Below are 288358 nucleotides of genomic sequence, written 5' to 3'. Positions count from 1 at the left end.
AATGCCTGTTCTGCTAGTGTAGCCTTATCCTGTAGGCATAGTATGACCACACCTAAGATCTGTCAGTCCCTGCAGAAGGGTTAGATGCAGGCCATAGATTTGGTGGAAGGGACATGGCACCTGCATAAAGAGAGCCTGGGGCGCACAGGGAAATGGGGCAAGCTTTTATCTAGCATGAGCAGGAGAGAGAGATTGTTTTGGCTATTAGGCCTGGTCTACACTAAGGGGGGGGTGTCGAACTAAGGTACGCGACTTCAGCTACGTGAATAGCGTAGCTGAAGTCGAACGACCTTAGTTCGACTGACTTACCCGTCCTGACGCCGCGGGATCGAAGTCCGCGGCTCCCCCGTTGACTCCGCCACCGCCGTTTGCGGTGGTGGAGTTCCGGAGTCGACGGGAGACTAGACGCGATAGTTCGAACTCCGAGAAGTCGAACTCTCCGCGTCGACCCGGCGGGTAAGTATGGACCTACCCTTAGTGTAATAGCTGCCTAACTGGCTGACGACTCTTCGGTGTCTAACTGCAGGAGACGGCTTGTGGCTGAGGATCCCAAGCACAGAGAGCTGCCTGTCTCTGGCCCATAAGCCAAGTACATCAAGTCAGCCATTCAGATGCCTGCACTCCTCCCCCTAGCATTTCACTCCTGGCTCTGCACTCGACTTTCTGTCTTCCAAGGATCTCTTTTCTAGGTTGTGAACTCTCCCCATTGTGTGGGGAGCCTAGGTGCATAGCTCAGAGCTGAGGATTCCACTAGACAGCAAGCCAGACAGGGCATAGGCATTGCAACACTGAGCAGAGCAATGCCTCAGTACCTTTGAGGCCTGGATTACACTACAGAGTTAGGTTGATGTAAGGCAGCTTACAGTGCCCTAACTCTGTAAGTGTCTACCCTACAACGTATCTGCCACCAATGTGTCTCCCATTACACCCACCTAATAACTCCACCTCCACAAGAGGCGTAGGGCTTAGGTGGAGGTCATTAGGGCAATGCAGTGGACCTGTAGACACTGCATTACTTACCTTGCTTGTTGGCTATCAGCCCCCCCGCTCACAGGTGGAGCCCCTGCTGCCCCAGGGCTGACAGCCTGAGCTGTGAGCCCAGTGCCGTGGTTGCATCTGGAAGTGACTTAGGGGCACAAGTCCCAATGAAACTCAATCATTTAGGAGCTTTTGAAAATCCCACTCTTAGTGTAGTTGATTTTCTTCTTAGGTGAATATTTTGAGCCACTGCAGCCTAGGGTAGGAGGCATTCCTGGAAGCCATGGTTATGCCAAGTCTTAATTAAAAAAAAAATTGAAAGCAGCATAGCCACAGGCAGATCTCTTGAAGCATAAAAGAGGGGAAGGCGCTGACTGTGGAGACCACAGCTGGAATACTGTGTTCCCTTCTGAGCACCTCATCAGTTGGATATAAATTGGAGAGTTCAGAGAAAAATCATACAAAGTGATCTAAGGGGCTAGCAGGATGAAATACGCATATTTAGTTATCCCAATAACTTGCTTGACTGTAGTTTACTTTTGTAATGTCTAATAAGAGTTTTAGAAATGTCTCTTCACTCTGAAAAAAAAACACCCATGATTTATTCCTAAACAATTTTCTGTTTAGCTTTCTAGAAACATATTGCTTAATTGTTCCCTTAGTTTGTCCAAGGGAAATTCCAAGCAAAAACATGTGGGACCACGTTTTCACAGAAGCATTTAATACATGGAAGGGAAATGCATGCACAGTTCTTATTTACTCCAACAAGGAATCACAGAGGATGGACTTGAACTCTATGCTATGCAGCAATAACTCACCACTGAGAAATAAGTTACTATAAACTCAATGCCTTTGTTCTTTACAGAAGGTATTCCTTTACAGATAGATACTGTGCTTATAAAATAGTTTGCTACAGTGTTCTATGAAATATTTCATGTGATCTTAGAGTATTTGCAAGAAGTGACTATTACTCTCACTTTACAGCTGGGAAAACTGAACGAGAGAGAAGGTAAAGTGACTTGCCAAACGTCAGAGTACATCAATGTCAGAGACAATGACAGAAGCCATTTATGCGCCTGAGGACAGAATCTGGCCCATATAGCCTCAACATTTTTTTTTTAAATTATGACTATTTCCTGTATTGATTTACTTTAGCTTTCAGTGAATAAATTCTTACCCTTCTCTGAGCAGGTAAAACAAACTGTATTAAGAAGCTTGCTCTTCTAGTCACCATACCCATGACTGAAAGATTCCAGTAGTTTTTAATCTTTCTTCGGTAAGATATACAGCTGTAAAAATAGAGGTGCCACTGGATCCAACATGTTACTGCTAAGCATGAAGTTAGTATTGAAGAGGGAAAGTGACACCTAGTGACCAACTGAGATATCACTCAATATTTTGTGAGAGAGCTCTGCCTAAAAGATAAAGGCCAACAAATGGATACCTAAAATGAGGCACCTAAATAAAAGTGCCTGAAATTTCAGGGGTACTGAGGAGCTGTGGTACTGAAGTATGCCATAGAAACTGGCACTTACAGTACCTTACGGTTTTGAATCCTTGTTTGTTCCAATGAGAGTTGGTGTCTTAGTTCTACACTGGAAGGGCAGTATCTGCTGTGTGGGACCTGCCACAGTCACAGAAAGCTTTATTCCATGTTGGCCAAAAGTGACTAACGGTATTATCCTTAATATGACTGCCACTCAGCTTTACTGTAGAGATTCTGCCTTGACCCTTTCCCAGCATTCCCTTCTACCTTGTTTCCTGCTTAAGTTTTAAGAAAACCATATACCTAGCCTCAATGTTTGGCAGGTGTTGAATGTCAAGTGCCAGGGAACAAAGCTGGGGGCCATGAAGGGCGTTAGGATGCTGAGCAGCATGGCTCCTGGAAAATCACAGGCACGACACTGGGATCCACACAGCCTGTGTTAGGTGCCTAGGGTCCCTGTACAATGAAGGAGGAGAAGAGCAAGGTGCCTGAGAATGTGACCCACAAAGCCAGCATGAGAGGTGGCACCTTGCCTAAGTGAACCAATGGGAAATGCTGGTGATAGGGTTGTATCCTGTGCCCTGGCTCTCTTGCAGACCTAGGTGACTAGGGCTACATCTACACTGCAAAAGGAAAAAAAAATACTGGGTCAACTGACTTGGGATTGTGGGCTCAGACTACGAGGCTAACATATAGCAGCCCCCCTGGGTTTCAGAGCCCAGGCTCCAGCCTGAGCAGGAACCACTACCCTACCAGTTTTAGTCCCCACAGCATGCGCCTCGCAAGCCCAAGTCACTTGACCCAGGTTCTGAAACTTGCTTCTGTGGGCTTTTGTTTTTTTGCATTGTAGAGGTCCCCTTAGTCTGGGCTGCTGTGAGGCACTTAGTGCTGCTAGCAAGCCCTGATCTGGGAGACATTAGGTGCTCCTCCACCTAAGTCATGTGCAGGGCCTAAAATAAAACAGTTGCGGGGAGCGGGACCACTTATAACCTTACCCGAGTAGTGGATTGGGTACGTACCCAAGATGCGGGTGACCCTGTCCCAGCTCAAACTGCTCCCCCTTCCTCCTGAGCATGCCCAGACGATCAGCTTCCCCCCACCCCCCACCTTAGGTGGAAGAACTATCTTCCCCAGTCGGAGAAGTGCTCTGGGGCGCTAGGTGTCTAGATGCCTAGTGTGAGGCAACAGCATGCACACCCAGCAACAGAAACATTGGTGCTCAAGCAATTTAACTGCAAAAACTTAGGCACAGGGTGAGTTTAGGCACCTATGGGGTACGGTGACAGCCAAGCAGTAGTTTTATAGCTTGCAGTGGCACCTAAAAAATGGGACTTAGCACCAAAGGACTTTAGTGGGTGGCACCCTAACTATATAATTAGCTCTTAATTTACCACTTATACAAAAATATTTTTAGAAATTACAGTTTTCTGTTACTGCATGTTTCCTTTAACGGGGGGTGGGGGAGAGGGGCTGTATTTGCAGCTAATGTTGTAGGATTGAGCCTGGGAATAGTTAGCCCAAAAAGCTATATTCAGGCTAAATTGAAGAAATTTAATTCCAGATTCCTTGACCTATGCCATATGCTTGTTCTACAGCCCAGCCTCTGAAAGCAAGCCAGTTAGCCTGAGAACCAATCCTGCTGTGTTTCATAGCGTGCCATTAGCCAAATTGAATTACTGAGATGTAATGACCCCTTTTCTTTCTTATTTCATGTTCTGGCTTAGCTACTGTCACTCATTTTGGAAGCAAAAGTCTGAGTAGTAGCCCGAACAAACATCTGCTTGGTTTTATGTTGCCTGCAGAAGCAATTCTGGGGTTTCTCCTTGTGCCTAATGCATGCTAGGTGGCAGTATAATTCCATAGTAGGGGAATTCTGTTCACTACTCTTCTTTGCCAGTGGCTGAAGTGCTGTGAGAACATCCCCAAGACTCCAGCTGACGGATGTTATCCCCATTTAAGCTGATGTCACAATCAGCAGCTATTGAGTTCTGTGGCTAGATAAACCCTACAAGAATTTGTCCTTGTCAGCCTTCCCACTTGCTATTTATTACAGACTTTCAAGGGGGAATGGGATAGCGTGCGCCTATGTTACTCATGGTATTCCTTTCTTGTAAAGAAGCCCACCTACCTTAGCCTTTTGGGAGGTCACGCTTTTCTTCCTAATTCTTTGTAATACCAAGGCCTCTTGCAGCAAGATACTGGTTGATGTGTTCAGGTTATCCAGAGGCACCAGGTTGATGTGACTTCTTCCTTCTTCCTCACATCAGTTGCCTGTGGAGGATTTTTTGTTTTTAATTCCCCATGATGATTTCTCTAGATTTTGAAATCCCCTGCAGATCTATAGTCAATACTATGTGAACTTAGTAGCAGAAAGCACCCAAAATATGTGGCAAACTTCTCCTTAAATTATGCATAAATGTTAATTTATTCTTGGATGCCTGCTTTTTTTATCCCCCCAGCATCCTAGTTGGCCTTTGTTTACAGTCTTAACCTGATTCCAGCCCACAGCCAAGCCCATATGAATAGAATTTTATTTGAATTGCTAAGGGAGCCGGGGAAGAGAGAGGAAGACCTTACTTGACTCTTAGCCTAGCTAGTGGTTAGAATACTCCCTGGGAGGTGGACGAGCCCTGGCTCAATTCCCCCACCACACCCACCCATTTCTTCCCAAGGGGGAGAAAGGCTTTGAAGAGGGGTCTCAGGCGAGTGGCCTAGCTGCTGCGCTATAGCATATTTCTGATGTGACATTCCCTAAATCTCTCTTGTTGAAGTTGTTCCACTGTGGCTAAATAATTAAGTCACTGAAGTAGGGACCCTGGTTCTCCTACCTCCCAAGTAATTGCGCTAACCCCCAGGCTACCGTCTCATTCTCATGTGTGCTGTCTTTCTCTCTCCCTGGCCCAATGATTCTTTCATCATTTAGCCACAGTGGAATAGCTGCAACAAGAGAGAATGAAGGGGGATCTCTCCCCTCCCCCCAGCAGAATATCCCATTGTTCATTGGTTAGAACGCTCCCTTGGGGGGTCAGAGATCCCTATTCAAATCCCTTCTCCCCCTCAGGTGAGACTTGAACAGGAGGTCTCCTGCAATCTGGGTGAGTCTCTGCCCAGTGGTTAGAGAAGTTATGGTCTCCGCCTCCCCTCGCCCCCCAACCCTGATTTCTTGCTAAAACAGAATAGGGGCCTAACACCAAAAAGGGATTCTCAGCTACAAATCCTAAGCAGAGGGAGGCAGCTCCCTCCAGCTCAGACAGAGGTCTAGTCTACACTACAGACCTGTATCAGTAGAACTACATCACCACCCGCCCCATGTAGACAGCACTATGACAGCAGAAGAGCTTCTCCCACTGACACGGCTACCACCTCTCAGGTAGGTGGATTAACTATGCTGATGGGAGAGCTTCCTCCCATCGGTTTACAACAGGGGTGGGCAAACTACGGCCCACGGGACAGTCCTGCCTGGCCCCTGAGCGCCCGGCCGGGGAAGCTCATCGCCGGCACCTCCCCTGCTGTTCCCCCTCTTCCCAGCTCGCTTGCTCCACCGCCAGTGCAATGGTCTGGGCAGTGGGGCAGTGAACCCCTGGGGCAGCATAGCTGTAGAGCCCGGCTCTGTGCTGCGTGGTGGCGGCAGCGGCGTGGTCTGTCTGTAGCGCCGCCAGCCACCGGTGCTCCAGGCAGCGCAGTAAGGGAGCGGGGGGTTGGATAGAGGGCAGGAATTCAGGGTGGTGGTCAGGGGCGGGGGTGTGGAGGTCGGTGGGGAATAGGGGTTGAATGGGGCAGGGGTCCCGGGGGGCAGTCAGGAAGGAGGGGGGTTGGATGGGGCAGCGGGGGGCAGGGGTTCCAGGGACAGTTAGGGAACAGGGAGAATTGGATGGGGCAGGGGTCCCGGGGGAGCCATTAGTAATGAGGGGTTGCATGGGGTGGGGTTGGGGTCCAGGGGCAGTCAGGGGACAGGGAGCAGGGGTGTGTGGATGGGGCAGGGGTCCCGGGGCTGTCAGGGAATGGGGGTTAGATGGTGCAGGAGTCCTGGAGAGGGGGACAGATAGGAGGTGGGGACCAGGCCACGACCCCCTCCCCTAACTGGCCCACCATACAATTTCTGAAACCCGATGCGGCCCTCAGGCCAAGTTTGCCCATCTCTGGTTTACAGCATCTTCATTGAAGTGCTACAGTGATGCAGCTGTGCCAATACAATGCAATGCTGGCCTGCCCTTCGGCACCAAACTCGGGCGGGGGGGGGGGGGGGGGCTTAGAACAAATCCATCACCTTGGCATCTCCCACTAGGTAACTTAGGCAAGGGACTGCCTAGTGTGCTAGCTTTTGTGAATCTGATTCTGAGGCACCTGTCTCCCACCAAACTCAGGCTTTGTGAATCCCAGTGATTTTTCAAGATGCCTTAAAGTGAGGCACAGTGACACTCAGCATCACCACACCTAAGTTCCTTTGTGAATCCAGCCCTTATGCACCTAAAACTCATTGACAGTCAATGAGACTTAGGTGCCTAAATCAAATCACTTAGGCACTTCTGCATCTTACAAAATGCATCTAGACTGCACTGTATTGATGACAATAAAAATCAGCATTGTAGCTTGCCGTAGGGGTGTGTGTAAAATCTATAGCAAGGGTTACTGATTGACCAGCCCTTGCCAGAACATTTTCCCCCTTCTGAACAGTGGTACTACACTTGCTTCCTCTCAATCTTTTGCTTCTCCTATGACTGTCTAAAGTAATTGCTCATAGAAGATAGTGTCTCCAATGCCACATAATTAAACATAAAAGATATCTGACAATCATAATTCAATATTCAATTTATTAAAAGACATTTTGTGATTGCAAAGCTCAGTTACACACAACTTCACAAACTGTTCTGTTTGATGCAGGCCTTCATACTCAGCTGTGTATGTAGAATTATCTGAGGTCTCACTACAGTTGCCCAGGTCAAATCAAAGTCCAGAAACACAAAAGTAAAAAGCCTGGAATAGCAGTATTAACTGGCTATATTGCCCAATCGGTTTGATTATGGCATAAGCTTACATTAGAACATATTACATTACACATTTAACAAAAGACAAATAGAAATATACACTATGTGAAATGTGGCAGAGTTAACATTTCTTTTGGAACTTTAAAGATGAGCAACACAGGAGAAAATGTAAATTTGTCTGTCCCCACCCCACCTTCCTTATGTGTAAAGGGGGCCTGAAAGGCATGTCAAATGTTTCTCCAGCTTTGTTTTTTGCATTATAAATGAAGGTCTTATGTACCATGGCTGACTCTGTGGCAACTAAAGGTCTAGTGACATTAATTAATTACTAGAGACAAAAGCTGAGTAATAGAACTGATTTTTATACTCTATCAAATAGGTGTCTACAAATACTAAACTCCAAAGCCTAGTGAACATTTGGGAGAAATTAGGTTTTCAGAATCAACCTCCACCTCTTCACCCTTCAGCTGAGGTGTCAAAGCACTCAATACACATCTTGGAATGTCTCCAACAAGTCCACCACCACTATGGATAACTGGATTCTGTATTTCTGATTTTTTTTTTTTTAAAAGTTGGAAACATTCTTTGATTGTATAAAGGCTTGAGACATTTACTGCATTTTCATTTCCTAGTCTTCCACCCTTCTTCCTCAGTGGGAGCTTGTCAATTCTGAGCAGCTCACGTGAGCATCTCCAGCCTGCAGTTTGTCTAACTCCCATGCCCAGGATGTGGTTACAACTTGGCTAAATTCAAAACCAGTTTTTCCCCCCACAAGCCTAGCAAAATGCAATAATCTTCAAACATGCCACATTATAAACTTCAGTAGTTCTTGCTGTAGCAGTTTTCCCCTCCCACCAGCCAAGGGAGTTTGCTCACTCTTGCCAAAATGATTCACCTTTGAACAGAGGCATTTCAGCCCAAAAGGTGAGCTCTTAGAAAGTTACTAGGGGATGATGGAAATGTGATCTTCATTATCAAAAAAACCCTTGAATGAGAGCTCAACAGACTGAAGATCTGTTATTAAAACATGCTTGGTCACTATTAGGAAAGTTACCCATTGCTGACATGGGGTAATGCTAAACATGGTTTATATGAAAATGTAGACCAGAACAATCTGGTAAGACCCGAACCACTAAAGAAACAATAGTTAAAACACTGTTATGGCTATGATTGGCTCATCATTGTCAGCAGTGAGTAATTTCCCTAGCATAGAACTGGCCATAGAAAATGAAGATTACATAGTTAACGAGGAACTAACTAGTTCTTGTCAAGTGAGCACGTTCTACTGCACCAGAGTGATGAAGAACATCTTTAAAGACGTTCACTCTACACAAGTCATGTGTTGTCCCTGGCACAACGAAAATTACTGTCCATCCTGCATGACAGAAAAACATCAAAGAACCCCAAGACATTACTTCTGTCCTACAGCATTTGCTGGACAACTATCCACATGTGGAAATCGTAATACACTAAAGGCAAGGTTTTCAAGTGAATCTCAGCCAAGCCTTTAAATTTATGCATGTAATCATTAGCAACTGAAACAACAAATTCTGGGACATGCCTTTTCCCAGACGGTCAATTGTTATGGTCTACCTCCAGCTTTCCTACCTACAGATCCAAGTTGCACAGCAAATCTGCTATAGAGTTGGAAACAGAACCATGGCTGACAGTATTCTGCTCTAACCACTAGGTTGACATTGCTTGTGCAGCAGGAGGAACTCTTCCTTTTGAGACCTTATTCATTACAGCAATTTAAAAGAAGACTTTTTATTTGTCTAGTTACTGATTTTAATCTAAAATATTGACATCGACATACAGTACTCCAAGAACACCACCCTATCAAATCCACAGTGAACTAATTCACAGGTCCCTTGGAAATGATAGGGTATGCAAGGGAAAGAGCCACCTCAGTAAAGGCATCAGAGTTGAATGACTCATCATTCGGAGCACTACAAAAGCTAAAAGCCGTAAGCATACAATCAAGTTGTCAACTATATTAAACTAGAGTTGACAATTTTTCTCTCAGTTGAACGTATTTCTCAAGAGAAATCTTTTCTAGTTAGTATTTCCAAAGTTTATTGTTGCTGCACAAAGAAGAATCATAAAATTCCACTCCCACATCCCCAATTCTGACCCCACTTGTGTGGGGCTACCCTAAGGTTTACATATTATGAACAAGTGAAAGTCAACAGTTTGATGAAAAAGAGTAATCGCCTAGTGTGCAGGACGTTCCCTTTGCCAACCTCCTTCGAGGAGCAAATTCTTTGTATGTAGCAGTTGGAAAGGTGCTCTATTAAAAATGAGAGATGAGTATTAGACAATCTAATCCAGGATAAGAAACCCTTAAAAACATGTAAAAATCTGAATGCTGCAGTGAGAGATACAAACTGCTCTCTCCCTTATTTAAGATACAAAACATTTTTTTTCCTCTTCACTATACTCTATTATATACTCTGGGTAAATCTGATGCTTCTCGAAGATGACAAAAATGGAGGGAACCAGCACATTGTCCACACAGCTGTCGTAAAAGGTGAGCATATCAGTAGCTCTTTGTGGGGGACGAACGTAGGTTGGGTTTCCTCTAACGAAGTCTCCAACTAGAACTCGAGCCACAAACATGGTGTTCCTTTTTGCAGCAGATTGACTATAAAGGTGGGCATACTTAGCATCTCTGGCAAAGTAACTTCCTAGGAAAGACAAAAAAAGGGCACAGTAAGGATACTGGATGTGTATGCTGTACTTTATATGTCAGGCACAAAAGAGTTAGCACAGCACAATTATTAGGATGTATTTGACTCAAATTTCAATAAGCGAACTTTATGCGTATTGGCACCCCAATATGTTTAGTGGAGATTTCACACCAGACAGCTAAAGGATTTTGCTGTACAACTCCCATTACTTTCAAGAGGAAGGAAAGAGCAGGTTGGGTTATGAAGGAGTGAGATAGAAAGGGAGAGTAAAGAAAAACAGCATAGGAAGAGTAAGACATTAGATCAACAGGTATAGCACAAGGGGAAAAAATTAATGTTAAGAGCTGAAGGAAAAAAGCCATCATGGGTGGATAAGAGGGAAGAGACCTCTTGTCTCCATCTGACAGAAAATTACCATCGTCTTCAACTCCCCTCCTGCTGAGGTGAAGGAGGTAATGGACTGGCAAGTTTCCCTCCACTTCCTAGGAATCAAAACACGCCCCTCTCCTCTTCCTCCCCCAATATAACAAGTCTTTTTCAGCCCCAAAATTAATTCTCTCAACCCCACATCAAATTCTCCACCCACGCAAACCAATTCCTTTCCAACCTGAAAGAACACTGGAGCTTCCCTCCCATTGCTTCCCCCACGTACGAAAAAATCACTGCAGCTTATAAAGACCAATTATCACTGTAACATCATCACTGGGTACTTTAAAGAAAGTCTGTGATCTCATATAGGTAGTCATGTCCTCCTCACCTTTTCCATAGTTTGTTCCATGGACCCCACAGATTCTCCAGTCAAAATTTTGATTGCAGATGGCTTCCAAATGGGAACTGTTGGTTCCATGGAACAGGAGCCTCTCATCTACATCTTTCCCTCCATTTTTCTTCTTCATCTGCTCTTTTTGCCTGATGTAAAAAATATATTTAAAAGACACACACACTATAATATGGATGACATTTCCAGCCACCTTCTGTATTCCACTGGCAGTCAAATTACAGCTGATAGTCTGGGAATGTCAGTAAAAATTACTTGTTTATGGAAATATGCTTATGAGTGTGAATATAATGTAATTGAAATATGCTTCCTGAAAAAGGTCTCTGGTAAGGTATCATTACAAAGTTTATAATCTACTGAGTGTGTTCATCCTATTTGTATGTATGTATCATTCTTGTATCTAAAGCTAGAAATATGAAGTATTACTCTGAGGTCCTATTGTAACTATGCAAAGTGTGGGCCATTAATGGTGGCTTGGAATCTTGAGGGCTCCCATTAACTAGGACAATTGGTTCTAAATGGCTCTGTTTACTTGCAGCCTTCCTGTGAGTCAGCCCAAGAAGAATGGAGGCTTGGGGTCTCACAGAACATGTCACAGGATACTGGAATCCATCTTAAACCTGGTGCTTTTCCATTTAGAAGGAGGGGTTGGAACCCAAAGAGAGACAAAGGATTCCCACCTTGTGCCAAAGATATAAAAGGGAGTGGCACAGAACAAAGGGGGCTGCCAGTCATGAGAAATTCCCTAGTTACCACCTGAGCTGGAGCTAACAAGGACTGCATCGGGGAAAGGATTGGGCCCAGACTAAGGAGGAGTCTAGTCTGTGAAAAAAGCTTATTGGAATATCTGAGGGTGAGATTTACCTTTATTCAGTTTCTTAAATGTATTAGGCCTAGCCTTGCATGTTTTGTTTTATTTTGCTTACTTTGTTCTGCCTGTTATTACTTGAAACCACTTAAATCCTACTTTTTATACTTAATCACTTACTCTGGGTTAATTAATAAACAGAAGTGATTTTATTAAGACCTCGGGGAGCAAACAACTGTGCATCTCTCTCTATCCGTGTTATAGAGGGCAGACAATTTATGAGTTTACCCTCTATAAGCTTTATGCAGAGTAAAATGGATTTATCTGTGGTTTGGACTTGCTGAGCAGTTTTTGGTTAAAGTCTGCAGCTTTGGGGGCGTGGACCAGACCTGGGTCTGTGTTGCAGCAAGCTAGCGTGTTTGGCTCAACAAGGCAGGGTTCTGGAGTCCCAAGCTGGCAGTGGAAAAATGGGCTCAGAGGTAATTCCAGCATGTCAGGTGACAGTATAACCAAAACAGTATGATCAAACCCATCACACTTGCCTCCCTACATTTGATAAAAGTCTGAAAGGGAATGTGGAAAAAGCTACAAGACACATGGATTAAAATTCGTTTTTTAAATGCTGTCAGTTATTTTCAAGGTCTGTTCTGTTAAAACAAACCATTTCTAGCAAACTCTTTTTTGCTGCTTAGCAATTGTTGTTATTGCTTGGTTAGACTATTAGCTCAATCATTGCCAAACCCAAACTGTTTTTGAGGGGAAAATGTTATCTGTCTATCTAGGTAGGATCTTATATGCTCTCCTGAACCCTAATTGCCATGGCATCAAAGCACTCTTATTAAATGTTTCTGCTGCTGTTCTTAATTGGCCAACTATGCTGTAGATATTTAAAACCCAAAAGGAACTAGAGCACATCAGTAACCAATAACCCAAGCCTTGGGGATTGTAGTTCAATGTAGTTTGGCTGTTCTACACCAGAAGCCCCTAATATGCCTTCAGGAACCTCGCCCCAAGAGGAGTGTGACACCTTTGTAAAATACCCATTAAAAGAGACATTCTAGATCCACTGCAGCAGACTTATTAATGGATACAGTCTCCTTTTGAACCTGTGCAAACAGTGAAGACTCTGCTATCAGGGCAATTCAATATTCAGTAAACACAGATGTACTTGCATACCAATTCTGTGTGCCAGTCCTATCTGTTAATTTTCATGGAGTAGCTACTCCATGAAGAGAGAGTCAGCAGCTTTGCTGTAGAGGGAATGTTACCTTTTCCAGAAGGGGGCGCTAAAGGTCAGCATCAATAGCACATCAACAATGAATAGCTAATTAGCCTCAGAAAGGACTGAGCGGTATTTCTAAGAGTTCCTTTAAGTAACAGAGCTAAAGTAAGCTTCAGCACCACACTGGGTAACCTCCAGAGTTAATGTCAGTCACCAGCATGTATGCCCAGGAGAGACAGTCTTGGAAGTTATGAGACTCACTCCCCTTGTTATTGCCACAACTAGTGTAATGTAATAAAATAGATACAAACCACTGAAAGACTTGCCAAAGGGATGGGTTCTGAATCCTCCTCATTCTCTGGATAGCATAATTGTTCATTGTCTTTTTAAATAAGGTCTCGATTTCAGTGTATTCAGAGGATGGATTAGTGATCTCCACTGCCTACAAAATACCAAACCACAGCCAAAGGTTACAGAAAGCTTCAACTGGGTGTAAGGGCTGACCAGGCTTTCATAGGCAGAACCAGTGAGACCAAAGGTGGATCTTTTGAGTGTATGTAGTACTTGAAATCCTATTCACTCACGGAACAGGAACAGCCCAGATAGTTCCAACGTGAGCTCCCCCATTCTGTTCTGTGCAGTGCACCTCTCTCTGTGGGAATGATCTCTCAGACGGAGGAGAGATGAATTCAAGTGTCTGTATACGTTCCATACTTCATCTGCTGAGCTGGTGACCTGTCAACTATAAACTAGGCTGAGACTACTAACTCCTGTAACACAGGGATACCAGACAGACATGAGTTGGTAACAGTTTTTCAGTCACTGCTGCCTAGGGCAAATATGAAATCAAAACTTGAGGTGAAAGGCCCCAGTTCCAATGTGTCAACGGTGCATCTTAAAACGGAGCACTGGCTGCTCTGGGAGGCATGGTGAAAGCAGCTCAATCCGCCTCTGGTTCAGCTTGCTCATTCTCTAACACAAATATTATAGTCATACATTTTAAGACAATTCATTTTTGCCATTTATCTCTCTTCAGCTACCAATTCCATTTTGCCACCATTACACAAAGTAAAAAAAAGATGGAGGTGGATTCACAGAACCTGATTTACTAATCCTAACAAGCTATCAATATCTAACAACATAGATCAGAGGTGGGCAAAGTATGGCCCGCAGGCTGGATCTGGCCTGTGGGATTGCCACCCCATGGCGCCGCAGGCCCCATGCCACTCCTGGAAGTGGCCGGCTCCACGTCCCTGCAGCGTGGGGGCAGAGGGCTCCGTGCACTGCCCTCGCCTGCAGGCACCGCCCCTTGCAGCTCCCATTGGCTGGGAATGGAGAACTTCAATGGGAGATTCAGGGAGGTACCCGCAGGCAAGGGCAGCACACAGAGGCTGCAGGGACATGGTGCTGCCCGCTTCCAGGAGCGGGGCGGGGCCAGGGCAGGCTGAGAGCACTGTGCACTGCTGCCACCCTGGAGCCGCACCAGGTAAGCAGCGACCAGGCCGGAGCCCGCAACCCAACCCCTGCCCTGAGCCCCCTGCCGCAGCCCGCATCCCAACCCCCTGCCCTAATCCCCCTCCCGCACTCCACACCCCCTCCTTCCCCGAGACCCCTTGTACACTCTGCACCCCTCCTGCACCCCAAGCCCTTGCCCTGCCATTTCCCCACCCAGATGTGGCCCTCCAGCCAAAAAGTTTGCCCCCCCAGATATAGATTATAGACATATAAACTTTTACTTTGCATAGGATTTTTCATGTCTCAAAATGCTTTACAGAATAAATACTGCAACCTCCAATATTATGTGTAGGGAAGGAGGAAGAAAATAGAAGACTTTATACTAAACAGAGAAGACTAATAAAAAAAAAAAAAAAAAAAAAGCAAAGCCTCTCATAAGTGATCCTTTCCGGTGTAGCAAGATTTTCCAGAACAGTTTGCAAGGCCAGTGTCTGAAGTGTAGGAAATTCATCAAGGCTGAGGTGTCAGATGTCTTGAAGGCCACCACAGAGGCATGCAGAATCCCAGCCAGTCATGAAACAGTGAAAGAGGAGGATTACTACTGTGAAAGAAAAGCTTTATGGTCAGAGAGGTAATGATCAATCTCAGATCAATTATGCTTCTACCTGGCCTACACTTTAAGAATTGATAATACTTTGCAGTTATTTAACATCTTCCATCTTAAAGTGTCAACTGAGATGAGGTACTTGACTGAAACGCAAGCTGGATTCTTTTAATCTCTCACATCACTAACCAGCAGTAATAACATGTTTCTGCCAGTCAAATTCTTTGTGCCTGTGCAACCCCATTGTCTCCAGTGAGTTTAGCACAGGTGTACCTGATTGGAATTTAGGCTGGGATTTGAAAGGGAAAAGGAATTAGGCTCCCAAATCCCACTGGAGTTTAAAGGGAATTTGGCACCTAACTACCTTAGGCTGCTTTGAAAATCCCAGCCTTTGTTAACAATTCCTTTGATAACACACACGGAGGAATTTCCTAATTCCCCCTCAGCTGCAGCAGCAGGGATAACAGGAGCAAAGACTTATTTTTTGTCACTGGTGTCAGCGTTACCGCAGGTCCAGATTCTGATTCCCTTACTTGTGTTGAGTAGCACCTTACTCCACAAGTTATTCATGGTATACAAAACCACCCAACATGAATAAGAGGATCTGAATCTGGTCCATACAGCCTAAGGGACAGCTGGCATAGAACTGGCATGGTCTGCTCCTAAGTCACTCCTCACTACAGCCTGGGAATATGGGGTGAAGAACTGCAAAGTGTGTCAACATCTGCAAAGTTCTGCTCTCTGGCTATCACCAGCTGGCAAAGTGCCCCAAAACTGCTCTTAGCACCATGGAGCTCGGGCTACAATAAAAACAGTCTGAGAATCAGGAATCCATAACCAGCTCCTTGATGCCTCCCACTTATTCTGTGCCCAAGTGACTTGGCCAATTTCACATAGGACATATGTAGCAGATCTGGTAACGGAGCCTGCACTTAAACCTCCTCTAAAGGAGGAGCTACAAAACCATGGTGTATCCAAGTGCTTGACTCTTGGTCTGTTCCTTAGCCACAGAACTATTAACTAGATGATTCCAGTATTTCTTTTGATCCGTCTGTTGAAGCAACATGCAAATACCATCAAAACTGCTAGTAAAAACTCCTAGATGTCCAACAGCTCTGCTCTTATTTGTTAGCTTAATTTCTTTAAATAAATAAAGATATACCTATCTCCTAGAATGGACCCTGGGGTCATTGAGTCCAGCCCCCTGCCTTCACTAGCAGGACCAAGTACTGATTTTGACCTAGACCCCTAAGTGGCCCCCCCTCAAGGATTGAACTCACAACCCTGGGTTTAGCAAGCTAATGCGCAAACCACTGAGCTATCCCTCCCTACTCCCCCTGGATGTATATATTATATGTTTAATACTGTATTTGTTTGATTAGATATGAAAAGAGAGGCAACTTGACCTAGTAATGACCATATCGTCATATGACAGTTCTTTGGTGGCCTATGTGGCAAGAGTTGGTAATCTCAGTCCAGTTCCTATTGAATAGATGTGAACTTCAGAGTACATCTACACTACAATTAAAAATCTACATTTAACTGCAGTGAAGATGTTCAGGCTCTGGGACCCTCCCACCTCACAGGGTCCTAGAGCCCAAACCCAAACCCAGCCCAAGCCCAAACATCTACACTGCAATTAAACAGTCCCTTAGCCTGAGCCCCATGAGCCTAAGTCAGATGACACAGGCCAGCCGTAGGGGTCTAATTGCCATGTAAAAATATTGTTTGAAAATCCACCAACTCAACTAGCACCCCTATTGGCAGTCTCAGGACACTTTAATACCTTTTTAAAAATCTGGCCCAGTCACCTAGAGATGCAGATGAAATCAATGAGCGTACAGTGCCTAGTGGGGTTTTCAGAGGTGCCTAGACACCAACCTGCAACCTAAATATCTTTTAAAATCTGGCCCTTTGTAACTATATTCCCAAATGGCAAATGTTTCAGTATACATGGACATTTTATCATGTTCCTTTGGGCTCCATGCCTTTCCATCAAAAGAACCTGTATAGGAACAACCCAATCTCACTGGAGCAAAAAGGAGAAAACACAAGTACCTTGTACCCCATGTCAGGCAGTGCTGATTTGTCCCAGTTTCTAGGATAGTTTTGATCTGGAGTATCAGTCACTCTTTGGCTGTTTGCAAACAAAAAGAAAATCAGGAATGAGTCTACGGTACTTCCACTCCTGTCATGAACCTTCTCCCAAACTGACAGGGTCCCCTTGGAATAAGTCTATTTTGGTCACTTCCCCTGTAAGAATTTGACAACACAGATTTAATCTTGCTACTTACTGCAGATTGCTAATTAAATATCGTCATGTAACTCGGTTCCCAATAGGAATTAGTCCCCTGTTTCTAGTGGGCAGCATTTCTTAGGCCTGATCTATACTAGTGATGAAAGTCGATCTAAGTTACGCTACTTAAGCTACGTAAGTAATATAACTTAAGTCAACGTAGTTTACATCAACTTAAAGCAGTGTCTACACCATGCTATGTAGACGGGAGCTTCCGCCTCTCACTGAGGTGGATTAATTAAGTCGATAGGAGAGCGCTCTCCTGTTGACATGTCGTGTCTTCACCAGACCTGCTAAATTGATGTCGACACCGACTTAGTGTTTAGTGTAGACAAGGCCTTGGTCTCTTACTATGCTTTTGTAAAAGACAAGTTCTGCCCCATCAATACCCCCATCTCCTCTTACACCATATACCACAGGAACAGGCAGATTCCTGCTCATGCAGCAGAGAACTGCAGTCTTGCACACTGACTGTGGCACTGCTGCAACTATCTGCAAACCAGCACTGTGTTATATGATTCCACTAAAGCATGCAGTATATTGAGGCGAACAAGAACAGTTGAATTGCAATACAACCAACCGCTATGGCAATCAGCGAACCAGAATTATCTATGAGAATCAAGAAACTTCCCCATATGCAGCCACCATTCCATACAGGGCATTTCGTTTTACAGTGAAAAACAAAAATGAACGCATCATTGAGTACCCTTTTTTCATCTTTTTCACATCTTCTGAGGACACGAACTTTGGTCGCCTGCGGACTTCTCTTTGAGTTTGATAGCGGACATTTTTCTGGACCATTTCTTGAAAGAGAAAATTTATTTCATGTATTTTTCACACACACAGACACACACCCACCCACACGCACACACACAGCAAGAGGAAATAAACATTCATTTGTTGATGGAATGTGGCAGTTGAACTTTTTGTCTGTTTAGCAACCACTATCTTTGCAGCCCTACTAATTTGTTTCAATCTTCTCTGTCCCTTCCCTATGACTCTCTTACTTGAGCTTACCTATCCTTCCAGAAATCACTTGCTCCCTCCATCTCACTTACACTCTTTCTTCATAGCATGGAAAACGTTCAAATCTACCAGACAATTCATGGCTTTACTATGTAGTTAAACAAGGGCTCAGTCCCTCATCTCCTGTCTTCTGCTCCCATTTAAGGCTGCAGTGAAGTCAACAACTCTGCAGTGGAGCGCTGAAAGAGCTTGACAGACTTTCTATGCACCCTCTGTGAGCCTCTGTAACCCTTCTGCAAAATGGATATTATAATAATAGGCCACAGGAATGTTGTGAGAATTCATAAATAACTTTGTAAACCATGGAGATCCCCAGACAGAACTACAGATGTGTGATGGGTTACAGTTGTGACATTACAAGTATTCCCATCGTAGACTTGTCAGAAGCTCAGACTTAAGGCTGCAGAATCTGGCAGAAGAAAAAGCTGCATGTGATGCTCTCAGGCAAACAGAGCCATCTTAAACAAAATCATAAGTAATAATCATAGCCAAAAAATCAACCACTGGCTGGTCAAGTACCATTTCTTTTTTGGTTAGATGAGGCCTTCCACATGTTTACTCTAAAGGGAAAAGCTCTCTTTAAAACCTCTTCCCTCCCCCACCCCCCACTTACCTCATGCACCTTACCCTGCCCAATTTGTACCTTGTTCTGTTCTGTCATTAATTTGCCCACATACTTATTTATACCTTCTCCACTTTACAGATTTCTCTCCCCTTACAATATTCCACCCTGCATATGCGGACTATTTCCCCTTCTCCGTAAAACTATCCAGCTAGCCCTGTTTGCAGCAGTCTCCCTCTGTACACGTCTCCCAGAAAAGTACTGCAACGTAGCATATCAAAGCTACCAAATTATAAATGATAATGCATTGTGTTCAACTGGAATTAAAGGGGGACAGTACCTTTAAAATTGATCTCGTATTGTTGGGAACCAGCCTGAAATTGTAGGATGTCATTTGGATTCGCCAGAAATAAATTCTCCAAATCATCAGAAGCTAGCGCAGAAGCTCCCTGCAATCCGTCCTATAGAATGGAAATGTGGGGAAAAAGTAATGGTTAAACCAGGAGTCGGCAACCTTTCAGAAGTGGTGTGCCGAGTCTTCATTTATTCACTCTAATTTAAGGTTTCGTGTGCCAGTCATACATTTTAATGTTTTTAGAAGGTCTCTTTCTATAAGTCTATAATATATAACTAAACTGTTGTTGTATATAAAATAAATAAGGTTTTTAAAATGTTTAAGAAGATTCATTTAAAATTAAATTAAAATGCAGAGCTCCTCAGACCGATGGCCAGGACCCAGGCAGTGTGAGTGCCACAGAAAATCAGCTCGCGCGCCGCCTTCGGCACATGTGCCATAGGTTGCCTACCTCTGGGTTAAACCTATCTGGAAGGACAAAAGATTGCACAACTGCCTTTTTCATTCATTGATAGACATGAGCCATGAATTCTGACCTCTGCCAGGGAGGTCAGAATTCATATGAGCCATGAATTCTGATCTCTGCCAGGGAGGTCATATATTGACATATATGCAATACTGTATTGCATATATGTCATTAGTAGGCCTGGGCCTACACAGGTAAATAAAGTGACAGCTCCCTGGCCACCTCTATATCAGGTATAACACAGGACTGAGAGTGGGAAAATATAGTGGGAGGAGTGGAGGTCAACTTTGGAAGACTAACTGAGGAAGCAACTTTGAAGGAGGCACACAGGGTCAAGAAGTTTGCTCCAGGCATAGAGGAAATTACAGAGTTGATTGTGGGAGAATGAGACTGAGGAGAAATAAATAACTGATAGTAATACTTAGCACTGACAGTGCTTACCGTTCATAGATGTCAAAAGTGCTGCATAAGGAAAGGATGTCATCACCCTTCTGCACCCCTCCAAAAATCAATACAATGAAGAACCCCTCCCGGAATAGTTTTGGACATGAGAAATGCCACAAACTGAACCATTTCACCACTGATCACTAGCGTTCTATAGACCCAAATTGCTTTCCATCCCATCCGAGGTTCCAAAAGCCCCACTCTAACCTGCAGCTCCCATTGACTTCAATTGGAAATGCACTCTGGAAATGATACTGGGCCCCTACAAGCTACCTGGTGGAGTTCAAGCTGCTACTCATTGGGAACAAGCTATGAGAATATTTCTATTCCTGTGCCAGGCTACAGCCGCTTGTGCAGAGATCTCTTTATGATAGATGGAGCTGGCTGGGACACCATAGTTTAGGTTGCTTGAACACTCCATTATAGACCCTTTTTTTTCCAGTTGCTTATAACTTTGCTAAACTTTAACTGTTCGGGCTGAACTTTCCCATACTAGGAGTCTAACGGAGGCTGAACTATTCAAGTTTTAGCAAAAACAGCTCAGCCATTCTGGAAAATTAGATTAGGACAGGGGGAAAAAACATTTTGTCATTAAAAAATACTTAAAATCATTTTGTTGAGAAGCTCTACAGCCCTCATTCTTTGGAAGCAGACTTCAAATTTGGCAGGGTGGGGGACTACCCTGGATCAGAGAGGTGCCTTTTGCGGTCCTTGTGACAATCCACCTGAATTTGGCCAAGTTTATAAGCTTCCGAATACTGCCATTTTTACAAGCTCACATGCACCGTAGAAGTTTGTAATGAGTTTGGCATCTAATTTCTTCAAACATTCTGTCTGAACAGACCATGCTCCAACTGAGGACTACAGGGGCTCAAAGGGCTTGTCCTGCAAACCTTCCTCCCAGATGTCAGGGTCAACTTTGGTGCCAGGCATTTGAACAAGAGCGACTTTCTCCTGCACTCTCAATGCTCCATTGCTGGTGCCCAGGTAGCATGGAGGAGGAGGAAGCAGCCTGAATCACATGCAAAAGGGAAGCAGGGACAGGCTATGATGGAGAAGAGCAGAGGGGTGGGGACAGGTGTGGGAAATATACTAGGGGACAGGCTGAGGGTGACAAGGCAAGAGTGTCTAAAACCACTAGGATACACTCCTTTCCACAAACTGGAACAGAACTTAGGACTCCCAAATCCCAATGTCCCTCTGCTGTCTAGAAAATGCATGTGTAATCTGTTGGCAAAGTAGATCTTTCATCACCTTCTATAGGGTGATCCATTTATAAGGATAACAGCCTACTGCTGCTGCCAACTGCTCCATTAGCTCAAGTGGTAGATGTCTGTTCTGTTCCAACCCTGTTGATGACCCACAGGGTAGTCTGTAATATGGGGGTGTGTCGGCATCCCCTTGTGGCAGGACTGGGAACTACACCCACTTGGCTCCCTGCCCTTTATGCTGCCAAACCCAACTCTGCATTTGTCAAGTCCTTATTAAGACCCAATCCCTCCTGGACAAGCCCTCAATAGTCTTTTCCTCCATTAGGATAATGGGACAGCAGAAGTTACCTGGCTCCAGTAGGGGCTAATCAGCCCTAGGTCTCCTGGGTTTAGGAACTTCTTCTCTAAAAATCCCTGACCAAGGTAGGTAGCGGAACCTACACCCGCTTACTCCACTGGGTTCCAGCTCAGGGCCCTTGTTTCGAACAGCGAGAACCAATCCTTCTCAGTCCCATACTGTTCTCTCAGCCACTTCCTACCTTTGTAATCTTGCCAGCCTCCTGCCCTGTTTATCGCTCTTTGGAGCATTGGTTTGTCTGGCAGCTTCTCACTAGTCTGCTGGAGGGATCATCTCTCTTGCAGCTGCCCCACCCACTTACCTTGGAGCCCTTTTATCCAGCTGCTTTGGGGTTGCCAATCAGCTCTGGCTAAGCAGGTCGGCAGTTGCTTTGTTAATCCTTTGGCTGATGAACCAGCATAAGGTGTATAGACCCTATGACAGGCTCAATATGGTTTCATATGGTGAAATTTTTCTTTTGTCAATTTACCCTTTTTCTTTTTTTAAATAGGAACTTACATACAGAAAATTACATAAAGAGAATGTTAAGGTTACAAAGTCATATATTAAAATAAATTAGGAAATACCAGTATAAAGATCAGTGGACACTTGACAATTTTAGTTTTAAGCTCTCTGTCCCTCAGCTCCCCATCTGTAAAATGAGGATAATATCCCTTCATCTCACAGGGGTCTTGTGAAGATTAATTCATTAATGTTGTGAAGCATTCACATACTATAGTCATGAGAGCCACAGAAAATCCACGGAGAAAATTTAGAATTCTTTATTAAGTGCCAGGTTTGGACGGTGTACAGTAAATAAAGCCTCATCCCACAGATTGAATAAAGAGAATATAAATAAATATTGAATAACTACCCCTTCATTGACCACCATCCATCCTGAGAGCTCTCTGAGGCTGAAGTCCTATGGGAAAAAATAGTATGTGGTCACGTTGTTAAAAACTGTATCAGTTCATATGTACAGGAGGGCCAAATTACCATTGTACAGGCAACTTTCACTCTGGCCTTTCTTAATTTTGCAGTGCTTGACTTTGCAACCTTAATAATGTTCTCTTTAGATAATTTTCTTCTGTATAATACATAAAAAAAGGGAAAAAGCATGATATTGGAAGGGCATTTTTCATGAATGCCGCATAAATCTTGTACATGATTCCCCACCACTAAGCCTGATAATGCTTAGATCTCTTAGCCTCTTGGATATGATGCAAGCCTCAGCTTTTCTCATGTTATTTTGGGAAAGGGTAGAGAAATTGGTACAAGATTTTATCAGATGACTTTTTGAGGGGGCATCTATAAAAGCTTATAGTGCTTGCTTTGCCAGACATAAGTACCCATCCACAGTCAATCATCTGGCTTTATTAACGGCTAACTAAGCCCTGGGAAGGGGCCCATTGTTTTATAAATCAAAAGCAAATAAACAATATCTACAGGTTACTATATAGCAGAGACTGTATTTGTGACATCTCTCCAGAAGTGGCTAAGAGGGGATGGACGTTACAAGGTGCTCACCTGTTGCCCATATTCAATCCACTGGCCTAGATCATTTTTCCAATACCAAATCCATTTTGTTGTCATTATGAATTTGGGGGGTTTTGTAACCGATGATGGTGTGGAGAGGCGTCGAAGTAAAGCAGAAGAAGAGGTAATTGACCGGAAACTGATGTTCTGATCTGCTAAGCTAGAGAAAGAAATTCAGAGAAGTTACACCAGTGATAACTGTGCATACTTATCCTCTCTGATTACCAGCTGAAACAGCTTCCAAATTTCTACATTATAGGTGGAATTGGTAGCACTACCTCTAGTTAAGGTTGCTTAAGAAAGGCAGGCAGAAAATAGCCCCATGCAGGCATGCTCTGATTCAGGAGCTTCAGATCCTTGTGACTAGACTCCCCACTGCAAAAAGAGCTAACACTGTCTATATCTCTAACACAGCATGCAAACTACGTGATGCTAGGGGCATCATTGCTGACTTTCTAGAAAGACTGGGGCTACACCTAATTTATTGATACAAGTTTTTTGTAATGAACCACAAATGCACATGATGCTAGTATTTGCTTGTGTTTGTATCCTCCTTGCCAGAAGAGTATAAATTGTGTAGTGTTGGAGTTCACCAGCCTTGCATGACAAAGATGGATAAAAGCCTCCTGTTCCGGGCTGCCTGAGAACAGGCGTTACTAAAACAGAACAGAAATCCTTTGTTCCTGGATAGCCATTGGCCAGAACTCTCAAGCAATCACATCTGGCCACCCCTGAGCTTCAGAGAGCACCAGTGCTCCATGATCAGAGTGACGTGTCAGTTGAAAGTGGAGCTTTCAGAGAAGGAATGAATAGGATAGTGGGTGAATCTAGAGAACACTCCTATTGCATTCTATATCTATGAATAAGATCTGTCATCCTTCACAATGGAGAACTTCATAAGATACTCCTCCTGGCGAGTTCCAAATAATGGCTGTATAGAGGACTGGCAGCCATAAAAACAGTCTAGGACAGGGGTTCCCAAACTTGGTTCGCAGCTTGTTCAGGGTAAGCCCCTGGTGGGCCGTGAGACACTTTGTTTACCTGAGCGGGCCACCACTTCCTGCAGCTCCCATTGGCCGGGAACGGAGAACTACAGACATTGCGAGCTGCAAGCGGCCATACCTGCGGACACTCTCAGGTAAACAAAGCGTCTTGCGGCCCGCCAGGGGCTTACCCTGAACAAGCTGCAAACCAAGTTTGGGATCCCCTGGTCCAGGAGAAGCTTTCACTGAGTTATTGGTAATAACTTCAATATGAACTCTACATTTTTAGACACCCAGTCTGTGCACCAAATGCTACATGTTTCATTAGCCTATATAATCTCAATAGCAGGGCAGAACTCCTCTACGGGTTATTCCACTTACCACAAGAACAGGTAAACATTTTCATTAAGCTACTGTCTAACTTCTCTCTCTTTTCCTGTGCATTCTCAGACTGTCTCTCTGTATATTCTTAGAGATCCTGTTCAGCAACCGTTTATGTTACTGAGAAGTCTCTAGCAGAAGCTTACGAGGTCAACACACAGCTTTCAGGAGAAGTCTTATCTAAGGGCATCAAGCAGTCATGCCCTACATTCTCTTGAGGATAGGAGTCAACCAGAAACAGAGGGATGGACTATCCTTGTGCTACCCCAAAGCTATGTAGCTCCTTTACAGAGCTTAGCAAAGAGGTTTTAAGCATTATTATACCTGTCGTTTTTGGGGTCACAATAGGCCTTTTCGACTACCTCCATTCTGGGAAGATCAAGCCAATTGACTCCATCAAACTTCTGCCATCGATACGGCAGATGATAATGAATCATCCTGCAGTCATCTGCAAAGAGAACAAACATGCTAAGGAACTCACATAACCTTAGAGAAGGCTGAGAGCAGGACACTGAAATGAACCAAGAGAGGAGCAGGAATAAGCAGCAAACCCTGCAATGCATTTTTATCATGATCTCTTTGGCCTTCTCCCCTTCCATTTGATTCTGCTTTCATGTACACTGGGGTAAATCAAAAGTTAGTCCACCGAAGTCAGAGCTAGACTGGAGTAAAACTGAAGGAAGAGTTGAAACATGCCCTTTCTAACTAGCGAAGCAGCGTAAGCTCTTTACATCAGGGGTTGACAACCTTTCAGAAGTGGTGCGCCGAGTCTTCATTTATTCACTCTAATTTAAGGTTTTGTGTACCAGTAATACATTTTAACATTTTTAGCAGGTCTCTTTCATTAAGTCTATAATATACAACTGAACTATTGTTGCATGTAAAGTAAGTAAGGTTTTTAAAATGTTTAAGAAGCTTCATTTAAAATTAAATTAAAACGCAGAGCCCCCTGGACCAATGGCCAGGACCCGGGCAGTGTGAGTACCACTGAAAATCAGCTCGTGTGCCACCTTCGGCACGCATGCCATAGGTTGCCTACCCCTGCTTTATATTATTGATTTTAAGTCTGAGTCCACACACCTTTCTTTGCTTAGCTTTTGCCCTGACAACTGACACTGGCATGTGTGAGATCAGTGTTGTTTATCACTGTGACACGTAAGTATGACTCAGCATTTATCAGCTCAGCCCCAAACACGCAAGGGGAGTAAGCGCAGTTTCTCTCACAAGATTAAGCAAGCAGGTTACAGCAGGGAAACCCCGGTACTATTTTTGGTGTTGTTTCTCCCTCAGTTTCTTCAAAAGAGTTTCAGGACCAGAAAGGTGAACACACTGAAGGCTTGACTGTGCCTTTTAGGCACGGCCCAAAGCACAGGGCAGTATGAACTGCAACACCCAAGGGATGGCACCAGCAAGAGCACAGAGTCCTCCTTCATAGGCAGCCAGCTTGCTCGGCAGGCAAAAGTGTTGGGGCTGGATGGAGCCATAGCCCTTGCCTCTTCCCTGCTCTCTTTGGGCCACCATGTGCCCTCAGTGGAGTAAGGAAAGAGAAGTTCATATGCGTCCCAGAGTGCAGGACGGGCAATACTGCCATTATGCAGCCAGAGCAGGGGTGGGGAAAGTTTATTATTATTTGTGTCACTGTAGCACCTAGGAGTCCCAGACATGGACTAGGCCCTTCTGTGGTAGGCACTGTGCAAACACAGAAGAAAAAGATGTTCCCTGCCCCCAGGAGCCATTGTGCCCATCTCTTTATGCCCAGAATCGGAGCCTGAGCAAGGAGAAACTCCCCATTCAGCTCTGTCTCCTCTGCATTTACATCAAACCACTAAATTTATCTCATTCCTCAGTCTCAGAGTCAAGTTCCTTCCTTTAGCCAGCACTTGCATTGGCCTTAAGACACTCCAGAGGGAGTCATGGCTAGTCACTCTTGGCCAGAGCTAATTTCTAGGACATGATGCTGTAAGTCGGAAAGCTTAGAAGGGGTCAATTCTTTAAAGGCACAATATTTTAAAAGACAAATGCTGGAATCCTATTACCAAGACATGGAGAGGGCTGTCTGACTCTTATTCTGCATACTAGACAAAGAGCAATAGTAGAACAATCTTTCAGATCTTTCCTGGAGTATGAGTCTGGCACAAACAAACAAACAAAAACATAATTCCCAGGCAACTTACTTCAGTATTATACAACTTTAATCAGCAACATCAGTAATAGAAGCAGCTTGACATAACTCAGCTGGTTCATATAAAAGGAACTAGATGTTGTGCTACTTCAGGCCATATGGTAAAGGGCTTAATGGGAAATGAACGTGGCAATAATCAGACCCAGGTACTGGTCTGCAAGGACTTATGCTTCAAGTCTGACAACAGCATCTTCCTCCGATTTTTATCTTTAAAAAAATTAACTCACCAAAAGTATTAGGTTTAACAGCCCTGGAAACTGACTTACTCTAGCCACAGAAACATGCAAGCAATGACAATGCAAACTTCCCGCACCTAGCCCCACCAGCATGACTCACCCCTGATTGGGAGGGCCCACCTCTAAGAGAGAGGGCGCATCTGTGTTTGTCTATTCAGCCTTTGGCTTCTCCTCTGAATCTCTTCACAATTGCGACAGCTTTTAGTCCGTGTTTTAGACCAACTCACCTTGAAGGCATTAGATATGGGATGGAGAATCATTATTACCAACATTAAGCCAGTGATCCAGATATGAAAGTTTCCATATCTCATTACTAGTAGAGATATGGAGTCTGCACAGGGCAGTTCCTGTTGACATTCAATGGATAGCACCATTAGTCAGACTTACCCTTATGTTTGCAGTACCTCCAAATATAGTACAGGCATATCTCATCACATTTTTTAATTTCTTTGGTCCCAGAAGCACCGATAGAAGGAACAGCTTTGACACCTGTGGGAAAGAACAGTCTAGATCACATCAAACGTATCTCCTCATGCCAAACAACAAAACACCCTGCAACAGAAAAAAATAGATGGTCTTGATTCTCGGTTCTGTCTGAGAGGCAGCAAGGAGCTGGTTGCAGCTTCCTGATTCAGAGCCTGGGCCTGGTGCAAGTGAGCGCTGCCTCACACAGCACTAACTGACACCACTGGCATTAACATCAGGAACCTGAAAGGGAGGTTTAGTAGTAGTTACTATTTGTAGGAAAGAGAGAGAGAGAGTGCACGCACGCACCTGGAGCACGGGGCCTGGCCTAAGACCTGAGGCCTGAACCATAGTCAGCAAAGTCAGGCCATGCTGTGAACCAAAGTCAGGCCACATATCAAAGCAAATGCTTACGAGTTCACTGTCCGTTACATGAACTTCACAATAGTATGGCTAGTATTGCTAAACCACAGGCACTCCTAAGTAGTACTAGACACTGGGTATTCATGCAAACACATTCCAGAAGCTTAGCACAGGCCTACCTCAACATAGAGTTACGGCATAAACACACTCCTTGAAGATGGTACAGGGACACATCAAACCCTCCTCAAATAAGGATGATGGGATAATGGATGGAGATGTTTTGTTCGAACCAACAGGCACAAGGTGCAGGCTGGTAACTAGCCATGTCAGAAGTTTAATATATAACTTGTTTGTATTGTTGTCAGTTGGTGTGTGTGTGTGTTCTTTCCTTATTCTGTCCCAGCCCTGAGCATAGTTGGTTTAGCAGACCTCAGCAGTACTACCCAGATAGACTACAGGCTTGGTTCAGTGGCGAAGGCACTCGGCCATGTTTATTGTTGATGAAGGACAGTCCTAGCCCCCTATAGGAGTTACAGGTACACTAACACATGTATGCCCACGATAATGGTACCAGGTCAGTCAGCTGCTAGAGTCTCTGCTGTCCCCTAGGTTGGACAAAGGTACCCCTCCGATGATTTCTCTTTTATACAGTGACACAAACAAGTTACGTATGAATACCCAATGTGTAGTACTTCTTAGGCGTGCCTGTGTTTTAGCCACACTAGCCATACCATTGCCAAGTACTGGACAGTGAACTTGTAAGCATCTGCTCTGATCCATGGCCTGACCTTGCTGCCTGTTCAGGCCGCAGGTCTTGCACCAGGTCCAGTGCTCCAGGCTCTCTCTCTACTACATTATTCATATCCCAGAGTGGGCTTCAACACAACCCCTCAGCTAATAAAGATGTATAACTATATTTCATATTCTACTTGTTGGGGACAAGAGATGGGGAGAACAGAGATCAACAACAGTAAACCACAATGCGGGATGATTTACCTGGCATACTAACAAGCTGCCAAACCACCAGCAGATGGGCTATAATGAAAATTAAATACGAAGAAGTCTTCAGCCTCAAGGGTGAGGAAAAAAGGTGGAAAGGGAGAGCAGGGCTCTGCAATAGCCTCTACTAGCTCCTACCAGTTAACAAACCAAAAAGGTCTGTGCCTTTATCTTCGCTCCAATCACTTCTCAGCTCCAGGTATCACTCTAGCACTCCACCACCCCAATGAAAAGCAGCCACTAGACTGGATCCTCGTTGGTTGACTTCAATGGAATCATACTGGTATACACGAGCTCATGACCTGGCCTTAATGTTCAATGCAAATAAACTGTATTTTTCCCCACCACCATCCTACTAGTTGTATACTCTATTATTAGTAATGGTTACAAATGAACATGCTCATTCCAGCTAGTGAAATGGAAATTCTGTTACTTGCCCTTAGTAGCAGATTCCTATACAACAATCACTGGCCAGGGATCTATTATGTGTATAAAAAGATACTGATGCATATTGCCTAGACATGCTCTCCAATGCATGGTCTGTGATAGGGTCTAGCCACTGTTTGATCCATTCTTATGAGTAGAACAACTATTGAAGGCAGAGGAGGAGTGAATGTCAATACCCAGCCTAGACTCAAGAACTAAGGAAATGGGAATTCAGAAAAGATGGTTCAACATACAAGCTAACTGGCACATGTATAGTTTTACCTTGTGAGGGAGACTCATGTGGTGTAAAGGCTGGTGAGATGGAAGTGGGCTTAGGTCCAATTTCTTCTGGATTCCCAGCATTTGCTTTCTTTTTATCTCCAACTGGTGTAGCTCTGTCATGTGGGGGAAGCACTGAAAACAGAAAAGGATGGTGGAATCCCACAAAGATGTAAGTAAATCATAGCCTTCAACACATCCAAGGGAGAGGAGGAAGCATCATTCATGCTACAATTTACACCTGTTTGTTAACACTTACTTCTTCTCTGGCCCATCTCCTTGATGAACTCGGTATGCTTGTGATCACAGATGACCTGGATGTTCTTGGCGACGCAAATATTTAATCCTTCTGCTAGCAGCAACTTCAGCACATTGTTGTCCAGAATCCTGTGGGATCTGTTGCACTTGGAAAACCTACACTCTCCTCGGAGGAAATGTCGGCAAACATGAAGTTTGTTGCAATTGTCTTGCTGGCTGCAAGTCCCATGTGGTCCTTTGTTATAGAATTTGCATACCTGGGGAGGGAGGGAGGAAAAATTACTAAAAGAGAGAGACTTTTTTCCCCTCCCAGTCAATAGGCTTTTCTTAACCCAACCTGCATACGGATTCTGTAATGGAAAAGTTGGGAACAAAACCAAACCCATCATCAATTCGATTTTGTAACCTAGGCATATTTCTGGAGTGGAAGGTCACCGAGAACAGACATTTTAAAGCATTTTCATGGATTTCAAAGTCGTGTGAGGTTTCCAGAGGGCATGTCGACCGTTCTAACAATGGCACTTTTGGCCACATCAAATTGTTTTTTATATGTTGTTTATTATTTGTGTTGCAGTAGGGCCTAGAAGCACCAGTCATGGACCAGGCCCCCATTGTGTTAGCCGTTGTGCAAACACAGAACAGAAGATGGCCTCTGCCTCACTCAGTTTCAGGGCTGCCCAGAGGATTCAGGGGGCCTGGGGTCTACGGCGGCAGGTCCTGGGGCAGAAGGACCCCCCGCCGCCGAAGACCCGGAGCGGAAGAAGCTCCGGGGGCCCGCAAGAGTTTTCTGGGGCCCCCGGAGCAAGTGAAGGACCCCGCTCCAGGGACTCCAACAAACTCTCGTGGGAGCCCCCGCGGGGCCTGGGGCAAATTGCCCCACTTGCCCCCCCCTCTGGGCGGCTCTGCTCAGCTTCCAATATGTTGCATAAGAGTAGAATTTCCTGAGGCAGGGCCTGTCTTTTTTCCTGTTTGTGCAGCGCCTAGCAGAAGGGGGTCCTGTGATCCATGACTAAGGCTCCTAGATGTTACACTAATTAAAAATATGAAATTCTAATCTGCAAAAGCTAAGCTTCCTTCTTGCTCAGAGGACTTCATTTTTAACAGGCTTGTTCTGTGCTTTTTCTAGGCCTTTCTTACGTTGGACTGAGAAGTAAAGGAGCCACACCTTACAATGCATACACAAATGATGATGTCTCCCTACTTAACACAGAACGCTATTCTGTCTCTTCCAGGGCTTTGGAGCTGTGCTCTGGCTCAGCTGCAGCTCCAGGCAAAAACCTGCACCTCTACTGCTCCACGCTCCAGGCTCTACTCCAAAGCCCTGCTCTTACCAACATCTAGTATCAAGATCGCTGGATAGGAGAAGTGCTAGAAAATTCCAAGTATGACTAGAGTATGTTACTGTAAAGAGTTAAATAGTACATCAAATAATTAGAGAGAAAACAAATATTGCCAAAATAAACCAAGAGTACATTTTGAGATGCATTATCCTTGTTTTCTGTCTGCTCAATGAACAGAGGGGGTACTCAATGACTTGGGCCCAGGATACCCATGACCACGGCTGGAAGCTCTGCTCCCCTGGTAGCCTGGAACTTTCCACTCTAAAGGTGAAGCTAGCAGTGGGATCACTTGATGATTACCTGTTCTGTTCATTCCCTCTGAAGCACCTGGCATTGGCCACTATCAGAAGACAGGATTCTGGGCTAGATGGACCATTGGTTTGACCCACTATGACTGTCCTTATGTTCTAGCCTGTGCAGGAGACAAAGTTTTCTTGGAGACCACTCCAAGACTGAACAAAATCCCACAGGATCTTGGAACCATCTTCTGCTCCAAGGGCAAGACATTTCTACAACACTGCCTTTGTGTACAGAGATTGCATAAAAAAAATCCCCACACAATTTATCCTGAAAGAGGAAGCGGGGGAAAAAAAAACAGAAAATATGTGACAGATGCCACTCTTCTCGCTTAATGGCAGAGTGGCCTAATGCAGTGGTGCACACACTTTTCCAGTCACACCCTCCCTTACCATTCATGGAATTTGTCCTGTCCCCGCCTCCATTTCTTGTAATCTGATGTAATCCCTTATTTCTGCACTGCTGCTAGCAGCGGAGCTGTCTTCAGAGCTGGCAGGATGGAGAGCAGCAGCTGCTGGTCAGGGCATACGTGCTGTTTGCAGCACAGGAGGACTATTTTTTTAAATCCTGCTCCCATCCCACCCCGCAATACCCACTCTATTTGTATCCCGCTCCTGCTATTACAGCAGCGAGTCCTGCGGGATCCCAGTTTCTTCACGCTCCCCAGAGAACCTCTTGTGGTCCCCCCAAGAGGGGTCATGCCCTCCAATTTGCACAACACTGGCCTAATGGATAGAGCACTGGACTGGGACTCAGGAGACATTCCAGCACTGCCACTGGCCTGCTGGGTGACACTGGGCAAGTCACTTCCCCTCTCAGTGCCCCAGTTTCTCCATCTGTAAAGTGCGGGTAATGATACTCGTACTGCTTTGTAAGGCACTCTGAGATCTACAGATGAAGAACACTATAATAAATTATCTAACTCTTATAATTATTAATACACTTTCAGAAGATGCTCAGTGATGTGGGCTATATACAATCCAGAAAAGCTGGAATGATTCACGTATTAGTTTTAGAAGCCTGACCCAGACCTGCTCGGTATAGAAAAAGCTGTTCGGCTTGGAGTGGTGCATGTCTGATCTGACTGCCTCAGTACAGAGCTAGAAGACGCTCAGTATTTTCTGTGAAGAATGATCATTGCTACTTGTTTTTCCTCTCCAGATAGGAGGATCTCTGTTTCCCACCTTCCCTTGCTAGGGGCAACATATTTTTGTGTTTCTGTCACTTTCCCATCTCAGACTCACTTTTGCCCTCTTTAGCAGTTCCACCATCTCACTCCATCACCTTAATTACTCACAAAACTGCCTCTCTTACATGTCAACCAACCTTTCACAGTGCTTTACAATGACTCCAGCACCAGGCTGACAGACACGTATTGAAGCCTCCCATTTTGAAAGAAGTATCCTTAGGATTTTTCCCCTGAAACTTCTGCTAACTGGTTTCAACTGACAACTAGATTTTAGAATGGATCAACCAGTCTATCACAGCATAGGGATTCTGGGGGCTAGTGTCCTCCAGCAGAAACTGACAGACCAGCAGGAAGAATCTAATGAACTCCAATGCCAACTAGGGATGTCCTTACACAATGTTGGATTAGATTTTTGCTTTGGCAGATGTGTGTATGCCTCTATAGAGCAGGACTGTCATGACTATATACTGGAGAAGCTGTGGCTGTATGCAGAGGGGAAACCAGACATCATGCTGGCCTACAGTCTATCCGTCACATGTTGCGATTACACAAAATTTGTACAGAATAAATTCATGGCACCAGTTACCACACAGGAGGAAACTGCAGGCAAATCATCTGACTTAGTCTCCACACAAATGCAAACACAGCATCAAGGAGATAAAGTAACCAGGAAATACAATGGCACATCTCTCACAGAGATGACAAATAAAGCACACATAAGTCTCTGGGGACAAATTAAAGTCGAAAAGGATAAAGAGCGTTAAATCCATGAGACTCACAATCATTCTAGGATTTCAAGCTCATTAATAGTAAATAGACCAGGTGCTGGTATCTTAACTCATTCATAAACGTGTTTGTTGAAAGGGGGAGTGTGGTTTCTCTTCATGTTTCTGTCCTGGTCTTGGTTGCTGCTTGTTTAATAGATTCCAAGGCCAGAAGGGACCATTAGATCATCTAGTCTGACCTGCTGCATAGAACAACATATACATTTTGGCTCAGAAACCCCAATGACTTTAATTAGACCAAAGCATTTCAGTCCTCAGGAAACTGAACTCCTGTGGGCCCTATGCCCCAAGGCCTTTACAACGGCAGGGAATTGATTGAAGACTTTGTTTCTATGGTCACAGTAAGAATTAAAATGTGGCGGGGAGGACATGTAAAAGCAGATATTACTCCTGGGGGCATTACGTGACAAAACATTAACAATTCTTCACAAAATACTTTAAAATTCTGCAAATTTTATTTGTGAAAATAACACTATATAATCATGTCAGTTTCAATTATTTTGGTAATTTATTTCAAACTACCTGTCGGCAAGTATGTCTGTCACAATACAGACACACACACAAAATTCCCCCAGAAGTAGAGAATTAAAGGAACTACTATAACAACCCAGTTCCTGTTTCTCTGTCTCCTCCCCCCTGCCCAGAGCCAGCCAGGGGGCCAGATACCCACAACCTCTCATCCCCAGAGCCCAACCAGGCCCTCCCCCCAGAGTCTAGTCATGGCTCCCCTAGCCCAGACACCCACCCCCTCCTCTGAATCCCTGGGCTCTCGGGGAGGGAGAAACAGCCTGATGCTCGGTTCCAGGCTTGCACAGAGTTTCCTGCATGACACCTTCTGCTTCCCTCAGGGCTTGCTGGGAACCCTCTACCTGCCTTTCCCTCCCCCTGGCAGCGTCTTCTACATGCAAGCTGGGCTCTGCCAAGTCCAGTGGTCCCTCGTGGTGACTAGCAGCACCACAGCCCATTTCTGTGGCACAGAATTCCCCCAAGAGTAAGATATTTGTATGCAAATATTGATATTCTTTCCAAGGAGCTAAAAATATTCAAATATATTTCTAACTCAAGTGAGTGCATATTCATTGTTCACTGCATCTTCAGCACAACCCCTTTTTGTTTTGCAAGATGGCTATACAGAAAAAGTGTTCATGATCTGGTTTGTACGGGTTGAATGCTAACTGTAAAATTTGGACTAAAGAGGTGGAAGTGTTTGGGCTTTTTTTTGTTGTTGTTAGGGTGTTGGACAGCCCTAAAACAGACCCTTTCTATTCTAGGAGGGGCATAATAATTTTTTAAATGGACACTTTTCTGTCATCACTTCCTTACGTAACTTCAATACTGAATAAGATGTAAGCAAACCCCCCCTGCCACCACCTTTCCCCTCTAATCTAAACCTACTGTAAGCTTTCAGAAAGCAATAATACTTAGTATTTGTACAGAACCATCTTTGGATTTCAAAGTACTTTTGGCCTTTTTGGCCTCAACCAGTTTAATTGCTTCTTCTATTTATCTTGAATGAAGGGTAGCTAAGGTGCCCATCAGCCTCAGTGCTCACCTATAGTTCAAAGACATGCCTGCTTGTAGCCACCAAGCATCCTCCAGCAAAACTGTATTTTACAAAACATCACTAAGCCTGGGTCTACACTATGAAGTTTCGTTGGCACAGCTGTGTCAGTCAGGGGTGTGAAAAAACACCCCCCTCCAGCTAATGTAACTATGCTGCCAAACCCCCACCACAGACACAGCTATGTCGACAGAGGAGGGCTTCTATCAGCATAATTAAGGTCATTCAGAGAAGATGTGTTACTGTGCTGACAAACAAAAACAAACTGCTGTTGGCATACGGCCTGTCTACACTAGAGGGCTCTGCTGGTACAGTATACTGGCGATGCACTAGTAATGTAGACAAGGCCTCCCCAATAGCCCTTCATGGTAGGTATTATCATCTCCAATTTACATAGGCATGGAAACTAAATCAGAGAGTAGATGATTTAGCCAAGGTCATACAGTGAATCAGTTGTAAAGAAAAAAAATCTAGGTTCCCTGACATCCAATTCCATGCTTTAGTTTCAACATCATCTCTCACCTCTTCCATCCCTATTTAGCAAACAGCCTTTCCTTAAGAAATCAGTATGACTCACATCAGGCAGGAGGAAAGGGTCATTCTGGAGGAGCAGGACCCGCAGCTCATTCTCGTTGAGGCCACTGACTTCATGGGTCTTCAGCACTTTTCGGTTCCCATCCGTGAAAATGTCATGGGAGTATTTACATGCCCTGGAATGGAACAAAATTCAGATCAAATACACTGATCTTCAACCAGGGTGGCTTACGAGAGCAACCACACCTAAGGGACAGCAAGGAAGGTGAGAGTAGGAGAAGGAAACAGAGATGAGACTAAAAAGGAAGCTTGGCAAAAGCATAGAGAACAAGGGAAGCCTAGCAAGAAATCTCTCTTGGTTAAATATAATGGCCTCCATTACCATAGACTGTGAAGTGCTCAGCTTCTTTAATAGATTTATCCTCACAACACCCCTGCGTACTAGGGAAGTGCTATTATCCCTGTTTTGTTTTTAAAACAGATGGGGAATTGAGGCACAGACACACTAAGTGACTTGCCAGAGGTCACACAGGAAGTATGTGGCAGAATCAGGTTCCCCAAGTTCTAGACTAATGCCCTAAGCAGGGTGGATAAAAAACAAACAATTTTTAAATTTGATTTTTTATTTAAATCTGATTTAAATTAAATATTAGTTTATTTTTAAAAATAAAACTATTTAAAATTTAATTTTAAATTATGACAGTCTATGTTAAGGCCTAAATTTACTATAATCTATTAAAATCATTTACATTAAATTAAAAAATAAAGTAGTAAGTTTCTTATCAAATCACTGAGCTGATTAAAGTCACTGGTTAAGCACCTGCAACCAGCATTTGTTGAAGTGCTAAACCAGCTTTTGACACCAGTAGCCTCTTGTAGATGCAGCGAGAATTCTTTCTTTCAGTTTATTCAACTAGTTCAGTTCAATAACTAGTTCATTCAAAGTTAAGAAACCAATCTGGAGTTGAAAATGCAGGGATGCTTGTTTTCTTCTTACAATCTATGCATAAAAACGAGGTGTGAGAGGATAAAATCTACTAAAAGCTTGAAGGGTGTGAGGACCACAGAAACAATTAGTTCAATTCACTAACAGCAGATACTACTGCTTTTCTTTAAGAAACCAGTTTTAAAAGCAAAACTTGTTTTGAAATTTTTTTTCTTATGTACCCAGCCCACTGAAAGTAGTTTGTTGGGTGCCTCCATCTGGCTGTGTCACATGTGCCATATGGGCACATCTTGGGGGAAAACACTGCCCCTCCAGTCTTTTAATCTATTCTTATTTTTCCACCTTGCACCCATAGGGTTACCATATAGAGATTCCCAAATAAAGGACACTCCCGGGGGAGGGGAGAGGAGGGAACTGGGGAGGTACAGTTGGGGGTCACTAGATGGGTGTGTTGTAGTGGGAGGGGGTAGTTGAGGTGTTAGGGTTAGGCGGCTCCAGCTCCAGCCCTGGTGGCTGACCCAGCCCCCACAGGTGCTGAAACTGGGGGGGGGGGGTGCTGCATCCCCTGGCTTGAAGTGGCTTCCATCATACACAGAGTTTACAGTTTGGTTCTACGGCTCTCAGCACCATTATAAACATTGTTCCAGCACCCCTGCCAGCTCCTGCTTCAGCACCAGCCCTGGCCACTGCTTCTGCCCCAGTCCAGCCCCAGCCATTGCTCCAGCCCTAGGGGCTGACTGCTGGCCACTGACCCAACCCCGGTTGCTGCTCCTGCGGTGGGGGCAGACAGCTGCTCCAGCCCTGCCACTGCAGCAGGGCTGAAGCTAAAGAAGTCACAGAGTCCATTAAAGACACGGAATCCCATGACCTCTGTGAATAAATTGTATCCTTACTAAATGAACTTGTGCAGAGCTTAGTCAAGGACAAGGAGCTTGAAAATGATATGGACGGTGAGAGGAAGCTTGTGAAGCAAGTCAGAGGGACATGGTCAGAACAGCAGATGGGCAAGATTATTTTAGAAAAAACAATGTGGATAGAGAAGGTGATGGTTGCAGAGTACAGAGAAGGACATGGCAAAAGCAAGGTTGCAGAGGTATGGAATGATTGCACAGAAAGAAGCAACAGTTTGTCAAGAGCTCAAATGTGCATTCGGAATAGAGAAAGGAGTTGAATAGGACAAGGACGTGGTGTACCTCGCTGACAAGGAAGGTAGAGGAAAGATTGAGAAAATGTTTAAAGAAATATGGAAACCAATCTTATGGGCTGTGTACAAAGAAAGGAGGGGAGAAATGGGGGAAGATATCAGGACAATAAAGTATTAAAAGGGATCTGTTTATCTCAGAGCAACAATAGGCCATTTGCAGTGAGAATGAATGACAACAAAAGATAATCAGGAAGGCTGAGGGAACTAGGATAGATCCAGAAACAATGCTGTTAGTCTGGCTACTCTGAAATGTGACTCAGTAAAGCCCTGTAACTATGTGTACTACAGTAATAAAATATATAAAATAAAACTTCTCCTGTCAATTTAACTACTCTTCAGTGCTTACTCTCTGAAGGTCTCATTGACTTTTGAACCATCTGTTCACATGCTGCTATTAATCTGCCCCTTCTCCTGTACAAGACTTGATTCCTGCAGTTTTTTCCCCTCCAAATATCAACATTATATAATGCTACAGGTTTGCCTGGTGTTTTATTAACAGATTGACTTTATTTTCTGTCTTAAGAGTTTATGATCTAAGACCCTAATTCCGCATTAGGGCCTGTAAGTATGGGCTCCTGGGCATGCATGGAATCCTACCTGCACTGAATAAACTGAAAACAGTAAAGTCAACAGAGCTCCAGGACTGTGTGTAATCAAGAGCAAGATAGGTTCAAAGGGTGATACTCATGCACATTTAAGTGTAGATTTTACTACACTTAAATGTGGGTGCATGGAAGGGAGGGATAGCTCAGTGGTTTGAGCATTGGCCTGCTAAACCCAGGGTTGTGAGTTCAATCCTTGAGGAGGCCGCTTAGGGATCTGGGGCAAAAATTGGTCCTGCTAGTGAAGGCAGGGGCTGGACTAGATGACCTTTCAAGGTCCCTTCCAGCTCTAAGAGAGTGGTATATCTCCAATCATTACCATTACCTTACCCTACAGTCAAATTCTCTTCTGGGTTATTCCAGCACAAACCCAAAGTAACCTATCTTTCCAACAGAATTTTGATAACTTATTGTAGAATAAATCCCTGTTAAAAATTCCTATGTTAAGAAAAAGTTTGCATTGCCTAAGAAAAGAGGAACTATTTACCCAGGAACAGTTTTTATCCACCTTTTATTAAAATGTTGTCTACTTGTTTGTGAACCTAAAGGAAATGAATAGATTTGACTATCACCCTATATAAGTAAAACAACAATAATGTTATAAGATGCAGATTGTAGGGCTGATGAGTGAAAAGCCTCATTAAAAATAATGCAAAGCACAGCACATTCTCTTTGGAAGGAATCATCAGAACAATTGTTCTTCCAATTCTGTTAGTGTCTCTTCTTAACTAACTTATTTTAACAGGTTATATAAGCAAGATATGTTGGATTTTCCTAACGTGGAATGTGCAGAGGGGTCAGCCTAGGGTGAGTTAGGACAAATTACACCACCACCATAATCTTCGGATATAATATCAGTCATTAGTAAGGACACACTGACCATATCCAGAGCTAAATCCCACCTAGGCCACTTTCAACTGAGCAAGCTTCCTATAGGGCCTTTTATCTGCAAGTGGGAGCGAGGAGTACCACTTCCCAGTCATAAAATCCTTCCCAGAGGACAGGAATATTTTTCATCACTCCCCATCCAGCAATTCCAGGCATTAGATCAGCATTTCTCAAATGTGGTCATATGCGGCCACCTTGGAATTTCTCTGTGGCCACAACAGCCTCCTGGGTGGAGAATGAGGGGAAGGCAAAGCAGCAGCCCCTCCCTGCAGTGCCCAGCTGTTGCCCGGGAAGCGCTGCCTTGGTGTTTGTTGGCGTCGCCAGCTGGGGATTGGTGCCCTGCACCGTGCAGCCTCCTCGGGGGCGCAGGCAGTGCTTCTGCAGATGTGTGGAGCTGGTGTGCAGGATGCGGGAGGAACCTTGGATTCCACAGTTGGCTGGTGAGACCCCTGACCCACCTTCCCGAGAGTGGTGGGGGCTCAGGCTTCAGCCGCCGCGCTCCAGTGGTGGGATTCACCCCCGAGCTCCCACTCCCAGGCTCCGGCTCCAGGCTCCTGGTGTTCCTGCTTCCAGGGCTCTGGGCTCTCACCAGGGCTTGAGCTGCAGGGCTTTGGGTTTCAAGCTCTGGGCCCCAGTGCTCAGTGCTCCCAAGCTTCTGGGGCTGGGGGGGCGGGCTCAGCCTCAGGGGGCTCAGGGCTGATAGCACAGCATGCCATGGTCAAAACGCAAGGACCGGGATGGGCCTAAAGGTGAGACCTGGGGAGATTTGGGGGCAATGGGGGAAGAAGCAAGATCCCCTGGGGGATGGGGGGGGGGGGGGGGCACAGTAAAGAATGTCACTCTATACGTGTAAAACATATGTATGTTATTTTTGTCATGGAGTCTGCAAAAACAAAACTAAAACAAAGAAAACACTCTACATAAATAAATTACAATGATTTGGACACTTATATTTGTGTTTCCTAAAGTTAAGTATCTTAGCACAATTTGTCAAAGTGGCCAGCAGCAAGAGTTGGTGGCTGAACAATTTCAATGTTTAAGGGTATGGCTACACTTGCAGGTGTGCAGCGCTGGGAGTTACAGCTGTCTTCGTACAGCTGTGTAGGGAAAGCGCTGGTGTGTGGCCACACTCACAGCTACCAGCGCTGCAGTGTGGCCACATTTGCAGCATTTGCAGTGCTGCTGGGAGTGATGCATTATGGGCAGCTATCCCAGCGTTCAAGTGGCAGCAACGTGCTTTTCAAAAGTGGGGTGGGGTGGAGTGTGACAGGGAGCGGGGGAGAGAGAGAGAGTGGATTTTTGGAGCCGACACTGTGTATCAGCTCCCTGCCTTGCAAAATCTGAAAATTTCCCCGACCCCTCATTTACTCTTAACTGCAAACAGCCAGCAGACCAGATAAGCAGCTGCTCCAACGGACTCCCTTTCTCTCCCCTGTGCCCCCGCCCCGCTGCTTCTCTCCTGAAGCAAACACTCATCCCTCTGCCTGCCTCATTCACAGCAAGGTAGTGGGTTATCTCAATTGATTGTTCACAGTCAGTTACAGATTGATCACAGCAAACAGGAGCTGTGTTTGTTTTTTAGATAAGCAGCTCCTGGAGCCCCGAGTTCACAACAAAACAAAGAGAGTAATTTAGTTAAAAGCATTCTGGGATATCTCCTAATACCCTGGAGGCCAATAACAGCGCTGGTGTGTGGCCACACTTTACGAGCAGCGCTGCAGCACCAGCACTGCAATCGTTATACCCCAAGCAGACCCAGGTGTACAGCCAGTGCTGCAGCCAGGAGTTGCAGCACTGGATGTGCCCTGCAGGGTGTGGACAGTTACTAAGCAGCACACTGGAGCTCCACCAGCAGCGCTCTCAAGTGTAGCCATACCCTAACATACTCAACTTGTGAACACTGGTCCCAGCCATTTTAAAAGGCATGCTAATCTGTCTTCCCCACCTCCTCCACACACTACTACGATCTAGAATGAAAGAGTTTGTGCCAGCACAATCAGAAAGATTGATCTGAGACTGTCTCCTTTTACAACTCCCAAACTGCCGGCTGTCAATCCCCTTTATCTCTTTTAGTTTCTCTTTGCCCTTTGGTACCAGTCCCCTTCCTGCATTGCTTTACAATTCCTACCACTGGTCTGTCTACAACAGTGCACTTGCCCATGAAGCTTGCACAAGCGCGCACACTACTTGTGAACGCAGAGTAGGGTGACCAGGTGTCCGGTTTCCGATCAGAACACCCAGTCGAAAAGGGACCCTGGTGGCTCTGGTCAGCACTGCTGACTGGGCCGGTAGAAGTCTAGTCAGTGGTGCTGCAGTGCTAAGGCAGGCAAGTCCCTACCTGTCCTGGCTCTGCGCTGCGCCCCGGAAGCAGCCAGCAGATCCAGCTCCTAGGTGAGGGGGGGCTCCATAGAGCTCCGCATGTTGCCCCCACCCCAGACACCAGCTCTGCAGGGAGGGAGGGGGGCACAGAGTATGCGGGCGAGAGTGGCGGATGGAGCCTCTGGGCCCCCCCACCTAGGACCCAGATCTGCTGGTTGCTTCCTGGGAGTGTGCAGTGCCACTGCCAGGACAGGCAGCCAGCCTGCTTTAGCCCCACTGCGCCACAGACCGGGAGCCGTCTAAGGTAAGCCCATGCACCAACCACGAGCCCCAATCCCCTACCCCAGCCCTGACTCCTCCGCCAAACCCAGAGCATCCTCCTGCACCCCAAACCTCTCATCCCCAGCCCCTGCCCAGAGCCTGCACCCCCAGCCCGGAACCCTCCCGCACCTGCACTCCAACCCCCTACCTCAACCCAGAGCCCCCTCCCACACTCTGAACCTCTCATCCCTGACCCCAGCCCAGAGCCAGCACCCCCAGCCCAGAACCCTCACCCCCTCCCACATCCCAACCCCCTGCCTCAACCCGCAGCCCCCTCCTGCACTCTGAACCCCTGGGCCCCACCCCGCAGCCCTAAGCCCCCCCTGCACCCTGCACCCCTCATTTCTGGCCTCACGCCAGAGCCCCACCCCCAGCCAGAGCTCTCACCCCCTCCTGCACCCCAACCCCCTGCCCCAGCCCAGTGAAAGTGAGTGAGGGTGGGGGAGAGAGAGCCACTGAGGGAGTGGGAATGTAGTGAGGTGGGGGCGAGGCCTCAGGGAAAGGGTGGGGCTAGGGGTTTAGTTTTGTGTGACTAGAAAGTTGGCAACCCTAAAGCAGAGTCATATCAGGGACACAGCAGGCACACAGCAGGAGGCCCGTTCCTTATGCACCTGTGCCTGGGGCAGGAAAACCACAGCAGAGTGGAGCTCTGGTGGGCCCCCTGGAGCAAGGAGGCTGCCCTAAGGCGGCTGCTGTCCCACAGAGTGGTCAGAAGAGGGAACCTGCCTGAGCAGGATGAAACTTGAAAGTGAGGACTGAGTTGAAAGATTGTTTATCTGTTTGTTTACTTGTTTTTATTAAGAAAATAAACCTCCTTGAAAGACACTGCCTGAGGCAGTCTGTATTTTGGAACTGGGGAGAAGCTGTGCCGGTGACATACACCCTCATCTAGAGTGATGTGGGCAGCAGAGGTCACCACATAGGGAGGGTTCAGAGAAGGCCAGTGAGAATAACTAGGGAGCACAGAAAAACTCTCATGAGGAAGGACTGAAAGGAATATGTTTATTTACATTAGGAGACATGATAAAATTATATCACATAATGAATGATCTGAATACATGGGTCAGGAAAGTCTGTTAGCCCTGTCTCACGACACCAGCACAAGGGACATTCAATTAAATTGAAAGGTGGTGCTTAGCTAGCCTTATGGCCTACAGTGGCAAATTCAACACTAATAAAACAAAAACTTTTTCACACAATGTGTGATTCATGCCCACAGGATGTGATTTAGGCTAAGAAGGTGGGATTGGATATTTATATGAACAACAAGAATATCCAGAGTTGTTATATCTAATGCTAAAAACAGTATGGGAAGAGAGAGAGGTTCATGCAGCAAGGATGCAACCAAATTTAACTATGAGAGATTAGAATGAGACCTAATGTGGGGCAGATTGTTCCATCTCTGCCTACTGCAGGCTTCTAACTCTTCTCAAACATCTGGTTCTGGCCACTGTCAGAGGCAGGATACTGGACTAGATGGGTCTGCTCTAGTATGGCAATTCCTGACTCAATGTAAAGCAACCATTCCATCCTCTAAATTTTGGGCCCTCCATGTCTTATTTTACAACAGGGTGGATTGATTTAAATGATCCATTTTTAATCCTGTTTTGCATTTTTTTAAAGTCCCCCCTCCCCTTTAGATAAAGTTGATTCTCATTAGTTGGTGTAATCTGGTATTTCTTTTTGCTAAAAAGGAGGGTACACTACATCTATACACAAATTTAAGACATTATATAGCTTAACATACATTTTTTCAAAGACATAAAATACATTTTATTGCTATAAAACAGTAAATAGTTCATATTTACTAGACTATAATTGTTACTTATGATTTCTATCAAGTTGCAGTTGGATGAAAATTGGAATTCAATACATCTACGTTAAATATGCTGGATTCATAAGAAAAATAAGTTTATCAAAACAGGTTTTGTGTTTAAGACTGACTGATTTATTAAACAAAGGAAGTTAGTGATTCCTCAGTCAGTTAAATGAATTGTTTCTGCTCATGGTGACCTTAAAGGTTTTAGAACTGGTAGATCTCATTCTCTTACAACCTGGATTTTATTCACAGATTGAAAGAGAACAAGCTTTCCTGCTTTTTCAACTCTCAATATGTTTCTCAACTTTGAATTAACTAGCTGGATAAACTGAAATGAAGAAAATACTCTCTCTGCACCTGCAGATGAGGCTATCAGCAGGTCATCAACAAACACTGGCTCCAGTTTAGCTAGTGACTCCCACTCCTTCAATGGCAAGGGCGCCAAGTAGGGAGTTTCGGACAGGACAGGAGGTGGGCTCCCAAGCAGAATGCTTAACTGTACAGCATTAGTGTGGAATGTGAGTTCTGCAGAGAGGTGTTTCTCCCAGCTTGTGCCCCTGGGGCAGGGAGTCAGTTTTTTGTTTACAAACAGAGGCAGAGTGATTAAGATAATTTAATTACCAGCCCTTTCTTAAGGGTCTTTTTTAAGGGTCTGGAAATCCTTAGATGAACCTGTAAAACAGGAATCCCTGGGGGAGGAGGGAGGTGTTGAAGAGAAGGCAGGGGACTCAGAAGAAATACAGCTAGACCAGGCCTGCACAACTCATAAAGCAGGAGGGCCATATTACTCCAAAGAAAACAGCTGACGACCGACCCCCCCCCCAGCGCTGCCAAGCCCCCCACCCCCAAACACAACACACACTCCCAGCGCTGCCCAGCCCCCCAAAATACTCCCCCCCAAGCACCGCCCACCCTGCGAAAACAAACCCTCCTTCCCCAGCGCTGCCCCACCGAAACAGCGGTATTGAACTTTGGTAATATATTATAGTGGGCCTCTAAGGTAATATAATTAAGGTAAAAGAAAAATGTCTTTTTGCTAGAAGTTGAATAAGATCTTCCCCCAACTTTGTAATCAATTGCCCTCTTGAATGAATGAAGTGTGACTGAGGAAGGCGTGGAAGACAGCACCTCCAGAGAGCTGCAACCCTTGGAGAGGGGATGGGAGCCAGACCAGATCAGTAGAACAGGTCAGCCACTGACTCCTCACTCGCCTCCTCAGCCCCTCATCCGCCCCCCCCCCCCGGCTCGCCTCCTCGGCCCCTGCCACTGCCCACCCACTCGTCTCCTCAGCCCCCCACCCCTCCCGGCTCACCTCCTCACCCCCCACCACTGTCCGCCTCTTCAGCCCCCCTCCCTCACCCGCCGCCTGCCTACTCACCCCCCATGGGCCGCACAGTGAGCCCATGTGGGCCGCATGTTGTGCAGGCCTGAGCTAAACCTTCTGAGCCAAGTTTACATTCAGATAAGAGGGAGATGGGGGAGGAGGGGAATGAAAAGAAGGGGCCAAAACCCAGGGGAGGGATAGCAGTAGTATAGAGAAGTTCCCACTCTACCTGTGGTACCCCATCACCGTAGTATCTGAGTGCCTCACATCATAGCCCCACGGTGAGGCAGAGCAGTGCTGGTATCCCCATTGTATAGAGGGGGCACTGAGGGGGACACAGACTAAAGGACAGATTTTCAACAGTTTTTAGGCACCTAGTGGGATTTTCAAAAGTGCCTAGAAGGTTAGGGTGGTTTGTAAACCCCACTAGATGCCTAACTGCATCTTTGGGTGCCTAAAAACCTTTGAAACTCTGTCCCTAAGGCCATACAGGCAGTCTAGGGGGACAGGAGTAGAACCCAGGTCTCTCAGGGATAGCTCCCTATCTACTGGATCACTCTTTCTCTCTGCTGCATGTTGCAAAAAAGAGGACTGAGATGGGAGCAAAACCAAGGAGGCCAGTTATCTGAGATTCCAGCAATTGGTCCCAGGTGATTGGGAAGGATGGCATGGCTGAAGCAGCACAGAGACAGACAGACAGAAAGAATAGTACTTAAACGCCAATGGATGGCAGGTTCTGCCCCAGGCTGGGTTGTACAGCAATGCCTGCTGTGCAATTTTAGATTTCAACTGAAAATCATTTTGTTTTGTCATTTTTTGTTCTGAGTTTGAGAAAAAGAAGGAATGAGAAAGTGTCGTATGAGCATCAGATGTGATTATACCTCAACTTCTGAGGGTTTCGGCTGTATTCAGGCCAATTTCAGAACAAAGAACGGAAATTGCATACACAGAGTCCATAAAGTCAACAATTATTGTCATGATTTGTATTATTCACTGGGCACTATCTGTGTGCTCAGCACTGTTCAGGATATGCCACAAAATGTAGTCCCTGAGACAATGCATACAAGATGTGTAACTCTGGATAAGATGGCTCAGATATACAATATTAAGTGTATATTACTGACCACATACACCTCTACCTTGATATAACGCTGAGCCAAAAAATTTTACTGCGTTATAGGTGAAACCTGTTGTATCGAACTTGGTTATATCCAAATTTGTGTTATATTGGATCGCGGTGTATTAACATCACAGTGAACATGTGCTAACATATCTATAAGTGGAGGTGCTGATGGTGATAGAAGTTTTACTTGATTAAGAACTAGAAGATTTGACCATCCAACTCTCTTTCAAGAGGAAGAGCTGCCCAGAGCTCCTGTGCCTGTTTATTTCCCTTTCCTGCCTTCAGTGGCCCTGATATACCTCAGAACTCTCAATTTTTTCCCTCAACTTTAAAACATGAAATTTTGTTGGTGTTTGGTTTAAAATATTCTCCTGTGAAAACTGCAACTCAATTACTGTACTGTTGTGTTTAAGACCCTTCTGGAAAGTAACTAGCCTTTAAACAGAAGTGAAAACAGTGTTACCAACTCTCGTGATTTTGTCATGAGTCTCATGATTATTATTTTCCTTAAAGCCTCAACTCCTGGAGTCAAGTGGCTGTGTGATGATTTCAGCCTTCATTCTTAAAGAAAAATGAAGTTTCTGGCCCTTGTGGCTGTGGAGAAAGCTTCAAAATGTGACCCCAGCATACCCTAAAGGCTCAAAAAGCAGAATGCAAATAAAAAGATCAACTCTATTATTTTTACATAATCTCATTATTTTAAAACCAATCTCATGATTTTTGGTGAGCCTGATTCAAGATTTTTGAATATTTGGGGTTTGCAATACTATGAAAGAGACTATGAGTCAGTTTCACGCCTATTTAAAGACAGTTTCTAGTCTATTTGTAGTGAGGTAACAGCCTACAGTCCCAGGCAGGTGCAGTATAAACTCATGGGGACATGCCCTAGTAGGATGTTTCCAAAAGTTAAATGAGCTACTGCAAGCTTGATGAACTTCAAAAAAGTGATAGAAATATCTAGGTTACTATCCACAGCTGTTTCAATCGTTGTGATGTATAGTCTTACTTTGTTACTAACTCTTGGATACATTTTTAAACCTAGCCAGTGTCCCTTAAGTGAATTGACACAAGATATCAGAACATTCAGTATTAGAACTGGGTGGCTCTAATATTTATTTAATTTTCTTTCTTTATATAGGAAAAAGAAATTACCTGACAGGAGCACCCTATCTAAATTATCTGCCAAAAAAACCAAAAAAACAAGAGTTTTCAGGTGCCCAAGTAGCCTTTGGAATCACAGTTAAAGTTGCACCCCTTCCCCCACCCAAATCTGAAATGGCGTCCCTGTTCAATGATTTCACCAACTCCCAGAAATGTAGGGCTGCAAGGGACCTCGTGAGGGCATCAGTCCAGTGTTTCTCAGCCAGGGTCTCGGGCCCCATGGGGAGCAGGTTTCAGGGGTACCAAGCAGGGCCAGTGTTAGACTCCCTGGGGTCCAGGGCAGAAAGCCTAAGCCCTGCCATGCAGGACTGAAGTCCGGGCCCAGAAGCCTGAGCAACTTAGCTTTGTGGGGCCCCCCTGTGGGTTGGGGCCCCAAGCAACTGCCCTGCTGGATACCCCTTAACACTGGCCCTGGCTTTTATATGCAGAAAACCCTTGTTGTGGCACAGAGGGCCCTGGAGTTTTTGTAGCATTGGGGGGTAGGGGGGGACTGGGAAAGAAAAAGGCTGAGAACCCCTGGTCTCGTCCATCTGACTTTCTTTAAAACTTCAGCTGCAAACATGCACTGCTTAATATTGCCACTTTAAATTAACAGATTATACTTGGGCCTTAATATAGGTCATCGTAAGTTCAAATATTTCAATTTTTAAAAAGAAAACTATATTTAAACTAAAAAGCTGGATTTTTATGTATATAAATAATTGAGTTTTCGCCACCCTTGTTCAGCACAACCACAGGGGTTCCCTTAGTTACGTGCACTACCAGCCTAGAGTACAGTATCAGGAGTGCAAGGCACAACAACCGGGCCCTCTGCCTCTGTTGCCAGAGATCCCCTGCCCTCTCCCTCATTTTGCACCTTTGTGCCTAGCCGCCCCTGTCCGCTATTGCTCCTGGTACCAACCCCCTGCTCCCTTCCCCTCCCCCTCTTTGCACCCTAGTGCCTGTCCCCCTACTCCCTCCCCCGCTGCTGCCCCCGGTGCCAGCCTCCTCCCCTCCCCGCTTTTCCTCCTCGTAGCGCCCGTCCCGTCCCCTTCGTTACACTCACCGGACTCCAAAGTTGCATTTGCCCATGAGGTTGAGCTTGCAGAAGTGGAGGCGCTCGCAGCCCGCACACTCCTTGCGGACGCAGAGCCGCAGCGGGGACACAGCGAGCACCCAGCGGGCGCCCCCCTCCTGGTTCACCAGAAACCTCTCGTGCCCCACATCCTGCAGGATCTGCTCCAGCTGCTGCTCAGAGAGCCCCACGTACTGGGGGACCTTGCTGTACTCCAGCCGCCCCCCGTTAGAGCACAAGACCTTGGTGATGAAGCTGCAGACCGCAGGGTCCGACATGCTCGCTCTCGAGTCGAGGAGGTTACTGACTGGGCAGATCTCCACCCCTGCTCGCTCGGCTTCGTGGGCGGATCAGGTTCTTCCTCCCCTCCCTCTGGAAAGAAGAATCGAAACTGAAGGCAGAAAAGTATGCCTTTGGGGGATGGGCGGAAGGGCCGTGGTTTGAGGCAGCAAATTAAAAAGTGATGGCATGCAAAATATGTAGGAAGAGTGAAGGGCATTTTATACCCAGTATTTCATTTTTTTTAATATGGAGATCGATCTAGCTTGTAGAACTGAAAGGGACCTTAAAAGGTCATTGTGTCCAGTCCCCTGCCTTCACAGCAGGACCAAGTACTGTCCCTAACAGATTTTTTGTCCCATCTCCCTAAATAGCCCCCTCAAGGATTAATCTCACAATGCTGGGAGTAGCAGGCCAATGCTCAAAGCACTGAGCTATCCCTCCCACCTTATGAAATGCAGTTGCCTTTGCCCTTTTCTGAGACATGCATTTATTCATTCCCATTTGTAGACCTAAGGGTGGGGAGACATTCTCCTCTTATTTACAGAATAAAGTTATCCTGGATCTAAAGCTAAGGGATACAAGTTGCAAACCAGAAAGGTGTTGGTATCAGCTTGAACATACAGTGTAGGAGGCACAGCAGAAGGCCATTTAAACTGGGGGGGAGGGGGGAGCTGTCAGAGTTTTGCCCCTTCTGCCTGACCCTCCTCTTCCCCTCTCTGGCACTGACCACCCCCAGCAGCAGCCTGACTCTCCTGGCCCATGCACCCTTACACCAAATATTAATGAGTGGCATTGCAACCTGGGGGCATGGCCAAAAAGTAGTCAGCTCCACACCCTGAGTGGACCCTGGCCTCACGGCCTCTGCAGTGAAGATTAGGATAAACGTGTTTATATGCAGGTAATGGGTGTGGTAAGATGAGGCCCTGAAACATAAGCCCGTGTATCAGAGGCCCGGTATGGGACCTAAGGCCTGAACTAAAGTAATGGTCAAGACTTTGCTCTCATAAAGCAAAGTTAAGCTGTGAGCCAGAGGCTGGTCCTGCTCACAGAAGCTGGCAAGAAGAAGGCTGATGTTGCAATTATTCACGTACTTAAAAGGTACTAAGCACTAGCAATATAAACATGTGCCAGGATGGTACCAGAACATTCCAGTACAAGCACATTCCACAGAGATAACAAGGAACAGCCTGACCCATCCTAAAGATAGGGGCAGGAGCGTAATAGGACAGAGTTTTGTTCGAACCAACATGTACAAAGTGAGAGGCAGCACCCTAACACGTAGAGGGGTTGCACCTCTATACGTCAGGAGTGATGTGTAACTTGTTTGTACCTGTGTATAAAAGTGTACCCCTGAAGAGTTGTCGTTGTGTGGCCTAGGGGACAGTGGTAAGTCCCGCCACTGACTGAGCCAGTCCATTGTCAGGGAGCACATATGTACTAGCAGAACTGTAGACTTCTGATCCGGGGAGCTAGAGACTGTGTTTCATTTGACAATAAACCTGGCTGGGTGCCTTCGTACCTTATCAGAGTCTGTGGTCATTGAGGGTTCTCTCAGGGTCTGCTGTGTCAGCGATCTGCGCAGAGCCAGGGTAGCACACAGAGGGAACACATGCAGGCAGCTGATTGTTATCCACACTGAACAGAGCAGAGCACCACACCGGTGATGTCTGATGACAATGAGTGAAAGCCCAGAATAAATGTAAAAATCCCATTCGTCCCGAGATGGTTCTTTTGAGCCAGTATAATATAACCAACAAAAGCTATGGCACACATGGCTTGTGGGTCGCATGTATAAGAGAGAAACAAAAAAAAACCCAAAAAACCAAACCACACACTCTGGCTTCAAATGCACCACTGAAGTCAATGGTGTTATATTCATCTAATGTATCTCTTTCCATATCCACAATCCCCAACTAGACAAATTATTGTGATGGACTCCTTCAATGGACACTAATATAGTCAGAAATTTCCCACGGGTCTTGTGTGTGCACATGCATGTGTGTGTGTGTTTCAAAGCTATAACTTAAATAAGAAGGAAGAAAAGAGTGCTACCATTCTGAAATAATATAATTGTTTATGTAGGACCTACACAACACAGTGTTCTTGCAATTCCTTCTGCTGGCCATGAAAGCAGCAGTTAATTAATATAAACTATGTGCAGAGCGGAGCTGATATAATAAATGATGGTGCAGAACCAAGCAAGTAAATAAGTTTTGTTAATTTCCAATGGGGTTTGTTTGGGGGGGAAAGAGAGAGTAGTGGGAAGGTAAACACGCATTGAGGAGAAAAGTCATTTGTGGTTAAACTGAGAATTTAGAGTAAATCCATAAAGGAAGAAATTTAAATGTTAAACATTTAAACAATATAGAGTTATAAGATTAAACTAATGAAGTTAACCAGTCATTTAGTATCAAGAAGTTATACACACACACACACTAATACTGAGGGCATGTCTTCACTGCGGCAGTGCTTTAACATGGCTGTGTAGTTGCGGCATGAGCTCTCTCCCAGCCAGGGCTGGCTCCAGGCACCAGCCGAGCAAGCTTGTGCCTGGGACTAAGGGGAGGCATTCCGGCCAATCCTAGGGCGGCATGGCTGCCCAATTTTTTTGTTTTTGTTTTTTTTTTGCTTGCCTCCGGGTCCAGGTCTGGACGCCCTGCACCCAGGGGTTTGTTGTTGTTTTTTTTGCTTTGCCTCTGGGTCCAGCCGCCCTGCACCCTGTGGTGTTTGTTTGTTTTGTTTTTTTTTTGGCTTTGCCTCTGGGTCCAGCCTCCCTGTGCCCAGGGTTTTTTTGTTTTGTTTTTTTTTGCTTGGGGCAGCAAAAAAGTCAGAGCTGGCCCTGCTCCCAGCGCTATAAAAAACCCACCTCCATGAGGGAAGTAGCTCATAGTGCTGATGCACTGTCTACACTGCCATTTTATAGCGCTGAAACTTGCAATGCTGAGTGAGAAAGTTGCAGCGCTGTAAAGTGGCAGTGTAGACAAGACCTAAGTCACTTACACTATTTGATGCAAACCAATTAACCTGTTTGGCATGTGAAACTGCTCTAATCTCTTTTTCTTTGAAAACCATTACAATGCAAATCACAGTAACTAAACAGGAGTTTGTTTTTTGTTTGTTCATGTTACAGCTGAAAGTTAAACAGGGACTTCAGCATGAGACTACATTGTTCAGGGCTGGGTTACATACCAGAAATACATACATCTTCAGGGTGTCTATGCTGAGAAAATTCAGACCAGTAATTCACCACTGTTGCAGTTTCAACAGACTCAATAGTCCAGTGATAATGCTAGTATTTTGCTATGTCTTCACACTACTCCTCCTTTTACAGGCTTTTCACCATCATGTCTGTGGCTACTTGAGCAGCAAGTGCCTGGAGCTCTGCCCATCACCATGCCACACAAAATTGAAGAAATTAAAGACTTCCTGATCACAGCCAGGAGGAAGGATGCAAAATCTGTTAATATAAATGTAACCCTTCTGCCCCTCTGAGTTGGCAGCAACAAGGGCCGGGTTCAGTATCCAGGGGTTCCGTTTCAATAACACAATGCAAAACCGTCTCGAGCCCCCACCCAGTGACCTGGGACAATTACCTACCACCCCCCCGGGCGCCTCTAGGAGGCAATACTTCCCCACTCGCAAGCACGAAGTCTGAGTGTAGCAAAATCCTTTTAATAAAGGAGGGAAACAATGCAGCATCACGTTGGAGAGACACCACAAACAGGACTATACACAAACCATAAGCAAAACCCACCTCCAAGTACATTTGGCACTGTCCTTTCCCCCTTAGGGTCTTAAGTCCAATCACCCCAAAGTCCAACAACCCAAGAGTCTCTGTCTCTGGTCAGTGCCACCCCAGAGTTCAAAAGTTTATCTGCAGAGTTTTACCCCCCCAGCCTGGGTGGAAATGGGGGGAGGCACACGCAGGGTGTTAAGGGACACCTTACGTGGGCCAGGGCCGACTGCCCCGCTTCTCCGTGGAGTTCTGCTGCAGCCTTCACCACGACTGGCTCCACTCCATCAGCTGTGCCGCTCCTCCAGCCAACCCGTGAACCGCATCAGCCGTCCACGCGAACCGCTCCACACTGCTCACTGTTCCACGGGCTGCGCCAACGTGCTGCAGACTGCTCCACTCTGCCAGCTGCTTAGCGATCGATCTTCAGGCTCCCCCACTCAGTGATCTCAGCTCAGTAAGCTTAGCTCTTTTAGTGATTTCAGCTCTTAGTGGTTTCAACTCGTAGTAGAGGAGCCCCAGTGCCACCTTGGCCCAACGTGAATTCAGGTCAGCAGCCTCCAGATGGACTCCTAAAGGATTCAAAATTAGCTCTGCTCTTTAACAGTGGAGAGAGGAGGATGTGCAATTGGTGTTCCAGGCCCTCCAAAGGGGCCCATACCATCAGGTACACACACCAGTCCCCAGCCTCTCTCCCTTCACTGGGTTTTGGAACCCATGTCCCTTGTCTAGCAAGTACTATTTAATGCAGGTTGAGTCATTTCTGTCATAAAGCAGTCTCATAGTTCCTCATTCACATAATTAAGGTAACAGCACTTTTTTTTCCTTCCTGCCCCAATAACAAAGAAATTGGGGATTCCACAGTGTGAAAATAACCATCCCACACTGCTGTGTGTTATGCTAAGTGGAGTGGGTTTACCAATGCAAATGCACATTCCTAAAATTCCTTTGCCCACTCCTCATAATGTACCACCAGATGTCAGGGTAGATCTCATCCTGACTCTGCTTACATCCTCCCCCGAGCCGAGAATTTGTCGTCCCGACAAATCACATTCCCTATTATACCAACTTACTGGTCCCCTCCAAAGGGCCTCAGATAGCCCACTTTAGCTTTCACAAACCTGTGTGCTAAATGTATTGGCTCCTCACTAATCACCCCAGGTGCATCGTAAATTAGCCGTTTCACTGGTCTTATTACCCTGTCTCGCCTATGGATAATCTTTGTTGCTGTGGTAGGGGGGACATCCTCTTGAGTGACGGATGGGGAGGTTTCCTGTGAGTTCTCCTCGGATACTGGCATAGGCCCCTGCATTTCTAGTTCTAACAGTGGAGGATCGAAGGTGCTTGGGACATCTTCCATCTGTATGTCGCCACTGTCCAATAATCTGTGTAAGTCATTACACGGGGGTTCCACCAGTGGCTCAGGAGTGTCAGGAATGGGCCTAAATACTTCTGCCATAGGGTTTAGAGCGGGAGAGGAGGTGCTCTCTTTTGATTCAGCTGACCGAGACTGCAATCTTGTCTTCATCCTAGGATACACCATGGTTGTGTCTTCCTCCTCAGACTCACTCTCAGATGTGCTGAGTAGGAGTAGGTTAGCTGCAGGAGGCCGGCTGTCCACGTTGGAAGATGGCTTTGGTACAGCACCTTCGTTCTGCCCAATTGCCCTGTTGTGGCCCATCTCATAAGGGCTGCCTACCAATTCCCCCACCGGGAGCAAAAGGTTTCTATGCACGGTCTTTGTCTGCCCTGGACCCTCTTCAGGTTTGATCTTGTAGACTGGCAGGTCTCCTAACTTTTCCATCACCAAGTAAGGTATTGCCTTCCATCTGTCAGCTATCTTGTGTTTGCCAGCAATACCCAAATTTCGCAGCAGGACTCTGTCCCCTGGCTGGAGCTCTTGCAGACGTACTCTAGCATCATATCGATGTTTGTTACGATCTGCATTCTTCTGAGCTGCAGATGTAGCTAAGTGGTAAGCATCCCGCAGCTTTTCTCGTAGTCGGGATACATATTGCTGATGGGTTTCATAGCTATCGCCATCCTCTGATACACCAAAGCACAGGTCTATGGGTAATCTTGGTTCTCGCCCAAACATCAAGAGATATGGGGTGACTCCCATAGCATCGTTCTTGGTGGCGTTGTAGGCGTGCACCAGAAATGCAACATGTTGGCTCCAGGTTGCCTTCTGCTCTGGCCGCAAAGTCCCTAACATATCTAACACGGTTCGGTTGAACCTCTCTGGCTGAGGGTCACCCTGCGGGTGATAAGGCGTTGTCCTTGACTTTTTAATTCCTGCTATCCTCAGCACCTCCTTCAGAAGGTGACTCTCAAAGTCTCGTCCCTGATCCGAGTGTATCCGGGCTGGGAATCCATAAACTGAGAAATATTTTTCCCAAAGTACCCGAGCAACAGTGGTGGCCCTCTGATCACGTGTGGGATATGCCTGCGCATATCGCGTATAATGGTCGGTCACAACCAGAATGTTCCCAATATTCCTCTTGTCCACTTCTAAAGACAAGAAATCAATGCAAACCAGCTCCAGAGGTTTGTTGCTGGTAATGTTCTTCAGATATGCAGCCCTCGTGGGCAGAGTTTTCCTTTGAACACATCGAGCGCAGGTCTCACATTTCCTGCGAACATCTTCAGCCATCCGGGGCCAATAGAACCTACTTCGGATAAGTTCCAGGGTCCTCTCCATCCCTAAATGTCCAAAGTCATCATGCAGGGCCCTCATGGCCAGGGCTCTGTACTCTTTTGGCAGCACTAGTTGGTTCCGTTGCTTTTGTAGAGGGTCTGTGGTCACGCAGTGTAGCACTCCCTGAATCAGTTTTAGCTTGGTCCATTCTCTCAATAGTAGTTTGCCCTCTGGGGTAGGTGGGACAACCGCAGCTGGGCCTCGCCCCTCCCTTTTGGCAAGTAGCGTATCACGAATGTCAATATCTTGCAGCTGGGCTTCCTGCCAGTCAGCCGCATTGAGCACGGGCAAGGGAGATTGGTCCAAAGCAATATAGTTTACTGAAGCAGAAGGCACGCATTCAGGGGGCAGGCCCAAAGCTTCAGCAACGCATCCATGAAGGCTCTCATGGGCCTCCGGCTCTCGGCGACTCACACTGCAAATAGCTCTCACTCCATCCGTGGGTATCACAGCAACTCCTGGTGCTTGTGGATGCCTGGACAATGCATCTGCATCTACATTGCTTCTCCCTGATCGGTATTGAATGCTGAAGTCATAGCTAGCCAAAGCGGCCACCCATCTTTGCCCTGTAGCATCCAGTTTAGCACTTGTTAACACATAAGTCAGTGGGTTGTTGTCTGTCCACACCTGGAACTGAGCACCATACAAGTAGTCTCGAAATTTCTCAGTGATGGCCCATTTCAAGGCCAAGAACTCCAGCTTGTGGGTGGGATAGCGTGTTTCACTATCAGACAGTTCTCGGCTGGCAAAGGCTACAGGTTTACGCGTGCCTTCCACCTCCTGGTACAGTACTGCTCCCAGACCCTCCAAACTGGCATCTGTATGCAGGATAAATGGCTTGCTTGGGTCAGCAAAGACTAGGACAGGGGCATGAGTTAGGCAAGTAATGATTTCTCGAAAAGCCTTTTCACATCTCTCATTCCACCGTGGCCCAAAGGGTTCGAAGGGGCCATAGTGTCTCTGCACGGAAGGCCTTTTATTCCTGGTCTTAGATTTGTTCTTGCTGGACTGATATCCCCTGGTAAGATCATTGAGGGGTTTTACAACTGTAGCATAGTTTTTTACAAATCTGCGGTAGTAGCCACTAAACCCAAGGAAAGTCTTGAGTTCTCTGTAGTTGCTTGGACGTGGCCATGTAGTGAGTGCTTCTATTTTATCAGGATCAGTACTCACACCCTCTTGGGACACGATGTGGCCCACATACTTCACCGAGGTCCTGCAGAACTGGCATTTGTCAATTGAAAGCTTCAAACCATAATCCTCCAACCTATCAAGCACTTTAAGAAGTCTTTCTTCATGCTCTTCCAAAGTTCTTCCAAACACAATCAGGTCATCCAAATAAACTAACACTTGCAGTAAATTCATGTCTCCCACAACTTTCTCCATAAGACGTTGAAATGTGGCAGGTGCTCCAGAAATCCCTTGGGGCATGCGTTCGAACTGATAAAACCCTAATGGGCAGATGAAGGCTGTCTTCTCCTTATCTTCTTCACCCAGAGGGATCTGGTAGTATCCACTCCGAAGATCCAACACAGAGAACCACTGGCTTCCCAGCAAACAGTCTAAAGCATCTTGGACTCGAGGCATTGTGTACTGATCAACCACAGTACGGCGGTTCAGGGTGCGGTAGTCAATACACATCCGGATTTTCCCATTCTTTTTACGGACCACCACAATGGGTGAGGCGTATGAGCTGTGGGACTCTGTAATGATGCCATTTGCAGCCAGCTCTTGAAGATGTTGTCGCACATCTTCCATCTCGGAGAGAGCAAGCCTCCTAGATCTCTCTCTGAAAGGTCGGGAGTCATGTAGTCTGATGTTGTGCTCTACTCCTTTTGCACATCCCACATCCCACTCATGCAGTGAGAACACCTTGGGTCTTTCACAAAGTTTCCTCCTCAGGCAATCTTTCCACTCCTCCGACAATGGTGAATCTCCAAAGTCAAACTTTGCTGGGTCTATTGTTGGAACCTGAGTCTCGCACTGGGGTTTCACAATTGATTCAGGCTCGAAGAGGTCTGCTATCTTTTGTCCTTGCTTCACAACAACATCTCGACTTGTTTCATTAGCAATCAGTATAGTCACCTTTTCCTGGGCTTCAGCAGGTAGGGTTATGACTCCACTGGGGACCAGCACTCCTTCTGGGAGCTCTCCTTCAACTGGCTGCTCTATCATTGCTAATGCCCCTTTACTGCCTTTCAGCCTGGTACTCATGACAAGCATCTCTTGCTCTGTCCTTGCGGGCACTACTAAGGGGGTTGTGCCCATGTACTTCAGTGCCCCAATCGGTAGCTCAGATGTCTCCTTTTTAGCACTCTCAATCTTCCTATAGGCTTCAGCACAAAGCGTATGGATCATCAGGGTACTCAGGTACTGGTTCCCAGCCCGTCGTCTGCAGTAATCCGCGAGCACCTTGAAGAGACTGGAGTTGGTCCCTATCAGCACAGACACATCAGAGGTCCCTTTAGGGTCAGGGCATATTAATGCAGCTGTGTCTACCTCTTCCGTTACCCCAGCAACCTCCTCTGGGAATTCCAGGTGCACTATGACATACCCTTGGTAGGGGTATTCATCCATGCTGAGGCCACACAGACCAATGCCAGTCAGTGGCTGTATAGGCAGGTGCCTAAGTATCTGTTGGTAGAATGACTGAAATATAATAGTCACTTGAGATCCAGTGTCAAGCACGGCTTAACACTCCACCCCTTCAATCCTCACCATGACCTCTGCTCGCGGCCCTATCAGTCCTGCAGGGATCCCAGCTGGACGGTCTCTTCTGGGGGAATCTTCAAATCCTGTAGGCCTAGGTGGTCTCCGTCCCCAGACCTTCTGGCAGCTACTGGGTCTCTCCCAACTGCTCCTCAGCTTTTCATACACTAAGGAGGGGTTCTCTTCCTTATGGCAGTTAGCAGCACTGGCCCATCCTGACCACACTGATAGCAAAAGAATTGTCCTTTCTCCCTTCGCTGGGATGGGACAGTGGCTCTAGATACTGACTTCTCCATTGTCACAGTCTGAGGCGCCTTATTCCTGGAAATCTTAGCTCAGTCAACGGTGCTTTGCAGCTCAGCTATCCGTTCTGTCAGGACCTGCATTTGTTGGGCAAGTTCCTCTGTAGTGCTCACCATCAGTACACTGGCCATTTGCAGTGGTGTTGTGCTGGCTGGTTCCAATGTTTGGGCTTCCCAACACTCGCTGGCAGCCTGCCTTTCTTCCTCTTCCCTGACCTCCTTTATCAGCTGGGAGTAACTTGGGGGATGATCCTGTCGTTCTCTTAGTCGGAGATGAAGTAGGATCGGGTTCTGATACCGAGTCCCTCTTACAACTTGAGCCAGTCTGGTCTGATCCATCTGCTCAGCAGTCACTGCTCCCCTCATAACAGCTCTCTGAAGCAGTCTCTCCAGCCTCTGTATATAGGCTGAAATTTTCTCACCCCTTTCCTGTCGAGAATCAAGGAATTTACAGTAACTGTCTTCAGGGCTCTCTACGCACCCAAAGGTATTATCAAGGGCCTCTAGGCAGTCCTTCACACTGACCTTAGGGTCAATGAGCTTCAGGGTGCGAAGTACATCTAATGCTGGGCCACTAAGGCTCTCTATTAGACATCTTCGCTTTTCTACGTCAGGTACGGCCCACTCCCGCAGCATTTCAGTGGTATGCTCCAACCAGGGTTCAAACTCCTCTTCCCCAGCAAATAACCTTAACTTATGACAAGAGTTTGACGTAGCATAGGCCAACACAATCTTTTCCAATATATGCCCCAGTGCTTGTGCCCAATCATTGGCTGAGGCTGCCGCCCCTGAGCTAGGGGCTGCAGGACTGGGGCCCAACAAATCCGACATATTAGCCATTATACAAACAGTAATTCCCTCAAAATATAAAGACAATTGTTTCCCAATACAGTGGAACACTCAACAGGTGCTTGTGAGGGGTACTGGCCCAGGGATCCTGGACGAGCCCCCAAAAATGTAACCCTTCTGCCCCTCTGAGTTGGCAGCAACAAGGGCCGGGTTCAGTATCCAGGGGTTCCGTTTCAATAACACAATGCAAAACCGGCTTGAGCCCCCACCCAGTGACCTGGGACAATTACCTACCACCCCCCCGGGCGCCTCTAGGAGGCAATACTTCCCCACTCGCAAGCACAGAGTCCGAGTGTAGCAAAATCCTTTTAATAAAGGAGGGAAACAATGCAGCATCACGTTGGAGAGACACCACAAACAGGACTATACACAAACCATAAGCAAAAAACCCACCTCCAAGTACATTTGGCACTGTCCTTTCCCCCTTAGGGTCTTAAGTCCAATCACCCCAAAGTCCAACAACCCAAGAGTCTCTGTCTCTGGTCAGTGCCACCCCAGAGTTCAAAAGTTTATCTGCAGAGTTTTACCCCCCCAGCCTGGGTGGAAATGGGGGGGGCACACGGAGGGTGTTAAGGGACACCTTACGTGGGCCAGGGCCGACTGCCCCGCTTCTCCGTGGAGTTCTGCTGTAGCCTTCACCACGACTGGCTCCACTCCATCAGCTGTGCCGCTCCTCCAGCCAACCCGTGAACCGCATCAGCCGTCCACGCGAACCGCTCCACACTGCTCACTGTTCCACGGGCTGCGCCAACGTGCTACAGACTGCTCCACTCTGCCAGCTGCTTAGCGATCGATCTTCAGGCTCCCCCACTCAGTGATCTCAGCTCAGTAAGCTTAGCTCTTTTAGTGATTTCAGCTCTTAGTGGTTTCAACTCGTAGTAGAGGAGCCCCAGTGCCACCTTGGCCCAACGTGAATTCAGGTCAGCAGCCTCCAGATGGACTCCTAAAGGATTCAAAATTAGCTCTGCTCTTTAACAGTGGAGAGAGGAGGATGTGCAATTGGTGTTCCAGGCCCTCCAAAGGGGCCCATACCATCAGGTACACACACCAGTCCCCAGCCTCTCTCCCTTCACTGGGTTTTGGAACCCATGTCCCTTGTCTAGCAAGTACTATTTAATGCAGGTTGAGTCATTTCTGTCATAAAGCAGTCTCATAGTTCCTCATTCACATAATTAAGGTAACAGCACTTTTTTTTCCTTCCTGCCCCAACAACAAAGAAATTGGGGATTCCACAGTGTGAAAATAACCATCCCATGCTGCTGTGTGTTATGCTAAGTGGAGTGGGTTTACCAATGCAAATGCACATTCCTAAAATTCCTTTGCCCACTCCTCATAATGTACCACCAGATGTCAGGGTAGATCTCATCCTGACTCTGCTTACATCAAAAAGAACACAAATATGAAATTCAAGATCTGCTGAAGCCAGAACCTATACACTGTGCTCATCACAGACAAGGGACTTGGCTACACTGGCAAGTTAGAGTGCATTAAAGCAGCCCCGGGCACCCTAACTCATGATGCATCCACACTGGCAAGGCACGTAGAGCACCCGGACTCTACAGCTGGAGCACTCCTGGTAATTCACCTCAATGAGAAGCAAAATGCTTGATGCACCCCGGCTGTAGCGCTGCAGCGCCAGTGTGGACACCCTGGTTTATTAATGCGCTCTGATCAGCCTCCAGAAGTGTCCCACAATGCCTGTTCTAGACACTCTGGTCATCACTTTAAACTCTACTGCCCTGCCTTCAGGTGACCAACCATCAGATCCACCCTTTAAATTCTCTGGGAATTTTGAAAATCCCCTTCCTGTTTTGTCAGCCAGGTGTGGAGTGCTCTCGGCGACTCTTTCTAGGTGACCACGCCTCCACGCGCCATGCGATCCCCAGTATGGAGCAATGGCAAGGTGCTGGACCTCATCAGTGTTTGGGGGAGGAAGCTGTCCAGTCCCAGCTGCGCTCCAGCCACAGGAATTATGATACCTTTGGGCAGACAAAGGAGGTGCCCAGTAAGCAGCTTTTATTTTGGGAAGGAAGTTGTTCAGTGCAGGCTCTTGGGGCAAGGAGGGTTAGGGCTGCATGCATGCCTAGATGTGGAATAGGGCATTGATGTGCTCTCTCACATCGCGGTAATCGGCCTCAGTGATCTCTTCAAAGGTCTCATGCAGAAGCTGGGCAATCCGCTTGCGCAGGTTTCTTAACAGAGCTACTGTGCTCCTTGTCCCAGTCAGGCTAACATGTCTGCGCCACTGTGCCATGAGGGGCGGGGGGACCATTGCTGCACACAGGCAAGCTGCATATGGGCCAGGGCAGAAGCCGCATTGTAGTAGAAGACTCTCCCTTGCTTCCCAGGTCACCCTCAGCAACGAGATATCTTCCAGGATGAACTCCTGTGGAAAATGTGGGGACAGTGTTCAGTATAGGGGCCCCCTGCAGCTGTTGGCTCTCTCCAAGACACAGAACCCCAGAGGACAGTAAGGCCATGAAACTTGCCCCTGTGCTTACTCACCTTTTTGGGGGCTCATGTGAGTTATGTGCACTCGCTTTGGGATGGGCAATTTCTGCTATTGTGTAGACTGTGCTTGCCCTTAAGTATGGGGGAATCATTGCTCTGTCTGGTATGAACAATGCTGCCTCTGTTAAGTGTTGCATTTTCGCTTTACAGATGCAACCTTGAGATCTCAGCTGTCCTTGTTATCAACAGCCGAAAGATTCCAAAGAATCAGGAAGTGGCCAGATAGAAGCAAAGAAGACATGCTGCAAGAAGTAATGCAGCAGTCCCTTAATGAAAATCAAAAACCGCAGGAGTGGCGGGAGAGTGAAAGGAGGGTCTGCCAGCAGAATGCGGATGGCCGGCACGAAAGCACGGAGCGGCTGCTAAGCATTATGGAGCGCCAAGTGGACTCAATGCAGGCGCTCGTAGCAATGCAGGTGGAGCACTTCCACACCTGCGCCCCCCTCCCCTGCAGCCCTTATCCCCAAACTCTTTCCTTTGTGCCCCCATGTCACCTCCAACCCACTTTCCTTAACATCCGGGTTCTTATCACCACTAGCTGCCTCCAACACCTGTAGCGTCACCACCCAGTCCTGCAAACTATGACCCCTACCCACTGCACTCAACCCCCATCACCATGCATTTTAGCCAGCCAGAAATGCAGCACTCATTGCACAGCACTCCAGACAGGAAGACTGAGTATGATAACAGGGACATACGCAAATCTGTGATTGTACTGTTCCCCACCCCACCCCCTTTCCCTTTCTGTTTCCCAAGCGGTTGTGTTTCTTTTCAATAAATGAATTTTCTTTTCAATAAATGGATTTTTTGGCTTTGAAAACATTCTTTATTATTGCATTAAGTAAAAGATACCTTAGCCCAGAAAAACAACAGGCACTGCAAGTCAGTGTAGCAAAAACAGATTCCTACTAACATTGGAACCACTGTACTTCACTCCCGTGCAGGGCACCAAACATTACTGGTGGCTTTTAGCCTCAAATTGCTCCCTCAAGGCATCCCTAATTCTTGCAGCCCCGCGCTGGGCCCCTCTAATAGCCCTGCTCTCTGGCTGTTCAAATTCAGCCTCCAGGTGTTGAACCTCCAAGGTCCACGCCTGAGTCAATATTTCACCCTTCCCTTCACAAATGTTATGGAGGGTACAGCACTCGGATATAACCGTAGGGGTGTTGTCATCAGCCAGGTCCAGCTTCCCATACAGACAGCTCCAGTGACCCTTTAAATGGCCAAAAGCACACACCACAGTCATTCTGCACCAACTCAGCCTGTTGTTGAACCACTCCTTGCTGCTGTCAAGGCTCTCTGTGTAGGGTTTCATGAGCCACGGCATTAACGGGTAAGCGGGGTCTCCAAGGATCACAATGGGCATTTTGACTTCCCCTACGGTGATCTTCTGGTCTGGGAAAAAAGTCCCAGCTTGCAGTTTCCTGAACAGGCCTCTATTCCGAAAGATGCGTGCGTCATGCACCTTTCTGGACCAGCCTGCGTCAATGTCAGTGAAATGCCCACGGTGATCCACAAGCGCCTGGAGAACCATAGAGAAATACCCCTTCCAATTAACATACTCGGAGGCTAGGTGGGCCAGAATTGGAATATGCTTCCCATCTATCGCCCCTCCGCAGTTAGGGAAACCCATTTGTGCAAAGCCAGCCACAATGTCAAGCATGGATGCGATTAATGGCCCTGCAAACTTGCATCAACATGATTCCAACGGTCGACTTTCCCACTCCAAACTGGTTAGTGACCGATCGGTAGCTGTCTCAAGTTGCCAGCTTCCAGATAGCAATAGCCACCTGCTTCTCCACCATCAGGGCAGCTCTCAATCTCATGTCCTTGCGCTGCAGGGTGAGGGCGAGCTCATCACACAGTCCCATGAAAGTGGCTTTTCTCATCCGAAAGTTCTGCAGCCACTGCTAGTCATCCCAGACTTGCATGACGATGTGATCCCACCACTCAGTGCTTGTTTCTCAAACCCAAAAGCGGCGTTCCACTGCGGTGAGCATGTCCGTGAATGCCACAAGCAATCTCATGTCACATGCATTATGCGAGTTGACATCATCATCGGACTCCTCACTGTCAGTTTGTAGCTTAAGGAGTAACTCAACTGCCATTCGTGACGTGCTGGTGAGACCCATCAGCATATTCCTCAGCACTTCGAGGTCCATTCCCGCACACCGAAAGGGAAGACAGAGCACACAGTACAAAAAACATTAAAAGATGGCACCAAATGTGGATGGAAGCACAGGGATTGCTGGGATGTGAAGCGATTCATCACGCGGCATTGGGACAAGACCCAGAATGTCCCGCACCTGCCCCCCACCCCCTTCCCACGAGCTGCAGCACCAGAATGGGAAGAGGTGCTCTGTGGGATAGCTGCCCATAATGCACCGCTCCCAATGCCATTGCAAATGCCGTAAATGTGGCCACACCAGTGCATTTGCAGCGGAGAGTGTGGACACACTGCAGCGCTTTCCATACTGCGCTTTCCGAAGGTGGGTTTAACTCACAATGCTCTACATCTGCAAGTGTAGCCATGCAAGGAGAAGGCTGAGAAACTGAAGGAGTCCCAGCCACCTGGTTTGGCTGTGAAAGAACTTAAATGAACCAGTCATACACAGAGCTTTTTTCATGTATTATAACAAAAGAGGGAACTGTTGAAAAAAAAGCAGAAGCTTCAATATAGAGAGAGCACTGGAGATTGTACCACAGCAATATTGCCAAGCCCAGAGATGACCTGTACCTGCCAATAGTGGGGGGGGGGGGAGGGGAAGGATACAGAGTGAAGACAGCCAGTTTCAGGGGTGTTACTGAGCATACCCCTCCATGCGACACCTCTGGCCAAGCCGAAATGTTAAAAAAAATCATGAAAGAGACAAGGTGAATGAGGTAATATCTGTTATGCCACAATGGCTAAAGAACAGAGTAAAAGAAGCAGATAGAGGCAAAAATACATTTTTTAAAAATTGGAAGTCAAATCCTACTGAGGAAATAGAAAAGAGCATAAACTCTGGCAAGTGAAGTGTAAAGGTATAATCAGGCAGGCCAAAAAAAGAATTTGGAGAGCAACTAGCAAAAGACTCTCAAATTAACAGCAGGAAAAAAAATTAAGTAGATCAGAAGGAAATCTGCTAAACAATCAGTGGAGTCACTGAATGATCGAGGTGCAAAAGGAGTGCTCAAGGAAGACAAGGCCATAGCAGAGAAGCTAAATGAATTCTTTGTAGTAGTCTTCACTGCAGAGGATATGAGGGAAGATTCCAACACCTGAATCATTCTTTTTAGGTGACAAATCTGAGGAACTGTGCCAGATTGAGGTCTCAATAGAGGAATTTTTGGAACAATCAATAAATTAAACAGTAATAACTCACCAGGACTAGACTGTGTTCACCCAAGAGTTCTGTCAGAACTTAAATATGAAATTGCAGAACTATTAATTGTGGTATGTAACATATCACTTAAATAAGCTTCTGTACCAGATGACTGGAGGATAGCTACCATAATTTAAAAAAAAAAGGCTACAAAGATGATCCTGGCAATTACAGGCCAGTAAACCTAACTTCAGTACCAGGCAAATTGTAAAGAACAGACTTATCAGACACACAGATTAACATGATTTACTAAGGAAGAATCAACATGGCTGTGACATATCAGGTTACAATCCAGATTTATGAGCAGCTGTGTCACACTTGCCCTGCAACACTGGGTGCCTTGCATTGCCTTGCTGAAGGAGTTCCCACCTAGGCTCCTCACAAACAGCCTTCCAGCCACACATGAGTGTTTGTGTGTAACTGCAGCCTGCCAGCCCAAACTTGGGTTACACTCAGGCTCTTACCAGCACTGGTTATACTCCAGGGTGACCCCAACACCCCTCAGTCATAGATTTTCCCCCAGAAATGTATGTCCTGTACTGCCCAGCTTCTTTCTTGACAATACAAATTATATAAAGTCCATTATTTCTTATAATAGAAATAATATGCATACAATTGCTACCCTAAATAGTGTTTCCCAGATACTTCAATTCAAACACAATGGATTAGATAAAACAATAAAGCAAGGTTATTAACTACAAAGAGATAGATTTTAAGTGAGTACAAGTAATGAGGCATAAAAGTTAGAAATGGTTATATGAAACACAACTAGTGCCTAACTCAAATTGTGTTAAATTCAAAGTAAAGTTTTCTCACCACATGCTTTCAGTGGTCTTACTGACCAAGCTCCTTAGTTCAGGACCCTCTTTCTCCCCATACCCATCACATGGACGGCACCTAAAGCAACAAAGGAAGTACTTGTTGGATACTGGGAGAAAGGGTCCTGAGCTAAGAAGCTTGGTTATAATTTTATCAAGACTACCCCTAACTGGAGCTGAATTATCTGTACTCTCCAAGGGACTGGTCTTCTGTACCACAACAGAACCTTATACCATAATAACACGTGGAGAACTGGAAGAATACTTCCACGACTCTGCCAAGAATTTTTTCACAACAAATGACAACGTCACCCACAATTACCATGTTCCCACTGACAGTCATAAGAAAAAAGAATCATCTGACTGGACATCCCACTGTGGACAAAGCCACACTCTTGATCATAACACTGATTGCTTCAGAAAAAAAATTGACTGAAATCCTTAACAAACATCCCATCTACCACAGTCTCCACACTGCTGAGAGGACAGCTATACAGAAATTCAACCACGGGATGGTGATCAAACCAGCAGACAAAGTGGTGGGGCCATCATAGTCCCCAACTGTGATGACTACATTAGCTAGGCCAACCAACAACTCTCCAACGCCATCAACTATAAAGAAGTCAAAGAAGATCCCATACCACAATTTATCCAGGAGTTTAAGGATATCATCAAATCCTTCCCCAAACAACTCCAAGAGAAACTCTACAACCTCATCCCCCATGAACCTACCCTACATGCTTCCCAAAATACACCATCAAGGGAAACCCAGGCAGAGTCCTTTTTATCTGACCACAGCACTCTTATTGGAGGAATATTGGGACTCATAGAAACCATGCATAAGAGGTTGGGAAACCAGAACTGTCTGGGCCAGAAGGTGGAGATCAAGATGACCCTTACTCTGTCCTGGCAGATTCTATGTAGAACTCATGGTAGTAGCAGTAGTGAAGGGATGGCATAGTTGAATTGGTCTGACCAAGTAAGAAGCAACACCTCATCCTGGGAGTGGTGAGCTAGGGCTTTTCTGGAGCAATACATAATGCATTTCCTGTTTGCTTGAGAAGCAAAGAAGATCACTGGGTGGGGTTCCCCATAGAGTACACAGTACAGAGTCATGGAGCTCCCACTTGTGGTTGACTGAGAAATATCTTTGGAGAGAATCTGTGAGCACTTTTTGCTTCCTCAGGAGATAGGCTGTGGATAGGGTGATTTGATTGCTGATACACCAGTTCCAGAGGCTGGCTGCTTCTGCACACACAGAGGCGGATTGCGCTCCCACTTGCTTGTTGGTGTCCAAGACAGATGTAACATTGTCTGACATTATAACGACATAGTGAGTGTAGAAGAATGGAAGAAAGGACTTGCATGGTTTCTGTACTTCTTGCAACTCCAGGATATTGATGTGCATTCTGGCCTCTCGAGATGTCCATGCATCTTGTGCCATGTGGCTGTTCATGTGGGCTCCACAGCCTAATAGGGATGTGTCCATAATGATGGTCCTGTCAGGAGAGGAAGGGAGAAAGGGGATGCAAATGCATGCCTGACACAGATTTGTCCAGCACAGTAGGGAAGACAGTGCCTTAGCCAGAACTGTCACCATGAGGTTCATGGAATGACGGCTTGGGGAGTATACCCACTGCAGCCAAGCTTGAAAGCAATGAAGGTGGAGTCTTGCGAATGGAGTGACATAGTGCATGAGGCCATATGATCTCAGAGAGACAGACATGTTTTGACCGGTACTCGACGGTTGCTTGTGACATGAGCTATGGTATTGTTCATTGTCTGAAACCTGGCCATAGGCAGGTACGCTTTTGGGGTGATAGAATTTAAGGTTGCCCTGATGAAATCCAGAGATTGTATGGGGGTAAGAACAGATTTTCCAATGTTTACACTGACTCCCAGTGAAGAGAGGAGATGTAGCATCATGGAAGTTGATGCATAGGCTTCCTGGCAGGACGTGGCAACAAGGAGCCAGTCATTGAGACAGGAGAAGACAATGAAACCACGATGTCTGACGTGGGCCACTGCAACTGAGAATATCTCGCTAAAGACTCTGGGGGTGATTTCTATTCCAAAGGGGAGAACTCTATACTGAAAATAGTCAGAGCCCACCGTGAATCTGAGAAAGTGTCTGTGAGAGGGATGAACGTCTACATGACAGTAGGCGTCCATCACATTAAGAACTGTGAACCACATGCCCTTTGCTAAAAGATCGCTGCCAATGTGATGCTGTGAAATCTGAGTTTGCGAATGAAGCAGTTAAGATGGTGGAGGTCGAGGATTGGTCTCCAATCATTCTTCTTTTTGGGGATCAGGAAGTAGGTTGAGTAAAATCCTCTCCACCCTTGGTATTGCAGAGGGATGTATCTATTGCTCCTCCCTGCAGTAAGGAATTTACCTCTTGTTTGAGAAGTGTGGTCTCCATAGAGAGGTGGGGAGTAGGAGGTTGGTAGAGGTAGAGATGCAAACTATTGTATAGCTAGAGTGGCTGAGGTTCAGCTCCCACTTGTCCATTGTTATTGCACTCCAGTTGTTGAAAGAGTGTGCTAGACGGTCCTCAAATGGTGTGGTGGGGGGAGAGTCGGGAGGGTTTAGTGTTCTGTGGCTGAGATTGAGATACTGAGCCTTGTTGCAGAGGGTGTAGGGAAACTCTCCCACTGACATAGTGCTGTCCACACCAGTGCTTAGGGCTGGGTAACGTACATGGCTCAGGGGGGTGACTTTTTCACACCCCTGAGTGACGGGGGGAGGGATAGCTCAGTGGTTTGAGCATTGGCCTGCTAAATCCAGGGTTGTGAGTTCAATCCTTGAGGAGGCTGCTTAGGGATCTGGGGCAAAAATTGGTCCTGCTAGTGAAGGCAGGGGGCTGGACTCAATGATCTTTCAAGGTCCCTTCCAGTTCTAGAAGATTAGTATATCTCCTATTATTATTAATTACATACATTATACTGCAATAAGTACTAGTGTAGACATAGCCTTAGTAAAACCACCACCTTTTTCTTTTCAGTTATATTCTGTTCCAGTCTCTTGATCGAGGTGGACCAGTCCTCTGAGCTATCAAGCCAGTCCATTTTCCCCAAGGAGCTTTCTTTTCCCCACAAATGGTTAGTTCACTCAGTCCCAGAGGCTGAAGGCTCAATGTCCTTTTAGCATCTTCTTCACTAGGCCTATGCAGTCACTGCATTTCATTGTATTGCTGGATTAGGACCCAGGTTCATCACTAGTTGATGTCTTTTGCTCTGTAAACAAAATTTGTAGAAACCTCACAAATAGCATTCTGACTAATAATTTTTACTAACCATTGTGACAAAGTTCCTCTTCTACCTTGGTGGGTCCTGTGCTTATTGGTAGATTTTGCTAGCCTCAGAGATCTTCCTGTGTTGGATCAGGAGTTGGGAGGTTTTGGGGGAACCCGGGCCCACCCTCTACTCCGGGTTCCAGCCCAGGGCCCTGTGGATTGCAGCTGTCTATGGTGCCTCCTGTAACAGCTGCGCGACAGCTACAACTCCCTGGGCTACTTGCCCATGGCCTCCTCCAAACACCTTCTTTATCCTCACCACAGGATCTTCCTCCTGGTGTCTGATAATGCTTGTACTCCTTAGTCCTCCAGCAGCTCACCCTCTCACTCTCAGCTCCTTGCACCTCTTGCTCCCAACTCCTCAAACTGAAGTGAGCTCCCTTTTAAACCCAGGTGCCCTGATTAGCCTGCCTGAATTGATTCTAGCAGTTTCTTGATTCGCTGCAGGACCCTATCCAATTCATATACGTTACCAGGGCAAAGGGAGAAGCAGGGAAGAAGGACTACAACTTTCTCTTTCCCTGGAAAGTTCCAGCCTGGGAGCCCCAAGTGTTTTATTATTACTTATATTACAACTAAAATTAGGACCCCTTTGTGCTAGGCACTGTACAAACACAGATGGCGAAACAGTCTCTGGCCCAAAGAGCTTACACCAGGGGTCAGCAACCTTTCAGAAGTGGTGGGCCGAGTCTTCATTTATTCACTCTAATTTAAGGTTTCGCATGCCAGTAATACATTTTAACGTTTTTAGAAGGTCTCTTTCTATGTCTATAACATATAACTAAACTATTGATGTAAAGTAAATAAGGTTTTTAAAATGTTTAAGAAGCTTCATTTAAAATTAAATTAAAATGCAAAGCCTCCCGGACTGGTGGCCAGGAGCCGGGCAATGTGAGTGCCACTGAAAATCAGCTTGCGTGCCGCCTTCGGCACGTGTTTCATAGGTTGCCTACCTCTGGCTTACACTTTAAATAGACAAGACAGTCAAACAGTGACGTGGAAAATGACTTACTGAAGGTACACATAGAAAGTCAGTGGCAGAACACGGAGGAGAATCTAGGTATCCTGCTGTGACGTTGCACTCCATATGCTTATGAGTGTGAATATGATGTAACTGGAATATGCATTATGCAAAAGATCTCTTGTAAAGTTTAATTGCAAAGCTTATAATCTGTTGAGTATGTTCATCCTATTTGCACGCATGTATCATTCTTGTATCTGAAATATGAAATATATCTCTGAGGTCCTATTGTAATTATGCAAAGTGTGGGCCATTAATGGTGGGTTAGAATCTTGATGGCTCCCATTGACTAGGACAATTGGTTGTAAAAGGCTCTGTTTACTTACAAACCTTTCTGTGTACGTGTGGGACGGCCCAGGAAGAATGGAGGCTGGGGTCTCACAGGACATGTGATCATGTCACCTGATACTGGAATCCATCTTAAATCTGGTACTTTTCCATTTAGAAAGAGGGGTGGGGACCCAAAAAGACAAAAGATTCCCGCCTTGTGCCAAAGCTATAAAAGGGGGTGGAACAGAACAAAGGAGGCGGCCAGTCATGAGAACACCCCTGCTTTCCATCTAAGATGTCTGCTGGAACTAGCCAGGACTGTACCAGGGGAAAGGATTGGGCCCAGACTAGGAAGGAGACTAGTCTGTGAAAGAAGCTTATTGGAACATCTCTGGGGGTTAGATTTTACCTGTAAATGGTTTCTTAATGTATTAGGCTTAGACTTGTGTGTTTTTGCTTTATTTTGCTTTGTGACTTACTTTGTTCTGTCTGTTATTTCTTGAAACCACTTAAATCCTACTTTTGTTTATTAATGAACCAGAGTAAGTGATTAATACCTAGGGGAGCAAACAGCTGTGCATATCTCTGTCAGTGTTACAGAAGGTGGACAATTTATGAGTTTACCCTCTATAAGCTTTATACAGACAATAAGAGATTTATTTGGGGTTTGGATCCCATTGGGAACTAGGTGTCTGGGTGTTGGAGATAGGTGACCTGCTGAGCAGTTTATGGTTAAAGTCTGCAACTGCGGGGGCGTGGACCAGACCTGGGTCTGTGTTGCAGCAAGCTAGCATGTCTGGCTCAAGAAAGTAGGGTTCTGGAGTCCCAAGCTGGCAGGGAAAACAGGCTCAGAGGAATTCCAGCACATCAGGTGACAGTCCCAAGGGGGGTTTCTGTGACCAAACCCGTCACACCTACCTCTTAGTCTAGTACCCAAACCATTGGGCCACACTGCCTCTCCAGCTTACGAGAGTGACAATCCCCAAGTTCTGATCATCCTAGCATATGACAGTTATGCGAACAAGACCAAAACCAAATGGAGTGGCTGATTTTCAATACATTGCAAGGGGAAAATAAGAGAGAAGAGCTCAAAGCCTAGTAGTAAGCTAAAATATGAATAAACATTTTGGTGGTGGGTGGGTGGCCTTTTGGTACATCTGCACTGAACACTCCTTATGGTGGAGTGTGGAGTACATACACTGCACACACTCCTAGCAAGGGTACATATAGCAGTGTAGATGGTGAGGCACTGCTTTGGTGAGTAAACAACATGCCAGAACCTTAGGGTGTGTACCTTACACTGCTTTCCATGTGCCCAAGTCTCTGTCTATACAGCTATTTTTAGCAGTGTAGTGCGCCACTACTGGAGTCTTTCCCCCTGCAGGGAAAGGCCCCAGCAGGGGGAAAGTCTCTGGCAGGGGGAGGCAAAAAGGAAAGGCTATAGCAGCTCCCCCTGCTGGAGTCTTTCCCCACTGCCTTGTCCATGTCAGAGCCTGTCACTGCTTCATGTAGCTACACACAAAAGCAGGCTGTGCCTCTGCTGCAAACTGCAGCCTGTACTTATATATACCCTACATGCTGCTGCCATGTGCGTGCACTGTAGACATATCCTTAAAGTATCTTAGGTGCTTCACTTCTCCTGGCTTTGTTGAAAGAAGAGTATAGAAATGTCTGCTTGTTTAGTTTGCAGCCACTAGATGGAACCAACACACCTTTCATTAAAACAACAAGGAGTCTAGTGGCACCTTAAAGACTAACAGATTTATTTGGGCACAAGCTTTCTGTAAAAAACCCACTTCTTCAGATGCATGGAGTGAAAATTACAGATGCAGGCATTGTTATACTGACACATGAAGAGAAGGAAGTTACCTCACAAGTGGAGAACCAATGTTCACAGTAATTTTCACTCCATGCATCTGAAGAAGCGAGGGTTTTTACCCACAAAAGCTTATGCCCAAATAAATCTGTAAGTCTTTAAGGGGTCACTGGACTTCTTGCTGTTTTTGTGGATACAGACTAATATGGCTACCCCCTGATACTTGACACCTTTCATTGCCTCTGTTAAAATTCAGTTTGAAGAAAATACTGATGCCTGATAATACTTTGCCTGTGACAACATTGTATCAATTTCTGATGAGTTCACAGTAACTATACGGAACACAGAGAGAGCTCCAAAATGTGCATGAGACAGACAGTCTTTTATTTGTTATAATCTGAAAGAATATAGCTATTTGGGGGGCTTCTGAAGGATTACAGGCCAAAGAAGACTGTAACAGCCTGTAGTCCACTACATTGGACCTCGATGATCAGACCTTGGGTATTGTACTTTAAAGCATGGTTGCCTTTAAGAAGGTAGTTTGTCTAGAAAAAAGAACCAATAATTTGTCAGGAATGCATGGAGTGAAATGCTGGGATATATTCCTGATTCTGCCTTTGAGTCATCCTGTGATATTGGACAAATCACATAACCCATCTGTGCCTCTGTTTCCCCAACAATAAAATTAGTTTAAATAAAGCCTACTTGAAGGGGGTGCTGTGTGTCTTAATATATTAAATGTTCATGAAGCAATTTCAATATCCTGGGATAAAATATATGATAAGTACATAAAAGTGTTAAAAAAATGCACTTACCTCAAAGCTTTGACTGTCTCTCTGCTGCACGTTAGCACCATTCAGAACTCCATGGCAGCAGGAGGGACAGAATCCAGCTCCTTCTTTCCCAAAATTTCAGTTACAAGTGGAGCTAAAGGAGAATTTCCACAAATGGTTTTAAGACCTATGACATACATTTGAATACATTAATAATAGTTTGTATAACAATGGAACATACAGGCCCCAATCAAAAACAAGGCTCCATTGTGATAGACACTGTACATACACACAGTAAAAACCAGTTCCTCCCCGGAAGAGCTTATACTCATAAATAGATACTAGATAGTGGCCTGGGGAGAGATGGAGAACAGACAACAAAGGAAGCATTGAGTCCTATCTAAAGCTTTACATGCCCCAATATCATTAATAATAACACAATAACACGCCATATATGGGGAATTGGGAATGAGAGGCACAGCTTCAGCTGGTGTAAACCATTATCACTCTGTTGAAGTAAACAGAAGTTTATAACAGTTGAAAACCTGCCCAAGCTAGATTGCTCATCTGACCTTGAGTGAGTCACTCCATCTGCCGCAGAGCAAGGAATTGAATACAGAGCTCTAGAGTGCCAACCCAGTGCTATAACTGCAAGACTTTACACTTTAACAGGCCTACTTCCATTTGGTAGAGGATACCAACCAGCTCATTACAGAATTGTTATTACTTTGTATATCCTCTGAGAAGACCCCCTGGAACTCTGCCTGCTTTCCGCCAGACATAATTTTATACTGTTGACTACTATAGGCACCTTCAGGGGGGCTAGTATTTGAAAGGTCCTACGATAAGCAGGTAAAAGACCTGCTCAGATCAAGGGAAGAAGAGGAGGACACAAAGAGGAATCAGGATTTGAAAATGATACTAAATGGATAAAAAGTAGAACTATTGATATCACAAAATAGATTTTGAAAATAATTGAGTCTATGTAACAATTAATGACCAACTGCTGTTTGTCTTGGCTTACTGAATACGGTATATTCTGTACATTATAAGTGTTTGACTTTATCAGATAATTGAGTTAGTTATTAATTGAGGAAATTGCTCATGAGGAATTAGTAGTTTGCAAAAGTCATTAAAGATTAATTTCCCCCAACTTGCATGGGGTGATATTGTGACTGTATTAATAGCAACCACATGGCACAGAGGGATATGAAAATATTTGATTGCTTAAGCCCCGTGGGATGCAGATACTGCCAAATATTGATTGATAGTCACTTTTCCTTCCAAATAAAAATTACTTATGGAAGTGGTAACTATATATGAATAGCTTTTTTGAGGTATGGGATTTATTTTCTGTTTTTATGGATATTCAGCAAATTTATATTTGAATTATTACAAAGGACATGTTTAGAACCAATAAGGGTAATCAGGATATAGAAAATAGAATAGGAATTACACAACAATTATCCTTCTAGTATATGGTCCTTTCCCGCTGAAGTGGCTAGTGTCTAATACTTCAGCAGAAGGAATGCCAACCCCCCGTACTCCCATACTACATCTAGCCAGTTATACAGTACTCTGAAATTGGCAGAGGAATTGCTTCCAGATCTCAATTGGCAATTAGCTTATATTGTGAAGCATATAGATTAATAGTGGAACTGGGCAAAGCTATGACTTAAAAGTGAGTATTACTTAAAAAGTTTTTCCCCCCTCCCAAGTTAAGCATGTGTTTTCATAAGACGAATATGGCTATTCTAATAATAAGAATCTCCTATAGAACCTGATCTAAAGCCCACTGAAGTCAATAGGAAACTTTCAATTTATTTCCATGGGTTCCAGATTAGGACAATCTAGCATTTTTCAGATGTAGATAATGCTCTAGTTTAAAAATGGAGGGAAAAGCACTTTTGAAAACTGCACCATTATATTAAAAAACAAAAGTGTTTCAAACCAAAACCAATACAGTAGTGTTATCTAAGAGTTAGAGAATTACAGGGAAACAAAATATTACAGAGAAGAATAATATTTAATTTGAGATAATGAAGGATTAGTTAAAGTGTTTACAGGTGATTCATATTTTAAGGAGTTTATGAGAGGCAAGGAAAGGTACATAAGAAGAGCCACAGCCAAAAAACCCCACCCCTGAATGTCTGAAAAACATTTAGCTCTGTTATTGGACACCCCAAAGAATTGAGGTGTTAATGAAATTAAAATGAAAAATTAAAGCTAAATCAATCAAATTTTAGAAAAAAGCTGTTTCATGTTCAAATGAAAGGCACATAATTATGATTCAGATAACAGGGGAGGGAAATTATTTACAAAGCAATTATTAATTCAGGAAACCTCCAGGGTGATCTGAGCTATGGAAACTGAATCTGAGAAAGATCCAATGAAAATCTACATCTTTGTAAAATCTTACCAAAATTCTGCACTTATCAGATTCAAATGGTGGCGGATACAGGCTTGGGGTTTTTTTAAAAAATGTGCAAAATAAAATGATCACAGTTAGAATAGATATAGAACATAGTTAGAGAGGAGGAAAGCTTATTGGGAGCTGAAAGTGTTCACTGCTTGGCAAAAGGCACTCATACCTTCCAGAATCAAGCCTCAAGAAAGGAAAGTCAACCAGGGCACGTGGTGCTGGCTGGATGGTGGGGTGTCTTGTGGCTAAAGCACTGCATTGGCATAAGGAAATTTAATTCCCAGCTGACTTCCTGTGTGATCTTTTGCTAGTCACTGAAGGCCTGATTTTTAAAGGTGCCTAAAAATGAAGAGACGCACCTAGTAGGATTTTCAAAAGGCCTAGGCACATAACTCTTGCTTTTCAAAAATGTCTTTTCTCTAGGCACCTTTCTGCATCTGTAGACTCCTAAATAGCATCAGAAATCTGTCCTTTAGTAGTTACTGTTTATTAGTTGTATTCTGATAGCGCTTAGAGGGCCCATTGTGGTAGACACTATACAAACACAGGAAAAAGACAGTCCATGAAAGAATTGGCAATTTAATTAAACAAGACAGACAAGCAAGAAAACAACATTCAGGCATGATGTGAAAGGTACACGGGTTTTTTAGTTACATTACAGGAGTTATAGGAGGCCATAGATCAAGTGTTGCTAACTCTCATGCTTGCAATATTTCCTGTTTTTCTTAAATCCAGCTCCTAGTGCTATGTGATTACATGAGAATCTCAGTTTTCCTTAATTAAAAAGTCCTCCTCATTGTAGAGAAAAGTTTGAAAATGTGAATCCTAAAGGCTCAAACTCCAGAAGGTAAAAGTAAAACCACAAATTTATTATTTTTCCAATCCCATAATTCTTGGAGGCCTACCTCATGCCTCTTAATGGTTGGAGTTGGCTATGCTGTGAATCCAAAAACTCTATTGTCCTTGCCTATAAATACATAAATAAAAATATGAAGAGTGATAGAAATACTTAGCAGCAGTATTTATAGTGATTTAGGTTTACTAAGAAATTTATGAAATCCTATAAATACACTGTGCCACTTTCTTCTCTCATTTACACTGGCATTAATCTAGAGTTCAAACTGGAAAACAGATACACATTTTTTTTTAACACAGAGGGTAATTAGCCATTGGAACAGTTTGGCAAGTGATGTGGAAAATCCACCTTCACTTGGAGTCTAAAATCAAGACTGGCTGCCCTTCTAAAGAACATGGTTTTGTTCAGCCACAAGTTGTTTAGCTAGATGCAAGGTGAAATCTATGGCCTGTGTCATGCGGGTCAGACTAGATGATCATAATGATCCCTTCTGGTCTCAAAAATCCATGAATTAATTAAGTCAGTGGCATTACTCCAGGTTCATGATCACGTAACTGAGTGCATAATTTGGCCCTTATCTGCTGGCCCTTATAGACTGACCCACCAGCTTCAGTACAAATGAATGAAAATTTTCCCTTTAGGTGCCTAACCAGGCTACTCTGAACAGTATCTCCATTTTGTATTTTTTTAGCCTTGGAACTACTAGCAAGAGTAATAAGAAGTAACAAAAATTATATTAAGAGCATAAACTCCGGAGAGGGGGAACATAAACTCATATGACATCTAGTTAGTAATGCAAGATCCTACCCTCTCAATAGGAGAAACACAGGAAGTGATGGTGGAAGGTCTGTTTCTGATCTCTCAAATCCACTGATGTAAATCAGGAATAACTCCATTGAAATCAGTGTGAGAGCATAAACCGACCCAAATTTGGTAAAATATCAGCGTATAAAGGGCAAATAGTTGGAGAAGTCTTACCATTCTGAATTGAGCCTGACTACATTATTTAAAAGTGACAGTTTTACATGGATCAGTAAAATTATGAAAGATCTAGGAATTCGAATAAACAAATGGTTAGAAAATGCAACTGGGGATTAGCCATCCAAACTTTTCTTTTGCAGAATTATAGGAATTAAGACTCATTAACACTAAATGAATGGGGTGAGATTAGTATTATAAAGAGGATAGAGCATCACAACTGAATAACTGTCCCCCAACTATTGTCAGTTGGCTTTCCATATAACTACTTTATAAATGTCAAAATAAATGCGTTGGCCTTTTTGTGGTAAGTGGAAAACAAATACCCAACAGATTGAAATCAACCAAATTATATGATGGTAGAAACAAAGAGTTGAAACTGCCCAATTTAAAAATTCAGTGAAATGCCTGGTAATATGACACGGATAAATTCTTTACAATTACTGGATGCAACATCAGTGCCCCCAGGGAAATGCAGAAGAATATATTTGTAATGCCAGACACTCAGGAGACTCTTTATTTAAATGGCATAAAGAATTTTCACTCCACTAATCTCATTATAAACCATGCATAGCAAACATGGAGTGAAGTACACTGTACAACAAAACTGGACCCAGGGAAAAAATCAGGGATGTTTTTTGGGGAGCTTTTCCTAAAAAAACCATAAATGGGCTTCTAATATTTTGCAACAGCTGGATCCAGAAAGGAATTATAACTATGTTAGAATTATTTCACAAGGAACATTCAGCCCACGTCTGGACAGGATGTATTTTTCAACTAAGTTAGGTTAACCTCATTGAAAAGCCCATGCATAGTTTAAGACCTTTTTTAATTATTTGAGCTGGTCCTATTTTAGGCTAGAGGGAACCTATCTTAAAAAGTGCTAAACTGTGTCTACAACCTGAGTGTTAAGGTGAGTTAAGTTAATTGAAAAACACACCTCTCTGCCTATGTAGTAATAATACCTACCTCTTAATTAGCACTTTTCTTCAGCAGAACTCAAAGCACTTTACAAAGGAGGTCAATATCGTTACTCTCATTTTACAGATGGGGAAACTGAGGCACAGAACAGGGAACGTGACTTGCCCAAGGTCACAAAGCAGGTCAGGAAGAGAATCCAGGTCTCCCGAGTCCCAGCTCAGTGCTTTGGCCTTCGGGGTTTTTATTTCCTTCTTCCTTTTTACAACTACAAGCACAAACAGAAGCAAGAACTGACTTTTCACATGTATATAGAATATGTAGAAGTGTAGAACTGGAGGGGACCTCGAGAGGTCATCAAGTTTAGCCCACGAAAGCTTATGCCCAAATACATTTGTTAGTCTCTAAGGTGCCACAAGTACTCCTGTTCTTTTTATCAAGTCCAGGGCCTCTCAGCCAGGGGCCCATGGCCCCCTGGGGGGCTGTGAGCCAGTTTCAGGGAGCCATGGGACTACACAGCTGAAGCCTGACACCCCAAGTCCCAGCAAACCCACCAGGCTGAATCTGGGAGTGGAGCCGTGAGGCTGAAGTCCTGAGCCCCGGCACTCCCTGTGGGGCTAACGCTCCAAGCCTCAGTGCCCCTGAGTGGCTGAAACCAGAAGCGGAGCTGCAGGCCTGAAGCCCCAAGCCCTGGCGCCTCTCCATAGGGTTGAAGCCCTGAGCCCTGGCACTCTCCATGGGGCTGAAGCCCAGAGCCCTGGTGCCCTATGCAGGGCTAAAGCTTGGCACAGTGGGGCTGAAGCCCAGCACCCCGAGCTTCTGTGCCCCTATGAGGCTGAAACTGAGAGCGGAGTCATGGGGCTGAAACCCAGAGCTCTGAGCCCTGGTATTCCCTGTGAGGCTAAAGCCCTGAGCCCTGGCACTCACCACGGGGCTGCAGCGCCAAGCCCTGGTGCCCCTGCAGGGCTGAAACTGGAGCCATGGGGCTGAGGCCCAGAGCTGCGAGCCCTGGCACTCCCTGGGGAGCTAAAGACCTGAGTCCCGGCACCCTGCCCAGGGCTGAAGATGAAGACATGGTGCTGAAGCCTGGAACCCCCGTAGTGCTAAAGCCCTGAGCCCTGATGCCCCTGCAGAGCTAAAGCCTGGAATATTTTTTAGAAAGAACATCCAATCTTGATTTAAAAATTGTGGATGGAGACTCCACCATGACCTTGAGTAAATTGTTCCAACAGTTAATTACTCTCGCCATTACAAATTCATGCCTTATTTCAAATCTCAATTTGTCTAGCTTCAATTTCCAGCCTTTGGCTCATATACCTGCCTCTGTTAGATTAAGAGCCCATTATTACATATCTGTTCCTCATGTAGATACTTACAGATTGTAACCAAGTTACCCCTTAACCTTCTCTTTGTTATGCCAAATAGATCAAGTTCCTTGATTCTATAAGGCAGGTTTTCTAATCCTTTAATCATTCTTGTGCCTCTTCCCTAAACCCTCTCCAATTTATCAACATCTTTCTTGAATTGTGGGCACCAGAACTGGACACTGTATTGCAGCAATGGTCATACCAGTGCCAAACACATAGGTAAAATAACCTCTGTACTCCTTCTTGAGCTTCCCCTCTTTTATGAATCCCAGGATCACATTAGCTCTTTTGTCCATAGCAACACACTGGGTTCTTCAGCTGATTATCCATCAAGATCCCAAAATCTTTTTCAGAGTCACTGCTTCCCAGGTTAGAGCCCCCGTCCTGTAAGTATAATCTACATTCTTCACATTTAGCCACATTAAAATTCATATTGTTTGCTTGCGCCCAGTTTACCTAGAGATCCCAATCACTCTGAATCAGTAACCTCTCCTCTTCATTTTTTTTTTTGTCATCTGCAAATTTCATCAGTGATTATTTTATGTTTTCTTCCAGGTCGTTAATAAAAAATGTTAAATAGTGTATGGTCAAGTACCGATACACTGGCGACTACCCACTTGATGACGATTTCCCATTTACAATTAAATCTTAAGACTATCAGCCAGTTTTTAATTCATTTAGCGTGTGCCATATTAATTTTGTATCGTTCTAGTTTTTTCATCAAAATGTCATGTTGTACCAAATTACTTTTCAGAAGTCTGAGTATATTACGTCAACATTATGACTCTTATCAACCAATCTTGTAATTTCATCCAAAAACAATATGAAGTTAGTCTGACAGTCAGTCCACTTGTGGCGCTAGACAGAGTCAGGGAGTAGTATTGGTTCATATTTGGAAGATGTTCTTCACAACTAGAAAATCTTCTCAATTTAAAAAAAAAGTTTAAATTCTGCCAAAACTGAAATTCTACTGAAATTCAGTGGTTCCTACCTCACCTCTTCTAGATCTACCAATCTACTACAGAAACACCTAATTAGTAATGTGGTTCTCCGGTCTTTAGACCAGTTCATAAGGGAGAGAGCCTCTCATGGACCTGGCATCAAATGAACACCTCAAACCCTTAGTTTTTCAAATGTTTGCTTCTGTGGATTATCAAGGAGAACTTCATTGACCATTTGTGGTGCATGGATTACAGTTTGAGAACCACAGAATCAGAATATGATCCAGTTGATCAAAACGCTTAATATCCCACTGTTGGCTTATGAAGGAAGATACACCCTACTCTATGAAAACTACCACATTGGAGAACCATTTACAACATCAAATCTCCTGATACAGCAGCAGGAATGTGCTGGTCTGCCCAAGGAACTGGAGTGCTATAAACTGGAAGGATGGTCAGCAAATGAGATTTCTTCTTCCAGATTACACCAATTCAAACTGTCCTCTACATTGATACATACTACAATAATGCTACAATTTTTACCAGGTGAAGAGGAAAGGACCAATATTAAGATGTTTGAATATTAAAATTAATTTTATAAAGGGTGGTATGGCATGGTAGACTCACTCACATGTAAAATAGATTTAAAATGTCCTGACCGAGGCCTATTACAATTTTACTGCAGTAGACACTTACATGAGTTTCTATATTATTATAACATTTCTCCTATAAATTGCTCTTAGTTCACAGTGAATTTTCTCACAGCCTCCCTTAAGAGTCTTCATAAATTCATATAAATCATTCTTATAAAAAATCCTGAGGGAACTTCCCTTCCTTTTGCTGTTCAATGAATCAGTTATAAGCAGAGATGGGGCCCAAACCAAAACCCTGGATCCAAGACACCGAACTATGGAGAAAAGCTGGGTTTGGAATCTGAACTCCCATCTAGATCCATATTTATAATGGCCTCATATATAATTAATATATATTTCTCATAGGGAGTACATTACATCATTACTTCATAGTTTACATTGTCCATCATTTGGCTTCTGGGAACAGTTTAAAGTGTTGGTTTTTACTAGAGCAGGTCAAGATTATTTTGCTATATGTATTTTTTACAAAATGGCTTTTCAAAACATATAAAAATGTTTGCAGCATATTTTCATATCATTTGAAAATTTTCATTAAAATGAAAACTTGTTTCAATTTTAATCAAACAGAAAAGGATTTTGTTGTTTGGTTTTTTCTTTCCCCATTTCTTAGGGGGGGAGGAAAGGGGTAACCCCATAAAACTGATCCTCCCCAATTTTTTTCATTTCAATGTGAATTAAAGACAAAGCTTTTCATTTGTTAAAACAAAAATAAATACATAAAAAATATTTCCACAAATGTAAGTACACCATTTATATTCCAGTTGATTTACTTTATAATTATATGGTAAAAATGAGAAAGTAAGCAATTGTGCTGTGACAGTTTTTTATTTTTATGTCTGATTTTATAAGTTTTTAAGTGAGGTGAAACTTGGGGGCACACAAGACAAATCAGATTCTTGAAAGGAGTACTGTAGTCTGGAAAGGTTGAGAGCCACTGCAATACTGGATACACCCCAGATCTGCAATAATCGAGTCCCTCGCATTCAGTCCGTATGCATAAATTCCTTCAGTGGAAACTAGGGAGAGCTGTTACAGTATTAAGAGCTGCAGAATCTGCTCTGGTATCTGTTTTACAAGTGGAGCATTATAGTTTCCATTAATTGTTCATTCTAATGTATTTTTAAAAGAGAACAAACTCACAGCAGTAAGGACAATCAGAGCACAGCCCATTTACTTCTGATTCTGTCAGAAGTGTTAATAATGAATTATCTTGATCTCTCTTGGTAGTAGGTTAGGTTGTGGTGTATGTGTTTAACTGAGTCAGGCTTTAGTTAAAACAACAAGGAGTCCTTGTGGCACCTTAGAGACTAACAAATGTATTTGGGCATAAGCTTTCGTGGGCTATAACCCACTTCATCAGATGCATGGAGTGAAAAATACAGTAAGCAGTATATATATATATACACAACACATGAAAAGATGGGAGTTGCCTTACCAAGTGGGAGGTCAGTGCTAACAAGGCCAATTCAATTAAGGTGGACTATTCTCAACAGTTGACAAGAAGGCGTGACTATCAAGAGAGGGAAAATTACTTTTGTAGTGCTAACAAGGCCAATGCAATCAAGGTGGACGTGGACCATTTCCAACAGTTGATAAGAAGGTGTGAGTATCAGCAGAGGGAAAATTACTTTTTGTAGTGACCCATCCACTCCCAGTCTTTATTCAGGCCTAATTCGATGGTGTCCAGTTTGTAAATTAATTCCAGTTCTGCAGTTTTTCACTGAAGTCTGTTTTTGAAGTTTTTTTGTTGAAGAATGGCCACTTTAAAGTCTGTTATTGAGTGTTCAGGGAGACTGAAGTGCTCTCCTACTGGTTTTTGAATATTACAATTCTTGATATCTAATTTGTGTCCATTTATTCTTTTGTGTTTGGCCAATGTACATGGCAGAGGGGCATTGCTGGCACATGATGGCATATATCACATTGGTAGATGTGCAGGTGAACAAGCCCCTGATGGTGTGGCTGATGTGATTAGGTCCTATGATGGTGTCCCTTGAATAGATATGCGGACAGAGTTGGCAACGGGGTTTGTTGCAGGGATTGGTTCCTGGGCTAGTGTTTTTGTTGTGTGATGTTTAGTTGCTGGTGAGTATTTGCTTCAGGTTAGGGAGCTGTCAGCGAGGACTGGCCTGTCTCACAAGGTCTGTGAGAGTGAGGGATCATCCTTCAGGATAGGTTGTAGATCCTTGATGATGCACTGGAGAGGTTTTAGTTGGGGGCTGTAGGTAACAGCTAGTGGCATTCTGTTACTTTCTTTGTTGGGTCTGTCCTGTACTAGATGACTTCTGGGTACCCTTCTGGCTGTCAGTCTGTTTCTTCACTTCACCAGGTGGGTATTGTAGTTTTAAGAATGCTTGATAGAGATCCTGTAGGTGTTTGTCTCTGTCTGAGAGATTGGAGCAAATACGGCTGTATCTTAGAGCTTGGCTGTAGACAATGGATTGTGTGATGTGGTTTGGATGAAAGCTGGAGGCATGCAGGTAAGTATAGCAGTCAGTAGGTTTCTGGTATAGGGTGGTGTTTATGTGATCATCACTTATTTGCACTATACTATTTAGGAAGTGGATCTCTTGTGTGGACTGGTCCAGGCTGAGGTTGATGGTGGGGTGTAAATTGTTGAAATCCTGGTGGAATTCCTCAAAGGCCTCCTTCCCATGGGTCCAGATGATGAAGATGTCATCAATTTAGCACAAATAGAGTAGGGGCACTAGGGGACGAGAGCTGAGGAAGCGTTGTTCTAAGTCAGCCATAAAAATGTTGGCATACTGTGGGGCCATGCAGGTACCCACAGCAGTCGCACTGACTTGAAGGTATAACCTTAGTTAGGTGCCCAGAGAGCTGTCTCAGAGATTGTCTCTTCCCCTATCATGGTCATTGTGTCCCGATCGAATTTGCTTGTTGCCTGTCCTCAGCATGGGACTTCATGGCAGATGAGGCTTAGTGAAAGGCCCTCAGCTCTATCATTCACTCCCTCTTGCAGTCTGTGCAAACCCAGATTTGACCATTTGAGGATGTGATGCTAGATGCCTTAGTTTACTCTGGCTTTCTCTTAATTTGGGCAGGTAGCCAGGATCGCAGTGGGAGGAGGTGGGACAGGAGGAATGAGTTCTAATGTGTCAGGAGTTGTGGGCTTGAGTGCTGGCAACAGTTGTTTGTTTTTAATTTTGTAACATGCAGCCATCCAACAAAATGAGGGGCACAAGGCGCGTTTTTAAAAGAAATGAAAATACTTATCTGTGTGTGAGGGGGTAGATTGTGGCATTGGGAAGGGTGGCTGGAGAGTTTATTTTTGGTGAGTGAGGACACACTGCTAGGCTTGTCTGTTTCGTTGAGGGATATTGGGCAGTCAGGTGTGGAGGGGCCTAATTTATATCTTGTGAGTTTATATTCAGACAAAGAAGTCATTTTTTGTATTCTATGCCCAGTTAGGCAGATTTTAAACATCTGTATGAGAGTAGCTCCTGTGAGGAGGGATTTGTAAAGAAACAAACAAATAAGTGATGCCTGTGTAAGGCATAATGGGCCTGATTCCCCACTGCCTTGCACCTTGTGTAGTAATTTACACTAGTACGAAGTGGGCCAGTTTTTGATCTCCATTACACCAGCATCAATCCAAAGTCATTGCACTGATGTCAGTGGAGTTATTCTGGATTAACTTTGGTGTAATGGAGATGAGAGCCTGGCCCAATGGATAGAAACACCATCATTCTGATTGGATAGCATTTCACATCCACTTGTCACAGGTACAGATGGGTCCACAAGGTGGAAGTGTTGGCCTGCAGCATGGGAGCATGTCTCTAACTCAGCAGGTTCCAGCAACTACACTGTTAACTCTCACTGTGCTCTTGTCCCTGCTGATAAACACAGCATCAATTGTAGACAGCATGCAAGTGAGATCTGACCTCTTGTGGACCTTAGCTGCTTGGAACAAACTTTTCTAGTGGGGCAAATACTTCCTACACTGACCTAGTACATATAAAGGTGTCCCCCTCTCGTGGCTGGCCCCTGCGACTAAGCTAAAGGCATTCTCAAGCAATAGGCGCTTACACTTATGGTGCTGAATGTCCCACATTTTGTCCCCACTGGCAATCATGGTCATGTATGAAGCTACAGTTCATTATAAAAAGCACTGGAGAATCAAGCCCAGTGTCTCCATAGACATTTGTCTGAGGGCTGTGAGCAGTGGCCTTTGCTCTACTAGTAGAAAGGGTGTAGCAAACTTTTCTACCATTGGAGTCTCCCTGTCCGCGAACTTTGGGCTGAATTATGGAGTGCACTAGAGGTGGGGAAGGATGTATTCAGCCTTTCATTCTCTCTTCCCTCAAAACTCTCACACGGAAGCAATTCATATTTTATCTGTCTGAGTTCTACAATAATGGGGATGGGTCCCTGTAAAACAGGGGGTGAACTGGAGAAAAAAGAGAGTGGTACTCTTGACATCTCTATCTACGTGACTCACCAAAATGAGGCACTGTTCACAGTATTGCTTACCCCGAGCATTCAAAAATCATGAGTCGAACCCTGAAAAGTCATGATTAGCTTAAAAAAAATCAGACTTTTAAACTAAGAAACTTTTTGAATTATTTTTATTTCCCTTCTGGTTTGTAACTTTTATGGGTCACATTTTCTAGTTTCTCTGCAGTCAGGAGCAATAGATACTCTCTTTAAAAATGAAAACTGAGATTCTCACATAACCACATGATGCCAAGAGCTGATAAAAAATCAGGAGAGTTGGCTGTCCTGTGCTCCCAGGAAATTGTGCAGGTGTTGGGCATGCTTTAAGCTCAGCTGAGTTCCTTGAGCTCAGCTCCCCTTGGTAGGGCTTGGATGTGCCAATGGGCTGTAATAGGCTCTTTGGGCTGACCCCTTCTTGCCTGGGGCCGGGGGAAATGATGTCATCTCCCAAATGCCACCCTCCTGTGGCACCAATTGAGACATCATTCACAAATTGTGCAGATCTGTGATCCTCCCTCTCTCTTCTCACATGAGAATGTTGACACGGGCTTTGTTGCTACATAAAACCTGTAATGCTTTAACTATGCCAGTATAGTAAGGGGGAACAAGCTATTCCTGTATAAAACACTTCATACTAGAGTATAACTCCATCCACACTTGTACTGATTTAACTATCTAGAATCATACCTCTAACCAGAATAGTTCTACCAGTACAAAACCTGTGTGTAGATCAGGCTTTAAATGGTCATCCCTGAGCATCTGAGTTAATCCCTCACTGACACCTGGGCTACACTTAATTAGATCAACCTTCTTATTTTGCCCAAGGCTGTGAAAAATTTCATGCTCTGTGCAATATAGGTTGATCTAACACCCAGTGTAGACATGGCTACGTTAAGGGAAGAATTCTCCCTTGGACCAACTTACCACTTCTCAAGAGGTAGTTTAACTGATCTCCGGAAAACACCTTCCATCAGTGTAGGAAGCGTCCACACTACAGCGGCACAGCTGCAGTGCTTTATCTATGCCACTGTAGTGGCTGTAGTATAGATATACCCTAAAAGGCCTTGGTCAGTTCACCACTTTCAGAGGCCTCTCTTCAGGCTGACATAGACATCAGTGCATCAGTTACATTCAGCTCACATTTTCAAGGTTTTCTTCACAATCATAACAGATAAAGATTTACTTTAAGGAATAGATTCTGAAGAACAAGACAGCAGCTTGGGAGAAGTTCCCATAAGCCATACTACTATGTACTGGTCCAATCCAATCCCTGTTTCCAGGGCTGTTTGTGCTACTCACAGCCCCTGCAGAGGTGTGCTTGGACACAGCAAGGTGTAGTACAAGGGTCAATTAAAAGTGGAAAGTCAGAAGCAGCACTTGCCTACTTCAATATACAGTATTATATTTGTGCATCTGTTGTGATGAAGAAGGAATTTCTTAATATTTTTTCTCTACTGTGTGTGGTGGGTGCCCTTCTGCAAGATGCCAAACCAAGGTGTTGGTGGGGGAGACAAGAGATCAGGTGGCCTCCCCAAGAAGAGAAGAGACACAGGAGGAGGAGGGTCAGTTGGAGCTGGGCCCAGACAGAGGGGTTCTGTTTTCTGTACCAAAAAGCTCTGTTTAAACTGTGTTCCCATCATCTAAAAACCTTCTGTTTTTTACTCTCTGGCTGAGAGTCACTGGACTGCAGAGTGGGGGTGCAGCGACCTCTGGTTGCCCCAGGACCAGCCTGGACAGACTCCTTTGGAAAGTGCATGACGTGGAAGGGCATGCTGGGAATGCTCCGAGGCTCGACCCAGGAAGGTGTGTTCTTGCCCTGAGACAGTATGCAGAGGAGAGGAGGCTCCCCAGAGTCCTGACTGGCTTTGTATGGAGATGTTCCAAAGCATCACAGCATCCACCCACACCGCACTTCCCAGAAGTCGCACAGGCACTACTTCTCCTCCTCCTCCCTTTGTCTTCTTTCCAGGCATTGGGGCCACACCTGGCACATTCGAATTTGCATAAACGGTTTTTTAAAAACAGATTTATAAAAAAATCGAAAGCCCACACACTAAACAACAAATGGGACACTGTGTTTGACCCTAGAAGCATTTGGAGCTCAGCCATGAATGCAATAATTTTCGGAGGCTGCAGGAACTGGGATACTTCAGTCCAGTCAGTCCATGCGCATCCATTTGATTCTTTGGCTTTTCTTTCCGTTATGCTTGCAGTGCGTGAGTGCTGCGCCTGCTATGGTCTCTGTCTGGAAAAAATTAAAATTTTCTGAATTTCATCTTCTGTAACAGGCGCTGATAGAGCAGTTTTGCCTGAGCTTTGATCATCCGCATGGTCATGGTGCGGCGCTCTTTTGGCTCCACGCTGGGCAAACAGGAAATATTCAAAAAAGTTAGGGGGCTTTCCTGTTTACCTGACCACCATCAAGTTTCAGATTGCGGTCCCAGAGCGGTCACGCACTGTCCCTGCCTGCCTCCTGCACCAGGAAGGACTGGATATCTCCAGGAACTGGTAATGAACAATGGAGCTTTTCACTGCTCATTCAGTGGTGTGACTCCAGCCTGAGTCCCCTCTCCCGTCGCATCCCCAGTCCCTCTGTGCAGAGCAGGCCTGAGCCCCCTCTCCCTTCACCCCCCAGTCCCTCTGCAGAGCAGGCCGAGCCACCTCTTCCACCCCCTACACAGAGCCAGCCCAAGCCACTTACTCAAGCCCCCTCCTCCCCTGCACAGGGCTGACCTGAGCCCTGCTGCTCACCCCCACCCCCTCAAGTCCCCTTTTGCCAACTGGGGTGCAGCCAGGAGCAAAGCCATGGCTAGGGCTGAGGCAGGGCTGGGGTGGGGCCGGAGCAGAGCTGCGGGCAGAGCAGGGATGGGTGGTGCTCCCTACCCATCCCCTGTAGGGGCTGACCCAGGCCCCACTGCACCCCCTGAATGTTCCTCTGTGCCCACCGAGGGGTGGGGTGCCCCACAGTTTGGGGACTACTGTCCTAGGTTGTGGTAAAAGCCACCCAGGGAGCTTGGGCAGCTGTGGGGAGCCCATGGCCCTCCACCTGCCCTGGGTGGGGGACTGCAGTGTTCGAGAGCAGCCCTGACCCAGTCCCTGCCACTCAGGGTGCACCACCCAAGGCAGATTGAGGGTCCAGGGCTCCCTACAGTGGCCCGGGCTCCCTGGGCAGCTCTTACCGGGCCCTGGCTTCCAGCCAAGCCAGGGGGCAGAGTCTTGAGGGAAGGGGAGGAGCAGGGGGCAAGGCCCCATGGTGGGGGAGGATGTGAGGGGCCCCAATAAATCTTAATCTGCCTCTGACTGAAAGGAAGCATTTATCTTATATTCTGGAGATACCAGGAAGATGTTTGAGTTCAAGATACTCCCACCAAATGAGCTCTGAATTGGTACTGAATTTAGCCAGGTGGTGGCAGCACTGTACAACTAGAGAAAAATGGTCCCAAAAGAAGAGGAATGAGAAGGGTATAGTGAGAATGTATTCCCCAGAGTTTTTCATGAAAGTCTTTCCTGCAAGTGGTCAATGAAGAGTAACTTTGGAAGACATGGCTAATGTCCAAAGTCTTTGCTTTCCTGAAACTGGAGAAAGGAGACATATTTAGTCAATAGCTGGCAACATTATATATCAGTTGTCTGTGCGATTCAAGATGCTAGAGTGTCTTATTTTTCAGCGCATCTCCCCAGAAGTGGAGTGAATACTCAGCATGAAGCAAGCAGACTTTCAGAAAGGTTGGAGCAGATTCAGTCCTGGCTTTGACAACATTCATCAAAAAATATTTTTTTTAGGAAAATCTGAAGATGGGAGCTCTATTTCTGGACCTGACAGCATAATACGACATGGTCTGGCACATGGGGTGCTTAGTCAAATTGTCAAAACCACTCCCAGCATAGGTAGTCAAAGTTGTTGACCTTCTCCTCCACAACAGACATTTCGGAATGCACATGGGCGACAGAGTTAGCGCATGGAAAAGGCAAACCAGCAGTCTACCTCAAGACTCTGTGCTGGCTCAGATGCTTTTCAACTTGCATGTAAATGACCGTACGCTCATCCAATGCTGCTAGTTCACATACGCAAATGACATTTGCTTAAGCATCTAAGCACGGCCATTCCCAGAACTTGAAGACATCCTAAATGCTGACTTGATTAAGATGGCTGAATACTGTAGTCAGTGGCATTTACAACCAAGTGTGACCAAGACAGTTTTGAGTGTGTTCTATCTTTACAATGCCAGAGAAGACGAAGAACAGAAATTCTTTCTCAATGGACATCTCTTGAAACATGACTCCCGCCCAGTCTACCTTGGAGTAACCCTAGATAGATCTCTCACACATTTTAAACACCTGAAGAAAACTGTGGCTAAGGTGAGGATGTGTAATAACTTTCTAAGCAAATTGGCTGGCACTTCCTGGGGAGCAAAAGTTCAAAGTCTCCAGTCATCTGGTTTAGCCCTCTGTTACTCTGCAGCAGAATACTGTGCTGTGGTCTGGCTCCATTCGTCTCACGTCAAATTGATTGACAAACAACTAAACTCAACGATGCGCACCATAAATGGTATAATCCAACTCACACCAGTACCATGGGTCTCCGTGTTATGCAATGTCACTCCTCCACACTTCTGCCTTAAGGTTGCTACAGCCAGAATGGTTGAGCAGAGCAGGGAAAACCTGAGCCTACCACTATACACAGACCTTTTCCACCACCCAAGAGCCCGCTTTCCGTTGAGGCACATCATGTGAGCCTGCTTGCCCTGCCCACATTTCTCTGCAACATCCATGTGGCATGACGAATGGTCTGCAGCTGACATCCGAAACCAGTCTCATATAACTGACCCAGCTATGCGTGTACCCGGCTTTGATTTGCCATGCCGCTCATGGGCCCTAAATTGATTTTGAATGGGCCAAGGTCAATGTGTAGTAGTAAGATTTTATGTTTGTATTAATATAATTTAGAATGAAGGATAAAGAATAATAATGTAGCATGTATTAAATGTATTGGTGTATGATTTGATCATATCCTGCCAGCCACCCTTTTCAAATAACAGAAAGGAATGGCCTAATGGGCCATTGGTAAAGATACATCAGCCAGAAGCTGTGTCTGGACTGATTTCAAGGCAGTGACAGACCTTTAAGGGTCACCAATTTGTTGTAGGTTTAGCATTTTAGAATAAGTAAAAGAATGCAATGATTATCTTTCTTTTGCATTGCAATGTAATGTTCCTGTTCAAAATGTTCTGTGTAAATTAATTCTGTTTTGTGTGTAAATAAGAAGTGTATGTGTTAAAAAAATAAGTGTAGAGGCCATCGCTAAACCAAATGTACAAAAAAAAAAAACCCACCAAAAACAAACGCAAGGGTGCCAGAAAGCTGCAACACGCTCCTTATAAAATGTCAACAAAAAGGGCAAATTAACAACTCTAAAAATAAAATAGGCACCTATCAATGGGGACAAGATAGCTGTAATAAAAAATAATTTTTTTTAAAAAAACAAGCACTCAAACAACAATTACAGCACAATGGAGCAAAACTCATTGGCCCAATGAAAAAAAAATCACTATATAAACAGGGTGCCTTGCCATTAAACTTCGGGTTCATCCTGCCAAGACTTCCCCAGAGCATTGTGTCATGACCAACAGAACCTGGCTCCTCCCTACCAGTGATCAACCTAGCTGGCCACTAGGTTGATCTGGACTGGTAACTATAACATCAACTGGCAAAACAGTATGCATGGTGTGTGTATGTGTAACTAAAAAGCATATGCTAACTGCTGTATTCTTAATAAATGCAGCATGTTGCCTTCTCCCCTATAAAAAAATCTCATGTGCTCTGTATAAGCATAACAAATGTGCAGCCAGTCTTCACAACTGGGGCCAATGAGAGGACCCCCCACCCCCATGCAGCTGTGGCCAAAGACAGACCATGTCACGCATCATTGACAACTGCCCTCTGACCAGATGTGATAGTAGTCTGAGGACCCTGTATATCTCTGATGAGGCTACCGCAAATTGGCTTGGCAAGCTCCGGATCTGATAAGAAGATTGGTAACTAGAGAAAAAGAGGGAGGGTGATAAAGTTCAAATAATAGAGATTTTTAACTGATTCCAAACTAAGGCCTGGTCTACACTAAGGGGGGGGGGGGAGTTGAACTAAGGTACGCAAGTTCAGCTACGCGAATAGCGTAGCTGAACTCGAACTACCTTAGTTCGAAGTACTCACCTGTCCAGACGCCGCGGGATCGAAGTCCGCGGCTCCCCCATCAACTCCGCCACCGCCGTTCGCGGTGGTGGAGTTCCGTACTCGACGGGAGCGCGTTCGGAGTTCGATATATCGCGTCTAGATTAGACGCGATATATCGAACTCCGAGAAGTCGAACGCTAGCCGCCGACCCGGACGGTAAGTATAGACGTACCCTAAGATTACTAAAATATGCTTCATTATGGTCCTATTCTTTTGTAATAATTCTATATCTCTCTCTGATTTGTTAATATTCCCCCCCCCCAATCATCTTCCTTCTCTTATTCTACATTAATGCTTCTCTGACAAGGCAACAAAAAGTGAAAATAACAAAAAAAAATAATTACAGTGGGATTACAAATTAATGGGGTTACAAATCAATGGGATTTAGGCACATAAATCACTTAGGCCCAGATTGTTAATGGCATTTAGGTGCCTAAATCCCACTGAAATCAATGGGTGTTAGGCACCTAATTAAATGCCTTTGAGGATCTGAGCTTTAGGCACTTTTGAAAATTGGAAAATTTTATCCTAAATCCTTAGTACCTAAGTAATTGAAGTGCCTAAATCCCATTTCAGGTCAATGGATTTAGGCTCAGATCCACTTTAGGTGCTTAACTCCAATTTATTTATGGGAGTTTGGTGTGTAAATACCTTTGAGGAACTGGGCCTTAGCCACTTTTGAAAATGTTACCCATAGTGCTAAGCAGCCCATTTTCTGGGTTTCTCCTCTTTCACTTTCTATTGATTCTGGTACGAGTGCTGTGGCTATGAGCCCCGCAGTGGTCTCTGATATGAAATGACCTAGCGGTGTCTTGAGGCTGGCAGTGGGGAGCATAGAGGCCATCAGATGCATGAATGATTTTTTTTTTCATTTGAGATGGAGGCTGGTAATAATACTTTGCCCCTTCCAGCCAAGGATCTCAATGTGCTTTTGAAATACTATTGAATTTAATTTTGTGAAGCCACTGTGAAGTAGAATCCCAATTTTATAGCTGGGGAAATGGGATGAGAGGACTTGCTCAAGGTCACATAGCAAATCAGTGGCAGAGCTAGTGTGTGCGCATGCATATGGGTATTCTTTAGCCTGTAGCTTAAAGCACAGAGGAGCCAACCCTCAAACTTTCGTCAGTCATTTTAGTTGGCATTATACATCCTATAACAGTTTTTTTCTTTTCTGTCCCATACCACTCAGAATTGCATAGAATCATAGGACTGGAAGGGACATCAAGAGGTCATCTTCTCCGGTCCCCTGAATGACTCCGTCCTACTCATCTTTCAGGTAGCATTTATAGTAATAATTTGTGCTGGAATAATTTGCTGTCCTGCTATGTGACCTTGGACAAGTCATTTCACTTTTCTGTGTCTCAGTTCCCCCACCTGTAAAATGGAGGTAATGATACTTTCCTTCTTTTGTAAAGCACTTTGAAATCTACACATGACCAGCACTTTACAAGAGCCAAGTACATTTCTATCTGTAACAGATGACACCTTTTGAACACCTCCTCTCCCCTTATTCTTTCCCATTGTTATTTTCTGCTTCCTCTCTTCCCATTCCACTTTTCTCCTCTCCCTTTCTCCTCCTCTTCTTCTTCCCCCAACTTCAGGCCATTCAGATGCCATACAGCCATTTAAGAAATCTATCTGATCTTTTGGCCTCTTTTCCTTCCCTATCATTTGATTCTGTTTCCTCAACCCTGCTTCCTCCATAACCTCAAATACCAATAATTACTTCATCTCCTGTGAGGGGCGGCTCTAGCTTTTTTGCCACCTGTAACGGGTTGACTCACCCCTGCGGCGCCTCCTACTGGTCGTCCTTGGGACTTAGCTCAGTCCAGTGTCCGGAGCGCCCTCTGCAGGCCGGTGATCCACTTGTCTGCTACTGGCCCCCCCATGTCCCTCCCAGGACCCCAGTGCCCCTTTAACTGGGTCTCCCCCTCCCAGGGGAACCCCCACCCCACTATACCCACTTTGCCTCAGTATTGGCTACTGCCCAGTCTCTGTCTCACCCCTGTTCACTGGGGCAGACTGCAGTATCAGCCACTCATCATAGGCAAAGGGGTTTGGACCTGCTGCCTTTGCCTACCCCTGGGCTGCCCCCTGCAACCCCCAGTACCTCTTGGCCTAATGCTAGGCTGCAGCCTGGGGCTTTCCAGGCTGGAGCTCCTCTGCCTTTCCCCAGCCCTGCTCCCCTCTAGGTACCGTGTCTAGCTCCCTGGAGCCAGGCCCTTCTCCCTCTACAGGGAGAGGAAGAGTGTTTAGGCTCCTGGCTCACAGCCTTTTATAGGGGCCAGCTGTGGCCTGATTGGGGTGGCCCAGCTGCAGCCACTTCCCCAATCAGCCCAGCTTGGGAGCAGCAGCTCTCAAGCCCTGCCAGGCCGCTTTTAAACCCCTCAGGGCAGGAGCGGGTACTCAACCCAATAGATACACCGCCCCAAGCACGGCAGTCAGGCCGCCTTTGGCGGTGCACCTGCAGGAGGTCCACCGGTCCTGCGGCTTTGTCGTACCCGCTGCCAAATTGCCGCCAAATCTGCGGGACCGGCGGACCTCCTGCAGGCAGGGATGGCTCCAGGCCCCAGCATGCCAAGCACGTGCTTGGGGTGGCAAGCCATGGGGGGCACTCTGCTGGCGCCACGAGGGCGGCAGGCAGGCTGCCTCTGGCGGTTTGCCTGCGGAGGGTCTGCTGGTCCCGCGGCTTCGGCGGACCTCCATGCCTGCGGATCCGCTGGCGGGACCAGCGGATCCTCCGCAGGCAAACCACCGGAGGCAGCCTGCCTGCCGTGCTTGGGGTGGCAAAATCCCTAGAGCCGCCCCTGCCTGCAGGCAGGCTGCTGAAGATCAGCCTGACTGCCGCCCTCACGGTGACCGGCAGGGCACCCCCTGCGGCTTGCCACCCCAGTCACGCTCTTGGAGCACTGATGCCTGGAGCCGCCGCTGTCTCCAGTCTTTTCTGAATTTGCCTTTCCACTCCCCTTCTTAGAAATTCACCCTCAGCACTGATACTTTCTAGAAACAGCCCTAGGCTATTTCTAACCATTCCACTCTCAAAGTGCTTGGGAAATTAGCCTTCTTTCCTCACCCAGCAGGGAGGCTGCAATGTGTAGTGGTTTGAGGAGCTGACTGGGAGCCAGGAGCTCCTGAATTCTAATGTAAGCTCTGCCATTGGCTCACAGCATGGTCTCTGTTTTCCCAGCTTTAAAATGGGAGTAGTTATTCACCTACCTCACAGAGGTGTTGTAAACATTTAATTACCGCTTGTAAAGGCGCCATCTCAGAGTAAAATATTATTTCTTCATTTCTCACATGGCATTTTTGACCATTTTAAAAAAATCTAGGTCTAGCTTTGGCAACAGCCTAGACAAATCTGTCCTCCATATTGCTGATGCCTTCCCTCTTTCTGCTCATGAAGGTTCCTTCTCCCTCTCTTTTATCACAGTGCAGCCTTCCATGCTGTGGGCCACTCTAGCACACAATTTTATCCAGGAATCTCTGGTTCCCTCCTATCACAGATATGCTTCTGTCAGACTGTTCCTGTCCCCTTCCAACTATCTGTTGATGGTGCTTCCTCTGAACCAAGACTCCTCCTCTTTGCAGTCCTAGAAAGGGCATCCCTTGATTTACCACTCTTATCTATTTCTTCCCGCTCCATTGTTTTAGTTCTACCTTTAACTTCTGTTACCATCACTCTGCCAGGGCCGGCTTTAAGCCAGTTCACCCGATTCCCTGGAATCGGGCCCTGCATCGAAGAGGGCCCCATGCCTTCACCTAAGGGGGCCCTGCTCTGGGGGTCTTCGGTGGCATTTTGGCAGTGGGGGGTCCTTCGGTGCCGCAGAAAACCCAGAGAGGACCCCCCGCTGCCGAGTATTCCAATTCAGCTCCGCGGGTCATAAAGCCGGCTCTGCACTCAGCTGTGTGTTTGTTTCATTTGTTTGCTTAATAACTCTTTTCTGTTCACCCTTGTGGCCTGTCTCGTCTAGCCCAGCTTAAGCCTTAAACAACTTCCTTTAGGTAATTGCCACAAAAATCTGTCTAAGTCTGAAGTTCTCAACCTGGAAGTTGCAAACAGGTGCCTGGTGGTCATGCTACATTGTCCTTCCTATAGTGCTAAATGGAAGCAGGGGATCTCAGCTAGATGGGTTGGGTCTCCCAATAAGGAAAAGGTTGAGAACTACTGATCCTACCCCATCTCAACTAAGGGTATGTCTACACTATGAAATGAGGTCAAATTTATAGAAGTTGATTTTTAGGAAGCGATTTTATTCAGTTGATTGTGTGTGTACCCACTAAGTGGATTAAGTCAGCGGAGTGTGTCCACAGTACCATGGCTAGTATCGACTTTCGGAGCATTGCACTGTGGGTAGCTATCCCACAGTTCCTGCAGTCTCTTCTGCTCATTGGAATTCTGGGTTGATCCCTAATGCCTGATAGGGCAAAAACATAGTCGCCGGTGGTTTTGGGTACATGTCATCAGTCGCCCCTCCCTCCGTGAAAGCAATGGCAGACAATCATTTCACGCCTTTTTTCCGTGCAGACGCCATACCACGGCAAGCATGCAACCCGCTCAGTTCAGCTCACTGACACCGCTGCTGTTGTGTCCTGGGGGACTGCTAACCATCATCATACATCACTTCCACTGCAACTCTGCTCCGCTGCTCTTGTCTCAATAGTGAATTTCTCCATGTTGTCTGTCATGTGCTCCCGAGTATGTGTGTTCTTCCTCGGGAAATGTGCGCAGTGCTAACCGCTGTCCTCCACTGCATCCACTGCAACTCTGCTCTCCTGGTGCCATGAATCCACCTCGCAGGTCCTCTCGTCGTTCTGTATGAATATCTATTCTAGTGGCATCCGTCATCATCCACCACTTCCGCTGCAACTCTGCTCTCCTGCTTTCCCGCAGATGCCTTACCACAGCAAGCATAGAGCCCACTCAGCTCACCGCTGCGTTCGTGAGCATTGTAAACACCTCGTGCATTATCCTACAGTATGTGCGGGACTTGCAAAAGCAGGTGAGGAGACGACAACAGCGCAATCACGATAGCGATGAGGACATGGACACAGACTTCTCTCAAAGCCTGGGCCCTGGCAATTTAGACATCATGGTGGTAATGGGGCAGGTTCCTGCCGTGGAACGCCAATTCTGGGCCCGGGAAACAAGCACAGACTGGTGGGACCACATAGTGTTGCAGATCTGGGATGATTCCCAGTGGCTGCAAAACTTTCACATGCGTAAGGGCACGTTCATGGAACTTTGTGACTTGCTTTCCCCTGCCCGGAAGTGCCAGAATACTAAGATGAGAGCAGCCCTCACAGTTGAGAAGTGAGTGGCTATAGCCCTCTGGAAGCTTGCAATGCCAGACAGCTACCGGTCAGTCGGGAATCAATTTGGAGTGGGTAAATCTACTGTGGGGGCTGCTGTGATCCAAGTAGCCAACGCAATCACTGAACTGCTGCTATCAAGGGTAGTGACTCTGGGAAATGTGCAGGTCATAGTGGATGGCTTTGCTGCAATGGGGTTCCCTAACTGTGGTGGGGCAATAGAAAGAACACATATCCCTATCTTGGGACCAGACCACCTTGGCAGCCAGTACGTAAACCACAAGGGGTACTTTTCAATGGTGCTGCAAGCTCTGGTGGATCACAAGGGACGCTTCACCAACATCAACGTGGGATGGCCGGGAAAGGTGCATGACGCTCGCATCTTCAGGAACTCTGGTCTGTTTGAATAGCTGCAGGAAGGAACTTACTTCCCAGACCAGAAAGTTACCGTTAAGGATGTTGAAATGCCTATAGTTATCCTTGGGGACCCAGCCTACCACTTAATGCCATGGCTCATGAAGCCATACACAGGCACCTTGGACAGTAGTAAGGAGCTGTTCAACTATAGGCTGAGCAAGTGCAGAGTGGTGGTAGAATGTGCATTTGGATGTTTAAAAGCTCGCTGGCGCACATTACTGACTCAGTTAGACCTCAGCAAAACCAATATCCCCATTGTTATTGCTGCTTGCTGTGTGCTCCACAATATCTGTGAGAGTAAGGGGGAGACGTTTATGGCGGGGTGGGAGGTTGAGGCAAATCGTCTGGCGGCCGATTACGCGCAGCCAGACACCTGGGCGATTAGAAGAGCACAGCAGGGTGCACTGTGCATCAGAGAAACTTTGAAAACCAGTTTCATGACAGGCCAAGCTATGGTGTGACAGTTCTCTTTGTTTCTCCTTGATGAAAACCCGCCCCCTTGGTTGACTCTACTTCCCTGTAAGCCAACTGACCTCCCCGCTTCAATCACCACTTGCAGAGGCAATAAAGTTATTATTGTTTCAGAATCATGCGTTCTTTATTAATTCATCACACAAATAGGGGGAAAACTCGCAAGGAAGCCCAGAAGGGGTGGGTGAGGAGGGAAGCACTGGTGGGGTGGTGGATGAAGGGAGGAGGGAAGGACAAGGCCACACTACAGTTCAAAACTTATTGAATGCTTAGCCTTCTGTTGCTTGGGCAATCCTCTGGGGTGGAGTGGCTGGGTGCCCGGAGCCTCCCTGCTCTGCATTCTTGGGCGTCTGGGTGAGGAGGATATGGAACTTGAGGAGGAGAGCGGGCGGTTACACAGGGGCTGCAGCGGCAGTCTGTGCTCCTGCTGCCTTTCCTGCAGCTCCATCAGATGCCTGAGCATGTCAGTTTGCTCCCCCATTAGCCTCAGCATTGCATCCTGCCTCCTCTCAGCATGCTCCTCCCTCCTCTCATTGCGTTCATTTAACGCTTTCCTGGACTCTGCCATTGTTTGCCTCCATGCATTCTGCTGAGCTCTTTCAGTGCTGGAGGACTGAATGAGCTCTGAGAACATTTCATCGTGAGTGTGGTTTTTTCACCTTCTAATCTGCGCTAGCGTCTGGGACGGAGATGATAGAGGGAGTGTAGAAACATTTGCAGCTGCGGGAGGGAAAAAAGGGAAAGTAGTATTTAAAAATATCATTTTAGAGAACAAAGGAAAGACTATTTCACACTGAATAGCACATGTGCTTTTCGTACAAGGTCGCATTTTGCCTCTTATATTGAGTGCCTGCCGGTTTGGTGTGAGACATCGCATACGCTTGGCTGGGCAACAAAATTTGGCTTGCAGGCAGCCATGGTAAGGCAAAGGGTTTCAGCTTCTTCAACCTTCATAACATGTGGGAATGGTTTCAGACAGCAGCGCCCTCCTTTCCCATACCAAGCAAAGCCTGTTGGGTTGGCCATTTAAAAGGAGGGGCCGCGGTTTTAGGGTGAATGTGCAGCACAATCCAACCCCCTCCGCCCACCCAATTCTTGGGGATGATCCTTCCCCCCACCCCCCGCACCACATGGCTAGTATCAGGGAAGATCCCAGTCGGCCAAACGCGAACAGCTCAGCATGAATGGGCCTCCCCCCATCGTGTGGCTAACAGTGGGGATTATTTCTTTTCAGCCAAAGGCAAACAGCCCAGCAGGAACAGGCACCTCTGAATGTCCCCTTAAACAAATTTCCTGTATTTCAGACAGGTGACCATGAATGATATCACTCTCCTGAGGCTAACACAGAGAAAGAAAGAACGGATGTTGCTTGAATGCCACCAAAGCCTGGGCCCATTCACTGCAATGTTTTGTTCTGCAATGATTCCAGACTACTTGCTACTGGCTTGGTGTGGTAAAGTGCCCTACCATGCAGGACAGAATAAGGCTGCCCTCCCCAGAAGCATTCTTCAAAGGCTTTTAGAGTACCTCCAGGAGAGCTTCATGGAGATGTCCCTGGAGGATTTCTGCTCCATCCCCAGACACATTAATAGACTTTTCTAGTAGCTATTCTGACCGCGAATGCATCCCAAGTCTTCAGGGCAAATTAATCATTAAACACACTTGTTTTTAAACCCTGTATTATATTTACAAAGGTACACTCACCAGAGGTGCCTTCTCTGGCTTCATGGTCCAGGAGCCCACCTTGGGAGGGTTGGGAGGGTATTGGCTCCTGGGTGATGAACAGTTCCTGGTTGCTGGGGAGAAGGGATTCTCCGCTTGCCTGCTGTGCGCTATCCTCAAGCTCCTCCTCCTCCTCATCTTCCTCCTCCATAAAATCCTCATCCCTGTTGTGTGAGACTCACCCCTTGCAGGTGTCCACGGACAGTGGTGGGGTAGTGGTAGGGGCCCCTCCTAGAATTGCTTGCAGCTCATCACAGAAGTGGCATGTCTGGGGCTCTGACCTGGAGTGACTGTTTGCATCCTTTGTTTTTTGGTAGGCTTGCCTCAGCTCCTTAATTTTCATGTGGCACTGCTGTGTGTCCCTGTTGTAGCCTCTGTCCTTCATGCCCTTGGAGATTTGGCAAATATATTGGCATTTCGCCTTTTGGAACAGAGTTCTGCCTGCACGGATTCACCACCCCATACAGTGATTAGATCCAGTACCTCCCATTCAGTCCATGCTGGAGCTCTTTTGCAATTCTGGGACGCCATGGTCACCTGTGCTGATGAGCTCTGCATGGTCACCTGTGCTGATCAGCTCGCCACGCTGGCCAAACAGGAAATGAAATTCAAAAGTTCCTGGGGCTTTTCCTGTCTATCTGGCCAGTGCATCTGAGTTGAGAGTGCTGTCCAGAGTGGTCACAATGGAGCACTCTGGGATAGCTCCCGGAGGCCAATACCGTCAAATTGTGTCCACACTACCCCAAATTCGACCTGGTGAAGTCGATTTTAGTGCTAACCCCCTCACAGGGGAGGAGTACAGAAATCGATTTTAAGAGCCCTTTAAGTCGACAAAACAGGCTTGGTCATGTGGACGGGTGCAGGGTTAAATTGACCTAACGCTGCTAAATTCGACCTAAACTTGTAGTGTAGACCAGGGCTTAGACCACTCATTTGCCTCCATTGGCCATAACCTTAGCATCATTCTTGGCTATATTAACCGTCTCCCTTGGAAATATCCTTGTTTTTCTAAGATGCAGCCAGAAGAGAACAACACACATTCACATATAATGCCTGATCTTGCTCCCACTGAAGTCAATGGCAAAGCTCTCAGGGCAGTAACTAATCATTATTGACCTAGAAAGGTTAACAAGAAATGTTAGACAAAAGTCCATGTCAAATCAGGGTATTTGTAATGATCAAATAGCTCAAAAACGCAAAAAGCAGTTGACAGATTCCCTGCCCTCCCATACTTTGCAGAAACCTTTGTCTTCTAACAAGGTTCAGAATAAATCAATTTTTCCAAGCAAAAGATATAGAGTGTGGGTATGCAGAATATGACTTTAAAATAGGAACCAGTTGCTACCTTAGCTGGTTGCCTCCAGACTGTGGAGAGACTACTGCCTATCCTTAATGCATGCACACTAAACTAGATCCATAAATGCCAGGTATGATTTAATAGGCTATAAAATCCTACATCATGACACCACTGGAACGATTGAAAAGCAAAGCAGATAAATCAGTTGTGCCCTAGGTGCTGTGCTCACACTGGTATTGTCATTCACCTGGGGCTTTATCTGGCAAGATGCGGAGTCAGGGCCGGTGCAAGGATGTTTTGCACCCTAGGCGAAACTTCCACCTTGCGCCCTCCCCCGTCCCTGAGCCCGTGCCCTGAGGTGCCACCCTGCGGCAGCTCCCCCCCTCCTCCCTGAGGTGCCCCCTCTGCGGCAGCGACGGCGTGCTCGTGGTGGAGGCAGAGCAGGGGTGAGCTGGGGCAGGGAGTTCCCCTGCGTGCAGCCCCCCCCACTTGCTGCAGGTGGCCCTCCCCGCGCTCCCCTGCCCCTGCTCCTTCCGCCTAAATGCCGGCGGTGACCGGGGCGGCCAAAGATCCAGCCGCCGTGGTCGCTACCAAAGAAAATGCCGTCCCCCAAATCCTAGCGCCCTAGGCGACAGCCTAGTTCGCCTAAATGGTTGCACCGGCCCTGTGCGGAGTGCCCTCTATTCCCATTGAAGCCGTTGGGCTGGAGTCTCCTCCTTTCCACCATTGTGATTCCACTGAAGTTAGTGGGGATACGCCACCGTAAAATCTATCAAACAGAGTGGAGAAGCAGGCTCAATGGGATTTGCGGGTGTTCAGCACTCACAGGGTTGGACCCCTGGCATGGGATTTTTCACAGAGGGATATCGGCAGGGGCGGCTCCAGGTCCCAGCATGCCAAGCATGTGCCGGTCGTGCTTGGGGCGGCATGCCTGCAGAGGGTTCACTGGTCCCGTGGCTCCGGTGGACCTCCCGCAGGCATGCGGGATATGCCTGCGGGACAAGGATATGCCTGCGGGAGGTCCACCGGAGCCACGGGACCGGTGACTATCAGAGCGCCCCCCGCGGCGTGCCGCCGTGCGTGGGGCGCCGAAATGTCTAGAGCCGCCCCTGGATATCGGGCACACACGGCAGGTGTGTGGTCAGATACTATGGGTACAAAGTTGTTGCTCAGATTGGACTGTGTGTATTAAATCTACTAGATAATGTTAATCTGGCTGCAAAACAATTTATGTCACCAGTTTACAGCCAGCAAGACAGAGGGTTACAATGACATGCATGAGAGCATGTACATTACAGTTTATAACTTGCATGATGATTGTAATCCTGTCACCAATCCTGGAGCGATACAACACAATAAAGCACCAGCAGGTGAGAACATTACAGAATATCTACAGGCTGATAACTTGGCATCAACTCTATAAAGTTCTTTTGGAAGATATTAAGTATGTCAGAGAAACATGCACCCGCCAAAATAATTTAAGACACTTGATCATGCTGTTTTTTATTGACAAGGAGCTTTTAATTTTGGTTTTAATTTTTTTGTTTAGAATGTGACATGTTAATGGAATGTAGTATTGCTGCCTATCACAGCTTTACTGCAAGTCTCATCATATCTGGTGTTTTCCTTAAAGGTCCAGGTCCTGGAGTCATGTGATTATGTATGACTGAGCTTTCCTTTTTTTTAAGTAGTAATATTCTAGCCCTCATAGCTATGGAGAAGAGCTTGCAAATGTAATCCCACCCTATGTATCCTGAAGACTGTTGGCTCATTTCTTGTACAATTTTGTGCACCCTAGCTGGGCTTTGCCTCATTCAGGGACTGAGCTATCATCTGTAGCACAGCTTTATTCCACTCATACCATCAGACTTTGACTGTGTATCTGAAAAGACACAAAGAATTCCACTCCAACTACTTACACCTGCAAGCAAACCATGGTTAAAGTAGGTCAAATGAGGAGATTTTACCCTGATTGGTTCACCTACTTTTCCAAATCCTTCGCCACCTCTCCACTGCTGCCCCTTTGAGGGACGTTTCCATCAGCTCCTCTCTGCAGTTCTCCTGCTCCCCACTTCCTGTGGCTACTGCCCCTACTACTAGGGCCAGAGTCAGGATTCAGCCTGTACCCGACCTCTCCTCTTCCAGCTGCTCCTTCCACAGCTGCTGCCCCTTCTTGGTAGAGCATCCATTCCCGGTGTCTTCTGCTCCTTCTGATGCAGCTGGGACTTGAAAAGGTTCTGTGGACTGGAAATGCTTCAGTGACCTGAACTCTTGGTGCTACTTCGGGCTTCAACTCTAGCAAAAACAAATCCAACTCAGACACTTTGAAATACGGTCCATATCCCAGCCACGCTTGTTCTTATTTACTCATGAGTGCATCTTGCTGAGTCCTATTTCATTTCCCTCTTCTGTTTAAATTGCACCCAGAGCTATTTAAGTCTTTTGGTTTGTTTCTTTTTAAAAAAAATTGTCATTGGGGCATCAGTTAACATCTGCTTGACTTTATCCAGAGCAAGTCATGACAGGGCTCCCTGCTCTTTAGCCACCAGCTCTTGTATATTTACACCCACTATAAATATAATGCAGTGTGCTCAGAGGTCTCATGTGAGGTGGCAACAGCATGAGAAAAAAAACCCAGAGTCCCAGTGAAGAATGATTGTATCTGAGTGGGAGGTGGTGCTCATGATGGCTGAACAGAGGTGAGTGACTGAGGCCCCGATCCTCAGAGATATTCAGGCACCTAAATCCCATAGATCTCAGTGGGAGTTAGCCACCTAAATACCTTTTACGATTTGATCCATAGAAGCCTACGACCCACTGACTTTCAATGAGACTTAGACTCTTATGAGAGGAAGAATGAAAAGCTTCAAGTCTGAGAGTTCCAAGCTCCAGGATACCGCATACCTATCTATCTACTCAGATATCTTGTGGAAGACCAACAGCTGATCTTCAAAGAAATTCTTAGGGTTCATAGAGAACAACATCATGATCCAGGCACCAGAGACTCCTACCACAAGAGTAGATGAACTCTTTACCAATAGGGAGAAATTGACTGAGGATATGAAGGCAACTTTAGCACTTATGACTATGAGCAACTTGACTACAGCATGCTGGGCTCCTAGAATACTGACTTACAGGTAAGTAGGTTTCAAGAAAGCAAGTTGAGGGAGAATGAAGGCTCTAAATGCTAATTCTGCTGTTGGATCTGCCCAGGAAGAGTCTTGCACCAATGCAAAGCCTTATTGACTTACCTGACTTTTCCTGGGGAGACGTTGTCTGTTATGCCTTAATTGCAGGTATGCTTCAATTTTTTCCACATTCAATTATTGTAATACTTTCCTATTGCATGTTGTTCATTAAGACCCTGATCCTGTCATTGAATCTCTGTGAGTGGACCCTTGCAGACCCCCACGGACTTCAGTGCACTCAGTTGCAGGACTGAGGATCCTTTTGAGTAAAGTGCAATAGAAGAAAGTATTAAAATCTATGAGTGTGGAAGCAGACTGAAGTTTCCAAACAGAATGAATAACTAAGGCACAACAAAGTACAGTTTCCCAGAAAAACGTAACGGAGCAAGAAACAGCAAGTGCGCGCAACGTTTTGAAGGCAAAAAATAACCACTAATGGAGATAGGAAAAGCTAACAAAATAAGTGAGTTGGTTAAGTCCTGCAGGGTAAAGATAAAGGCAGGGAAAAGATAAGGCCAGCAAAAGAGTAGAACAAGTTAATGATAACAATGGGGTGTTGGGGAACACAAGAGCTTTTTCTAAATAGACAAGAGGGAAAAAAGAAATACTAGCGAGAATTTGGGCTCGTTAATAAAAGATGTGAAATCAATTATTCAGAAATGGCTGAGTGACTGTGCTACTTTGCTGTAACAAGAACAAACTCAGAAAAGAGGTGGGGACAGCTTAAATGGCAATGAAGGTCTTGAATAAAGTTTTCAACAGCACTTAAGGAGTTGACTTTTCAAAAGTGACTTAGGCACTTTGGTGCATAAGGCACTTGCGAACTTTTGACCATGGTACCCCTACTTACACAGCTGTTGAAAAGAAGCAGGAAAATAGACATTTGGAGAACTGTCTTTATACAGAGGGGCTGTGGATGACAGCCAATCTAAGCTGGTGTGCAGAATCACTAGCTGTGGACCCCCAACTAAAAACGCTCTTAAAAACGTTTTTCTGCACTTCTCTTCTGCACACCTTCTGGGCCCTGTTCCCAGTCCTTTCCTGGGAGTCGTTCTGGCTCTAGTATAGAGCACTGGGCCCTTAGACTAACTGCCCTGGATGGAGTACCATCCTCCGCTCCTGCTGGGCTCTTGTTCCTTGTGTCCTTCACTGTTTCAGCATATTTTTTTGTTTTTCAGTTTCCAATTTAACAATATGGTCAATGGTGCATCTTCCTCTCCTAAAACCACTCTGCACCTTAAATATAATGCCACTGGTTTCCAAATAGACAACCAATCTGTCATTCACCATTCTCTCTATAATTTTACCCAGACAGGACGTAAGGGCAATTGGTCTATAGGCATCCTCTTTTGTGGATATTTTGCCTGGTTTTCTTATTGGAATTATTACTGCATCTTTCCACCCTACAAATATCACTCATTGTTCCCATATAATATTATAGAATTCCAAAAGTATCCTCAATCTGCTTTCAGAAAGATATCTGAACACTATATTGCAGACATTATCTTTGCCTGGGGACATATTTTTGTTTATATCAATAGCTTTCTCAAGTTCCTGCATACAAAACTTTTCATTCAGTGTAGTATCTTCATGCTTTCCCCACTGCATATAGGTTTATACCTCTCTTCAATTAATTGTCTTTTAATGTGGCACAAAACTACACTTTGATTTTCATCATTACTCATCCCTCAGAAAATTTCTTCTAAAAACATCTGTTCCCTCATTCTCATTATCAGAACTTCTAACTATTTTTTTGTCAGTTCCAATAGGAGCTGGGATGTGATTACTCTCAGTCTGAATTCCACTCATTCTTCTAATTTGCCTGTATATTTTGGTATCTTTATTTGACCTCCCACAATACTTTCTCCAACTCTTTTTTTTTTAATTCTTAGTGCCATGGCCTTAGTTCTTTTATATTTCATTAGATCTTCACTATTAATGTATTTTTCATATTGTTAGTTAGTTTTCTTAAGATTTAAGGTAGGTCATTTTCTACTACTTTCAACCTTACCTTGTCCTTGAAAAGTAATAAGTATAGGGAAATGATCACTCCCCATTCCTCCTGCCTTATATATTTCCCAGTTGCATTTGCTTGCAATATCAGGTCTAAGCAAGAAAACCGACCATCTGCTGCATTCAGTCTAGTGGGGGTGCCATCATTTTAAACCACTAGATTGTTTTCATCAATGAGTCTTTCTAGATATGCGCCATTACTACCAGTTGTCCTACTTCCCCATAGTTTATTTATGACGGTTTAGGTCACATATATAATATATATGGTCTTTTAGCATTCTTCATTATTTCTTGTAATTCTGAGCTTTCTAATGTCCCATATGGATTATAGATATTATAAATCTCTAAAGAAATATTTCTCCTCTCCACTGGGAACTCAACAGATCTCAAATATTTGAGACTTATTTCTTCATTCTCTACTTCTGTGTAATTTAATCGTTCCCTTATGAAAGTACAAACACTTCCATCTCTGCTTAGTTTTTGGTCTTGTCTAAAAGCCTGGAATTTTCAAAGCAAACTTTTCAACCAACCATGTTTTCTGGATACATATGAGATCTGGTTTAGTATATTTTCTTTTTGTTCTTGACCATGTGCTATCAAACTGTGCACATTCCAGCAAAAGATTGTGATCCCCACACTAGTCATATTTCACTATTGCCCTCATTCAAGATTGCATGAAAATGATCCATTGACAGATTACCAACACACAAGTATTTTCCATGACCCTGGCTATAATTTTAATTTTTTCTGATTTTTCCCCCTATATGTGATGTGCAATTTATCACTTCTATCATACATGCAATAAACCTTTCTTTTTTCTCTATTAATATTTTAGCACCAGTTCCTTCTGCAGGGTTTATAATATTTTTTTATAGAATGAGGCTGCATCGGCAGTTCCCCTTTTCCTGTGCTGATTTTCTATTCTTTTTCCTAGTTACAGCTTCCTCACAAGATTTTGATAACAATTTTTGTATTTTGTATCTCTTTAGCGTGTCTCTTTTGTCACAATACAGTCTGTGTGCTAGACAGATTCCCACCACAGTTACTACACTTGACCTCCACCCCTTTTACACAACTTTCATAGGAATACTCACCCCACATTTACTGCATCTCATTTTCCCTTTCCAAACATTTGCCTATATCATTGGCACTTATAGCACCTTAGGGGAGGGGGATATATGGCTTGGTTCTAAATATCTGATGATACCCTAGTATTAGTTTCTCAGGGAAGTCCTGCCCTTAAATGTAACCATCACTGCTGCTGATGGCAAGTTTTCTCCTCCTTACTTACTAATTAACTGCTTGCTTACTACCACTTTTTTCCTGTGTTTTTTTTAAATCTCCAAAGGTACCCTATATATTACCCCCTTTGCTTCAGTCAAATACTTTTGATAGCTGGCAACTTATTTTAACTTTCCCTAAAGTTTTAGCTTTTAGCAGTTTACTACCCTGCGGGAAAGAATGAAAGAGGAAAAGAACTAAAATCCAGTGACTATGGCCTGGTCTCCACTAGGAAATTAGGTCAATATAACTACGTCACTCAGGATTGTGAAAAATCCACACCCCTGAGCAACGCAGTTAAACCGACCTAACCTCTGGTAGAGACAGTGCTAGGTCAATGGGGGAATTCTCTCATCAGCATAGCTACCGCCTCGTGGGGTGGAGGATTACCTACACTGATGGGAGGACCCCAGCAGTCAGCATAGGCAGTGTCTTCATAGAATCATAGAATATTAGGGTTGGAAGGGACCTCAGGAGATCATCTAGTCCAACCCCCTGCTCAAAGCAGGACCAATCCCCAAATCCCTAAATGGCCCCCTCAAGGATTCACTGAAGCGCTCCAACAGCATGTAGAATTTTAAGCATAGACAAGCCCTAAGAAAGGTTGTGATATTTGGGCACAAGTACTTGAAAGGTGCCAATATCCAGGAGGGAGAGAAATGGTTTGGTACAATCAATATAATACATCGGTAGAACTAGGAGTAATTGGGTGAAACTAGACAAATGAAAAGGTAGCCCAAATATCTTCCTCGCCGTGTGACCTGTTAGACCATGAAATAGTCTCCAAAGGGACATGGTGGAAGCCCCATGTCCAACACCGAACATTAAAAAATAAGGAATCAGGAACCCCAAATTTTGGCATTCGCTTAAAAATTATGTGATTAAAAATGTTGGGGTCTCTTTACTTGCCTTATATGTTTTGTGAGCCTTTAAGGGTCAGTCTTTTCTTGAAAAGCATGAGGGCTAGAAACTTAAAGATGAAAGCTGAGATTCTTATGCGATTACATGACTCCAGGATCTGGGGCTTTAAGAAAACCACTGCAATATCAGGAGTTGGCAATACTGCACTAGATAAATAGCTAGACAGACAGACAGTATGTACATAGAACATGATATAGATAGAGTTATAGCTCAATAAGTCAGATACAATACTATATAACTTACTTTTATAGATATATGAACAGTTAACATATAGGATGGAAGAGACCCAGTCACTAATCTAATACATTTTCCTGCCAATGCAGATTAAAAAACAATAAAAAGTAAAGGACAACTTCCCTCTCCCTTCTAGGGGAAAAAAAAAATCTGCCTGAGATACCAGACCCCATTTTTCAATGGGCTGGGAATAGGGCTTTGAATATCAGACTAGCCTGGTGAGTTGAGGACATAACTAAACTCTTTCCCGCCTCTCTCTTCTCTTAGTCTCTTTGATTTTGCAATCAAATGGAAAACATTTATTTTAACATCTTGTATTGCCATTATGCTTCATTTAAAGACTCACTTGTAAGCCAGCAGCTGATTCTTTAAAATGAACAGCCCTGAAACCTAACCCATGCCAAAGGCAGTTTAGTTCTCTCCTTTGGGAAGGGGAAGTGTTACTATCCATTCTTTTTTTATGCTAAATACATATTTTCTGGTAAGGAACTTTTCTACCTCTGATTTACTGCATAATTTCCCCTCTTCTTTCCCCCTCTGTCTCTTTGGCTAAAGGATTCTTTTCTTGTCTTATCCCCTCTGTCTCTTCACTGCCCCTTCATGCTTTTGTCTCCTGTGTGTACCTCTCTGCCCAGATTTCCCTGTGTGCAGTTTGTAACCCGAGCTCCCATTTCCTGGTAGATTTTCTTAAAGAGGCAACGTTCGGCAAGCAGAACAAAGCCTATTGTTTTATTTCCTCAAATCTTTTTGATCCTCACGTTGTGATCCATTTTCTTCTTTAGCCCCCGCTCCCCCTACACACACTTTACCGTTGTTAACGGTGTGTAATTTTTGAGGGGGTTGGGGAGGACTAGTCACAATTCTGCAGTTTTTGGAGCAAAGATCGATGTAACATTTCCAAGCCTGACTCTCCCCTCCACGCAGATGTTTCTGCGTTTAAATTTTAACAGATCTTCGGGCAATGAACTATCAATAAAAACAATCTGTTTATTTCCTTCTTCTATTATCCCATTTTCTTGTTTCCTGGTCTGTTTGTTCTGTCTGCACCAGGTTAGAGAACATAACTATTAAACTCCCCCTCCCTTCTCTAGTTTCACCATCAATTTGGACACCCTTTTGTGTCAGCAGATTCCCCCCTTTCTTTCTCCCCCTACCATGCCCTGCATTTATTTCCCTGTTGCCTGACGGTAACATGAGCTTTTATTTCCTGGTGGCAGGGCTCCTTTAAGAGGCAGAGCTCAGTGCTGGGAATTCACGTCAGTTTCAGCCCTGAAACTCTCAAGATCAATGAGCGAAGAGCTTTCTCTCAGTTCTGTCTTTCAGTTTCTCTCTTCCAGGAAGGAAAACATTCACGGAGAGGGGGAGAGAGCGAGAAAACCAGCCTCACCCTTCAGATCTCAAAACATAACACCGGCAAATTAAATCAAACATATTCACCCCTTCCTTCAAAGGGGAAAAAAAAGCCAGCAACCAAACATCACAACAAAACTATGCGGGCTGCCTCTCCCAGGGGCAGATCTGCAGGATCTTTGGGGTTATTTGGAAAGATGGTTGGAGTAACTTCTCCTTAAATGATTACGTCTGTCTGTGAAGGATTTCTGGGTTGGGGAGAGGAAAGGAAAGTGGAAAAAAACTGAGAACTTCCTGATCTCTCTCTCCTTTCCCCCCCTTTCTGTGAGACATGTCTGAGGCTCCTGCTCAGTGTTGCATCAAGGTAAAAACCCATTTTCCCATTTTGAAACCTGCCTAGATCCAGACAATGTTTGCAGCGTGGAAGATTGCAGTGATTATATTTCTAACTGATCTCTCTTTGGGGAGGGGCGTGTGAACCGGGTTTGGGGGGAAAGATGCAGCCTATTTTTGCTGTTGTGCGGTACCTTTTAGTTTAACCTTGCTATCTATTTCCTTTGCTTCTTCTTTAAATAGACAATTCAGTCCTTGGCATAAGCGAGCCGGGAAGCCAAGCTTGTCTTGTTTGTTTGCTGGTTGAGTTTTGGCAGTAAATACTCAGTGATTACTGGTTAAACCTGGTGTCTGTCTGCCCGTGAACACGAAGAGTGAATGTGAACTTTTTGTGCTTTTAGAAGGGAGGGAGAGAGGGGAAAAAGAAAGGTCTCTTGCAGAAATGTAAATAGAAACATTTGCTTTATGAAAATGATAGTTTAGCATGATCAGGAAAGACCTGTTTTCTTAGACTATAGTAACTTACCGCAAATTTGAACACGTTGCGCTTGTATTAGTGTTTGATATGCAAACGCCCTACATATGGTATCTTCACAGTGTGCAAAATGTATCTGCCGTTGTTTTTTTTTTTTTTAGTTTTTCAAAGCTGATCGGTGAGGGTTTATTTATTTCGCCAGGCGTGCACGGCATCTTGACAACTATAAACCAGTCAAACTATCTTTATTCCCACTGCACAAAGGGGGTAACTAGCACTGCAGTTTGGCAGTCGGGAATGCCTTTCTGTATTTGTGGATACCGGGGGGGGGAGGACACCCAGTGTAGAAGCAGTTCAGAGTTGGAGGCGTGATTTTCGTTGCTGGTGGATGGTTTAAATTAATACCTGGTACCTGGCCCCTTACAGTTTGGAGATCCTGGGTTTTGCTGTTGATGCTGCTGCTGCTCTAAAGTTTGTAGGAAGTTTGCTGTGGTGGAAGGGATGCAGTATTTGTATTTCCACAAGCAGTGGGTTGGTGCTGGTCTTTAATCAACTGATTTGTGGCTCTCATCTATGAACATGTAAGGGCAGTGTTGTGAGCGCAGAGTGCAGCACACTTTGCCTTGGGGAGGTGGGGGGGCTGAGCAGTGGGTTTCTTTGTGACTTGGCCTATTGAACCTGCTACATGGTGAAGTTTCCTATATTAAGTTGGAGGCGGTATAAAGCTGACAGTGGAAAAAATAAAGTTTCCTCTCTTGTCCAGAACTTTCCTAGCCAGCAGATCCATATAGATAACGATTTCTGTTTAATTACCTCTCCTCCAATTTATGTTTTAATACGTTTTTTTCTTCTTAAGGAGTCATTTTGTTTCACTCACAAGCCAGATAGGAATGTGTTAAAAAACATTTTATGATAGTCTATGGGTAGAAAGAAATGGTGATTGCCAAAGCATTTGAAAGGTGAACAGCCAGCAATAAAAAGTTATTTATCCCACTGAAAACAATGGAACCCTTTTTGTCCTGTATGTTTGCACATTTATGATGATAGTCCTGGATTCTGTGCAATACAACTAGAATTTGAAAACTTCTGGGCTAAGTTCTCTTTCTGGGTGAACTAATTTCATCGCAGTGTCCTGTGAAGTCCTGTGGCATAAAGAATGTAGTTTATTTGACTTTTCATAACATGGATAGGTAAACTAGATAATAGGGTTTTGTGTGTTTTAATAGTATGGCAAAACATTTTGATGCAGGGAAAATTTGTACTACGAACTAAACCTACCAAGTACTACTAACATTGATTTTTCTAACAAATCCCATACAAACATTATATATGCTTACTGGAGATGAGATCACAAACTACTATACCAAAAACAATAGTGCTGCAAAGTAGCTCATTACTTTGTGTTAGAAATGGGGCATCTTCCAAATAAAGGAGGCTTGCTCATGCTTCCACATAAGTCAGTGACAAAAGTCTAATTGATTTACGATGCAGCGTGCTTGGTCCCCCACATATTACTTGTGTATTTCTTACTCCATCATGCTAATAGTGAAAATATGGAAGTGTTTCATTATCTTAAAGGGATGTCATCAAATTGATTTTTTTTTAAACTGACTCATTTTAAAAAGCCCTCTTTAAATACCATGGCCTGAATTTTTAAAAAGACCCTTAACATTTTTATGAGTGTTTTTCTGCTCTCACATTGACACTGACAAGGATCTCATTAGCAAGAGAGAAACTGGTTACTATACAGGGGAAGCCTTAAGTCCAGCTATACACAGAGTGCTGTCACATGCACACAATAAACAACATGAAAAAAAAGAGAGTTTTTTTGGCTGACTTCTCTGTTTATAATCATTTTTAGTTATTCCTCTTAAGTACTGAAGAGGAACCTTTCAGACAGAAATGTGAATTTCAAATAGATGATATTCCTTTAAAAGTCAAACCATTCTGGACTCTTTTTCTCTTCATTTGATTGTTTACCGTCACTGTCTTTGGACATTTCTTTCGTTCAGAATGGATTCAAAGTTAATTGTAGGTCAGTAACTGGAATCAAAAGAACATCTCTAAATGATGGTGTAACCATTCCAGTGTGATCCATTATTTCACTATAGCCCCATGCCAGGTTGCAGTGTGGAGTGTTTACTCAACAGCATATAAGCAAGCATTATATTGTATTACAAGACTTCTGCGACACTGTCTTGTACCTTGCTGCTGTAAACAGCAAATGTTTCAATGTTGAATTGTCTGCCTGGCAAAGGCATTTCATTAGGAACCTATGAACTGGAAGCAGTGTTGTTTATAGCTATAAGTATTTTGTTAGGGCTTTTCCCTCCCCCAACAAGGAGCAAGTCAGCGTGCAATAAATTCCACAGCAACTAGTGTGGTGAACCATGGACAGTCAGAAAGAAGGGAGTGAAGGAAAGTGCTTTGTTTGTAGCTGAGACTTCTTACCTCACCAGAAAAGCATTATAAGAAGATTTAGGAAGGACTTCTGGGGATGAAGTTCTGGTATTACAGTGTTTGCTTGTCTGCTCTCAATCAATACAAATTCACAGTAATCTCTCTCTCGAATGGCTGTTTGGGGACATGCGCATATACTTCTATATTGATACATTTTTGGTTTGCTGCAAGTGTGTGTGTGTGTATTTATAAAAATTCATTCTCTGGGGGGGGGAAAATGAATGCTATGGCCCAGATCCTGCAAACACTGATGCACTTGCTTAATATGCTACATTGAGTAATTCAATTAACATTGATCGAGTAGGAAGGCAATCAAGGTGAGCATGTACATAAGAGTTTGCAGGATCTGGGCCTAAGTCAGCAATGTCATTGAGAAAGTAAGATTTCAGGAAACACACAGTTAAGGTCAAACCCTTCATGTTTACTGTGTTTATGCTTTAAAAATCTGGCCTCTCTGTATCATTTTAAATTTGCAATTTATACATCAAGACTGGGAATCAGGAGATCTGTGTTTCTTCACCTGACTCCACTTCTGTAACCTTGGGAAAGTCACTCCACTGCCCTGTGCCTCAGTTTCCCCATCTGTAAAATGAGGATAATGATATTTTTCTTTGTAAGGTGCTTTGAGCAAAGTATAATTAAGATACAGTACAGAACACATAGTATTCAGACTTGTCTTGATTATTTTTTTAAAGATTGAGTTGCCTTTAAAGTTATGAATGTTTAACATTGAGTGGCCTAAAGTTTGTGATGGTCTCAAGTTTGAGATGAGCTCAGCTTCTCTATGAACTCTTGAGATGGCCCAGTGTGCTAAGTCACTCACTGTGAATCAATCTAAAAAGACAAATTTGAAAGATTCAACTTGCTGATCTTATACATTCATTAATTTAAAAATACAGAATTTCTTCCTTACAAACATACTTGTCTTTAACTGAGACAACCTTAACTCCCAGGTGTTCTGAGCTAACACGTTTTTAGTAAAAATACTTTGCCTTTATGTTTTCTATATACAGAGTTTGAAGCTCTCTACGTATATTAATAAATTAACCCTTGCAATCCCTGGCCCCCAAAGTAGGTAGGTATTACTGCAGATAGGGAAACTGAGGTGTATTGAAATGAGAAGTATCTTGTGCAAGGCCACACCGCAAATCTGTTGCAGAGCCAGGAATGGAAATCAAATGTCTGAGCAGCCTCTTTCGTAGTGTTGCCAGTTCTTGCAATTGTACTGTGAATCTAGTGATATTTGGTGTTTTACTTAAATTCCCAGCTCCTGGAATTATTTGATTCTGTGAGAATCAGGCTTTCCTGTTTGTGGATAAGAGCCTAAAACCATGACCTAAGCACACCAGAAAGAATCAAAAAGCAGAAGAACCCAGAATGTATTATTTATTTTAATGTTTTTATTAAAAAAATAAACTCTCCTGACTTTTAAGCCAATCTAATGATTTTTGGGAGTCCGATTCAATTTTTGAACACTTGGGTTGGAGATTCTGCCAGTTTTATCCACAAAACTGTTTTTCATCCCTTGTTAACAAGACTTTGGTCTCAGAAGTATCTGGTACCTACAAGTGTAACTGGGGTTGCCAACGTTCTAATTGCATAAAACCAAACACCTCTGCCCTGAGGCCCTGCCCCTGCCCTGCCCCTTCTTCATCTGTCGCTCTCTGTCCCCCACCCTCACTCACTTTCACCAGGCTGGGGCAGGGGGCTGGGGTGCAGGAGGGGTGAGGGCTCTGGCTGGGGGTGCAGGGATGAGGGGTTTGGCGTGTGGGAGAGGGCTAGGGTTGCCAACTTTCTAAGCACAAAACTGAACACCTTAGCTCTGTCCCTACCCCGAGGCCCCGTCCCCTGCTCACTACGTTCTCCCCCCCGCCCCCGGTGGCTCACTCTCCCCCACCCTCACTCACTTTCACAGGGCTGGGGCAGGAGGTTGGAGTGTGGGAGGGGGTGAGAGCTCTAACTGGGGGGTGTGGGCTCCAGGGTGGGGCCAGAAACGAGGGGTTCAGGGTGTGGGAAGGAGATCTGGGCTGGGGCAGGGCGTTGGGGTGCATGAGGGCATACGGGATCTGGGCTGAGGGTGTGGGTTCTGGGGTGGGGCTGGAGATGGGGAGTTTGGGTTGCAGGAGGGTGCTCTGGGCTGGGGTCAAGAGGTTTGGAGGGCGGGAGCGGGATCAGGGCTGAGGCAGGGGGTTGGGGTCCAGGGGTGGTCAGGCTCTGGCTGGGCATGTAGGCTCTGGGGTGGGCCCAGAGTTGAGGGATTTGGGGTGTAAGAGGGGGCTCTGGGTTTGGGGGGCTCAGGGCTGGGGTAGGGTGTTGGGGCATGGGCTTACCTCAGGCAGCTCCTGGTCAGTAGTGCTGCGGGTCTAAGGCAGGCTACCTGTCTGTCCTGGCACCGCACTGCGCCCTGGAAGTGGCCAACAGGTCTGGTTCCTAGGCAGGGGGGATGGGGAGGCCAGGAGGCTCTGTGCTGCTCTCGCACACGGGCACTGCCCCCCCCCAGCTCCCATTGGCGGTGGTTCCCGCCCAATGGGAGTATGGAGCCAGTGCTTGGGGCAGGGTCAGCACACGGACCCCTGTGCCCTCCCCCCCACCGCCTAGGAACCAGACCTGCTGGCCACTTCTGGGGTGCAGCGTGGTGCCGGGACGGGCAGGGACTAGCCTGCCTTAGACCCACAGCACTGCCAACCAGACTTTTAAAACGGCCCGTTCGGTGGTGCTGACCAGAGCCACCAGGGTCCCTTTTCGACTGGGTGTTCTGGTTGAAAACCACACGCCTGGCAACCCTAAGTGTGACTCCTTCACAGATAAAATGCTTCCCAGGATTTTGCGGGCCAAACTGCTCTTGGTTTGAATTATCTTAAAAATCCAAATGAAAGTTTCTCTTTGCTGTTTTTCAAGGTTCAGCCTGTTAAGCTTGCAGATTGGAGTTTGTTCAAACATGACTTGTGGTGTATATCTCATTGATGCTTAAAACGCAAGCTAGTTCCAAAGGCCACACACTACTGCAGCTTTCCACAAGTAACATTTCACACAGATATTCATCTTGGATGTTGTTGTATACTGTGTTGATTGATATAGGTCCTGATCCTGGAATGAACTGTACATGGCTCTCATGCCTGAATGAAGCCCCATTTATATCAATACAGATCCTCAAAGGTGTGGAGCTTCACCTGAGAGGTGCTTGTTTTAGGTCTGGAGCTAATTTATAATGATAAGAGGAGAGACTGTGTTTTAAATTTTAAATACAAGGGACCAGCGTAAAGGCTGAGCTGTCTACCTGAGTTTTGCTTTCTCAGATATCTTTTTCAGTGCTTTACTTCTATTTCATCAGTGCTATTTTTTTTTATTTTTTTTTTGGGAAGGAACTTCCATTTTTTTCTCTCCAGTTTGATGATGAACCTTGTACATTTCATAACCTGGAACTATTCAGGTTGATGCCGGCAGAATCCTCCACCCTTAACCAAGGCTGACTCTTTACTTGGGGAAGATACACCCCTTAATTTGTACTGGGAAACTTCTCTATTAATGTGCTGATTCGTCTCACCTTGATGCCAATCAGAAAACTCCCATTAAGATCAGTGGATGCAGGATCAAACCACAAGAGACCAGACTTTAGAAATGCAAAGGTTTTTAACACCCAATTCATCACTTAACTAATTAGCACTAGCAAAATTAATCCTCATGAATCAAAATTTTGCTAATACTGTCCCAATTACACATTGGTCATTACTATTCACTATATATCCTTATAGGTTAAGTCAGTTTCCTGGGAGGCAACACAATCAAATAGCCATCCCAATCTAGCATGGCCCAATTACATGGAAGTCACTGTAATGGTAATTTGCATTTATATAGCACCTTGTGTCTCAAATAAGTTACATAGCTACATTGCCCGGGGGGGGGGGGGGGGGAGAGGGAGACAGCCAAACAACGCATAGGTAATTAGAATGATTATAAGTAGAGATGAAATCGACTGTTACGCTGCGGTAAACTCCATCTCTTACAAAATGCAGTAGGGGTTCTTTAATGCCTATATTGAAGAGAACTTCAGTTTTTAAGGTCTTCTACGAAAAACTCACCTAAACTTCATGGCACTCTGCCTATCTCGAGGAAGAGCTGAGCCAACTCTGCCTAGCCAAGAATCTGGTTCCTAGGAGGTTAAAAATCCATTTTGTTCATAGTTTAAGGCCAGAAGGGACCAGTAGATCATCTAGTCTGACCTCCTGTATAACACAGAACGTTAATTACCCCAGTATTGAGTGCAAAACTTGGGTTAAACTAAAGCATTTCAGGCCTCAGAAAACAAAACTGTTGTGTGCCACAGGCAGAGAACAGAAGAGATTGAGGTGCCACTAGTGCCCAAGTAAAAACAAAAGTAGCCGCTGATTTTGGGTGCCTCAGTGTTTGGGTATTTGAGATTTATGTCTCAAGTTGGGCACCCAAAATTTAAGCCATTCAAAATTAGTGATCACTTCTGGAAGTATTGACCTTGACTTCTCTGTGCCTTCATTTCTCCATCCGTGAAATGGGGATAATACCCACCTCCATGGGGGTGTTTTGAGGCTTAACTAAATACCATTTGCAATACATCATGTATGAGCAGATCATTTATTGAGACAGCCAGTGGCATAGAAGCTCTCTGATTTGTGCCCATTCCTCTCCATCATGTGGCCTCTAGGGAAGTGTCTCTTCTTCACTTGATTTTACAATGTCCTAGACCTCTTAAAATGATTGTGATGTTTGCAAAAAATTAAATTCCCTGTCCTCCCACCCTCCTGCAATCACATGCAGAACTCAATAAGGTTGAATAGATTTTACTGAAATTTTTCCAGAAATGTCACCCCTGGGTGGGGCCCCACCATGGAAAACTTCAGACTTAATGGAATCTGTTTGAGAAAGTTATGATCAATCATAGGACAGGGGCTTATAATGGATTTTGCATTTCAGCCTATAGCTATTACTGCTTTTCTAATATAATAGACAAGGTGAAGTAATATCTTTTATTGGATCAACTTCTGTTGGTGAGACAGATGTGCTTTCGAGCTAATGTAGCTCGAAGTTGGTCCAATAAAAGACATTACCTCACTCACCTTATCTCTCTAATATCCTGGGACCAGCACGGCTACAACTACATTGCATATTTCTAATATAATGGTACTTAACTCCAAGGGGCATTTTGGCTGGGGTACTGGAGCTATAGGTGTTTCTTCATAAACATGGTTTTCTAAAGATTATTCCTTGTCACACCCCTTTGCTGCTTTGTCCCTTTGCTTCTCAGTTGTCACAGTGTTTTGAAAGTATTGCCATGGTAAAGAAAATGTGTGTTTTCTAAGAGGTCAAATCAGGGGCAAGAGAGAGAAACAGAGATGCTCACAGTGGTATCACATGGAAGATTTATACATGAAAAGCGGGTAGGTGGCCCTTTAAACTGAATAAAGCCACATGGAATGCTGTGACGAGTGGCACAGTGTGTGCCTTAGAGAGTTATTCTGTACCTAGTAGGCATTAGAATGGCCCTGCTTAAATACTTCCTGATTGTCACACAGTTGACTTGTGGTGTTTATTTAGTGGATCTTGTAGTTGGATTTAGTGAGTGTAGTTTTTCTCTAGGGTTTTCCAGAGTTCTAATTCACCTTTCCCTCAGCTAAATTATTTGGTTTTCTTTCTCCATTTTTTTTCCTGGTGTCCTTTAAGATATTGCTTGCTTTAGGCTACACCTATCCTGGGCCAGAAGCAGAGGTCAGAAACACGGCTTATTTGTATTGCAATAAAGCCCACGGGCACCAGTCAAGGATCAGGATGCATTTTGCTAGGTGCTGTGCAGACAGACAGTGAGAAGACAATTCTTACCCCAGATTGCTCACAGACTAGGCTATGACAAGAAGCAGCAGTCGGGTGAGATTAACAACCAGGGTAAAGGAAGGAGGAAGTAAGAGTAAAGAGAGAAAGTTGTAGCATACGCTAAGCGGAGGTGTGTCCAGCTCAAATTTCGAAACCAATTCAGCTGGCTAATTAACATGAAGCCACACTGGGCCAGATTTTCAACAGAGCTCAGGGCCAGATTTCCAAGTGCTCAGTGCCAATAGTTGGGGTGAGATTTTTCAGAATTGTTCAGCTACCCTGTAGGCACCTAAATAAGTGGCTGTATTTTCAAAAACTGTCAGCAGCTTTCGCTGTGATACCTAGTGCCAGATTTTCAAAAGGCATCGACACCTGATGTGCTCAGCCCTTTTGGAAATCAGGCCACTGAGGTGCCTAAATTGGAGATGGGCTCTCTTGAAAATCTGGCCCAGAGTACTTCAAAAATTAAATAAAATTCTAGCCTAGGATGGCACCAAGGCTAGAACATAACTTTTCTATAGGATTTCTTCAGAAGGTACCATTTTCCATATGTAGCTGTTTGGACCATTCTTTTAAAATGTAATAAAAATATTACTGCTATAGATGGATATATAAAGAATCTCATTGTCTACTAAATACTGTAGGTTTTAAGAATACTTCCTATGGAACACAAATGATTTTATCTGTATTAAATTATAGAGGATTTTCAATAAGGACAGTTTCCAAACTCAGCTGAAATTTGATTTGACCCAATCTGCATTGGTTGGCTAAATGGAGCCTAACGCCTATCATCTTACTGTTTTGGATTTCCATGTTAAAATACTGCAGTGTACTGACAGGATTGTAAAATAGATAGGTATTATGTGTGGACAGGATACCAAACCATGTTACAGAACTACAATAAAACCAACCCCAAGCATTCAAAAGTCGTAAGTCAGGCTTCAAAAATAACAAGATTGGCTTAAAAATTGTGATTAAAAAAAATAGTAAAAGTGGGTTATTTTTATTTGCTTTCTGGTTTCTGAGATCTTTGAGTGCACCAGGGTCACAATTTGAAGCTGTTTTTGGCAACTGAGTGCTAGAAACTTCCATTAAAAAAGGGTAATCTGAAATTCTTCTCTAATCACATGACTCCAGGATCTGGGGCTCTAGGAAAAGCACTAGATATTGAGAGATTCATGATAAAATCTATGAATTGGCAACACTGGAACTATGACAAATTCTCCAATCAGCAGGGTTATACTCTGGGATGCTTTTAGCCCATTATCTGTAAACCACATGCCTTTTTCTTACTGTAAAAAGATGACAATGTAAGGGAGGCCTAGATTACTCACATGAGTGTTGTGAGCCTCATTTCATTAAAATATGTAAATCGCTTTGAGAGCCTCCAGTAGAAGTTGCACAGTATCAGAGAGGTATTATGGAGAAACCCTTCCTGCTTTTTAGGAATTTTATTAGAGATGTGTGCCAGGAATCCTCCCCTCAAAGAAAGTGATCCTTTTTTTCTGTCTGATTAGGATAGGAAAATGCTACAGCATGTTCTCTCCAGCCTGTTTCATGATATGGGATTAAACCCACACATGACTGAATGCTGAATTTTACTTCACTTACATGGCTGCCAATGCCTTGTTCTGTGTGAGGAAGCCAGGGCTTTGGCAGCTGTCAAGGGATTGGGGATGGGTGAGTGGGTGATGGGGATTGGGAAGCAGGAGGTGCTGTGTGGGGTGAGGGAGGCGCTGAAGTTGAGTATCTTAGATCTATTCCGCCCGCCCAGTGTAGACCAGGCCTAAGACCCCACGGGAGACTGCTAGCTATTTTACTGGAGGTGAGAAGGGCATGCAGGGGCTTGACCCTAGTTGTTTTCTCTAGGGAAGGGGAGTTTCCCATTCCTGCTAACAGTCCTGGGATGACAACTGGAGTACTAACTCCCAGGGATGGGTGCTTACGAACCCAGGAATGACTGGCCAAAGGTATGGCAATATTTTTCTCATTTGACTACACAGGTTGTTGTGTCAACATCAACTGACTTCAGCAAATGGAGACTTTGGGAGAGGATCCAGGGAGAAGCATGGGAGAGGCCTGACAGGAGAGACATTTTCAAATGTTTAATGGCACATGGCCTGAATTACATGCTGTATGTTGCATTGTATTACCTCTGTCAGGGTTCACCTTCTCAAATGCATGGGTAATTTGACTCCTTGATCCAGGCCTGATTTGAAAAGTCTGGGAGCTGAAAGGACTTTCACCATCCAAGTCTTGCAGTGCATTCAGTGAAGAGCTAGCGCAAGCATATGTGCACGCTGATACTATTATCCTCTGAGATGCAGGGGAATCTAACTTGAGATGCGTCCCTCAGGTATGCATGGGAGAAACAGGGAAGTGTGCAAAGGATTCCAGAAGCACCTAGGAGGGAATTGTCCCTTTGGAGGCTCCGCAGGCTACGGGAAGGAGGTGCACAGTTCCCCCTTCTCTGCTACAGCGGATAGCAAGCTGCCCTTTCTGTCACTGGCTTGGCAGAGCAGAGCTCCCCCACAGCTCACCCTCCTCCTTGGTGGGAACAAGGAGAACTTCCTCTCCTGTTTGGTCTACTTTAACCACCAGTTAAGAATTCGTCTTGCAACCTGGAGCCAAATTTCAGATAATGGTTCATGCAGTCCTGAATGAGCTTTTGGGGGAAGAAAAGAGAAAATTCTACACACTAAAAAACTTGTCCAGAGGTCTCATAGGAGTAATCTCACTAAAACTGTTACTCAACCCTTAACCCTCCACCTTGGTCCCAAGCAAGCATCTGCCTGCACACTTGGTCTCTCATTGTTTGTAACTAGCAAGAGCTCTGAGTGAGAATGTGAATATTTTAAGAAGTCTAGTCTATTAGGCAGTGGACTAGAAGGAGGCTAGTTTTTATGGTGTACTTCTTCAGGTTCAAGAAAGGGAGTGAAAATAAACCCTTCAGGGATTACATGGAAGGGGAATTCCAGTTTAGCCTTTGAAAAAGCAGAAGTTGTCTGGTATTGAGGAAGAGGCATTGTTCACTTCCAGGAGCCATATTTGGGTTGAAGTATGCCTTTCCAAAGGCCTTTGAGTTCCCATTGCTATTAATTTGAAATGTGTTCCTGAACTCTTCAGCGCTAGCCCTCTTATGTACATGAGAAACGGGAAGACAAAAGCTGGAGTGGAAAATGACCTGTCTGAGAAATGAAGGAGATTGTATTTGTTGTTGCTCTTTTTCCTTTAGCTACTTTTCCCCCGCACTCTCCTCCCCCCAAAGTCTGTGTGCAGTGAACTGATGCACAGCTATGCTCCCTGTAATATTAGCCCCATGATCATCCACCAGCTGTCTTGCAGCTTCTCAGCTGGAGTATACAGTTGTGCCCTGACTTGTGTTTTCAGAGCAGGGCACTGAAGTTGCTGCTTTCACTGTCTGGCCATGAGTGGCAAGAGGTAATTGAGCTACCTTGTTCTGTAGCAACTGCTCCATTTGCTCCATTTGCTGAGACCTTTGGGCAGAGCTTCCGTGGTGAAAAGTTAACAAGAGCGCTTTTGTCCCCCTTTATTTTATCCTTTTATTTTATCCTTTATACTCAATTCCCATTTTGAATCCCAGCCATGGGAATCTTGTGCCTCAGCCCTGCTGGGCTGAGGCAGGAGAGAGAACATCAGCATCACAGATGTTACGCGGTCACTTGACGGAAGGGGCATTTTGCTGATTCAGCACCCGCAATATCCGGATATGCAGTCTAGGGCACTAGCCGAAACCTAGCACAAGCCTCCTTGTTCAAGATGAGTTAATATAGTTCTAGTGGATAGAAAAGAATAGACTGTGATTTTACCTAGGCACCTTTAATACAGAGTGTTAACCTGCTTCCTGTATGAGGTACTTATATGGCTGCCATTACCATGGTAACAGTGCACCTCACCATCTTTCATATAATTATTATCACAACACCCTGGTGGGTAGGGAAGTGCTATTAACCCCTTTTCACAGATGAGGAACAGATTGACTGAGGGTATGTCTACACAGCAGCTAGACAGCTGCCTGGGCCAGCTGCCTTGGGCTCAGGCTGCGGGGCTGTTTCATTGCTGTGTAGACTTCTGGACTTGTGTTGGAATCCAGGCTCTAGGACCCTGTGAGGTGGGAGGGTCCTGGAAGCCTACCTACCAGTGAAACAGCTCCACAGCCGGAGCTGGGTCGGCTGGCATGGGCCAGCCACAGGTGTCTAGGTGCTGTGTAAACATACCCCTGAGTGATTTGCCTGAGGTCACGCAGAGACTTTAATCCAGGTCTTCCAAATCCTAAGCTGGTGTGCTGCCCTAATCACTGGACCATCCTCCTCCCTTTCTACTTAGCTACATCCTTTTAATGTGCAGCAACTCCAATATCAGTGCTGAAGTGACCGTAGGCAAAACAGCAAATGTCCATGTTCAGCCGTAGCTCAGATGCTATCTTGGGTCTGAGAACCTGTCTTATTGGGAGAGAGAATACTGGTCAAAAGTTACCCCTAATATTTTGAAAAAGGGCCAGGCTATCTTTTAACTGCCACCTGAACAGTCCCCATAAAATGGCTAGCATGGCGTAGAAAGGAGGGCTTCTCCAGTAGTGCCCTTTCTTCAGAATACTTACGGTTGGTAGAAAAATTATTAATTCTAAGATGTATAATAAACTAATACTGACCATGGCTGGGGGGATAACCTAGAATAGAAGAGTGTAGTCTTATTTTCACTATGGGAGCTAGGACTATTCAGTAGACCTTGACCACTTATGGGATGGTCTTCATCCTATGATGCATCCCAGATAATAGATAAAATCTACCAGAGCTGAAGATGCACATGCTAAATGAATTGTCTCCCTGAAATAGGCATTGGAGTTCTCCCTTAGACACCAGAGGGAGAAAGGTGCGGCCTGTGCTATTTATGATAGTCTGGGGGAAGTGGTGGTAACAGAGAGACAAGGCATTAGTTCATTGGCCCACCACTTTATTCAGCAGACTCCAGACCTGCTGATTTTCACTGGTTCAGAGATCATCTGTGCTTTGCCAACTACGCCATTAGGTATATTATTGACGGTGCCAGCTGCAGCAGAGAACAAACTACTGAACAGCTCTCTCATCTTGTCTGGGCTCACTTGGGTTTCCTCCCCTGGTACTCACCCACCACCACCTGCTTTGCAGAGTAGACCTCAAGTAGATGTCCCACTGTGGAGACAACTCTGAAATACTAAAGCCTCCATTACCATAGTATCAAAGGCACCTAACTTTCTTTTAATGTATTTATTGTCACTACACCCCTGTGAAGTAGGGGATGTATTGTTAATGATCCCCCTAGATACCTTAGAGTCCACCACCATTTTTTTTAGTTTGAATAATATAATGAGGTGAAAATATTCAAACAGCAGGAAGATTGTTTCCTTAGTTTCTAGACCAGAGGTTCCCAAACTGTAGTGTAGGGTACAACAATGATCTACAGAGTGTGTGTTTGTCTGTAGATGCTCGATTGGTCATGTGGTGCTGGCTCTCCTATTTGTCTCCCATTGCTAGTTTAAAGAAGCTTTTCCTAATTTTAATTTACCATGTAAGCAATTGTTGTAGCTGACACAAGGCTTATTCAGTAGTGAATGGGAGGAGAGGTGGGTCCATGACATAATGAATGAGAACATCAACCAGACAATCTCTCTGTTGGGATGTCGTCCATATTGTGCAAAGAGAGAAAACCTTCTTCACCCAGAGTCAGATCCTGCCCTGACTTACACATTGGGTATGTCTGCACTGCAATAAAACCCCTTGATAACACCGAGTCTCAGAGCCCACGTCAGGTGACTCGGGTTCAGGCCATGGGGCTAAAATTTCAGTGTAGATGTTCAGGATCAGGTTGGAGCCCAGGCTCTGAAACCCATCCTCTCTGTGGGGTCTCAGAGCATGGCTCCACCCCAAGCCTGAACATCTACACTGAAAGTTTTAGATCCCAAGCCCAAGTCAGCTGACCCAGGCCAGCCGTGACTGTGCCACAGGTGTTGTACTGGAGTGTAGGTATACCCGTAGACTGAAGTCAACGGGTTGCTCAGGGCAGGGCCTGGCTTCCAATGCATGTTTAAAGCTGAGCATGGAAATACAATTTTTATTCATATATTTAAAAAAGATTGTGGGGACATTCGGAAGGGAGGCTGCTAGAAACCAGGGGAAAAAAAGCTCCATTTTGGTTGCTGTGCATGTAAAATCTACAAGCCAGAACAGGACCAGCCCTAGCATTTTTGACAGGTCAGTAAAACATTGTCACCAAACCCCCAATATTACTGACTCTTGCCCCACCCTTCTCAAAAATTAATTGATTCATCCTCCATTCTTTTGAACTAGATTAGGTAATCATGTGTCCCTGAAAACTGGGGAAGTTCTTGTTTTCAGAGCTTACCCCTGTCAGAAGTGTCCTGTCCTGGTTTTTGCAAGCCCCAACAGATTGGTCACCTGAAGAAGTGGCAATTGATCACCAGATGAGCTGTTGAAATTGATAGGGGGTTGGGTGAACACCATGCATGTCATGTAATAAGAACACAGGATATAAGGCTGGAAGGTTCTTCCAGGATCACTGAGTCCAAGCCCCTGGTATGGCAGACAACCTTGTCAAGTAACTCCATAATGTTGCCCCCCTTACCTCCATACAACCTCCCAGTCAGCACCCCCATACAACCCATCCTTCCCCACATGCAGTCAAATCCATATTTAGTCTGAAACTCCTGGTACTGTTACAAGTGCTGAGCCCGTAGACTGCTCAGATCCATACATAGATGGCTACTGATCCAAATAGGGATCTGGTGTCTGTACTTCTTTTTACCTGTCCTGAGCCACAGGTGAGAATGGGATTGTGGCAGGTTATGTCGGAAGGGTAGGAAGGAGGACAAAAGGAGCAAGGGGGAGGTGGCCCAAAGGACGGAGAGTCAATGGAATGAAGAAATTAATGGGTATGGCAGAGGGAGAGTGATATATAAGGAAGGGAAGAGTAGTTAGCTAGGAAGGCAAATGCAAGCTGTTGAGTCCACTGTGGATACCTCTATGCAAAGCTTAATGAGTTTATATAGTGCTCAGATACTAAAGTGATGGGCTCCCTAGAAATATCATTGAAAAAGAGAGAAATATTCTGTAAGAAATGGTCATTTAGAAGCTGACCAATATGGGCCAGGCCTTTTGATCTATTTCTTGCTCTCATTTGTTGTTGTTTTCCTCAGCAGTAGAAACCTGACACTGTAAGTTTGAGGAGAAATGATTTTTTTAGAAATGTTTGGGCCTTTGTGATGACCCTTATCCCAACCGTTCAGAAAGTGTATAGGGGCTTTCCTGTTCCTGACTCTGCTTCTTGACCCTGACCTCCTTTGGTGTAAAATGCTTTGATCTGTTCTGTTTCTAATTACCTTAGTCTCTCTTCAGAGTTTCTCCAGATCTGGCTGGTGAAGAGCATGAAAAATAATCAGATCCTTAAAGAATTCAAGTGCCACATGCCGTTTTCAGCCACATACTCCCTGTTAGCTCTTAAGAGACCTGTCAGTACAGCCCCATGCAACAATGTGTGAATTTACCATTATTGAACCATGGCAATAAATTTGCTGCCGTGGATTCTTGGCCTGAATCGCCTGCAAAAAGCCCATTGAGCCACGGAGCTGTGCTATGCCCAGGATTTTGTGATCTTCTGTGTTACTGAGAAATCTCCTTGGCATTTCACACTTCTGGATAAAAAAAATTACAAGAGCTTTCATGCTTCAGGTCCTTAGAATGTAAGCTCTTCGGGGCAGGGCCTCTCTTTAGTTATGTGCGTTCAGTGCCTAGTACAATAGGGATCGGGGCTGCTATGCTCAACCACGGTGCAAACCATAAGAGACTGGCAGGCTTCAGGATGGAATGTCCCCCAGTGTAGTATTACACAGACACACATCCTGCATTTATTTTATATTCTAAACACCTCCTTGGGGAAACCTGGCCTCTATCAGCGAGATGCTAATGGGCTAGATGGAGCATTGCTGTGTTCTGGCATGGTACTTGATTTTAGCACTGCTGAATAACTGCAATGAGCAGGTACTACAGTGGAGGTGTCAGTTCAGGCTTTCCCATATTATCCCATCAGTGTGTCTTGACTCTGCCCTGGAGGGCCCCCGACTAGATTTGATGGTTCCAACTCTATGCCCATGCAATCCTTGGCTTCACTGCACAGATTGCCAATAGTCAGGGCTATGAAAGAAGGAATAATGTTTGTTGAGTTGGTGAGATTTATTTTTCCATGTAGACCAGTGAAGGAGGTAGCCAGGCTGAAACCACCAAGAGTTTTCTCTCAAACACACTTTACCAGTAAGCGTTCATAGAACCCAGTGTATATAAAGCTTTGCTTCTATGCAAGTGAAGCATCTATCTGCTCACGCTTGCTTTATTAAAATGCAGATGGCAGGCAACTGAAACTGAAAGGTGAACTGCCAAAAGAGCAAATAAAGCCGCAAGAGAGAGTGTGTATATGTATGTGTACACACACCCTTTGCCAAACTGTTAAATACATCTAATGCAGCAGTGTAGCAATTCAATAACGTGGAAACTCAGACTTGTGGTGAGTGATTGTCTTCTAGTAAGAGGACGATACACACCTATCAATGGTGTGAGCAATAGAATGTGCCAAGTCAAGCCTATCAGCTTGAACCATATGGCTTAACACTGTGCTGCAAATGGGCAGCATTTGGTTCTGCCAAGGTAGTAGCTGGGTTGCTCAAGTAGTACACAAGAGCCATATCCTACCAGAGGTCAAGTATCTTCTACTACCTGTTGGTTTCAGTGGAAGCTGAGCACTTTTCGGGAGGCAATCCACACCGTGCAGGAGAGGACCCAAATCATCCAAGCAACACTGCTGCTTGCTGAAATGGAAAACAAGCTCTACACACACAGTCCCTCTCCTTCTCTCCCAGAATCTTTAAGGGTCTGATATGGTGTGGTGTCTTTTTTTTTTATTATTTAACCCAGATATAGCCTAGGTCAGGGGTTCTCAAACTGGGGGTCGGGACCCCTCAGGGGGTCACAAGGTTATTACATGGGGGGTCATGAGCTGTCAGCCTCCACCCCAAATCCTGCTTTGCCTCCAGCATTTATAATGGTGTTAAATATATTTTAAAGTGTTTTTAATGTATAAGGGGGGGTTGCACTCAGAGGCTTGCTATGTGAAAGGGGTCATCAGTACAAAAGTTTGAGAACCACTGGCCTAGGTTAATGGTAGAGGCCACAAATTATTGGCATCCGATTTCTGTTTGTCCTACATAAGTGAGTTTTCCCAGTTTCGCTCTTTATGGACATATGTCCACAAAAGCTATGCACACAACTAGCAGCAATCACCACTTTTGCATTACGGTCTTGTCTGAGGGGACATCTATGCTGCAAGTGGAGGTGTCAGACGTTCTAAGTATGTACTCAGGCAGCTAGTCCATCCCACTGCTGCAGCCACGCTGCTATTTTTAGCACGCTAACTCAATCACAGCTACCAGGTGTACACCTACTTGAGCTGGGAGTTACACCTCCATCCTGCCCCAGCGGTCACTAGGTTCAGTTTTAAAACTGGATAGATCCTAAGAGGACAGACTCTTCTTTGGCTGTTCCAAAGTCCAAGTTAGAAAACTGAGACACTACATCCACTATCAAAACATGGTTACAAAAATCCAAGAGAATTCTTGAGCGATGCATACGACTCAGGGGCATGACGTTTTTCGGCATTAAAGTAAATTAGCTTTAATATTCCGTAGAAACAGAGTGTGTAAAGTAAAGCATTCAGCAGACAGGACATAAGTTTTCATGCAGAAATTGATCTCTGACCCCTTGTGTACGCATAACACCATACTCTGCAGCTACATGATCACAGATTGTCTCTCAGGTACTGTGGAATGTCGTTCATTCCCCTAGCCTCTAATATGCTAGCCTGTAGCATAAACACCTGTCTAATTTTAGGCTTTTGATCTGATACTCAGGCTTTTGGAAGGTGCTACAATCAGTGGTGCCACAACCTTAAAAGTGGTGGTGAGCATACTGAATCCCAATAGGATGCAAAGTCCTCCTGTTATCTGAGTCACAAAGTAGGAGCTCAACTAAAAACCAATCTCCCCCACAAAAAAACCTGCTTTATTTTGTGTCATTTTTTTTTTCAAGTAGAAGAGAGATTTGGAAGTGACAGTGTTCTGTAGAAATGTGATTGTAAGTTGGCAGTGTTTTGGACCATTCATGGAAAATACTTATTTTTAATAGGCATGTGGGTGTCAGCTGAAAGGATAATCTCAGCCTTTTCGATTTCCCATTGCTGGCAGGTTTGTATAGCAGCTGCCCCAGGGGAAGAGACAATGCACAGATCCCAGTACGCAGTAAGTAGTAGACTACTTGCATGGCTGGGTCATTAACTTCCTTCCTTCCATTTCTTGAGCTTGAGTCCTACTGTTGTGCATTGTTTGCCAATTATACAAGTTTGGGGATCATTAGGGACCTTGAAGTCCATGTACTTTTCCAGATGGAAGTCTTTTTGTACTAAGGCCGCTCCGTTTCTCTCTTGGTTAATTAAGTGCCTTGCTTTCCATTTGCCTGTTGGCTGTAACTCTTCTCCCATTTCCTTCCCTCTCTTTTGAGAGCAAAAAGCCCTGTTATTCCTGGCTTGCACCAGGTCTATTACTAGACTCTCTCCCTGTTATTTGTGGAAGCAAAACAGAAGTAGAAAGTGACGCGCTGTGGTGCAGCTGGGCCAAAGATAGTTTGCAGGGGCTCACAAGTGGGGTCCTTCTTTATTGCAGCACTGTGTATTCTGCCAGAGCCCCAGTAGCAGTGGTGAAGGTCTGTGTGTCAGAGAAGTCAGGAGAATGCTGCTCAAGGACTAATTCATAGTAAGCAGGGGGCATGGTATTGTGATTTGAGCAGGGGACCTGGAAATCAAGACTCTAGGGTCCTACTGGTGTCTCCTGGGCTCACTTGCGGTGTGACCTTACCCTAATGTCTCTTCACCACTCTCTGCCTCAGCTTACCTCTGTAACACAGTGTATTCTTATTTCCTATTTAACAGGTAGGAATTACTGCCGCTAAAGTAGTTTGGGGTTCTCGAAAGTGCAAAGTTATCACACTTAGAATTAGACTTTGGGCTGATTTACAGTCCCTGAAATCAGATCCAATCCTGCTTTTGAAGATTCTCTCCCTTTTCCCTACAAGGACTGCTCCTTGAGCTTAGGCAGGGTAGGAGTTCTAATGCCACAGGAAAAGCAATCACTGATCATTCGCAGTTGCTGCTGTGAAGGAGAGGGAGCTGGCTGGGTCGGTGTTTGCAAGGAAACCATTTCTCCCTTCTTCTCTTTGGGCTAATAATTGCCAAGCTTCTCAGAAGCGCAAGTGAGAGCTCAGGTTAGTTCGTTAAGCTGAAGGATACGGATAGTATTATTTTCTTGTTGCATGGAGAATGTGTAAGTTTGACTCCTTGTATGTCAGACTGAAGCTGTACCAGGGTGAGCTGATAAACTGATGTGCTTAGGTTTGCTTTCTCTTTCTAAAAATACCCCTTGATTGTGCCCTTTATAGCTAATTGCAGAAGAATATTTGTCACAGGGTACACTCACCGCTGGGGCGCCTCCTCATGGCTATTAAACACAAGGTCCAAAGAGGGGTCAGATGTGTTGGTGAGGTGAGGAACAGGATGTAACACTCTAACTAAATTGTACCCACAAATCCCAATAAATTGACCACAATCCTGAGTAGCCAGATATTTCTGCTGAAAAGCTGACACTTAAGTTATCATCATTAGGATTCAGAGTCAACACATTATGGAAACACTTCACACCTCTCCCAGCTATTGTTTCAGTGGCTGACTCAAGAAGACATTATCATGTTAGTTCATGTAGGGAAGGGTATTTTCACAACTATAAAGACTATGAATTTAATTTTCATTTTCATTTTAATGAAAGCTTAAAATCTGCAGAATGTCTCCCATCAACTTTGCACACAGTACCAGGGAGAACAGACTCAACCTAACAATCTATCACTTGCATTACTACTGGACATGAAACAAGGGCAGTTAACTAGGGTGAGGGTCAAGAACTGAGAACCCAGAGGCATTTCTCATCTGTCTGCCAAGGTCATTTCATAGCTAAATAGATGGAAAGGCCAGAAGAGACTATCAGAAGTCACGAGAGGAGTCTACTGTCACTCCTTATTAATCACTGCTTCACCTATGAAACGTTATCTCTTCTTATCTTATTTGATATGGGGAGGGCTGGTCAGCATTTTTTGTGGGCAAAATTTTCTTGTAACAAATGTGGTTTTGTCAAAATCACTATTTTCTGTGGGGAAATATTCATTTCAATTTCATTTTTTGGCTTTCCCCAATTGAGAAAATCAAAATCGAAAATGCCATTTCAAAAAGTTGAATCATTTCATTTTGATTAAAAGTGTCCACGCTTTTTTGTTCTTGACACTTCAGTTTCAGAACTTTTTGGAGTTTTTCAGTCCATGACATTTTGGATATTTCAACTCTGGGATCAGAAATTCATTTTGAAATGTCAAAATTTCCCATGGGGCAAAAATTCTCCCTCCCAACGAGCTCTACAGACAGGCACTAACCCTGGGCAATAGTTACTTTCCATTACTTAGTTATCACCTGCCAAACAAAAAGCTTCAGCCAAGGCCTGCTGAAGTCAATGGGAGCCTTTCCATTGGCTACAATGGGCTTTGGATCAGTCCCAAAAACCACCATTATCTGATCATCTTTGCTCAATGACTGAGTCTTGAAAATGGCTCCCTTCCTTCCTTGCATGCAGAAGTTACTTTCAATTTTAACTTCAGAGAGAAGTAACTTAAGAATAAAAAGAATAAAAATAATTTCTCATATTTCAGCCAGGGAGCAATGATGATAGCCTGACATGCTGTCCTATCAGCCGGGAGGAATTATTAAACTAAAAGTACAACACGCACACATTAGCCTTGAGGGTCACATTGAGCAAGTCAGACATTCTACAGATTTTAAGCTTCCATTAAAATGAAAATTAAGTTCATAGTCTTTGTAGTTGTGAAAATACCCTTCCATACATGAACTTATGTCTTCTTGAGTCAGCCACTAAAGCAATAGCTCGGAGAGGTGTGAACTGATTCCATAGTATGTTGACTCTGAATCTTAATGATGATAATTTAAGTGTCAGCATTTCAGCAGAAATATTTGGCTACTCAGGTCACTGTGGGCAATATTTGGGACTGTGGCTAGCATGGGTATGTCTCCTCTAGCTGGGAACTACACCCCCAGCTAGACATACCTTCAAACAGCATGGGACATCATCGAGTAAACAGCTAAGTTTGATCTTAAACATATTTTTCCCATTTGTTTACAATTCTCTTGTACCTTTTCCTTTGGTCGCAGACTAGAGACCTGATTCTCTACTGCCTTATACCTTGTGCGGTCATTAATGCTTATATAAAGTGGATGTAAAATAGTGAGATCAGAATGGTTTCATTTTACACCCATTTTGCCCAGGTGTGAATAAATACCCAAGGTTTAACACAGTGGAGAATGGGGGGCTCCAGTTGTTGTACCTGAGAGTGGATTTCGGTATGCGAGTTTTGGTTATCCGAGGCTGTAGTGTACTTTACATTAGTCTTAGCAAGAAATGGAGACACCCCTGCAGATTTGTTTTGTTTTTGTTTTAATATAAAAAGAAACATCTAGACTAAAAATGTGACTTAGAGTTAATTTCATAAATATGCATTTTAAAACAACCACTTTTAGAACTTTGTAGTTATCCAAACATCTGAAAGGGAGAATTGATTTTTAGTAAGAAAAACACATATCAAAGTGTGAAAATCTTCCATTAGGATTCCAGTACCCACCTTAACTTGGCCTGGGGGCCCCACACAGCTCTGCCAGTGCCCCTCAAATATGTTCTATAGCAGCTTTTGCTGGATCCGTACAGGAGCGTCACTCAGCTCTGGCAATGTACAGCAGCTCTGAACTTTAGCATCCAATCCAAATTCAGTCTTGTGCCCCCATTCTCTGCTCTCTGTTTTCTAGGTTGAGACAGTCGATCTTGACTCATTGGTGTGGAATTTAGGGATGCTTTCCAAGTGATGGCAGCTTTTGATGCAAAATCAGGATCTACCAAAGGCCAGCTGAGCCGTGGAGTGATGGAGTTGGAGCTGCTACCTGCCACTGGCACTGCTGGATTTGCTTATCCTCCTAGGATATTATATATTATTGGACTCATCTTTGATTTAGATTAGTTCAAGTCATTTTATTGGGGGATCTGTACATAGATCCATTACATTAGAAAAGGGGAAGGCAGGGGGAATCAGCACCATGGGGGGGGGATTATACATCAGGCCTTAGGGTCAATTTCCTCTTTCTCTTCCCTACCACTCCATGAATTCCACATGAATCTAGATGCAAGTTTGAAGCTTCTCTGAGGCTTTATAGAGTTGAGGGGCAGGGAGGGGTAAGGAGGGGAAGACTGAACTGGCCCAGGAGCTCCCTTTGAACATTTTGCCATTAGACAATGAGGGTAGGAGAGCTTCCTGAAAATGTGGTAGTGCAGAGGAGAGAGACTAAGATAATATCTGTATGGTGAATTCAGAAAGGTGTGGGGATGGCTCCCTTCAAATGACTCTTATTGTGTGTCATTCATGGGGCACTGCTCCCCAGGGAGGGCCAGCCAGGAACTATCCCAATGAAAATGTGTGGCATGTAGGGTTTGCCATGCCAGATCAGATCGGGGCTCCATCAGCTCTTGGATCTTACCGCCAGCTCTGTGCCATATCAGATACTTCAGAGGAAGGTGAAATTCCCTGCCATAAAACACCTGGTCAGTTGTGAAATGGTGTATGTGGGGCAGGGAATTCCCCCTCAGTCACTGATATCAATCAGTTTATGTCTTGAAAGATTATGGGGCTTGACACAGCCTAATAGCCAATCCCTCCTTTTTTCTCCCCTGTTGCTCCCCCGATGGGTGGAAGAGAAATACTCCCTTCAACTATCCCCCCACATGGCAAGGTCAAAGGGAGATTAGATAATCCAATCCATTCGCTGGGCCCAAATAGCAGCTGTTTTCTCCTCCTAGTAATTATCTGGGAGATGCCCTGACTGCTGCTTGGGCTGCCCAGCTGCGAGGGGAGGATAGGAAGCGAAGCTGATGAGCCATACAGCTGCTGCATTGAGGGAAGCTGCCTACTGAGCAGTAACTGGGCCCAGATCCCCCGACAAGGCCAGATCCAAGACAAAGTTCTAGTCATTAGCAGCCCTGGTCTCTCAGAGCAAAGCATTTAAGTAGGTGAGTCGCCCCACTGACATCCTTATTCCTTGCTGAGCAGCATCACCAGAAATGTTTGCTAAGTTCTGATAACTGAGCCAACTACACCTGGGCAAACCTATAGTAGGATTACACAGGGTGTCACTGAGGAAGGAACTGGAAAAAAAAATTTGGCCGACAGAACCTGTATTACTGTTAATGATACATGAGATGGAGGGGAGGAAAACAAACACCACCACCCCCCTAAATTGACAGGACTGTCAGATTCTATGTTGAGCTGTGTTGAAATTTAAATCCTGGAGCTCTGAGTAGATGTTGAAAGAGACAAAAAGAGAGACACTAACGGACACTCACCGACTAAAAACTCTACCACAGCTACACAAAAAGACCCCATGAATCATGCCAGGAATATTTAAAGCACCTTCGTTTTTTTTTTAAACTGATGATTATTTCAATACATTTTCCTGCCTCTCTTCAGAAGAGAGCCTCAATATTTGCAATTGCTCTGGCATAACATTTTTCACGATTATACTAAGAGGCAGGCTTAGGTCAGCAGAGGGAAGCTGCTTTAATGAATCCAAAGGTTTGTCAGCCAGACTAGCTTTTGTACTAGTACCAATAGGCTGTGCCAACAAAATGATCCCCTCCAGAGATTTCAAGTCATGGGCTGTTTGTGGGATTAGGATAGAGAGGGAAGAGAGTTACAACTCCATTTTTTCTTGAGTTCATATCATTTATGCTGCAAGCCACTAGAAGGTTCCTTCCCTTTCCTCCACCACCACCACCAGATTTTTAGGATCCATACAATGGTCCCAATCCTGCATCATAAAAGTTAATGGGAAGTTTGCCATTGACTTTAATAGGAACAGGTCCAAAGTGTATGCTTGCATGGGGACTTAGTCAGATGGGACTACTTGTGAGAGAATGAATTTCAGGCTCAGATCCCTAGAGGATTTTCTTTTCTTTCCCTACTGGATAGACTCAGGATTTTGTGAGCTGCAAATTCATTCTCAAAATTAGGACTCAATCCTCCTCGCATTGTAATCAGTGGGAATTTTGCTACTGGTTTCAGTAGGAGCAGGATTGGTCCCTTAAGGAAAAAACAGTGATTTGCTCTTGTGTATGGATTTAAGGTTTATTTTAAAAAAATATTTCTTTTCTAACATTTGGGAGTAATAGTTGTAGCAGGGGTCTGTGAGATAGAATGACATGACCAACTGTGCCCCAGACTTTTTATCTGGCAAGGTGGTTGCACTTTCTGTGCCTCTGTTTCCTCTTGTATCACAGAGGGGATAAAGTACTCAAGGGAATGCTGGGAGGCTTTAATTAATTTATATCTGTAAAGTATTTAGCAATCCTCAGATGTAATGTTCCATGTACTGTAAGTGCAGAGTATTAGCAATAATATGAAATTATTTTGTATTTATTTGTTAAATAGGATCATTTAGTTTCGGGGGTGGGGGAAGTTTAGAAAGAGGTGAAGAGGCATGTGAGAAAAGAAAAGTGAAGAGAAAGGAGGTAGATGGTTGAAAGATCAGAGAAAGAGACCAGAACCTACCCACAGCCATCAGGGTTTGTGGAGATGCCATCAAATTGGGAAGCATCAAGCTATCATTGAGCCTCCTTTTTAACTTGATGAACAAAAAATGTTTAATAATTAGCAAGTAAAATAATAAGCTCCCCGCCTTCCTTGTAGTCTTTAGCAGTTACCCAGAATAATTAAAATAAAGGAATATGGAATTTCCCATGTTCTGAGGGAACTACTTTGATTTTGGGGGTGGGCTGATGGAAATATAGAGTCCAGAAAGGATTGCTCACCCTTGCAGTGCATCAAGAGGCCTAGTTCACCACATAACAGGGCATTGCTGAAGAAGGGAAAAGAAATGCATGTAGGAATGGTCTTGATAATACTTAGTCCTGCCATGAGTGCAGGGGACTGGACTAGTTAACCTCTCAAGGTCCCTCCCTGTCCTATGATTCTATGATTCCTAAAGTAACAAGACATTTGTGATGCAAGTTGAGGGGAAACAGAGTGATTCAAGTTTGAGACTGACACTTTGTCTTTAGTTCACTCCATCGTGCCCAGAAAATTGCAGTACACATGGTTTGTATCAAAGCACCAATGAACTTTCAAACCAGATGATCAGGATCTTGCACAACACACTTGGTGTCAGGTTTTGCTTGGTCCATCTAAAGTTCTGCTGAGTTTTGTGCACCTGCTGTCAAACTTGTGCTAAGCTTTGACCTACCATGGCTTGAGTCTCTTACGGTTTTGGGTTGAAATCATGCAAAAGCTCTGGTTATATGTGAATTTGACCAGAGATGGGCCTAAACAAAAGTCCTTGATCTGAATGCTCCCAGACTTTGGAGCTTTGATATCCAGATCTGCTTAGAACTTTTAAATGGAAAACGTTGGCTTTCTCTTCCCTCCCCATCTTTATGTAAATAAAAAATTATTAAGGGTGTTTTGCTTACAACAAAAAAGACCAAGCATTGAAAGATGAATTTGCTGGGAAAGTTGTGATTGAATCTTGAATCACCCAGCTCTCCTCAGTGTCCGTCACAAGGTTCTGTCCCGGCCCGCAGGTATATGGGATCTTGGGGAGCAATTACCACACAGGTGGGGTGCCAATTAATTTCTTTATTAAAGGAAAAAGGAAGTGGTGGGAATTTAACAATGAAATACGATGGGATGGGGTGTATAGGGTGTTTACAATAGACAATGATGGGGGGGGTTCTTATTGAACAGTGTAGGGAGTTCTAACAGTGGGGTACAGTAAGTGGGGTTTAGCACAATGGGATACAGTACAGTCAATAAGCAACTCAACTTTATATAGGAACAACTTTAGATACAGTGTGGAATGCAAAATGTACTCAAAAGAAATGCAAAGTAAAATGGTAGCTTCAATGCAATACAAAGTATATCAGAAAAGTGGAGGCAACCAATGGGGTGTTATAACCACAAATAAAATGTGAATCACAGTGCAATGATACAATATGGGTGATAAGTGAAATTGTACAATGTAACAGTATAAAAGAAAATTAATGACTTAATCTGTGAGGCTGTGATAGCAGATAATCTGCAAGAGTGTACCTAAAGGCTGGGTCGAGAAACAGGAGTGGGGAGGGGGGTGAATGATCAGTGGCAACTGATGAGAGGAGAGTGCAGCTGCAAGCAGCGAGAGACTCTGAAGCCCTGCGGGGTGAAGCCCAGAGCAGTCTTCAGGAGCCTGCGGGCTGGACGTACGGGAGACAAGAGCAGCTGGAGCGCACTTAAGGGGAGTCTGGGAGCAGCAAGAGGGGAAGGCGCTGAACGTGCAAGCGATGGGAAGGCACGTGGAGAATGGGGGAGACGGCTGAGGGAAGAAACAGGTTGCAGCAGCGGAGAGCACTTCAGGGAAGCTGCGGAGCAGCGGGGTGAAGACAAATGGAGCAGTGTGATGGTGATCTTCGGTAGGGGAGGGGCAGCGGAGAAGCGGGAGCACGAACACAGGGGATACAGGGAGAGGCAGCAGAGAAGTGTAAAGGGCTAGAGGGAGGTTTAAGCAACAAGCGGACACTCCCCCCAAAAAAGGAAAGAAGCGGCAAAGGGTTTGGGAAGTTACACAGCGGGAGAAGCAGCAAGGGGTTTGGGAAGTTTGGAGGGTGATGCAGACGCGGGGGAAAAAGCAGCAAAGGGTTACAACAGGGAGACACGGAGAAGTACACAGAGGGGGAGATTGGAGCGGGGGAAAAACAGACACGGGAAAGTTCAGGGAGAGATCGGGACAGCGGGAAGACGACTCCAAACCGCAAAAAAACTTATCTATTGTCTAACTTAATTAAACTTATATAAAATGACAAGCAGCTTATACAAAGTAACAAAACAGGTACAGAATACAACCAGGCAATGGCTTTTTAAAATCTATCTTAACCAACGACTAGGCAAAACAACAAATATCACAATTCTAAGCAAAATTATAACAAGCAACTATACGGAGCAACAAAACAGTAAACTATAGCAAGGCAGGTGAAACTTACAAGCGCTACAATCTTAGTAAACTATGACTTATTAGACTAAAAAGCAAAACCTATGGTGCACCTTATGCTACGGGGAAGTTACAGAGGGCAGAGTGGTATGTGCCCAGGATACAGCTCTCAAGGCAGCCCCCAAGGAAGCCAAGGGATGGTGGCTGCAGAAGTGGATACGGCTGAAAACAGTGAGCCCCGAAGCAAAGCCCACTGGAGCAGAGCTTAGCGGCGGCACAAACTTATTTTTAGCGGCAAAGCGCCGCGGAGTTTAAGAGAGGTTTTAAGACACAGGCCAAGGTTTAGCTTGAGTCTGTGTGCTGGGGAAACAGAGCCAGCAGCTAAAATAATAAAATAAAAGTATAGAAAGTTTCACAGAGGGATTCTTACCAGTCCCCAAGGCAGCAGCAAAGGCAGAAGCAGCAACAACATCAGAAGAAACAAGGAGGGCTCAGTACGGTCTCGATAATCAGGAGGTCTCTCAGGCAGCAATTCGTTCTTCATGAGGGGGTGTTAACGGGGGTACGCTCAAAAATAAAATGAGAGCAGAGAAAGGACCCCCCAGAACCCCTGGCTGATCAGACCAGGCAGCAATGCAGGAACCTTTCTGATGTTTGTTTCAAAATGCCTGTTTTTTAAAGACAAACTCAGGCAGTTTCCCGCCAGTAATCCTGATAGGCTCCCTCTGTCACAGGGGAGGAGACACAGGGAAAAACTGCAGGTGAGCACAGAGACGTGCCTGGGCAGAGTCCTGGACAATAGGTGTGAGTTCACACCTCAGGACTCAAAAGCACATGAGGCCTATGACTCATGCCCAGGATCTCAAAAACACATTAGGTCTTGCAGCTCTGGACATTGCCTACCCTACACAAAGCCCAGGTTTAACAAGGTGATAACAGGACCAACCCTTTGAACAGGGCAGTGGTCCCACTTAGCACGCAGCACAAGTGGCTATCCCTTTGAGAAAGGCAATGGCTCTTGGAAATGACTTAAGGGGGCCTCCCTTTGAGAAGGGCAGTGGCCCTGGTAAACAACTTAACAGCCAGGGAGGGGCGGCCACAGGAGGAGAACAAAAACAAAATGGAGTAAGGGGACAGCTGCAAGAAACAAAATGGAATAGGGGGAAAGCTGTAACAGACAGGTTCATGTTACCAAAAAAACTAGGAAAACAGGGAATGCAATGTGATTGAACATGCTTTGCAACCTTAACTATGGGGTTCACCCCCAAAGGAAAGCTAAAATTACCCTTTCTGCTCCTGCAAAGTTAGACACACCAATGACCCAGTCCTGCAAACACACGTGTACAAGAATAGTTCCACTGAGTTCAAGGGGATTACTCATGTGTGTACTCAAGTGATTGTCTATAAAAAGGAGTATAAAAAATATACATGTGATTTAAGTAACATATTCTACATAGGCCTGAACCAAAGCCCAATGAAGTCAATGGGAAGACTTCCACTGATCCTAATGGGCACTGGAATCTGTTTCATATTGCCTATATTGAGAGTCATGTGTCTCAGGGGGAGGGATAGCTCAGTGGTTTGAGCATTGGCCTGCTAAAGCCAGGGTTGTAAGTTCAATCCTTGAGGGGGCCACTTAGGGATCTGGGGCAAAAATTGGTGCTGCTAGTGAAGGCAGGGGGCTGGACTTGATGACCTTTCAAGGTCCCTTCCAGTTCTAGGAGATTGGTATATCTCCGATTATTACCTTATTACCTCCTTTTTCAAACCAGGGTAAATGGCACTATTCAAGTCACTTTTTACACCAGTGAAGCTTGTCTGCTCTAGGGTTTTACCGCAGTGCAGCTTCACCATCAGAGCTACCCATAGCACTAAAAACTCCAGTGTAGATAAGCCCATAGTATGGACTCAAGCCAATACCCTGATCCTCCAATCAGATCTATGTAGGTGGACCACTGTGCCTTGCTGACTTCAGTGGGACTGCAAGTGTTCAGGGATCCACTCCCACGGATCTGATTGCAGGAAGGGGGCTTCATGTGAGCAGGAGTGCAAAGACTGCTCTCTTTTAAGGGATGAACTTGATGGGGATTTTGGGATACTGCCCAGCCAATTCTAAGCACTGGAAATATTTCTGTGATCCTTGGGCAGACCTTCCCACTCTCACATTTTAATAGCTGCCCTATTTATGGAGACATTTATAAGGCAGCTACAGGAAAAGCTTTGTTTAGCACCATCTCCTCCTCACACTATCACAGAAGCAGCAAAACACAGTAAATTAGGTCTAATCGTCATGAAATTTTGCATGTTCATAGGGCAACAAAAATGATTAGGGGTATGTAACAGCTGCTGGATGAGGAGAGATTAATAAGTCTAGGACTTTTCAGCTTGGAAAAGAGACGACCAAGGGGGGATATGATAGAGGTCTATAAAATCATGACTGGTGTAAAGTAAATAAGGACGTGTTTTCTACTCCTTCTCATAACACAAGAACTAGGGGCCATCAAATGAAATTAATAGGCAGCAGGGTTAAAACAAACAAAAGGAAGTATTTCTTCACACAACGCACAGCCAACCTGTGGAACTCTTTGCCAGAAGATGTTATGAAGGCCAAGATTATAACAGGGTTCAAATAAGAACTAGATAAATTCATGGAGGATATGTCCATCAATGGCTATTAGCCAGGATGGAAAGGGATGGTGTCCCTAGCCTCTGTTTGTCAGAAGCCAGGAATGAGAGACAGGGAAAGGTTCACTTGATGATTACGTGTTCATTCCCTCTGGGGCATCTGACATTGGCCACTGTCAGAAGACAGGATACTGGGCTAGATGGACCTTTGGTGTGACCCAGTATGGCCATTCTTATGTTCTATGTCCTATGAACAGGCTTTGAGTGAACCCTGAGGCTGTGATTTTCAGACTTCCCTGAAATTCAATAGGAATCATGCACCTAATTCCCTTAGGCTCCTTTGACTATCCCACCCTGAAGCTTTGTAATCATTTTCTTCATTACATTTTTTACTTGTAACTTTCACTGTTTTTGCTGCATTCAGGGGAGCCTGCATTATACAAGTAGGTAAATAGGAGGGACAGATTGACCATTTGTAAACCATTTATTATTTTCTATACCTCTATCACATCTCCTGTTCTTTTCTTCAGAACTAGACAGTCCCATTTTTTTCCTACCTCTACTCATACAGAAGTCTCTGTTTCCTTCACCCATCTCTGGCCCCTACTAGATCTGCTATTTCTTTTTTGGAGCTAGGGTGACCAGAACTAAACACAGTCTTGTCGGTTTTCATTGGGTTGTCTACAATGATGTTCAGGTCATTTTCCAGAGGGCTTATAGCTAATTTAAAGTCCAGCACTGTGTAACATTAGTTCAGGTTACTCCTTCCGAAGTGCAGTGCCTAGCTTTTGTCAACCTTGTAGTTCATGTGCCATCATGCTTCTCGTTCAAGTGCCATTAATCTGGCTAGGTCCATCTGGAGTTCTCTACATTCTTTATTCCTGACTAACCTTAAATATTTCGTGTCCTCTGAAGATTTTGCCCCCTCATTGTTCACCCTCATTTCCAGATTAAATATATTAAATGACACTGGGTCCAGTATGGTTCCTTGGGAAACCCTATTGTTAACCTTCCACCATCTTGAAAACTTCCTGTTCATTCCTATTGTCTTGTTACGAATTCGGCCCAAAAGAACTAAATGGTGGTGGTGCCTTTAATTTATAATTCCACCCAGTGATCCCTTGCCTGAATGCTCATACACTTTTAAATTAGGCCACATAGACACAGGTTTCAAAATAGTGTTTAAATGTGAGTGGGTCAAACTCACTTGCCAAGTAAGCCACATTCTAACACAGCTCTATCAAAGCCTGAACCAAAACCACTCTGAGCAGGGTTAGATGACATGGTGATAGAAATACCTGAGCTGCGTCTACACCACACCTTCTACCTTTGGTACCTTCAGTGAACCTGCTACATCAGTAAATTGCAGGTCCCATTTTGGCCAGTGTAGATGAGGGCTTAAAGATCCTGGCCCCATCTGTAATATGATTTGCTTTACCAGCATGGAGGGGCCCAGACCACTATCTGGATCCCAGCAATCCCAAACTTTGGGGAACTGGGACTTCCACAGAGCTAGTTTTGCCATGGCCTCAACCTGAAATCCTCCGCATAAAGTTAAATGACAATGGAACAAAAAAAAAATGCCTGAGCCATGTTGACACAATAGCTTCTACCTGCAGAGCTGTGCTGGTGATGAACTGGGGATCCCATTTTTGTAGCCTGCCTGTCCTGCCTTATTTTTCAAACGTTGAAGACTTTTTATGGTTTGCCTCTGCCTAATTTTTTTCTGAAATCTTGCAGGAAGTTCAGCTTGCTGTGTCCACTGATAGCAGCTGAAGTATCAGGATCCAAACAAATATATTGACTACTTAGGTGTGTCATTTTAAATGAGCACAACATATCCTGTTTTTATTTCAGAACAGCGTGACTTAGTGCACAGAGTACTGGCCTGGGACATGTTTTTTCCCCCAGCTCTGCCACTGGCCTGCTGGGTGACTTTGGGCAAGTCACTTTACTACTCTGTGCCTCGGTTTCTCCATTTTTAAAATGAGGATAATGATACTCACCGGTTGCAAAATGCTTTGCGATCTGTGGATTAAAAGTGCTGTATAAGAGGGAGATATTTTGTGACTGGTTGCATTTGTGCTTAAAATCTGTCCAAAAGTGCCATAAACTTAACTGGGGTAAAAGGGATGTTTTGCACTAAGCTCTCATTTCAATTATCTTTGTGAGAAAATGAAAGTGGGAGGCTGGTAGTACTGGCTAAAAACACCTCAGGCGTAATGAGAGCAACTGTGGCCCAAGCTTCCCCCTTCACAGCTCTGTCAATGACCTGCAGCTGCCAGGTAGCTTTACCAGTGCAGCACAATACACTGCATCCTGACCTGCAGCACATCCTGTTCTTCCAGTCATTTGGCTTCTCTAGGACAGAGACTGCCGGTTATGCTGCATTGTGCCAAACTGCACAGTGTCTTTTGTGTGTGGATAAGTGAGGATTAGGAGGAAACATTTTTCTTGCGGCCCGGGCCCGGGTCTCCAGAATTGGGAGGCCAGTGTGCTAACTCATTGCATCAGCAAGGCCCCCAAGTTCTGCACGTCCTTTACAGGAGTACAGACTCCTGGTTTACAGAGTTGAAAGCACCTGATTCTGTAAAAGCAGACTGGGTTTCTAGACCTGGAGGTAATTGAAATTATCCCAGGGCAACTTTAATCAGCAGATAATTCATTGCCTTGATGTATTTTCTGATCCCAGCATCGCTCAAGCTGACCTGTGGCAATTGTTTTCTTAGCTCAATTGAGCAAAGTTACTGCTTTGAGGCCAGGAGGTCCTCCATTCAAAACCAGGCTCCCCCATCTCTGCAGCTATTACACATGTGCTCTGACTGCTAATGTTAATTCACCCTCTATCCTGAACCCTGCAACATCTGTTCAGCTAAATTTTCATCCCACTAGTAGGAAAGTAATTCTGCTGTGCAAAAGGGGAGAGAGAACTGGGAGCAAAGGATGTGTCGTTCTGAGAGTGCAAGTTGCTTCTTGCTTCAGCTCCTTTATTTTATACTGAATTTAACTGCCGTTTAGAATGAGCAGGCTGCTTTCAGCAACGAGCAGTCCATAAACCACCTCTGTTTCCTGCTGATTTCATGTTTCACTAGGAAAGACATTGCACAGGAATCGAGATAGGATTGACTAATGAGCATGGGCGTTTGTGGAACAACCACACTGGAGACAGGCTCATTCTCTCTCTCTCTCTCTCCCTCTCCCTTTCTCCCAACTCACTCTGAAGAGAGCTAGCTACAACTCATCTTCTAACAATAGGCCTGCCCTGAGTCCTTCTCTTGTGCCACAGTTTTGCCCTGGTCTGTAACTGCCGTCTCTCTGAAAATTCATTAAGGGCTCTATGACCCAGATGTTTGTGCGGTGACACTGAAGCAGCTGTCACTGCTTTAAAAGAAATACTTAGCAATATTTCTTCCAAAGACCTGCCAGTTCTTCCTGGGAAACCATGGGAAGCATTTTTTAATAGAGAAAATTGTGCATAGGCATAATGTTTTCTAGACTTCTCTTCCCTCATTTTTTAATGATGGGAGGTGTTTGCATGCAAACAGGATTTCTGTGTCTTAAGAGTCCATCTGCTTCCACTGCTTCCACTCCACCTGAAATCTTAACCCACTGCACAGAACAGCACGGACATTCCAACAGCAGCTCTCTATGAAGAGAAGTCCTGAGTAATTGTCCCTACGGTGACGAGATTAAGAGTATTCAAGGCTCACTTGGTCTATGGTTCGAGCACTTTCAAAGGGACAAGCCATGTTCAGGTTGTTTGCAGATCTATTTTCAGTCGAACCTGAAGAAACAGGCTAAAGTTCAGCTAGAACTGAGGGGTCTACAAGGGTGAGGGAAATGAACTGAATTGCTAACAATGAAAGTGAACCTAAGAATTAATTTCTGTAAGGTTTTCCACTGACTTCAATGGGTTTTGGATCAGATCCTATGTGCTTGGTGAGTGGGAGCTACTCAGGGACATAAGGGGACTGCTTTTTATACAAGTGTCTTTAGAGGTACTCCTTTGTGTAGTTGAACAAGCTAGGGCTGAGCCAAACACAAACTTTGTATCTGGAGCTGAACTTTTCCAGAGCTTCAGCTCTCATTTTGGTTGGGACCCATCTCTAGAGCAGAGAGGTGACCATCTCAGACTTAAACCTGGAGAACAAGAAGTTACATCAGAAAAGCGGTGCCCGTATCAGCACTAATGCGTGTTCTCAGCCTTCAGGGCTTATGTTGCCTTTCTGTGGCTTTTTGCAAAGCACTCTATACACCAATAGTGCAAATAAAAGTAATGTGTGTGTGTGTCCCTGGTAAAGTCACACATGTAAATTTACGTAAAGATATGCAAATTAGGCCTGGCATTCTGGCCCCTTGTAAGTTGCCAATGCAGCCATTGGTTTTGCACCACTGCCCTAAGTAAACAAACATGCTGTCCCTGTACATCTGTGGCTGTGACTTGAATGGTGGGTGGGAATCTGAGTACTTGCCTCTTTAATTATCTGATTGGCATTAATGAGCTAACTAGATACACAAGTGAGCTGTCAGGTTCTTCAAGAACACTAGGTATGTCTTGAGTGCAGCTGGGAATGAACCTCCCAGCCCGCGTGGACTGACACGTTAGCTTTGCATGAGCTAGTGCACTAAAAATAGCAGTGTGCATGTTGTGGCACAGGCTAGCCACTCAAGTACAAACTTCCCCAACCCCTTGGGTCCCATACGCAGGTGGCTAACCCATGCTGCCGCCAGGGCTGCTACATCCACACTGCTATTCTCAGTGCGCTAGCTCGCATAGAGCTAGTGTGTGTCTGTCCGTCTAGGCTGGGGAGCACGCTCCCAACTGCAGTGTAGACATACCCTTTGAGGGTATATATCTAGAGTAGGAAAACAGGTTTTTATTTGAAAATGTGTTCACCATGATCAGCTAGCCCATGTTAAAGTACTCTTTGCCCTGTCGAGGCCAGGGTTTTAAAACGTGTTAGCTAACCTGTATTAACTATCATATTTTTAAAGCTCTTTTTGGTCCTAATTTAGATTTACCCTAAGTGTCTCAGGCCTGGTCCACACTAAAAAGGGGGTTCGAATTAGGGTGCGCAAATTCAGCTACGGGAATAGCGTAGCTGAATTTGAAGTACCCTAATTCGAACTACTCACCCGTCCAGACGCGGCGGGGTCGAACTCCGTGGCTCCCCCGTCGACTCCACCACCGCCGTTCATGGTGGTGGAGTTCCGGAGTCGACCGCGGCGCTTCCGGAGTTCGAACTATCGCATCTAGATCAGACGCGATAATTCGAACTCCGTGAAGTCGAACTCACCGCGTCGACCCACGCGGTGAGTATGGACCTGCCCTTATAAGGGCTGGAGATCCCGTTTTAACCAGAGTAACTTGATAGTCAATTAACTAATACGGTTATAAATGCTACTCCAGACATTCCCCAACATTTGGTTTAGACGCACATGCTTGTGGTTTATTTTATGGCTGAAGCCCCATCCACTAGAGTATCCCCTAGGGTAAATTACAAATGTTTGTGTCCTGGAACACAATGTTTGTGTGGCGTAGCTACACTAGCATGAACAGTCGTGTTAGTTAATTTGAGTTAATTGGCAATCAGTTAATTACATTTATTACAGGACCACAAACTCTAGTACAGTCAAACCCTAAAGTAAATATGAGATTGTCAGATTTCCTCCTCCCAGTTTGATGGAAGGGTAGAAATCCTTTAACAAAGGCCTCATGCATCACACAAACAGGGAAGAATTTTGCCAACCTTACTCATGGTGATTGGTTTCAATAGGGCTACTCCTGATTAGCAAGGGTGTCAGAATATGTGCCTTGGACCAGTTAGAAGGATGACAATGGTTGGGCAATGGATTGAAGGACTGGGGGAATCCTTGTTTAAATACGGGTTCAGAAGAAACTGGCATTAATGGAACCACTGGCTGAAAAGACAGTCTCCGGACCCTGGACTTATGATTGCCTTCATTTGAGTGACTAATTTTGCTGGAAAAAATAGAATCAAATCCTTTAAAAGACCGTATTCCTCCTCATATTTTGTAGTGCCCCACACGTCCAGAACAATGAACAGAAAAATGTGGGCTTTATTTGGTAGAATCCAATGGGATATTTGGAGTTGCAGCTGACCTGTAGTAACTTGAATTAATTGATTGCCACTTAACTAACATGACTGTTTGTGCTAGTGTAGACACTGCACATATGTTTACTCCAGGACACAAACATTTGTAGTTTACCCTCGTTCATTTTTAAGCCCTCCTGCTGTGCTTAAGGCTTTGTGATCCCACGATGAGAACCAAATGCAAATAAATTATAAGGCTGTTATTTTACAGGCTTTTTAAAGTTAAAATGAGATGGTAGCTCACTTTGTTGCATGTGGAGGCTAAGTGTATTGCATACAACAGGGGCTCCTTGCATCTTTCCATTCTCCCTCCTTCCCCTGCTTGGCTTCCTAAACGCCCTGTGTGCCACCCTACCATCCTGCCAGGAACTCCCTGCAGTGCCTCCCACCACCTCCCTCATGCTAGGGGCGCTCTCTGCCCTCCCTTCCCACCGCTGTCAGGATCCTCCATTATCTGGCTATGCCTGGGGCTCTGTGTGCCCATTTCCCCCTCCCCATTACTTGCCCCCAGCATCCTAGCAGTATGCCTGCGCTATGGAGACTATACCAGCATAGCTATGTCGGCATAGCCTGTAGTGTAGACACAGCCTGTGCTGACAGAAGGAGTTTTTCTGTCAGTGTAGGACTACAGCCTCCCCAAAGAATGTTAGCTACATTTATGGGAGCCCTGGTCCGGCTGGTAGTGAAGACATACCCTGAGAAAACGTGACTAATAAGAGGGGTTTTCACATACCTTTCAGCATGGCTTCCTGATCGCCATGCTTCAGGCAGTCCTTTTAACGAAAATTATCAATGTATTTGTTTTGTATATAGCTGTGTATATAATATCTGTGTGTGTGGACGCACGCGCGCGTGTGTGTGTGTGTGCATGCGCATATAGATAGATTAGATTGTGAGATACAGTGGAACCTCAGAGTTACGAACACCAGATTTATGAACTGACTGGTCAACCACGCACCTCATTTGGAACCAGAAGTACACAATCAGGCAGCAGCAGAGACAGAAAAGACCAAAATATAGAAAAGTAATACTGTACAGTATTGTGGTAAACGTAAACCACCAAAAATAAAGGAAAAGTTTAAAAAAAGAGTTGACAAGGTAAGCAGTTTCTGTGCTTGTTTCATTTAAATTAAGATGGTTAAAAGCAGCATTTTTCTTCTGCATAGTAAAGTTTCAAAGCTGAATTAAGTCAATGTTTAGTTGTAAACTTTTAAAAGAACAACCATAACATTTTGTTGAGTTATGAACATTTCAGAGTTATGAACAACCTCCATTCCTGAGGTGTTCATAACTGAGGTTCTACTATATCTGATCTTAGACCTGTCACTGGAAAAGGACTTATCCCATCCTGGGCCTTAGAACAGTGTAATTTTATGGAGGGAAGTTCTAAATTTTGGTGGGGCTAAAAGGAAACCTTTCAAAAAATGATAGCTACTTGGAAGCCACTCAGAGGTTTGTAGTGTTAAAATCATAGAAGCACAGGGTTAGAAGGGACCGCAAGGGTCATCTAGTTTAATCCCCTGCCAAGAGGCAGGATTTGTTGGGTCTAAACCATCCAAGACGAATGGCTATCCAGCCTCCTTTTGAAAACCTCCAGTGAAGGAGCTTCCATGACCTCCCTAGGCAGTCTGTTTCATTGTGGAGATGGATTAGTAGGCAGCAGGCAGATGAGGAGCCATGGTCATTGGTGCATGATATGATGAGTGCAACCGATCACAGATATCACCATCTCTAAGTGAGTGTGTGTGTGTATAAGTAATTCTCTCTGATCCACACTGCAAATTTTTATTGCATATTCTCCTAGGCACCTCCACTCCCATCAGTGGAATGTCTGCATATTAAACTAGTGCAGAAGAGGCTCTAAATATCCAGAATGGGGAGGAGAGGGTTGTGTAAGTTGGTTAGGAGAATTATGCTCTTAAAGCCCAACCATTACTCAGAGGCCAAGATTGTGAACCCTTTATTCTAGGGTTGCCAACAGTCCCTTATTACAAGGGACATCCCTTACTTGTTCATCTCTGTACAACAAGATTGTGAGTTGCTGAGTGCATCAAAAATACCCCTGGTGAATGTAGGTGCTGCTGCTTTATATTATTTATTAATAAATGATAATATCTGGAGGAAGGGTGGGGCGGGGGTGTTAAGAAAACAGTCCCTTATTTTTGGAATATGATGTTAGCAGCCCTACTTTATTCTCACTGGTGAGCACTTACTTAAGTGAGTACTATTGACACAAATGGGATTACTTGAGTGAATAACTGTTCACCAGAGTGAGTACAGGGTTCACAGTTTGGCATAAGAGGAGATATGATTACACTCTTTAAATATATCAGAGGGATAAATACCAGGGAAGGAGAGGAATTATTTCAGCTCAGTGCTAATGTGGACACGAGGACAAACGGATATAAATTGTCAGTTAGGAAATTTAGGCTAGAAATTAGACGAAGGTTTCTAACTATCAGGGGAGTGCAATACTGGAACAGCCTACCGAGGGAAACAGTGGGGGCGAAGGACCTCCATGACTTTAAGACTAAGCTAGATAAGTTTATGGAGGAGATGGTATGATAGGATACCGGGCTTAGTCAATAGGTTAATTAAGTGCCACACTGGTAAATAGTACAATGGGTCAATGATATGTTATTCTTAACCTTTTTCCAGAGGGTATGGCTGGAGAGTCTTGCCCGCATGCTCGGGGTTCAGCTGACCGCCATATTTGGGGTCGGGAAGGAATTTTCCTCCAGGGTAGATTGGCTGTGGCCCTGGAGGTTTTTCGCCTTCCTCCGAAGCATGGGGCAGGGGTCGCTTGCTAATGGAGTGGGGAGATCGGCTAATGTGGCCTGCATCTTGCAGGCGGTCAGACTAGATGATCATATTGGTCCCTTCTGATCTATGACTCTATGATTCTATATCCAAGGCTCCGGTCCAGCAAATACTTATCCTTGTGTTTATATGACTATGAGCAGTCCCAATATTCACCACATGTCCATGGTTGCCGTCGTGCAATTGTGTGTAAGGACTGGAGCATAGCCTGTAAAGCACCTTGGGGTCTTTCCAGCTGACAGACTCTATATAAAAATTATTACCCCGCCCTGCTGAGGTAGGTAAAGTCCAAATCTTTGGGAAAGAAAACTATTTCCAAAGACGCAGGTGTGTCAGTTCTAAGTGGCCCACGAGGAGCAGCTATAAGCTTGTACTTAGCCCATTTACTGAGGGTTTTATCTGATCCTTGGTTATACAACCCAATGAAAATGAACATTTACTGTGGCAGTTCCTGCATAGCCTAATATGTAGGCTACTCCCTGAAATGCTGAGCCATCTCTGTGATAGCCTCTGAGTATTTTGGGTGCTCCTACCACAGGGGTCAGCAACCTATGGTACGTGTGCCAGAGGCGGCACATGGGCTGATTTTCAGTGGCACTCTACTGCTGGCGTGGGGTTCCGTCCGCCGGCCCCGCTCAGCCTGGCCTGCCTGGATGGATGGAACCCCGGTGCCAGCAGCGGGCTGAGTGGGGCTGGCGGTGGGGATCCCGGCTGGCAGGGGCCGGCGGACGGAACCCCACACCGGCAGTGGGCTGAGTGGCTCAGCCTGCTGCCGGCCTGGGGTCCTGGCCACCGGCCCCACTCAGCCTGCTGCCAGTCTAGGGTTCCATCCGCTGACCCCTTTAAATGTAAAATGTATTACTGGCACACGAAACCTTAAATTACAGAGAATAAATGAAGACTTGGCACGCCACTTCTGAAAGGTTGCCAACCCCTGTCCTACCAGCTAGAGAACTGATTGATGGGCCTGAGTATTCGAGGGGAAGGTGTGCTATTGATGCCAGCATAGATAACAGCACCTGAGTAAATTGTGGGTACCCACTGCCCTATGGGTAGGGTGGATAGTTTGATACATTTAATTGTGTTCATTTCCTTAAACTTTTTCACTAGAGATGATTGGGAATTGGAATTTCCATTCCATTAGAAATTCCATCATCTTGGAGGGGGAAAAAAATCAGTCTGCCTCAGAAAAAAAGCTGAAATTTCCCACAAGATGAAATGTTGTCAAAAATGTTGTTTCGGCTCAGTTGAAACATTTTGCCTCATTTTCACCCTTACAATTTTTGATTTTTTAAAATAATATAAAATAAATTTCAAAACCAAGCATTATTTCAAAAATAAAAAATCATCCTGTTCTATTCCAAACATGTTGAAATGGAATGGAAGGATATTATCGAAATGCTTTGTTTTGAACCCCCCCCCCCAAAAGTTTCCATTCTGACAAAACAGCATTTTCCAATCAGGGGCGGCTCTAGCCATTTCGCTGCCTCAAGCACGGCGGCACGCCGTGGGGGGCGCTATGCTGGTCGCCGGTCCCGCGGCTCCGGTGGACCTCCCACAGGCGTGCCTGCGGATGCTCCACCGAAGCCGCGGGACCAGCGGACCCTCAGCAGGCACGCCTGCGGGAGGTCCACCAGAGCTGCCTGCCGCCCTCCCGGTGACCGGCAGAGCGCCCCCCATGGCTTGCCGCCCCAAGCACGCGCTTGGCGTGCTGGGGCCTGGAGCCACCCCTGTTTCCAATGGAAAAGCATGCAGTTGCAAAAGTTTTGACCAGCTCTACTTTTCGCAGAGTCCTAATAATAGGTTTGTGGGTGGGCAGTTGTGATTGATCAGTGATTGTTTGTGCACTGCTTTGAAAAAATGCAGAGCTATGTAACTGTTTAGGTATTATTTTGGCACTGGAAGCAATGCAAACATATCCAGATATAGTAGCATGGTCTCGGTCATGTGTTATGTCATGTCTGTGTGCTTAGGGAAGGCAGCGTGGCCTAGTGCAGAGGGAACTAGAACTAGGTTTACACTACAAGCTAGGGATGTGATTCCCTGCTCATGGAAACATACTCATGCAAGTCCTTATCTGAGCTAATGCACTAAAAATAGCAGTGTAGCCATGAGCAGGGGCAGCAACGGCATGCTTAGCTGCCTCAAGTACAAACCTGCCTCAACCCTGTGGGTAAGTACTCAAGGCAGCTAGCCTGTGTCTCCTGACACTGCCTGTGCTACTGTGGCTATGCTACAGCGTCACACCCTTAGCTCGTAGTGTAGACACATCCTGAGGGTCAGGAGACCTACATTCTGTTTTATGGCTCTGCCACTGACCTGTATGACCTTGGGCAAGTCACTTTCTCTCTGTGCCTCTGTTTCCACTCCTGTCCTTTGCCTGCCGTATCTATTTAGATTGTAAGCAGTTTGAGACAGGGAATGTCATTCGCTGTGTGTTTGCACAGTGCAACCCTGGCCTTTGCTGGGGCCTCTAGGTGCTCCCATGATGCAAATAATTAATATAAATTAAAGCAAATAATTATATTAAATGATTTCTTGTCCTTGGATATTTGCAATAAAATGTTGGGGAGGTTCTGGTTGTTTTTGGTAGTGTATTCCCATCGCTGATCTTTGGAACTCTACCACTAAACTTTATTTCTTATTTACTTGCTATTATTCTGGCATTTTGAAGGGCTCTGTGGAAAGAAAGCAGCATAAAATCACACAACCAGTTTGGCGAGTCCTGTACAAACAGGACTCATGCTAGGAGAACTCATGTGCCTTTGTTGTCAGCTTCAAAAAAAAAAAATCCAACTAATATGCACATAGTGAGAACCTCAGACCACTAAGTGTAAGCAGTGCCACATGGCAGACCATGGGGTTGCAAGAGATAATCTGATGCCTGCTAGACCTACTATGTGTCTCTGAAAATTGGTAATGTTCCCGTTTTCACTTGTCCCAGTAACTGTTGGTTGTGGGGGAAAAAGGGGATATTTTGTAAGGTTTTCTTTTTTACCTCCTGTGAAAGTCTAACAACTCAGCTCAGTTTATGTATTAAACAACCCTTGCTTGATTTGGTTGCTTTGATTGATGTCCCCTCTGTCTACACTAGCAGAACGCTATGCTGGTTTTTAAAGCAGTTTTGCTACCACAGTTTAGTCATGTAAAGAAAACCGCCTTCATAACTAGATCTCTGCAATCGCATCACTCTGGGGAGCATTGTAGTATGTCCATCCTGGCACCTACAGCTGGGAAGAGAGAGGATTCTGTAACTTGACCATACCACTCTTTACAGTGTTGAGGGTATGCTTACACATTAATAAAACACCCTTGCCTGGCCTGTGTCAGCTGACTCAGGCTCACAGAGCTCGGGCTGCAGGGCTGTAAAATTGATGTGTAGATGCTGGGCTTGGGTGGGAGCATGGTCTCTGAAACCCCTGTGAGCCTGAGTCAGCTGACATGCGCCAGTCGTGGGTGTTTCATTGCAGAGTAGACATACTGCAGGCAAATCCTGCTACCCGGTTGTCTCTCCAATGATTTGAGTCAATTACATAATACTCTTTATTTCTAATGTGCCTACTCGCCATAGCGTTCTGGGGTGTTGTATGTACATCATAAGAACAATAATTTAAAATAGGTATTAAAAATGCAAAATGACATGCCACCCACTAAGAGCTTTAGATTGCATGTACTTGTCATCCATCTTGATTAATTTTATTTGTTAAATTCACCTTTTCCCTCCTATTTCATCCTTTGGTTTCCAGAACAACAACAGCCACCCAGCTTTAATTTGTGGTCAGTTGGATAGGGAGGAAAGACGGCCTTGTGGTAAAGCACTGGAGTGGGATTCAGGCAATTTGGTTTCAATTCCTGGCTCCCAAGCTTGTGAAGGATAACTGCATTTTTGAGGCAAAACTTCCATCCAGCAGGAGGTCTTATTGTCCAAAATGGTGGGCTCTTTCCATGGTTTCGGATTCATTGTGATTCTGGAGTGCCCACTTGTCAAAATGAGCACAGGACAAGCAGAGTGAAACTTCAGAGCTTCTTTTTTGCCAGGGGCAGAGTCACAGCACATCTACAGAACAAAATACCAATAACTTGGGGAATTAAAAAACAGAAAGGGAAAAGAAGTAATAAAAAAATCAAGGCAATGAAATCCAAGTGTACAGGAAAAAGTAGGAGAGAAGGAGAATAGTTAAATGGATACTTTGTACTTGTTCATGCAATTATCTCAAATCACTCTAAGCTCTTTTGCAGCCTTCCTTGGGCACATTACTTATTATCCTCATTTTACAGATGAGGGAATTGAGGCACAGAATGGTGAAGTGAGTTGACCAAGGTGTCCCTGTGAGTAAGTGGCAGAGACAGAAATAGAACCATATGTCCTGATGCCGACTTCAGTCCTTTGGCTCTAACACGATCCTTTTCCTTTTGTCCTCTCCCTGTTCCTACTTACTCCCTTGCTGCAGCGCTACTCTTTCATTTGCTTTTCTGTATAGCAGCGTCTGCTCTGCTGCCTGGCTCAGACCTGCTCTGCAACATTACAGAAGATGATCCACTTTCTCCCTCTCCCACTTCCAAGGGCTGGGAACTCCCAAAGTGAATAAGGGCTGCGTGGGATGTACCATGTCACATGGACAGGTAATACCTGGAAGGCATCTCTCATTTTCAGAGCAGTTGGGAAACAATCACTAATAGTGCTCCTCCTTACAAAACAAAATATTCAACCTGCTCGGTTCCTTACTTATTAGCTTCAGGCAGGAACACTGCAGATTTGTTACTAGTAATGGTCAAGTCATTAGCACATGCAGCATTAATGGAGGAGAAAGCATCAGATAAAGAGTCATCTCTTGACCATGTTTACATCCCTGAAGCACAGACCGGGTTGTTGAATTCAGTTCCTGCTCTCCTTTTGTCACATATACCTGCTAGAAAGGTTGTATGGAAAGGAAGCATCAGCCTCTTTTCAAAGACAGAAGAAAGAAAATCTTTTTTCCTTGTAAAACAGGAGTTCTGTGCCAGACCCGACCGCCTGTGTAAACATACAACATACATATTTGAAGATCCTTAATGTCCTGCCAAGATCCACAGTCCTGAGCTGGAGGGAACCACCTGTTATGGGAAATAAAGATTTTACTTTGTCTCAGGCTCTTGTCCAAGTTGTTAACGTTACTTAGAAAAAGTAAACAGTTACAAATTATTGATACATTGATCTGGAAAGGATTCATTTACTTCTCGATTGCTTTCTCATTGCAGTAGATTACTAACTGATTATTTATATGATACAGAATAATAAAGGTTAGGCCTGGAAGGACCCTGTGAACATCAGCAAGGCCAGTTTTCCCTACGTCTAGTACAAATCACCCCATGCCAGTTCCTCCTGTGTATCGTATTTTAGCCACTTCCCTTGATGTCCCTCGACCTCTCTCAGTGGCTCTTCCTCTGTTATTCTGGTATCTGACTACTAGGGCACTTTTCCTGTTTTCTTATGTAAACTTGCCATTCTTCAAATACATTCTAGATCAACTTCCAATGTGTCTTTCCCCTCCTTTATTATTATTTGCTTTTGGCAATGTCTATAGATCTGTCATATTTCTCTTTTTTTAGTTGTTCCTTTAATCTTTACTTGCAAGACAGGACCTTCTGACTTTTATGATGCTTGTCCTTTTCTTTGTATTTTCTCTTTTATTTTTTATCCTTCTCAGAATGAAGAGCCCATCATACCATCTGCAGTATTCCAAGTGAAACCTCACCAATTGTCTTCATTTCCTCTTATCTTCACAATTGTTTCTGGCCTCATTGCCCTCATGTTGTTCTTGTTGAGATAGATGGCTAATTAGTGCTAACCACGAAGGGGAGGCCATAACTGGTGTTCCATACAGATTCTGTATGGTAGAGGAGGTCAGTGCTAGGACAGTCTTCCCTTGGGGTTTCTTCTGCTGGGATTTCTGATGGGCAAGTAACCTTACTAATCCTTCTGATGTTTTCTGATGGCAAACAAACAATTTTCTATGTCATTTCTGGACTAGCTTATCAAGAAAGTTTTGGATAATTGCATTTTGAGATACACCTTTGTGGATATGGGACACGCATGTGTGTGTCTATCTTTACTTAGTCTATTCAGCTCTCATGGACACCCAAATGGATCTATCCATTCTCATGCCTTGCCTCGTAGCCATTCTCTTTCAAGCTGGGGAGGACAAGATTCAACTCCCTCTGGAAAGTCTCTATGATATTTTTAAAAATTGATCAGAGGGGTTGCTGTTGAAGAATGCATAGCACACTTTGTGATGGAGTGTGTTACCGTCACAGTGTTTGCAGCTCAGGGGGTATGAGATTAGGCCCGAGGCATAGGTCTAGCATTCATCATGATTTTCCCAGGACTGTCTCAATTTTGGTTGGCTGTCCTTCATCCTGAGCCCAAAGAGTCATAAAATATTGTCATGGCCAAGGTAACAGCAGCAAGTCAATGCCATTTTTTCCTGGAGGGTAAACTTTTAAAGATGGCATCCCTATATGGGGTAAAACCTGGATCCATAGACTTGGCAACCACACTATTTATGGCCTGTTTTATTTAAGAAAATGCCGCAATGGCACTCACAGCTCGATTCCCTGGTTTTAAAAGTTCATCTAAATATCCACCCTCAACCCCCTTACTTATCAGTGTTCTTATTGCCTGTTGCGAGTGTTAGCTGTCCTTTGTGGAGGGCATAAGAGCCTGTTCAACTATTTTTCTCGTGTTGTCTGGTCTGGGATGGATTTGTGTGTGACTGACCATAAACAGCTTTACTTTAATTCGTTATGGCATTTACTTTGAATTTTGGGTGTGTCAGACTTTGCAAAAGATAATTGCTGTATTTCATGGTGCAAGTTGTTTTCAAATAAATATGCATATACGTGCTCATCACCCTGAGAGCCAACTTAAGAGATTTTGGGGAGATGGGGTGAAGAGCCAATTTGGGTGATTCTGCTAGGAAACAAAGACTGTGGGCCAAGTTCAGATTTCACTTCCACTGGTGTTAATCTGGAGGAATTCCATTGCCTTTAGTGGAGTTACTCCATATTCACACAGATATAACTGAGATCAGAATGTGGCCATTCAACACTACTGAGAAGGGTCCCACATTTCAGAATTTCTTAGGTTAGTTGCAATTCAGGGGGTGCATTTCAGCCTGTTCTGGCTCTCCATTTGGTTTCCAGCAGCTAGTTAGTATCAAAAGACGCTAAAAACATATAAAATACTTTCGTAAGATTACTCTTCCATGTAAGATATAGCTGTAGCTGCCACACAGATATTATGTGATTGCGAATAAGATGGGATGTATCCATGTGACAATGTCTAAGATGTGGGCCACACTATGAAAACGTTTGTGGACCCCTGCTCTGGAGTAATCAGCACTGTAACTTAACTTTTTTCAAAGAAGTTATTCCTCCCTCCAGTAACAGTAAAGAATGCCCCTCCAACACTTGCTGAAATCTAATTATGATGTTAGTCCTGTGGATGCTTTGGGCATGCAGTAACATTGCATGTTTGTACTGGAGTGAAGACTGAAATGTAGCCAGAGTGAAACCACTGTGTGCTGCTGTCTCATTTGTGACACGGTGGGGAAAGAGTCATTGGGTGCAGCCCCACATTAGCTTGAGATTTGTGTAGCTCCTCGGACACTGTGATGCCAATCCTTCTCTCTGTCTTCGCAGCTCGGTTTCACGGCTTCCAGAAATTTTACAGTGAAACCATGTATACATGACTGCAATTAACATTAATGGGCATTCAGGGTGTGATTCCCATGCATGCAGGCGAGATTGCATAATCACCTTATGGCAGTAGTTCCTCCACTTTGCAGAGAGCAAGGATAGGAAAAAAATACTAAGAAATCTCTCTCCATCCTGCAGCTGTCCACGCCTGTTCTTTTACTGTACTGCCCTCTCTATGTGCAGCCCTCTCTCTCTGCCACCATCTGAGCCATTTCCCCCTCTGTAGATTACACCTTAAAACCTTCCTTTCCCCCCCACTAGATTACAGTTAATGATCTGTGGTCACGTCCACCCTGCAGGGGTTTGCTGGCATAGCTATGACAGTCAGGAGTGTGAAAAAACCACACATAGCTGTGCCGGCAAAACCCCCAGTGTTGACGCAACTGTGCTGACAGAAGAGTGCTCCTGTCCTGTCGGTTTAGCTGCTGTTGTTTGGAGAGGCAGTGTGCTATGCCGACACGCCTTCTGTCAGCATAAGGTCTGCCTACAGTAGGGGCATAGCTGTACTGGCAAAGCATTTGTATTGTAAACAAGGCATCTGTCTCTGAAGCCTTTTTTGATACGTTGTGTTATGGACACTATAGGAATTGGGTATTTAGGAACATAGGAATTACCATGCTGCATCAGACCAGTGGCCCACCTACCTCAGCATCCTGTCTGACAGCAGGCAGTAACAAATGGTTCAGAGGAAGGTGCAAGAACCTCTGTCCCCCCTGCCCCGCCCAATAATGGACACATTTTGCAGTCACATGCCTATTGAAGGAAGCTAGGGAGAATAGAGAGTTTCTTTTTAAGCTTGTCTCTGTCACCAGCAGAAGTTGGGTCAATAAAAGATATTACCTCACCCATATCCTGGGACTGACATGGCAACCGCTATACTACATACCTTTCTTTTTAACATCAGGCAGATGAATCCTGTTACCTTCTGCCTTGATACGTTAGGGTTCACAATTACCTTGCGCCTTGTGTAGTCATCAGTGCAAAATGGGTGTAAAATACTACCATTCTGATTCTGTGGTCTTGTACATCCCTTTGTACAAGGTGCAGTGCTACAGTTTTCTGGACCTATCTCCCTTAGAAATTTTGCACTGGATAGTTAGCATATCTGCAGATAATAGTCATACTATTCATATAAATGACTAATCCTTTTTTGAATTATACTAAGCTCTTTGCCTCAATAATATCTTGTAGTTTTACCTTGTATTATCCCCTCACAGTATTTCTCTGTCCTTTTCTCCCACATATTGGCAATAGTCTCAGAGGGAAGCAACATTTGTGTGTGTGTGTGTGGTTTAGCTAGTTAGTGTCTTAGTTCGTATTTGCTAATTTGAGCCATTTTTGCAGTGCTCAGACAATAATGTAACCGTATCACGGCATTTTTGACATCATCATTGACCTCCGTTGGTTGCATTTTCACAACACTTGAATGCATTAATATTGCTGTCTGTAGCATTTTAATTTAATTAGAACAGTGGCTGTAATCATCTGGGGAAAAGCATTCACCCCCTCCTGTGTTGAACTGCAGCACCTCTGTGCTTTTCATTTGCCCGGGAAATCGCTGTAGCAGGGAATGAGAGGTGAGGGCAGGGCTCTCTTGCCCTACTGCTTGGAGATTCAGATTCAGCCCAAAGGGAGGAGGCAGGGAGGAACTGAACTCCATGAAATCACTAAGGTCACTAAAACAATCTCTGCTCTCTGTGTTCAGGAAATGAGATGCTAATCTTTTCCCAGGGCTGCTTTGCATAAGGTCCATTCCAGAGAGCTGTGTTTATTTTAATTTCTCTAATTACTGGCAGTGTGCTGATTATGCTGCTGTAGATTTCTTGTGAATTGCTATAGTAATGGGATCAAAAATGTGCATGAGTCCACCATGGAAATTAACAAGGAGATAGAAATTGGGAGGTGGGGGAGATTTAATTCGCCCTCCAGTGCTGCGGAGTTCCTGCTTCCCTGTTGCAGGGCCTAATCTTCCTCCCTGCATGTAGTCAGAGAACATGGTCTATGGGCCTGATTCAAAGCCCATTGAAGTCAATGGATGTTCTTCTGTTAACTTTAGTGGACATGGAATCAAACCCTATGTGCAGGGGCAGGGATTGAAAAATTTACCCAATCCTACTCTTGCTCACCAGGCTAAAATCCACTGGTCCCCTAGAGCCATGCCTGCTCCTGCCCAGTCTGCCCCTACTCAGGTAATCTCTGCTGCTTGGGCCCAGTGTCCCTGGTCTCTTGCTGGCTGAACTCTGTCTCCAATTAATGCCAGTCCCTGCGCAGAAATCTATCAGGTCGTGCTGCACCACACATAAAAGAGGTCAATGAATGCGGGGTATGCTCCACGGTCAACAAATAACCTATTTATACTGTTCCCTTTGCTAATCCTCAGCCGGGTTGCCAGTGTAGCATTGGTGAGGCCTCCCCGCATGCAGCATCCTCTGCTGGGGTTGGTTGCTCCCCGCACTTCCTTCCCAGGTGGAAGCATCTCCCCTCACTCAGTGCCTCCTGTTCTATGGGATGAGTGTGATGGCCTCCCCCTGCCCAGTGCACGTACTCCTCCGAGCAGCCACCCAAGCAACAACTGCCATTCCCACCCCCAAGAGAACTCTCCACCTTACCCCTAAGCGTTGGCTGCTGACAGAGGTGACAGCACCGGTTGTCTCTGCAGACTCAGGCAGACATCACTACGTTGGTTCCAGTCAGTTTGTACTTGGAACATTTACTTTTGCTGCCATGTATTTTTCTTTTTTAAATGAAAGCTTGGATTCTGCAGAAGCTGATGGCCTTCACCTGGGGATAGGGTTGCTAGATGTCCGGTTTTCGACTGGAACACCTGGTCTAAAAGGGACCTTGGTGACTCCGGTCAGCACTGCCGTTAAAGGTCCAGTCAGTGGCACAGCGGGGCTGAGGCAGGTTCTCTGCCAGCTATGGCTCCACGCAGCTCCCAGAAACAGCAGCATGTGCCTTCTCTGGCTCCTACGTGTAGGAGCAGCCAGGAGGCTCTGCATGCTGCCCCTGCCCCAAGCCCTGGCTCTGCAGCTCCCATTGGCTGGGAACCGCCTGTGGACAGGGCAGTGCACAGAGCCGCCTGGCCACGCCTCCACAAAGGAGCTGGACGGGGGGCATGCTGCTGCCTCCGGGAGCTGCTTGAGGTAAGCGCTGCCTGGAGCCTGCATCCAGATCCCCTTCCGCACCCCAAACCCCTGCTCCAGCCCTGATTCCCCTCATACCCTCCAAACCCCTCAATCCCAGCCTGGAGCACCCTCCTGAACCCCAAACCCCACATCCTCAGCCCCACCCCAGAGCCTGGACCCCCAGCCAGAACTCTTAATCCCCCCCACTCCTGCACCCCAACCCTGCCCCAGCCCAGAGCCCCCTCCTGCACCCTGAACTCCTCATCCCTGGCCCCACCCCAGAGCTGGCACCCCAAGCCCCTTAGCCAGCCTGATGAAAATGAGCAAGTGAGTGAGGGTGGGGAGATGGAGTGAGCAGGGGCGGGGCCTCAGAGAAGTGGGGGCAGGTGGTGAGGCAAGGGTGTTCGGTTTCATGCGAGTAGAATGTTGGCAACCCTACCTGGGAAAGATTCCTGCGCGCCCCGATTGAGGGGATTTCTCAGTTGCAGGACAGAGGTACTTTCCTTCCTCACAACCTAAGAGCAGAGCTGGAACACCTGTGCAGCCTCACTCCAGGACGGCACTGCATTCCATGCCCATGGAGTGAGGTCAGTGGTGACAGAGTGAGAGTCCGGGAGTCTGAAGTCCTGTTCCTCACAGGGCAGTGACGGCAAATGTCCCTTGTAGGTAGTTCACACCTTCCGTTTCTCCTTATTGGCAGGGCCGGCTCCAGACCCCAGCGCGCCAAGCGCGCGCTTGGGGCGGCGTCCCGCGGGAGGGCAGCAGGCGGCTCTGGTGGACCTCCCGCAGACGTGCCTGTGGAGGGTCCGCTGGTCCCGTGGCTTTGGTGGAGCATTCGCAGGCACGCCTGCGGGAGGTCCACCGGAGCCGCGGGACCAGCGGACCCTCTGCCGGCACGTCTGCAGAAGGTCCACCGAGCCGCGGGACCGGCGACCGCCAGAGCGCCCCCCGCGGCGTGCCGCCCTGCTTGGGGCGGCGCAAATCCTAGAGCCGCCCCTGCTTATTGGCCTCTGTGTGATAGCTATCTAAGTCCAAATTACTGTGTCTCCACCTACTGGTGAAATAAGCTCATCAGGAAAGTAGAAGTAAGATTTTACCCCTTTGAAAGTCTAGATCAGTGGTTCTCAATCCCCAGCCTGCGGGCCACTTGTGTCCCAATCAGCACACAGCTGCAGCCCGTGTGACATCCTCAGGGCCATACAGATAGTCTATAAACTGTGTGGATGCTGCCCACATACCACAGAGAGCTGCATCTGCATCCCACAATGGTAAATAGGTTGAGAACCACTGGTCTAACTGGAAGAGCAGGGAGGCAGGCACGGAGGGTGACACAGAGATCAGCAAACTGGATGGCAAGCAGACACAGTACACTCCCACTTATTCGAATGGCCTGGGGGACATCCAAAATTTTCAGAGTAGCAGGTATTCAGTAAAATGGAAGTTCTATTTGAGGTAAAGTTTTGATACTTTGTACTTTGCTAAAGGATAAAAATAAACAACTTTAAATTTATTAAAACACCAAAATTGTGTTAAAACCACTGTGAAAATATTTTTTCTGAATTATTAATTACTTGATTTACTGCTATCCGAATGCCAAGCCATTGATTAGCACTAACAGGTGGTAAGAGGCTAACTGAGGAGTTATAAGTGGATGATTAAGTGACATATGGCTACATGAGGGACACACTGTAGATTTGGATAATTAAAATTTTCAGGTAAAGGGAATTAGGATAACTGGAATTATACTTCCACTGCTGGGAGCTAAGCCCTGGCACTGTGTGATATTGTTACATGTAGAAGAGTAGTGGCCTTTTATGCAATGACTGAGATTTGGATACAACCCTTTAAAATATCCTTCTAGGGCTGCTGAGCCAAGTCAGCCATCTTGCTATCCTGAAAGCTACTGGGCAGATCATGTGTTGCTTTGTCTCAGCAATTTAAAAATATTCCGTTGCAAAATGCCATATTTCCATCTTCTTCAGACTGTCCTATGATTGGGGCTACTTTTGCATTTGCGTACTAGATTTTCTTCAGTGCGTGTTTCGCTTCTGCAAAAATACATATCTACTTTTGTGCGTGCAGCTCGTGGTGGACTTGGTGTGTAGGGACAAAAATAGGACTGTTAGACTTTTACATTTCCTTGTGGGAACTGGAAGTTGGAGAGCATTACAGGCTAGGGCTGTGACTTCTGAGGCTATGGGGGCCTAATGTAAGTAGTTTTGAACCTTGCGAAAAACTGTTATTTGCAATTCCACCAAATTTCAGATTTTTTTTTTAAGTGTACTAAGTATACTTGAATTTTGCTCCCCTCCCCACCCAAAATTGACCTTCCCTCCTCCCCACAGCTCCTATGACTTAGCCTGTGGTCTTCCCCTCCATGTTCCTGACTAAAACTTTCAAACAACCCACAGTAGATTCCGTCCACAGAGGATTTTCCAAGATTTTCAGGCTGAACTCAGTGCGTGCTGTGACATGACTTTGGGAGTTTAGTCAGTGGTGTGTGAATGCTTGTGCAGCACAGATGTGATCAATAAAGCTTATAGTTACCTCACTTGGTGCTTTGATTTAAGGAGGTTCCAGTAACTGGTCACCCAGTGTTGCCCGGATTCTGTCCTAGGTTCTGATTCAGGGAATCTCTTAAGCACATGCTTAAATCCATCCCTACCTAGTAGAGCACTTAAACACGTGCACAAGTTTAAATCTAGTGGACCTGAATTCACCATCTGCTTAAGGGCTGTCCTGAATAGAGATGTATCCCTAAAATAGTTAGCAAGCCTGATATTTGGTTGGATGTCCAAATACTGCTGGGTTCCCTCTCCTAACAGACTGGGGGACAGTGGAATAAACCCCAGAGATGGGGTATCCCTGAAGGGTCTTAATTAAAGAATTAATTTATTTTAATCGGTGTGAGGTTTCCCTGGAAACTTTCCTAGCTCACTGTGAGCTGAAGGGAAGCCTTCCAAAAGCCAAGACAGCAGGAATTGTGCCAACCTGTGCATCCTCCTCATGAGTTTATGGCTGCAGGCAAAATATTATGGAACTGTGATTTCAAAATTGTTTGTAGATTGCAATTATTTGAGGCTGATCATTTTGTCACTTGTGGGATTCGGTATTCCCAGTCTATCACAGCAGCTTGTGAATCTGGAATGTAATAGCACTTTGGTCTTTTATAGCACTCTTCACTAGCAATCTTCCCTTACAAACATTAATTAACGAAGCTGCATAGAATCAATGGAATTTGCCCGAGTTCATGCAGCAAGTCAGTGGCATAACTGGGTAACAGAACCATGCATTCTGATTCCCAATCTGGTCCTCTAACCACTACCCCACAGTCCCACCCGCTATAGGCTTTACTGCAAAGGGAAATACAAAATTAATTGATGACAAAACTATTTATTTCCCCCTAACTATAGCATCTGCCCCTTTTAAACCCTTACAGACCAGCTCTTCAGTTGGTGTAAATCGTTGTAACTCCAGTGACTTGAGGAGCTACACCAATTTATACCAGCTGAGGATGTGGCTGCATAACCTTAAAATGATGATACCTACTAAATTTCCATAGTTTGTTTTATTTTATAGATCCCATAGAGGAAAGTTAAGTAATTTTGGAGATGTGAAGATTTTAAATGCATCCTAAAATGGGATGGATTTAACAAACACATCCTGAAAGTGTGGCTCTAAAACCAATTCAGCAATCAAATATGACCGGCTGAAGCACAGGATTAGGGTAGGTCACAGAACTAGAACGATACTTGTTCCTTTCCCACTCTGTTGCTGACTCGCTGTGTGAACCTGGCCAAGTCGCTTATACCCTCACTTTCAAAGGAGCTGAGCAACTCTACCTGCTGCTGACTTGCTCGGCACCCCCTTTGGAAATCTGTCCAGTAGTAACTATGCAGTATTTAGGGAGAGCTGTATTTTCAGGATGCCTTTGTTAAGTCTGTTCCACTTTAGGATGCACTTGTTGTTCTTTTTTTTAAGGCATCTTAGCTCTGAAATTGCTTAGCTAATTTGGGCCTTAGTCTTTCTGTAACTCAGGATACCCATCTGTAAAATGGGTTTACCTAGAATCTTCAAAGTCTCTTTGATCTTTAGATTAAGGGTGCTATAGCAGACCATAGTATTGCTATGGGAGGAGATTTTCAAAGCCACAAATGAGAGCTGGGAGCCTACCTCCCATCTGAGCATTTGAAAATCTCCCCTGCAATTATGGCTGTTTCACAATCTGCTATTGTAGTCTGAGCTGTAATGGAAATATTGACTGTGACAAAATGATCAAGCCTACATTTTTTTCATAACGATTTTGATGTCTTTTCTACCTGTCCTGAATATTGGATGCCAGAAAACTTTGGATCAGATGCATTTACTTAGCAAGCTCTATGAAACTGCCCTTTTTGGTATAAATATTGTTTAAAGCACCATAGGCTAAATTATACCTCTAAGAGGTGGAGCTGTCCGGAGAGGAAGGGAGTGGCGGTTTGAGGCGTTATGGCTTCATATAGAACAGTACCTCCTGGGTGCTGAGGGAAATGCAGTGAGTACCTCCTGGGTGCTGAGGGTGCCTCTCTTCCCTCTAGAGCAGTGGTTTCCAGACTTTTCCCCCCAAGAATTCCTTTGGCTTCTTACTAAGGGTGCCAGATCCCTTTCATTTCTGGTACTACCAGAACACCCCCACCAGTCTAGGAACATCCCCGCCAGCATGACCTCACACATGGTGCATGTGAGATCATGCTGTGCAGAGGGCACTAATTTTGAAAGCAAGATGTGTCCTCCATGTGGCAAAAGTTCCGGAATGCTGTTCTGGCATATTCCGGCCCTGCCTCAAGTGACAGACCCTCCTCATAACCCATGGCGGGCCCCCAGGTGTCTGAGGACCCCACTTTGTGAACCACTGTTCTAGAGCAGTGGGTTTCAACCTTTTTTCATTTGCAGACTCCTAAAACATTTCAAATGGAGGTGCAGGCCCCTTTGGAAATCTTAGACATAGTACATCGACCCCGCGGTTCCTCAGACCACAGGTTGAAAACCACAGCTCTAATGCATCTGTGCAGGGATAGGCATCATTTTGGCCCTATTTCAGCAGGGTTCCTCTTTTTTATAAATATCTTTTTGCATGAACAAAATGGCAACCTGTAATGCAGTTCAGAACCGTGGATCATGGCAGGGAATGCTAGGAAGTGGTTGGTCTCATTTTCTACCAACTGTCCATTTGTTATGCATGTGCCAATTTTGAGAGGGAGCAAAGTGCCAGTGAAAGTGCAGAACTGCTCTGGAGTACTATGGCGGGGACCTCATTGGTATGTGAAGCACTGAATCAGCCATCTTTGGTTGCGGCATGAATACCAAAGCTGAACAGTCAAACTCCATGTCCAGCTTTGTCCACCAGCTTTTTTACCATGTCAGATATCCCCAGGGAAGAATGTCCCAGGTTTTTAACTAAAAACCTGGTGTGAATTTAATGTTGGTAAAAGGTAATGAAAGCCCTGGAGACAGTATTTCTCCACAGAACAGAGATAAGCCTGGGTTTTTTTCAGTAGAACCTTCTCAACATTGCTCTGCCAATATGCCTAAATCCAAAAGAGAAATTACATTGCCTGTAGGGGTCATTCATTCTCTGTGTACACTTGGTCCTTGGCCTTTCTGCTGAGTCCACCAGCAACGATGCTAAAGAATGTTAATTGTAATGGTGGTTTTTAGAATGTTGATTTTTGTTTATGGGGAATCTGGACTGAGACTAACAATGCATTTCATATGGACCACTGAGCAGCTAACCGATCTAGGTCAGATTGCCCTGGACTTGGTTTGAAGCCATGGCTACAAGGTGAAAGGCCCTACTCTCAATTCCCTTTGTTGTGTAGTGTCCCTTGGAATTTTCTCCTTTCATAGCTTTAATTTCTATTTGAATCATGTTGTCAGGAATAAGAAGGACTCTCATGTTCCATTTAGATTAGTTATAGTGCCAGCGTTCCAAACGTTCCATAGATGAGTGTAAGACTGTCATTCTGGTTCCATAGCATGCTATTGTTTGTAAAGGAAATAACTTTATTTTTCTTGCCGGTAAGTTTGTCCTTTTCCATTAGACAGACACTGTGGTAAGGGAGGAACTTGGTGGTGATAGCTTTTACTGCATCCCTACTGAAATTATGAAATGAGCGCGCATAGCTCCTTTTGTTCACATCCATGCTAGTTGTACTACCATCATCAAACTTGTCAGCACTCAGCACAGCGCTGGGAAATAGCACGTTGAACCAGCAGGGGAGTGTTCAGCAATGATTTCTGTGCTCCTGCAAATATTGTGGCTTAGTTTATTTACAAAGGGTATAATTTGAGTTGTGATTATAGTACATGTTTAGAATATGGAGGAATTTTCCCACCAGATCAGATCAAGTTTTGATCTTAGGTTTCTGCACAAACTTGTTAGGGAATAAAACCGAACGAACAAAAGATTGTGGAACTTACATGGCTTTTGCAAATCATCCCTCTGATAACTCTGCTTGTATGTTATATCCCTTTCTTCTGCTCTGTGTCTATCTTCTCTATTTTTAGACCTGATCTTGCTGTGTGATCCACATGGGCAGACTGCTCTGTCTGCATGGATGGGGCTCTGTGCAGGTACTACTGTCTACCTGCGTGAATCGCAATGCAGGACATGCTGTTCAGCACAGGGCCATATCTTACTCTGTGCATGTGTGTATGTATGTAGAGTGCCTAGTGCAATGGGCCCTTGATCTTAGCGGGACCTTTAGGCACTACCATAATACTGATACCATAATGAGGAGTAGTAATAATAGGAAACATCTTGTTTAACTGTGAGTTTTGTGCAATACTTAGATAAAAGTTACTGTACGTTTAAGAAAGTGGAAATGGCTCCTTTTATTATGCTGATTTCTTTTTTGTTTAGAAAAATGACTGCAGTCCTCTGAAGTAAATACAGAAGTGAACAGCAATATAATATGGTTCTCTATAGCAATGTAAATACTACAACATATCAACTAATTACTCAATTTTGGTAAAATGTTCTGAAGATTTAAAGTGCTAAATATTTAATAATTATGCCCAGAGCACTGCAGTATGCTGTTATGAGATGTAGTGCTTTGAGCATTTACTGTAGAACAGCACACACATATATATACACGTACACATACATACACCCCGCTATCAGATTTACATTGACTTGAAAATCCTCCCCATCTCTCCACCTCTATGTCATTTCCCCCTTCCTCCTTCAGAAAATTTCTGAGAAAACCCAGAGAAACTTATTGGGTCTTAGCAAGATGAAAACCATCACCTTGAAAACTCTCTCTAGTCCCTGGCTGCAATTTGCAAGCTTGGAACTTCCAGGGATTTGAATGTCACGCCTGCAGAGCTATAGAGCAAGTGGACAAACTGCACTGTGTGGTTCCCTAGCCAGTCGGGTGCATAATAAATGCTATTCGCCCCCACTACTCATACACACTTCCTTCCTTCCACCCACTTCCCCCTCCAGTCCCCTGTTTTAGTTTCACACCTCTGTTCCAAAGTTCACATTGTCCTCTCTCTCTCTCTCTCTCTCGCCTTCTTATTTTTAATAGCAGGAAAGAATTTCCTACACACCTCCAGCGAGCCCAGTAGTGAATTACCCTTCCTCATCACCACTACATGTCCCAGTGCCTCGAGCGATCAGGATGGAGGAAGACGCGATCAGACTGCCGGCACACCTGCGTGAGTGTTTGAGTGGTGGCTCACCTCTTGGATTGAGGAGGGAGGAGGAAGTGGTTATTCTGTAGAATGGGATGGGGGAACTCCGTGGTTAGACTTTGAGAAAGCACTAGCTGTTTATCTTTTAAAAACACTTTTTTTTTTGAACGAAGGAAATCGCTCAGAAACACAGCGAAAACGTGCTTTTCCCCACAGTATACGTTCATTACATGTGGCAGGAAAAATGTAGAGGACTGAATTCAACCATGACTTTCACTTCAGCAGAGTTACACCAGGGATAAATTTGACTCAGCAAGATCACCTTGGGTGGGATGAATCTCTCAGGGTTGGATCACTTGGTGATGTACTTTGGCTCTATGTCAATACTTCTGGCCGGTGAGTATTTTTGCACTAATGATAGTCCTCAGATTGTTTACTGGTCACAGTCAGCCTCTTCACTGCAGAGTACGAACACCTGCAGCTGTAAAGCCAGAGGAGTGAGGCTACCACGGTGCTCACCAGGGTGCTGCTAACACTGGGACCAAAACTGGAGTTGATGGTGGGGCCAGAGCCTCATCTCATTGAGGTCACTTGCTGGTTGCAGGGCAGGGCAGTGAGAGGTGAAACAGAGTGAAAAAAGAGCCAGTGGAATTTTTCTTGTTTACATACAATTATTAATTTGTTAAACACCACGTCCCCAGGTGCTTCGGCAAGACAGATAGTAACACTGTACTATAGTTGCCACTGGATTGATGTGGTGTGGGAATGACAAATGGAATTGAGATTTTTGGAGGGGAGGTAGTCCATGAGACAGTTCTTTTTCTTAAGAAATGTCCCCATTATCTTAAATGCCTGCCCTAAATCATCATTCAGGTGCATTCCTTTCCTCATCCCAGGGACAGAACCCAGTCTTTCAGTGCTTCTAGGGTCCTGGTCTTCCTCCCTTTTTGTTCCATGTTCACTCCAGGTATGTCCTAAACTTGCCCTTCATTCACATCACCTATTCCTATTGCATCTACAATAGCCACGAGTTTTTGCCTGTTGCTTCTTCCTGTGCTGCCATTCAGCCCAGGGATACTGTGTGATTAGCTTGCTGAAAAGAATGTGTGAACTGTCACTCAAATTCACTCCCATTCGACCAGCTGGCATGAAGATTTTCTTCTGCTAGGAAACTTTTGATCCAACTTTGATAGGGAAGTGTGTTTGGAATCCACAGGGCATCCCTACCATTACTACCTCACATTTCTATACCGGTCTGATTTGTTGTGGTGAAAAATCATTACAGATTATTCAATACATTTATTTGGAAGATTCTTCTACCATATCAGTCTGTCATATAGATTGTAAACTCCATGGATTTAGGGAACACATAGTCTTCCTTGTTCACCACATTGGAGACCAGAGTTTTGACTCTTAACAAATAGTTATTATTGACTTATGTACTATATTGCTGAAATTCCTTGATTTTTGGTGATGAATTCAGAGATATGAAGACCACAAGGGACCATTATGAACATCTAAACTAACCTCCAGCATAACTCAGACCACAGAATGTCACTTCATGATTTCTGCAGCTAGCCCATACTTTTTATTTGAGCTATAACACATCTTTTAGAAAGACATCCAGTTTTGATTTAAAGACTTTAAGTGTTGGAGAATCCACTGTATTCCTAGGTAAATTGTTCCAGTGACTAATTACTCTCACTGTTAAAAATGTGTGCCCTATTTCTAGTCTGAATTTGTATAGCTTCTACTTCCAACTATTGAATCTCATTATACCATTTTCCTGCTAGACATTATCAAAAGTCTCTTCCCCATGTAGGAACTTTTTAGACCCATGATAAAGGTTAAGGGGTAACTTTCTTGGTTAAACTATATATGTATAAATTGAGCTTTTGAACTCTGTCACTAGAATGCATGATTTCCAGACTTCAGATTATTCTTGTACCTCTTTTCTGAAACCTTTCCAGTTTAACATCCTTTTTAAAGTGGGAACAACAGAACTGGACATGGTATTCCAGTAATGGTCTTGACAGTGCTGTATACAGAGAGAACTAATCTTTCTGGACCTTGGGTAATAGGATTTAAATGGGATGTGGGACTGTAGCGAGGTCTAGACTCACCAGTGTGGCGCCTCCTGCTGGTCCTCTTGGGAATTAGCTTTTTTCCAGCATACAGAGCACCCTCTTCAGGCCGGTGTCTCGCCTGCTGCTGGCCCCGTGTCCCTCCCAGATCCCAGTGCCTCTTTACCTCAGGGCTCTGCCCCAGCAGTACCCCCACTCTCTGGGTCTTTCTTCCCAGGGGAACCCCCAACCTTCTAAGCCCACCTTGCCTCAGTGGCTACTGCCAGTCATCATCTAGCCCCCCTGCTCACTGGGACAAACTGCAGTCTGTCATGGCCCTCATCATTGGCAAGGAGGTTGGATCAGCTGCCTTTGCCTGTTCCCAGGCTGCACCCCTGTAGCCCCAGTACCTTTGAGGGGCCTTCAACAAGGCCTGCAGCCTGGGGGTTTACCAGGCAGGAACACCTCAGCTACCTTGCTCCCAGGCAGCTAGCCCTTTCCACTCCAGGGCTAGAGTGAGACTCCTTTAGCTCCTAGCCCCCAGCCCTCTTATCAGGGACAGCTGGGCCCTAATTAAGCTGGCCACACCTGTGGTCAGCTACTCCTTCAGCTGCTTTCACTCCTTTTCCCAGCCACAGCCCTCTGTAGGACTGCTTTCAACCCCTGTTCTGTGGGAGTGGGGCAGCTGCCCCACTACAGAGACTAAGGGTTAATAATTCCTGCTGGCTCCTCTTCTATTAACTAAAGATAGATCCAAATATTGTATCTTAGATCCAAAGCTGGACTTTCCTCAAAACTTAGGTAGGGTAGTTTGAATTGGGCATTTAATTCAGTCCATAATAGAAATAAGGGCTAGTTGTGACATTCAAATCCAGATCATGGTTTGGGTCTATCTTTGCTTTTAATCTTTAGCGCCTGGCTGAGATTCAATAGGTGATGATCTTCCCCAAACCCACTCCCCCTTCATACGTTATTTCTGAAGGCAACAGGGAGATCTGGTACAGTTCTCATGTCACAGCCACTGAACAGAACTATTCCCATAGCATAGTCTAATGACTCTTAGCAAAATGCAGTTAGAGCCCTGTTCTAGCCGTAACAGACAAATTAATAGGGCTATTTTCTGCTTTCATTTACACTCCTAGCAAACCAGTGGGGTTCAATAGTGTAGCATGGGTATTACTGTGAGCAAAATTTGCCCTAGGGATTGGGTTTGCCTTCTTGCTGCACTGGAATAGGCTCAAATATATTCTGCAATTGAAGGGAGAAGCTAGAACTGGAAAAGGAATGTCCTTGATTATTATGAAATGGACTCCCTGGATTTAGACAGAGTGTTTTATGCCTTTCTATAATAATGCCTCTATTTTAATTGTTAAGAGTACTCTTAAGGCAGTAACAGCCAATAGCACCAGGACAATTAAGGCAGTAATTTCCTCCAACGCTGTAAATCAGTCCCAAGTGTTTGGTGAGCAAATGGGCTTCAGACAGGCGACAGGGAGAGGATTTGCTCCAGGAACTGAAGTGAGGGGAGTAAGAGTGGGGAAGGGGAAGGAGTAGAGTGCAACTTCCTCTCCACTACAAGTATAGGGAGAGCTCCCTTGCCTCTGCGTTTGGTGCTGTTGAAAATCTAGGGAGAGCCCCCTCTGCCCTGGCTGGTGTGGAGAGCTCCCCCTATCATTTCAATCTACTGTAAACCCTGATTTGCTCTCCCTCTCTGACCATCTACCCTCATCCCAATAATATGGAAGCACTGTGTAATAAAACTTAATTTTGTACTGTGAGGGTCCGAAATCCTTTCTCCAAAAAATACATTCTTCCCTACAAGACTTTTGTTCTAGGCATCCAAACATATCCCTGCCATCTAATACTCATAATAGTCCCCCTAACTTCTGCCTTTCTGTTGCCAGCTGCTATTATGGCATTGCCGGCCACCCATCAGCAAGGAGGGTAGAAGACCGGGTGTCCCCCACCACTAGAATTAATGTCATGCCAGGGCTCAAGCTGCTGGTAGACCCAGAGAATGGTGTATTTGCTAGTTTCCCCTGTGTCCTCACCATCTTTTGGCAGATCGAACATGCCACTGTGACAGATGTGACACTATTCTGGACAAACCTTATTGAAAAAGTTGATGTATCATTGTTGGCCAGGGATTGTATGTAATCCCTTGGGGGAGGAGGGACCAGAGCCCTCCAGGAACTAAGAACAGTGGTGGGTGGTTGGTCAGATTCACTCAGGTTGTAACACCTCCAGAGAGCTACCTGCACCTGGAGAGAGGCTCAGATATACTGGTTCATACTGGATTCTCCAAGGACCAACAAACAAAGAAAGGAATTTTGGTTAAATAGCCTGAAATAAAACTGACGTGGGGCCTTCTTTCTGATCCTGCAAATGGACAGGGCTTCTGTCCAACAGGGCCCCAATCCTTAGGGAAGGGTTGGAAGGATTTGGCCTACCGAGGTCCCATAAGGCTGAGGGTGCTTGTTGTGAACTAATAGCTATAATAAAATTACTGAAAAACGCTTTGGTGATGATAACCACCGAGAGCCCTTCTTGGAGTGAGGGGGTGATCCCTGGTAAGTTTATTAGCACACATGTTGGTTCTTTTATTGTTTTTCAAATGTTTTCTCAGTAATGCTTTCACCTTAAGAATAAAAGTGCTGGCTTAGAAAGATCCCTGTGGTAACCCACCTGTTTACCATCTCTGAGGAGAAAAGCAAAGCAGGCCTGCTTAGGCAGTCTGACTTTGCTGGGGAATTCACAGTATAGGCAGGGAACTGTGCAGCCTGGAAATTCCCTGGCCAGGAGTAAGACAGACGTGTGTCTCCACCCAACAGAGGTGACCGCTGAAGAGCTGGAAGCCTAGAGTGGGTGTCCTTGCTGGACCATGGAGGGAGAATACAGGTGCAGTTACCCTGAAATATGACAGTCAACTCTGCAGTTTGTGTTTTCTCTATCAGCCTGCAGAGCTGATGGAGAGAAAGGGTGGTCCAGTTGTTAGTGAGTGCTTTTGGGCTGTGGAAGACCTCGATTCAATTTCCTTCTCTGTCACAGACTCCTTGTGTGATGTTGGGCAAATTGTGTAGTCTCTATGTACTTCAGTTCCCCATCAGTAAAATGTGGCCAATAGCACTTCCCTACCTCACAGAGTGTTATGAGGATAAATACATTAAATACTTTGAAGCACTCAGATATTGTGGTAATGGGGGCCTAATAAGTACTTAGATAAATAGATATCCTGGAGGTACTTGCAAATCCCTTTTCTGCCCCGAGGGATGTCACAAAAATCCAGTTTCTCTGCATTCTGTGTTTAAAAGGGCTCCCCTTCCTGTCTGGTACAATGCCATTTAGTGCTGTCTTCCTGCACTTTGGTGAGTGGTTCTTGAGCTGGACAAAGTGTAAAACAGAGTACTTAAGAGAAGAGATGGGTCAGAAAACCTTTCCCTTATGTATATCATTATGCACTGAAACACAGGCAAACATCTTATAAAGGAGCTTTTCATTTTTTTTTGTACCATGCAAGAATAAAATGGCTATTTTGCCTTCTTCTCCACATCGTCAGCAATGACTGCTGTGGTGGAATGTTCTAAACCTGCCATCATTCTCTTTGTACCCCTTTGGATATAGAGTTTCTACAGCACGAAGCATAGAAATATTGAAGCTATAGAAGGAAAGGAACTGTTAACATCTTCTAGCCCATCCCCTTGTTCCCTGTTGTACCTGCTCTACTACTTTCTGCAGTCTAGTTTTAATCTTCAAAGGGTTTTCCCTCCTTCCCTTAAGAGGCTATTTCAGAGGCTAATAAGTTACAATCTATCACGGGTCGGCAACCTCTGGCACGCGGCTCGCCAGGGTAAGCACCCTGGTGGGCCGGGCCAGTTTGTTTATCTGCTGCGTCGGCAGGTTCAGCCGATTGTGGCTCCCACTGGCCATGGTTCGCCGTCCCAGGCCAATGGGGGCAGCGGGAAGCTCCACGGGCCGAGGGATGTGCTGGCCGTGGCTTCCCACCTCCCCCATTGGCCTGGGATGGCGAACCGCGGCCAGTGGGAGCCACGATTGGCCGAACCTGCCAACGCGGCAGATAAACAAACTGGCCCAGCCCGCCAGGATGCCAGAGGTTGCCGACCCCTGATCTAATAGGTCACACTGTCAAGAGGTTCCTCCTGACACTTCATAGTTAGACCCACCTTACACAGTTCTGCTCTGTTCTTCATGTTTATGTCTTTCATATGTTTGGAGATGATATGTCTCCCATCTTAGTGAGGCAAATTGTACATATTTATCTCTTTTGAAAGTCATGAATCAATCATTCATGCCCCCTGTTTGTTGTTGTCACTTTTCTCAGAACTCCCAACAACTTGTCTGGTATTGCGATGCTCAGAACTGAACACAATATTCGAGGTGCTGTCATACCAAAACCAGGTAGAGAGGAACTCTGACATCCATGCTCCATAATGCAAAGCATTCTCTTTATTGGGTGGTGGGAGAAGAGAGGCTTTTAGAATAGTTGGGGTCTATTCATCAGAGCTGCCCAGTACCTGCCATTCCAACATACTTCAAAAGCAGTTGCAGGTACTCTGCGCTCTTCAGTTTCCAGCCTTTGGTGTTTTTTAGGGTCCGATTGGCTCTGATGAGCTTCAGCGCTTTTTAACAGTAGTAGTATTGTACAGCATTGAAACATGTCCATCTTCAGCCAGTGAGGTTGCTTGCTTCTTTAAACATGCCGGTGGTCCCTTGCTGTAGCAGTAATAATAGACTGTTCCATTGCCCCTGTGGATAGGAGAGAGGGGTCACTAACTTTAATTCTCTACAATGAAAATATTAATGAGAAGTATTTAAATATCAGGAAGTGCATTGTATGCACCCAGTTCATCTCTCTTTGCATGAGTAGTTGAATTCTTGATTCAGATGAGACCAAACCATTTGCTTTTGCATGGTTATGAACTCCTTATCGTCTCACCCAAATTGCCCATATGATGTCACCACTCTGTGAAAAGAGGCTTTGCATGATCTGTTTATTAACTAAGCCATAAGGTGTGGTGATGAGTAATACATTTAAAGGGCTGCTGGGTCAGGTATATACTGAAGCAAAGCTGAGGCATTTACCAGATCTCAAATCCGTTTATTGTGAGTGTCCTACTACTGACCACTCATATGCATCATTTGTTTTTAAGAACAACTGATTCAGTTTTAATTTTTTTTTTTAAGGAAAGCAGGAAACAATTAGGAGATGGGTGAGAGACTGTCACAGTTTCATGGGATCCATTTTTCTATGTAATGTCTATTAATTATGTTTCTCTATTTATTAATCTGTTGGCACCTGTTAATTATTCTACAATTTTGGCTAGCGGTTGGAAAAGCCAATTCCAAGTGTTAGACGTATGGTTATTTAGTGACTAGAATCTTCAGTGCATTGCACTGTAAGTATATAGAAAGAAAGGAAGAAAAAAAGAAAAAGAAAACCCTTCACCCTAAGCCATATTTAGAGCAATAAAAATATTTGCTTTGAAAGGATCCTTGTGGAACAAAACTGGTTGACGCACATTCCCAGTGAAATAAAATAAAAGCTACATACAAGACAAAGGGGTTTTGAGAGATGCCCAGAATGTTAAATTAATGACTCTGGAACTAAGCCTGGTCTCACTGAAATTAGTGATTAAACTCCTATTGATTTCAACCGGACTTAGATGTGACCCTTTGTGTAATCTTTCTCTGCCATGTGCTGATTGGCTGGTTTGCCCATTCCCTCATAGCCACTTAATCTCAGCCTGGCTCCACATCTGCTCCTTGTACACGCCTACACTCCTCTGCCCTGTCTTCCTTATACGCTTTCCTTTCATGGCCCCTTTCCCATCATTTCTCTGTCTGTTTAGCTAACCCACTTCTAACTAAACTTCAACCCACGCCAAAGAAAAAAGTCCTGGCATTACCATGACTTTTGATGCCATCGCTTTGTTCATTGTGTTAGACCCCTGCCCCCACCCAGTTGGCTAGTTAGATTGTAAATTCTCTGGGGCAGGGACTTTGTACTATTCAGTGGTTATACAGTGCCTCGCAGAATGGGGCCACAAGTTTGGCTGGCCCCTAAGCACTGCTGTACTAAACATGATGAATAATTTATTGGAGAAGGAATATGTTTTAGTGATTAGCTCATGGGATTAGGAGTCAGGGGCTCCTGGGCTCTATTTCTGGTGCTGCTGTTGAGCCCCCCAGGCTATATCTACACTGCAGTGTAAACCCAGTTCTGTGGGGCCCGGGCCTGGTGGGGACTCGTTTCCAAGCCTATGCTTGAGTGTCCACAGTGCATTGTAAACCTGGGTTTACAATTGCAGGACCTGGATCTTACAGCCATTCTAATGAATCCATACTGGGCTACGCAGACCTTTTGGGTCAGGTCTTCAGCTTGTCCTGTGACCACACTGCAAAATGATAGGGCTTGAGCCAGAGTCACAGAAGGACTCAGGCTGTAAGTAACCCACCCACCCTCTAGCAGGGTCCTAGGTCACAGGTACTGAGTGCTTGCTGACCGGAGCCAGACTGATTTGTGTGTGGATGGAAGTGGGGCTTGGGCTCAAGCCTGATTCAGAGCCTGGCTCAGTGTGTAATTTAGCATAGACATCCCCCTGGAAATTAAGTGATTTAACCAAGAAGGCTCTGTGCTTCATTTTCCCCATTTGTAAAACGAGGATTATACTGTAGCTCACACAGGGATAGATTTTCAAAGGCCCAAATGGCAGTTAGACGCCCAACTGAGTTTGAAAATCTCCCCCAGGTCTGAGGTGAGACTTGATTAATATTTGTCAAGTGCTTTGTAAAAGGCACTGTAGACTGAAGAGTAGTAGTATCATAGGGCTTTGTCATACAGTACTTGTTTAGGTAATAAAAACGATACATTTAACGTTTACAAAAAATAACAGAATATTGTTTAGGCAGCTATGCTACTGTTTTGCACTTCTCTCTGCCAGTTTCAAAACACTGGACAGATATAAATGAATGAAACCACACAACTACCCTCAGACATAGGAGGAATAAAGCTCTGAAAAATAAAGAGAAAAAGGCAGTGTTTTATTGCTCTCCTGTAGGAATGGCAGCGCTAAATCAATATGGAAGAGATGCAAAGAGAGACATTTAATTTGCAACAAGCTTAGCAGGGCAGCTCTTTGCTAGGGTTGAGCAAGACTTCATTATTGGCCCAGTTGGGAAAGCTGTGACCTATGGACCAGGAAGATCTTCATTTGAGTTTCCTCTGGAGTAACATGTGGACATGGGTAGTGAGTTAAACCACCTTGCCACTGGGGACGCCACCAAGGGCCTGATCCAGTGCCCATTTATGTGTGTCACCATTGACTTAAATGGGCGCAGAAGTGAACCCCAAATTGGTTCCATCTCTTCTAGTATTGGCCACCAGGGCAGATGCATCACGATTAAAATTTAAAAAATTGGGGTTGGAAGGCGTTGTGAGCAGGCTTCTGCTGTTCAAGCAAGTAGTTTGCAAATACACATTGTTGTTGTCTCGCGTGCTTGTGACACAAACCCAGTTAATGCTGTGGTTATCCAAACTGAAATGCATAGAAAGACACATGCCATCTTCTCTACCCTCTCGGCCCACTGGGAGCTCACAGGGCAAAGTTGGGAGGGGATAGGAGCACAGACAACTGGCTGCTCAGGACCAGTGGTGCCATGCCAGTCTATTGCACACGGACGGTCTCACCACTGAGTTTTTAGTCTTTTAAAAGCACACATGCACACACAAATCTCTCTTCACAGAGGAAAGAGGGTGTTGTCACTTTAATTTGGGATTCAAGCAGTTCGCTTGTGGAATTCCCCTAGAAAGTGTGAGGAAAAATCAGAAGCAAAAGCAGCAGGACATTTATGGTATTACTGGGCTTAAAGCATTTTTAGCCTTGTTTTAAAGCGATGATGTCAAGTTCAGTGAAACCTAAAATTAACTTGTTCTTCCCCTTCCACCCTCATATGTCTCTGTATATTTTTTACATTTGTGTTTTATAAAACAAATGCTTCAGGCCTCATTTTTTCTGAAGAAAAATTCAGTGTCAGCAGCTCAACACTCCCAAATAACCTTATAATGAAAAAAGAAACAAGAAACTGTGTGTAAGCCATGACTAAGGGATCCTTCAACAACAAACCAGCGTGTGGTAAGGAACCCTTCAATAACAATAAAGCACACATGCTATGGCCACCCGTCAATAACAAATTACTTGTGTTATGAGCAGCCTTACAAGGTCAAATGAGCATGCACTGCCCAGCACTCACAAGCAGCTGTATAATAACAAACTAATGCACGCATGATATATGCAGACAGGACAATCCATGAGGATGAACCAAACTCCAGTATCAAGGTTTCAAGGGTTAATATTCATAATTGAGCTTTTAAAAGTTATGCAGAATATCTTACGTGTCCTTTTTAATGGTTGGGTTTATTTCTGCCGTATACCTGTACAGCCCCCATCTCCATAGCATCGGAGCGCCTCACAAGTATTAATGTATGTAACATAGAACTACGAGGCTGAGAGGCATTATTGTCTCCTTTTTACAGATGGGGAACTGAAGAGCAGAAGCATTCAGTGACTTACCCAAGGTCACATGGGAACTCTATAGTTGAGCTGAACCCATATCTCCTGAGTTCCAGTCCACTGCCTTTACCCGGAGACTATTCTTCCCCAGTCCCTTTCCAAAAATGTACGCTAGGCAAGAGCTTACGCACAACAGCTGAACACACAGCATCGTCCTTTTACGTAGCTGTGGCTTTTCAATCGGGTGGTGCCAGCAATGTGGGGGCAGCAGTGGAGGGTACAGTTGGTGCCTGGCCCTTCCACTCCTGCTTGGTACATTAGCCAGCAGTGAAGCAATTAAATGAAAGTTTAGAAAATGCACACAAAGTTCCCAGTTCTATCCTCAGCTGCCTGCACACAATTCCCATTCAAGTTAGTGGGCTTCTACACATGTCTGTGAGGGGAGAATTTCTCCTGTGGTGCTTGAGGCTGACATTAACCGCTTTGAATGTAGGTTTTGCTTTATGCAGACCCAGCGGTGCCTGTAAAACGCCTGCAATTCATGTTTAAAAAAAAATCTGAACATATGAGTCATTCATCCTATAGAACTGGGCTGTAGTTTATGGTGTTGCAGGTTAATAAATAGCCACTAATGGCTGGGCTTTCCAGAGTCGGAGCGCCAGGGATAGTCACTTGGCACCACTTCTTTGCTTGTGAATCTTTTAAAAAAATTTAAGACGGGGCTAGCACTGACCTGACAGGTTGATTACATTTGTTTAGTGCATATGCCTGACAGGCAGGGGCGGCTCTAGACACCAGCGCGCCAAGCAGGCGCTAGCGGGCGCCTTCCGGGCGGCATTTGGGGAGTGGCTGGAGCTTCGGCCCCGGCGGCCTGCTGGTGGCCCTGGAGGACCGACCCGCGGCCGCGACTGCGCGGGGCGCGCCTTCCTGCGGCCGCCCCTCCCTCCCCGGCTCCGGCTCAGCTCCCGTCCGCCGCTCCGCCGCGGCACCGGCCGGGCTGCCGGCAGCGCGCCGCCGGGGAGCGGGAGCGAGCGGAGGGGGGGACGAGCGAACGGCGAAGGAGCGGCGGCGCGGCGCTCCCAGGGCCGAGCGCTCCCGCCGCCCCGCCAACCTGCTGACAGGGTTCAATCTCTGTACACTCATCCACTGAAAGCTAGGCCTGCCTCGCATTTACAGCAGGGTCAAGCAGGTGTCCAACACTTAAATAGAATAGAAAATGGAAATTCTGAATTAAGACCAGTTGCATTAAATGTGTCCATTCTGGTGAGCAGCTGAACCCAAAGCAACAAACTCTTTCCTGCTTGAATTTGAAGCACGCCGGCTTTGTCCAGGAGGTTTTGCAGCAGTAGAAGGAGGGCCTGATGGAATCCTTCTTCCCTGAGGCTGTAGTAAATTGCTCCCAACCACTACTGCTGTTTTTGACTCAGAGGCAGCTAAGCCCTTGCCATATGGGGGTTTGGCCAGTGGATCCTTGTAGCTGCAGCTCCACTGGGCAGGTCTTATTTATTATTTGTGTTTCACACCTAAGAAGACATGGACCTTTCTCCTAAGAGCAAACAATCCCCTAGCTGGCCCTCACCCTATCCCAGCCCTGTAGCATACTGACGGTGTGGAACCCCTGTGCAGGCTGCTCAGTGGAATGGCACTGGTTCCACTGCCTGTTGGATGGGGGGGGGGGAGGTAGAAGCAAGGAATAGGGGACACATTTTTAAACACAATTAGCTGATACAAAACTGTACCCAGTTTGTCTTGATCTGCACTAACTGGTCAGTCGTAGTCACTGTGTATGTTAACTCGGCTCTCTACCATAGTGATTAATTGTGATGACATTTTCTAGTGAAGATATGCCCTAAGTGCATGAATAGTTGGGAAGGAGATGCTGTGTGGTTAAGGAATGGTGCTGCATGTACTAGAGAAAGACGCAGGGTGGGAGAGGTTTAAACTTATTAATGAGTTCTCAGCACTTTTCTCTTTCAGTGCTTTGGAAGGATTTTATGTTTCCCTCAGGTGTCTTAAAGGCTTCTAGCTTGCAGTGCAGACCTCCCAGTGGGGCTGTGACCTGGTCAGAAGCACTGACTCTTTTTATTTTAAACCCACCAGCAACAAAAATACACAGTATATTTTTGAAGGGAAATTTCCTTTTTGGGTTTTTGTGCCTCTGAAAGAATTTCCGATGTAGGCAGACAGTAATTCCCAGCTACATGCTTCCTGATAAGGAAGCAGTTTCAATAAATGCAGCTAAAAATAACTACCTTTTTATTTTAAAATACTTCGAGAGCTTTGTTTACCCTTTCTTTCTGTTTGCTGAAAGAGGGGTTGGCTTAGGATCAGAGTTTCAGGTTTGTCACCTTTGGGCTCCATAGAGCTACAACTTCAGATTCTAATTGCATTGACTGAGTCTTTTATCTTTACAAGGCAGATAAATTGAGCGATGTGAAGTTTAGAAGGTGTGTGCGTCCATCTTTTGCACAAGATCTTATAAACCAATGTTCAGTCACCGTTGCATGGGGGACATTGAAGACCCCAGGGCACTTTTCACACAAGCAGACGTTTGTCCAGTGTTTTGAGGAAAACTCATCCTGCCTTTGCTGTGTGCTGGGTTAAGCTCCAGAGGTGGCTGAATTTTGGTGCACCTGTATGTATATAGTTTCTTAAAGTGCTTCATGGTCTTTCAGAATGAATGACACTATACAAATGTCCATTCTTTTTATGTATTATGGTGGTGCCACATAGTGACTCCATAGTTCTGGCTTAAATAGGCTTAAAATTGGGCGTTCATTCCTGTTTTGTTCAGGGCTGCCCGGGGCGGGGGCAAGTGGGGCAATTTGCCCCAGGCCCTGGGCCCTGCAGGGGCCCCGTGAGCCCTGGCCCAGCAGCGGTCCAGGTCTTCGGCGGCATTTCGGCGGCGGGGGGCCCTTCAGTGCTGCCGAAGACTCGGAGCGACTGAAGGGTCCCCCCACCGCCGAAATACCGCCAAAGACCCGGACCGCCGCCGGGTGAGTACAAGCGCTGCAGCTCCCTGGCTTTGCCCCAGGCCCCCTGAATCCTCTGGACGGCCCTGGTTTTGTTCTAAAAGTTGGTTTCCGATTGGTGTGGAATTTTGCAGAGTTAATTTTTAGGCCTTTTGAATTTCTCGTCTAGTTTTTGTTTGGTTTCTCTTCATAATTTTTAATGGGAAGTCTGTGAACTTGTGCTCTGGGTGAAATTTGTCCACAGCAATACTACTTTTATTGTTGACCAATATATCTTATCAAACATTGTCTGTCTACACAAAACTTGATAGAGAGGGGACCCTAAGTAAATCTGATGCAATAGGTAACTTTAAAAAAAAACAAAATCTTTTTTAAAGTTGGATTTAGGGTCACTTTTACATATTGTTCACAGGGGCGGCTCTAGACACCAGCGCGCCAAGCAGGCGCTTGGGGCGGCCGTTTCCCGGGGGGGCGGCATTTGGCTCTGGTGGAGCTCCCGCCGGCATGCCTGCGGCAGGTCCACCGGAGCCCGGGACGAGCGGACCTGCCGCAGGCATGACTGCGGCGGGTCCCGTCTTCCCGCGGCTCCGGTTGAGCTCCCGCAGGCATGACTGCGGCAGGTCTGCTGGTCCCGGGCTCCGGTGGACCTGCCGCAGGCATGCCGGCGGGAGCTCAACCGGAGCCGCGGGAAGAGGGGACCCGCCGCGGGACCGGGGAAGGGCGGCGCAGCGCTCCGCGCTGCTTGGGGCAGCCTACTGTCTAGAGCCGCCCCTGATTGTTCATGTTATGACTGAAAATGTCTGGACTGTGCACACAAACTTTATTGTTTTATGGAGGTTGGGCCCACATGAAACCATCTCCATCAGGAGCTACACTTCACTGTCAGATTTTATCCTACACTAGAGAAGGGTTCACGTTGTGCTGCTGACACAGGAGGGCTCATGTGCGGCTGTTGATGGATAAAATATAATCTGTCAGCAGCTGCACTTCTACAGCCCTCCCACCTCCCCTTTAAGCATTAAGAAAACCTAGGAAATTAATACAGAAAAAACTTTCCTGTGAAGAAGTTAAAGCTGCTACACACAACATACCAGACACAAACCAACAGAAATGAAGTGAAAAGTTAAGCCACTTTAACAGCACATACCTTCCACTTACTCCACCTGCGAATAATTTACCATACGCACTACTACTCTACACCGCAGACCATGCAGTGCAACCTTAACTCTGCCCAACTGGGGATACCAACCTTACATCACCCCCTTATACTGCCCTTCTGCTCACAACCCTGTACCAAAATACCTTCTCCCACCACAACCAGCTACTACATCAAACATCCACAACTGCTAGTGTTGTTGGGAAAATAATCTGGTCAAGGGGTGCATGCAGGAAGGGAATTAAAGGGGAGCACAGTTAAGGAATGGAAGGGGTCAGACCTATGGGATCATCCTGCTCATCCCACTAGTAAAGCAGGGTTGTTCCCTACAGCCACATACCGATTCACCAGACTAAGACTTCACCTGCACTGGTCAGCACCATTCTAATTTCTCCTTTCCCTGCAGCCCGCAGATAGCGATGGAGGGGAGGGGTAGTGAGGGGTGTTGGCCAAGTATCAGTGGCAAAATCCTGAAGCATATCTTGGAGTGCTTTGTCTGGTCTAGTTCTTCATAGACCGGACTAAAGAGAGGTGCGTGACTCTTTCCTTTCCCTTGTTTATTTCAGGAGGTAAGCCATAAGTACTGGCTTTGATGGACTCAGCATTGACTGGGTGCTTTTGTACCCCTTTTGCAATACACAGTACACTTGCTGCATTAAATAGTAGTGGCAAAGCCATTGGTAAGACTTCCTAGGCTCTGTGACTGAGGGTTAAATGAGCAGTTCCAACAGGTTCATCCAGCAGCGACTAGATCAAATAATTTCCCTTCTCCTCCCCCTCAGCTACTTCACAGGATATCATGACTTGTGGCCAACTCCTACCCAAAAAGGCATTCAGCTGCTGTCAGAGCCCCTCCTTTTGGCCTGTTGGTCCTGCTCTGGGCTGGCCCGGAGCCCAACAGATTGCACAAGGGTGCAGCTGCTGGTAGCTCCCTCCTTGACCTCAGCCTTCTTTATTCACTGAAATGCCATCCAAGGGCTGAGCACTTGTCCCTTTAGACAAGTTCCTCATGTAACCTGTTGAGAATATAGTCTATTTAAAAAAAAAATACCTGAAGCTTTTTACCTTCTGGCTCCTGTGCTTTGGGGCTGCACAGAGTAGGCTGATCTGCATGTACAGGCCATATCGTGCCTCCTCAACCGGCCCATGGAACATGCACAATTAATACGGTATTAATTAATTATGGGGAGAAGCTGCTGCTGGCACGAGAACCAAGGCTTCCAGTTCATAAAGTGAATGCTTTGATGCTGAGCTTTAAAGAATATTTCCATCAGCTCAAGCCAGCAGAAAGATCCTGTGATATTTAAACCTTCCCTCCTTTCAGACTCCAGAGTTCAGAGTCCTGCTACCCTGGGAACAAAAAAAAAGGGTGGGGGGGGGGGGAGAAGGGGTGTTTTGCAAAAACACAGTGGAGGATGTTAGCCGGTGCTGAAAACATTTATGCTGGACTGGGAATGGGAGTAGGGGTTGGTGCTGCAGCCCTAGTGTAGTGGAAATAGATACCTGCTGAATGAAAATAGAGGGTGAAATCCTGGCCCATTGAAATCAATGGGAGTTTTGCCATTCAGTGGGGCCAGGATGTTACCCAGAATTCTTCACTTCCCTGCATAACTGCTGCTTTAGACAATGACTGTGGGAAGAAAGGTCCCATGGGTCTTGCACAATATTCAGAAGAATTTCTCTCTTCCATATTGCAGAAGGAAGTAGCCCTGGTTCAGGCAGGTCCACAAACCAATTACTCATTTCAGTTCTGCCACTTAGTGTGGCCTAAAGGATTTCCTGATGGTGGAAATCTCCCTTGATGTATGAAGGTTCCTCCTTCCTGCTCTCTCTTTCATTCTGATTTCTTCCAAACAATCTGTCTCCATCAGTGTTTAACCCCTCACTGGCTTTCACTTCCTCAATGGGCCTTGGGGAAGGCAGCTTGTCAAAAACCACCCTCTGTGTGCAGATACTTCTTGTTCCCCTATTTTTGTGTGTCACGCTTCTGAGTTTGTATCCAACTTCCTTGGAAACTTCCTGAGTGACCGTATTGCCTCTGGGCCATTAGGTGCATTATTCTGGGTAGTCACTACTGTGTTGTTGTAAGTCTAATTAATCTTTGGGGCATCTTGATCTTTTTTATGGGGGTATTTTTTTACTACTGTTTAAAGCTAAACAAATAACTATTGATACTCAGAGATAATATGTATCATCATTACTGAACCTATAAGACCCAATTCACTATTGCCCTGCACCTTGTGGTGGTGTTTGCATCATTACAAAGTAAGCATAAAACACTACTGGATCGGCATGGTCACATTTTACACCCACTTTGCACTGACAACACTCATAGCAAAAATGGCAAATAGGGACGCGTTGCAGTGGAAATTAGAGGCCCCAGTCAGTTTGCTGATGCTGTGCAAGCGTAGTAAAGAACAATTTCTGCCTGGCAGAGTTTAAACGCGATGGCCCCTGATCCTGCAAACCCTCATACCCATGCTTAACTTTAAGCCCATGAGTAATCGCATACAAATCGGTGGGACCGATCATCTGTGTGTTTGCAGAATTGGAGCTTACATTAAGACAAGATGCAACAAGCTAGTATGAAAAATAAGCAGAGGGGCTGGAGAAAGACAATTAAGGGAACACCTACAGGAAGGTATGGTTAGGTAGACTGGATATGTTCACAATTGACACGCCCAAGTAAATGAGACATTAATGATGTCAGTAGTGCCTGCTGGCCTCATGCCTACCTGTTAGCAGCACAGGCATTAGTGCTGGACCAATCACAAAAAGTTTTCAGTCTGGTTTAGTTCTGCTGAACACCCAAAAGTAATAATAATAATAATAATAATAATAATACCTAGCTCTTTTCATCAGTAGATCTCAAAGTCCTTCACAATCTTTTAATATATTTATCCTCACAATACCCCTGTGAGGTAGGGAAGTGTTAGCATTGCCATCCGAGACACAGAGGGGCTATGTGACTCTCTCAAGGACACACAGGAAGTCTGTGGTAAAGCAAGGAATTGAACCCAGGTCTCCCAAATCCTAGGCTAGACTGAACTAGGTGGTTGCCTTCCCAGACCTGTTGGATATGCAAAATGAGGGTAGAAATCTCTTGTTTACAAGTCGTCTCATGAGAGTTCTGATAGCATCCAGTTGGGCCTGGGTTACCACAAGAACACAGACCCTCACACAGCCTGTTGATACTTTGGGACAGAACTTAGAGATGCAGCAGAAGTGCACAAAAACTAAAGTTTTTGGAAAGTCAAAGTTTGGGTTTGAGTTTTTGTAGAAGTTTCTAATTTTATCTAAACTGGATCACCCGTCCATCACTATGTGTATATATGTAGGGATATCTCCACACAACAAAGAAAAACCCACTGCACCGAGTATCAGAGCCTGGGTCACTAGACTCAGGCTTGCAGGGCCAAGCTATGGTGCTAAAAGTAGCTGTGTAGACATTCCCATTTGGGTTGGATCCCGGGTTCCAAGACCCGCTCCACTTGCCAGGTTTCAGAGCTGGGCCCTAGCCAGAGCGGTAACGTTTACACTGCTATTTTTAGCTCTGCAGCCCAAGCCCCGTGACCAAGTCAATTGACCTGGGCTCTGAGACTTGGTGCGGCAGGCTTTTCTTTGCAGTGCAGACACACTGTAGGTGTTCAAACCCCTCAGCGATAAGCCTGGTATAAATGTCTAGAAAGACAGGTGTTATGCATGCATGCACTATTTATTACACTTCTTTCTCTTCAGCTCTAATTAGCACCTACTGCGTGATATAACCATTTATCTTGTACATATTTGACAGATTACTGCACTTGCTCAGAAACACTGTTCTTTCAAAAAAAAATGGTGGATACTGCATGGACATATCACATATTAACTCTCCCAGAAAGATTCAGAGTGCCATCATAGCTAAAATTACTATTATTATTATTTTGCATATGTAAAATATGCACTGGGGAGTGAAAAGTTACTGTGTTTGTGAAATAGTGTTTAGATTTCAGCCAGTATTTCACCAGAGATCGTCTTCAAATGGGGCATTATAGTGTATGCTGTACAGTGGAGGCTCTAGGTTGAAACTGTAGGTGAGGCAGCGCAACTTGCCATCACTGCACTTCGTGTGTGCTCATTAGTTGAGGATGCATTAGAAAGTGCCTGATATTTTTCTGGGCCTTTTACTGAAGGCCCTCTGTTGCTTTGAAGCCTTTTAATGTAAGGCCTGATTTACACACCATTTCTGTACTACTTTAAATACAACATCTTACGAACTGACATACTTAAATTGATATAACCTTGTAGTGTGGACACAGTAATACCAGTATAAAGGTCCTTGTCGTATTATCCCAGAATAACTGCGTCCACTGTAGGGGGTTGTACTGTTGTAACTCTATTGTTTCCTAAATCACTATAGCTAAAGTGGCACAAAACCTGTGGTTAGACCAGCCCTAAAGTGCACGTGTGCATTATCCTGTCTGGGGCACGGGAACAGCTAGCTGTACTTTGTGGATTTTGTCACCTGGAGAAGCAGGATCCATTTCTTCCTTTGTGTCTATACAGCATCTAACATGTCCTTACTATTTGAAATAATAACCCCCTGTTTAATTAACAGCTCTGGATCTAGATGCCACCTAGCATTGGGATAAAAGTAACTCTCTTATACTTTAATGTTACTGTCTTGTTTGTGTGGGGGCAGAGGCCCATGTTCTCTGATGGCAGAGCACTCACTGATACAGTCGTGGGGACCACTACACAGGAAAATCTCATATCCAGAAGGAAAGCTGGGGGTGGTCCATCAGGAAGATAAATAAATACTCAGTGTGGGAAACTCCATGAAATATTCACATGGTTTTATGTTACATAGTGAACCTCCCCTGGCTTCAGGTTTAACCCACATTAATCAAAGGATTCTGTTGGTCAAAAGTTAGCTGAAGTGCTCAAACCTTTCAAGCAAACCTGGGCTGATTTTATGCTTTTGCACCAAAGTTGTCAGAAATAGACAGTTTTGACACACAGCCCAGGTGAAACACAGTGGTTTTGAGCGAGATTTTTTTGAGATATCGAGTTCATTCAAACCCAGTCCTCGGTGTGACACTTGGCAGTACAAATGGAGCATGCCCAAATTGATACCAAAGAAAAAGCAATATGGCCAAATTTCATGCTGCCTTAACCCTGGGGTCCTACAGAGATCTAGAGAACTTACAGGAATTAGTGAACATTCCAGTAGTCACTATTGTATACACTAGTGGTCTCATCTGCACTGTCATTTCTATTTTGTTGGGAACCCAGTGACTACAGCAGGGATAGGCAAACTATAGCACGCATGACGAAGGCGGCACGCAAGCTGATTTTCAGTGGCACTCACACTGCCTAGGTCCTGGCCACCGGTCCGGAGGACTCTGCATTTTAATTTAATTTTAAATGAAGCCTCTTAAACATTTAAAAAAACTGATTTACTTTATATAAACAATAGTTTAGTTATAGATTATAGACTTATAGAAAGAGCCCTTCTAAAAACGTTAAAATGTATTACTGGCACGCAAAACCTTAAATTAGAGTGAATAAATAAAGATTCGGCACCCCACTTCTGAAAGGTTGCCAACCCCTGGACTACACTGTGGTTCTCCAATTGTCCCTTGGGTGCTAGGGCAGTAGTATGAGTTCCCCCAGGCTCCCACCTTGCCCGACATGAGCTATATTTTAACTATGACAGGTGACTATGGTGTTTGTGCTGGGGAACCTGCTTACAGTAGCTGTCCAGTGTAGACATCACGTGAGCCTATATATTTTGTGTTTGTGTGTGTGTGTGAGAGAGAGAGAACCTGAAAGGCTGTTTTAGGTGATAATTAACTCGGAAACTAGAGACCATGGATAAAAGGGAAGGAGGGAATTTGCCTTCCAGCAGTTCTGACAAAAATATAAATCAATTGAAGAGGCAACAGGGCAGGTTATTTGGAGGAGGAAGGAACTGGAGAGAATGCAGCCAGCCAGCTGCTGGAATTTGGGGTTCAAGAAGCAGATCTCTGGGGCAAACTGACTTAAGCCTTAGAAAAGGAGGAGGAGGTAAGGAGTCTCAGAGTTAATATGCACAGGCCTCCAGTGGATCATAAGTTCCCCTTATATCTTTCTTTGTTCCTTGGTATCTAATCTTTTCTCCTCAGTGTCTTGGAATATGAAATAGTGTAATTAAATTGGTTCCTATTACCCAGCCATTCTCGGCAATCTGAGTGGGGACAAGATCCAGTTTAATCCTAGTGCCCTGTATATAGCCCTATCTCCTCCATCCAATACGTAATTTCAAGTTCAGCTCCACTTCCTCTATTGCTCAGACCCCAATCTGCAGGCATTTCGGTTTCCTTGTCTCAGTCATTTTTTCAATTACTGTTAACTGTTACTTGTGATTTGCAATGGGAAATTAAAAACTTACTGGAAGCTTCTGATCCATGATTCCTTTGCTAAGGTGCTTCATGAAATACAGTATGTTATTATTCACTTGAGCTTGGTCGCTCTTGGCTCTCGGCCAATTAGTGATTCACAAGATGTCTGTGAGAATCATTTTTATAAGCCTGGCTCCTCCACCTCCCTACTTTACTTAAAAATCCTCTCTGTGAAAGTTTATTTTAAATAAAACCACCACAGACCAAGAGCAATGGGTAGTTATAAGGAACAGTAAACTGTTTGTGAAGTCCCATCAGATGAGATCTAAGATTAGATGAAGAATTTGTCTCTGATTTCCAAGTAGGGAATTTGGGGGGTGGGCTTGGGGGGGGGACGGACTGCAGTTCACCCCCTCATCCCCTGTCACTTCTCAGCAATCCCAACTGTGTGTGTGTCCTGTGTATCTCTCTCCTTTAGAACAGACTCAGAAACTAATCTCCTCTGAATACTCCTGGGTGTCTGATGTGTGCGCAGTGGGCACGAGGGGGAGTGGGAGTAAAACCAAATGCCGTGGAGTCTCTACACGCTCATGTGAAAGCAGAGCTCTTGATCCCAGAATGCCGGCTGCAGCAGCAATCCAGGGGTGTTTTCAGCACTTGCATGCCAAAGTCTCTTCAAATGTCTCTGCTCAAAGGCATGAGCTGGGCGCACTTCTGAGGGAAATTTCCTTTTTGGGGAAGTTGCTGCAAAGGAATTTCCTGTGTGGGCAGACAGAGCTTCCTGACTTGAAGGCTTCTTGGAAGGGAAACCGTTTCATAATGAAATGACAAATTAAAGACATACCAGCCTGGTTCACTTCAAAACAGCTATTGAGAGTGCTCAGGCAGTGCACCATTATACTCCTGCGCAGAATGAAAATAAATTGCATCCTGACAGGATTCTCTATCCTGGAGAATATCCTTCCCTCCTGCCCCCCTCCCCACTGGTCTCACTTTCTGCCACCCCCGTTATTAGCTGCCATCTCAGCTATCTTTTACAGCCCCCTCCAAACAGCAGGTAAGTGGGTGTATGGCTCAAGCTGCTATGTCGAATATCTGCTGCTGCACCCCTTCCCCACAAAGCAGGCAGCATACGTCACTTTAAGGCCCATGGGGCAGTTTAAGCAATTTCAGGGCCCCTTCTGAAAGCATGTGATTGGTGTCTCAACTGCAAGGCTCAAAAATCCTGACTGCGACCAGGATTGTTGACAGGCATGTTTATGTGATCATGAAGATAGTTATGGGGATTGCAGGTATATATATCCTGTTAAATAAGAGGGAGGAGAACCTTCATTACACCCCAACCATGGCACAATGGGGAGGGGAAGCATCCTAATTCCCCAGAGGGCCCAGGTTAGCAGCATGGAGTTTTCAGTAAGCACAAAGCAACATGTGTTCCTGCCCCATATTGCACTAAAGTGTGAGCCGTAAGCACCACACTGGCACTGATGGTTCTCCATGACCTGCAGGACCACTGTGGCTGCAAGTTTGCTGGACTATCTGAACTGGGGCAGAGCCCTATTCCATGAAGGCTACCAGAAACCATCCTCCCTGCTCTTCCTCTTACATGCACACGTACATACACCCACACAGAGTGACTGGAGACATGCCTTCCAGTTGTGGGGAAATATTTAGAGGCATTTTGCTTCACCTTTCTGTGCCTCAGCTTTCCCATCTGTAGAATGGGGATGATAATAGTACCTATTTTTGTAAAGTGCTTTGCAGGCTACAGATGACAAGCTCTACATAAGTACTCAGTAATGTTATATCCTTTGGCCAGCCTTCCCATCTTTCTTTCCAGCCTCCCCCTTTGATTGATAATAAGAGTTACTTCTAACATTCTGTGACAGCCCCACAAAGTGTGCATACCTTATTTGGCCAGGTTGTCAAGCACGGTATTTAGTGCTTTTACTCTGTGGAAGGCTCCTCGCCCTTTTCCATTGCTATGAGATTCTGTTGGAGTTTCTAACATCCAAATCACTGGTGCAACATTGCCAACTCTCCCAGTTCTGTTGCAGATCTTGTGCTGCTTTTATTTTTCCTTAAAGCCCCAATTCCTTCATGTTCATTTTAGTCCTCATGGTTGCAGAAAAAAACCTAAAAACCTGATGCGGAGAGGCTCAGAAATCAAAATGCAAATAAAAAGGACCCCAAATGTATAATTTAAAAACCCCTCAAGATTTTTAAACCAATCTTATAATTTGTTGGGGGCCTGATTTGTGTTTTTCCAGCACTTGAGATTGGCAGTTCAGCAGGTGATAGTTTAGAGTCAGGACTTTGATATCAGTTTGTGGAGAGAGATGTTTCAGCAACAACAGTGCATATTTGTTTATCTCGGCAATGTGAGGGGTGAAGAGGAAAGTACTATAACTAGTACATTGCTTAGTGTGATTAGCGTAACTATTTATCATGCATAAAGCAACACCATGGAGGCACATCTGATAGTAAGGCATGATCAGAAATGGTTCGCAGCAGAGAGTGAATATTACTGTTCCTCAAAGCAGAGTAGGGCCCATGGTGGGAAATGCACTGGTGGTTAGTAGGAAAAACAGACATTTGCAACAGTGCTTAGGCCTCTCATTCATTCCCTGCTTTTAAGTATCACTAGCTCGGTGAGAAAAGAAAAACAAAAGGTTCACAACAGAAAAGTCCTCACTAGAGCTTGGGCTTGCATTCAAATACCCTTTTTCCTGCCTGTATTGATGACAATTCTGTGTAGTGGTCCACACGACAAAATTGGGTATAGCTCTACCTGATGCCACAGAGGTGCCAGTTTAGGAAGAAGGTGGCTGGGGCCAAGAGATCATGGAGCACTCAACAATGAGGGGCATTACAGAAGTGCTCGTTTTTTTCGGGTTGTTTTTTTTAATCCATATTGTAAGTCCTGTGGGATTTTGGATGCTCTGATGTCATATGTGGAAGTAGGGCTCTCCAAAATGGCACCCATACCTTAAGTGTGGGTCTGTGCTATTTAAAAAGGCTTAGAGACTAAATTAATAGTATTCTTTGAAAGTGGTCCCTCTGGACAGGGTTGAAGCATACTGGTGGGGCCTTTCGTGGAAGCTTGCACTGCTGCTACCCATGCTGTACTTGCTTATTATTATTATGCTTTGCAGCACCCAAATGTGTGCTTGATGCTTCACAATGCAAATACAAAGAGTGAATAAACAGAGGGCTTATGCCTTTTCTTCTGTCACCACCTTTTTATAGCATTAAATTCATTATTAAAATAAACACACAAATGATTATTTTGTTCAACTAATCTCCACGTCAAGAAATTTCATCCAGATTCCTTTAGCGTCAGCCCCTTTGTTTGGGGGAATTTGTTCTTTTCTTCTTAAACTTGACACAGGCTCAAACAGCTCTCTGATTTATCACCCCTCTTTTTTCCCTTGTTAAAATCCCTTAATCTCCTCTTCGCACAAAAAAAGAATACAGACCTGGTTTCTCTAAGATTTTTGAATAAGAACCAAACAGAATTACTTTTAATCCACTCAGACCTCAAAACCAGGTAATATCCAGAAGTAGCAGCAGCCACCACCACGGGAGGAAAGCTGAGTGGGAACACAATTGTTAAGCTGTATGTAGAACAGCACAGTTCCACTAAGCCTTTCATAAGAAAGGTTTACATTGCTAATCAGGTGCCACTCCAGGCTCACTGTTCAGTTTAACCATAGCAATTTCCAGCAAAATGCAAGAGGAGAGACTTAATTTGTGCTGCCCCCCCTCTCCCCCCGTTGCTTTAAGGATACAGACTGGTAGTTCTTGGCATGAAATCAAAGCAGTACTGGAAGGAAATGAGGTAGAAAAAGGACATTAAAATCACAGCCACAGGTCTGGCCTGATAGTCTATTAGTTTTGTTCCTACTTCCCCAAAGAAAATCCAGTTATGAGTCCTAGTGGTCTCTCTCATGGGCGGTGCGTGGACTGCCGGGTCAGGGAGCCAGCCCAAGCTGGGGCCACTGCACAGGGGAACTGGGAAGAGCGGGTCAGAGTGGGAAGCAGGAGGAGTCTGGGGGCAGAGCATGGGCGGGGCCACGCCTGGCTGTTTGGGAAAACACAGCCTTCCCCAGCCTGTGATACCCGCTTGCCCATGGTCTCTCTTTCTTCTTGGGCTGGCAGGAGCTGGGACTTTTGTACCCCACTCGTGGCAGTAGTGTTTCAGTTGCTCACTCCTGACCCCTCTGATTAAGGAGTAGCAGCAATGGATTCTGCAAAGACTCTTGGCAATCCTTCTTATCAAAAGGATAGTAGCTGTGGGAGGAAAAACAGGAGATTTCAGGAGGGATGTGGAACAATGCACCAGCCACCCACATCTCCCAGTCATATTTGTGGTTTTAAAGCCTTAGCTCCAAATTCTGCCCTATACTGCATATGATGCAACCCCATTTGAAAGGAGGACAGAATTTGGTGGTGGGAAGGACCCATTAGGCCATCTGACCCCATCCTGTGCCAGTGCACGCTCCAGTGCTTTGTCCCATTTGATGGAGTTTCTATGACTCCTGAGAGATTACTCTACATAGATCCCACCCCAGGAGGAAGGTTTGCCTGATTCAGCCTTAATTTTCCCTTGCTCAGTTCAATCTCACTCCAAACAATCTCTGCCTTCTTGGTGTTAACACATATCAAATATTTGCAGGCATCTTCTTTCACCCCCTTCCCCCTCATATACTGGTGGTATACATTTTCCTGCAGTGCAGAAGCCATGTTTTTAAGAGTACAGCAGATTCAGAATTAAAACAGTCCAGGACGTGTGTGTTTGTGGAAGGATGAGGGCGTGTCTTTTGGGAAGGGAGAAGGACATTCTCAAGTAGCCATTATTAGGATTGTTCTATAGCCCTGACTTCCGACTGGGCTGAGAGCAACCGGTATTTTATCTAGTTGAATATGACCCTCATCATTTGAAATGCTTCCTGTTTCACCTCACTGGGAACTTACAATCACAGATACATTGCCATAGGAACGTGAACAGGAAAGACATAGAAGTAAATACCCTCTGTGTTTGACTTCCTTTTTATATCTATATGCTTGTACTAGAGGAGTTTATTCAATTAAAAAATAAAAACTTTCTGGTGACTCCTGGAAGAACCCAGCTTTGAGTCTGGCTGGTCTCTTGGGGATCCAGAGTGCAATAATACTGTGCCTGAATCAGTGCAGGTTTGCATGGTGCCAGAGCTATTGCAATGACAACATTTCAACATGGTGCCATGACCGCTCTATGCAAGCAGGTCCAGAGCCTGAACGTGAAAAATATGGACATGTGTTTCCTTGCTTGCACAACCCGCATCATGGGATTTCAAGTTCTCAAGCTAGCTATAGATATAAAATGCTTATTGCCATGTATGCTGCTGGAAGTAACAAGTACATCCAGGGAATATGAATGAATTTGAATGAATGTTCCATTAAGGATGCAGGCGCAGAGAAAGGTTGAATAAAGGTGGCACTCATGCCACACATAATTACCAATGACTAAAGCCTAGACGACACAGTAAATTAATGCCCTAGTCTTTTTTTCTGTGACAACCTGGATACAAATGTATATTAGGGCACCAATGAAATGAGTTGGGTAGCTGTCTTCCTAGTGCTGTCTCTAGAAGAAACATTTGTCCTCCCAGAGCTTCTACATGATTTGGGACCAGGAGAAGACTAGTACAGTAATAGCAGAGGGTTCTGCGGGGCAGGACTGAAGATTATTGCCAAAGCTGAGTAGGGATCCAGAACTGGAATTGCACCTACTGCACCCATATCATCATGGTTTTCCTTGTTCCTTCTAAGTACAGCAAAGATTCAGCTCTACTTAGTTAGGGGGTCTGACAAGATGATAGTCCCAGGCGACAATACCTAGAGTTGTCTGTTTTAATTGCTTTTGGTGAGGTCCTCCAGATATTTCCAGAGGAACTGGGTGGGAATGGTCTCTCTTTCTGTACTCTGACATTGGCAGCCTGTTCCTGAGCTGGCCTGTTAAAGGGACAGAATGATACTTTGTTTCGGAGGGAAATTTCCTTTCTGAGGAAGTTAGTCATACCCAACAAATAAATAAAAAGTTCTTGTTTAAATCCAGTGTGAGTAAAGGGAGTGTCCTGATTGCATATTTCCTGGGAAAAGGCAGCTGTTGACATATCACTGACTAATGAAAAATTGCCTGCTAAAGGCACCTCCTTTCCATAAACTCATTCCAACAGGCAGCAGTGCCTTAAAGGTACAGACCGTGGATATTTCCTAGTTTTATCTTCAAACCTTTCTGAACAGGATTATTTGTATTAATGGATATATCTACATTGCAAAGAAAAACCTGCAGCACCAAGTCTTAGGGAACGTCTACACTACCAGCCGAATCAGTGGGCAGCGATCGATCCAGCAGGGATTGATTTATCATATCTAGTCTAGACATGATAAATCGATCCCCAAGCTCTCTCCCGTTGACTCCTGTACTCCAGCACTGCGAGAGGTTTAGGCAGAGTCGATGGGGGAGCAGCAGCAGTTGACTCACCGCGGTGAAGAAACCACGGTAAGTCGATCTAAGTATGTCGACTTCAGCTGAAGTTGCATAACTTAGATCGATTTCCCCACCCCCCCACCCCCAGTGTAGACCAGACCTTAGAGCCCAGGTCTATTGACCTTGGGCTACAGGGCTAAAAATAGCAGTGTAGATGTTCCCGCTTGGCTGGCACCTGGGTTCTGAGACCCTCCCCCCTCGCTGGGTTTCAGAGCCCGGGCAGCAATATTTAGTCCCGCAGCCTGAGCCCTAATCAATTGACCCAGGCTCTGAGACTCATTGCCACAAATTTTTCTTTGCAGTGTAGACATACCCAGCCAGATTTCCCGTAAAAACCACGATGGTCCTTGACTATTGAGGATGGCAACACTAAGAAATTCGACCATTTCTGATCTTGGATTAAACCTGTAACTTTATGTCTAGATTGGAAATCCTTGGTGGTTCAAAGTGCTACCTACCTACTACTGCAACATTTCCTAGCATGCATTAATGCAGTGTCCAGAAACATCTGGGAATGGGTTGACCGAGGCACTTTTAAATGCTACCCTGACTTTTATGTCTAAGAGAAGGGATTATATGTAACATTTAGTTCAACCTGAAATGACCTCAGTGCCTTACTGGAAGTTAACTAAAAAACACACCCCCACACCCTCTACTTCTACAGAAGCCAGTCTTATTTTTCAATCTTAGAATCATCATCATGCAATTTTTTTTGACCCCAACAATATCAACAGAACACAATTATGCAAACAAGGAAGTTTCCATGGGCTGAATTGCACAATCCAGAGAGAGAATCTGAGCTGTTAAACAAATTGCAAGAGCTGAACCCTTAGCTGCATTGTGTGGAAGGGCTGTGTACTTGGTGCAGTTGTAGGAGTGGATGGAATAAATATACCTTTCCTCCTCCCCACTCACTGACTGTGCATCCAAGTGGGCCTGAATAGAGTCTGCACCCCCTGCAGTAGTGGGTGTGCATTCTCAAGCCATCTGAGGTTGTTCTGTGGAGTAGTGCGCAAGGCCTACTGCAGAACCAGAGGAGTAGAATGAAGGATAGATATTCATGCTGCTGGAGTAAGTGCTAACCCTGCACAATGAGTCTGAAGCACTCATAAAAGGACTCCATACTTTTCTAATTGGTCTGTCTATACTTACAGCTGACTCCGTATGTAACAGTAATTCCAGCTTCATCTCATGGCCCTCCATTTGTGTTGCAACTCAGACACTTATCCTTCCCTGATCACCATCTCCCATCCTGTGTTTAGCTACAGGCCCAGACCTCCATTATCCCAAATAGCTCTATAGTCTCACCTGCAAACTTGCAGCCCATCCACTAATTGGAACCCCCTCTCCTCCCCAATAATGGTATGAGCCACAATCTTGCATGTTAACCTCTACGTACATTCACTTAGCTCATTGGTGTGGGCTGAAGGCCCCATTCATCCTTTCAATATTGTATCTTTAATTATTGCAAAGCAGTCACATCCTATGCTGTGGAAAGGCTAGTAATTAAGACAAATAAATAACCTCTACCTGTGCATGAATAACACAGGACAATTAATGTTTTGTGTATGTCTGCAAGGCTGGTTCACCCACATCTGGGGCAAGGTTTCTGCAAAGTTGTTTGAGTCAAGCCTACATCGGTAAAAGCCAAGTTTTATTGTGTTACTTTCTGCCTTCACATACTGCAAACACCTGTACTATGCAAATTGTGTGCGTTTGGCGGCGAGGGGAATGTGAGACCTAGGAAATGAGAGGTAGCTGAAGAGGGAAAAGAGTTGTGTGTGGAATTAGAGAACTAGCTGATAGATGTTTTCTGTGGAACTGGAGAAGGTCAAGGAACCCACAAATTGTCCCCGGCCTGGTCTGTGGTAAAGGGAGAGATGGTATCATTCCACAGAGAGGAAGAGTTATTTCCAAAGATCATCAGCATGAAGTAGCCTCTACTCTGCATCATGCAATGCTGGAACATGAGCCGCAAACATCAGTTATAACTTCTGCAGGAGAAGGAAGAGTTTTTCTGAAGTCTCAGGAAATGAGTGCAAATGAGTCCATTTACCCATTAATTTTTATCTGCTGATAATCAACTGATCAGAATTATCAGCAGAGTGAGCGGTTATGGTTTCTTTATCTGACTCTGAGTGTTTAAGTGTGAGTCTCCAGGTTGTGGGAGTTTTCTCTAGACTTGCACTGTTGTGCCTTGTTTAACAATCTAGCCTGGTCTAGAGCAGTGTTTCTCAACCTTTTTGATACCAGGGACTGGCTTGCTGCCTTCCTAAGCTGTGTCAGGGAGATCTCAGGGACTAGCACTGGTCCACAGACCGATTGTTGAGAAACACTGATCCAGAGGTTGTAGAGCAGTGACCAGGGCTCCTGGGTTTGGTAACTGGCTGTGCCACTTCCACTAGTGTGTGTGACTTACCTTCCTTATCTATAAAAAGGGGGAATGGCATTTCCTTGCTCCATTGGGTTGTTGTGAGGGTAAATATATTAATGGTTGTAGTATACTTCAAAATTCTCTGAGGAAAAGTTCCACTAAAGTAGACCACTAAATCCAAAGTATTAACCTCAATTCTATCTAGGGAGGAAAAGAGAACAGGGAATATGAGTCAAATAGCATCAACAGCCAAAAGTCTTATTTTCTACAAATGGCCAGCCTTTAGTGTGAAACTCGTGGAGCTGAAACCACCAGACGTGCAGCTGGACATGTAGGTAAACAAAGCTCATAGGAATGTACTGATAACTCAGTGAAGCACAATGAGTGGACAAAAATTAAGATCCCTTCTCCCCCTTTGCTTTTCTCTTTTGCTGGAATCAGGGTTTTGATTTTCATTTTCATGTTCTTGTAGCTACATTATGGTTGCATGTTTAATTCTTTTCAACACCCCTGCTGCCGAATAGTCATTAGAAGCTGTTTAAACTGACAGGGTGATGGCTGCTTTTTGGAAATGTTTGGATTCAATTACTGTACATTTAAGACTTTTTTTTTTGGGTAGTGGTGGTGGCAATGACGACAAGGAGAGGGCGCTGGGAACTTGAGAGGGAGGTGCTCTGAATCTGTTTCCTGTGTGGGATTTTGCTGTAGGTTTCTGTTCAAACACTTGAAAATAATTCCAGATTGCACATTTTCCAGAGCATTTTTTAAAAATTAAATGTAATAATTTTTAATTCATCCTAAAAGACATTGACTGTCTATATCTGATATAAAACACAATGCATGAGTCTGATTTCACACTGATATAAATTGGGAGTAAACTGGGAGTAAATCAATGGAGATGAACCAGTGTAAAATTAGTGTAAGGGAATGGAGGATTAGGTCCATATATTTTAGTCCACTATTTGTACAGTATGCATATATACCATCTGTTTTCTTTTACAAGTCCTGGCATCTATTATATTTAATTATTTCCTCTTGTGGCTTTAAATTGAGGCCAGTTTCAAAACCTGGGAGGCTTCTATTAATTGCTTTCCCCTGTGTAAAGGTGTGGCTATTAAATGAAGGCTGCTTCTCTTGAAAACTATTGGAGATTTTTTCACCTCTAGGTTGCTAGTTTAAACCAAGCCTGGGCTAGTGGTGACTGAAAGTTGTTCCCACTGGATGGCTGTTTGGTGGTCTAAGGAGGAGGAATTTGGAGGACTCAGTGCAGTTCTTAGTACATGAGTGTCCATGTTACATACAATGATAGTTGATCACAATAAGTGCAAGACAGTTAATGTCTTTCATGCTTCAGTGTTCCCAAGAGCTCCAGGGGAGTTGTTCCAGAACAGCTACTCCTGATTAACTATTCCATTGAGTCCAGATGTTGCTAGTGTTGGTGCAGTAGAGGGGTTTTAGAAGATCCTGTTCTTCGTCACCTCCTAGGTGTACTGTAAGTGTGGAATTTCTTTACAGAATAAATAAGGAAAATAGATGGAAAAATACCCATTGCATTGGAGGAATTGTTCCAAAGAGTTGATCCATGTCCTTCAATGGTGATTTTCTAATGCAGCCATTGTCTATGACAGTAATGAACTTTGGCTGAATGAGCCACAGTTGCACAAGCTGAAGTGGCCTCTTGACAGCTTCATCTGACTCATCACATTTTTTTCATGAGATTTAAACCAGTTTTAGAGACTGGAATCCTTATAACTTAGTCCTGTGAATCAGTTCCCTCCTTTTCTGTTTTTGTTCTTCCATTAGTGTAGACTCTTTTCTCTGAGTACCTCACCCTAGCAGTTTCCCCAAACCCCACATAAATGGTCTAGCAGATAGAATACAAACTTCATGTAAATATCATTTTTCATCCCACAAATGTGCATGAACCTTGTTGGGACAGGTTGGCTCAAGGGTTTGTTAATGGGATTTTATTTGGAGTCCAGCTCATGCTAGCAGTAACCATAAGTAGCTAATATCGGATGGTGCTTCGGTGGTTTCTCTCCAGTGAACTGACTGTCTCAGTCCAGTATTTTGTGAATAGGTGTCCACATTGCAAACCCACCATCACCATTATCATTAATTGACATCCCAGCAGAAAGATGGAATGGCCATGGAGAATGAAATAGCTTCTTATCCCTAGAAGTGGCTCCTCCAGGTCGGAGGTGAAGCTCATTGCCAGGACAGGGCTGGGTAAACTGGCTCTGCTGTTGCCCATGCTGTGCCTTTTTGAGGCATAGGCCAATTATAGTGTTCTCCAGGTCTGTCATTCTGTGCCTTCCCGCAGCTCTAATTTTTTTACCAATATGAAAATGTAAAGAGAAATGACGGAGAAAACTATGCTGCAGGGATAGGGCTGGGGAAGATGACAGAAAGCTGAGAAGAACCCACCTCTCTGCATAACCAATTAAATTGTTACACACACACTCAGTGTTCCACCTCCCCCCATCCTCCCCTCCATGAAGACTTTAATTGTTGGTAAAATGATTATAAGAAAACATTTACAGTGAGTCCAACCATCATCTATCATACAATTCTCTCCAGCAAAGCAAAAGTCTCTTCAACGAGTAACCTTTACGAGAATAACCCTCTCCTATGAATATATTGTTTGGTGTACCTAAGGCAGTTTGTCTGACATTATTTTCACAGGATTAAGGACCTTACAACATGTTAATTGTCTGTACCTGGCACACCGATGATAATAACGCATTGCTACTGCTCTGAGTTGCTGACAAAATAGCAGTTGTGATCATTTGCTAACTCAGTCTTTGGATTGACTGATCGTAATAGCTAGGGCCCTACCAAATTCACAGCCAGGAAAAAAACATCACAGACCATGAGATCTGGTCTCCCCCCTTGAAATCTGGTCTTTTGTGTACTTTTACCCTATATTATACAGATTTCATGGGGGAGAGTCCAGCATTTCTCAAACTGGGGGTCCCGACCCAAAAGAGGGTCTGGGAGGGGGGGTCACGGTATTGCCACCCTTACTTCTGCTCTGCCTTCAGAGCTGGGTGGCTGGAGAGTGGTGGCTGTTGGCCGGGCACCCAGCTCTGAAGGCAGCGCCCCCACCAGGAGCAGCGCATAAGAAAGGTTGGCAATACCATACCATGCCACTCTTACTTCTGTGCTGCTGCCTTCGGAGTTGGGTCAGGAACCCCCACAGTTACAACACCATGAAATTTCAGATTTAAATATCTGAAATCATGAAATTTACAATTTTTAAAATCCTATGACTATGAAATTTACCAAAATGGACTGTGAATTTGGTAGGGTGCTAGTAAGAGCATTGTATTGCTATGGTGACTTTCCTGTAAAGAGCCCAAAACTCTGTACACACATCAGTATATTATAAAAAAAGAAAACCCAAACAACCCTACCTCCCAACAACTGTTAAGTAGGTAGTGCTAGTATTACTGCTACTCATTTTGTAGAGGGGGAAACTGAGGCATGGAGCGGTTAAGTGACTTACCTAAGCTCACACAGCAAGTCAGTGACAGTGCTGGACCCAGGAAAACCGAAGAGTCTTCATAACAAGTGGTGAGGACACCCACTACAATTTTGTAGGACAGAACCCTATTCCAACACACATCCCAAGAAATTAGCAGATATACTATATTTCAAAGTGATCTCTCTTCTCTCAATGATTGATTTATGGACATAAAGCCTCTTCCTCACAGATGGAGGAATCATGGGGAGAAAAAGCGAGAGGGCAGGGACTCAGCATGCCATCAAATGTATTTCCTTTTACAGAGGTTGCCAAGCCTAGTTTCCAATTTTGGAAGGCTGTGTGGGGTAAGGGGACCTGTGCGTATTAGAGTTTCTCAAAACTTGATCTTGATCTCCAGTCTAGATAACAGACTCCTGCATACAGGTAAACTAGACTGTGTTCTCTTTTTCATCTCTATGGACCTTGGGTTTTAATTCTTTCTGTTCTTGGGTGCACAAAAAAGGAAACCAAATGCGAAGGAATACTAATACTGTATAAAATAAAAAGAATAATAAAGTGGGCAACTCAGGAAAATGAGACAATTTCAGTTTTTTAGAAGCGTGTTCAGGGATCAACAGCCGACAAGTAGAAATAAACTTCACACCACCAATCTGCCATACCATGTATCTGGGCAATGTGTATTCTTATTTGTATAGTGTAGAAAAAATGCTCCGGTGCTTTATTCAGATGATGTCCTTACTTACAGTATACTGAGCAAATGTGTATGCATACACTTGTGTGGTGCATATGTAAATGGGGATTTGTGATTTGTGTAGGTGGGTTCTGTGCATGCTCATTTAACCATCCTCCACTATGGGCCTTCGCCATCGGCAGGGATTGTGAGCTGGGTCCTTCAGCTCTGAAGGCACAGACCTCTACCTCTTGAGCTAAAGCAGAACTCAATTAGCTGCTAATGATATTAGGCACTTACCTCTTTGTGGCCCAGCCACTAGAGGAGGACCCAGCTCACTTAGCTAGCATACTCCCCTCGTCAGGAGAAGCTCTTCGTAAGAATCTGAAGCCCACAGGTGGGAGTGCAGATGCCCATATAGGTCACCATTTTGTAATAATTCCCACCAAAAGCATGGGTCTTTGCTACCAAAGCCAAAGGAGTAACTCCTTTAGCTCCAGCTGATGACTCATGCATGTGTACGGTGTGGGAGGTTGTATTATTTGTGTGTCGTGGGGCAGGGTTTAGTGGAGGGTTTGTCCATTCTCTGTGTTTGGAGAGCAAGTATATATTAACTTTTAGGCAGCTGCCCATACTGTTTGGGGTGAGAAATAAGGTTTAAATTACATAGGGGAACTCATCTCCTCATAGGTTCCTTAGGATGGGCTCTTGGTGGCACAGTCCTTACTCTGCTCTACAGCTGGTGCATAGGGAGGGCTGTGCCAAGAATGGGGAGGAGAAGGCCAGGAGGACGTTCATCATTCTCCCCTGAGACTGTATTAACTCCTCAGCACAGTCCCTCCGCACTGTAGAATCCTCCCTTCATGCTGGTATTAGGGCTGAGGAGTGCCATAGAGCAGGGGGCTCCAGAGTTAATACAGAGACACCAGGCCTCTGTGAAGATGAAAGTGGCCTTTTGTGGATCCCTTCAAAACTCGGGGGATGTGGATTGGGAGGACAGAACTCTGCCCATTCTGTATCTGGGGGCGGAGGCAGGACAAACCCACATTCCACCCCTTTTCCATGCCCTCTGGCAGAATGCTTTGGAGAGAGGCTGCGAGGGGAACCCCTCGTATCACTCCTGAACTGCCAGTCGCTTGCTGTTGGTTTTCTGCAGGAGGTAGGGTGACCAGATAGCAACTGTGAAAAAACGGGATGGGGATGGGGCACCTACATAAGAAAAAGTCCCCAAAAAATGGACTGTCCCTTTAAAAACATCTGGTCACCCTAGCAGGAGGGAATGCAATGATGGGAGTCATCCCTACTCTCCTGGATTACTGCAACTGACTCTGAGGTTGCTCCCACCATACAATTCCTGGTCAGATCCACAGCACCTATTAAACACATCTCATCTTTCGTTCCAGCTCTGGATTCAGGAGGCTGCTTATAATGAAAATCTTTTACTGCCAGTGCTTGTCCCTTTCAACTCTGAGGACTGCTGGCTGCCATGTGCGCTCTCCAACTAGGCACGGGACCCTATCTCCCTACCAATAAGCTCCTTATGTATTGGTTGTCTTTTGGCTGGTTTCTCTGCTACTGGCAACTACTTGAGAGGGTTATATAGTGATGAATGTCACAGAAGGCCTGAGAGGCAGCTAGCAATGTTTGACACAGCGAAGGGCTTTATTCTCAGTTCACAGCTGGACTATTTGGTTATTGAGTTCTTTTAGGTCATTTGGGATACGTCTACACAGCAAAAAAAAAATAATAATAATCACAACAGTGAGTCTCAGAGCCCAGGCTAACTGACTTGGGCTTGTGGGGCTAAATATAGCTGTGTAGACGCTCATGCTGGAGCCTGGGCCCTGAAACCCAGTGAAGTGGGAGGGTCTCAGAGCCCAGGCTTCAGCCTAACTGGGAACATCTACAATGCTATTTTTACCCCTGCAGCACGAGCCCAATTCAGTTGACCCAGGTTCTCAGACTTGCTGGTGAGGGTTTTTTTTAATGTGTCAATGGTACCATGGTCTGCATGTGTGCATTAGTGCTCTCAATTATTTGTGACCAGCATCCGAAAGTTATTACTGCCCACAGTAATTCCCAAAAGATAGATTGTGATCAATCGTAGGTCATCACCCACCACATATCGTACATACCATATGTAATATAATGGCATGCCCACTTCAAAAATTGCACTGCATGGATGGTCTCTCTCTCTCTCTCTCTCTCTCTCTTTTTCTCAGTATTTATTTGTGGCTGGATCTGTTTGAGTATGTACTTAAGTTGGGTGAATATATATGCCTCACTGTCTGAGAATGGGAGAGGAAGATAGAGAGCTGCCAGTGAGGAAATAGTGTCTGAAAGTTAGAAGAGTGGAAATAGTGAGAAGCCAGGCACATTTTTAGAGAGACGCAATGGGGAAAACAAAATCCTATTGGAAATCTAAACAGCCCTGAGAATTTTGGAACAAAGCATGGAAACTCACCTCAGGTACTTCCATATGTACAAATGATCTGTGTACCCAGCTCCAAATCCTGTATAGATCATGCAGTACCCAAGGCAGATTGTTCAGAGTGAATGAGGGTAATGACTTTACTGGATGGGGCGTAGTACTGGTGCTTTCGACATACCAAGTGGTCTGGTCCAGAGATCAAAATATTCCAGGAAATGGAGCAACCTAGCAACGGCATATTCAAAGACTTAATAAAGAGCCTAATAAAGCTTTCAATTACATTACTAGAGGTCCAGAACAATAAGTAAACACCGAAATGCAACAAAACCGCTTGGGCCATATGAATGTCTGGGGCAACTCTATTGACTTAAGTTGAGTTACACCAGGGCTGAGTTTTACTCCTTGCAGCTAAGTTAACTCTTGCAACATACAGTAAATCCCTTTATGGCCTCAGTGATTTGCAAATATCTGGCCTGGAGAAAATTCTATAGAGAAAATTACATATCAAAAAGATAAAAATGTGTTATTCTTTGTTCTAAGTGATCCATTTACTTTACAGGCTAAAGAAAATCCTCTAGCTGTAAAACTTGCCTGGTTGAACTCTTTTGATCACGACTGACCTGATATAAAGTTTGATATTAGGGTGTAACATTTTTGTTGGTAGTACACAGACACCTATTGTTAGTTCTTAGTCTCTCAGACATGTGCATGCCAAAGGTTGGACCTTGAGAAAAGTTTATAATAAAGAACCTCTCTGCACCCCATGCTATTTGATGGCTATCCTTGTTCTGCTGTGTGAATAAAAGCAATTAAAGAATCTAGATGGTGGCAAGTGCTGGGGACTGAATTGGATTTTAGTTTTGGAACTGAATTTTGTAACAGTCATGGAATTCCATGCATTCGCTGAAATATTTCAAAGCCTGGTTTATGGAATATTATCTGCTCCTTTTGTTCTCCTAATTCAGTTCAGTTCTTTCAAAAGACACTCTTTCTAAGATGCAGCCAGTGAGCTCTAACTGTCCTATTGCCATTTAAGAAAAACTCTGGGGGGGAGGGGGGGTTGTTTGTTTTTTAAAGAAAAAGGGACTTCTGATAACAGTTTTCAAGGACAATGGGCACGATTCAGAGAGGTATGGAGGTGCCTAAAGATGCAGATAGATACCTAGTGGAATTTTCAAAGGTGTCTATGCAGGTTAGGTGCCTAATCTACATTAGCACTGTTGAAAATCCCACTGGCTTCTATGGTGTCTTTAGGCTCTTAAATACCTTTGAAAATTGAACTGAATATCTACTTGATTGTTCATATCTTTTAACCCCCTGGAAGCTTGAAGCAGCAATCTATTCCCCTACTGAAATTTTGTTAGCTTAATTGTGTTCATGAACATGGATTTATTATTGTAGCATTTTGATGATAGCAGTGTGTGGCTGGTGTTAATATAGCAAAAACTCATTGAAACATTTCTTCTTGAGTCAAATTTGTGTATAGGGCACCATGCTGCTCTCATACCAGTATAAATCAGATGTAATTCTATTTAAGTTACTAATCAAGTTTAAACTGGTATAAGATCAGGATCAGGCCCAAAAATAATTACATGGGCTTTGCAAAGAGGTATAAGAATTCAGAGAAGAGATGTAAGAAATATATTGAGTGAGATCTTGTAAAAAGTATGTTCTGTACATATCATACGTTTTTTATGTCTGAATAATGTTTAAGATAATAGACCTCAAATTCAGCTCCACTAGTATTTGTTTTCCTTTGAGACAGAGGCTACTTTAGTCATGCTTGTTGCCCTGACCATAACTGCTTTTTCTGAGGCTGTTTGCTTTTGCTCTGTCTGTTTCTTGTTGTTCTTACTTAAGAACAGATATTTGCCAAAACAAATGTATGTGAGTGATAAAAGCCAAGAGGAATGTCTGTTGGACCACAGGAAATTTCCTGTGCAGGAAGAGATCTTGGGAACTTCCTGTGGAGGAGTGCATTATGGGACTGTTGGCAGAAGTCCCTTTACCACAGCTGCAATTAACCAGAAAAGGATGGAAAATAGTCAGCATCAGCCTTTTGCAGTCATATAACTTGAGAGAGAGGAGTCTGAACTGCAAAAAAAAAGTCTACTGCATGAGCAAACATTAAATCAAAGTTGTGGGTTTGCAGATGAATACGCTCATGCACAGGAATTGAGCAAATAAAAATGGTCCATAGTTACAGCTGGAAACTAGAAAAAAAGCTTTGCTTTCTCTGCCATGTAAAGTAACTGAGGGCTTCCCTTACTCTCCCCTGAAACTCCATGCCAAACCCCTATTTTTCTGGTTTACTTCTGACTCTGAAAGATCTGGTTCCCAATGACTGTGGCTCTGGGTGAGAATGCTACCAGCAGGTTGGGTGAGAGTACCTGCCTTCCATCAGGCCTGTCACATGTTGATTCCATATCTTCTTTGTGCATGTGGCTTCCCAGTAAATCTCCCGGCCAGCTTCACAAGAGATCTTGAGTTAGCCATATCGCACATGTACACTGAAATTCACCTAGTGTCAGAGACTCATGTCTACACTAGAGAGCTTACAGCAGCACAGCTGCACCGATTCAGCTGTGCTGCTGTAAGATCTCCCATGCAGCTGCTCTATGCCATCAACATAATTCGATCTCCCCCAACGAGCAGCAGTAGCTATGTCGGTAGGAAAGTATTCCCCCCTGACATAGTGCTGTCCACACCAAGGCTTCTGTCAGTGTAACTTATGTCGCTCAGAGAGAGGGGGTTCACAGCCCTGAGCGGCATAAGTTATACCTACAAAAATGCTAGTGTAGACATGGCCAGTGCTACAAGTGGAAAGTCTGTAGGTAGTTCTGTGTTTCTAACATTGGCTGATGAGTGTCCTAGACTGGATTGCAGGGTACAGGGAGACTGGTTTGGGAGAGTTGAGGAATGACAAAAAGCTGAGGAGGAATAAGAGACTGAGATAAAGTGTAGAAGAGAAAGTGCTGGGGTGACAGGCTGATGGGAATGAAGGGAGGTAGATGGAAGGAACATCAGAGAAGGATCAATTTGAAGAGAGAGTGAGGGGAAAGGAGAGATGACAAAAATATGGTCATTTATAAGAAGAGAAAACCCAAGAAGGGTTTATTTATTTATTTTTCTTAACAGTATGTGCAAGGCAGGATCACATCCTAAATTACGTAAACAAAAGTGTGTAGACACGTAGGAGGAGGTTTTCAAAGACACCAACAGCAGCTGCGTGTCTAACTCCCATTGAAAGTCCATGGGAGTTAGGTGCCTACCTGTCATTGGTGACTTTGAGAATGTATCCCGTAATACACTTGGGATGAGATTTTCAAAGGAGCCTAAGGTGATCAAATCCCATCATTTTTATACCTGGAACAAGTATAAGGTAGAACACAACAATGCAGGGCCTTCCCACACAGCACCATGCCAATGTGTCTCATCCCTGGCCCCATATCTAGGGGGAAGGTGATAGTACAGAGGTGGGTAAACTACAGCCCGCGGGACCCTCCTGCCCAGCCCCTGAGCTCCTGGCCTGGGAGGCTCACCCCTGGCCCCTCCCCTGCTGTTCCCCCTCCCCCGCAGCCTCAGCTCACTGAGCTGCTGGCGCAATGCACTGGGTGGTGGGGCTGTGAGCTCCTGGGGCAGTGCAGCTGCATAGCCCGGCCTGACCCAGTGTTCTGTGCTGCACGGTGGCAATGGCTGGCTCCAGTCGGGCGGAGCAGCTGTAGCACCGCTAGCCACTGGTGCTCCAGGCAGCACCCTAAGGGGGCAGGGAGCGGGGGGAGGTTTGCTGGATAGAGGGCAGGGGAGTTCAGAGTGGTGGTCGGGGGCAGGGGAGTGGATAGGGGTCGGGGCGGCCAGAGGGCGGGGAACAGGTTGAATGGGGGCAGGGGTCCTGGGGGCAGTCAGGAAGGAGAGGAGGGGTTGGATGGGGCAGCGGGGGGCAATCAGGGGCAGGGGTTCTGGCGGCTGTCAGGAGACAGGGGGGGTTGGATAGGGCAGGAGTCCGGGGGGTGCCATTAGGGAGAGAAGCAGGACAGGTCGGATAGGAGATGGGGCCGGGCCATGCCTGGCTGTTTGGGGAGGCACATCCTCCTCTAACCGGCCCCCCATACAATTTCTGGAACCCAATGTGGCCTTTAGGCCAAAAAGTTTGCCTGCCCCGTGATAGTACATTCTTCATGCTCATCTAGTCATTGGCCTCTCTGGGGAAACTGCCCCTAAGGGCAAATATGGATTTTTTGGTGCTGCATCTATTGATGTATTAGAGACTGGAAAGAAGCTATTAACTCAGTAAGCATCAGACTAATAATACTTGACCATTATCATTCTGGGATGGATTCAAGGCACTGATCTAGAGGTAAAGGCTCTGAATTCAGTTACCAGCTTTCTGAGCCATCCAGCACCCCCAACTCTCAAACCCAGAGCTTCTTCTGATGCAGTTCTTGCTCCTGTAGACCAAAGTGTTGTGTGTACCTACTCCCAAAGTCTGCCCATGCTGCTTCAGCTTTTCTCTTGCAGTTTTTGCTGTATCAAGACTCTTTGTTTGCTTGATAAGTGCTTCCCCACAGGAAATTTCCTGTGGTGGAAAACTCTGGGGAAATTTCCTGTCAGATGAGGTGCTGCAGGGGACAGATAACGGAGACACTCCAACCCCCAAACCGCAGCAGCTGAGGAGGCGTTGTCGCATACCGCTTTCTTTAAGAGTAGGATGGAGCACAGGAAGAGCTGTGAGCACTAACTGTCCGGAGAGTGGAAGTGTTCACTTGAAACCAGTGACTGCAGCGTTGGCTGGTGAAATTTGCATAAAGACCAATCATGGTGTGTAATTAAACTTCCTGCCTGTGTAACGCAAATTCCCTGTAAAGTGTAGAATCACTTGACTTGCAAGGGACTTCTGGGAGGGGGTCACCACAGTCAATGTGTCTCAATTCCTGGAGCAAGATAGATAGATGCTTTGGATACCACAGGCTAAGAACCAAGCAAGGTTCTAGGGCTCAGAATGAGTGCGGGAAGACTAAGCTCTCTCATCTCTCCTCTTACTCCGCATCACACAGTGTCTCTTTCAGCTCCAGGAAGAACCACGCACTATTAGAACTTTGCATGTAGCCTTAGATTTGTGTAAAGATCAGGCTGCTGCTGTCGCGTCATCCTTAAGTCAGCGATGAGAAGCTGCTTCTGGGAGCTCTAGGAGCCCCTATAGAAACACCCTCTAACTTATTGGGAAGCACCTCTCATCTGGAGAGGAAAGAGTGAGTGAGGAAGGTTGGTTCTGTGGTGATCAGGAGATCTGGATTAAATTCTTGGCTCGAATATGACCTTGGGCAAGTCCACAAGCCCAAGTCAAAAGGGATTATTGGCCTGAGTCAGACTAATTTCTGTGTGGACAAAACAGGGGCTTGGGCTGGAGTATGAGCCATGTAAACATACTTTCAGTTTTTCTGTGCCCCTCAAGTCCCTACTTGTAAAATGAGGATGCTAGAATATCCCCCCCTACCACCACCATCATATGTCTTGTCTGTCTAGACTGAAAGCACTTGATAGCAGGGACTGTCTCCTACTACATATGTAGGTGTATCTTATTAGCGAGGCTGGTAGCACGGCCTATTATTAAAGTTGCCTGACATTTTCCATTACATTACGTTGTTTTCATTTGCTTATAACTTTGCCAGATATTAACCATTTAGGCTGAAATTTTCCATGCTAAGACTGAAATTTTCTTTCAGAATTTTGAGTCAGTATATTTCAGGTGTATCTGAGAAGGGTGTTTCTGAGAACGAAGTTAGGGAAAAATACACGATTTTATCCATATTGAGACATTATTTTCTTTGAAAAGATTTAGCACCTGCATGCTTTGGAACAGGGATTCAGAATTTCGCAGGGTTGTGGTCTTTGTATCAGAGACATGCCTTTTAGCATCACCATGAAAATCTGCCTGAATTCGGCCAAATTGTAGGTCTTTAAAAACTTGTAATTTGCACATGCTCAGTAAAGACTTCTTAGATTGTAGCAGCTAAATTCCCTGAAGATTCCATCCTCAATAAGCATGCTGCAGCCCAGAGCTCTGCCATTGTACCTCTGGGTTTCTGTGGGCTCTGCCAAGTGCAGGTCTGGGCATTTGATCTGATAACAGGGAGCCTGTGTCTGATGTGCCCTCAATGATGCTTCTGAGGGCCTCAGGCAGTGCGAAGGAGGAACATGCCTGATTTGAATGCAACAGCCAGACCTGTGGGGGTGGTAGATTGGGAGAGGGATCTGTGGTGTTGGGGAGGGGAAACAGGAGGCTTGCAGGGGTAGGGGAAGAGAGGGAAACTGGGAATGAAAATTTAAGTGAGGGTAAAACTGACACTGTCTGGGCCAGGAGACAGCCCAGGGAGGGAGATTAGACAAGGAACCCAGGGAGGGAGATTGGGGCTGGGAGCTAGTGGGAATGTAGACAGAGGATGAGGGTTGGGAGGGACTGGAGGCCAGGACAGAGGGGGCAGACAGAGCAGATGAGAAGCTGGAGGAAGAGGGGAACTCGGCGGAATAGCTGGGGAATGAAATTGGAACTGGGATGAGAAGTTTAAGGAGTGGAGACTGGGACTGGGTAGGTGAGGAAAATGGGACTGGGACGAGGAACTAGGAGTGGGGAAGAGACAGGGCTGTGACAGGTTGGAGGGGATGGGGCAGAAGGAGTCCTACTTGGGGAGAAAGGGCAGAAGAGTCTGAGCTCACTAGAGCACCCTCTCTTCCAGTGCTTGGAATGGAACCCAAGATTCCTGAGTCTCACCATTCCTCTGCTGTCAGCAAATATCTGTGAAACCCACTGGCAAAGTGTCCCCCTTCTAGTGCTGATCCACATAGAGGATGACAACCTACTACTGCCATCAGTTTCTCTGTTAGCTTAAGTGGCAGAGGTCTGTGTAGTGGACCCACCCTGCTGATGACTCATGGGTGTCAATATGCCATATGACAGAATTTCTGTTTTTTCAGGGATTTTTTTTAATAACATAGGAAATTAACCACACACACAAAACCCCTACATTGAAAGTTATTAAGGTTGCAAAGTCAAACACTCAAAAGTCAGGAAATGCCAGAATTTAGGTTGCCTGTGCAACTTTAATTCACCTCCCCTCCCCCTGTGATGTGCATCATGATACAGTCTTTAATCACATGTTTGCAGGCGATTTTTTCCATAAGACCCCTGCCTCATTCAGTGCCCAGGATGGACCTGTTCTGGGAATGAATCAGGGTTTTGTAGTGAAGGAGACGGTTTGCTGTAAGATCCATGCCTCATTTGTTGCAGAAGTTGGAAGGTACCAAGTGAATGAGGCAGGGAATTGCAATTAGAGAAAGGACGGGTTCATGGTTAAGACAGTTGAATACTGACATGGGGAACTAGAGATTCTATCCCTGTCTCTGCCATAGAGTTCCTATGTGATGCTGGACAAGTCCCTTAAAACAAGTGTTTCACAGGTGGTCACTAACTGTGTGTTCCTCATTTTCTGACTGCCTGACTTGAAACAATGACGCCTGATTTGCAGAAGTGCTGAACATTCACAGCTGCAACTGAAGTCAGTGGGAGCTTAGCATTATATTAAGTGTTATCTAATGCTACGTTCCCTGAACAATCAGTACCTAGACCACAAATCGGATAGCCAAAACTGGTGGATAGTTTTGAACTTAATCTCTTGGTTGCTTAATTCCTCTTCTGAAAGTGGAATGCTCCTGCTCCATCTCATAGAGGGGTTGTGAAAATGTATTGTTTGTGAAGCATTCTGATATTATAGTGATGAGCACAATAGAGAAGCTTATGCTTACACACAAGGGAGCCAAAAGTAAGGTTGCCCAGACAATCCCAATTCTGATTTTTACTAGCTTTTGAGTGTTTGGCTTTGCAACCTTCAGCGTTGGAGATTCCATCGCCTCCCCTGGAAACCTAGTCCAGAACTTAACTACCCTTATAGTTAGAACATTTTTCCTAATATCTTACCCTGCCTTTAAAGGACACGGAGAACAACAATACCAGCACCTTTACCTCCTCACACATTGCAATAACATTCGATGTGAAGATTGAAACAGTGAGACTGATCCAGCTCCCACTGAAATCTATGGGAGTCTTTCCAAGCACTTTCATGAGAGCTGGATTGGGCCCCTGGTGAGACAACAATGCTATTATTTTGACCTGCGTGAATAATATAAGATAAAATAACATTAATATCTTTATATAGTACAGTTCATAGATGATTATAAAGCCTTTAACAAACCTTTATTGGTGTTGGGAAAGAGGTACATTCTATTAAACTCATTTTACAGGTAGGAATATTGAATCACAGAGAGGATAAGTGACTTTCCCCAGGTCACAGAGCATATCAGTAGCAGGATCTAGAGTTGACCCCCCAAACTTCCTGTTATCTGTTCCCCAACTCTAACCCTGGTCCACACTCCCTCCCTACCATGGCAGTTTGTGCTACCCTACTTCTAACTTTAATGAATATCTTTTGATTTTGTTTCAGAGTAGCGGCCGTGTTAGTCTGTATCCGCAAAAAAAACAGGAGTACTTGTGGCACCTTAAAGACTAACAAATTTATTTTAGCATGGGCTTTCGTGAGCTGCAGCTCACTTCTTCGGATGCATAGAATGGAACACACAGACAGGGGATATTTATACATACAGAGAACATGAAAAGGTGGAAGTATGCATACCAACAGGCAGAGTCTAATCAATTGAGATGAGCTATCGTTAGCAGGAGGAAAAAAACTTTTTGAAGTGATAATTAAGATGGCCCATAGAAGGTGTGAGGAGAACTTAACATAGGGAAATAGATTCAATTAGTGTAATGACCCAACCATTCCCAGTCTCTGTTTAGGCCACAGTTAATTGTATCTAGTTTGCATATTAATTCAAGTTCAGCAGTTTCTCTTTGGAGTCTGTTTTTGAAGTTTTTTTGTTGCAAAATTGCCACCTTCAAGTCTGTCACTGAGTGGTTAGAGAGGTTGAAGTGTTCTCCCACTGGTTTTTGAATGTTATGATTCCTGATGTCAGATTTGTGTCCATTTATTCTTTTGCGTAGAGACTGTCCGGTTTGGCCAATGTACATGGCAGAGGGGCATTGCTGGCACATGATGGCATATATCACGTTGGTAGATGTGCAGGTGTACGAGCCCCTGATGGCATGTCTGATGTGATTAGGGCCTATGATGGTGTCACTTGAATGGATATGTGGACAGAGCTGACATCGGGCTTTGTTGCAAGGATAGGTTCCTGGGTTAGTGTTTATGTTGTATGGTGTGCGGTTGCTGGTGAGTATTTGCTTCAGGTTGGGAGGCTGTCTATAAGCGAGGACTGGCCTGTCTCCCAAGATCTGTGAGAGTGAGGGATCATCTTTAAGGATAGGTTGTAAATCTTTGATGATGCGCTGGAGAGGTTTTAGTTGGGGGCTGTAGGTGATGGCTAGTGGTGTTCTGTTATTTTCTTTTTTAGGCCTGTCCTGTAGTAGGTGGCTTCTGGGTACTCTTCTGGCTCTGTCAATCTGTTTTTTCACTTCAGCAGGTGGGTATTGTAGGTTTAAGAATGCTTGATAGAGATCTTGTAGGTGTTTATCTCTGTCTGAGGGATTAGAGCTTGGCTGTAGACAATGGATCGTGTGGTGTGTCCGGGATGGAAGCTGGATGCATGTAAGTAAGTATAGCGGTCAGTGGGTTTCCGGTATAGGGTGGTATTTATGTGACCATCGTTTATTAGCACAGTAGTGTCTAGGAAATGGACCGCTTGTGTGGACTGGTCTAGGCTGAGGTTGATGGTGGGATGGAAATTGTTAAAATCTCGGTGGAATTCCTCGAGGGCTTCTTTTCCATGAGTCCAGATGATGAAGATGTCATCAATGTAGCGCAAGTAGAGTAGGGGCGTTAGGGAATGAGAGTTAAGGAAGCGTTGTTCTAAGTCAGCCATAAAGATGTTGGCATACTGAGAGGCCATGTGGGTACCCATAGCAGTGCCACTGACTTGAAGATATATATTGTCCCCAAATGTGAAATAGTTGTGGGTGAGGACAAAATCACAAAGTTCAGCCACCAGGTTAGCCGTGATATTATCGGGGATACTGTTCCTGATGGCTTGTAGTCCATCTTTGTGTGGAATGTTAGTGTAGAGGGCTTCCACATCCATAGTGGCCAGAATGGTGTTTTCTGGAAGATCACTGATGGATTGTAGTTTCCTCAGGAAGTCAGTGGTGTCTCGAAGATAGCTGGGAGTGCTGGTAGCATAGGGCCTGAGGAGAGAGTCCACATAGCCAGACAATCCTGCTGTTAAAGTACCAATGCTTGAGATGATGGGGCACCCAGGATTTCCAGGTTTATGGATCTTGGGTAGCAAATAGAATACACCTGGTCGGGGTTCCAGGCATGTGTCTGTATAGATCTGTTCCTGTGCTTTCTCAGGGAGTTTTTTGAGCAGATGGTGTAGTTTGATTTTGTGTGGCAGTCTCTTCCTGGTTGTATTCATTACATGTGGGCTTTATACACCAAAACTGATTTACACCAGGTTACATAGGAAGCCTGTGGCAGAAACAGAAATTGAACTGAGGTCTCTACTGTGCCCCAGTGTAGTGCCCTATCTACTAGACAATCCTTCCCTTCACAATTTCTTGGACTCCCACTCATACTTTCAAAAGTCTTGTGGCAAATAAGGCACTTGTTTACATGGGAAAGTAATATCAGGAAAGTATTGAATGTATTTTAGCAGTCTTCAATGTAATTTAGCAGATGGAAACAAGAAGAGACAGCACTTTCAAGAGCCACCTCTCTGCAGACCACCAGAAAGTGCTTTGCAGGCTTGAGCTTGAAAACTGATGAACTAAACCATACATGAGAGACAGTCTTGTTGTAGCTGTGTTGGTCCCAAGTTATCAGGGAGACAAGGCAGGTGAGGTAATACCTTTCATTAGACCGACTTCTGTTGATTAAAAAGAAAAAATTTTGACCTTACACGGAGCTTTTATTCCAGTCTGGAGGAGTCCTGAAGCAACAGAAGTTGGCCCAGTAAAAGATATTACCTCACCCACCTTTGTCTTTATAAATGAGAGAGGCAGATAGGCAAGGCTTATACATGCATATACCAACAAATTGTAAATTTATGTGAGAGGGGAAGTCCTGAGTCCCATGTATTCCAAAGTTTTCAACTGTTTATTGTTTCAAAACAAGTCAAGGACACTCAAGTCAACGGCAGCTTTTCCATAGAGTCCAATGGGCCTTGGGTTGGGGTTGGGGCCTCATTAGGTTGTGAGATTTCAAGGAAAAATCATGCCAATTATTATTATTAATGCTATATTGTCAAGTGCATATGATGCTATAGAAATAATAAACTACAATAATAATAACACTCAAGATATATTTGGGCACATCAAACAAATATGCTAAAGAAAAATCCAGGAAAATGCATAACAGATGTTATCGTTTATTTTGAAAAGTGTCATTTGATTTTAATTTATGATAATACTTATAATCTACTAGTAAGTGTTCTGTAGTGTATTTTGTAAATATAATGAAACTGTGGTAAAATGGGAGTTCACTACAGCATCTGCTATTAAGTCGTTTTAGAAAAGCAAGATTGAACTGCCCGGAAAGGAGCTGTGGGAATCATCATACAGAATTATTATTAAACTGCAAATAAAAATGTTCAAGTTGAGCACTGAAGTCCTAAAGAAAACTTGTTTAGCAGTAAAACTTGTTGAAATTTTTCAAATGAAAAGATTTCTTAAATCAACAAGCAGCCAGTTGTTGACTCTTGAAATTTCAATTTTTTTCAAAAAGTCATACTTTTAAAAAAATGTTTGCTTTCAAAAATGTCATTGAAAACGTTCTTATAATTGTTATTGAAAATATTTATTCCCCCCAAAACCTGGCTTTTGACAAACAAAAAATTTTGGTAACCATTTCAATAACATTTTCAATAAAAAATTTGAAATCAAAATGGTGAAATTTTTTTTTTGAGAGAATGAAACATGGTCTCATTTTGAAGATGTCAAAATGAAAACAACTTTGAAATGCTCATATTTTTTGTGAAATTGGTTTGGTATATTTCAGTCAGTTCTGTTTGGCAGGCTCTTCTCTCTTCTGAGTCGCCTGCCCTCTTATTCACCACACTTCACCCTAGAACAAGATCTCGCTTCCCCTAAATAAGGTCTATTAAGATACCAAATCAATTAGTTCAGAACCAGTTTGTCATTTCTGGAAGTCCAGCTTTCACAAGTCAGGAGTTCTGGAAAAGAACAATAAATGGATTCCTCCAAAGTTGTGATATGTAGAGCCATACGAGTACTGTGGTAGATGATGCTGATGATTATTGTATTTTATTTTGATTTCTTTTTTATTGTATTGTGGTAGCACCTAGAGGGCCCTATCATGGATCAGGGCCCCATTGTGCTAGGTGCTATACCCAAGAAAATATCTGTGTTCTGTTCATCTCTAAAAACAAGCCAATACTCTCATTTATTTATAGGCATTTTGCATTTTTAAGCTGCTATAATTAATGGGGGGAAGAGGTTTGTATTTTTATTGAGAAGTTTTGAATGTGTGAAAATCTTAGCACAATCATTTCCAGAACAGAACAGCTAGACTTAAAGACACTATCATTTAAAAAATCATATATTAAAAAATCCTTAGTAACAGAAGGATAGATTGTTTAATGCTTACACATACTGGTTGTTAGAATATAAATATTCAGGCTGGGAAGCGTACAGTCACATAGAATCATAGAATATCAGGGTTGGAAGGGACCTCAGGAGGTCATCTAGTCCAACCCCCTGCTCAAAGCAGGACCAATTCCCAACTAAATCATCCCAGCCAGGGCTTTGTCAAGCCTGACCTTAAAAACCTCTAAGGAAGGAGATTCTACCACCACCCTAGGAAACCCATTCCAGTGCTTCACCATCCTCCTAGTGAAAAAGTTTTTCCTAATATCCAACCTAAACCTTCCCACCTGCAATTTGAGACCACTACTCCTTGTTCTGTCATCTGCTACCACTGAGAACAGTCTAGATCCATCCTCTTTGGAACCCCCTTTCAGGTAGTGGAAAGCAGCTATCAAATCCCCCCTCATTCTTCCTGCAGACTAAACAATCCCAGTTCCCTCAGCCTCTCCTCATAAATCAAGCCTCTCCTCATAAGTCACATCCTCACATCCCAAACCAGTCACATTGAAATAAGGTGGTATTGGGCTGTTAGGAAGACGGTCCTGTCCTGATAGTGCCCACCACCACCAGATAAAGAAACAGATTTTAAGATGGTTAAAGAAAACTTAGTTTGATAGCATCCTATCTGGCAAGAAATCATTTATCAATGGTTGTGGCTGCAAAACCCTCATTTCTCTATTGTTTTATCTTTATGGCCCCCACTTTTCTATTGTTAATCTGTCTGGTTCTCTAACTGTTTCTGTCTGCTGTATAATTAATATTGCTAGGTGTAAGTTAATTACGGTAATGGGATATAATTGGTTAGAGAATTATGTTACAATATGTTAGGATTGGTTAGTTAAATTTCAGTAAAGTGATTGGTTAAGGTATAACTTAGAATATTACTATATAAACTGGGGTCAAACAGGAAGTGGGGGGAAGGGAAATTGGAATCATGCTTTGCTAAGGCAGGGGAACGGGAATAGGGAACGGGGAACAGGGACACAGGCAAGGCTCTGCGGCGTCAGGGCTGGGAAGGGGGACACGGGGTAAACACTCTGCGGCATCAGAAACCAACCCCAATAAACATCGCATTGTCTGCACTTCGGACTTCTGGTCATTTGCTGCCTGCTGGCTGCGTGACAAGAACCAGGAAAGTGGGAGGGTGAAGGGAAAGCCTTCTAACACTGGCTTTACCCAAGCAAGGAGTCCATTAAAATCAGTGGGACTATTTGTCTGAGTAAATGCTCACTAAACTAGCATAAGGGTTGCATGATCTAGCCTGTAAGATCATAATTACCGAAACGGATCAATTTAAAAATTCTCTTTCCTTTTTACTATCAATGTGGCTTGTCTTGCATTTTGCATTTCTTTCAATTTGACAATGAAAATATGTGTATCCCTTTCACTTTTGTTTAGAGTCACTTTCATTTTCTGGTGTTCCCACAATAAGACTATTTTGACTGAATTTAAAACAACCACCCCTGAAAACATTTTTACTAATAGCTGATTTTCATAAAATCACTTAAACCCAAGCAACGTTGGTTTTTTTTTCCATTCAGAGGACTCCAGTTTATTAGCATTGAACAATTAGGAATACCTAGATTATTGGCTTTTAAAAAAATATCAATAAACATATAACTGTGAGTGAGTGAATGTTGGGATTAGTTGTAGCAGTGGTCCCCAACCTTTCCATCTGGCAGGCACCAGACGAAGGACTGTGGCGGCGGTGGGGCACCCACCGAAATGCCGCCGAATTTCTGTGGCATTTCAGCGGCGACACCTCTCGATGACGTCACTTGTCGGTGGCAAGCGGCGTCATCGAGAGGCGTCACCCCCGAATTTCTGTGGCATTTTGGCGGCGACGCCTCTCGATGACGTCACTTGTCGGCGGCAAGTGGCATCATCGAGAGGCGTCGCTGCCGAAATTCCACAGAAATTCAGGGGCGACGCCTCTCGATGATGCCGCTTGTCAGTGGCAAGCGGCATCATCGAGAGGCGTCGCCACCGAAATGCCGCAGAAATTCGATGGCATTTTGGCAGATGCTCCACTGCCAGGCAGGACGCGGCGCCCGCGGACACCACATTGGGGACCCCTGAGTTGTAGGTTAAGTTTCGCCTGGACTTGTCTGACACCTGGTTAAATATATGGAATGTGATGAACTGCAAAGAGAGAGAAGAAAAAAGAATCTAATGGGGGGAAAATATATGCAAAGCCACATGGGTAGAGTTATGCAAATGACCTTATCAATGTAACGAAAGGCTTCTACATTGTGTCTGCCAATTAAGAAATAGCAGCTGTGGATATACTCAGCTCCGTCTTCTTGGGCTCATTGTCTTGGTACAGATGTAGCTTTAGCCTGCGATGCTGGCAACCACGCCGTGAAAGCAGATTAAAAAAATCCTCTCCTTCTTTATGCCCTATTAAAAGGTTGGCTGGGATGTTAAATGAGCCCTGAACTAGGCTAACACCCGCAAGACGCTTCTGGTATATTACAGTGTAAGGCTTAGCTAATCAGAGCTGGGAGAACATCAGTGGTTTTAATTAAGAGGTATTGGCACAAAAAAGTTTTAGGTTTCACTGCTCCTTGGTTAATTTCTCCCTTCTTAGACCTAAAATTTAGATTGACCTAGCTATCATTGCTCAGAAGTGTGAAATATTCACACCCCTAAGCTGTAGTTAAATTGACCTAACCTCCAGTGAAGATGTGGCTGGACGGACAAATGAAGTCTTCTGTCAATCTAGCTACCACCACTTGGGGAAGTGGATTACCTACAGTGACGAAAAAACCTCTTCTGTCTATGTAAGAAGCATCTACATTATGGCGCTACAGTGGCAGCACTGCAGCTGTGCCACTGAAGCAGCCGTAGTGTAGATGTAACCTTTGGGTGGGCTAGAGTTCACTTCATTTTCCATCTCCAGTGCCTTTAACAAAAACAAACAAACAAACAAGAAAAACCTCCCATAGAAAGTAGCTGGGAGACCCAGAGTTCAGTCTCTAAGGCTTTTCAGCAAGGATTGCACAGGGTGAACCTCCCTACATTCAAGTCCCAAAAGGAACTAAAGAAATGAATTTAATTAAATAACTTTATAAAATCTTATGATAAAGAAACAAATAATAATCTAATTTTTACAGCATGACCATGGCTATTTTATAATCCACAGACATTACCTTCACAGTTATACATAAACATAAATAAAGAAAATACAGTGAGAAGAAAGTGAGAGTTCCCAACAGGGCCGCTCAGAGGATTCAGAGGGCCTGGGGCAAAGCAGGGGAGCTGTGGCGCTTGTACTCACCCAGCGGCAGTTCGGGTCTTCAGCGGCATTTTGGTGGCGGGGGGCCCTTCAGTCACTCCATATCTTCGGCAGCACTGAAGGGCCCCCCGACATCGAAATGCCACCAAAGACCCGGACTACTGCCAGGCCAGGGCTCGTGAGGGGCCTGCGGCAAATTGCCCCCCCTTCTGGGCGTCCCTGGTTCCCAAAAGCATAGGTTTTGTTCACCTAAGTCTCAGTTAGAGGCTTTGATCACCAAATCTATAAAGTCTGCTGAGTCTTAAACATCTTCCCTCCACTTGCTTGTAGGAATCTTCATTTGGAATCCATGCACTGCTAGCCAGTCAGCTAACTGATTAACCAACCACTCAGTTAAGTGTATATATGTAAAGAAAACCCTGCTGCAAAATGCTTCAGAGTTAGGGACAACAGCCTGCTGCCTGCTTTCTGCTCCTGGGCAGCTTCTCCCAACTCACACAGGGCATATGGCTAGGGTGACCAGATGTCCTGATTTTATAGGGACAGTCCCAATTTTTGGGTCTTTTATAGGCTCTTATAACCCCCCACCCCCTATAGGCGCCAACTTTCCCTGGCACATGCTTGTGCCCCCCGTCCCGGGCCCTGCCCTGACTCCACCTTTTCCCCACCCCTTCCCCAAAGTCCCCGCCCCAACTCCGCCCCTCCCTGCCCTTATTGGACCCCTTCCCCAAATCCCCACCCCAGCCCCGCCTCTTCCCCAAGCATGCAGCATTCCCCCTCCTCCCCACTCCCTCCCAGTGCTTGCAGCGCAAATCAGCTTGTTTTGCAGCACAAGTGCTGGGAGCCAGGAGGAAAAAGCAGGCACACGGTGCACCCAGGGGAGTAGGCAGAGGCAGAATGGAGGCAGAGATGAACTGGGTGAGGGGGCGGGGGGGGAACTGCCGGTGGGTGCTAAGCACCCACCAATTTTTCCTCATGGGTGTTCCAGTCCCAGAGCACCCACGGAGTCGGCGCCTATGCCACGCCCATCCCAATTTTTCACATTTGCTGTCTGGTCATCCTACATATGGCCTTCTGCAAAGCAACTGCCCTGACTGCTTGCCTTCATGGAGTCTGACCCCAGCAACAGGGAACCTATTGGAGCATACCCAAAACTACCACACCTAATTCCAGAAGCGTCTGAATGTGGAGTGCTTAATCTGCCTAGCAACAATGACCCAGACACAACTGACTCCTACATCCCCCAATGGGTCTCTTAAAGGGATATCTCCCTATTAGGCACATGGGTTACGTTCTCCCCTGCTTAAATCACTGATGTCCCAGCGGTGCACCTGAGACACAATCCACAATATCTTGCCTTCATTGTTCTTCACAGTCAAGTAACAAGGATAGGTATGTACAATAGGTGTGTATCGACTGCAAATCTGTAGTTTTTAGAATAGTGGGGAAGTCAAGAACGTAATCCTTATATTTAACTGTACGAATTCTAATTCTACCAGCATTTCTGGTGTGGTCGGAGAAACAGAAGAATTCACACCATTTTCCGTGGGGAGGCCATTTTGTGAATTTCCCACATCTTGTCTCTCTTCCAATTCAGTTTCCTCAAAATGAACAGTTTGGTTTGGATCAAACTCTCTTGCCAGTGGGTTAAGATCAGACTCCAGAGTCGAATCAAGTACAGATTCATTTTCATCCTCCATCTGAATTACCACTTTAGTGGTTTTCTGTCTAGGTCTCAAGTATCAGAGGGGTAGCCGTGTTAGTCTGGATCTGTAAAAGCAACAAAGAATCCTGTGGCACCTTATAGACTAACAGACGTTTTGCAGCATGAGCTTTCGTGGGTGAATTCCCACTTCTTCGGATGTCTAGGTCTATCACTTACAGAGTCTTTAACTAATTATCCTCCATTTATTTATGAACAGACTATATCCACACAGTCTTAGCATGTCCCTATGAAGAATTCGGATAAGGCCATTTCCTGATTCTGCCTGAACCTTGTAGACAGGGATATCTTCTTCTAGTTGCTCAGGGACCATATGTCCTACTGGCTCCCATCTATCTGCAAGCTTCTGCTTTCCTGTAAGACTCAGGTTGCGTACTAGAACCCTATCTCCTGGTTCTATTGTTGACAGAATTATTTTGGCATCCCATCTTAATTTGTTGGTTAATTGTCTCCTTTCACTTTCTTTACCAGCTATGTTATATGCGTAACGAAGCCTGCATCGTAAATCTCTTACATATTCCTGATGAGTCACTTCTTGTTGTCCTCTGGCTTTAATCCCAAAACACAAATCAATAGGTAATATAGGTTGCCTCCCAAACATCAAAAAATATGGGGAGTGTCCTGTAGTATCATTTCTGGTACAGTTATATGCATGAACTAATGGCTTAATATACTTCCTCCAGTTGGTTTTCTTATGCTCTTCAAGAGTGCCTAACATATTTAGTAGAATACTATTAAACCTCTCCAGTGGATTTCCTCTGGTGTGATAAGGAGTTGTGCATGATTTTACTCCAGTGATCTTACTTAACTCAATAATCAATTCCGATTCAAAGCTGGCACCCTGATCACTGTGGATGCGTTGGGGAAAACCATAGTGAAGATAAAATTCTCCCAGAGCACATTTGCTACAGTTCTGAATGTCTGATCCTTGGTTGGATAAGCCTGAGCATACTTAGTGAAATGATCAGTCACCACAAGAATATTCTTAGTGCCGGAAGCATCTGGCTCTAAGGTTAAAGAGTCTATACAAACCAGTTCCATAGGAGCATATACTTTAATGTTCACAAGCTCAGCAGCTTTTTCCACTCGAGCTTTTCTTTGAATACAGCACTCACAATCTTACCATTTTCTTTCTACTGCTTTGGTCATCCTAGGCCAATAAAACTGGTCTCTAGCTAATTCCATAGTTCTCTCAGTCCCAAGATGACCCATTTCATCGTGGATGCCTTCTAGCACTCTATCCTGATGAGTATAGGGGATTACCAGCTGGTCTATATCCTCTCTTCTTCGTTGTGCTTTTGGCGGGCGGGATCGAACCTGGGACCTCTGGAGCTTAGTGCATGAGCTAAAAGCCAACTAGCTCTTAGCTTAGGCTGTAGAGCAGACTCATTTTATCTCTCTCACTAAGTGGTCTTGGTGCCACTAGATGGGACAGAACATCACACCCAGAAGGTGTGAGGGTTACATACTTCCCCTAGCTGAGGAAGCGCATCCTGAGCTTCAGAGACTTCCCAATTGAAATCCCAGACAAGCCCCCACTTGTAATGCCGACAGACCCAGTCATCAGCGGGCGGGATTGAATTTGGGGCCTCTGGAGTTTAGTGCATGAGCCTCTACCAAATGAGCTAAAAGCCAACTGGCTGTTAGCTAAGGCTGTAGAGCAGACTCATTTGGTCTCGGTGCCACTAGATGGGACAGAACACCACACCCAGAAGGTGTGTGGGTTACATAGACATGGCCTCAGTTTTATGTTTCAGATTTGAACAAAAACAAAAGCAAAATTCAGCATAAGACATTCTGTTTGTCTCAGAATGATAAGCAGGCCCAGGTTCCCTTGAAAGGCTTGTAAGCCTAGTCTGTCTGCTGATCCCTCTCCTCTAGATATTTACCTACTTTTGATTAGATCCCCTCTGTGGTGTCTTCCCCCATACTGCCAAATGTAACGATATTACATGAAGGATATGCCAAACGAAGAATTTTAAAGCATAATTTATACAGCACTGTGCAATTTATAAAGTGTTATGATATCTGTACATCTGAAAGACTGTGGAAGATCAACAGCTTTACCATAAATATGAGCAGTTCTAGGGTCCTCATCAGAAAATCCTCCCTCTCCCCAGATAAATCTTGTTGCTCTTCTTTGCAACACAGGGCCTGGTTCTGAGAGGTGCTGCTGAGCACCCACAGTCCCCATTAATTTCAGTGGGAGATCCAGATGCTCAGCACCTCTCAGGATAAGGCCCTAATGCCAAAATTTTCAAAAGCTTGGGCTGGCATAAATTGTCTCCGGCGAGCCCATCTATGGGCTCAGGCCAGAGCTGAGTGCTCAGAGGATTTTCATAGCTAGTATTTGGTCATGCCCAAGTTGTCTGTATGTTGATGGGGGCACAACTGGGGGATGGGTACCTAAGTAATATTCCCAGAAGGTCCCAGGTATGCTCAGAGTCTGTTCCAGGGGTGGTTGTATCAGAGGCATGAGTAAGCCAGGAGGCACAAGATGGTCAAGCTGGAGCTCTCATTCACTGCTGTGCACCCTGAAAATGGACAGAGGAAGGAAACCCAGCTGCTCACACTGGAGAGACAGGGAGAGAGACTTAAGGCTTGTCTACGTTGCCCCACAGGTCGGACTCCAGGGGTGTGAAAAGCAGTGCACATCCAAACACTGCACTTTAACTCCCCTGTGCGTATGCTGCTGTCACAAACGAAAAGGTGCCTAGTTCAGATTAACATAGTCATCTTCCAACAGGATTCCATTCAAATGAACTCGCAAGCTTTTAGTTTGCACCCGCAGCGTCCACACAGGGCAGTTACCGTGCAGCATGTTGGTGAGCACTGCTGTTCACACCCCCATTGACCAAACGCTAGGGCAATATAGACATGCCCACAGACAGAAAGAGAGAGATTAGCCCAGGGAAGGAGGTGGAGGGTCAGGATTTGGGTAGGGGCTAGGAGAGTCATAGAATCATAGAATCATAGAACTTAAGATCAGAAGGGACCATTATGATCATCTAGTCTGACCTCTCGCAAGATGCAGGCCACAAAAGCTGACCCACCCACTCCTGAAATAATTCTCTCCCTGGACTCAGCTGTTGAAGTCCCCAAATCCTGATTTAAAGACTTCAAGTAGCAGATAATCCTTCAGCAAGCGACCCCTGCCCCATGCTGCGGAGGAAGGCGAAAAACCTCCAGGGCCACTGCCACTCTGCCCTGGAGGAAAATTCCTTCCCGACCCCAAATATGGCGATCAGCTGAACCCCGAGCATGCGGGCAAGATTCTCCAGCCAGACACTCAGGAAAAAGACTTTCAATATCCCAACATTGACCCTCGGTACTAATTACCAGTGGTGGCACGTTATTGACCTATTGACTAAATCACGTTATCCTATCAAACCATTCCCTCCACAAACTTATCAAGCTTAATCTTAAAGCCAGAGAGGTCCTTCGCCCCCACTGTTTCCCTCGGTAGGCTGTTCCAGAATTTCACTCCCCTGATGGTTAGAAACCTTCATCTAATTTCAAGCCTAAACTTCCCGACTGCCAATTTATATCCATTTGTTCTCGTGTCCACATTAGTACTGAGCTGAAATAATTCCTCTCCCTCCCTGGTATTTATCCCTCTGATATATTTAAAGAGAGCAATCATATCTCCTCTCAACCTTCTTTTGGTTAAGGAAAACAAACCGAGCTCCTCAAGTCTCCTTTCATACGACAGGCTTTCCATTCCTCGGATCATTCTAGTGGCCCTTCTTTGTACCCGTTCCAGCCTGAATTCATCCTTCGTAAACATGGGAGACCAAAACTGCACACAGTACTCCAAATGAGGTCTCACCAACGCCTTGTATAACGGGACTAGCACCTCCTTATCTCTACTCAATGAGGAAGAGGTAGAAAAGGGCTAAGGCTCACATATTAGGGTTTGGGGATGGGTGTGGTAGGTAGCTCAGGGTCAGCCCTAGGAGGAGGTGGTGGCACAGCACCTGACTGTGTTTGGGGTGTGTATCGTGACACAACTCAAAGGAGAGTAGGCAGCATATACAGGTGGTCATGGATCAGAGGAGGAGGTGCCCTTTTCTTGCTAACAAATTCTGTGAGCCTTAAAGGAGCCTCCTCTACCTCACTGAGGCCTTGGCTACACTGACGCTTTACGGCGTTGCAACTTTCTCGCTCAGGGGTGTGAAAAAACACACCCCTCCCCGAGCGCAGCAAGTTACAGCACTGCAAAGTGCCAGTGTAAACAGTGCCCCAGCACTGGGAGCTTGGCTCCCAGCCCTGTAAGCTAATCCCCACGGGGAGGTGGAGTAGCTGCAGCGCTGGGAGAGCTCTCTCCCAGCGCTGGCGCCGCGACCACACTCGCACTTCAAAGCGCTGCTGCGGGAGTGCTCCCGCGGCAGCGCTTTGGAGTTTCAAGTGTAGCCATACCCTCAGATACAGGTTATGCAAAGATGCAGGCTCATCCCGTCCCCACCCCCACAGCCAGCCAGCATTTCAGTGCTTAGCCAAAGGGAGAACTAGAAAGTTTGACTTAGAGGAGCCATGTCTTCTCAATCCCAGTTAGGGTCAACTCTGCACCCAGCTGTCTTGTCAAGCAAAAAAACCTGTGAACCTGGTAAGATATATGTGTATTTTTACAAACCACGACTCAAGAAATGCTGGTGCATCGCAGTAAACATTGAACTAAATTCTGTGCTGATTTGCCCTCAGTGATGCAACGCTATTAACTTCGGTGGGCAAGACATTGGGGTTTAGCCAGCACTGAATCTGGCCCTTTGAGTTACTTTTGCTTCTGTATCACTTCTTTTCTGGATTTCTCTCCTCTCCTCACACCCCCTCATTGCTATGGAAACAGCATCTTCATTTCTTACAAACCACAGCCGCAATCTAGGGGGAGACAAAGTTGTACTATTTAGTTATGAAACACCCCCTGCTCTCTTTCTACGTCATAGACAATTCCATCAAGGTTTTTGCGTACAGACAAAAGATTCCTCTTACCAAACCAACGTCCTCCTCCTCCACCTCCTACCTGATTCCGTCAGCAGAGTTGCAAAAGCATGACTGTGACAGCACTAAATGAATAAGGGTGAGGCTGATCAGACAAGAGAAATCTCCTCTTTACACACACAGACCTCAGTGGGGGAGGAGGAAAGAAATTCAGAAGAAGTTCCAAATGAGGCAGTAACAAAACAATCTGCTGTTTAAAGATTGTCACAGTGGCCTTTTGGAGTGTTAATTAGAGTCATAGGACTGGAAGGGACCTCGAGAGGTCATCTAGTCCAGTCCCCTGCACTACTGCTACTCTGTCAAATAAAGCTCTGTTTAGGAACAGAACAATTGATATATTTGATCAAGCCAGTGGCCAATACCAGCTGTTTTAGAAGCAAGTATAAGAAACCCTCCTGTAGACAATTATAGAATAACCTGCCACAACAAAACTTTCTTCCTAACCTCCATTAGTTAGAGTGCAGGAGCTTTCGGCTTGTGCGCATGAGGGTTTCTATTTTTTCTGATGTTGCACTCATTTCTTCAGAAACTACCTGTGGTGTCACAAATGAGGGGTTATGTCTGCATGTATATAATGTATATATGGTATTTAAATTACAGAGTCATAGAATTTAAGGCCAGAAAAGACCACCAGATCACCAACACCTCCCAGCACACTCAACGCAACAACTAAAATTAGACCAAAGCACCACACCCCCCAGGATACTAGACTACTTATGTGCTACAGGCAGAGAATAGGAGGGACCGAGGTGCATCAGTGCGGAGGCCCAGGGCCACCCAGAGGGGGGGGCAAGAGGGGCAATTTGCCCGAGGCCCCGAGCCCCACAGGTGCCCCCACGAGAGTTTTACGGGGCCCCTGGAGCGGGGTCCCTCACTCGCTCTGGGGGGCCCGGAAAACTCTTGCGGGGCCGGGCGCAGGAACTTCTTCGCTCCCGGTCTTCGCTGGCGGGGGTCCTTCCACTCCAGGACGGAACGACCCCCCCGCCAGCGAATTACCGCTGAAGATGGAGCGGGACCCACCGCTGCAGTTCAGCTCGGTCTTCGGCGGTAATTCGGCGGCGGGGGGTCCTTCCGTTCCGGGGCCCGCCGCTGAAGTGCCCCCCGCCGCGGGTCTTCGGGGCACTTCGGCGGCGGGTCCCGGAACCGAAGGCCCCCCCCGCCGCTGAAGACCCCAGGCCCCCGGAATCCTCTGGGCGGCCCTGCGGAGGCCACAGCAATGACAGGAAAGTGATTAAGTGAGATATGCCCAGATAATCCTGGCAAGTGAGCTGCACCCGTGTGCTGCAGAGGGAGATGAAAACCTGCCACGGTCACTGCCAATCTGACCTAGGGGAAGTCTGTGTGCTTCAGGTTTATTACCTACCAGAGCTGGATCTGATTTATAACTTGCGATTTGCAGCATTTCCTGGGGAATTTTTTTTTTTTGCCGCTTTGCACCCTCTCCACACCTCAAAATGTCATTTTGTGTGAAATTGTTGATGAAACCTCTGCTTTCGGATTCACAGCATCGTCCATAACTGCAGCTTTGTGCATGTTGTCCATGCAAAGCTAGAGGGTCCCTATCACTTGAAAAAATTTACATAACCAAAAAACATTTTCCATGGAGATGGCCTCCCGTTTGCAAGTTCTTAGCAAAAAGGGAACGGACTTCAATTTCAAGTAGCTTTGCATTGATTCTGTGCCCTGTATAATACATTAGCTTAGCTTCCAACATGTAGAACCTGAAACTGATGAGGAACAGCACAGTCAGAGCACCCTGAGAAGCAGGGTCAGAAGGTATCCTCTCCTCAAAATCTAGTTCCTCCTCCTCTCTCGTCCCCTCCCTCCCCACTGTGTGTAAATGACTATCATTTCCTCCCTCCCCATTTATATGTCTCTCATTTTCCCCTCCCCTCCCCTCCTCTCTCTCTCTCTCACACACACACACACACACACACACACACACACACACACACACTTTGGCCCACAGGATAGGAGTGGAGAAGTGTGTGAGAGAGTGAGGCAACTCCATGCAAGTCTGAAATTGACCTTGTGTCTCTTCTTTTTTTCCATACTCCACTCTGCATTTTCAAAAGTTGCTCTTGCTGTCAGCAACTGTTGGCAAAAGTAGCTTCCAGGGCTGCTTAACTTGTGACGTAGCATTCTTTGTTGATGGAGCTATACTGGCTGCAAGAGCAAATGACACTGGAGCAGGGATATCCAAATCCAGGCAAGTGCTACAATGTGGGACGAGCGGACCCAAATGGTGTTTTTTTTTCAGACGTTTCCTTTTGTACAACTTGTTTTTAGATTCAGATATAGGTAATTTGGGAGCAATTTTGAGTGAATGTGGAGCAAGCAGGTTTGGATGATTTGAAGAATGTGAGAAATATGACTTAATAATAAAACTTGAAACTCACTCATTTGCATTCATGAGTGCAGCCTGATGTGGATTACTGAGTTTTGTGAAAAAGCTGGTGGGTGAGCAAATATGCTTATAAATCTGGGTTCCTGCATCACGCAATGTGCCTTGTTTATTTTGACAAGTATAGTTTATAGAGTTGGTTGAAATTTGCCAAAATGAGCCAAGCTAATTTTTATTAACATTTTCATCAAAAATTTGATGATGAAAAAACATGGGGAAAAAATTTCAAGTACATTTTCACAATTTTTTTTTCTCCATTTTTGGCCACCTATAGTAGTTTAGTTGCAATCACATCTGACAACACAGGATGCTAGTAAATGGGCCTTAGTGTGCTTTGCATACCATCATATTTTTCACTCTGCTTGTATGTGAGATCCTTTCCCCCAGACCATTTGTTTGCCTTGCTAGTTTTGATTGTAATCTCATCAGGGCATAGATTGTCTCTTACACTCAATTTTACAGTGCCTGGCACAATGGGGCCCAAATCTCAGTTAAAGCCCTTAGGCGGCACTGTAATATAAATAATAAATACAAGTAATAAAATCTTAATAATTTGCAACCTCACTCACAACCCGGTAACCTTATAACTAGTCTGAAAAGCGTTTGTGTTTTTTGTGGATTAGCTAGGTCTTCTGTTTTTTGCTTTTGGTTCATAGCTTGATCCTAGGCTGAAAATGTATTTTGTGAATTATTTGCTGATATGGATATTATGTCGTTGTCTTGGGGGAAAAATTCATATTAATCTTTTTGGTCCTGGGAGCAAGCCTCTTGGGTCTGCCTCTCAGTGACAGCAGCAAGATCAGACTACTGGTGGTGCTGGAATAACGCAATGAGTGGTTGGAGTTTGGCTTTTAGTTTAATCCTTCCTGTCGTCCCACTTAGAGGCTTGGGACAAGTGTCCCCGCCCAATAGAAATGTGGCTGAATTACTTCTTCACTGAGTATATCAGATTAGGAGGCAGTTTGAAATGCGTCTCTGCAGTCCCATTGTAATGCCACGTGAGGAAAGGCCTTGTCTAGTGTAGTCAGAGGTTATTTTGAGCCCCTGACCACGCCCTTAGGCAGTGCCTCCTTGGAGTAGCAATTGCTGGCTAATCAAAGCAATGGGAATTTGGTTCAGTCAGGAGCCCCTGAGAAACTAGGCGGAGACTAGACCTTTTACCCACTTGGCAGTTGGGCTTGAGGCATGTTGGAGTGAAGAATGTTTTGCATCATGTTAGCAATGGCTCTTTCCCCTTTGTATCTCAGGATATGTGTACTGTTAGAAAGCTGAGCCATAGTGGAATCCCTGGACTCACAGTTCACACCGTTTGCAGAATGGTACCCAAGGGGTTAACGCTTAATGTCAACTGAGGGCTGGCCTTTGCATAAAGGAGAGAGAGGAACTCATATATTGATCCGGTGTGGCAGGCTTTTACAGCCCCCTGGATCAGTAATCCAGCAGGAAAGGGCTGGAACATAGAAACAAGTCCTGCAATGAAAAAACCCTTTGGGTCAAGTGTGCTCCATGTCTTCACCCTGACCGTAAGTGAAACCTTCTGTGCACTGCATTAGTTAATATTTCCAGGCAAACTGAGCCATGAACTTGGCTGCCTTGCCAAGTTCTGCTTTTACAGTAGCAGAGCGAATGTGGCCATGACTCAGAATTATAGGACCCCAGATGCTGAGGAAGTGAGCAAACTTCTTGTTGTCTCACAGTGGACTCTTCTGTGACAAAATCAGTTTCATGTTCCATGGAAACAGCCTGGAAAATATGGTGATGTATTTTTTTTTCACAGTCACAGCTGAGTTAAGAACAGAAAATCTAGCCAAAATTCCTTGAAACAAAGGGACCCAAGGAACTTTTCACCATGATCTGGGCTTTTGAGAAAGAAATATCCTTGGGAAAAGACGGCAGCTCCTTAGACAGGGGGTTTGCAACATCCCAATAGGCCACAGCTGGCACTTTGCCAGATTATGAAAGTGTAAGGCTTGAAAACTTCCTCCCAATTCAGAATTATGAAAATCACTTCCTGGTGCCTCTTTCTAAGCACTGAGATCTCCTTTGTGTTTGCAGCCGCTGGAAAGATCACCGTGACCAAAAGGATGACAGGTCTAGGGATAAATTGCCGAAAGTGTCATCTTAATTCCAGCAAGCTGATTCATTATAAAGGTGACATTTTCCTTGACTTTTAGATCCCTCTGATGTGTTGTTTGAATGGCAACATGAAGCCAGAACTTCTGATTCCACCACCATTCTACCTCCTCTGAGCTGGAATAAGATCTTTACAATGGGAAGGAGTTCTGTTAAATGATTGGAGGGTAGGCAGGGGACTGGGACAGGGACAGGGCATGAGTTCGGACTATGCTGATCAGTTTATTTATTTATTTATTCATTATTATTTGTATTTTAATAGCTCTTAGAGGCCCCAATCTGAGATCGGGGCCCACTGTGCTAAGCAAGTACATATGTGAGAGATAGTCCCTGCCCCCAACAAATGTACAGCCCTTGTTTTACAATAACATACTCCAGATGGATGAAACAAACAGGTGGGGGAAAGGAGAAAGGAGGAAGAGGAGTTAGAGAAATGAGCAAGTTCTGGGGTGGCAGGGCTCCAGCTGTCAGCCCTGCATGGTGGGGCTCTGGCTGTCAAAGACAGCAACAGGAAATGTAAGCAACACAGTGTCTGCACTGCGTCAACCGAACGTCATAAGCTGCCTTACATCGACCGAACTCTGTAGTGTAGACCAGGCCTCAAAGGGAAACAGTAACACAATGTAGTTTAAGCCTAACATTTGACCTAGCTTAAAAAATTGCATGACTTAAAAATAAAATTGCTGAGAAGTTTAAAAGTACAAACTTCCTGTAGGACAACCTCCCCTACCCCTACCTGCAAAAGTGTGTGCTGCTATTGCTTGCTGGGTCTAAGCAATTAGTTAATGAACATTATTCCCAGAGCTCTCCTAGTGTTATTTAGGATATATTGGTGCACAAGCAAGGAAACAAGCCACAGAAGACATTTATTTTGGCTCCTTTGGAAGGGGGAATGGGGAAAGCAAAGTGTGCTCCATGGAAAGCAGCCAGAATCAGTTGGGAAGGAGTCAGCCGTGGATTAAGACTGTAACTGGGACCAGATCCAACCAAACTTTCACCCATCCCCATCCCCTAGACAGCTGCACATACTGCCCAAGTAAAAGTCACATGACCCCCTGCCGTCCTTATTTACAGTCACATTGTGACACAACGTGAATGACTGATAGGTCACATGGACCCAAGCAAATTTCCTCCTTCCCTGGGTATTGCCCCCACAGCGGGGAGGGAGAGGGTGACTGGCAGGAATTGGCTGTGCTGTGTTTTCCTCAGCTCACTGGCCACTGCTGCATTAGGGCCTTCACTGAATGTGGTGTCCACATGCAAGGATCCTGCCTTAATCCTCCCCGGAAGAAATGGTATTTTCAGGCTTCTAAGGCATGTCTACACTAGAGACCTTACAGCGGCACAGCTGTACCGATGCAGCTGTGCCACGGTAAGATCTCTCGTGTAGCTGCTCTGTGCCGACGGGAGAAGCTCTCCTGCCGACATAGCGCTGTGCACAGCCCCACTTATGCTGGCGAAATTTATGTTGCTCGGGGGGGGGTGTTTTTTTCCACACCCTTGTGCGACCTAAGTTTTGCCAACATAAGTGGTAGTGTAGACATGGCCTAAGAGGGCTTTGCAAACAGTGCACAGGGAAGAAAAGGGAGCTGGAGGGGATAAAAAGGACTTTTAAAAAGTGTTTGATGAGGCTTCTTTAATGAGTTTCTAGAACATTAGTAGGTCCTTTCACTTACTGCTGTGACTGCTAGCTCCTCCTATCGGTAATTGCCCCAGGCAGAATCCTGAACATCTGTCGTGGCTACTTTAGTACATAAGACATTGGTATGTCACTGTGAATGACAATGCTGGTGATGATGACAGCATTGTGCTAAGGTAAAACTTATAGACACATGCAGTTTAGAGACAACAGAGAGAGAAATCCATACATGACAAATAGTGCTGTGGGTGGGTCTGACTATCTTCCCAAACACATAGTGAGTGTTAAATAAAGCTAACGGAAGATAAAATCATTGCTGTAATTCATTAATTTCCATGCTTTCTCAGAGTGCTATAGTATTCTTCAAGAATGATCCAAAATGCTGCAGCTTACAATAGTAGTATTGCTACTGCAGGGCTAAGTCCTCAGATGCACTTTTTACACTGGTTTTACTCAGTCCTGACATAGGCAAACTCCCAATGAAGTTAGTAGAAGGAATAAAAACTGTGGGTCAAATACTGATGTCAGTTATAACGGTGTAACGCCATTGACTACGGTAAGTTACTCCAGCTTTACACTCACCGTCATAAGTGATATCAGAATCCAGCCCTGAGTAAGGGCTTCAGGATTTGGCTTGCATTATTTTGGGGTGATTACTCTGGTATTTTATTTGGAAGAGTGGTAAGCAGTTCTGTAGTAATTTTGTAAGTGGGTTTCCTCAGCTGCTAATCTACATCTGTGAAGAAAAGTTCAGCTCTGGAAGGAGAAGGAGCTTTTCCCTTGTATAAATTTGGAGCGTTTGGCCTGTCTGCCCCAGCCCCTGCCTCTGTCTCGCTCTCTCCTCCCTTCTTCTACCCCACCACATTTCAAGGTTGTTTTTTTTTATTAGTGACTTCATCCGCTCTCATTAATCAGTAAGCTATCTCAGGCTGGCAAGCTAATTTAGAGTCCTGCTTGTGCATTTGATCAGCAAATGCAAACCATGTGTAATGTCAGCAGGTCAGTAGAGGTGATGGAACATGGGATTTTCACTTCAGTTCCAGAAAGGGCCATAGCTGCTTCCAGGAAGCTGCATTTGGCACTGGGTGTGGGGAGCTGGAAAGATTTATTTCCCTGTACCAGAGCTTAGAGCCTCATCGTTCTACTCGAGCATTTTCCAATCAATACGTTTCTCACAGAGTCTCCATAGGCTGCATTAGAAAAACAATTTGATCTATTTATTATTATTTTATTATATGATAGGGTAGCCCTATAGACCAGTTTGCAGGGTCTTCACACAGTCAATACTCTTAGTGAGAAATTAAGAGCTTGTCATAGGGAGCAGAGTAAGCCCTTGGGCAGATATTAAAGCTGGTATTACCTGTGTGATCTGCAGAATTCTACCTCTCAATTTCTCTAGCACTTGTACAGAAAAATGCATCATGCATGGTGCACACGGGGCTCACAAGTAGACTGTGTTCACAAAGCACACCCTGTACTTGTGTTCAGTGGTGAAAGGAATTCAGTTGCCCTCCGCGCTTTCCTTTAGTCCCATGTCCCATGTCCCATTGCAAAAGGTCTGTGAGCCTCTTCTTGAATTTCAGGCAGTTGGCCTTTGCTGTTATTCTACAGCTGCTAGATTTCTGCCAGGACTGTGGGGAACTTCTACATCTTAAGATTATAATTAAAGACAGTTTTACAACATTTTTTTATGATGTGCAAGGCTTGTTTGGGTAACGCATGCTAGTCCCCTCACTCCCCACTCTAGAATTCCTCCCCACAAGATTTCTGAGGTACTCATTAACATGCTATTCCTGCCTAATAGCTGGTGTTTCTGGGCCCCCACTTTCAGGATCAGCTTTCCATTAAGGGAGGGGACAATCCCTGCCAGCTGCAGTAGCTCTGGTCCTGTTATGGTTACAATCCAGGTGACACTTGTCAAGAACAGGCAAGTTTACAGCTGTCCCAGCTCACTTGCAGTGCTGCATGCTTGTTTCCAGGTAGGTGAGCATGCCACAGAGCCATCTGTCTGTGTCTGTCACCAGACTGTGAAGATAGGAATCCTTAACCATCCTGCTTTAGAGCTGTTGTTTTGAATGGAGAGGGTTCAGTTCCAGTCTCAGGACCTTCAACACAATTAGCTTGATGCTACTTAGCACACATTTCCCCAGCCATCTCCATGGAACAGCTCTGCAAGGTTTGTGCTCTCTAGTTCAAGAGCCAAGCCCTGGGCCTGCATCGTTCCTCTGAGCACTGGTAAGCTGGAGAGAAAGAGGGGTAGTAGTAAGGGAATGGTAGCACTAGTCATACTTAACATTTTTATAGCATTTTATTTTATTTTTTGATCTCCGTCCTCTGAAGCCTCCAGGATGACCATGGCTGGAGATGGGATACTGGGCAGGGTGGGCCAGGGCTCTGAGGTGGCACCGAGCATTCTCTCTCTCATGTGCTTGGTTGGCTTGTTCTTGCTCACATGGTCAGGGTCTAAGCAGTGGCGGATTAGCCACTGAGCCAAGGGGCCTGTGCCCAGGGGCCCCAGCCAATTGGGGGCCCCCAGAAAAATGGGAACCCCCTCCACGCCGCGACCCGCTGTGCTTGTCTGCCCAGTACTCCTGCCAGGGAGCAGGGTCAGGGCACAGGGGCTTGCCCCGCACTGCCCGCCCGGCACTCCTGCTGGGGAATGGGGGAAGACTCCGCTGTCCGGAAGGAAGGGCGAGGGGGCAAGCCTTGGTGCTCCGACCCCATTTCCCTGGCAGGAGCCCCCGAGGTGGGGCAGGAGGGGACTGCAGGCAGAAGGGGTAGGGAGGGGACTGCAGGCAGAAGGGGTAGGGAGGGGGCCCCACTTGCTCTGACCCAGGGCCCCACAAAACCCTAATTCGCCTCTGGGTCTAACCATACATGGACTGGGAAGGAATTGTCCCCCAGGTCAGGTTGGCAGTGACCTGGTTTTATGTCTTCCTCTGCAGCATGTGGGTGTTGGTCACTGGGTATATCTCATTTAGTCATTTCCCTGCCATTCATTGCAGGGGCCTCTGGCATCGGCACACCTCAGTCCTTCCTAGTCTCTGCCTGTGGCACAGAACAGTCTAGTCTCCTGCGGGTGGGAATAGTTTGGTCTGATGTTGGTTGTTGGGTTTAGTGTGCGGGTGGTCTGTGACGTACAGAAGGTCAGACTAAATGATCTGGTAGTCCCCTTCTGGCCTTATACTTTATGACTCTGTATTCAGAGCGCTAATAAATCCTCATCAGAGCCCTTCGCATAAGGAAACTGACACAGAAAGGTGAAGTGACTTCCCATGACCCCACATTGAATCAGTGGCGGAGTCTGAACTATGTCCCCTCCTCCAGACCACAGTGGTGGGCAAAGAAACCCACTCTCTTGCCCTCAACCTGCATCAAACACTCCTCTCTCTGCCACGGGCAGTGTGCTATGGGATGTGAGTAATACAGCACGCTGCAGCTTATTAACAGCCCAAAGCCAGCCTCTACTTCAGTTCAGAACGCGCCGGTTGCTAGCATACGTTTGCTTTTTGTGAACATTTCTAGTGCAGTTTTCCCACTGGTGAATTGTGTATTGTTCTGTAGTCAGGGCTTCCCTGCCTGACGCTGCCAGAGAGATGATGCTTGGGTCCCCGGGTGTACAAAACCAAGCTGCTGATTTGCATGTGCTGGTCCCTTTGCTGTTTGCCCAGCTGTGATAAGTACTTTGCAGTGTGGGAGTGAAAACAATTCCATCTGCTCTCTGGAAAGGATGAATGAACAGGGGGAGTCTTTTCTATTTTTCCCCTTCTCTCTCTCCCTTCTTTTTGCCTATAAGGCAGTCAGGCATTAGGATGGAATCTCCCAGCCTAACCGGAACAAAAATATATGTAACGTACTTGTTAAGTAAGTGCTGTGTAAGTAGCATATGATTTATATATTGAACTTCTGACCTCATCTATTAACTCATATTGAAACTAATATGAAAAAGGCCTCTTTCATACTGTATACTACACATCCTACTCATACGTAACGTACATCTAAAATACGTGATTTACTGCATACAGTATATATATGAAACACACATGTCCTTTCCTCTTACGGGAAACGGGAGATATTGAACGTTAGTGTTGCCATTGTCAGGGTTGGATATCTTTCAAAAAATGTGCCCTCATTCACCCAGAAGTTATGATCTTATGCAGGAATTACTGGATGAAATTCTTTGGCTTGTATAATGCAGGAGGGAAGAGTAGATGACCATAATGGTCCTTTTAGGCCTTAAAATCTATGAATATATGGGTTATTGTGGAGCACCTATGCAGCTCAGAGTTCTTTTAATGCCCAGAGCAAACACTTCTTTAGGGACCTGCAGTTGCCTCACAGAAAACTTGGAAAGCATGGCATTTAAAACCAGTTAATTCTGAAGTATGTATGTGTGTGTGATTTTTTTCCCTGCTGTTTATGCCAGCTACTTCAAAGGCAGGTGTAAACCACCCAAGCAGTTCCTTTTTGTTACACCTATTTTGTAATGCTACCATATCTAGGAGCTGGGAGTGGGTTTCTTCCTAACTCCAGGTGGTTATCAGTTTGTGCCCTGGAGCATGAGAGTGGATCAACCTCATCATTTTTATCCCAGCTAATGTAACAAATGTCAGAAGCAGGACTTCAGGTGAAGAATAAGTAACAGGAGTAGATAATCTATTAAGATACCAAGATCCAGCCTGCAGCATCAGAAAGGCGAGTGCATGTTTTTCTCCCTGTTTAAATGCATATGCTGCTTAAAGACTGTAAGAAGCACTATAAATAATTTTATTCTGTTGAAGCTAATGCTCAGGAGCTGACAAAAGACAGGCTAGCTAGAGAACGTGAGTCTCTCAGAGCCAGATTCTGCCATCTTTATTCACATTGAGTAATAACAACATCTAGCTCTTGTAGAGCGCTTTATCCATGGATCCCAAAGCTTGTTACAAAAGAGGGCAGCATCATTAGCCCTATTATTATTTTACAGATGGAGAAACTGAGGCACAAAGTAGTGAAGTGACTAGCCCCAACTCACAGAGCAGAGTTGGGACTAGAACCCAGGTCTCCAGAGTCCCAAGCTAGTGCCCTCGTCACCACTGCTACCTCCCTCGTTTAATTAGGAATTTTTAAGGAGAAAGATGCTGCCCAACAGGCTTGGGCCAATTTCAGTGGTCATTGGGTTAGGCAGAATTTAGCCCTCGTTTTGTAGCACAGGTCTGATCATCCTCACTGTTTTGTTTAGTTTGGTAAATGCTTTTTGTTACTTTAATATGATGCAGTTAGCACCCTTTACTGAGAATAGAGGATAAGGGGAATATAGAAAGAGTCTGTTTTCTTGCATAGTGTCCCTGGTAATAAAGATCAATGGGAAAAGAAATGGCAAAAATATAGAACATAGCATCCAAAAACATAAGCAGAGTTCATTTTCTTTTACGAAGAATATATGACAAATGTTTTCATGAAGTATCAGCAGGTCTATATAGTTAGGTTTCCTCTCTGCCTTAAAACCCCCTTGAGCTGCACAGCCCTCCCTTTGATACCTTTCTTTTCATGAAACGATCTGTTTTAATAAGAAAAAAAAAGAAGAAAAGAAAATATGTGATACTCCACAGGGCAGCATTGTTTCTGAATGGAGCTTTCCATGAGGTGTCAGCAGCTCTTTCAGTGACGTTAGCCTGCCTCACACTTACTCACATTGCAGTATCTGCGCCTCCACAAAAAGCCTCTCTGGAGTGAATTGATTCAGCACTGCAAAGGAACTGTCATGCAGTGAACAGAGTGCTTTGAAGCAAATCGTTCCACAGGAAAGTGAGGGAGGGATGAGAAGAGAGGAGAAGATCAAGGAGGAGAAGTAGTTAACCTGTTTTGTTGTCTTTGATAGCACTTTATGTGCTCAAAACACTTCAGAGAGACACTAATTCTCATAACACCCCCATCAGTAGGAGGTAAATAGTATTACCTCATTTCACCAATGGGGAAGTTGAATTAGGAAGTCAAAGTGATTCAATGTCAGATCGAGGAGTAGACTGAACAGAGGCATACGTTATGAAATGTTACTGTGTCCGAACAACAGTTGCCAAGATGATGCTGAACATGGTTTGTTCTGGTCTATCCAGAGCAGTGAACTGTGTTCATCACTGACTCACCTAACACAAGTGTGTTCAGACATGGTAATACTTAATAGTATAGACCAGGTCCAGGGGTGGCTCTAGGTATTTTACCTCACCAAGCATGGCAGGCAGGCTGCCTTCAGCGGCTTGCCTGCGGGAGGTCCCCGGTCCCACGGATTCAGCGGCACGCCTGCGGGAGGTCTGCCGAAGCCGCGGGACCAGCGGATCCTCCGCAGGCATGCTGCTGAAGGCAACCTGCTTGCCGCCCTCGCGGCGACCGGCAGAGCGTCCCCCGTGGCTTGCCGCCCCAGGCACGCACTTGGCGTGCTGGTGCCTGGAGCCGCCCCTGACCAGGTCAAACAAAAAACACTCACATACCAGTTTTTGGGATCCGGGACCTGGAAAAATAATTATTTTTATTGTTTGTGATATACTCTGTAAAGGAATGCACTGTAAATTATAAAATGTGCTGATCACATGAGATCATACTGGTGTGCCACAAAATGGAGAGGATCTTGTATTTTTTTACGAAAGCCACAAACCTTTTAGCAGAAGATGAAATGCAGTTGAGAAGTTTGGTGTCTTGTTTCATCTTTTGGATTTCTAATCAAAACTCTAGTTGCATTTCCATGTTACCAAAATGCCAATGATGAGTAAAGATCAAAATGCAGATATCTGCTTCTACCTGTTTGTAATTAAATTGCACCAATTAGCTACCCAGAGACAATCACTGAAGTAGGCTTTAGACATGTAGAAGGTTACTCCACTAGCCTATCACCACTGGAGAGACTGGTTCAAACGACAGAATAAGACACAAATTAAAATGAGCTTCATATTCTCATTTTCCACACGCCAAAACCACCATACTAACTGGCACCACTGGAAGCCTCTGTTCAGAAGAAGCTTAGAACTCTTCCAGGTCAGGAATGAGGTGCATTGACAGAGCTGAGTGAGGGTCCAGAAGTAAATAGCAGGGAGTGTTCCCTGTCAGGCCTGAGGAGCTTTGCAGTAGGGAACTGGGAGAAGGCAGCACTGGCAGTGAAAGAAGTGTCATTGCCCAGGTTTGAGGTGGTGGTCGAGGCACAAAGACTAGAATAGCAGGGTTGCAGTTCAAGAGAGATGCACTGACAGAATTGCATATAGGAAGCACCTACAGCCTGTGCCATTACTGTTCTTGGCCTTAGCCTTGCTGACTCTCCCTTACTTCCACGATCCTGAATTAATTTTTGTTGAAAAAGCAAGATTGTTGGGGAGCAGAGTTTATTTATCATTAGAATTTACTATATAGCTCCATAGACACACTTGGTGTTTCCCTTACAATAAAACCCAGATTCCATGCTCTAGAGCAGTGGTTTTCAACCTTTTTTCATTTGCAGACCCCTAAAAATTTTCAAATGGAAGTGCGGACCCCTTTGGAATCTTAGACATAGTCTGCGGACCCTTAGGGGTCCATGGACCACAGGTGGAAAATCATAGTCCTATGGTAATGGCAACCTTTCATGGACCCCTTAGACACAGTCTGTAGACCCCCAGGGGTTTGTGGACAATAGATTGAAAAACACTGTTCTAGAGAGTACAGTCTAGTTCCTCTGTGACACATACCTAAAGGTTTCCTCCTGCAGGAGGATACAAGTTTAACCTTTCTTGGGGAAACGAGGATTTAAAGACTGGAACTTTGAGGACTAAACTAGGAAATGTTTTGGAATGCAGCATTCCCTAATGACATGACTGTGTATGTAGAAAGCATTTTTGAGAAAGCACCATGTCCAAGTACAAGAGTCATTCAATCCAAGCAACGTTGTCTCAGTGAATCAAAGATGAGATACAAGTGCAGGAGGTCAGATTAGATGGTCACTGGGGTCCCTTCTGGTCTTAGAGTCTGCTAATCTATGAATGAAAAAGGGAGGGAAAGGGAGGGATGTTGGTTGGAAAAAGAAACAGGTGTTTAATAAATGAGGAAATGGTTGCCCTGGGAGAGGCCGACAGGAAATGCAAAGAAACATTACATAGTTTTTAAACTTCGGGGGAATATTCTTTGGTGTGTTTGTTACCATCTGTATTTGTGTGGAAGGCAGGGAAAGTCACTTGTGGGTGTTTCAAGGTCCTTCTCCTCTTTTTTAACGTCCTTAATGTCCTAGATTTATGCTGTATTAGACTCCACCTCATCCTCTGTATCCAACCACAAGAGATACAATTGACACGAGTGCTGCAGTTGGCAGTCCTCAGGATTAAACTCTTGGGATCTGGAAACAGATTGTTTCCACTGGGAGGACCTTAGGCTGTGGAAGAGAGGAAGATGAGCCTGAGTCTCAACATTTTTTTAGACCATGGTGCACATCTCTTTGCATAGACCTTCTCCTAAGGATGGAGCTACAGAAAACACCCACCTCAGTGATCCCACTCTAACCAATAACTAAATTGTGGGAGGGGTAGAGAGTTTAGGTCCTCTTGCAGAGACAATTAGATGTGATTCTTTGTTTTGTAAGTGGCTCATAATGCAGTACTAAGGGGTACGTTACAAATGAAGACAGATTTGATATGGTTTCTTTCTGCTGAGTATACTGCTGTTCAGATCAGCGGTATCTCGTTCCTTTCGGGAGTCAAGTACGCGCTCATCTGAAGCTCCAGAAGCTTGCTCTCAATTCCCCTCCTGACTCAGATTCAGTTCTGTATGCAACTTGATGCCGGGGCTTTCCGATTAGCTGCTTTGGGAATCTGAATCTTTCATACCAGCAGAACAGAATTCATTATCCATGACTTTTTTTTTAACCCTGGCAAAAGGGCTGCATATCATTTTTAAAAAAATAACCAACTAGGAGATTTGTAGTTATGCTTGCAAAGATTGGGGTAATCAGTCTCATAGACTAGTGTGTCAGGAAGGAAACGTCTTCCCATATGCAGCAGCATACAATCAGCCAGGTGCAATATAAGGAAGGGTGGTTCATCTTGCTCTGAAGGATAAGATTTTAAGCACGGCCAGGGGCTATGTACCAAAGATCTGATCAGATATGGCAAATTTTATGTTTCTATGCACAGTGTGAAGCTTTCCTTTCTACATAACGCATTGTAACAAGTCAAACAATGAGTCATCTCATAAGGGGAAAAGGAAAGGAAGCTTTTATCTCCCAGTGGATAAGAGATAATCTGCCTGCCTATCTATCTAGGTATAAGCAGCTGCCTGAAAATTAAGCTGCTTTTTCTCCATGGGAAGGAAGCCATTTTAAAATTGAATGTAAAACTGATATTTTAATCTCACCCATCCCAGGTCTCATTCTGTGTCTAATAAAAATCAATGGCCAAACTCCCTTTGACTTCACTGGTAGTAAGATCAGGCACCGATACCAAACTTAAGCCTGGTCTATACACAAAAGTTGTATCATTTTATCCATATCAGTATAGTTAAAGTGACCATAACCCTGCTTGTAAGGGAACAGTTATATCAGTACAAATGTGCTTGTAGTAGCACAGTATGCAGTGTTTTTGTAGACGTGTTGGTCCCAGGATATTAGAGAGACAAGGTGGGTGAGGTAATATTGTTTATTGGACCAACTTCTGTTGGTGAGAAAGACAAGTTTTTGAGCTCTTCAGTGTAGGTTATTTCTATGTAGGAAGGGGACTAAACTATAGTGTATCTAAACTAGGGGTTGTTCCAGTATAATTATATTCTTAAAAATCACACACACACAAACCAACATAACTGTATGTAGACGAGCACAATCTCTATCCAGCCAGTTGAAAGCTGTGGTCTTGTGTCTTGTTTAGAGGCAGACACATGCTGATTAGCAAAGCAGTTCACAGTAAGGCGTTGGGGCGTGGATGTAACTTTGTATTGCTGCCCCAGACCAATCTCAGGCTTTGCATCCAAATGCAGTTACTGATTCACTAGTCTAGAGGTAGCCAACGTTCCGCACGCGAGCTGATTTTCAGTGGCACTCACACCGCCTGGGTCCTGGGGGCTCTGCATTTTAATTTAATTTCAAATGAAGCTTCTTAAACATTTTAAAAAACTTATTTACTTTACATACAACAATAGTTTAGTTATATATTATAGACTTATAGAAAGAGACCTTCTAAAAACATTAAAATGTATTACTGGCACGCAAAACCTTAAATTAGAGTGAATAAATGAAGACTCGGCACACTACGTCTGAAAGGTTGCCGACCCCCTCACTAGTCCTTTCCCAGAATCGCTTGCCCTTTGTTCCAGTTTCTTAACATGACCACAGTGTTTCTATCTCCCACAGGCTTGCAGCCAGTTTACTGGAGCAGGGATGATGTGGCCCAGTGGCTCAAGTGGGCAGAGAAGGAGTTTTCTCTGAGGCCGATTGACAGCAACACTTTTGAGATGAATGGCAAAGCACTCCTGCTCCTGACCAAAGAGGACTTTCGATACAGGTCTCCTCATTCAGGTGAGGTTTATCTACACCAGGAAGGATGGAGCCACACGGGGTGCAGGAAAGAGACAGAAGCAGAGACAGACTCTGGGAAGGAAGGAAGGGAGGGAGGGAGGAAGAGAGCCATGAAAGGTGAGTTGCAGAGACAAGAAAAGACAGCCATAGTTGTTGGGGTGGGAAGGGAAAGACAAGGACAGCTATGCAGACTAGGCCAGGGGAAGAGTGAAACTGTAACATCCAGTGAAATAAGATCCAAACAGCCTTGAACTTTGAGAGAGTTTAGATCCCAATCCAAACTGAGAGTGCCTGGCCCATCTCTAGTTAAAACCCAGAGAGAGACTGCCTGGCAGCAGTTTAGAACATCCAGCCCTGTCCTTTAAAGGCTTATCATTTCACAGACCCAACTACAGTAGGGAGTTAATCAACTGCTCCAGCCTCTTAAGAAGCCTGCATTAGCATTCTGCCTCACGGTTGACTCGGCTGATTGTGCTGCTAAAAGCTTCAGCAAAACTCATCCCTGGGGACCTTTTCTCTCTTTTACAGCTCCTGTGGGCTTCCCATTACTCTGCCCATATTCTCTCACATGCTGGAGTCCAGCCCCAGGCAAAGCACAGGCAGGTGTGTGAATCAATCCGCCTGTTGCCAAATAATTTAGTCATGTATTCACACAGAAGATTCAGAAACATGTGTGTGTCACCTGCCTGTATTTATATTCCCTGCAGTCTGTCGCCTCCAGCATTACAATCACACTGAACCTCCTTCCTCTCCTGTGTCAGGGTTGTTTAACTAAATTTGAATGAATGGTTCTAAATAAAAGTTGTTAGCTTTCTTTTTATGACCATACAGGGTACCCCTGCTAAATAAAAAGGCTTGTAATTCAATCAGCTACCAGAGATGATCATATAGCTTGAACTGAGTGCCTGGAAAATAGCTGCTATCAGACTTCCAATGTAAAGACACAGGAATACAGATGGTATCACACTAACCAATCAAAACGTGGCGTAGTTCTGAAAGACACTAACCTTGTGACTCCCTGAAGGCACCTCCCTCTACTAGCATCCTCATACAGGATCTGGCCCATCCTTTTTTCATATAGGCCCCGATTCAGCAAAGCACTTGAACATGTGCTTAAGTCCCATTGACTGCTTAAGAAATAAATAAATAACCTGGGCCAGGACAACTTTTCTGGTGTTTTGTATGTAGCACCCACTATGCTGCATGTAACTGGCCTTCCCTTATCCCCAGCACCAGCTGTCTAGGAGAGACACCTCTCTTGTCCCTGCATATACTGTTACTGCACTTGACGTCAACTGGATTTAAGCATCTGTGGGCTGGGGACTGAGCATTCACGGAGGAGAATCCTTGGCTCTAAAATTCATTTCCTCACTGTGAATGGAGCTCATACTTTGCTGAATGTGAGGCATGATTTTACTGACTACTGATCTGTGAACTCAATTAAAAATTTTATTCTAATTTTTCTATGGTAGCTGTTGACAAACTTTTGAGAAAACATTCCATTCAGGCCTGCTAAATCTATGCCACATGCAGCAATAACAGGCACAGAGGTCGCCCTTAAATCTTTTAGATGACTATAGATCACTAAATAACATCATCTCGTATTTGAAGTATTTCCCAGATATTCCTGTATTTGAACTATAGGGAAATGAATAATGCCATTTCTGCTCTAATGTTATTTAGTTAGCCAAGGGCTTCCATACACTCAAAAGTTGAACCACTCTAACTATACTGGCATTTCAGTGAGGGGTGTGATTTTTTTTGTTTTAAACCAAAACATTTATACCATTATAACCCATTGTGTAGATACAGTTATAGCAGTATAAATGTGCTTATACCAGTATAACTTATTCCCCTTCCCTAATGGGAATAGCTATACCAGGATAAACACCATTATACCAATATAACCAATATATCCACACAAGGGCTTGTACTGTCTGTAGGAAATCACATCCCTCATGAAATCCCTATATTGGTCTAAAAGCTGTGTGTAGACTAGGCCTAAGACAAAGGTAGGAAGTTTTTAAGGATGACCACCGTATTCTCCTGGAGTGATCTGGCACAATTTATGTGTGTGTCTCTATCTTGCTCTGTAAAATACAAATTATGTGGTAAAATCCCTCTCTCGTCTCTCATTATGTATTAAATATGGATACGGTGATAGGATTCTTGAAGCTTCATTTTTAATTAATTTTTCAGGCATTACAGACTCCTTTAAAAGTGCCCCAAAGTCACCCATGACATAGTAAAGGCAGCCAAGACAGAGAAATAGAGCAAAAAGTCAGACTATGGAAATGAGGCTGACTTAAGCTGAAATAGCTAGGAAATAAACAAAAAAGGTTTCGTATCTTTGACCGACAGGTAGAACCTTGGAGGTTTACAGTGGCAAGTGCTGAATATGAAATGGATTTACAGGTGTTATAGAAATAAGAAAAATAACAGTAATAGAAAATCCAAGGTCTCCTAAATGCCACTTTAATTAAGACAGTTAAAGGGCCTATGAAAATTAGTTAATATTTCAGACAAAGTACCATTGTTGAATATTGTTCACTCCTGCGTGTGGGGGCAGGAGATAGGCAAAGGGCTGCATGTGGTATTATTAAGATTAATCACACACACCCCGGGGCACTTAGAGTCACCTGCATTTTGTGCTTTGGTTAACTCTTTCTACTTAACTGCTTCATTTTTGCCAGCCATAAAAGGCAAAAAGCACCTCCATTGTTGCCCAGATGTACCTAGGTCCAGTTGGAGGCGGGGGCAGGGTGGGGTGTCACTGAAAGGTGAAATATTCTCGCAGTAAATTAATCACCACATAAACAATCAGTCTTCTGGCAACTGTAATATGCGTTCCTTTAAGGCCACCATATTGTTACCTGCAAACTCCAGCAGTGCTGGAAGTTATTCCCATGCCATGCTGACAGCCACAAGACAATGGGAGTTAGGGGCCTTGCCACCTTCGCGGATCTGGGCCTGACTGACCTGCTAAATTTACCGTGGGGAGAATTGATCAACACTCCATTAGATTTCCATAGAATGTCATAACAGCAAAGGAACATCACTGCTACAGCACACATACTAGTGTGGAGGAGCATCAGTGATGTTTTTTCAATGGAATGTATATCTTCTCCAGCATAAAACCTCATTATACAGTAAAACTTAAGGGAGGAAGTGTTGAATAATGGTCAAAGCAGAAGGCTCAGAGCCAGGAGATCTGGGTGCTGATCGTCGTTCTACCACGGACCTGCTGTGTAAGCTTTGCCTGGGTGACTTAAACATTCTATGCCCTTGTTTGCCCATCTGCAAAACTGGGACAATAATAAGAGAAGGTGTGAGACTTATTATGTTTGTAAAGTGCTTTGAGATCCTCAGACGGGAGGTGATGTGGAAGTACAAAATCTATCCACCAGACTATTAAGTGCAACTGGACAGAGGTTTATATTGCTCACCCAACTTTTCACTACTGTTGTCTCTACATGACATGCACAACTTTTGGACTGCCAAGAAGGAGTCTTACTCAGGAGTGAGAAAGATGCAGGTTCTTCTTGCAGGCACTTTTGGATCTGAAAATAGCACCCAGAAGCTTAGAATTCATGCATCCAATGGCCAAATGAGTCTTCTCCAAGAGTCTGTAACTTTTCATTTCCTTTAGCCGCCTGTTTGTCTTTCAGGTGACGTGTTGTATGAACTCCTTCAGCATATCCTGAAGCAAAGGAAAGCTCGCATGCTATTTTCACCTTTCTTCCACCCTGGGAACTCTATCCATGCTCAGCCAGAGGTCATATTACACCAGAACCACGATGAAGGTAATAACGTCTCTTTTATTACTGGAGGTGTCATTATGTCAGCAGTTTGGATGAGGCCGTCAGGAGGTCTTTTCTTACTCTAAACCAATAAAAATTTCATTTTAAAACAATCTCTCTCCCTTCAGAAGTGGAATAGTCCTTTAGTTGTTAGAATGTTCAGCTGATCCACCAAGCCATTTGGTTGCAAATTCTTAGTGCTTTATAATATTTCAGTCTTTTGCTTGTGTCAATCTCCATTTATTTTCCGCTATTTTGTCGTGCTTCAAAGCCTGTTTAAAAATATACTAGGTGGGGATAACTTTTCTGGAGCTTATATATAGAACCCACTCTGTTCCACAGAACTTTCCTTTCCCTAGTTTTCTGGGAAAGAAAACTCCTTTCCCACCTTATGTACTCTTATTGCACTTGTGACTGGCTGGCTTTAAATTGGGGACTGGAAACTTTGACTTTAGAATTCATTTCCTCTGGTGGATCTAGAGACTTTTGACATGTATGGCATGGTGCCAGGCCCATTTTTTTTGGTCAACTTTTGCCTTAATTGTAAGATTGGTAATTATTTTGTTTTCAGGGAAAGGCTGTTCTTCGTTATATGTGTGTGTGTGTGTTTCTCTTTCAAATATTGCACCTGCGCCATGTGTTTTTGTATTTAAGCACATTTTATAAATTAACAAATAAATAACTATCCTGACCATTAGATCTTAGACAGTGGCAAGCCCAAAGAGGCCTGTCATAAGCACTATTGTCTTTTATTGGAAAATCCAAAATTCTGAGCAGGGGCGGCTCTAGAAATCAGGCTGCCCCAAGCAGCGCGGGCGCGCCGCCGCCGCCCGGTCCCCGGCGTCCCTCTCTTCTCTTCCGGGCTTTGTTGGCTCCTGCCGCATGCCTGCGCGGCAGGTCACGAGCCGGGGACGGCGGACCTGCCGCCGAGCCGCGCGCGCGGCAGGTCGTCCCGCTCCGTGACCTGGCGCTGGACCTGCGCAGCCACCGAGCCACCGAGAAAACCCCGCCCCCGGCCGCCCCGGCCCCCGGTGCCTGCTTGGCTGCGCGCTGGTTGAGCTGCCGATTCTGAGATTGAATTGAAATTTCAACACATTGTCACTGTGATCAACACTAGATAGATAAGATAGACACATACATAGCTGGGGAGGTGAAAGAAACATTTGTAGAACTGTTGCTTAAATTTAGTTTGTTTTACTATTGTGATAAAATCTGGAGGCAATATAGACAAATTCACCAGTCTGTTTTCAGATATCTTCCCACGATGCATAACAAGTGGTGCTTTTTTGAATGGATTTGCTTTTATGGCATGGCAGATATTGGGCATTTTTACTCTTTATTAGAGCTGGTCAGAAAATGTTTGGACTTTTTTTATGATATTTTTCAGATTTGGGTGTTTTTTTTTTCTGGCATAAATTATTTTTTGGAAGAAAACACTTTCCAGGAAAATTTGTGTTTAGTTGAAAACCCAATTTTCCATCCCAAAAAAGTTTTGACAGAAAATTTTCAACTCGCCATTCTCTGTATCTCCCATCTTTATCACAAATAAAAAACAGTTTGGATTTCACCCTCGTCCCCGCTCATCCTAGAAGTGCACAATTTTGCAAAATTCAGATGAGGTATGATGCAGGACAGGATTATGGGGCATTGGTGGAGCTCTGTGGAGAGCCTAGGACTGGAATAACAGGAGGTGCTATAGGGTAGGGCTGAAGGGCACTGGCAAAGCTGTATGAGAATGTCAGGACTAGAATAACAAGAAGGTGAGGAGTAGGTTGCACTGGCAGAGCTGAGTGAAGGAAATTTCGAGTTCCTGCCCAGTATACCTGGCTTTAGGCAGAGGCTGTTATTAATTTCTCACTTTCATGAGTCCTGTAATCACACACAAGGGTTTGTTGTTTTTTTAATGGAAAACTGGGAATGGGCCAGGTGAACCCTTTGTGAAATGTGTGTGATGAAGAACATACTGTGAAAATTCCAGGGTTTGAACATTTTGTACTTTAGTACTCAGTTCCTTTGGGCAAAATCTCTTAGGCTGGGGTAGCTAAATCACAGGTGTAAGAAGAGTATAGTTATGATTTTAAGCCTATCCGGTGGTTTAAAGGCTATAGATTTAACGATCTAGTAGAATGGTTCCCACACCAAGTGTCCTTTCCTGCACACAACTCTGTCCTCAATGGGATCACTTTTCCACTTATCACTGTACATAATTCCCATTAACAATAAGGGCCAACTCCCACTGATTTCTATGAAAGCAGGAATAAGACCCAAAGTGCCTCAGCATCTACAAGAAACCTAACCATCTTTATATGCCCAGCATCAGCCAGGTTCTAATGGAAACACTAATAGCCACTTACAGCGGCCTAACCATCCCAGACTAGCAAAAGAAGGGAATGGTAGATCAGAATGGCGATCCTGAGCTAGTGAGCACCTGGTTTCAATCCTGAGCTACAGAAGATTTCACGGTGTTGTTTGACTAGGCATTCGCTTCCATCACTGGCTAAACCAAAGCTGATTGCTTCCTTTAAGTCCCCTCTCTTAAGGCGATTTGTAGCCCTATTTTACTTGGTCCTTAGAGCACTCAGTGCTGTGATGCTGGTTCCTTCTTCATACTCATTCCCAACCACTACAATTAGCTTCATTTTATTATTTTTATGTTGATACCTATGAAATGATACAAATGTTTTAATTATGGACTCCCAGCCACATACTCTGGGCAGTGAGAGAAGCTCTTTCTGCCAAGCATTCACAAGCAGCTAATGAGTGCATCTTGCATACTTTGACTCTCTTGCTGTGCCCCTTCGTTGTCTCATGTTGCTGTGTGAGGAACTTGCCCAGCTAAATGTTTGCTGCCTTCCTGCATGTATTCTCTTTTTTTACTGTGCTGTGTTCTCTACTGGGTATTCACCCCAGCTTAACTCACAATGACCGATGGAGAGAGGCCAGTAGATTCCTTGGCATGTGACCTTCCTCAAGCTTGATTTTCTTTAAGGCTAGTTTCACAGATATCAAATTGATTTTTGTATCCCTCCCTGATGAGGTCTCTCTCATTCTCTTTCCCTCTGTAATCTCCCTCTCTCTGTTTAACTCTCTACCTGAGTCTGGAGTTGCTCCCAAGGATCATCATCATTTTAACGTCTGTTATGAAACCAATCCATCCAAAATCAGTAGTGGCCAAGAGTTGCTACGGCCTCATGGCTCTTCACAGCCTACGCAAAGTGAGTTTAACGGTCAGTTCCCAGTTTGCTCCGTTCCCAGTGTGCAGGCGTTCACATCTCTGACAAAAATGCCACCACAACTGGCATTGGTTTGTGGAGATACTACGGGCCAGATGAGCCCCGGAGATTGAATTAGCCCCTTATCTCTAGTGGTCCCTCAGAATCAGCATTGAGTGACTTGGGATGCTGTGGAGGAAGCTTGCACTGTAGCTTCAGAACAAGTGCAGGCAACAAATCAGATGGCTTCAGTCACTAGCACTGTCAGTCCAGCAACTTTCCACCCCTTTTCCACCCACCCATCCCTATAGGGAGCAGATAGGCCAGCAACTTTCCACAGCATTCAGTTTACGTTTAAAAAGCTATATGGAACGGATGGTCTGAGGGTGCATTCCAACACAGGCAGATGCATTAACGAATTCATTCTGGCACAAGATGGTGCAGTGCATGCACAGGAATGTTTAATTTATTAGGGCCGGATTCTGATTCCCTTACACGCAGTGAGAAGCACCTTACCCCATTTGGTTTCATTCATTACAGTGGAAGTGCTCACCAGAGTAAAGTGCTTTATTCAGTAAGAGCAGCCGGATCTGACCATCAGTGTGTTTTAACTGCATCAGTTTCCAAATTAAGAGGATGATGAAGGGAATTTAATGTCAAAGTGAGCCCTTTTCTGGTCCTATTAGGTTTGATAGAGGAGTTGAGAGGGAGTCCTCTGAGATCCATTGCCCTTCACTAAAGGATCCTTATTGCAACATAACATCCCCTGGTGAAGGAGGGGGATGAAGGTGCCCCTCTCTGGAGCCTGTCAATGTTGCACAATGTTTCCACCAGAGGTTTCAGTAGAGAGCAGCGTAAGGCATTCCTTCCTGCTCATGGGCTGAGTTCAGTCTCGCTCCAGCTCAGTACACAGACTCAGAAGCACGGCACTGCTACTAGACACCAGGAGGTAAAGTCTATGAGTCTATGAGGAACTCAATGCAATGTCCCTGGTTGCTCTCTCATTTCTCAAGCATCTTTTGCTCATATAACCCAAGAATGGGCATAATGCATTTGAATGAATATGTGGTGGTTTAATTGGGCAGCCCGTAGAAAACAGGGCACTGTGTATGACGTGGGCCAGGTCTGGGGGAAGCAGTTCTTACTAAATGGGTTTTCCTTGGGTTGTGGTTAATGAATGTTAGGTCCCATCTGTGCTCACTGAACATTCTTCCCTAAGCACAATTTAAACTGCAGTCACTAGGCAGGATCTTAAACCAGGCTGTGGTTTTTGACCAATGTTTGAGCAATGTGGGCCTTTCCAAATCAATTGTTCAAACTCAAAGCCATCTTTGGCCACAGTGTACTTTAAACCTATTTTGAAGCCCCATTATTAAACTGTTTTTCATCCAGTGCAGTCAGAGCATAGCCTAGATCTGTAAGTTTCATTTCCTCCTGCCATTTCATTGTTCCTAACCTAACTAGCTACACAAATACATTTTTCTTGTTTATGACCTCAGGTGTGTGAATCATAAATAAACTCCAGGCAGGCATAGCTTCCTCATAGGCATTCACAAGGAAACTGGTGGCTGCTGGCAAATCATATAGGTGCCCATTTTGGTGTGGCGGGGGGAGGGCAGAGAAGTCCATTTAAGGTCACTGAGCCAGTGCTGACTGGAATTGCATCTTCCCAGCAATAGAGCATTGTATGTTTAGGTTTTTGCATGGGTCGGTGCTGATCCCTTTACTGCAGCTTGTGTGGATTCCAGAGTAGGCAAGGAGCCCATAGATTCCTTTCTGCCTGAATAGGGGCTTCAAAGGGCAGTGCTCCCTTGACAGGAGAGAGCAAGGAGAACAAGCCTTCTTAAAGGAGCAGAGTGAATGAGTGAACAAATAAGACAGTCACATTTACTTGTTTTGGTTGTTGACATGTGCCTAACAGTTTCCTGCTCTTATCACCTGAGGCTATTGGCAAACAGGGCTGAAATTTGAGCTTTGTTTTTCTAGATAAAAACCTGTTAGCCTTTGCTCTCTGTTGTATGCAGGGCTGTTGTAGCCGTGTTGGTCCCAGGATATTAGAGAGACAAGGTGGGTGAGGTAATATCTTTTATTGGACCAACTTCTGTGGGTGAGAGAAACAAGCTCTGAGTAAGCTTGAAAGCTCACCGACAGAGGCTGGTCCAGTAAAAGATATTACTTCACCCACCTTGTTTGCTCTCTGTTGGTAGCTTTCTTCTCAGAAAACCACAGCCTAAATCAGTTTCTTTTATGTTAATTGAAGCAAATGTTTTGGTTTGTGGATGTTAACAGCCCTTTCAGATGGTATTCTAAATCCATGCTTTCTGAGCTCTCCTTAATTTTAAGGGAAAACAACGAGGAGTCCTTGTGGCACCTTAGAGACTAACAAATTTATTTGGCATAAGTTTTCGTGGGCTAGAACCCAATTCATCAGATGCATGGATTTTTAATTTTAAGGGACACTGCTAGTGTCAAAAAGTCCACCCACATACTGTTTTTTCCAGCATCAGACACTCTAAAAGGTTTTCATCTGAAATGATCCAGCAAGAGAAAAATCTTGGTGGAGACACTTCTAGAGGGTTTATAGGTGGTGATCGGGTGAAAATTAGGCTGAGTATCAGTCAAAACTTCCTGCCAGTGAAGTGTTAGGCTGTGATATTCACAAGGTGATCTAACAGGGTTTTTTTGTTTCCCTCCCCCCCTCCCCCCCCCCCCCCCAATCTCTGATTTCTACAACTTTATGACTAATGTATCCAGTACACGTCCCATGTCTTGAGCCACTCTGCTGCTGGCTCTGATCTTCAATTTTAAGTTACAGGGTCTGCAGGCAGAGTAACATGAAAGACAAAACATGCATCCAGGTCATTGTAACATATGCACAGAAACAAAGCTGTTAGGCCTAACAAAGACATGTCTCCCATTAAGCTGCCATGTATGAAGTTTCTCTTGTCACCCTCTCTGATTTCCTACTATTAACGAAGTGCTTCCCACCTACGTGGCTTTGACGTTCACACTATTAAATTACTGTAGGAAAGCCAGGTTATGTTGGCTTAGGACAAATTTATGTTCAGTTTTGAAGGTAGCACAAAGGGAAATGAATAATAATAACTTGTACTTACATCAGAGGGGTACCTGTGTTAGTCTGGCTCTGTAAAAAGTGACAAAGAGTCCTGTGGCACCTTATAGACTAAGGGCAGGTCTACACTAAGGGCGGGGGTCGAACTAGAGTACGCAAGTTCAGCTGCGTGAATAGCGTAGCTGAACTCGAAGTACCCTAGTTCGAACTACTTACCCGTCCAGATGCTGCGGGATTGAAGTCCGCGGCTCCAAGGTCGACTCCGCCACCGCCGTTTGCAGTGGTGGAGTACCGGAGTCGACCGGAGCGCGCGGGGAGTTCAAACTATCACGTCTAGATTAGACACGATAGTTCGAACTCCGAGAAGTCGAACTCACCGCGTCGACCCTGCAGGTAAGTGTAGACTAGCCCTAACAGACGTATTGGAGCATGAGCTTTCGTGGGTGGATACCCACTTCGTCAGACATATTCACCCACGAAAGTTCACGCTCCAATATGTCTGTTAGTCTACAAGGTGCCACAGGACTTTTTGTCACTTGTATTTATATAACACCTTTCATCAAGGGATCTTAAAATGCTTTGCAAACAATAATTGTAATTCTTTTGAAAGGTGAGAGGACTGAGGTTCTGGGAGTACAGACCACTTGTCCAAGGTCACACAGGAAACTCTTTGGAGAGTTGGTAATAGAATGGGGAGATGTCCTAACCACTAGTTTCCTACTCTCAAAGACAACACTCCCTCCCTCTCAGATATAATGAAGACTATGTTAAAATGTGTCAATGAGTTTGTAGATTCACAGAGGTGTAGTCCAGAACACACTACATCTAGTATGACCTCTTGTATATCACAGGACATTAAATTTCACTCAAGGGGAGCCCAATAACTTGTGCTAGAGCATATTTTCCAGAAAGACACTGAATCTTGAATTAGGTCCTGTGGTTCTGTCACACTCATCATGATCTATGTTTTTTCACCTTTTCTCCCCAGACAACTTTGTCCAGAGACCTTCAAGACCATCCGCAGAAACAGTCCATCACAACCCCCCAACCATTGAACTGTTGCATCGTTCTAGATCGCCTATCACCACCAATCATCGGCCGTCACCAGACCCCGAGCAGCGGTCGCTGAAGTCCCCATTGGACAACACTATCCGCCGCCTCTCCCCAGCTGATAGGGTCCCAGGGACAAGACATCACCAGGAGAACAACCATCAAGAGCCCTACCCTCTCTCAGTGTCTCCTATAGAAAACAACCACTGCCCGCCTCCTCCTGAAGTACTACAGAAGCCTTCCAGCCCCCGCCAAGAGAACACCAGGGTCATCCAGCTGATGCCCAGCCCCATCATGCACCCTTTGATACTGAACCCCAGGCACTCTGTAGAATTCAAACCATCACGGTTGTCTGAGGATGGGCTACACAGGGAGGTAAAGCCTATCAATTTGTCCCACCGGGAAGAGTTAGCATACATGAACCACATCATGGTGTCCGTCTCCCCTCCTGAGGAGCATGCAATGCCAATTGGAAGGATAGCAGGTAAGTAATATTCTCTAGCCCATGGTCTTCATTCAGAATCTGCCATGCACTAATCTAATGAACCATGTAATATCAGGAGGAAGAACCTTTTGAGCTTCCTTTGGGTTTTAATAATCTTACAGAAGGGTACAGGCATCTTGTAAGCCTCACAACTTCCATTGCACAGGCTGGTAAGTATTACTGAAACCATTATACAGGTAGGTAAGCAGAGGGGCAGAGTCACTTGCTCAAGATTACATAACATGTAATCAGTGGAAGAACTAGGATTAGAATGCTGGAGTCCTGCCTCCCAGTCCCCAGCTCTGCCCACTCCCAATTAGTTTTAAGATTAAACTCTTTGAAATAGAGCTTGCCCTAATGGAGTAGTTAATGGGCCTCTGAATGTTGAGAAACAAATGTTCTAAATTGGCCCAGGGAGGGGAAAGTCCCATCAACAGTGCAGCAAAGTTAGAATGTCTGAAATAAAAGGTTTTATGATAATGTTAATGACCCGTTCTGCAGTTTCCACAAGTCAATTAATGACTGGACAGCACTTTAAAAGCCTTTGGCTTTGTCTCAGACCCTTAAATCCTTTTGCCAGACATTTACTGACCAGTAAAAACCTCAAAATGGCTCATAATTACTGACGTAATGCCTTCACTATGGGGGAGGTGGGTAAGGGAGGAACGTTCATCTTCAAATTCTACAATTGGCACTGCTCTGTTATCTGACCAAAAGGAACAGTTGGCAACGTGTGTGACACTTAACCCAGATTTACTTACCTGGCAATAAAAACAATAATTAATGCAATGCAATAGATTAAGCTAATATAAACAGAACCACCCCCTATCATTCCCCTCCAAGAGAGTACTCCATTAGACATCCAGCTCTTTCCTTGGAGCCTCTTGGGAAGGCCACCACTTTCCTGGGCAAAAATTTTAAGGAATATTGCTTGAGGGACATAGAAGAGATGTCCCACTCACAATGGGGTTTGATCCTGTAAAATACTGAGGAACTGCTGGAAGGTGACTTGAATGGGAATTGGAGGCACTCTGCATTATCTAGGGAGTGCTGAGCATGTTGTAGGATCAGACCCAATCTTGAGAGGTGGCCATTCTGGCTCTCCTCAGAGAGAGCTACTTTGTAGGCCTCTCTGCTGTATCTCATTACTAGCACTGTCCCTCTTTACAGATTCAAATTTACCTCCATCCCACACAAACCTCAGGCATTGTCTCGCTTTTGTTATCGTAAATAACTGACATCACATCTGCTGAATCAGGAAACTGAGGTTACAGAAAATGTTTTTTGTGCGTAAAAGAGAACTGTAAATAGATCAAGGTGGGGGGAAATCCAACCGCTTTAGAAATATATGCTGAATGCCCCAAATAACCAAGTGAAGAGGACATTCCACACATTTATGCTAACATAAAACTTCAGAAAATAAATGTAAGGTTTGCAATGTCTAGGCCCAGTGAGGGGCACAGGCTTGTATTTGGTATCAGTCCCAGTTGTCCCTCATTTTAAGGCCTCACTCAGTCCCAAAATTCCTTGCAACAGATTTGAGGGCCTCTTCACTTTTATAGTTAATAATTATTTACATCAGAAACAAGGAATCATTGATTAATGAATTTTAAGGTCAAAAAGTATCATTATGATCATCTAACCTAGTACATAATGTAGACCATAGACCTCACCTTGTTGAAAGAGAAGTTGCAGAATCATTTACATTACAAGAATGAATCCCACTGTATTTTAAGTTTCCTGCCGGAATGAATTTCTTATCTCTCTTCTTTTGGGTGTCATCATACATTGTGTCTCACATTTGGCCTGTAGCAGGTTGACAGGTATGCATGGTGTAATGTCAGAGCGGGCACTCTGCTGGTGATATTATCTTAGGACTCTACCATCCTGGAGACTTCAGGCTGTGCAATGGGGGTGAGGGAAATCTTAAGGTTTAGGTTAGGTTTGTTTGTTTGAATAGTGTGCATTCTCTAAAATAGTTTTTAAGTTCTAAGATAAGATATAGTAAAACTTTGGAAAACTCTGTAATGTTTTAAAATAAAACAAAATTCCCCGTACTACAGTCAGCCAGCTCTGGTCTCATATAGGTTCTGTGATGGGTGTGATATCCCCAAAAGAAAGCATGCTGGGCATTGCAGTAAGCGTCAGAACTGGTGTTGTGTACTTTGCTCTTTACCCAACTAACATAATGTAAAGGAACTACCTGTGTACAATGGGGTCGAAATAACCATGTTTATGATTATATACAACATGCAAGACCCTAGCTATTTATATACTGTGATGCTCTGGCAGAGTTTGGATAGTTTCTGAAACACAGGGAGGGCCACTATAGGCTCACAAACTCTTTACAGTGGATACATCTGAATTCCTGTTCACTACAGCCAGATACTACTCAGTGCAAAAGCACAAATGGCCTAAGGTTATACCTATGGAAGTCAAAGGAAGTAAATTTCACTATTAACTTCAATGAGAGCATCACTGGGCCCAATAGGAAAATGTTCTGGTAATAATGTGATCCTCCTACCTGTCTGGAGTACTTGGCATAAAGTCATTTAATTTTGAGCACAATCTGTTTCTATGTCAAGATTAACCCTTTACGTCAAGATTAACCCCTTATCAGTTTGAGTTTCCCTCTCTTCATAATACCACTAGTGTCAGGTTAGGTGCTTTGTATGTTGAGAGATATGCTGCTTTGACTTAACAAAAGAACCTTGAGAATTATAATAATAAATAATAATAATAATAATAATATCATCTAACTTTTATATGGCACTTTTCTTCACTAGATTGCAAAGCACTTTACAGAGGAGGTCGATAGCTATTCAATTCCATATAGGTTTTTTTATTACGCTCATCACCATAGTATCTGAGCACCTTTCTACAGATGGCGAAACTGAGGCAAAGATAGGTGAAGTGACTTACCCAAGGCCACCCAGCAGGCTTAGTGGCAGAGCTGGGAATAGAACCCTGAGTCCCAGTGCAGTGCCCTATCCACTAGGCCACAATGCCTTCCCAGTATATACTCCCTAAAGCAACACCGAGGAACTAAAAATACTCCAGAAAACCATTCTAAATCCTGAGTGTTGTGAGTAGGTTAGTGAACAAAGGAGGGTCTTCTCAACTATTCACAAATAGATAAGGGCCTTATCACTGCATAACATGAAAAAAGGGCAAACAGCTTCAGAAGGGGTAGAGTTGACCCATGGTGACTATCTAGGCAAACATGGCATTTTTGCATGGAGAAATGGATTTTGCAGGTGATCATTGTGTCCCTGAATGTGCAGGAAGAATCCATTACCCCTGCGTGTAGGTGCTAGTGCAGAAAAAATGTCTGTGCAACTGTGAGCATGCTCTGTGCCCATAAGTAGAGGCTGGGAGTCTGCAAATGAGTCTGTTAAAATAGAGACCGCTCTAAAAAAATGTCATCCCCAAAATAAAAACATACTTAAATTTTAATATATCAGAGGCCAAATTCCACCCTGGTTTACTACCATGACTCCCACCTCCCACTACAGTGAGGTTACAAAAGGTGGGAATCAGAGCAGAATTTGGCCCTAAACCCTCCTCATTTAAAATTTAACACCCGCTCCCCCCCAAAAAAAGAAAAACTTATACACAGTTATTTGTTGCTGAAAAGAAAATATTTTCCTTTGCCATTATCCACAAACATCCTGTTTTCAGAAACCCAATCAATAGAACGCTGGATGCTCTGTCAGACAAAATAATGACCTCCACCTGCTGGATGATTAATCTGTTTTACAAATTTGTGTAACATCATTTCTCAAAATAATAATTTGACTGATGATAAAACACTTTCTCCTTTCAACAAACATTTTAAAATTGTAGGCCCAATTCTCATCTGCTGCTCTGAAAGGGTAAAGGGTTCTTAAAGTGGGCATATATGCTACACTTACACTCCATTTAAGGCCTCATTATGCTACCAAGAGGGTAAGGAGGCCTTAATTTGCATGAAAATCAGGTCCATCTATCTTCTATTTATGCAAAACATGGGCATATTTCTCACTGTCACTGGTGTAAATCAGGAATAACTCCATTGAAGTCAATAGAGCCACATAAGTGTATAAATAGTGTGAGATCAGAATCAAGCCCTACAGCTGTATCTGTAGTTTTATTTTTATTTTTTACATGTTTCAGTGAGACACTTCAATATTCAATAGACTGTGTAAAATTAATCCTGTGAGTGTATAATAAAAAACAGGGCTTTAGAAGCTCTGGAGCTAATACTTATTCAAATATACTGGGAAGGTATGTTATCTAACTATCTATGGCTAGATTGTGCTTTAAAGGCACTTCCACATGGCATGGGCATGGTCAGGGGGCAGTGTCTTGGCGGGAGCTCCTGCAAGCATTGTGCCTATGGTGGACACAATACCTATGATGGGAGCATGGGCCACTGCAGGATAAAATCCTGGCACTCTTGAAGTCAATGGGACTTGTGTTATTAACATCAACATCAACACCAAGATTTTACCCCCAGTACCTACTAAATTAGTGCACAGCATGCCCTCTCTGCATATGCACAGGGCCTGCTCAACTGGCTGATGCAGGTGGACATAAGAATGGCCAGACTGGACTAGACCAGTGATCTATGTGTGGCTAGAATCAGATACTTAAGAGGAAGATGCAAGAAACCTGGCAATATAAATTGTGTAATAATCTGCCCGCAGGGGAAATTTCTTTTGTCAATTAGAGGTTGGCTTATGCCTTGAAACATCCCTCGTGGTTCATGTGGATGTTCTTATTCCTCGTATAAATGTCCATTGCTGCTCCCAAACCTCTTTGAGGCGCCTCAAGTCACTGTAGCGCACCTTGGAGCAGTCAATGAGCTCCCAGTGTTATTTTGGGGAGTGGCTGTGTTTTGCTATAGCAGCTCTCCAGGGAAGAAAAGTGAGTTCATTAATCCACAGCACAAACCCCACGACATGACGTTCACCCTGACCTCTGAGCTTGAGATTTTGGAAAGTGATGACATCCCTTTACCATACTTTTTCCATGGCTCCTCTGTAGTATAACTGAGAATTAGGAAGTATAGTTTCTGTGAGAGGGTGTGTGTGATGGAGGGTGTCAGGAAGCAGTCTGATAACCTATAATTAGGTTGTGCTGGACCATCGTCATGGCCCCAACAACTTCCTGTGGCTTTGGCCACCACAGGAACTTTATGGTAAACTCTGGACTGTGGAAGGCTGCCTGACCGTATACAGCAAAAGAGGTACATCAATTTGTACAGATAGTTTGGAAGCTCCAAACCATGCTGTGTATTGATATTCAAGCTCTGAGTAGGGTGGGCTTCAGAGTCCGAGACACAACTTCAAAGCATTGTCTACACAGTTATTTTTAGAGCACTAGTGTGAGCTCTGCTAGCACAAGTCTGTTGATCCAGGCAAGGAGACCCTGTTTGGTCCAAAATGCTGTGTAGACATACACTATTGGCATGCAGGGCTTATCAGCCAGGTTACCATAGCAACTGGTCTCTGTTTAGCTTCGTGGACTGACTGGTGTGTTTCTCCATTTCCAGGAGTCTTGAGGACAAGCAGTGTTATATGTAAGCTGCTGAGAGGCACGACTTCCACAACATCAGTGTGTTAGATCACTGCAACTGAATAGTGTAGTAATTCTTTTATAATAGCTGCCAGGTTCTGTACTCTGCTAAAGCCATGAGAGTGGGTTCTACTCCCAGCTCTGATTTGCAATCTCTGCCTCAGTTTCCCCATCTGTAAACTGAGGATAATGCTTATCTCACAGGGTTGGTGGAAGGCACCTTCACTAACCAACCTGTGTGCTTGCTGAGGGGGAAGTTTAGTTCAGTGCAGAAGGCAAGTGCATGGGCTATGCGCGATTCATATTCCACTTAAGACTACAAAATAGAACTTAAAATGTGCATAAGCCATGTGCTAGTCCTCTGCAAAAGGATGAATTTCACCTGGAAGTTCAGTAAGGACCTGATTTCTGGATTTCCTACCCTTTATATTCCTCTAAGGGGGTTTATAAACAGTAATTTTAAAAAATAAACAAACAATTGACAGTATATCTTTTAAGAAAGTTTGAGCTGTAAACCCATGAATGTTGATTTTTTAACTTTTATGATGAACTGAAAAGCTTATTTTTAAAAAATAAGAAAAAGAAAATAAACTGATTAAGATCCCAGATCAGTGACAGTAGATGTTTGGTTTAAACATTGCAGATCAACACATTTCAAAAAGAAAAGAGCTAGTAATCAGTTCTTCTTTAACTTACCTGCCAAGACTTGAGTTCGGGGAGTCTCCTTTTTCTCTCTCTTAGGCCTCATTTACACACACATTTTGTACCAGTCTAAATATGTCAATTAGGGGCTGATTTTTTCACGTAATTAGTTATACTGGTACAACTCCCCTAGCGTGGACACAGTCATACTGGTATAAAAGCGCAGTAGAGCTCATTCCCCTTTCTGTACAGGAATAAGCTCCATGACGCTATGTCTATACTACGGCGGTAAGTCAACCTACGCTACGCAACTCCAGCTACTGGAGTCGACGTACCTTAGGTTGAGTTACTGGGCTCTACACCGCGGGGGGTCGACGGGACAAACTCTCCCCCATTGACTTAACCTTACTTTTCTCGTTGAGGGTAGAGTACAGGGGTCGACTGGAGAGCGATCTGCAGTCGATTTGGTGAGTCTTTACTAGACCCGGTAATCGACCTCCAGTGGATTGATCTCAGAGCATGGGTTTTAGCCCATGAAAGCTTATGCCCAAATACATTTGTTAGTCACTAAAGTACCACAAGGACTTCTCATTGTTTTTGCTGATACAGACTAACACAGCTACCACTCTGAAACAGATCTCAGAGCGTCGTTTCCATCTGTAATGTAGACCTGCCCCTTGTATTAGCAGCTTTATACAGGTGTAACTGCTTCCACACTACCAGGATTGTACTGATTTAATTATATTGGTCAAATATAGTAAATTCTAATTTGAAGTCAGTGTTTCTATAGTGCCTTGCATCCAAGGACTCCAAGCATTTTACAGATAATGAACCAAGCTTCACAATACCCTTTCATTATTATCATCAATTTACAAACTGGAGAAACTGAGGAACCTGGAAGTAAAATGTCAAGATGACCAAGGACACCAGTGCCCTATAACAGAACTTTCGGTGATTATGTTGCCGTCCACTGTCGCAGCAAAAACTCAGAATCATGGGCTCAGGTCACAGCAGATGAAAAGCCTTTCAGTTCCCCTTTCAGTAATGACTTGTCTACATGGGGCAGACTGACTGACATAACTAATGTAACACCAATATTTAAAAAGGGCTCTAGAGGTGATCCCGGCAATTACAGACCGGTAAGTCTAAAGTCAGTACCGGGCAAATTAGTTGAAACAATAGTAAAGAATACATAGAAGAACATAACTTGTTGGGCAAAAGTCAACATGGTTTCTGTAAGGGGAAATCATGTCTTACTAATCTATCAGAGTTCTTTGAAGGGGTCAACAAACATGTGGACAAGGGGAATCCAGTGGATGCAATGTACTTAGATTTCACGAAAGGCTCTTACGTAAATTAAGTTGTCATGGGATAAGAGGGAAGATCCTTTCATGGATTGAGAACTGGTTAAAAGACAGGGAGCAAAGGGTAGGAATAAATGGTAGATTTTCAGAATGGAGAGGGGTAACTAGTGGTGTTCCCAAGGGTCAGTCCTAGGACCAATCCTATTCAACTTATTCATAAATTATCTGGAGAAAGGGGTAAACAGTGAGGTGGCAAAGTTTGCAGATGATACTAAACTGCTCAAGATAGTTAAGACCAAAGCAGACTGTGAAGAACTTCAAAAAGATCTCACAAATCTAAGTGATTGGGTAACAAAATGGCAAATGAAATTTAATGTGGATAAATGTAAAGTAATGCACGTTGAAAAAAATAACCCCAACTATACATACAATATGATGGGGGGCTAATTTAGCTACAACTAATAAGGAAAGAGATCTTGGAGTCATTGTGGACAGTTCTCTGAAGACATCCACACAGTGTGCAGCGGCAGTCAAAAAAGCAAACAGGATGTTAGGAATCATTCAAAAAGGGATAGAGAATAAGATGGAGAATATCTTATTGCCCTTATATAAATCCATGGTACGCCCACATCTTGAATACTGCGTACAGATGTGGTCTCCTCATCTCAGAAAAGATATACTGGCATTAGAAAAGGTTCAGAGAAGGGCAACTAAAATGATTAGGGGTTTGGAACGGGTCCCATATGAGGAGAGATTAAAGAGGATAGGATTTTTCAGCTTGGAAAAGAGGAGACTAAGGGGGGATATGATAGAGGTATATAAAATCATGAGTGGTATGGAGAAAGTGAATAAGGAAAAGTTATTTACTTGTTCCCATATATAAGAACTAGGGGCCACCAAATGAAATTAATGGGCAGCGGGTTTAAAACAAATAAAAGGAAGTTCTTCACACAGCACACAATCAGCCTGTGGAACTCCTTACCTGAGGAGGTTGTGAAGGCTAGGACTATAACAGGGTTTAAAAGAGAACTAGATAAATTCATGGAGGTTAAGTCCATTAATGGCTATTAGCCAGGATGGGTAAGGAATGGTGTCCCTAGCCTCTGTTTGTCAGATGATGGAGATGGATGGCAGGAGAGAGATCACTTGATCATTACCTGTTATGTTCACTCCCTCTGGAGCACCTGGCATTGGTCACTGTCGGTAGACAGAATATTGGGCTGGATGGACCTTTGATCTGATCCAGGTTGGCCATTCTTATGTTCTTATGTTAACTATTCCACAATAACTCCCTTGTGTGGACACTGTTCTGGAATGAAAGTGATTTTATTCTGGAATAATTACTCTTGCTTTCTGAATGAAGTAGATAGTCACTGTTATTTTGCAACAGAGTGTCCATGCAGGGAGATATTGCAGAATAATTATGCTGGAATAGCTATGCTAGTCAGTTTACCTGTGAAGACAAGCCCTCAGGCTCTCTATTCAATTATGTACTTAGCTGTCAGATATGATTGCTGCTCCTCCCCGCTCCAGCTCACCTTGCCGCTGAGCAAGTGAAAGTGTTAACTTCATTGTGCAAACTGAGATGCTAGACAGTGAACTGTCTTGCAAGCTGCAACTAGTGATTTTCCCCTCTTTGCAAGAGAGAAATGTTGACAGTTCAAGCTATTCAGATTTGACTCTGAAATCTGTACCCTTATCTACATGAGGGACATTTTTGAAAAACTACTCACAGTTGTACCAGTGTAGCAGTGTGGGAGCCTGACTACATGCAGGGCTTTGGCTGCCAACTCAATTTTCAGCACTGTGTTGATTAGATTTCCTCCCAGCAGGGTTAGACGGTCCAGTACTGAGAGTGGTGTCAGCAGCTAGTGTTTACACTAAAATATAAGACCTTGTCTTCACTGCCAAAAGAGGTGTATTGTTTTTACCTCAGGGATAATTAACTTTCCTGAGCTATCCTGAGGTAAAAACAAACTGCAGTGTCTGGTCTTCACTATTACTGTAAGGTAAATTGTGAGGTTAACAGCCTTATGTCCTATCCACGGTTAACCTCGTTAAAATTACCTCACCTAAAACTGAAGTGCCTTATCTTCACTTTGTTTTTAACCTCAAGATACCTCAGATGTGTTAGTTACCCTCAAGTAAAAAATACCCCCCTTTTAGCAGTGAAAACAATGCCTACCAGACTCCTCATGTTGCTAACACCACTGCAGCAGAATCACTTTTATCAAGGACGTGGCCTGTGATTCTTTCCCCTCAACTGTGCCATCCAACGAAAAGATCATTGGCCTTGTTTAAATACTTGCCATTGAATTATGGATTTAAGAGCCTGATTCTGAGGGCAGGTCTACACTACAAACTTGCACCAATGCAGCTGCGCCGCTGTAGCACTTCTGGTGAAGATGCTCTAAGCCGATGGGAGATCTTCTGTCAGCTTAATGGCGCTATGTCCACGAGAGGAGGTAGCTATGTCAATGGGAGAAGCTCTCCGGGCTTAGCACTGTCTACACAGGGGTTTACAGTCAGATTAACTACGTTACTTAGGGGTGTGGATTTTTCATACCTTTGAGTGACAGTTATACTGAAGTAAGTGTGTCATGTAGACCTGGCCACATTTACACGGTGGCCCCTTTACACTGGAATTTACACACACTGTAAGGGCTGATCTACATTGAGAACTCACATCTGCATAGCCACATCTGTCAGGGATGTGAAAAATCCAAACCCCAGAAAGACAAAGCTATGCAGATGTATTCCCTGGTGTATACAGCAAGAGGTTGATGGACGAATTGTTCCATTGACCTAGCTAACACCTCTCAGGGAGGTGGATTACTTACACTGACGGAGAACCTCTCCCATCAGCATAGGTAGCATCTATACTAAAGGACTACAGAGGCATAGCTGCAGCTATGTCACTGTAACAGTTTAAGTATAGACATACCCTAAGGCCCCTTTGCACAGCCAGAGTGATGTGAATGAGACCGTAAGGCAAGGTCTTCATGGGAAAATTTTTTCAGTATAACCTAGGGTGTGAATTTAAACTGATACAGTTATATCGGTATAATCCCCGTGTTGATGCTCTTATTTCAGTATAAGAGTGTCTTTTTTCAGTTCAGCTTTTGTCACTTGATAAATGAATTGGAATTACTTGTTTGATTTCACCTGCAGTAGCATCCCGCAGCTGGTCAGCCTTTGTCCTAACCCTGTAGTTACAGGGGCCATAGATTACATTATGCTCCTGTTTTGGTGAGATTGGAAGCCAGAAGCAACAATAATATTTATTTTTGCGTCTTCAGCATCTCTGATCTTACTGTGCTTCAGTGCCTAGGTGTTATGGTGACTGGCATTCCATAAATACCATAACTAGACAGATGTGATAAGTAGATGCTAAGTGTCTCCAATCCCCATTGAAGTCAACTGAGTGCCAAACCCTTCACAGAGGCGTTCAGTACCTCACAGTGGTCTAGCCCCATAGACTGGACACTGTACACTCCTGGGCTAGATTCACTTCAGTACCTCAGGCCTTGTCAATAGTTAACACCTGCTGCTCCTTGTGGTGGTTGAGTTATGCCAGCAGGAGAGAGCTCTCTGCCACTGGTAGAGAGCAGCTACACAGGAGACATAGCCTTAGGTTTAATAAGCTTAAACCAAACTGAAATAAACTTGGTTTAAACTAGAATAAAAATGTTTGCACCAGTTGAATTAAATTGGTTTCAATTCACACCTGTAGTTAAACGGCATATGGCCAAGGCCTCAAAGCCTTCATGTTGTACCCCTCTGTGTTGGGGGTGTCAGCTGTGTCCCATGACAGGATTAACCCCTGCTGAGAGTCAGGGAGTATTTCTACTGTCATTCTCTGCAGGGGTTCTGCCAGGGGAGGGTATATGTAATTTAGTGCATCTGCGCTGCATCCTCTCTTCCAGGAGAGACTTCCAGGAGATGAGGTGTATCAGCAGAGTGCTAGCTATGCTCACCCTGTAGAGAGCTCCAGGCTCTCTGGTGGAGCAGGACTGTGAGTGCCTTGTGCTGTTGTGATCCTTCCAGCGGAATTTTCCATGGTTGTGACTCTGCAGGTCAGGTTACTATCGGAGAGAACCCAGAAGTAAATAGGGCCCCTCGTGTAAAACACTGGAGCTTTTTGCACTGTACAGTCAAAAAGCACGACCATTGTTGGGAGGGTTCTCTTTTACAGTGAGGTTGCCCTCGCTTTCTCACTCGTCTGAGATACTTTTAATCTTGAAGAGTCTTTGTCCTTTAATCCTTTCCTGTACTACATTTGGCTATTGAGCCACTTTCAGGTTTTCCTGAGGTTGAATAAGATTGGGCCACACTGAGCATTTGGGGGAGAACTTTCATTTTGCCCAGGAATATTCCATCAGGTTTGGATTGAATCCCACTCTTTCTTAGTCCCTGCCCTCTTTTCCCATGAGAACAGGTGACAAAAAGCCATGAGAGATCTGAGGGAGATTTCTTTAGGGACTAAGTTAAAATGAGTGTTTTAGCGGGGGAGGAAACAACACCTGACATCTATACTGGAAATACCTGTTTGGTGTGGAGCACTATGCCTTGTATGAAGTGCTTTGCCTTCAGTGTGCTTGTTAGGATGTGAATTCCTTTGTTGCAGCAAGACAAACAACAGAGACCAGAGCAGCAGTTGCATTTCTGCTGTTTGTTCCATCTTCGATGCCTCATGGGTGTGAGTTTCAGTTACCCCGTTTCCCAGTTCCTGGCACGCTTCTTACACAGCCCTGATTTTGAGCTCCCTGCCATCTTTCCACAAACACAATACAAAGGCCAAACGCCTTTGATCCTCCCACCCCCACGTTCCCATTCCCAGTCGGATGAACCCAGACTTCCTCTTCTCTGTTCCCTCCCCAGCCCCACCCTCATGACTGTGCACAGCACAGTTCCAGATTCTAATCTCTCTCCTGAGTATGTCACCTTTGTATCTGGGTGCAAGACAAAAGCTATGTAAGGCCAGTTGTATTGTAAAATCTGGCAACCTTCTCCTCAGCTTTGATTTTACTGAACTGCATAAATAGTTGTCTGTCAAGCCTGTGTACACTCTTTCTCTCTCACACACACACACACTCTCTCACTTCTGTACAGAGGGTGAGAAGGGTTTCTTGATTCCTTGTTGACTTCCCTCCTCCCCCCAATAATTATTTTATACCCTGAAGCATGAGATTAGATTACTTTTATTATCTTAGCTGACATAGCAACAGGTGGTTTTTAATGGTCACAAAATTAGACAGCCCTTTTGAAAATCCAGTCTCAGTATTTGTCTTAATGTAGCAGTAAATCCCACAGTAGAATTTCCCTTTTTCTTCTAAAAGTTTCTGTAACTGGGTTGACCAACAACCATGCATTAGCCTTGGCTGTGGATAGAGGTTTATGTGTGGATGTAAACTGTAAACAATTGTGCTTGCCCACAAGCTATCATTTTGTTAGAGAACTGGTAGAAATCTGGGGGAGATCCTGAGCTGGTATAAATGATTTAAGTAAAAAAATAGATTATGCCAGAGAAACTTTGGACTAATCTATACAGCAAGGAGCAGACCTTAGCTGGTATATATTGTCATAGCTCCATTGACTCCTTGACTAAGTTTCTTTGGCATGATCTATTTTTCTATAAAGCCATATTGACTTCCATGTGAGTGATTGATCTATACTAAACAAATTTATATAATGGTCTGCAGTGTGAGATATTGGTGGAAATAGAAATATTTCTCTTTAACCAAAGGAAGAGGATTTCAGCAGTGGATACACAGTGCGTAAGAGAGAGAGCTCGGTTTCTTGGCCATGGGACCTACAGTATCATCAGAGTGACTCCCTTACTTATCTCTAGTGAAATATCATATAACCTAGTGAAAAGCTATATTCTGTGCACCCAAGAATCTTAGCCTGGTTACTAGCAGTGTTACCTGTTCCAAGAGTGGGTATGCTTAAGAGTGACCTAGTTATTGTGACATCAGGGTCACTGGTCAGATATGCTACCATTTGAGGAAGTCACACAAAAGTCCCTTTCCAATATCATAAGTTACAACCTTCAGCCCCCAGTATTCTCTGGTCAAGGCTGACCATACATTCAGAGTGCACAAACTGTCATGACACTCAAGTTTTAGGTACAATATGAAACCTTATTGCAAATCTAAGGGAGACTAGCTGGCATTGCTATCAGCTCTTAATAGATTTTAGGAACGGTTTACATCTCACAGCTCATTCACGCATATATCCAGAAATACATACAGGCAGAGATATAGCTAGATAATATTAATTATGTACAGATAACTATAATCTACTTCTGTACTTCAATAATGGCTTCCATTTGAGGAGCTACAAACATTAATTAATTAAACTTACAAGGCAGGGAAATATTATCATCCCCATATTGCAGATGTGGATAATGAGGCAACAGATAGGATAGTTGACTTGCTGAGGGCACAATGGAAGTTTGACAGAACTACGAACAGAACTCAGATCAAGAGAATGTATGCGGTACAAAGCTTTTACTGGGATTGCTACAATAAGCCTGTGTGGCAGAGCCAGGGGTGAGCTATGTAAATCATTCTAAGCCCAGTTAAAAACTTTATACTGTGTGACAGACCCAGACCAGTGGGATACAGGAGTCTGGTCCTGTTCGTATCCAGGAAGTGGGTGGGCGAAGCCCGTCCACTGCAAAAGGACCTCCTCCCAGCCTAAGGGGAGGATCCACAGGTCTGGGATACCAACTAATTACGGGGGACAACAAATGAAAAAAACAGGACCGGGAGTGAGGTTACAGGAGTCTGGTCCTATTAGTATCCAGGAAGTGGGCAGGCGAAGCCCGCCCACTGCCAAAGGACCTCCCCCCAGCCTAAGGAGAGGATCCACAGGTCCGGGACACTAACTAAGTACGTGGGACAACTAATGAAAAAAACAGGACCGGGAGTGAGGTTACAGGAGTCTGGTAGAGGGCAAATATACTGGTCACTGGATGAGTAGTTTTCTGTTCCCTGAGTGACCAGAGCAGGGGCTGCACTAGAGTAATCAGGAACCTGTTGGAACCAATTAAGACAGGCAGGATAATTAAGACACCTGGAGCCAATTAAGAAACTGCTAGAATCAGTTAGGACAGGCTAGCTAATCAGGGCACCTGAGTTTAAAAAGGACCTCACTTCAGTTTGTGGCATGTGTGAGGAGCTGAGAGGGAGAGGGAGAGCTGTTGGAGGACTGAGTACAAGCATTATCAGACACCCGGAGGAAGGTCCTGTGGTGAGGATAAAGAAGGTGTTTGGAGGAAGCCATGGGGAAGTAGCCCAGGGAGTTGTAGCTGTCATGCAGCTGTTACAGGAGGCACGATAGACAGCTGCAATCCACAGGGCCCTGGGCTGGAACCTGGAGTAGAGGGCGGGCCCGGGTTCCCCCCAAACCTCCCACCTCCTGATCAGACACAGGAGGAGTTGACCCGGACTGTGGGTTCCACCAGAGGGGAAGATCACTGAGGCGAGCAAATCTGCCACTAAGCGCAGGACCCACCAAGGTAGAGGAGGAACTTTCTCACAACTGTAACATCATTTTTAATGCCACTTGTACAGAAAAGCACTTTTGGAGAAATTTTATAGATTTAAAAAAAATAAACCAGGGTCATATAACTTCATCTGTAAAGCTAGTTTGTCTTAATTACCCTGGTAACTACCTGATTTCTTAATTACCTTGCCCTGTAGTACAGATGGACAGGAGAGTTAAAAACCTTCTTTGAGGCCAAATCCTTTGTATTTAAGACAATGGGAGTTTCCCCCCTTAACTTCAATGGAAGCAAGTATTGGCCATTTATGTTTATTCATAAAATAGAAGAAATTGGAAAGCAAAACTGTGCCAACATACCTCTTGTTAACCTACTATCATACATCCCATAAATAAAAGATGTATATAATCAATGCTGTTCAAGATACCTGAAGTCTGCACCCACTCAAAATGATTCGGAAAAGAGAAGTGCCCAGTATCAGAGATTCTATAAATGTTAATCAAAGTATGTAACCAGAGTTTGTCAAAGCAGAGATGTGGTAATGTACTGCAGTAGTTATGGTGCTAGCCCAGGATTTGAGAGGCTAAGATTCAATTCTCTGTTCTGCCACAGACATCCTGTATGACCTCCCGGAAGTCATTTAAGATGGGATCCACAAAGGGAATGAAGCATTGCAACATTGAGCATCATGATGCCTAGAAAAATCACAGGAACAACACTGATCCACCTATGCTCCCTAGACAATGAATAGGGGGAGATGAGTGCCTTAGAATGCACTCCACAAAGCCAGTATAGTAGGCAGGGACCTGCCTAAGCCAGCCAGTGGGAGATGCCAACTAGACAGGTGTGGCTTAAGCCCTGGATCTCTCTTGGATTTAGGCATGTAAGTACAGGCTGCAGAAAGGTGTCTATTTCTGCTTAGCAATCCACAAATGGGAACCAGCTACCTGATTCCAGGCACCTACGGTGTTTCTTGCCAGAATGAGTTAGGCACCTGCCTCATGCCACACAAAACAGTCAGAGGAGGAGACAATAAGTATCTTTGTGGATAGAGGCCTTAGTCCGTCTGTGCCTCGGTTGTCCATCTGTAAAAATAGGAATAATAGCACTGCCCTGCCTCACAGGGGGAATGCGAGGGTAAATATGTTACAGATTATGAGGTGGTCAGATACTACAGTGATGGATCCCATTTAAGTATCATAGTTGTGATTGCCAGGAGGCCTGCAGCTTGCTCTTATCTCCAGTGAGAGTGAGTTTCAGAGGTCCATGTAATGCAAAACAGACCATGCCAGTTGCTGTGTTGTGGAAAATTAGGAAAAACGCTTTAGGGTTTTTTTCCCTCTGAAATTTTCTGCAAAAATACTTCAGTTTTTAATGAAAAACTGAATTATTGTTTTTAATCACAAGAAAATTTCAAATGGAATGAAGAATTTTCTGCTAATAAAAACTAATCATTTTTTTAAAAACAATTTCTCCCAAAATACCCCCTCCCCCCAAAAAAACCCCCAACCTTTGATTGCAAAATTTTCAACCAGCTTTGCCCCATATTCACAAGCCTCGTCGTATCAGTCAACATGCTAGGTTGCATTGTTCTCGTGGTTCTGGAAGGCATGATCACAGAAAGAGAGTCAACCTCTCAGGCAGGGCCAATCCCATGGAGGGCAGAGAAACATTGAATTGAACACTATATTTAGTGAAGAGAGAGGCGCACCAAGGTGCTGTGTTCCTCAGAGCATCCCTTATGAGGCAGGTTACAGAGGGTGCACCAGCAATGTTAATTCTGGTTTTAGAGCTAGTACAGGTTTTCAGAGATCCTACATTTCTAAAATGGGCAACACTACTAAAAATACCTCTAGACATTTTAACATAACTCACATGTATTAGTAATACTCCCATTTTAAGTTCTCCCACTCTGCATATTATCATCCCCATTTTAACAGATAGTGAAACCCAGGCAAAGAGGAGTAGAATGACATGCTGAAGTGCTGGGTCTGAGAACCCAGATCTCTTGATGTCTCAGGTTGTTTTAACCATTTAACCATGTTGTCTCTCATTAGTTTGTTGGTGAAAAAGGGCTTTTCTTTTGCCTTCCTGATAAAAGGCAACTATGAGGCCATCTTAGGGTTCTGCCTGCACTCTTGTGGTTTATTCAAGACTATCCAAGGAATTATGAATCTATAATTTACAGTTGCTTGTTATGAAGCTGTATGTGTGTGCCACATACACATCTCAAGGAAAAAGGGGGGAGCAGCTCAGCCTCTTGGCTTCTTCTGCCATAAGGGAGTGCCTCAAAACATCAAGCTAAAACAGGGGTAGGGAACCTATGGCACGCATGCCGAAGGCAGCACATGAGCTGATTTTCAGTGGCACTCACACTGCCCAGATCCTGACCACCAGTTGCGGGGGCAGGGGGGCTCTGCATTTTAATTGAAGCTGCTTAAACATTTAAACCTTATTTACTTTACATACAACAATAGTTTAGTTATATATTATAGACTTAGAGAAGGGGACCTTCTAAAAATGTTAAAATGTGTTACTGGCACGTGAAACCTTAAATTAGAGTGAATAAATGAAGACTCGGCACCCCACTTCTGAAAGGTTGCCGACCCCTGAGCTAAAACCTAAGTATCGGTTAGTGACCTAAGGAGTGTTTGCCAGGAGGGAATTTTAATTCAATTGTCCAAATAGAAGGTATTTAACCTCTTGCTCTCACATAATTATAGTACTTTGGTTTTCTTTAAAAAGCACATTTAGAACTGGTGAAAGGTGTCAGCTTTATAATGTAGAACACTGAAGCCTTCTGTTCTATAGGAAAGGTATAACATGCACTCTTCTCCCAGGATGCCTTAGCACTGACCTAGAGCGACCACCTGGAGCAGGGAGCCAGTAGTTTAGTCTCCATGGTTGCAGGTTCCTTGGCTTCTCTGAAGAGACAGCCAAAGGGGTCAGTTAAGGCTAATTGTGTCAGTGGTTATTGGTGTACGGGTACTTCTCTATGTGAAATAAGACTGAGCCCAGCCTCTCATTTCAGAGAGCCTGTGAGCTGGTAATGACTTTCAGTCATTATTGATCTGAGAGATAGTCCGACCAGTGGCAAAAGCTTCTATCCCAGGCCTTTACTTCAGGTTGCTATTGGCTTGTTTCATCCCAAGGGCATGGAAGGCTGAGAAATGAAGCCATAAATGGGGTCACTGTCTTTTCACCGCAAGCTGATCCGCGAGCTCCCCAAATTCATCCCTGTTAGAAGTATCTGAATGATGTTGTCTTGCCCTTCTCTTCACAGACTGCAGGCTGCTTTGGGATTACGTCTATCAGCTGCTTTCTGACAGCCGGTACGAAAACTTCATCCGATGGGAGGACAAGGAATCCAAAATATTTCGGATAGTGGATCCCAACGGGTTGGCTCGGCTGTGGGGAAACCACAAGGTAAAGAGTGGTGGGGTTTTCCTCCCAGGGAATGTTGCCATTTGTAATATTCTGGAGTTCATCCAGAAACATTAAAGAGAGAAAGAGAAAGTAAAATAATGATGGAAAGGTTTAATCTTTCATTCTGTTTGTGTCATTTTACATCTCTAAAGCATCCAACCTTCATCAGCAGGGACCACAGAAAGCCAGGCATTATATAAAGAGCCTGGTGGTTTGTGGGTAAAGACATTTAGCTAGAAAATTATATGGACTCAGGTTGTAATAGTTCTGCTTTCTGAAGGTATCTCCCTCCTCCTTAGGTCTGACCCTACTGGGTGCTCAGGCTAGCTAGAATGATGTCTGGAAGGGGCCATAATGTCTCTGGTATGGAGCTTTCTTAGGAAAACCACAGGTTAACAATTTAATAGAAATCTCCACTTGGGGACTCATCTGAGATTTGAGACATTGCCTGTTTTTTCTTTCCAAAGGCTGAGCTGCTTCGCATTCCTTGCCACATTGATAAAACAGCTATTGCCTGAGAGGAGAAAATATTATGTTGTAAGGGCAGGTCTACACTACGGGGGAAAATCGATACAAGATACGCAACTTCAGCTACGTGAATAACCTAGCTGAAGTCGAAGTATCTTATATCGAATTACCTACCGTCCTCACGGCGCAGGATCGATGTCCGCAGCTCCCCATGTCGACTCCGCTACCGCCGTTCGGGTTGGTGAAGTTATGGAGTCGACATGAGCGCATTCGGGGATCGATATATTGCGTCTAGATGAGACGCGATATATCGATCCCCGAGAAATCGATTGCTACCCGCCGATATGGCGGGTAGTGAAGACGTACCCTAAGAAACACCAAATACAAAAGCATTAGAATCTTCCTTGTCTGAAAATGATTCTGATTTGCTTGCATTAAAGCAGTGGTCACCAGCCTGTCGATTGTGATCGACTGGTCAATCCTGGGGACTCTCCCAATCAATCGTGCTCTCCAGTGGTGCAGCGGGGCTGCCGCTAAGACAGGCTCCCTGCCTGCCCCAGCCTGGGGGGCGGGGGCGCACAGGGGTCTCCGCACCCTGCTCCGGCCTGCAATCATCATCCCCGCAGCTCCCATTGGCCTGGAATGGGGAACTATGGCCAATGGGAGCTTTGGGGTCGGTGCCTGCAGAGAGGGGCAGCGCACAGAGCTACGTGCCCCCGTCCCTCCTCCCAGGCTGTGATCAGAGAGAAGTGAATGGAGATTTGGGTGCCTCAGTTTTAGGTGCTCAACTTTGAGATACCTTAAAGGGGCCTAATTTTCAGAAAGCGTTGAGCACCCACTGTCTGACAGGCCACTTTTGAAAATCTTGGCCTTACAGCACAGGGAGGCTTTGGAGAATAGGCACTTCTGCTGGAGAATGAGCCTGCTGGCAGCAGAAGGGCTTGGGTGAACAAAACCCAGCTTCTCCATTCTCACGCTCTCATTTGCCACTGGAGCCTTCCCTAAAGCATCACGGAGCCAGCCATGGCTCTCAATGGGAGGGGAAAACAAAACCAGAGTTGAGGGATCTGGGCTCAGTTAAGTAAGCGACTGATGGCAGTCGCTCATGTCAGGCATAGAATGGGCAAGCATTGCACAAGCTTCCCACACACAGCTGTGCCAGCGTATCTTATTTCAGACCTCTGACACTCTGCTATTATAGAGCTGCGCCCTAGCACAGCTCTGCCAATGCACCTCCTACTGTTCCAGAGCAGAAATTCTCCTGAGAAGAGATTCCCAGTGTGCCAAAGTGTGTGTGTGGGGGGGGCTTTGAAATGTAAACAGATGTAAATATTAGTGGAATTATTCCTGATTTACACCAGAAAAAAGTGAGAGGAGAAACAGGCTCTAGATTTCAAAGTGCTGTGTAAACATTAACTAATTAATGGAGAGGAAGCCCAGAGGAGCACCACCTTTAACAGGGAGTGCTGTCAAATAAAGTTTAGCTGTTCACAAGCTTTTACAAAAGGCCATCATTGAAAGTAAATCCTACATGGGGTGATACTCTCTTTCATAACTAAGTCTCTTCTCATGATGAAGGCCTTTGTTGAGCACAGTCCAATGTGACCTATTTAAAAATCGCTCCCCATTTTTGGAAGCCACCCTCATTCAAATCACACTGTGTGAAAAGAAAACCATAAAATGCTGGAGAAGCAGGATGGGCCTACAAACAGCAAAGGATCAGAGCAAGTAGCTTCTTTAACTAGCATGGTCTTTTCGCCTCGCTATGGTATTTCTATAGTTGCTTCCAAAGCTTTAGGAAGGGTGTACTGAATTGTGTCTCACTGCTTTTCTTTTGGAACAAACAGAACAGAACAAATATGACCTATGAGAAAATGTCCAGAGCCCTACGCCACTACTACAAACTAAATATCATCCGGAAGGAGCCAGGACAAAGGCTTTTGTTCAGGTAATTGTTCCTCTTTTTTTCTTCCCCCTTCTCTGCTTGGGGTGATTTCTTTTTGATGATAGCAGGAAGTAGTTTGGGGCAAGTTGCTCCACTACCAGCCATGTAGCACCATTGTCAATGGGCATAAAGCTGAAAGAGCTTTCCACACTGGTGCTTCCACACCCTCAGGGGGGCTGTACCAATGTACCAGACAAAGAGCCTGATCTACTGCTCACTGGAATCATTCCATTGACTCCAGTGGACACTGGATCAGGCTTTAAGACCGCAGTTGTGCGCCTCCCATTTGGTTTCACAGTTTAAGTCACAGCAGTGCTTGATTTAAACCCAAGTCTCTTGATCTCACCGCATTGGAGCTTGAGCTACTTCAAACCTCCATCTTGTGATCACTCAACTGGGATTTGGAGTTCCCCTGAACACCAGCAGGGTTTATAACATGTACTGCGGAATGGGAGGTGTGCAGCGGCCGTGGAATGGAACCCAACATAGAGGTTTATAATGAACAGAGGAAAGGGGAAAGCTAGGGGAGCCATTCACGAAACCTGAAGTACCAGTATTGGCAATACATCCCAATGTTTGGGAACTACTGTTCTAGACAGTGGGAAACAGAGATGTAGTGGGTGTATATGTCTGTAATTTGTCAGGATCTAGGAGGAGCTCTGCATCTAGTGAGGCAGGATCACTGGAAACTGATCCCACTTTAGAGTCTGATGCAAAGCACCCTGAAGCCATTCGGAGGCTCTCCTTTGACATCCATGGATTTTGGAACACTCATTTTAACTGGAAGGCAGGGTTTTGTTTGGGGCTTCTTAGCATAGTATGGAAAAAGAAATAACTAGAGCCAGTCAAAATAATTTACATTGAAAACATTTTTGATGGAAAAGAGTAGGTTCATGGAAACTTTGTGTTTTGGTAAAAAAAAGTTTATATAAAAAAGAAGGACAAAGGAAAAAAGGGAGTAAATGGGGAGGGAAAAATCAATTATTTCAATTTTTGATGAGAATTTTTTTTTAAATTTCAAACTTTCCAATGAACAATTGATGTTTTTTAGCTGGCCCTAATAATATTGAAAGAGAAAAAGAGCAGCTGTAGAAAGTCACCCCATTCATTTTTTCCCCCTCACATCAGCATAGAAAAATGCGGAATGTGACTTTGTGAACAACATGCAGACTATTGTCTTAAAACCACCATGCAGAGTTGCTAACAGAGCAAGATAGAGGTAGTGAGAGATCTATAGTACAGAGGCTGCGTGTTTTCTGTAGCACAAGAGGTCAGTGCTGATACTTGGCCTTGCTTAATTCACCAGCATTTACTTACTATGAAGCTGGAGGCCCCACTCAGTACAGTTGGCTTCTCCTCTCCCTTTCATGTGGGCCTGCCTTCATATCCAAATAGTGTACTTAAACCAACAGGTAATTAAATGTTTTTCTGGTTGTGTTCTAAGGAAGCCCATCAGTATCTGGGGGTTGCTAGGGGCAGGGCAGGCAGAAAACACTCGGGTGCTGGGGGCAAAAAAAACTAGGAAGGAAGCACAGAGACTCTTACATACCTTTGAGGATAATGCCCATTGATTTCAATGGAAGTTAGGCACCTAAATACTTTTGAGCATCTGGGTCAGAGTAACTAGGGAGATGTTGTGGCAGGGTATTAGGGATACTCAGGAGCCCAGGAAACTCAGGCTCATAATAGGGGTTAAGGGGGGAAGCCATTGATTGACTTGTCACTTTGTTTTGAAGGTTCATGAAGACCCCAGATGAGATTATGAGTGGCCGAACAGACCGCCTTGAGCACCTTGAGTCCCAGGAACTGGATGAACAAATATATCAAGAGGATGAGTGCTGAAGGAACCAACATGCACCACCTCAGTGGGTCCATGGGAGAAATGTCTGCCTGGGCGTCTGGAGGAGTTTGGGAAGGGGAACAAGAACACAGGAGCAGAATATGGGGTCAGCGCTTACCTTGAAGACCATGCAGGACCCAAAGCACCTTAGTAAAAATAAAAACTAGCAGAGGTGGTGGCGGCAGCAAGGTGGAGGAGAGAGAGCCTGGACTCATGCACTACTTCATTGTCCCTGCCAAGTCTCCCTTGACTTGTTTTTATTTTCCTTTTGTTGGTTTGTTTCATTCTTTCCTAATAAATATGCAGTTTGACTTTTCTTAATTCATGTAGGATGAGACGCCAGGTTTTGCTTTTTCAGAAGCCTTTCCTATGGAAATAAATGGAGCGCTATTATTTTCTGTGCAAGTCTCACAACATAAGTATGGTGACCGTGGCACAGAAGGGCTCACCCTGCTGGTTCCATTTGCTCAGATCACATTTGCTCATGCTGGCACAAGGAAGGTCTCAAGCTACCAAGAAAATTTGTCCACACACCCACCTACTAATTGAAGCGGGGGGGGGAATATATTTTGCTACAAGCTTGGGACCCAGCGTATGTTGGGCTGGCAATGGGCTCCTGTTAACTGCTGGCACATGGACCAAATCATCTAAGTTTTCTGAGGAGCCGGGGGGGCGGGAAAACAAGAAAAACCTCAGACAGAACACAATAGACTGATGCTGGCTTTTGCCCTCTCTCTAGCAAAGAAGATTTTGAATAGAAGTGACAAACAGGGTGGACTTTCTGGTTCAAGTCTTCTATCAAAAAGCAAGGGCTGAAGTATTTTGATTACATGTAGTTGCAATTTCCACAGCAGCTAGCAGTTTTTGAGGTAGAGGTGAAGGGCTGCTTTTACATCTTAAGGGGAAGGAAAAAGGAGGAAGATACAATTGCTTATAATACTCAGAAGCCTCCCCAGGATCAGCCGGCACTGCTGGAGAGAAAGTGAAATCAGAAGCATGAAGATGTGGTAGACAGCCAGAGACCAAATAGCTATACTGGTATCCCAAAACTGGTTATTTGATGCCTCCCACTTCCTGCCCCACCCCTCCCAAAGGCAACTCTACCAGCCAGAGATCACTTCTCAGCTTACCCATTTTTAGCATTGTTTATTTAAAAAAAAAATCCACCCTATTGCATTCTTGTCCTTTTAAGATATTCTTGTTTTGGCAGCCCCAGTTTGGTGTGCAGCCTTTAGGGCAAGAGCAGCTTTGGCTGCTGCCTGCTACTGGTAGAAGAAAGAACCTTGCCTAGATTGCTGTCAGCAGGAGCAATGGTCCTTTCATCCATATGGACTTTTATGTCAGAGACTGGGAAAACTATTTCCTTTTGTAATTGTACTTTGGTTGGGCCCTGTAGAGATGAGAATTGGTGGTTTCAGGACAAGTGATGGACCCATCAGCCATCTTTTGTTAGTCAAGGAAAAATCTAGCTGCAAAATATGCATTTGGGAAAGGAGAAGATCATGTAATTTTTCAACAAGGAGATTGGAGTTTCTCTGCACAGGCATCATGGGATGTCCAAAGGAAAGGAAGCCTGTGTCTGTTCATTAATAAAATCTCTTTTGTAGATCATAGGAGTATGAAATGGAAGACGTCAAGGGATCATTAAATCTATCTTACCAAAAAGCCCAGATACAAAACCTGATCTTAACCAAATATTGAACAGGAATGTTGCTATCCAGAAAACTTTCCATTTGGTTAGGCATGGTACCCTGTATATTTAAGTAACTGTAGTCTAATTTCACTGCAAGGTGCACTGAGTCACATATGGCAGAGGGAAGGGGTTTTTAATGGGCATAGAGTGCCACACCCTGGAATGAGAACAAACCCTTCCCAGTTGGCCTCACATGAAGAAAGACTGGGAATACATCTTCCTTCAAGCTTTATCCAGCCACATAACGAACTGTTTTTTTCCCATGCTCTGAGTGGATGTGCTTACAGATTGCAACACACTGTGTATTTGACTTTTTCCTGCATCAAAGAACAGCAGCAGCAAATATCAGCAAAAGAGAAGATCACCACCCCATCAGTCCTTGAGGTGGCTCTGAACCCTTGAGTACAAAAAGGGTCAGTGGGGGAGGTGCTGAGGAATTCTGGCTCTGTGGCCATGGACCTGAAACTGAAGGGAGAGGAAGCTGTTTTTGTTTGGTTTTAGCTAAAGAAAGTGACCTTGTTCAAGGAGACAAGTGGCAGTCCCTTCTCAGGAGCGGAGGCTTAGATGATGAGGGAAGATACCCTCTGGCTTTAGCCACAGCACACAGAGCTGGCAAACATCTAACCAAGAAAACTCAAGCCAAAAAAAAAAAAAAGGGAGACTTCAACTGAGAAATGGAGAGGGAAACATCAAAAAGGCATCAGATTTAAAGGAAGTTCTTTACTCTTCACTTCCTTTCTACCATCTGAAAATAGAAAGAAAACAAGAGTTTGCCATTTGTATCCCTTGGTACTCTGGCCAGGACCAATAGGTGATCATCATTCATTTCCTCTGCTCCAACTACATGGTTGGAAGGAGGAGGAGAACTCTTGTATTTAAGGGCTCTAAGCTATGTTTTTTTGCTGTGTTGGTATTTGTGTGCTGAGGAGTTTGCCAATTTGGTCTACACACCCTTGCCATTTGTGGTGGCAAACATGGTGAAACGTCATCATGGGGATGGTAAAGGGGTGGAAGGTAAGGAATCCTGAACTCACACCTATTTGCCCCAGGGTGAAATTTCACAGAGAAGTTTTTGCCTTTGACAATAATTGGTAACTGACACCTGCAGAAACCAAGAAATAATCCAGATTGCAAAATATTTGAGCTATGTTTCCTTTCTGGTGTTATGAATGTTGGGAATTTTCTTTCACCACAGAACTATGGCATGTGACCCCCATCCCCTTTTAGAGTCCACTTCCTCCATCACATCCTTAATGAAGAAGAGCTTTGCCAAGGAAGACCCATACAGACGCACCAGTAAGAATGAACATAGTCTTTGGATGCACAGCAGGCCCTTAGCATAGTGAATTTTTCAGATAAGTAAGGTTGCCATTTTTCTGTCAAGATCTAAATGGCTTATGGAGTGGTAGAGCAAGTGCCAAGAGCTGGAGTGTATGACCGAGCAGCCAGCCAGGCTGAAGGGACTTGCAATATCTGAATTTGAGGTGTCCTTAGTATCCTGGGGGCCAGTTTGTTAGAAAAAGACTTCCACAGAAACTGTAGGAAATGGATTCCCTCCTGTCTTGCAGAGAGATCCATTTCTCACCTATACTGATAGTTCAGTCATGTTTTACCTACACTCCATAGGGCCTCCATTTTTGGAAGTGTGGTTATCAAGGAGAATTTTGCCCCTGAATTCCCAGTGTAGGATTTTCCAACTGCCACGTAGCCCTACTTTCTGCCCACTCCCTCAAAGGAAACTGGAAAAGGGAGAAAGGTTTTAAGGAACCCCTTAACCACTGGGTGATGGGCCTTTTCTTGAAATAGTGTGGCTAGACAGGGCCCTCCCCTGCCATCAACTTGCTACAAATCTGTACAAGCCAGATCCTTCTGCAAACAGAAGGGGGACAATGCTGCTTGGGCAGGACAGATGGCAGATCTGTAAGCCAATAAGGAAGCCTTTTTGCAGTTAAATTCTCAAACCTTGTGAGGACTATCCATTGAGAAAACACTATTAGGGTCACCTGCATAAACACTAAGTAACTGCAACCACTCGCGATCTCCGATAAATACTGAGCATGCATTCTTCATGATTTCTCTTTATATGACTGCAACCATGTGCAAATCCAGAATGCATTTTTTTAAATGAATTCTAGTCTGTTTTTATTGATGGCTTTTAAAAAAAAAAAAAAAGGTGTGGGGTTAAGGGACTGAATCAAATGAATGTAAAAAAAAAAAAGCCTATTCTCAGGGCCAGTGAGTTGCAAATAATTTTTAAAAGTGTCTGTAATTACATCATCTCAATAAAAAAAATGTTTAATATAAAAATGGGAATGCCACGTTTCTGTTTATCTGATCATTGCAAGATGCAATTTTAAGCTATTACGGTTCCGGTGTGTTGCAACTGCTTTTCCACCCAGGGAATACACACAGAATGCAGCAGCAGTTTTCAGTCACAAAAAGAAACCAGCAGGCTTGCCATTGCCATTGCCAAACCTACGTGGGCAGAGTCTGATCTTTCATGCTTCCTTTGGTTTGCAATTTGAATCCAATCCCTCAGAGCATTCTCGCTGTTCTCTTACTTACTAATGGATCCCACCCCACTTGTTCACAGATCAAACAAAGTATATACCCCAGTTTCCCTTTGCTGCAGTACAAGCTGCTTTGGAGAAGGGCTAGAGAAGGAAAAGGCTGAAGTAACATGAGGAACCGGCGTTGCAGCTTTTTTCTGTCAAACATCTCAACAGTCATACAGAAAATGAAGCAGTCTGGGGACTAGGATTTCTCCTATAAATTGTTGATGTCCACAAAAAACAGCAGCCAGCTGACCTAGGACCATAGCAGCTACTATTCTACACTTTTACCACATGGCAAACCCATTCCCAAATCCAGTCTCTTGGTCCCTGGCTCCGTCAAGGCTGGGGTACTATGAAGGCAAAGTTCAGCCCTATAGGGCAGGTGGTCACCCTCCTCTCACTGTGCTGCCACTCTTCTCACTGGAAGTCAGGAGATGTGGGTTCTGGGCACTGTTTCTTCACAAGCATCCCCTTGCAGATCAGTGAGACTCTGCTGTAGCCTGCCTCAGATTCTCTTCCTTAATGGGGTAACAATGAGGTCACTTAGCCCAATAAAAGAGAAGCCAAACACTACTCTTTAGTCAGCTACCGCCCTTCGGTAAAGCTGTCTGAAAGGGGCACTTGTACAAGGACTTCAAGGCCCTTAGCTCAGAGTTCAGATAAAACTTAAAAGTCCCAAAACAAAAGGTCTCTAGCTTCCCTTCAGTGGAGCCAGTCACAGGCTAGGCATCTGATGCCTTGAAGGGGTAGCCTTCTGATACAACCCCAAACTGCCCATGTGACCTAAGCGCAAATTACCATCTGTAAAATGGGGCTCGGAGTGCTGGCATGCCTGTTGATGGGTAATTCATGAATGTTCTTAAAGCGCTCCTCTGGCTAGCTGCTACCTTTGATGTCACAGCAGGTTCATTCGGCCAGCTGTGCGTGGTGCTTTCTGGGGTGGCTGGCAGATGTTAAGATAAATTTGTGTTGTGAAGTAGCTCAAGACTGAGAGTTACCCACATACAACAATTATAATCTGGTGTGGCGTGACCGCCAACATATAAACTATGTACATAGACTGTTCATACATGGTTATAAAAAGTTTGGGGGGGGGGGGAGGGAAATGCACCTGTATAGCTAGGGCCCCTGCCAAAAGGAGATTCCCTAGGCTGTGCCATGCTTCTGGCCTCAGAGGTGTTTTCTTGCTTTTTAGCCAAGAAGCCAATTTAATCGACACATTTACACAGCCTTTGGACTGTTGTTTGAAGGCATTTGGAACAGTGGCAAGAGCAGCAATTTGGGGATTATGATTAAGTTTTGGAATGGGAAGGCGAGTCAGTGATTTGGGGTCAGCAATAGTTTAAGAACCAAACCCTCTCACTTCCTCAGGGAGCTCAGGCCCAGAGCCTCTCAGAGAATTAGGTGCCCAGTTCCCACTGATTTCAATGGGAACTAGGCACCTATCTACCGCTGAGGATCTAGGTCTCAGTGCACCTCCCGTTGAGCATCCCAGCCCAGGGAAGGAGTACACACTCAACATCTTTATTTTGCTTTTATAAACTGCTACTGGAAGGTACCAGCCTGAGAGTTGGGGCTATGAAGTCATCTGCTTATTCACAGAACACGAATCACACGGTCAGCTGCTGTGGAAGCTTCACCCTCCCTCCCCCAACATTTAAAAAAAATTTAAGAATTTAAATTAATGGAGATATCCTATCTCCTAGAACTGGAAGGAACCTTGAAAGGTTATTGAGTGCAGCCCTCTGCCTCCACTAGTAGGACCCAGCACTGATTTTTACCCCAGATCCCTAGGTGACCCCCTCAGGGATTGAACTCACAACCCTGCGTTTAGGAGACCAATGCTCAAACCACTGAGCGCTCTCACCCCCCTTTGCCCAGGTCTGACTGCAGGGAACACATGTAGGCTTGAGAAGGGTGGTCATGTGTTCAACTATCAGCCCTAGGCCCAGCATAAGGAGCGTGTCAGGGAGCAGAGAGAGGGTGGGAGGGAAGAGGCCTGATCACACTGTGCTCCAGCTATCCCCAGCTGTGGACTGGCTTCTTACGGACTGCTGAAGTCAGGAGGAGTTTAGAGCAGCACCGGAGGCCCTGGAGCATCACCAGGGAGGAAGGAGACAGAAGCATTCCAGGGAGCCAGCATTGCCTATGCCCAGAGGCACTGAATACTGGACCAACACAGCTGAGGATCCAACTTGAAACATCTGAGCCCAGGGCAAGAAACAATATTCAGTGAGGAGAACACATTATGTTCTTTCCAGATTTCCTGTCTTTCTACAGCTTGAGTCAAGTTCTTACATTGAAACAAAAGCTGAGAAGGCACAAACATTAATCAGTTCTAAAGCCAGAAGGGACCATTGTGATCATCTAGTGCAATGGTTCCCAAACGTTAACAACCTGTGAACCCCGTTCACTAAAATGTCAAGTCTCGTGAACCCCCTCCTAAAAATGAATATTTCCAGGGATTTGCTCCTTTACCGGAGTATAAATTATAAAAGCAGTGACCTTGAAAATATAAAAATTGTTTTTATGACATGCTTATTACACACTATTAATATTATTAATTATTATTACAATATTTTTATGACATGATGAAAACGGCAATGCTCTTCCAAGATCTCACTTTTGTAGCTTGTATCATTTTGAATAAGCCTGTTATAAGACAAGGCTCCCATGTTTCATCAAGGAGTATCAGATGTGAAACAGCGTGAAGATATTTAAGAAGCCAACTCAAAGAGTTCCTCCTACACAAGCATTCAGGTCTTGAGCAGTCCAGGCAAACAACACACATAACAAAGCTTAAACTTGTTCTTCATAATAATTTTAAAAACAATACTAGCTGCCTATTTAATTTTAAAAACAGCAAAAAGTATCCACCTACCTTTCCATTTCTTATAAGAAGTGTTGAAGTTTAAATCTCCTCAGTGTGATAGATATGCCTACTTTGATCTGCTTAGCTCTTGGAAGTCCAGGGGCTCCGGGCTGCTGGCCCTGTGGTGCCCCAGGTCCCTAGGGACAGCTCTGTCCACCATTAGGGAATTTTTTTCCCACAAACACCCTGTAACATTTTGAAAACCCCCAGGGGTTCATGAACCCCAGTTTGGGAACCACTGATCTAGTGTGACCTCCTGTAGAACACAGAGCATAGAACAGGGATCAGCAACCTTTCAGAAGTGCTATAATATAATAATAATTGGAGATATACCAATCTCCTAGAACTGGAAGGGACCTTGAAAGGTCATCGAGTCCAGCCCCCTGCCTTCACTAGCAGGACCAATTTTTGCCCTAGATCCCTAAGTGGCCCCCTCAAGGATTGAACTCACAACTCACACACTGTGCCGAGTCTTCATTTATTCACTCTAATTTCAGGTTTCGCGGGCCAGTAATACATTTTAATGCTTTAGAAGGTCTCTTTCTACAAGTCTATAATATATAACTAAACTATTGTTGTATGTAAAGTAAATAAGGTTTTTAAATGTTTAAGAAGCTTAATTTAAAATTAAATTAAAATGCAGAGTCCCCCGGACCGGTGGCCAGGACCTGGGCAGTGTGAGTGCCACTGAAAATGAGCTTGTGTGCCGACTTCGGCACGCGCGCCATAGGTTGCCTACCCCTGGCATAGAACTTCTCCAAATCGTTACTTTCTTCCTTCCATCTTCTATGTGCAGGACATGTTGGTTATTCCCCCTCTCCACATCCCCCAAAAAAGAGACATCTGGATACGAAATGACAAGCTGCCAAATGCCCACTGAAATGTTTGTGTGCAAGTATGCATAACTATGCACGTGCTAATGCTGAGTGAGTTGGGGAACCTGCCAATTTCTTTAGCTAGCCACAAGCCCGGATCTAGCTGAGTGAAAGTAATCAGTGAACTTAAGAGGAAAGTATTTTTTTTCCTTGTTGCCACAATGTTTTTTGTCCTTGCTGCAACATCCCTTGTTTACTTTAAATGAACACTGTCAATAGATTTTAAAAATAGCTTTCCACAATTGATAAGCCATTGGAAGCTGGACCTACAGTCTGTTTATTTACAGACTGGTTCTCCCTCCACACACACACAGCTCATTCTTATCGAGAGGTTACTCATGAGCACTGGGTTACACACAGTGGCTTGTTATCATGGGGCTGCTCTGCTAGGCATTAATTTAATTGTCAAATATAGATAACGAATGAAAACTGTGCAAACAATGTTAGGTCAAATTTTGGGCATCTCCACATTTATTTAATCTCCACCTACATTTCAGTTTGACATATTTATTTTAAAAACATTGGCCTTGATCCTCAGCACGGGTGAATCAGCAAAGCATCATCAATTGCAATGGAGCAAAGCCAATTTACACCAGGTGAGAGCCGACCCAAGACGTATTGAATATAAACAGGTTTCACTTACTGACCAGGCATAGTTCTCATCTCACTCAGCTGTTCTAGTGCTGCAGAGCTACAAGCGACATTTGAAAGAGAACAAAGCACAGTGCCTCGTGTAAGACAATAGAGGTCATTATGCTTGATATGATCAGTTACAAAACCTGCAGGAACAAATCAATCTTTCTGCCCCCTGCAGACATCTGTGTGTAAAGTTTTCCAGCATCTAGAAGTGTTGGAAGAATGGCTGAAACAGGAAGAATGATAAAAGTTCAGGAATTATAATTGATCTAACACTGACTGATGAACAGTATTAGCCTGAGGTCATTGATTTGAAGCCAAACTCTGCTCAATGGGTAATGTTTTCAGATTATCCCTTCTCAACGTTCATCATGGCAAAGGCAGGTAACTGAAAGGAAGGCAGCTCTAACAAGGCAGGTATTGTTCATTGTGATTTCAGAGGAACAGGGGATTCACATGCCCTAAGTCTAAAGTGAGACAAAGAAGCTAAGTTGGTACAAAGGAATTGGGGGAGTTACAGAGAGGCTCTATGACAGGGGACACTCACCTCCAGAGAGCCTCCTATTAGCTAGGTGTGGTGCTGCAATTTTTTTCCCTTTCTCCTGGAACCCCCTGTAGGTTGCTGACCTTAATAGGCAGGTCTTCTGTGGCTCAGCCCCCCAGCCAAGTCACACAGGCAAAAAAACAACAACAAAAACCTTCCAGGGTAGCAAAACCACTTCATTAGTGAGGGCCCAGGCCCACTCACTACTACAAACAGCCTCCATGTATTGCCTTTAATTCATCACTGCTGCATTGTCTTTGCCTCTACCCCTTCCTTCCCTTAGGGCTACAGTTCTTAGGTCCTCTCTCACTCCCAGGTCCAGTAAACACAGCCCATTACACTCCTTTGGACAGAGCAGAGTCCCCTTCCTTGCCCCTCTAGTCCCACCCAAGCAAAGCCCCCGCAGCTCCTTTTATCTGAGTCTGCTGGCTCTGATTGGCTGTTTCCATGCAATCTCTCTAGGCAGAATTGGAAGACCCACCTCTCCTGCTCCTTACTAGGGCAGGGTGTAGTAGGACCACAAGGCCTCCAGTAGGGAGCCAAGAAGGGCCAGGAACACCTCATTACAGGATCATTTAATAGATTCACAGAATTTAAGACCAGAAGGGACTATTAAATCCTCTAGTCTAGGCCTCCTGGATATCATAGTGTGACATTCTGTACCTCGGGGGAACACCCAGCACCCCCATGTTCATCCTTGTAAAATGATTGTGTGGTATCCAATGCGAAGTTTGTCATGTTGGGTGTTTTCAGAAGACTCATGACACACTGAGCATTGTTGTTACAGTAATGGAGACGCCAT

General features: G+C 44.7%; 2 protein-coding genes and 1 pseudogene across 12 annotated transcripts; 2 read left to right on the top strand and 1 right to left on the bottom strand.

Moving 5' to 3' along the window:
- Positions 1 to 7271: 7271 nt before the first annotated feature.
- On the bottom strand, positions 7272 to 48625 carry LOC120375812 (zinc finger CCCH-type antiviral protein 1-like). 6 transcript variants are annotated; one of them, XM_039496761.1, is made up of 14 exons: positions 48270 to 48623; positions 35561 to 35693; positions 29813 to 30068; positions 29557 to 29688; positions 27409 to 27510; positions 24928 to 25051; positions 23231 to 23399; positions 22578 to 22625; positions 19231 to 19351; positions 18009 to 18105; positions 17065 to 17143; positions 13274 to 13389; positions 10897 to 11048; positions 7272 to 10136 (listed from the first exon to the last, which is right to left on the bottom strand). In XM_039496761.1, the coding sequence occupies exons 1-14, from the start codon at positions 48554 to 48556 to the stop codon at positions 9853 to 9855; spliced, it is 2100 nt and encodes a 699-aa protein (XP_039352695.1). In that variant the 5' UTR covers positions 48557 to 48623; the 3' UTR covers positions 7272 to 9852. The 6 variants fall into 6 exon arrangements, with proteins under 6 accessions (XP_039352695.1, XP_039352694.1, XP_039352702.1 ...); XM_039496760.1 differs by having other exon boundaries at positions 13259 to 13389; positions 48270 to 48621; XM_039496768.1 differs by lacking the exon at positions 10897 to 11048 and having other exon boundaries at positions 7272 to 9739; positions 13259 to 13389; positions 48270 to 48624.
- A 3328-nt stretch (positions 48626 to 51953) lies between these two features.
- LOC120395646 lies at positions 51954 to 63962 on the top strand (annotated as a pseudogene).
- A 28845-nt stretch (positions 63963 to 92807) lies between these two features.
- Positions 92808 to 282292, top strand: ETV6 (ETS variant transcription factor 6). 6 transcript variants are annotated; one of them, XM_039517775.1, is made up of 8 exons: positions 92808 to 92823; positions 168082 to 168211; positions 243904 to 244068; positions 247737 to 247871; positions 255142 to 255687; positions 273986 to 274128; positions 276444 to 276544; positions 278278 to 282292. In XM_039517775.1, exons 2-8 carry the CDS (start codon positions 168175 to 168177, stop codon positions 278381 to 278383), a joined length of 1233 nt encoding a protein of 410 aa, XP_039373709.1. In that variant the 5' UTR covers positions 92808 to 92823; positions 168082 to 168174; the 3' UTR covers positions 278384 to 282292. The 6 variants fall into 6 exon arrangements, with proteins under 6 accessions (XP_039373709.1, XP_039373695.1, XP_039373686.1 ...); XM_039517761.1 differs by lacking the exon at positions 92808 to 92823 and adding an exon at positions 109677 to 110115 and having other exon boundaries at positions 168085 to 168211; XM_039517752.1 differs by lacking the exon at positions 92808 to 92823 and adding an exon at positions 109677 to 110115.
- The last annotated feature ends 6066 nt before the right edge of the window (positions 282293 to 288358 follow it).

This window comes from Mauremys reevesii, linkage group 1 (assembly GCF_016161935.1).
Source record: "Mauremys reevesii isolate NIE-2019 linkage group 1, ASM1616193v1, whole genome shotgun sequence".
Classification (NCBI taxonomy): Eukaryota; Metazoa; Chordata; order Testudines; family Geoemydidae; genus Mauremys; species Mauremys reevesii.
This window is presented reverse-complemented; position numbering and strand designations above follow the sequence as displayed.

What these genes read in the sequence shown, in the direction of transcription:
- LOC120375812 (XM_039496760.1), bottom strand. Translation starts at nt 48,556, where the DNA reads ATGTCGGACCCTGCGGTCTGCAGCTTCATCACCAAGGTCTTGTGCTCT. An exon ending in ACCCTTTCCTCCTGCCTGAT is followed by an intron (nt 30,069 to 35,560) that starts GTGAGTCATACT and finishes CTCCCTCCCCAG; the next exon opens with GTATGCAAATTCTATAACAA. An exon ending in GAGGTACTGCAAACATAAGG is followed by an intron (nt 25,052 to 27,408) that starts GTAAGTCTGACT and finishes TTCTCTTTGCAG; the next exon opens with ATGACTGCAGGATGATTCAT.
- ETV6 (XM_039517752.1), top strand. Translation starts at nt 110,083, where the DNA reads ATGTCTGAGGCTCCTGCTCAGTGTTGCATCAAG. An exon ending in CTGCTCAGTGTTGCATCAAG is followed by an intron (nt 110,116 to 168,081) that starts GTAAAAACCCAT and finishes TATTTTTAATAG; the next exon opens with CAGGAAAGAATTTCCTACAC. An exon ending in GGACAAAGGCTTTTGTTCAG is followed by an intron (nt 276,545 to 278,277) that starts GTAATTGTTCCT and finishes TTTGTTTTGAAG; the next exon opens with GTTCATGAAGACCCCAGATG.